The 288,358-nt window shown below is 38.5% G+C and overlaps 3 protein-coding genes and 1 pseudogene across 12 annotated transcripts; 3 read left to right on the top strand and 1 right to left on the bottom strand.

Annotated features, from left to right (window-relative positions):
* The first annotated feature begins 4,518 nt into the window (after positions 1-4,518).
* Positions 4,519-68,995, top strand: VIRMA (vir like m6A methyltransferase associated). 8 transcript variants are annotated; one of them, XM_063817324.1, is made up of 26 exons: positions 4,723-4,821; positions 10,022-10,076; positions 10,365-10,414; positions 14,280-14,395; positions 19,881-19,967; positions 21,075-21,123; positions 23,219-23,387; positions 27,137-27,259; positions 28,896-29,168; positions 30,867-32,007; positions 38,782-39,273; positions 40,311-40,465; positions 43,298-43,380; positions 45,529-45,622; positions 45,886-46,430; positions 46,963-47,198; positions 47,675-47,927; positions 50,876-51,093; positions 58,024-58,156; positions 61,030-61,182; positions 61,618-61,778; positions 62,558-62,654; positions 64,698-64,864; positions 65,609-65,940; positions 67,434-67,577; positions 68,655-68,995. In XM_063817324.1, the coding sequence occupies exons 3-26, from the start codon at positions 10,367-10,369 to the stop codon at positions 68,807-68,809; spliced, it is 5,424 nt and encodes a 1,807-aa protein (XP_063673394.1). In that variant the 5' UTR covers positions 4,723-4,821; positions 10,022-10,076; positions 10,365-10,366; the 3' UTR covers positions 68,810-68,995. The 8 variants fall into 8 exon arrangements, with proteins under 8 accessions (XP_519860.5, XP_024201001.1, XP_009453940.4 ...); XM_063817326.1 differs by having other exon boundaries at positions 4,733-4,821; positions 19,881-19,926; XM_063817325.1 differs by lacking the exon at positions 10,022-10,076 and having other exon boundaries at positions 4,736-4,821; positions 19,881-19,926.
* A 13,428-nt stretch (positions 68,996-82,423) lies between these two features.
* On the top strand, positions 82,424-191,305 carry RAD54B (RAD54 homolog B). Of its 3 annotated transcripts, XM_001142757.7 has the most exons (15): positions 82,424-82,538; positions 89,971-90,121; positions 99,096-99,264; positions 146,332-146,526; positions 149,958-150,239; positions 153,442-153,604; positions 157,215-157,440; positions 158,057-158,264; positions 163,753-163,892; positions 165,738-166,028; positions 176,456-176,631; positions 183,195-183,456; positions 184,969-185,035; positions 185,223-185,423; positions 190,884-191,305. In XM_001142757.7, exons 2-15 carry the CDS (start codon positions 89,987-89,989, stop codon positions 191,099-191,101), a joined length of 2,733 nt encoding a protein of 910 aa, XP_001142757.1. In that variant the 5' UTR covers positions 82,424-82,538; positions 89,971-89,986; the 3' UTR covers positions 191,102-191,305. The 3 variants fall into 3 exon arrangements, 2 of the variants coding, with proteins under 2 accessions (XP_001142757.1, XP_009453939.1); XR_010159635.1 differs by lacking the exon at positions 184,969-185,035; XM_009455664.5 differs by lacking the exons at positions 146,332-146,526; positions 149,958-150,239; positions 153,442-153,604; ... (7 more) ...; positions 185,223-185,423; positions 190,884-191,305 and adding an exon at positions 124,927-129,875 and having other exon boundaries at positions 82,439-82,538.
* FSBP (fibrinogen silencer binding protein) lies at positions 120,161-129,875 on the top strand. The gene is made up of 2 exons (XM_003951301.6): positions 120,161-121,095; positions 124,927-129,875. Exons 1-2 carry the CDS (start codon positions 120,722-120,724, stop codon positions 125,450-125,452), a joined length of 900 nt encoding a protein of 299 aa, XP_003951350.1. The 5' UTR covers positions 120,161-120,721; the 3' UTR covers positions 125,453-129,875.
* An 18,388-nt stretch (positions 191,306-209,693) lies between the features above and the next one.
* Positions 209,694-210,383, bottom strand: LOC107976513 (small ribosomal subunit protein eS4, X isoform-like; annotated as a pseudogene).
* Between the last annotated feature and the right edge of the window lie 77,975 nt (positions 210,384-288,358).

Raw genomic sequence — 288,358 nt, 5'->3', positions numbered from 1 at the left:
GATTACAGGCATATGCCACAGCGCCCGGGCCGGAATTTTGATATAGGAGTTAAAGAGAAATTATTTAGGCAGATAGTGAGGGTGAGGAAGTTCTCAGTAAGGTTTTCCTTTTAATGAAAAGCAGCCCCCAAATCATCTTGTTTCTAACAAAGAGCAGCCTGTAAAATGGAGCTGCACACATGTACAAGCAAGCTGGAAGCTTGCATGGGTGAATGCCAGCAGTTGTGCCAATAGGAAAAGGCCACCTGGGACTAGGCATGTTCAAAATGGTGGCTCCATCTTCCCTTTTCTTTTCCAACCGTGTGTGCAGTAGGGAGCAGACAACATGGTACTGACCAAGTGGAAAGCCTATTTGCATAATAAGATTAGGGTAGGGCAGCCAGCTTCCTCGCAACTATGTAAACATCACACCCGGTCCAACCAATCTGTGGGCCCTATGTAAATCAGACACTGCCTCCTCAAGCCTGTCTATAAAATCTGGTGCACTCCCCCGTGGGCTAGAATTCCCATTAGGGAGCTGCCCCCATGTCTGTCTGTCTGTCTGTCTCTCTCCCTCTCTCTCCCTCCCCCTCTTCAAGAGAGGGAGCTGTTCTCCTTTCTCTTTCTTGTGCTATTAAACCTCACTTCATGTGTGTGTCCACGTCCTCGATTCCCTTGGTGTGAGACAACAAGCCTTGGGTATTACCCCAGACAACGATGCTGCTTCAGAATCAATATTGTGAAAATGACAATACTGACAAAAGCAATCTATAAATTCAATGCAATTTGCATTCAAATACCATCATCATTCTTCACAGAACTTGAAAAAAAAATCCTAAAATTCATATGGAACAAAAAAAGACCCCAGATAGCCAAAGCAAGACTAAGCAAAAAGAACAAATCTGGAGGCATCACACCCTCTGAATTCAAACTATACCACAAGGCTATAGTTACCAAAACAGCATGGTACTGGTATAAAAGTAGGCATGTAGATCAGTGCAACATAATAGAGAACCCAGAAATAAAGCCAAATATTTACAGCCAACTGATCTTTGACAAAGCATACAAAAACATAAAGTGGGGAAAGGACACCCTATTCAACAAATGGTGCTGGGATGATTCGCAAGCCACATGTAGAAGAAGGAAACTGGATCCCCATCTGTCACCTGATACAAAAATCAACTCACAATGGATCAAAGACTTAAATCTGAGACCTGAAACTAAAAATTCTAGACGATAACATAGGAAAAACTCTTGTACACACTGGCTTAGGCAAAGAGTTCATGACCAATAATCCAAAAGCAAATGCAACAAAAACAAAGGTAAATAGATGGGACCTAATTAAATTAAAAAGCTTCTGCACAGCAAAAGAAATAATCAGCAGAGTAAACAGACAATCCATTGAGTGGGAGAAAAATCTTCACAAACTACGTATCCAACAAAGGGCTAATTTCCAGAATCTACAAATAACTCAAACAAATCAGCAAGAAAAAAATAAATAATCCCATCAAAAAGTGGGCAAAGGACATGAAGAGACAATTCTTAAAAGAAAATATACAAATTCACCGGACACAGTGGCTCACGCCTATAATCCCAGCACTTTGGGAGGCCGAGGCGAGCATTGTCTGAGGCCAGGAGTTCAAGACTAGCCTGGCTAACATGGTGAAACCCCATCTCTACTAAAAATACAAAAATTAGCTGGGGGTGGTGGTGCACGCCTGTAGTCCCAGCTACTCAGGAGGCTGAGGCAGGAAAATTGCTTCAACCAGGGAGGCAGAGGGTGCAGTCAGCCAAGATCGAGTCATTGCACTCCAGCCTGCGCAACAGAGCAAGACTCCGTCTCAAAAAACAAAACAAAACAACAACAACCTATATATATATATATAAATTGCCAATAAAGAAATGAAAAAATGTTCAACATCATTAATTATCAGGGAAATGCCAATCAAAACCACAATGAGATACCACCTTACTCCTGCAAGAATGGCCATAATTAAAAAATAAAAAAAAACAGATGTTGGCATGGATGTGGTGAAAGGGGAACACTTTTACACTGCTGGTGGGAATGTAAACCAGTACAACCACTATGGAAAACAGTATGTAGATTCCGTAAAGAACTAATAGTAGAACTACCATTTGATCCAATAATCCCACTACTGGGTATCTACTCAAAGGAAAAGAAGTCATTATATGAAAAAGACACTTGCACACACGTTTATAGCAGCACAGCTCACAGTTGCCAAAATACAGAACCAGCCTAAATGCCCATTGACCAACGAGTGGATAAAGAAAATGTGGTGTATATATATATATACATATGGGAATACTACATATATATATATACATATATATATATATGGGAATATATATGGGAATACTACTAACTCAACCACAAAAAGGAACAAAATAATGGCATTCGCAGCAACCTGGATGGAGCTGGAGACCATCATTCTAAGTGAAGCAACTCAGGAATGGAAAACAAAACATGGCATGTTCTCACTATTAAGCAGGAGCTAAGCTATGAGGATGCAAACTCATAAGAATTATATAATGGACTTTGGGGACTGGCGGCGGGGAAGGGTGGGCGAGGGAGTGAGGGATAAAAGACTACATACACATTGGATACAGTATACACTGCTCAGGTGATGGGTGCACCAAAACCTCAGAGATCACCACTAAAGAACTTTTCCATGCAACCAAACATCACCTGTTCCCTCAAAACTGTTGAAATAAAAATAAAAATGTAAAAAAAAAAAGGATATCAATGCTAAGAAAATCAGACTGTAAAAATGACAACTATAAAAGCACTATATAGTACATTGGTTAAGGGAGAGCTTAGGGGAAAATTTATATAAATACATATAGTAATAAATAAGAAATATGAATAAAAATAAACATCAGTGGTAGAAATTAGAGAACAGCATATAAGCCTAAACACAGAAGAAGGGGGCACGGTGGCTCACGCCTATAATCACAGCACTTTGGGAGGCTGAGGCAGGAGGATTGCTTGAAGCCAAGAGTTTGAGACCAGGCTGGGCAACAAAGCAAGACCCTGTTTCTAAAAAAAAAAAAAAAAGGCAAGAATCAGAAAACAGAAAAATATTAAAAGCAATAAATATCAATGCAAGAACAAATAATAAAAGATAAACTATAGCTAGCTAATAGAGGAAACTGGATGGCTGAGGAAGGATGTGGATAGGAGATTTACTCTAGAAATTCATTTATTATTAAATATTTCAGACATACCAGAAGGTACAAACAATAATATAAGGCATGCTTGTGAAATTAACATTAACCTAAATAACAAAACATTACCAAGGCATGTGAAGCCTTTCTGTTCTTCTCCATTACATCTCCCTCCAGTTTACCACTATCTTGAAATTTTAGTTACTCCAATACATGACTTTATAATTTCATGACATATGTATACTCCTAAAATTTTATATTCTTTTGCACGTTTTTAAATATATAGATGTTATTTTACATTATATATTTTTTATTTCCTTTTCTAAGAGATGGGTGTCCCCACTGGCCTCCAACTCCTGGGCTTAAGAGATTCTCCTGTCTCAGCTTCCCGAGAAGTTGGGACCACAGGAACACGCCACCGCACCCGGCTTGCGATGAGGGGAGTTAAACTTGTTTTGTTTTGGTTTGTGTCTTTTTTTTTTCTTTTTGTGAATAACGGGGTCTCGCTATATTGCCCAGGCAGTTCTCCAACTCCTGGGCTCAAGCGATCCTCCCGCTTCATCCTCCCTAAGTGCTGGATTACAGGCGTGAGCCAAAGCGCCCACCAACCCTGTTTTTTGGGTTTTTCATGCTAGTAAATATAGCACTGGTTCATTCTTCGTACCTGCTATATACTATTATATAAATACGCCACTGTTTACTTATTACTTCTGTCAATGGCACTTATGTTTCCTGCTCTTTTGCAACTTATAAAGTTTGCTATGAATATTCTTGTATTTGTAGATACTTGGGCGAGAATTTTCCTAGAAGAGTGGTAGGCACGTGTAATTTTACAAGCTATTTCCTAGTTGCTCTGCTAAGGGTTTGTGCCATTTAGACTACCAAACCCGCTGTGTTTATCTCGTTGCTCCAAAGCTCATCAACACCCGACAGAGAGGCTTACTTTTCATTCTGCCTTCTGTTTTATTGTTCATGGTACTTCACGTTATACAATTCCTCGAATTTTATTTCAATTACTCCTCACAATCAGCCTGTGGGTTAGGTACGATTTTTCACATTTTACAGATAAGAAAACAAAGAATCTCTTCGTTTGTTGAAACAACAGTTTTTCTTCTATTTAAATCAATGTCTTACTTTTCAACCTCGCTCACTGTTATCTTTTTGCTCCCAGCGCTGGAAAAAGTGGGACATCCCCTTCGATGGGTGTACGGGGTTGGTATCCAAAGTTGGCAGCTTTCCCTCCCCCTCCTCCATCCACCGTCTCCAAAACCCCGTCTCCGCACTTCGCCACCCGGAGACCGCTGTAGCTCTGTAACGCGGAGGAACGACAGGGTTTGAACCACTGGCGACCCCGTAGTCCCCATCTCACTTCCCTCTGCCCCCCTCTGCGTTCTAGGGGGCGCCCTCCGCCGCGCTGGAAAAGGCGGGGCCGGCAACTCCGGGCAACAAGATGCGTTGGGATAGGCCGAGGTTTGCGGCGCTAGTGCTCTGGTCACCGGAAGTCCCGCTGTTTCTCCCTCTCCTGAGTCGCTGTCGCGGAGGCTGGAGCGCTGCCCCGGAAGTCCTCCCCCCTGTTCCCCGCCCGCGGCAAACATGGCGGTGGACTCGGCGATGGAGCTGTTATTTTTAGATACTTTTAAACACCCGAGCGCTGAGGTAAGGCTTGGCGACTTGATTCTGACGCTGCTTCTTGACTTGGGATCTTTACAAAAAAACCGTTAGGCGTTCTCGACTTTTCCTTCTGCAGATTGCTTCTTTAATTTCTCGCTTACACACAGACACCCTCCCCCGAGCTGTGTGAGCATCGCGTCTGAGGGAGGGCTGCAGCAGCCCCTTCATTTCCTTGCTTTAACTTGGGCCCTCCGTGTCTTTGGTCGAGTTGGCTTTTCTGCTTGCATGGCTTTATTTTTTATTTTTCCTGTCAGGTTTGGGCCTTGAGAAGGATCAGGGTTCTCAGGTTTACCTCAGATGGCGTTTGGGAGGGGTCTTGGTTTGACAGTAGTGTTTGACAGTAGTGCCAGAGTCTGAGCAGTTCTCGTTGGCTTCGTGGTTTCCGAATCACGATGTTTCTAAATCCTTTCTCTTTGGCCTCTTTTCTGTCGGGAGTTATGTTCCCCAGTTGTGACACTTACTTGGTTTAGGATTACGGTGCTCTCCGATTTGGCCTGAAACTTTAATACTTGTCTCTCGGAGAGATTTCACACATTAGGAATGAGATGCATTCACGGAGAATACTTGCGAAGAGGGGAGAGTTGAGAGAATTATAGTTAAACTCATCAGCAGACATCTCTTTTGAGGTTGGAGGTGGAATGTTGTGGAGTAATATTTCTGTACAAAACTACTTGAGCGCCCCTTAATGTACAATTGGCCCTGCAATATGTAGATTAAACATAACTGGTTAACTAAAGATTCCTGAAAGCAGACCAAAAATGAACGTGAATGAAGTCTACGGAGAAATTGTTAAAAAAAAAAAAAAACGAACTTCACATTTTTCTGTCTTAATGTAAGCTTAGAGAACTGTTCTTTCTTTGGAGATTATTTTTTTCCTTTTATTTTTATCAAGTGTGCTCTTGTATCAAGCTTTTTGAGGACAGATATAATTTCTCTTTTTCTCAGCTGTATCTCCAGTGCCTAGGACAGTATTAGCAAAATGTAGGTGCTCAATAAATATTTGAATGGAAAATGTTTAAAATGTTCTTTCTTTTATGAGATGGTAATGATAGTGGGTAGTGATTGCATCATAATGCTTTACTTGGCAAAATAAAAAGTTGACAGCTGTGATCTAATTTAACGAATGGTTTATAGGTTTGTAAAAGTCAAAAGTTGGAGAACTTTGAGTTAGCATTTCTTACTGACAATTAATTTATGGTCTCACATTTAATGTGGGTCAGTTAGCACTGTTTGTTCAATGACTATATCTGACATTCCAGCCGAGATTTAGAAAACCCTCAATGGAGGCAGTAGTTGGATCAGAACAAACTTATCATGTGTATAGAAATAGAGAACAGTTAAAACTGAAAGAGCCTGGCGCAGTGGCTCATGCCTGTAATCTCAGCGTTTTGGGAGGCGGAAGCAGAAGGATTGCTTGAGTCCAGGAGTTTGAGACCAGCCTAGGCAACATAGTGCAACCCCTGTCTCTACAAAAGAAAATTAACTAGTTGTGGTGGTTTGATCTTGTTGCCCCAGCTACTCGGGAGGCTGAAGTGGAAGGATCATTTGAGCCTGGGAGGTCAAGGCTGCAGTGAGCTAAGATCACACCACTGTGCTCCAGCCTGAGCAACAGAGTGATACCCTGTCTCGAAAGGAAGAAAGAGAGAAAGAGAAAGAGAAAAAGGAAAAAGAGAAAGAGGCATGTGATGAATTAGTTTAGTACTATTCTAGTTTAGGAAAATTGGCCTTCATTAGTTTATCATGTATTTCTATTCTTTTATTCATTCTTAGGTAAACATTGAGTACCTTGAGAGCACAGGGCAGATGGTAAATGCTTTCTTCTGGGGTGACTGGGGAAGGCTTAGCAGAGATCACATTTAAATCAAGTCTTGAAGGAGGAAATAGGGGTTTGTGGGTGATACGAAATACTGAAATGTTTGTTTTCAAGAAGTTATAACTCAGTATTGGAGATTAGATCCACAAAATTGTGATTTGAGTTAGAATGTGATGATCACATAAAGAAGCACAGTGTGAATTCGTTGGGGTTTATCATCTTAGTTTACAAAATGCCCATCAGTATGTGACGTATTGGAACTAGCTCCCTTTGTGGGTATAAATAAAAGATACATGATTTCAGAAGAGGCAGAGATAACTTTTCATTTGAGTGTATCAGGAAAGACTTCATCAAGGTGTTTGGCTTATGAACTTGGTCTTTGGTGAAAGGGGCAATATTTCACAGTTGTAGTTAGGAAAGGAAGGCATTCTACTGGGGTAGTCAGTCGTCTGTTAGGGTATGCTTGAAGTAGCAGTGTGAAGTGGCACCCAAGGCAATTCAAAGACAGATCATGGAGCTCCTTGAATGCTCAACAAAGAATTACAGACTTTAGGCCAGGCGCGGTGGCTCACGCCTGTAATCCCAGCACTTTGGTGAGGCTGAGGTGGGTTGATTGCCTGACGTCAGGAGTTCGACACCAGCCTGGGTAAGACAGTGAAACCCCGTCTCTACTAAAATACAAAAAATTAGCTGGGCGTGGCGGTGTGCGTCTATAGTCCCAGCTACTCGGAAGGCTGAGGCAGGAGAATTGCTAGAACCCGGGAGGAGGAGGTTGCTGTGAGCCAAGATCACACCACAGCACTCCAGCCTGTGCGACAGAGCAAGACTCTGTCTTTTAAAATAAATAAATACATAAATAAATAAAAATTATGGACTTTATTTTGTAGGAAATGGGTAGTTTTTGAGCAGGCGAATCATACAATTAGTAAGATACATTAGATAGATTACTTGGTCAGTAATACTTAAAATGGTTCAGAGAAGGCCAGGCGCGGTGGCTCATGCCTGTAATCCCAGCACTTTGGGAGGCCGAGGCGAGCGGATCACGAGGTCAGGAGATCGAGACCATCCTGGCTAACATGGTGAAACCCTGTCTCTACTAAAAATACAAACAAATAGCCGAGCGTGGTGGCGGGTGCCTGTAGTCCCAGCTACTCAGGAGGCTGAGGCCGGAGAATGGCGTGAACCCGGGAGGCAGAGCTTGCAGTGAGCCGAGATTGTGCCACTGCACTCCAGCCTGGGCGACAGAGCGAGACTCCGTCTCAAAAAAAAAAAAAAAAAAAATGGTTCAGAGAAAATAGAGGTGAGGTGACAAAATCAGAGAGAAAAAGTGAGATGTTATGAAAACCTGAGTTAGCCAAGGGGCAGTAAGCATTGTTTAACATTTATTGAATGCTTAATTTGTGCCAGGCACAGTGGGCTTTGATAACTTAAGTAAATCATCTCTGGTCCTTCCATCAGTTTTTTTTTTTTTTTTTAAGACTAGGTCTTGCTCTGTCACCCAAGCTGGAGTGCAGTGGTGCGATCACAGCTCACTGCAGTTTCTCCCACCAGGGCTCAATCGATCCTTCCATCTCAGCCTCCCGAGTAGCTGGGACTACAGTTGTGCACCAACACGCCTGGCTAATTTTCATATTTTTTTGTAGAGACGGTGTTTTGCCATGTTTCCCAGGCTGGTCTTGAATTCCTGAGCTCAAGCGATTCTCCCACCTCAGCCTCCCAAAGTGCGAAGATTACAGGCGTGAGCCACTGCAGGGCCCATGCTGAGTTTTCAAAGGTAGTCATCTACATTTTATAGATAAGGAAACTGAGCCTGAGAGATGAGGTGACTTTCCTAAAATAGCATAGCTAGATTAAGATCCACCATCATACATTTTTCTGGCTCTAAGGCAGTGCTATGCTGTGTCCCAGTGGAACTACGTAGGAGAGGATTTATACAAGTTTTGGATATGTACAAATTTCGAGTATAGAATTGACAGGATGGCAACTGATTATGTGAAGGAGATAGGGTAGTTAAAAATGATAAAATTCTAGTTTTAGAGACAGGAGAACTAGTGGGACTAATGATGGTAAGAGTGTGGAAGTGAGTTTGATGGGAACGGGATAATTAGCCAGATTAATTTGCCCCATAGGAAGTTGAGAATCTGTTTAACAATTATTTATGAAAAACACTTTTGAAGGTGAGGGTATGGCTTTAGGAGGGGCAATACAAGTCAGAACAAAACCCATTGCCCTTGATTTCAAAGGAATTTGTAATATGGTAGAGAAGAGACATTTATTAGTTTCACACAGGGAATCTTTATTGCCAGCTGCCATTAACAGCTCTTTTTTTGGTATTGTATTTATTTTACCAATAATTTCCTCTTCTCCACATAAAGAATTGATACACATTTATAAGGCCAATCCACTGAGTTCAGAAGATAAGCAGTTAAACTTATTAAAAGACAATTTGATTGTGAGGGAATAGTGTTCCCGTGAATGAAAAAACACTTAACATTACAAATCAAGAATGCAAGATAAGCCAGGTGTGGTGGCATGTGTGCCTGTAGCCCCAGCCTGGGAGGCTGAAGTGGGAGGATCACTTGAGCCCAGGAGTTGGAGGACAGCCTGGGCAACATAGCAAACGCGGTGGCTCATGCCTGTAATACCAGCACTTTGGGAGGCTGAGGCAGGGGGATCACAAGGTCAGGAAATTGAGACCATCCTGGCTAACCTGGTGAAACCCTGTCTCTACTAAAAATACAAAAAAAATTAGCCAGGCGTGATGGTTAATTTTAGTAGATGGTAGTCCCAGCTACTCGGGAGGCTGAGGTAGGAGAATGGCGTGAACCTGGGAGGTGGGACTTGCAGTGAGGCTAGATTGTGCCACTGCACTCCAGCCTGGGCGACAGAGCGAGACTCTGTCTCAAAATAAATAAATAAATAATAAAAAAATATAAAAAAGCAAACTATATCTCTAATGTTAACATATACAATATTAGAAAAGTTGTTTAAGTTAAAATCAGATTTAAGCAAGATTATATGGTAAACAAGTGTATGAGTGGAAAGCTATTGTATTTGTATATTCCTGTTGATGAGTGAATTAATTTCCTTTCTGTATCTCTCCCTATCGTAATCAGCTTTTACTTTGTATTTTACACTGTAATTAACAGCTGTCTTTATATTAATATTTTTCCAAATCCTCTAGTGAATATTATGCTTAAATGTATACACCCATTGCCCACGTTAATATTACAATACTGTAATACTGTTTTGTGGTTTCGTTTTTCACCTAACAACGTGTTGTACATCTTTGTGAATCAAGAAGTAATACACCTATATAATATTTCAAAAGTAAGCTTATTTTTTTAAATTTTCTTTTTTTTTTTTGACTAGGTAATACATGTATGAGGTACAAATACAAAAGGTACAAAAGAGTATGTGGTAAAAAGTAAGTCTCATCACTGTCCCCTAACCATCTTGTTTCTCTCCTTAGATATTCTATATAATATCCTTTTTTATTGGCTGTGTAATATTCTTTAAGTGGTAATGCTATATATATTTTTTGAAACAGGGTCTTGCTCTGTTGCCCAGGTTGGAGTGCAGTGGTGTGCTTATGGCTTACTACAACTTTGACCTGGGCAATCCTCCTGCCTCAGCCTCCTGAGTAGCTAGGACTATACGTGCACACCACCATGCCCGTCTAGTTTTTAAAGTTTTTTTTTTTTTTTTTTTGTAGAGATGGAGTCTTGCCGTGTTGCCAGGCTGGTCTCATACTCTTGGCCTCAGGTGATCTGTCTGTCTTGGCCTCCCAAAGTGCTACGATATTAATGCTATTATTTATATACTAAATTCTCATACATTTAGGTTTCTGACTTTACAGTGGTGTGTAATATTCTTGAAGCTAAATTGTTTTACACATTTTTAGTTATTTTTTTAATAGTACTTTCCAGTGTGGAAGTGCTGGGTTAAAATACAGTCCTAGGAGACTAGGTCGATACTGGAAAATCCTGTATTTTAGAGGTCATTTAAAAATTACTGTAGGAAACCAATTAGGAACTCATCTGCAGAAGTGAAAAAGGAAGTGGTAGCAGTAGATGTGATAGCTAAAGGAGAGGGTAGAAAGAGAAGATAATTGCAGGGATAGAAGAATAAGGAAGGGAAACAGTTATGCTGTGACCTTTAAACATGCAGGTAAATGACTCCTTCCAAAGATAATTGTGGCTCAGAGTTGTGGAATCTGACCAGTCTTCTTCATATTCCTGTTACTTTCCTGATCAGGAACCTTCCATGATTTCCCATTGTTAACCTGTTTTCCTAGGCTTTGTTTTTAATTCTCTGAAAACACAATTCAATAACCATTAATCAAGTGCCTATTAAAAATTCATTTATTAAATGAATATGCTAGACACTATGAATATACAGTAAACTAAGACATAGGTCTGTCTTCTTTAAACACATAGTCTAATGGGAGAGATAAGAGGCAATTACAATTCAGCTAGATAAAGGACTTTAGGCACTAGGAGGAGAGGCACCTATCTAGATTTGATCTGGCTCAGCTTTCAAGAGAAAGTTTACCTGTAAAAGGAGTTGGGGCAGAAGGATGTGATAGATTTCAAGCAGAGAGAACATCATGAGTGAGGGCATAAAAATGAGAAAAAGCATGGTAAGCTAGGGATATAAGTTTGGAGCAATAAAGAAGCCAGTCTTGTTTATAAGACCTAGGAATTTGGCTTGGCAGCAGTAAGATCAGGGGAGTGGTACATTTATAGTTTAGAAAGACCATACTTCAGTAGGAGAATGGGTTGATGGGAGGCAAGAAAGAAGCACAGGATGCAAAGGCGTAGGAATGATATAATGGACTTTGGGGACTTGGAGGGGGAAGGTTGGAACGGGGGTGAGGGATAAAAGACTACATATTGGGTACAGTGCACACTGCTTGGGAGACAGGTACACTAAAATCTCAGAAATCACCGTTAAAGAACTTATCCATGTAAACAACCACTTGTATCCCAAAAACTATTGAAATAAAAATTTAAAAAACAAAAATTAAAAAAGAAGCACAAAATCAGTTAGGATCCTATTGCTGTAATTCATATTGGAGTGATGTAGTATATGGAACTAAAGGAGTGACAGCCGGAATGGAGGAGAGCTTTAATCAATAGGACTTGGTGTTTGAATAGATAGATGATATAGATGAGAGAGGATGAGAAGTCCAGGATAATAATGTCTTGGGCAATATGTGGATGGTGATGCCATCACTAATGTAGGAGAATTCAGTTTGGATTTGTTGAGTTTGGTGCACAAGGGACATTGAAATGGAGAGGCTGAGTGGGCAGTTGGATATAGTAGCCTGGGGCTCAGGAGAGAGGTCCTAGATGGAGATACAGATTGGGAATTGTCCTCTGGCTGTGGATGAGAATCTTGTTTTTGTAATTCTGTTGGTTGTTCTTAGCTACTCTTCTCTGCTTTCCTCCCCTGTTTTGCTATTTTGCCCTCTAGCTATGATGAACTATGTTTGCAATTTCTTTCTTTCCCTTTTTTTTTTTTTGACAGAGTCTCGCTTTGTTGCTTAGGATGGGGTGCAGTGGTGCCATCATGACTCACTGCAGCCTTGACCTCCTGGGCATAAGTGATCCTCTCACCTCAGTCTCCTGAGTAGCTGGGACTACAGGCATGTGCTACCATGCCCAGCTGATTTTTTAATTTTTTGTAGACACAGGATCTTCCTATATTGCCCAGGCTGATCTTCTTGAACCCTGCCCTCAAGTGATCCTCCTGCCTCAGCCTCCCAAAGTGCTGGGATTACAGGTGTGAGCCATGGCTCCCAGCCTGCACTTTTGTGAATGTTCCATGTTCTCTTTTGCATTCCTTTTGTGCATGCCTTCTCCCTTGTTTGCCTACAACCTGGGCTGGGGACCTAGATACCCCTCTGAATTTTCATAGCATCCTTTGTGAGTCTGTATCATGGCAATTTATCTGCTTGTCTACCACAACAGATTGTCTGTTCCATAATGGCAGAGATTATGTCTTGTCTTTGTAGCCTCAGAACTAGCATACTTTGGAACATAGTCGACATTTAATAAATATTTAGAAATAAATATTTAACAGAACTGGTAGCAGCAAATACAGAAACTTTTATATACAAACAAAATAGATTTTGAAAGGCTATTTGTAAATCCTTAAATTCATTGTTGATAAGCATGATATTCTTTATAGCGAGACTCAGTCTTTCTAGATGCAAATAATGTGAGCCATTCTTCTCATGATGGACTTTGACCACTTGGTAATAACAGTTGACTGAAGTAATAGGAAAAGTTGACATAAAATTGTCCAAAAACAATGTGAAAACTCTCTTTTTAATTATTGAAAACAAGAATTATATTTGCCTAATCCTGTGTCAAATGATAGATGTAAGTATATACTAGATATAATTTATGCTGTTTCTTTTTTTGTTTGTTTTTCTTTTTTCCCCAGGATGGAGTCTTACTTTGTCACCCAGGCTGGAGTGCAGTGAGGCAATCATATCATAACTTAACTATAGCCTCAAACTCCTGGGCTCAAGTGATCCTCCTACCTCAGCCCCCTGAGTAGTTAGGGTTACAGGCATGCACCTCTGCTTCTATTTTTTTTTCTATATAATAAACTCTTAGTTTGTGGGTTTTTTTTTTTTTTAATTTTAGGAGGGGTTTATCTCGGCTATTCAGTACCTAAATGCTTTCCCTGATCCCTTGATATTAGTTGGTATGTAAGTTTAACAAAGTAAGCTGATCTAAGTACAGATTTGCAGTTTCTTATCTATAATTCAGAAACTCAAAAATGGCAAAAAACTTACACCAAAAAACACAAAACCCTACCCTGAATTCATTTGGCCATGCAGTCTAATCTGAACTGATATGGTGCTTGTTATAATCTTTTCTTTTTTTTTGAGACAGAGTCGCTCGCTCTGTCACCCAGGCTGGAGTGCAGTGGTGCGATCTCAGCACACTGCAAGCTCTGCCTCCCGGGTTCACGCCATTCTCCTGCCTCAACCTCCCAAGTAGCTGGGACTACAGGTGCCCGCCACTGCACCCGGCTAATTTTTTGTATTTTTTAGTAGAGACGGGGTTTCACCGGGGTCTCGATCTCCTGACCTCGTGATCCACCTGCCTGAGCCTCCCAAAGTGCTGGGATTACAGGTGTGAGCCACTGCGCCCGGCCATAATCTTTATTTAGTGTGAATGTTGATACGTGTGGCTGCAGAATATTAATGTTTTGATTACAGGGTGCTGCTGCAGAAGCCACTGGGGGTCTAAAGTAATATGCAATATTTGGATTATATTATCTTTCTAGAAATCAAAAAGTCAGGATTCTGAAAGGGATTTGGCTCCAGAGATTTCAGATAAGGGACTCTGTGTCTATATTAGTCTAAGCAAAACATCAGCAGGGAAGTAAATGCATGGCAGAAAATGTTAGGCAAATTGAGAAACTTGAGTAAGTACATCTTATCAGCTATTTATACAACACTGTAAATAATATAATATATTTAATGATATTTAATGATATGGAATGTTAAGTTTACATGTGACATTGTGAATGAATAAAATTTGAATAGAGAAACTGTTTTACAGAATGTTCCGAACCCCTTCCCCTCCGGCTTTTTTTTTTGTTACAGCAAAGTTCTCATATAGATGTGGTTCGTTTTCCATGTGTGGTTTATATCAATGAAGTCCGAGTCATACCCCCAGGAGTAAGAGCCCATAGCAGTCTGCCAGACAGTAGAGCATATGGGTAAGTCAACTCTCTTTTTAAAAGTATTTTTTGGTTAAAGATTGTCTTAGAAACATATTCTTAAATGCAAAAATGTAAGGGAATATTTTACAAGTAATAAAATCCTGAAGCTATTCAGTTATGGTTATGCTGCATTGTAATTGGCTCTATATTTTCTGTATAATGCATATATCATCTTAAACCTGAAAACAGTAATTATTTGACCTGTGTACTAGGTAAGATTTTTCTTTATTCATTTTTTTTTTTAACTGATGGTGTTAGGTTTACGTTTTCTAAAATATCCTGGGGTGGTGTAACCAGGTAGATGAAGTATTTTTAACCTGATTTTTCTCTTGAAAATAAGTGGGAATTAGTTGAAATATTTATAAATGTATCTTACTATTATTATTATTATTATTACTCCTTTTTTTTTTTTTTTTGAGATGGAGTTTTGCTCCTGTTGTCCAGGCTGGAATGCAATGGCGCAATCTTGGCTCACTGCAACCTCTGCCTCCTGGGTCCAAGTGAGTCTCCTGCCTCACCCTCCTGAGTAGCTGGGATTACCCCACCACCACACCCGGCTAATTTTTTGTATTTTTAGTAGAGATGGGGTTTCACCATATTGGTCAGACTGGTCTGACCCAGCACTTTGGGACTGGTAATCCCAGCACTTTGGGAGGCTGAGGCAGGAGGAACACCTGAGGTCAGGAGTTCAAAACCAACCTGGCCAACAGGGAGAAACCCCGTCTCTACTAAAAATACAAAATTAGCCAGGCATGGTGGCGCATGCCTGTAATCCCAGCTACTCGGGAGGCTGAGGCAGGAGAATTGCTTGAACCTGGGAGGCGGAGGTTGTGGTGAGCTGAGACTGCGTCATTGCACTCTAGCCTGGGCAACAAGAGTGAAACTGTCTCAAAAAAAAGAAAAAGAGTTAAACTAGCTACTTTGTGGTGGGTGTTATGGGACAGATTCAAAGTTAAGGGCTCATTTCTTCATAATTGTGGAAGATAGTTCATTATTTGTAGAAATAGGTATAAAGTCTTCATAGGCATCTTTCAAAAATTAAAAGATACACAAGAAAGATCTTTAATGTTTATAGTGAAGGATCATTATAAGTGACTTCATATCTTTTTTTCCATGTTTAAGAAAATTAACTCAAGTTTCCCTATACGTTTCTTCCTGATTTTCCTGTAAAGGGAGCTTTGTGTAGAATGAGGAAGATTGGATAATGATAGTGTATATCCAACAGTCTTCTCTAATTGTACTGCTTTTGGCCAAAAAAAGTTTGTCATTTATTGTTCCATAACAAATTATAGCAAATATAGCAGCTTAAAACTACACATTTATTATCTCACATTGTTTCTGAGGGTCAGGATTCTGGGAGTCGCTTAGCTGGCTCAGGTTCTTTCATGAAGTTGTAGTCAAGATATAGACTGGGGCTGAAGAATTTGCTTGGTAGTTCATTCATGGGGCTGCTGGCAGGAGGTTTCACTTCTTTGCCAGGAGATCCTCTCCATGGGCTTGTTCGTGTCATGACATGGCTTCTTCCAGAGTGAGTGATCTAAGAGTGAGAGGGCATGCCCAAGAAAGAAGCCACAGGCCGTGTGTTTTATAACTTAATATCAGAAGGTGACATATTATCATCTTTACCATATTCTGTAGGTTACATATTCTGCTGCTATAGTGTGGGAGGGGCCTACATAGGGTGTACACCTTACCACATAGGGTGTGAATACCAGGAAGCAAGTGTCATTGGGGTCATCTTAGGGACTGGCTACCATAGCAGGCAAACTGGATTTCGGCAATTAGCTGCCATTGGTAGGATTATTTGTTGCATTTTCCGTTATCTTAACCCTCTTCCTTTTTCTTAGCTGGAGATGTGTGGCTTTTCATGTTGTAATAACTCTAAACATAAGGTATCAGAAACAAATTTATACATGGTTAGTATGCTACAGAACAGTAAAATAAAGTATTAACGCAGTAAAACAAATGTAAGAGTGAGGGCCAGGCACGGTGGCTTATGCCTGTAATCCTAGCACTATGGGAGGCTGAGGCAGGTAGATCATTTGAGGTCACGAGTTTGAGACCAGCCTAGCCAACATGGTGAAACCATGTCTCTATTAAAAACACAAAAATTAGCCAGCTGTGGTGGTGCACACCTGTAATCCCAGCTACTCAGGAGGCTGAGGCAGGAGAATCGCCTGAACCCGGGGGGTGGAGGTTGCAGTGATCTGAGATCGCACCACTGCACTCCAGCCTGGGCAACAGAGCGAGACTCCACCTTAAAAAAAAGAAAAAAGAGCCAGGAAGACCGAATCTGAAAGTTGAAAGCAGTGTTAGAGATCAAGTGATATTTGTGGGCATACTTTATAATAGTGTTTTTTCTCATTATAAAATTTAGAAATGCTTAGATAAAATTAAAATCCCTTTAATCCCTTTATTCTGGTAGGGTGTGGTGGCTCAGGCCTCTAATCCCAGCACTTTGGGAGGCCGAGGCAGGAGGATCACTTGAGACCAAGAGTTTGGAGACCTCGTCTCTACAAAAAATTTAAAAATTAGTTGGGCGTGGTGGCTCATGCCTGTAGTCCTCGCTGCTTGGGAGGCTGAGGCGGGAGGATTGCTTGAACCCAGGAGTTAAGAGTTGCAGTGAGCTGTGATTGTGCCATTGCCCTCCAGCTTGGGCAACAAAGCAAGACTGTGTTTCAAAAAAAAAAAAGTAATAACAATAATAATTATAATTCCTCTATTCCAAGAGCATCTTAACATTTGATATATATTTTTAATGTGTGTGTGTTTGTATGTGTGTGTGTGTTCATACATATATATGTATGCTTATATATGTATTTTATTATTACTTTTTGTAAATATAATACCTTACGTAAGGTTAGGTTTTTTAGAGTCACCGAGTTGTAAGATAACTGGCTAGTGCAGTCAGATTTCGTTTGATTCTTTAAATCGTTTTTCAGTGACCAGGACCTGAGCCTTTAGGGTCTCAAAAGTAAAGAAAGAGTTTGTATTTTAGCTCTTTTTCCTTTTCTTGAGATACTGAAGTCCAGGGTCTAGTTTAAAGAAGGGCCAGGAGGGGTCAGGTGCAGTGGCTCACGCCTGTAATCCCAGCACTTTGGGAGGCTGAGGCGGGTGGATCAGCTGAGGTCAGGAGTTTGAGACCAGCCTGGCCAACATAGTGAAACCCCGCCTCTACTGAAAATACAAAAATCAGCTGGGCCTGGTGGCGCGTGCCTGTAGTCTCAGCTACTTGGGTTGCTGAGGTAGGATCACTTGAACCTGAGAGGCGGAGGTTGTGGTGAGCTGAGATCGTACCACTGCACTCCAGCCTGGGCGACAAGAGCAAGACTCCGTCTCAAAAAAAAAAAAAAAAAAGAAAAGAAAAGAAAAGAAAAAAAAGTAAAGAAGGGCAAGAGGAAGAGACTAGAGTTGTTGGGTGCATATGATTGAATTTGGGTAAGGCAAATGTATGTTGTTATTTTGCTGTTACTTTTTAGTGTTTTATGTATTCCTTTATTTCATTAATAATATATCAGGAGTACTTTTACATCATTAAATATTACTTGATTTTATGATTTCTAATAGCTACATAGTCTAATGAATGACTATACTATAAATATATTTGATTAGTCTCCTATGTGGGGACTGTTAGATGGTTTTTAGTTTTCAAATTACAAGTAATAGTATGATGAATATCCTCTTGAAAAAAATCTGTTCGCATATCAAAGTTTCTGTAAAAACACTTTCTAGAAAAAAGTGCATCAAATGGTGTGTCTTTGTCCATTTTGTGTTACTTTAACAGAATACCACATACTGGATAATTTATAAAGAAATTTATATCTCAAAGTTCTGGAGACTGGGAAGTCCAGTATCAAGGTGCCAGCAATCTGGCAAGAACGTTCTTGCAGCTTCATCTCATGGTGGAAAGCAAGAGCCAGAGAGCCCAAGAGAGCAAAAGGGAGCTGAACTTGCTTTGTTAACAAGCATACTGTCACAGTAACTAATCCACTCCCCAGATAACAACATTCATTCATTCATGAGGGCAGAGTCCTCATGATCCAGTCATGTCTTATTAGGCTTGCCTCCCAACACTGTTGCACTGGGGATTAAATTTCCAGGACATGGACTTTGTGGGGTACGTTCAAACGGTGGCTTGATGTGAACATTTTCTTAGTCTCCTGAATTTTATTGCCACATTGCTTTTCAGAATGATGATGCCTGTTTGTGCTTCTACCAGAAGTGCATACAGGAATCTCTTTGATAGTACTCTAGACATTATAGTTATTAACATTTGGATTTTTATATAAATGAACAAGAATAAAGTATGTGGTTTTCAAAGTCAAGATTTTAGTTGAATTTAAGGAATTTCAACCAAGGGTGCTATGGTATAGTATCTTTTACATAAAGTGTAGTAAGATTTTAGTCTAATGCAAATTAAATAGGCTCTGATATTAACCAAATAATCTATTTTTAGAAACCCCAAAATATTTTTGTAAATTGCTGCTGTACAAATATCAATTGGCTTTAAGTCACAACTTAGGGCTGTGATGCTAAAGTTACTATTATAGTCTTGTATTAATGTGGATTAAGTTGAAGTTGTAATTACACAACTTGAAGTTAGCTAATCCCTGATTCTTTTGGTAATGAAAGGGAACAGGCATGCCTGAGTCCCAGCACTTTGGGAGGCTGACATGGGAGGATCACTTGAGCACAGGAGCTCGAGACCAGCCCGGGCAACATAGTGATACCTTATCTCTACTTAAAAAAAAAAAAAAAAATTAGCCCAGTGTAGTGGCATACACCTGTAGTCCCAGCTACTTGGGAGGCTGTAGCAGGAGGATTGTTTGAGTCTGGGAGCTCGAGGCTACAGTGAGCTGTAGTCACGCCACTGCACCCCAGCCTGGGCAAGAAAGCAAGACTTGTCTCTAAAAAGAAGGGGAGGCCAGGCACAGTGGTTCACACCCAGCACTTTGGGAGCCTGAGACGGGCGAATCACCTGAGGTCAGGAGTTTGAGACCAGCCTGGCTAACATAGCAAAACCCCATTTCTACTAAAAATACAAAAAAATCAGCTGGGCATGGTGGTGCGTGCCTGTAATCCCAGCTGCTCAGGAAGCTGAGGCAGGAGAGTCACTTGAACCCAAGAGTGGAGGTTGCAGTGAGCCGAGATCATGCCTGCCATTGCACTCCAGCTTGGGTAACAAGAGCGAAACTCTGTAACACCGTCTCAAAAAAAAAATGAATAGTGATAGCATGCAAAAAGTACTTGATTAAAATTTGATATTCAGTAATACTTAAAATCAGCTGTTGGCTACTTGAGATTGGATGTGAATAAAATTACATACAATATCATAGTTAACTATATTTTTGTTATTTAAATCTTAGGAACATCATATTCTAATTCTAGAATTGCTCTTAACTTTGTACTTACTATGTTATTTGTTTTAATTTAGGAAGTGTTTGTTACAAAGGCTGATGTTTCAATTTTGTTTCATTTACAGAGAGACATCTCCCCATACATTTCAATTAGACCTGTTCTTCAACAATGTAAGCAAACCAAGTGCCCCTGTTTTCGATAGGTTGGGAAGGTATGTACCTGCTAGGTAATTTCACCAGAAACTCAGGAGTTAGTAAGCAACACCTTTTGATTGATTCTTTAGATAGAAGAAAAGGATGTATCTGCTGGTAGACCCAAGGACACAGGGTTTAATTGTGTCAAGGTGGTATTAAAGAAATGTCAAACTCCTAAGGAGATGCTAAGTTTATAAAATAAAAATTTTAATGTGTGAAATAGCCATTGTTTGTTAACTTGTGACTCGTGCATGTGTTTCTTATATACATGATACTTTCACACATGATAGTAACCTTCTAATTTGGAAAATATCTTTGATTCTTAAATTATATAGACACATTGAGAGCTAATATTTTATGTGTGTCTTTCATATCACACTACTGTGCAATTTATAATTCCATAGCCACATTTTGTAAAATGAAACTTTTGTTAGTAGATACCCCCTTTTTTGATTATTTAGTACATGCTAGGTAGTTTTTTTCAGGTTAGGTATTATTAAACCTGTTGTTATGATGTCTGCAAACAAATGACCATTCAATGGGTTTACTTAGAACTCATAAAATAAAAAAAATTAAAGGCAGCTTAAAAATGAGAAAATGTCTGTTTCTGTCAGGAATTAACAGTTTCTTAGACATCACTCATTCTGTTATTGACCCCTCTCTTATTTATTATTAAATTATGTCAATAATTTAACTTTTTTTTAAATGAAGGGAAACCTTAGATAATTTGAAGCAGGTAATTTTTAGTATTTGGGGGTGTTTTTATGTCAGTACCTACTTAATAAAAACAGGTGCTTTTCTTAAATTTTGGTTGTAGTCTACATTTTTGTATGACTGTAATGCAATGGTTCTCTACTCTGGCTGTACATTAGAATTACCTGGTGTGCTTTTAAAAATTTATTGATGTCCATACTCATCCCAAAGCAATTAATTCAGAATCTGGGATTGATTTTTTTAAATCACATTTTGGGGACAATCCATTAAACTCAAACTTTGTGGTTTATTGAATCAAAACAAAAATCTAACATTTGATTATATTAAAATATTTGAATCTAGAGAGACGTCTTCATGAACTGTGATGTTCAGTGTTTGAGCTTACATATTTATTTCTACTCTCTTGACAGCCTGGAATATGATGAGAATACTTCCATCATCTTTAGACCTAACTCAAAGGTAATTCTGGAAGTCAGTTTTCAGCTTGTCATTACTATTTGCTCTCAACTCCATTTAAAGTTTTTGATCCACATAAATCAGTGTTGCAGAGTGTCATATCTTTTTTTTTTTCTTTGTGTTTTTTGAGATGGAGTCTCGCTCTGTCACCCAGGCTGGAGTGCAGTGGCGCAATCTTGGCTCGCTGCAAGCTCCGCCTCCCAGGTTCACGCCATTCTCCTGCCTCAGCCTCCCGAGTAGCTGGGACTAGAGGTGTCCGCCACCGTGCCCGGCTAATTTTTTGTATTTTTAGTAGAGACGGGGTTTCACCATATTAGCCAGGATGGTCTTGATCTCCTGACCTCGTGATCCAACCGCCTCAGCCTCCCAAAGTGCTGGGATTACAGGCGTGAGCCACCGCGCCCAGCTCAGAGTGTCATATCTTATCTGATTCTTCTAGCACCTAGACACTATTTTATAATGCAGTAAAGACATTGTAATGCCGTTCTCTACCTATAAAGCTCTTTCTTCCTCTTTCGAGTCAAGAAGAGGCCAGCATTTGTGCTTTACCATCTTTCATTTAGATAGGCAAGTTCAGAAGACGACAGGCAGGCAAATTGTTATTAGACACTACTGTGCCTTAAAGTTTCTTTTAAAAGTACATATTTCATATTTCTCCTTTCTTATCAAAAATATGCCTTTTTTCTTGATATGCCAGATGCCATGCTGGAAGCATTTAGTGGCAGATTTGAAATGCAAAAATAATTATGACCTGGTATGGGACTACTCAGCTTGCTGTTTGGTTTTGGGGGGGATGGGTATTAAATCCTTTGCATCCTGTTTAGACTAAAAATTATCATTGTTATCTGTTTATCTTCCTTCCAGTGGGATTTCTGTTCAGTCTATCAATCCTTGGCCAGTCTTTGAACCCTTCTTCTGGTCCCCAGTTTCCCTGTATAGTCTAACAAAGAAATATTAATTTCTTTTTTCCTTATTGTGCCTCCAGAAGGGGCCCTGGTAACACTTATAACTTTGTCTTTACCCAATATGGTGGGGTGGAAAGAGAACTCAGAAGTCAGGGCCTTTGGTTTCTCATGCAGGCTCTTCTTCACATGCTCTGGTTTTCTTATTTCTTAAAAGGGAATGACAATATCTGCTCTCATAATTGTGAAGATGTAGCTATTAATGTAGATAAGCTCTAGAAAGCATAAAGTTATTTTTTCTTATAGGGAAATATTGAGGGTTAATGGCATTGGCAAAAGCCTTTAATCTTTTTAGGAGAAAGTTTCTTTGCAAAAACAATTTATTTAATGCCTCTGGGTTCCCTTACTTTTTTTTTTTTTTTGAGACCAAGTCTCGCTCTGTCGTCCAGGCTAGAGTGTGCAGTGGCGCAATCTTGGCTCACTGCAGCCTCCGCCTCCTGGGTTCAAGCAATTCTCTGCCTCAATCTCCTGATTATCTGGGATTACGGGTGCCGCCACCACCCCGGCTAATTTTTGTAATTTTAGTAGAGTCGAGGTTTCACCATCTTGGCCAGGCTGGTCTTCAACTCCTGACCTTGTGATCCACCCACCTTAGCCTTCCAAAGTGCTGAAATTACAGGCGTGAGCCACTGCACCCGGCCAATTCCCTTACTTTTTAACGTACAATGTGGGTACGTAAAATATACCTGCATTTATGAATTTGGCTTGTGAGAAGAATGCTATGCAGTTTTATGGACTTTATCATTCTTGAGACTGAGCATCATTTGTGCTTTTGGTCCCTTCTACGACCCCTGTACCTATTGGGGTTTAATTTATTAATTAGCAATAACTCCTACTTAATTTTATTCTCATTTCTTTTCTCTTGGATGGGAGTCTGGTTATACTTTTTGAACAAGGTTGACATAAAGCATAGGACTGGGAGATGTAATCTTAGGACAGGTGCAGGTGTAGTTATGGTAGCTCTGGAGAACCACACTAAAAGCTGTGCCTAGGTGAATTTCACTTTGTGTTGACTTTGCATTTTCAGCATACTTTTAAAGACTTTAGTTGAACCACAATCTAATTTGGTATCAGCTAACTTCTAGCATTTTAAAACATGACTTTGAAAGATTTTTTTTGCCCTCCCTGAAAATCAGGTGAATACTGATGGTCTGGTGCTAAGAGGCTGGTATAACTGTCTGACACTGGCAATATATGGATCAGTGGATAGAGTGATAAGTCATGACAGAGACTCTCCACCACCACCACCTCCACCTCCACCACCTCCCCAGCCACAACCAAGTTTGAAAAGGAATCCAAAACATGGTGAGAATTTTAAATTTGCTTTTGCAAGTGAAACTTATATCCGTGGTGTAAAAAAAAAAAAATTCGAATAGCGCTCTTTTACCTTTTGTTTTTGTTTTGTTTTATTTCTTGAGAGGGAGAGAGGAAGAGAGGGGGAGAGAGGGAGGGAGGAGATGAGAGGGAGAAGCAGAGGGGCAGAGGGGGAGAGGAGGAGGAAGAGGGGGAGATAGGAGGAAGAGAAAGAAGAGGCAAGAGGGAGAAGGGGAGGGAGAGAGAGGAGGGAAAGTGAGGGATTGGGGTGGGAGAGAGTGAGCAAGCACACCTCGTTCACCTTTTGAACCTTGCTTAAGACTTGACAAGATAGCTATCTGTTAGTCTCCCATTCTTGTCTATAAGAGTTTCTTTTTATGTTGAAGTGGTGACATTTTATTTTCTTCCTCTGTTTTCCTAGAGAACTTTTAAAACTGATCTGAGGGAATTTTTTCCCATTTAAAGTATCTTAATGATAATGCAATCTAGTGACTATTCATGGTTTACTATTAAAATTATTTGTAAATGAATTGAAAAATAGGCAGGGAGTTTGTTACATATTCGTGGAATACTTATATAAATGACTTTTTTTTTCAAGAGTGCATTTAAAATTTATTAGGTATATACATCTTAACTAATGTAGATTTCTTCCACTTTTGAGAACCTTTTGCTCATTAACTGGAAACAAGAAAAATAAGAACTTCAGTGGCTTTCTTTCAGAAGATAGGCAGCTGGACTCATGTTTCTCAGAATCTCTTCTCCTCACTCCAGTGTTAATCACTGTAAGAAGTTGACCACAAGGCTGAGAGCAGTGGCTCATGGCTGTAATCCTAGCACTTTGGGAGGCCGAAGTGGGAGGATTGCTTGGGGTCAGGAATTCAAGACCAGCCTGGCCAACATGGCGAGACCCTATGTCTATTTTAAAAAAAAGAAGTTGACACAATGAGATTCATAGCCAGCTGCAGTGATATGCATCTGTGTTCCCAGCTACTCAAGAGGCTGAGGCAAAAGGATCAATTGAGCCCAGGAGTTCGAGTCCATTCTGGGCAACATAGTAAGACTCCCATCTGTAAAAATAAATAAATAGGCTGGGCATGGTGGCTTATGCCTGTAATCCTTACACTTTGGGAGGCTTGCTTGAACACAGGAGTGTGAGACCAGCCTGGGCAACATAGGGAGAACCTGCCCCTCCCAAAAAAAAAAAAAAAAGAAAGAATTAGCTGGGCACGATGGCATGTGCCTGTGGTCCAGCTACTCTGGAGGCTGAGGTGGGAGGATCTCTTGAGCCTGGGAATTTGAGGCTGCAATGAGTCATGATCGTGCCACTGCACTCCAGCCTAGGCAACAGAGCAAAACCCTGTCTCAAAAACAGAAACCCACACACAAAATAAATAAATAAAAGGAGTTTCAAGAATACATTTTGAAATTGTAATTAAAGTCACTAAGGAATAATATTTTGCTTTATAATTAGCATGTTTGTGACTATAAATAACCTTTGTTTCTCTGAATCCTGATATAGTAATATGGTGTGAGCTATTTTTTTTCTGATGGTGGTCATACACTGTACTTTTCTTATATCTTACCTGCTAAGCATAGTTACTCTTTCAGTTTTCTTTTTCTTTCAGTCCTTCATTTTTCTGTGCTTTTTTTTTTTAACCAAACCGTGAGCTCCTTGTGGATAGAAAGTATGTTTTACATATATTTGTGTTTTCAGTCTTATCATAGTGTCTGACATATGTAGTGGTTACTCTAAAAATTTGTTCAATTTACTGATTTGTTTTAAAATTGACAAGCACATATATATACATGTGTTTTTAACTTTTTATTTAAAAATTTTTTTTAATTTAATTTTTTTGTTTTTAGAGACAGGATTTTGTTATGTCACCCAGGCTGGAGTGCAGTGGCCTGATCATAGCTCACTGTAACGTCGTAATCCTGGACTCAAGCAGTCCTTCCACCTCAGTCTGTGGAGTAGCTAGGACTATAGACGTGTGCCACCCTCCACCCCAACTCATTTTTTTGTAGAGATGGGGTCTCACTATGTTGCCCAAACTAGTCTCAAACTCCTAACCTCAAGTGATCCTCTTGTCTCAGCCCTTCAAATGCTGGGTTGACAGGTGTGAGCCACCACACCTGGCCCCTTAACTTTTTACTTTGAGATAATTATAGATTGACAGGAGGTTGCAAAGAAATGTACAGGGAAGTCCTGTGTACTCTTTAGCCTCCCCCAGTGATAACATCTTTAATAAATATAGTACAATATCAAAACCAGAAAATTGGTGTTGGTGTAATCTATGGAGCTTATTCAGATTTCACTAGATAGACATGCACTTGTTTGTGTATGTGTAACTCTGTGCGTTTTTATGTCATGTGTACAGCCTTGCATAACCAACACCATGATCAAAATACTTATCTGGGCTGGATGCCGTGGCTCACGCCTGTAATCCCAGCACTTTGGGAGGCCAAGGCGGGCAGATCACTTGAGGTCAGGAGTTTGAGACCAGCCTGGCCAACATGGTGAAACCTCATCTCTACTAAAAATACAAAAATTTGCTGGGCATGGTGGTGCATGCCTGTAGTCCCAGCTACTTGGGAGGCTAAGGCAGGAGAATCACTTGAACCCTGGTGGTGGAGGCTGCAGTATGACGAGACTGTGCCATTGCAATCCAGCCTGGGCGAAAGAGCAAGACTCCGTCTCAAACAAAACAAAACATAAAAACAAACAAAACCCCAAAATACTTAACTACACCATTGCCCCGAGATTCCCTATTACCCCTTTATAGCCATATTCATCCCACCCATCTCTAGCCTTTGGCAACCACTAATCTGTTCACCATTTCTATAGTTATATTATTTTACACATGTTACATCAATGGAATCATGCAGTATCTTTGTGAGATTGACTTTTTTCATTCAGCATAATTTCCTTGAAGTTCAACATATTATATATAAATAGTTTGTTGTTTTTTGTTGCTGAGTGGTGTTACAAAATATAGATGTACCAAAATTTAACTGCTCACCTGTTGAAGGACATTTGGGTAGTCTCTGTTTTTTGGCTATCACAAATAAAGCTGAACATTCCCTTATTTTTTTGGCATGAAAACAAAATCTTCATTCTCTGGGATTATGCCCAAGCCTAAGAGTGTATACATTATGTTTTGGTACGTGAGAAGTCAGAAATTCTAATGTTACCAATATAGATTAATTAGCAAAATTTCTGTTAAGATGCCAGGAAGGAAAAGTTTATAATCAGTTAATTCTGAAAATGAAAGTCTGAAATGATGACAAGTATTTTTTCAGTATGTGGGAAGTCAGAAATTCCGATGTTATTAATATAGATTAATTAGCAAAATTTCTGAGACACCAGGAAGGAAAAGTTTATTAGTTAATTCTGAAGATGAAAATCTCCCCAGTGATGAAAAGTATTTTTTCCGTTCATTTCCTTATACTTTAACATGATTATCTTTGTTCTACTTGGGGATTGATTTGTTCTGGGACTGCCTGTGTATACACAAATCTGTGCATACTCAAGTCCTGACGTTGGCCCTGAGGAACCTGCATATACAGAAAGTCAGCCCATTATATATATGCAGATTTTGCATCCCTCAAATACCATATTTTAGATCTCTCTTTGCTTTAAAAAAAATCACATGTAAGTGGACCCACACAGTTCAAAGCCATGTTGTTCGGGGGTCATCTGTAATTTGAAAGTTCTTTTTCTGTCTCCCATAAAACACTAGCTGATGGGGAGAAAGAAGATCAGTTTAATGGAAGCCCTCCAAGACCACAGCCAAGGGGACCAAGAACTCCTCCAGGACCCCCTCCACCTGATGATGATGAAGATGATCCTGTGCCTCTGCCAGGTATAAATAAAACCAGTGCTAAGGTTTTCCCCCCTAGTTAATAGTACATTTTTGTTTTTGTTTTGAGATGGTCTCACTCTGTTGCCCAGGGTGGAGTACAGTGGCTCACTGCAGTCTTGCAGTGTTCATGGCTCACTGCAGTCTTGACCACCTGGGCTTAAGTGATCCTCTCACCTCAGCCTCCTAAGTAGCTGGGACTACAGGTGTGCATCACCATGCCTTGCTAATTTTTGAAATATCTGTAGAGATGGGGTCTCACTATTTTACCCAGGCTGGAACTCCTGAGCTAAAGTGATCCATCTGCCTTAGCTTCACAAAGTGTTAGGATTATAGGCATAAGCCACCGTGCCTGGCTAATAGTGCTTTTTGATTAAGAAAAGAAATCAGGTGCTAGTAATCAAATCTTGATGCAGTCTCCCCCCATGCTGTGCAGTATTTCCTTGTGTTTTTCTTTTTCTTTTTTCTTTCTTTTTTTTTTTTTTGAGACAGGTTTTTGCTCTGTGACCCAGGCTAGAGTGCAGTGGCATCATCTCAGCTCAGTGCAGCCTTGAATTCCCGGGTTCAAGAAATCCTCCCACCTCATCCTCCCCAGTGGCTAGGACCACAGGTGTATACCACCACGCCTGGCTAATTTTTAAATTTTTTATAGAGAAGAAGTTTCCTATGTTGCTCAGGCTGGTCTTGAACTCAAGTGATCCTCCCGCCTTGGCCCCCCACAGTTTTGGGATTTACAGGTGTGACCCACAGTGCCTGGCCACTAATTGTATTTTTCTTTCTGTCAGCCAGTTAACTTGTTAAAAAAAAATTTGTTAACTCATTTGAAGCTGTGCCAAAATAAAGTGTTAGTTTGCTGTAGTGATATGTACAAAAGAGTACCAGTTAAAAATCAGTAGTATTGGGCTGGGTGTGGTGGCTCATGCCTGTAATCCTAGCACTTTGGAAGGCTGAGGCAGGAGGACCTCTTGAGCCCAGGAGTGTGAGACCAGCCTGGGCAACATAGGGAGACCCTGTCTCTATTAAAAATAAAAATAAAATAAAACAAAAGTAGGCCGGGCGTGGTGGCTCACGCCTGTAATCCCAGCACTTTGGGAGGCCAAGGTGGGCGGATTACCTGAGGTCAGGAGTTCGAGACCAGCCTGGCCAACATAGTGAAACCCCATCTCTACTAAAAATACAAAAATTAGCCGGGTGTGGTGGTAGACGCCTGTAATCCCAGCTACTCAGGAGACTGAGGCAGGAGAATTGCTTGAGCCTGGGAGGCGGAGGTTGCAGTGAGCCGAGATCATGCCACTGCACTCCAGCCTGGCCGACAGAGTGAGACTCTTGTCTCAAAAAAAGAAAAAAAATAAAAATAAAAAATAAAATAAAAATAAGTATGTACTGGAAAAGACAAAAACGTGTATAGTTACTTAAAAGCTAAAAAGAAAGGGAATGGCTTAACAGTATACTTTATTATTGCTCACTGTAGAAGTTGTACAGTGTATACTCAATATTTTTTAAAGTGAGTAATTCTTTTTTTTAAGGGTATTTATAAACTGTATCATCCAAAATATTAAGTAGTTGCCATATCCAGTCTTGCTGCCTTGTGTCATTTAAACCATTAAAATAGTCTGTGCTTTAAATCTCAATTTTTCAGTGTCTGGTGACAAGGAAGAGGATGCTCCTCATAGAGAAGATTACTTTGAGCCCATTTCTCCTGATCGGAATTCTGTTCCCCAGGAAGGGCAATATTCTGATGAAGGAGAAGTAGAAGAGGAACAACAAGAAGAAGGAGAAGAAGATGAAGATGATGTGGATGTAGAGGAAGAAGAGGATGAGGACGAGGATGATCGACATACAGTCGACAGTATTCCTGAGGAGGAAGAGGAAGATGAAGAGGAAGAAGGTGAAGAGGATGAAGAAGGTGAAGGTGGGTTATGTTAGCTAGGACTTTGGGGTTTAAGTACTAGAAACTAACTTGATACCGCTTTGAAAAATGCAAAAGAATTTCTAGCAAAGACAAATGGGTTCCAAGAAACCCAGGGTCAGAATGTAGCTAGGCCTCAAGGCATGACTAGAAATGAGATTTCCATCTCTCCTCTGCTTTGTGTGTTTACTTTAATCTCCCCTGTTTAACCAACCAGCCTAAACTGCCTGACTGTATCTCAGTTTTCTGCTTGACTTGCTACAATATGAGTTTCCCTTTGACAGCATCAGCTTTTGCCAGGAAAACAGGGTCATGTAGCAAATACATGTTGGTTAGGGATTTGGTGGCTGTTTTCAGAGTAAGGAGTGGTAAAGCTAGGTGGAATTCCTAAAGATGTCTGCCACCTAGATATTTTAGCAAATGCTACATTATTTTTAAAAATTCAAGGGAAAAATCTCAATTACACAAGTACATGTGGCAGTATGATACAGTCCTTTAATTAGGCTTTATTTTTCCTTTGAAAGCAAAAAGTGAGAGATATTCAAGCTAATTGGCTCTTAATTTGCCCAAGAAATGGCATTTAATGTTACAGCATTTATGCAGAATAACAGATAATCTGCCTTGGCTTTTTTCTACAGATAGTAAAAATGAATGTCATTTGAGAATCACAGGGGCTCTTTTAAAAAATATCAAATAGCTAGATTATCATGTGATACTTTTTTTAACTTTCCCCATTCGCAGATTATCAAATAATTATTTCTAGATTTATTGTATTTGGCAAAAGTAGTTAAATGTTAGGCAGGCAGTTTTCTTTTTTTCTTTCTTTTTTTTTTTTTTTGAGTCAAAGTCTCATTCCATGACCCAGACTGGAGCGCAGTGGTGCGATCTTGTTTCACTGCAACCTTCGCCTCCAGGGTTCAAGTGATTCGTCCCTCAGCCTTCTGAGTAGCTGGGCTTACAGGCATCCACCCCTATGCTCAGGTAATTTTTGTATTTTTAGTAGAGATCAGGGTTTCTCCATGTTGGCCAGGCTGGTCAAGGACTCCTGACCTCAAGTGATCTGCCCGGCTTGGCCTCCCAAAGTGCTGGGATTACAGGCATGAGCCACTGTGCACAGCCATATTTTAAATGAACACATTTTCTATCAAAATATAATGGAGACCTACAAAACTGTGTGATAGGTAAATGCAGAGAAATAAAAATTCTGGAATGTGAAATTGTTATAAAACGAATCTACAATGGTTTTGCTGAAAGTATTTGGTTTAACCTGATGATATTAGTTCTTACTTAAAACAACCAGTTTTTTTTGGTCTTAAAAATAATCTCTCAAGAGGACAAGCATAATTTCTTTCCTCCTGAGATAGATATTTTTGTTACTTTGAGGCATTTCTAATTTTATTTCTGTGAGGAAAAGATATCTGTTACAGTTAGTTGTAAAACTGAACAGATACAGAGGAATTTGCTTAAAATGTTTGTCCAGTTTTCAGGTCTCACCCCTTTCAGGAAAAAAAGAAGTTTGTCCATAATTCTATTAGAAATTATAAAATGTTGTAAAATTGTGGGTAAGATGTTGGGGCAGAAGTTGGTTTTGTTGAGGAAATCATTTTTAATGTTTTATTAAAACTATTTCTTGTTCAATCAGAATTTATGTATTAGACAAAGATGATGTAATACTTAAATATTATTCATACTAATTTTCAGGGGATGATGGTTATGAACAAATTTCCAGTGATGAAGATGGAATTGCTGACTTGGAACGTGAAACATTTAAGTATCCAAACTTTGATGTTGAATACACTGCTGAAGACTTAGCTTCAGTTCCTCCTATGACATATGATCCATATGACAGGGAGCTTGTACCACTCTTATACTTCAGTTGTCCATACAAGACTACTTTTGAAATTGAAATCAGTAGAATGAAGGATCAAGGTCCAGATAAAGAAAATTCAGGGGCAATCGAAGCCTCAGTGAAGTTAACAGAACTCTTAGATTTGTATAGAGAAGATAGAGGTGCAAAATGGGTAACAGCTTTAGAAGAAATTCCAAGTTTAATAATAAAAGGGTTAAGCTATTTGCAATTGAAAAACACAAAACAAGACTCCCTTGGCCAGTTGGTAGACTGGACCATGCAAGCTTTAAATTTACAAGTAGCGCTTCGCCAACCTATCGCCTTAAATGTTCGACAGCTCAAAGCTGGGACCAAATTAGTGTCCTCACTAGCAGAATGTGGGGCTCAAGGAGTTATGGGACTGCTACAAGCAGGAGTGATCAGTGGATTATTTGAACTTCTGTTTGCTGATCACGTATCATCTTCTCTTAAGTTAAATGCTTTTAAAGCTTTGGACAGTGTCATTAGTATGACAGAAGGAATGGAAGCTTTTTTAAGAGGTAGGCAGAATGAAAAAAGTGGTTATCAAAAGCTTCTGGAACTCATACTTTTAGATCAGACTGTGAGGGTTGTTACTGCTGGTTCAGCTATTCTCCAAAAATGCCATTTCTATGAAGTCTTGTCAGAGATTAAAAGACTTGGTGACCATTTAGCAGAGAAGACTTCATCTGTTCCTAACCACAGTGAACCTGATCACGACACAGATGCTGGACTTGAGAGAACAAACCCAGAATATGAAAATGAGGTGGAAGCTTCTATGGATATGGATCTTTTGGAATCCTCAAATATAAGTGAAGGGGAAATAGAAAGGCTTATTAACCTCCTAGAAGAAGTTTTTCATTTAATGGAAACTGCCCCTCATACAATGATCCAACAACCTGTTAAGTCTTTCCCAACGATGGCACGAATTACTGGACCTCCAGAGAGGGATGATCCGTACCCTGTTCTCTTTAGGTAAGACATGTTTGCCTTTTGGGAAATAAATTTCACAAATCATTGGAGACAATTTTATGTGGTTGATTTTGCTTTTTATCTGATTGTAGGTAACTTATTTATGTGTAAGGATACTTGATATTTCAAAACGGTTATTTAGTAGTGGAACTGAGAAGTATGTTACTGTGGGTGAGCTTATATTGTGTTAGTTCTTAAAGCAAAAATGGGAACTTCAGTGAAAGATTTTAGTAATTAACAGTGATGCTTGTATAAGCATGTCTATGAGCAAGAATAAATGAGAAACTGTTGACTTGCTTCTGGGAAGGTGGTACAAAGGAATGGTGTAGGAAGGAGAGCTCTTCTGTGTGAACCCGTCTATACTTACTACTCTTAATACATTGTAAGTTAAAATTATATTTTACTAGCTTAATTTTACAGTCCTGGTTAAAGATGTCTTTAAGTTTCCATTACTACTTGTTTCTGCCATCTACCTCTCTCATCTGTTGATACAGTTTTGCCATTGTTAGGACCAGCATCCCTAGTAGATTTTTTATTTTGTTTTGAGACTTTCTTTCTTACCATTTGCCTGTAAATAATTTCCTAACATAAAAATGGAAAAATGGCATTTGAATTATTTTATTACTTATTTTTGTGATTAATATTTTCATTGATTTGGATGGAGCATAGTGCATTCCCAGGGGATGGGATATGTGTCCAGTCTAAAACCTCCACTTATCCAAGTTCCTGTTTTTAGCTGAAACTGTTACACCTTGTCTTAGTTTTGAGTTTCCTAAAAGGATAACTTGAGTCAAAGTCTTGGGTGCAGGTTCTTTGAAAGATTATCCTAGGAAGCAGAAATGCATGAAGAAAGTAAGATAAGGAGAAAAACCAGTAAAGGAAGTGTTATTATACTTATTGCCGTGGACAGCTGGGGCTCATCCTACTGGGGATCCTCCGAAGAACTGGTTAAAGTGTATCTCCTGCTTATCCTCCTAAAACATTCAGGCTGGGCATTTGTCTACCAACTCTCCCCTTTGGTTCAAGGATGCCCACAAGAAACTTTTAACTCTTTTATGCTTCTGAGCTGTTGCTGGTTGTGGTCCGAGCACCCTTTAATCCCTTTGGGGGAAACCCTGAGAAAGAAAGGTAGAGAGGCCCAAAGTGAACACTTGAGGACAGATACTGGCAACCCTCACAGATTGTGTACTGGGAAATCAATGGGTCAGTGATGGGAGGTTGGGGAGCAGTAATATGTAAGAGATGGGCAGAGAATGCATTTAGGCAGGATACTTAGAAGGAATAGAAAGACAAAATGAGAAGCAGGAGAGAATAGAAACTAAGGAAGCAAATAGTTTTAGGAACCAGTGAATGGTTTGTTGTGATACTGTGCAGAGGTTCAGAAGATAAGGATAGGAAATCATATATTTTGTAACATAGATTGCAACTGGGGCTCTGGCAAAAGTAGTTTAATGTAGCAGTGGGAGAGGAAGTGTGGATGAAAAACCACTGGCCAGTAAGGATTTGAAACAGTGTAGGCCACTGTTTTAAGAAATGTGGGCGGATCACTTAAGGTCAGGAGTTTGAGACCAGCCTGGCCAACATGGCAAAACCCCATCTCTACTAAAAATAAAAAACTAGAGCCGGGTGTGGTGGCTCACGCCTGTAATCCCAGCACTTTGGGAGGCTGAGGTAGGCGGATCATCTGAGGTCAAGAGTTCGAGACCAGCCTGGCCAATATGATGAAACCCTGTCTCTACTAAAAATACAAAAATTAGCCGGGTGTGGTGGTAGGTGCCTGTAATCCCAGCTACTTGGGAGGCTGAGGCAGGAGAATCATTTGAACCTGGAGGTTAGAGCATGCGGTGAGCCAAGATCTGGCCACTGCACTCCAGCCTGGGCTACAGAGTGAGACTCTGTCTCAAAAAAAAAGAAAAGAAAAGAAAAGAAAAAAAACAAAAACCGGCCGGGCATGGTGGCTCACGCCTATAATCCCAGCACTTTGGGAGGCTGAGGCAGGTGGTTCACCTGAGGTCGAGAGTTCAAGACCAGCCTGACCAGCATGGAGAAACCCCATCTCTACTAAAAATACAAAATTAGCGGGGCATGGTGGCGCATGGGTGTAATCTCAGCTACTTGGGAGGCTGAGGCAGGAGAATTGCTTGAACTCGGGAGGCAGAGGTTGCAGTGAGCTGAGATCTCACCATTGCACTCCAGCCTAAGCAACAAGAGCGAAACTCCGTCTCAAAAAAATAAATAAATAAACAAGTAACAAACACACACACACACACACACAGACACAGACACACACAAAAACTAGCCGGGCTTTGGTGGAATGCGCCCATAAACCCAGCTACTTGGGAGGCTGAGGCAGGAGAATCCTTTGAACCCGGGAGGTTGGAGGTTCTGGTGAGCCGAGATCGGGCCATTGCACTCCAGCCTGGGCAACAGAGTGAGATGCTATCTCAAAAAAAGAAAAACTAGCCAGGTGTGGTGGCGCATGCCTGTAATCCCAGCTACTCGGGAGGCTGAGGCAGGAGAATCGCTTGAACCCAGGAGGCAGTGGTTGCAGTGAGCCGAGATCGTGCCACTGCACTCCTGCCTGGGCGACAAGAGCGAAACTCCGTCTCAGAAAAAAGAAATTTGGCCAGCCTGGGCAACACAGGGAGACCGCTACAGAAAATAAAAAATTAAAAAAAAAATTAGCTGGGAATGGTAGTGTGCGCCTGTAGTCCCAGCTGCTCAGGAGGCTGAGGTGGGAGGATTGCTTGAGCCTGCGAGGTTAAGGGTGCAGTGAGCTGTGATTGTGCCACTGCACTCCAGTCTGGGCAGCAGAGTGAGACTGTGTCTCAAAACAAGAAATTTGGCTAAGAGAAAAAGTAAGAGACAAGGCAGCAGCTAGAAGGAGATGTTGGGGTCAAAAAGGAAGGTTTTTATTTTTTAGGAGTGGGAGAGGCTTGAGCATATTTGTAGGCTGGGAATAATGACTCATTTATAATAAAAAGTCAGTGGAGAGGGAGATGTTTATGATGTAGGAGTAAACAATAACAATTCCTGGAGCAAGGCTTGGTGGGAGATGAGGACAAGAGTACAAGTGTAGGAGTTTGGTTTTGGGCAGGAGAAAGGGAATCTTGTAAGTATGCAAATATAATACATTTGTAGTCTTGGAGATTGTAAAGAAATTTAAATACTTCTTACTAACAACTTTATTTTTAGTAGAATAGGTGATGCTTTCAGTCACTGAGAAGAAGCTAGTAATTAAATACTTACTAAGTGTTTTTTTCCCACCATATGGAGGAGGTATATTTGGGTATCAGACAAGAGGAAATAAAGGGCCCAGAATGGTTGTGCTAAGGAATTTGGATTTTATTTGTAGAATACGGAAAGGTATTGAATATTTTGGAGTAGCAGATCTGATATGATCAGAGTAATATTCTCAGATTTTGTGTTGCAAGATGTATTGCAATGTAAAAGAAATTAGAGTTACGAGGAAGATAAGATAGTCTGAGGTTTCTAGGTACTGGGTCTTAAGTACTTTGCCCTTAACAGGTAATGAAAAGGCAAATATTGTGCTTATAGTGACAGAGATTGTGAAATAGCCATTATATTATATAATAGTACTAGGACTTGGCAACAGGACCTAGTAGGCGAAGGAAAGTGAGAAGAAGCTAGAGATTTCTAGCCAGGGTAGCAATTGGAGCTGTGGTTTTATTGACAGAAACTGGTAAATTAGGAAGGAGAGTGAACTTTGAAAGGAAAAATGATTGTACTTTGGAGGGTTTGTTTTTGAAGTGGTGGCAAGGCTCTATTGTCCTATGTCAGGTTCCCCAAGAGCACCAAGATTCTCTAGGAGGACTCACAAAACTCAGCATATAATACTCAGCAAAGGAAAAAGGTACCTGGGAGGAAGTTGGGAAAACCAGTTGCAAGCTTCCAGAATCCTCTCACAGTGGAGTCACATAGTGCCTGCCTAATTCTCACAGCAACAGGTTGTGACATGTGTGGAGTGTTGCCTTTTGAGGAAGCTCTTTAGAAACTCGGCACCCAGGCTTTTTTATTTTTTATTTTTAAATAGCAACAGTGACATGTTTTGATACATGTATACATTGTGGAATAATTATATCAAGCTAATTGGCATGCAAATTTTTTTATTGTGGGTAGTCATGTAGGCACTCACTGCCTATCTTATACCAGAATTCCAGACTCCTAGAAGGAAAGCAGGTGTTCAGCATAACCATATTGTTTGCACAAATAATTTAGGCACAAGGAACCATTCTTATCAGTTAGGGGTGCGGGAACCCTCTCGAAATCTAAGTTCCCAGAAGTTAGCCAGTAGCCAACCTTGCAAGGAGACCTCTAAGGATGTGCAGTCTGAGGCTTGCTATTTTAACCATTCTCTGAATGGTCCATAAGGAGGATGCTCTTGGAGCATAGTAATTCTGGAGTTTTGTCTTCTTGAAGGTTCTGTTTGCCTTTGTAGTAAGCAGTTACTGGTGGGTGTTTATTATTGTGAAGTAGAAGCCTGGGTTTAAATAGTAATAGGACTGAAGAAGCAGTTTCAGCTTTTGACAAAATTAAGTTCTGGCCTGTCATTTACTTTTTAGTAGTATTTTGATGGGTTTATGAAAGCTATTGTGTTACCATTTGCAGTGACTAAAATGGAAGAGAATGAGTCAGAATTATAAATAATTTTATTCTTTTTAACATTCAGAAAATTATGATATTCTTACTAATTAAAAATTAAGAAGTTTTCATTAAGCTGCTTCTATCTTGTAGTCAAGAGATGTTTTGACAGATTTTTACCCCATTTTTGAGTATTTGAAAAAATACGATGTTTTGGTTCTTTTTTCTTTAAAATCTGGTTAAGTTTCATTTTTAAAAAGTTGAGGAATGAGATCATGTCCTTTGCAGGGACATAGATGAAGCTAGAAGCCATTATCCTCAGGAAACTAATGCAGGAACAGAAAACCAAATACTGCATGTTCTCACTTACAAGTGGGAGCTGAACGGTGAGAACTCATGGACACAGAGAGGGCAGCAACACACACTGGGGCCTGTTGAAGGAGAACAGAGGGTTGGGGGAGAGCATCAGGACAAATAGCTAATACATGTGGGCTTCATACCTAGGTGATGGGTTGATAGGTGCAGCAAACCACCATGGCACACGTTTACCTATGTAACAAGCCTGCACATTCTGCACATGTACTCCAGAACTAAAAAATTAAAAAAAAAAAAAGAGAGATAAAAAAGTAGATTTTGGAAAAGAGTTTAGGGAGGATGAGGCAAAAGGATCACTTGAGTCCAGAGAATTGCTTAAGACCAGGAGTTTGAGTCCAGCCTGGGCAACATAGCTAGATTTCGTCTCATAAAAGAGTGCTATGTGTGGTAATACTAACTGCTTAAATGTTACAAATTGACAATTTGAAAGCTTTTTCCCTAGAGATACTAATTCAGTCTACTGTAGTAAATCTGAGTATACTATATTTTTCTATAGTACAGTCATCCCTCACTGTCTGCGAAATTGGTTCTCAGACCTCCCTTGGATACCAAAATCCAAGGATGCTCCAGTCTCTGATATAAAATATAAAATGTTGTAGTATTTGCATATAACCTATGCATATCCTCTTGTATACTTGAAGTCATGTCTAGATTACTTATAATACATAGTACAATATAAATGCTCTGTAAATAGTTGTTATACTATTATTGTGTAGGGAATGATGTAAGAAAAAAGTCTGTACATGGTCAGTACAGATACATTCTTTTCTGTCTTTTTTTTTTGAGACAGAGTCTTGCTCTTTCACCTAGCCCAGGCTGGAGTGCGGTGGCATGATCTTGGCTTTCTGCAGCCTCAACCTCCTGGGCTTAAGTGATCCTCCCACCTCAGCCTCCCAAGTAGCTGGGACTACGGGCATGGGCCGCCATGGCCAGCTAATTAAAAAATTTTTGTAGAGACAGGGTCTCACTATGTTGCTCAGGCTGGTGTGAAATTACTGCGCTCAAGTGATCCTCCAGCCTTGGCCTCCCAGAGTGCTGGGATTACAGGTGTGAGCCACCACAGCCAGCCCAGGCTTTTTTTTTTTTTTTTTGATGCAGGGTCTCACTCAGGTTGGAGTGCAGTGGAGCAATCATGGCTCACCACAGCATTGACCTCCCTGGGCTCAGCCTCTTCAGTAGCTGAGACTACAGACATGCGCCACCACACCTGGCTAATTTTTGTATTTTTTGTAGAGACAGGTTTTTGCCATGTTGCCCAGGCTGGTCTTGAGCTCCTGGCCTAAAGTGATCTGCCCGCCTCGGCCTCCCAAAGTGCTTGGGATTGTTAGTGTGAGCAACTGCACCTGTCATCAGATGCACTTTTAAAAAATATTTTCGATTTGCAGTTGGCTTAATCCACAAATGCAGATGTGGAGTGCTGACTGTATATACTATATTTTTCCTAGATACATGAATTTAAATATACCAATATGCCATGAATAAAGTAGGACCATGGTGAAAAAGGAGCATTTGATAAGTGTCCTGGAAAGAAGGCCCAAAATTTAAAGAAAAGCTTGTCAATAATTATTTATTTAACATCTGTTGAGTGCTAACTAGGACAAAGCCTCACAGAACATTCACTCTTATTTGGCCTCATCTAGAGAAGACTTGCCACTCACATTGTGTTTTCAGTTAAAGCAGTATATTACTGAGGATAAGGATTATGGTCATTAAAAATTTTTATCAGTGTCTTGTCTGAATATTGAGTAAATGAAGAATGCTTTGCACTGACTTGACATGTATCAATTAACTCTTCCACAGATATCTTCACAGTCATCACTTCTTGGAGTTGGTTACCTTGCTTCTGTCAATTCCAGTAACAAGTGCTCACCCTGGTGTGCTGCAAGCCACAAAAGATGTTTTGAAGTTTCTTGCACAGTCACAGAAGGGTCTTCTTTTTTTTATGTCGGAATATGAAGCAACAAATTTATTGATCCGAGCTCTGTGTCACTTTTATGATCAAGATGAGGAGGAAGGTCTCCAATCTGATGGTGTTATTGATGATGCATTTGCCTTGTGGCTACAGGACTCAACACAGACATTGCAATGTATTACAGAACTGTTCAGCCATTTTCAGCGTTGTACAGCCAGTGAAGAAACAGACCATTCAGATCTCTTGGGAACCCTGCACAATCTTTATTTGATTACTTTTAATCCTGTGGGAAGATCAGCTGTTGGCCATGTTTTTAGTCTGGAGAAAAATCTCCAAAGTCTTATTACTCTAATGGAGTACTATTCCAAAGAAGCCTTGGGGTAATTTCCTACTTACTCCTTAAATTTTCTATGATGTTAGAAAATCAGATTAACTAATGGTCTAGTTTCTTAAAAGAGGGTGTTATTTTGAGAGGGAAAAACTATAGTTTTGATATAACACAAAACTTGTTAATTAAAGGTTAGAGTGACAGAAATCTCTAAAATATAAGATGTGGCTATAAAGTAATACAGTGGACTCTTTAGCACCTTCCTTCAGTTAACCCATGGTGTTAAAGATTGCAACTGTAGTACCCCCTGCTGTTTTATGCAGAGGGGAATTCTAAGGCACAGGAATACGTACCTTAAGGTATATATTCCTTTTATTCCTCTTACACTTTCTTGCTGGCTCCTGCCCTTGCATTCTAAACCATGCTCTGGATTCAGAATTGCTTTGACTAGATGGGTAAATTGAGAATGATAATGGTTTGAAGAGCCTTCTTGGTAAGGCAGAGGGTTTTATTATATGAGAAGAAAGACATGCCTTATTTCTGGTTCATGTCACACAAGGCAAATGGCATCCAGATAACTGCCCTCATTATGAGGACTGGGTGTATAACTCCTTGAGTGACAGATCTTTTGTGGGGTGCTTATGAAAAGCAAACAGCAATGACTTCCATGCCTAGCTGTATCTTAACAGGTTTATAGTGGAATACTGAGTGTTGAAGGCAGGTGATCATACTCGTTCTTATTTATCCAGATTGGACAAATATTTTGAAGGAGACTAATGAAGTATACTTCCTAACCTTTCATTACTAATGAAGTATACTTGTTAATATTTCATTGTTTTTCTGATCTTATTTCTTAATAGAATTTTACTTTCCATGGTGATATGTATGCTTTTTTATATACTTTTAAGTAATGGTTTCAGGTGAATTGGATATGAACTGTAAAATCTGATTTCTTGTCTTCAGACAATTAGTCATGTTTTATTGTAAATGTCCTTGATCTCTTTAAAGCCAAGTAGAAGAAAATTTTTAAAAATTGTTCCTAAAAAATTGTTTTTGTATCCAAAACTTAAAAACCTTATTTTGTTTCAGTGATTCCAAATCTAAGAAGTCAGTAGCTTATAATTACGCATGCATACTTATTTTGGTGGTGGTTCAGTCTTCCAGTGATGTTCAAATGCTAGAACAACATGCAGCATCTCTCTTGAAGCTTTGTAAAGCAGATGAAAATAATGCTAAATTGCAAGGTATGGTACTTAAAGTTATTTTAAGCATTTGTAATATGTGAAGGAACAAACCTTTGAATATCTGTAATTAGTCCTTCATCATGTTTTGATAATATACCTAGTAATACTGTTTTTAACTTCCTGAAATTACTTTTTATGAAGACAGTTTATAAAAACTAAAGGTTGATAAAATGTTTTAGTATATAAACAAAATAGTTTTTACAAGTACCTTTTCTGGAAAGTCATGAAAATTGGTGGTTTGTTGAAATTTCTAATCAAAATGGAAGAGTTTAAAGACAAACTCAAGGCCGGGTGCAGTGGCTCATGCCTGTAATCCCAGCACTTTGGGAGGCCAAGGCGGGTGGATCACCTGAGGTCAGGAGTTCAAGACCAGCGTGACCAACAAGGTGAAACTCCATCTCTACTAATACAAAAATTAGCTGGGCGTGCTGGCACACGCCTGTGGTTCCAGCTACTCGGGAGGCTGAGGCAAGAGAATTGCTTGAACCCGGGAGGTGGAGGTTGCAGTGAGCCAAGATTGCACCACTGTGCTCCAGCCTGGGCAACAGAGCAAGACTCCATCTCAAAAAAAAGACTCAAAAGTTTAGTTTTGGGTATAGTTTTCCTCTGTGTGTTTTGCTGTGTATGTATTTCTACATAAAACACAAACTACAACTTAGAAATCTAGTTGTGGAGTAACACATTTGTGCTATCCTCAAAAGTAAATAATAGTAAATATGAATATTATTTTTTAAAGTATATAAATGTGTATTGAATGACATTTATGGGAAACCTTATGTGGGCAGCCTTGACAAGTTTAATATACCTAATCATAAGTTTTAAATTATTTTATTTTGGTTCCTCGTTTTCTGACCTTATCAAGTAGAAAATTTGATAACGTTGAGTAAATATTGTAAAAATGCTTTAAAATAGCATGTGGCCTCTTCTTTTCTTTTTAATCCTAAATTTTACTTGTGATAGCTCCAGTAAAAGTTGGGTAGTAAACTCAACTTTCCATTCTGGGAGTAGATTTTTTTCCTGAAGAATGCGTTTATAAAAGGAGGGCACACAGTGTCTTCAAAGGTATTATTAGTGCGTTAGTACTTTTTCTGGGTGTTGGGTATTCTGGTATTTGTTTTATTACTATTTCTTATATCTTTGAGCTATATATTCTATATATAAGAAAGATTTAATTTTAAAATGCATGGGGAAAATTGTACAGCTGTAATTCTTGTGGAGGAGTGTAGAACCAAGGAAAGACCTGGCTACTGTTTTCTATTTCCTATATGGCATCTGGAACTGGTATTTCACTTTTTACATTGGAGTGCTTTTCTAGAAACATTTTTGGTGATAGAATATAGGAGTTATGGTATAGCTTCTGGGAGAGTTTTGAGTTTGTTTGCAGTAAATGGCAGATTGTATTTGTGTTTATTCTATAAACAAAGTTTGCTGTCATTCTTTTGGGGTGATAGTAATTTTATAAAGGCAAATTTGGAAGTTGACAGAATTAAAATTTCATGTTAGAGGAAAAGGCACTCAGCAAAATATCTCCCCTTGGGTTTCATTCCTTTAGAAATTAATAAATTTTGTTTATACTTTTTTTGGGTGGGTGTGAGAGGCAGTGGCAAAGATAGGTGAATAAACACTATGTTACATTAATTTATAAGCAGTCTATTTTGTATGTATGTACATTTTTTTTGAGACAGAGTCTCGCGCCATCTCCAGGCTGGAGTGTAGTGGTGTGATCTCGGCTCACTGCAACTTCCTCCTCCCGGGTTCAAGTGATTCTTCTGCCTCAGCCTCCCTAGTAGCTGGGACTACAGGTGCGTGCTACCATGCCCAGCTAATTTTTGTATTTTTAGTAGGGACTAAAGTAGGGATGGGGTTTCACCATGCTGGCCAGGATGGTCTCCATCTGTCGATCTCGTGATCCACCCGCCTCAGCCTCCCAAAGTGCTGGTATTACAGGCGTGAGTCACCACGCCCAGCCCTATTTTGTAATTTTTTAATGTTGTAAATTGTTGTAAAAATTCATTTTAATTATATAGACTATTTAAGCATGTAAACATCTAAATTTGCATAAACCAGATAACTAAGAGTAGGCACTTCTTTCATTTTAAAAATAAATTGTTTAAGCTGGGCGCGGTGGCTCACACTTGTAATTCCAGCACTTTGGGAGGCTGAGGTAGGTGGATCACTTGAACCCAGGAGTTTGAGACCAGACTGGGCAACATGGTGAAACCCCATCTCTACAAAAAATACAAAAATTAGCCAGGTGTGGTAATGCACGCCTGTAGTCCTAGCTACTTTGGAGGTTGAAGCAGGAGGATTGATTGAGTTGAGGAAGCTGAGACTGCAGTGAGCCGTGATCACACTGCTGCACTTCAGCCTGGGCAACAGAATGAAAAACTTGTTTAAAGAATTAGATACAAGTTGTAATCCCAGCACTTTGGGAGGCTGAGGCGGGCGGATCACGAGGTCAAAAGTTCGAGACCAGCCTGGCCAACATGGTGAAACCCCGTCTCTGCTAAAAATACAAAAATCGGCCAGGTGTGGTGGCAGGTGCCTGTAATCCCAGCTACTCGGGAGGCTGAGGCAGGAGAATTGCTTGCATCCAGAAGGCAGAGGTTGCAGTGAGCCAAGATTACGCCTTTGTACTCCAGCCTGTGCAACAAGAGCGAAACTCCGTCAAAAAAAAAAAAAAAAGAATTAGATACATGTCCATCCCTGCATGAAGTTTAGATGATTGAAATCAACATGGACCTAATAATGATTTTCTTTGGAAAAAATATTTACTTTCTTTGTTATAAAGCCTTCTATTTTAAAATATTATAAATTATTTTTCTTTTTAAGAACTTGGCAAGTGGCTTGAACCTCTGAAAAACCTTAGATTTGAAATTAACTGCATCCCAAACTTAATTGAGTATGTTAAGCAGGTAAGTGTAAAACTTAAAAGTGCTTTGACTTTTTGAAACTGTGTGGTAGTACATGGTGATACTGCATTGAATCACTTGTGTAGATAATGTAGACATTGTTAAGTGTCCTTGATTGATTTATTAGACTTTGTAGGTACAGGTTGGTATATGCATATAGATGGACGTGTGATTATATGCATATGTGAACACACGTGCACATAACCCTGTGTACTGTACTACTTTTCCCTACTGGATTCTGTCCTATTTTTTCCCTCTGAAATGGAAATAGTATCACCTACCATCTTGATGACATTTATAAGTGTTTTAAATGCTGTAGTCATGTAACATATAACTGTTTCAGCTATTCAGAATATGATGTGCCATCATATTCTTCCGTGTTCTTACTCTGAACCTCAAATGACATCTAGAACTTTTCATTACATTTTCTTTTATTTAGGAGAAGTACAATTAATATCCTGTAAATTTAGATGGTCATGTATTCTGGGTACTTGTGCATGGTTGAGTGACTATTAACAAGATGCTCAATAAATGGCGATGGTTTGAGTAAAACTATTTAATCAGTAAGAAATTTAGTTCTAGAAATGTGAATTACATGCTGTAGTTAAGAGTTGATTTTTATGTAAATCTTTATCCCATTAATTATGATATTATAAGTGGTTCTCATCCCAACATGGTCTATAAAAAGTTGATCCAAGACTGAAACTTCACTCTGTGTCTCCCTGCTGCCTTATGTAATTTGTGGAATTACAAGGAAAAGGATTAGAATAAAAGAAAAGCTAAAATGAGGTAGTAACTTTTTTTTTTTTTTTTTTGGTCTAGACTCTACTATGAGCTAAGAGATAGTAACGTTTTTTGAATGTTATTTCTTCCAAGGTTTTTTTGTTTTGTTTTGTTTTGTTTTGAGATGGAGTCTTGCTCTGTCACCCAGACTGGAGTGCAGTGGCTCGATCTCAGCTCACTGCAACTTCCATCTTCCAGATTCAAGCAATTCCCTGCCTCAGCCTCCCAAGTAGCTGGGATTACAGGCATGTGCTACCACGCTTGGCTAATTTTTGTATTTTTAGTAGAGACGAGGTTCCACCATGTTGGCCAGGCTGTTTTCAAACTCCCAACCTCAGGTGATCCACCCGCCACGGCCTCCCGAAGTGCTGGGATTACAGGCATGAGCCACCACACCCAGCCCCAAGTTTTTAAACAATTGATAATGCTGTTCTGTGAAAGCTAAGAAAACTGAAACATAACTATTTGTTACCTAGAAACATAGCATAGGCAGGTGCTAAGGACATAGGCAATTGTATTTGTTTTTCCTCTAACCTGTGCCCCACTTGGCTACAATACTAGACTCTGTTGGTATCTGCATTTAAAAAAATGTATGCCATGTAGGCCAGAAACATTCCTTGCTGCTTCCTCACTTTTGAATGAAGTTTAGTACTCACAGCGCTTTTTATTTTTATTTTTTTTGAGACAGGGTTTCACTGTGTCACCCAGGCTGGAGTGCAATGGCACAATCACAGTTTACTCTAGTCTTGACCTCCCAGGCTAAAGTGATCCTTCCACCGCAGCCTCCTGAGTAGCTGGGACTATAGGCACGCACCGTCATGCCTGGCTGATTTTTTAATATTTTGTAGAGGCAGGGTCTCACTATGTTGCCCAGGTTGGTCTCTAACTCCTGGGCTCAAGCAATCCTTCCACCTCAACCTCTCAGAGTGCTGGAATTATAGGTGTGAGCCACTGCACTCAGCCTCCACAGGACTTTTTAAATATAGTCATTGCTTCATTTTTGGCAGAGAAGATGTATGAAAAGAGTATATAGAAAGTAGCCATTGTAAACTCATAATACAGGGAGTTTCATATATTTCTTTATGTTATCTTTGTTCTAGTTGGTTCTTTTCAGTGAATTTGTGCATTACAGTTCTTTTTATTTACATAATATTGTATATAGTACAACATATGCCAGAGATCAAATAATCTTGATAAATTCATTTAACTCTAGGGCCTTGTTCATGTTTTAAATTTACTTAATAAATATAAAATATTGTATGTTCTTAACTTGAAGCTCATATTTTCAAGTAATTCCCTGTCTGGAATTTTCTGTTGATCTCATGGGTACTAAGAAACAAAATATTCTGTTCATTTTCATTTTTAAAGAATATCGATAACTTGATGACCCCAGAAGGAGTTGGCCTTACCACTGCCTTACGTGTTCTCTGTAATGTTGCATGCCCACCACCTCCTGTTGAAGGTAATGTGGCTACTATATTTTAAAAACTACGATTCTTAAGCCTAGAATAAATATCATTTATTAAATATTTAATTATTAAACATCATTTATTTAATGAAAAATATCATTTTTTATTAAAGTAATTAAATATTTGTCATAATAAAAATCATTTATTATAAATATAATTATCATAAATATTAAATATTCACTTTAATTAATAATTCTTAATCAGTTATTAACATATAAGTAATTAGTTTTGTTTCTTTTCCTTATCCTATATAAAGGTCAACAGAAAGATCTGAAATGGAATCTTGCCGTTATTCAGCTTTTTTCTGCTGAAGGAATGGACACGTTTATTCGAGTTCTGCAAAAATTGAACAGTATTCTGACTCAGCCTTGGAGGCTCCATGTCAACATGGGGACTACCCTTCACAGAGTTACTACTATTTCAATGGCTCGCTGCACACTCACTCTTCTTAAAACTATGTTAACGGAACTCCTGAGAGGTGGATCCTTTGAGTTTAAGGACATGCGTGTTCCTTCAGCGCTTGTTACTTTACATATGCTCCTGTGCTCTATCCCCCTCTCAGGTCGTTTGGATAGTGATGAACAGAAAATTCAGAATGATATCATTGATATTTTACTGACTTTTACACAAGGAGTTAATGAAAAACTCACAATCTCAGAAGAGACTCTGGCCAATAATACTTGGTCTTTAATGTTAAAAGAAGTTCTTTCTTCAATCTTGAAGGTTCCTGAAGGATTTTTTTCTGGACTCATACTCCTTTCAGAGCTGCTGCCTCTTCCATTGCCCATGCAAACAACTCAGGTATCACTTCCATATAACATGCATCTTATAAATGACTGCAGTAACACTTTTTAAAAAGCCAGTGATTTTGTTAAAAAACAAAAACCCTCATCTCCCTTCCTCCCAAAAAGACATAAAATAACCGGATGAGGGGGAGATAAAACTGAAACAAGTTGGTCATTGAGGAAATATGGGGGTAACATTTTAAATAAATTTTTGTTAAAGTGAGTTTTATTATGCTGTTATGTATGTTTGTACTTACATATTTCTGTTATTTTAAATCCTTTCCCCCGCACCTTACCATGTGTTAGAATTTGCCAATAACTAGATTGCTTCACCAATGGACTCTGCTCAACTAACTGCTAACCTGAGAACAATAAGATTTTTTAGACTCATTGAATTCAAGCAAATGTTTAACTGTATAATAGAAAATTAAATGTTTTAAGCATGCAGTAAAAATGTTCTTTTCATAACATTTCTTCCTGAACAGTTTTTGTGACTATAAATAAATATTTAAAAATCTACGTACACACACATTATACTTTTTTAACAGGTTATTGAGCCACATGATATATCAGTGGCACTCAACACCCGAAAACTGTGGAGCATGCACCTTCATGTTCAAGCAAAGTTGCTCCAAGAAATAGTTCGCTCTTTCTCTGGCACAACCTGCCAGCCCATTCAACATATGTTACGGCGTATTTGTGTTCAATTGTGTGACCTTGCCTCACCAACTGCACTTCTGATTATGAGAACTGTGTTGGATTTGATTGTAGAAGACTTGCAAAGGTATTTTCATTTTGCATTAAAAATTTTTTCCTCAAATTATTTTTGACACATATATTTTTTCCCTTACAATTTGGAAACTAGGGTTTGGAATGCCCAGATATCATATATACATGTAAATATACACATATACCTACATATGCACACATATGTATATATGAATACTTGTAGACTTTTAAAATTAGAAAGCTTTATTTCATCATTTCATGTGCAAGATATCTTGAAGGTCTTGATTTGGGATTTTCAAATGGTGGATCCTAAAGAAGTACTCTGATTTAAGAAAATATATTATTAGAAACCTGAATTTATAAAATTTTTGCAGTCATTGTAAAATTCCAGAGAATTTGTCATTATACCCAAGGAATTAAATGTTTTATGCAAAATTTGTGTAAGTTGATGTGTATTGAGAAATAAATACTAGTTAAACAATGCCTTAAGGTCAAGAACTTTGTTTACTAAATGTATCGATTTTATTTCAGCACTTCAGAAGATAAAGAAAAACAGTATACTAGCCAAACCACCAGGTTGCTTGCTCTTCTTGATGCTCTGGCTTCACACAAAGCTTGTAAATTAGCTATTTTGCATCTAATTAATGGAACTATTAAAGGTGATGAAAGATATGCAGAGATATTCCAGGATCTTTTAGCTTTGGTGCGGTCTCCTGGAGACAGTGTTATTCGCCAACAGTGTGTTGAATATGTCACATCCATTTTGCAGTCTCTCTGTGATCAGGTATTTATAGTTATTTTATAAAGTCTCTCTCTCTGTGTGTGTGTGTGTGTGTGTGTGTGTGTATTTAAGCATCTTGATGTAAATTTTGGCTGTGAATGAACAGCTGTCATCTATGTTTTATTATTCCTGCTATTGTTCATGGGTTTCTCTGAAGAGCTTTTTTCTTTCCTTTATAAGATCATAACCTTGGGTAATTGCTTTATGTGCCAGTGTTTCTGTATTTTTTAGGGTCTAATTCATTTTCCTTCCAATTACGTTACACACCAAGTCATTCTTTTTTTTTTTGAGATGGGGTCTCATTCTGTCGCCCAGGCTGGAGTGCAATGGCGCGATCTCAGCTCACTGCAGCCTCTGCCCCACTGGGTTCAAGTGATTCTCCTGCCTCAGCCTCCTGAGTAGCTGGGATTACAGGCACACACCACCACACCTGGCTAATTTTTGTATTTTTAGTAGAGACAGGGTTTCACCATGTTGGTCAGGCTGGTCTTGAACTCCTGACCTCAGGTGATCCACCTGCCTCGGCCTCCCAAAGTGCTGGGATTACAGACGAGAGCCACCATGCCTGGCTACACCAAGTCATTCTTAAATTTCATAGCTTGGTTGAATTAATATGTTCTCTTGTTAGGGCAATCTTTGAAGGCTACTACACTTTTAGTGTGTTTCAGACTACTTTGCTTATAGATGTTGGCTAAAGTAGTAGTATCTTTTCCTGTTGTCTATATTATTGACTTCCAGTTTATAGTTTCATGGGTTAATGAGAATTGTTTTAACTTTTAAAGCCCATTATGATTGAGATCTTTGGAGATTTCTATGCCTAATGGCATTTTAGCTTGTCAGAATGCTCTTGCTAAGTGGTCATCAAATGTGATTTTTTTTTTTTCAGGCAGAATAGAGTCCCATGTTGGAAGACTGTCTTTTTCTACCTTAACAAATATTCAGTTTGGTTACATTTAAGACTCAGGGCAAGAAAGAACTTTTTTTTTTTTTTTTTGTATGACTTGTTTTCACAAAGAAGGGGACCTGGTAGAAAGGGTATTCTAAGTCCTTGTACCTCAAAGTGTCCATTTGGTTGGTATTTCTTGTATAATCCACTTTGGGTTGCATGACTACATTGAATAGCGCTGTGGCATCCTAGCTGCCTTGGTCACACGAATCTCATTGATGGCCTCACTTTGCTATGTTTTCCTTCTGATTCGAGCCTTGTTGTATAGTTTAAGCCAAGTTGAATACGAGTTTGCAGTATATTGAAGTAATTAAAGATGATAAAACATAATGAAAAATGCTCTTGTAAAATTTAGTTTACTTCTGGCCGGGCATGGTGGCTCACGCCTGTAATCCCAGCACTTTGGGAGGCTGAGATGGGCGGATCACAAGATCAGGAGTTTGAGACCAGCCTGGCCAATATGGTGAAACCCCATCTCTACTACAAAAAAACTAGCTGGGCGTGGTGTCATGCATCTGTAGTCCCAGCTACTTGGGAGGCAGAGGCAGGAGAATTGCTTGAATCTCATAGTAGGCGGAGGTTGCAATGAGCCGAGATTGCGCCACTGCACTCCTGGGCAATAGAGGGAGACTTCGTCTCAAAAAAAAATTCAGTTTACTTCTATAAAGAGTAGCGGGAGTTTTTAGAGTTATCATTAGCTAAACTTGCTTAGCACTGGAAAACTTGAATTTAGAAGTATATATATATACTTACATATATACACATATATACATATATACGTATATACATATATACACATATGTATATACATATATACATATATACATATATATACATATATGTATATATATAAAGTAGAGGGAAATATTTGATTGAAAGACTGTGGTTAAATGTTCATCTCCTCTATCCATCCAACTTTCTGATATTTTAAATTGCAGGGGGCTTTTTGTTTTTTTGTTTGTTTGTTTTTGAGATGGAGTCTGGCTCTGTTGCCCAGACTGGAGTGCAGTGGCACAGTCTTGGCTCAATGCAACCTCCGCCTCCTGGGTTCAAGTGATTCTTCTGCCTCAGCCTCCCAGTAGTTGGGATTACATGCGTGTGCCACCATGCTTGGCTAATTTTTGTATTTTCGGTAGAGAGGGTGTTTCACCATGTTGGCCAGGCTCGTCTTGAACTCCTGGCCTCAAGTAATCCACTTGCCTTGGCCTCCGAAAGTGCTGGGATTACAGGTGTAAGCCACTGTGCCGAGCCTTAAATTGCAGTATTAATGTATATTAAACTTTATTTCTGGCTGGGCACAGTGGCTCATGCCTGTAATCCCAGCACTTTGGGAGGCCGAGGCAGGCGGATCACCTGAGGTCGGGAGTTCAAGACCAGCCTGACCAACATGGAGAAACCCCGTCTATACTAAAAATACAAAATTAGCCGGGTGTGGCGCTGCATGCCTATAATCCCAGCTACTCGGGAGGCTGAGGCAGGAGAATTGCTTGAACCTGGGAGGCGGAGGTTGCAGTGAGCCGAGATCATGCCATTGTACTCCAGCCTGGGCAACAAGAGTGAAACTCCGTCTCAAAAAAAAAAAAAAGAAAAACTTTATTTCTCTGAAAAGTTTCTTTATAAACCAAAAAAGATACAAATGAATAAATAATACAGTAAGTTAATTATTTTAGTACAAAATACTTTTTACCTTTAACCTATTGAAAACAGAAACTATACTTACTGCAATACTGAAAGAAAAAAAATTTTAAAGATGTTGTTTTAAAGTAAAAGTAAATCAAAATATTTAAATATTTATTCCTTTAGGTGTGTATCCTTGTATTAACTTTTTTAAAAGGGAAAAGTAATTTCATTATTCTTAATGTGTTTATATGTTTGGGATGGGACAGTAGCAACAATATTTTAATGAGATAGTTATTGAATATTCATTGCTATGTATTTCTCAAAAGTGCTAAGTGATGGTGATAATTATTTAAAAAATCGATTTTTTTTTCCCTGCTCCCCACAGGACATTGCACTTATCTTACCAAGCTCTTCTGAAGGTTCTATTTCTGAACTGGAGCAGCTCTCCAATTCTCTACCAAATAAAGAATTGATGACCTCAATCTGTGACTGTCTGTTGGCTACGCTAGCTAACTCTGAGAGCAGTTACAACTGTTTACTGACATGTGTCAGAACAATGATGTTTCTTGCAGAGCATGATTATGGATTATTTCATTTAAAAAGGTAATGATTTGTCTAATTTAATATACTCTCAGATTTAATTTTTTCATTCTGTCACTGCTCCTTCACCCCACATTAATTCATACCTATTGTAGAAAGTTGAAGAAATGATTTCTTTCGTGGGAGAAATTTTGTGTGTATGGAAAAGATTAATTAGCAATGAAAGGTCATGCTAATAATAGAATCTTTTGGATTAAAGATATAAAATGAATAGATACACAAATTACTGTGGGCATGGTACAGTATCTGGAAGGAAATCTCACTGTTCCAGGGATGGTAATTCATGCCTTAAGGTCTTTGTTTCGTTGTTGTATCCTCAGAAGTGATGGATGCTAGAGGGATTTTATAGATCTTAAAGCTAAAATGCAGATTCTGTGTACAGTTCCTCAGTATCTATGGGGAATTGGATACCAAAATCTACAGGTGCTCAAGTCCATTATATAAAACAGTACAGTATTTCTCTTGTATACTTGAAATCACCTTAGATTACTTATAATACCTAATAATACAGTGTGAATGTTATGGAAGTAATTTTTTTGCTGTATCTTAAAATTTGTATTTTTTTATTCATATTGTTATTTATTTATTTATAATATTTTCATTCCATGGTTGGTGGAATCCGTGGATGCAGAATCCATGGGTATGGAGAGCTGACCATATTTTGTTTTCTAGAGGAATGGCTGGGACAAAATTAATCTGAAATTATATAAATAGCTGAGCATGGTGGCTCATACCTATAATTTCAGCACTTCAAGAGACTGAGGTGGGAGGATCACTTGAGCCCAGTAGTTCAAGTTTAGCCTGGGCAACATAGGGAGACTTATCTCTATAAAAAAAATTTACAAATTAGTTGGGCATGATGGCACACACCTGTAGTCCCAACTACTTGGGAAGCTGAGGTGGGAGGATTGCTTGAGCCTGGAAGGTCAAGGCTGCAGTGATCACGCCACTGCAGTCTAGTTGGGGCAACAGAGGGAGACCTTGTCTCAAAAAAAAAAGAAAAAGAAATGATATAAACCTCAGACTGCTCACTGTCTCAAGTATAATTTCTACTCTAATTTTTCTGCCCATGCCCTGATGTTTTTCTTTGCTGGGAGAAGGAAGAGGGAAGATACCTGGCTAGTGCTTAGATTTATTAAACTACATGGGATTATGAGATAGTAAGGAGGAGGAAACATACTTTTGCCTCTTTCTCATTAATTCTTGCAGCATTGGTTGAAAACTTACATTGCAGGTACTGTGTTTGGTGCTGGCTCTTCCTTTCTCCATCTCCTTGTCCTGATGTACCTGCATCTTCTGTATTCGCTCTCAGTTGATGGCACCTGCTTCACATCCATTCCTCATGCTCTGCCCCCATCCAGTCTCTCACCAAAGCCTTTAACCTTTTTCCTATTGCCAAGATATTTACTCCATGTCCTTTGAAACTCACCTCATACACTGCACTTCCAAAAAAGCCAAAAAGCTTTCCTAGTTGGGTTAGGTACTCCCACAAATATTTTTTGTATACCTGTGCTATCGTATTATCTATGATTTTGTTGGGTTTCCTAGACTTAATGTTTCTGGTCCTTTTTTCTTATCTGTAACCTTGTCCTAAGTCCTCTTAACCTATTCCCTTTTTCCCTTTTAGCCCTTATCTCTCTGCTAAGCTCCAAGTAACCCATTAATCTACTTGACATTTCTACTTGACTATCTAATGGCATCTCATTAAGTCCTGTGGCTTATTTCTCCAAAATACATCCTGAATCTGATCCTTCTTCTCCACCTCCGTAGCTATTACCTTTATCCAGGCCACTATCATTTCTTGCATAGCCCATTGCAATAGCCTCCTAATTGGTCTCCTTGCTTCCACCATTTGGCTCTCTAAAATTCGTTCTCTCAGAAGCCAAAGTAATCTTTTAAAACTTAAACAGGATTTCTACTGAAATCCTTCTAATGGTTTTCTATTGTACCTCAATTAAAATTCAAACTCTCTATAATGATCTGTAAGGCTCACCAGGATATTAAAAACCCTTGAACAAAGATGAAGACCTGAAAGAGGTGAGGAACAAAACATGCTAATATCCTGGGGAGAACAATTGCAAAAGCATGCTTCATATGTCTGAGAAACAGCTCTGAGGCCACAGTGAGAGCCCTCGGAGTGAGCAAGGAGAAAAATGATAGGATGTCTGGTTATGGAGGTAATGGGGGTACAAAATGGGGGAAAGATCATCAAGGGCCTTTAGGCTTATGATACGGGCCATTGTCAGGTTTTGAGCAGAGATACAGTATGACCTGGGTTTTTTTTTTTTTTTTTTAATTTTATTTTTTGTTGAGATGGAGTCTTGCTCTATCGCCCAGGTTGGAGTGCAGTGGCACAATCTCAGCTCACAGCAACCTCTGCCACCCGGGTTCATGTGATTCCCCTGCCTCAGCCTCCCAAGTAGCTGGGACTACAGGCATGCACCACCACACCCAGTTAATTTTTTGAATTTTTAGTAGAGAGCGGGTTTCACCATGTTGGCCAGGCTGGTCTTGAACTCCTGACCTCAGGTGATCCTCCTGCCTTGGCCTCACAAAGTGTTGGGATTACAGGCATGAGCCACTGTGCCCAACCTGTTTTTTTTTTTGTTTTTTTGTTTTTTTTTAATTAACAGGTCACCATATACTTTTTCTTATATAGTCCTGTGGCAGGTTACACTTTTTTAAAAAGTTTTTTTGGAGATAATTTTAGACTTTCAGAAGAACTGCAAAAATAATAGTGTAGTGTTCAGGTGTGCCCTTCACCCACCTTACACTTGTATTATCCTCTTACATAACTGTATAATACTTACCAAAACTAAGAAATTAATGTTGTCATACTACTATTAACTAACATACAGATTTTATTTGAATTTTCTATTACTATGTTTTTTCCTGTTCCAGGATCCAATGTAAGATCTTACATTGCATTGCATCCTTTGTCTCCCCTTTCCTTATCTTTCATGACCTTGACATTTTTGGAGAGTACTGCTCACTTGTTTTGTAGAATGTCCCTCAATTTGAGTTTGTCTGATATTTTCTCATAATTAGATTGACATTATGCTTTGTTGATAGGGATATTACAGAGGCAATGTGCCTTTTTCAGTGCATCATATCAGGAAATACATGATGTTTCTATATATTACTGATGATACTGACCTTGATCACTTGGCTGAAGTGCTATCTTCTAGGATTCTGCACTGAAAACTTATTAATTTCCCATTTTTAATTACTAAATATTTTGGAGACTATACTTTGAGATATTATGATATCCACATGTCCTATTTATGCCAAAAACTTTCATCCACCATTTTTAGTATCTGTCAGTGTAGATCTTGGCAAGATATGGCAGTTATTACTGTGGTGGTGTAATGGTGATTTTCTATTCCCTTCATTCCTTTTTACTTACTAATTTTCCTTCCATAAGGAAGAGTTGTTGCTTCTCCTGCATTGGTTTATCCAGATATTTATATCAATGTGAATTCATAGACATTAATTTTTTTCATTGTATATAATTCAATACTATCCTTACTTATTTTGTTGTTCATCTTATTCCAACTCTGGCCACTAGGGATCTTTCAGGTTGGCTTCTGTGCCCTTTTCATATGCTCTTGACTTTTTAAATTTATATATTTGTAAAATTTTACTTTAAGTTCTGGGATACATGTGCAGAACGTTCCGGTTTGTTACATAGCTCTGACTTAAAAAAAAATTTTTTTTAAGTACTTCCTATTGCTAGTACCACAAGGTGTTCCAGGATCAGCTTGTATGTTCCCTGTTCCAGCCAAGATGGACTTGTTCTCCAAGGAGCCCCTGGTTCCTTTTATTGGGGAATATTTAGAAACCAGGATCTGGGCTCTGGGTGTGTTTATTGCTCTTAGGATGTCACTGATTTTGGTGTGTCTCATTGGATAGAGCTGGGAAATATACGTATGTATCCTAATTCATCACACATTTACATACATTTACTTTCTTTTTACATTTTATCTACATAAAACAGATACATATTTTAAAATTAATTTATTTAAATATTAAAAGTTCTGTTAATTATAAAATTTATTTTAAAACAATAAATTTATTAATTTATATATATGTTTTTGAGAAAATTAATTCATACTAATACTTGGTGGGTTTTTTTGTCTGTTTGTTTGTTTTGAGATAGGGTCTAACTCTGTTGCCTAGGCTGGAGTGCAGTGGCATGATCTCGGCTCACTGCAGCCTTTGCCTCCCGGGCTCAAGCACTTCTCCTGATCCTCCTTTATTTGCATGAAAAAGATATTTCATGCAAGTTGAAAAAGACAAAGAGGGATATTATATAATAATAAAAGGCCTTGTCCAATAGGAAAATATTACAATCCTAAACATATATGCACCTAACACTGGAGCTTTGAAATTTATAAAACAATTAATCGTAGACCTAAGAAATAAGATAGACAGCAACACAATAATAGTGGGGGACCTCAATACTCCACTGAAAGCATTAGAGAGGTCATCAAGATAGAAACTCAACAAAGAAACAACAGATTTGAACTATACCTTGGAACAAACGGACTTAACAGTTAGATACAGAACATTCCATCCAACAACCACAGAATATACATTCTACTGAATAGTGCATGGAAATTTCGTGCACTGCCTCAACCTTCCAAGTACTACTACAGGCACAAGCCACCATGCCTGGCTAATTTTTGTATCTTTTGTAGAGCCGGGGTTTCACCTGGTGCCCAGGCTGGTCTCGAACTCCTGGGCTCAAGTGATCCACCTGTCTCTGCCTTCCAAAGTGCTGGGATTATAGGCGTGAGCCACCACACCTGGCCCATACTAATACTTTGACTTTGATCCAGTACCAGAAGTGAATTCTAGCCTTTTCCCTTTCTTGATTATTTTATTCTCTAACAGAAATTCAGCTCTCATTATCTATATTTGCTTATTTGTTTAGCCCTAGTTTACAAATGAAGTAGCAGTCTCAAACTCATTACTAAACCGTACTCCAGTGGGAAACAAATTGAGCAATGGGAGTACAGTGTTTGTATATGGTTCTTTTTGTCTTTAGCCTTAGTGTATCCAGTCAAAAAACTGTTTTTCAGAGTTATTTATGTCAGCTTATTTCTTCCCTGTCTCCTTCAGTTTGGTTATATGGTTCATTTGTAATATAGTTAGATTCATTGGTCATAGTCTGCATTCTTATTTTTTCCCTCATATCCTTATTGGTTGTTTTTTTTTTTTTTTCGAGATGGAATCTCACACTGTTCCCTGGGCTGGAGTGCAATGGTGCGATCTCGGCTCACTGCAACCTGCGCCTCCTGGGTTCAAGTGATTCTCCTGCCTCAGCCTCCCGAGTAGCTGGGATTACAGGCGCCTGCCACCATGCCTGGCTAATTTTTTGTATATATTTTGTTTTTTTAGTGGAGACAGGGTTTCACTATGTTGGCCAGGCTGGTCTCGAACTCCTGACCTCGTGATCCGCCTGCCTCGGCCTCTCAAAGTGCTGGGATTACAGTCATGAGCCACTGCGCCCAACCCCTTGTTGATTTTTAAAAAAATTATATCTAGTCAAATTTATGTTTTATGGTGTACAGTTCTATGTGTTTTGACAGATGCTTAGAGTCATGTAGTTCTTATTGGTGACTAATTTTCTAGCAATCTGGGTTGTTTTCAAATTTTGGTGGTTATGAATAAAGCTTTGCACACAGGTTTTTGTGTGAATCTCAGTTTTCATTTCTCTTGGGTAGACACTTAGGAGTGGGGTTACTGGGTTGTATGATAGGTGTGTGTTTAACCTTAAAAGAAACTACCGAACTGTTTTCCAAAGTAGAGATACCATTTTTCATTCCCACTAGCAGTGTATTAGAGCCCCAGTTGCTCCTCATCCTCCCCAGAACTTGGTATTGCAAGTTTTTAAATGTTAGGCATTCTAATAGGTCCCCAGTTTTTGATAGACCACGGAAGTATGACTCACTTAAAGATTGTGTGTAGTGGTTAGTAATTGGTATAGTCCAATTTTGAACCCATGCTTTTTCCATTAACATTTTTATTTTTGAATTTAATCTATTTCTCTTTGTTCTTGCCCAGGCCTAGTGCAGTGGCGCAATCTCGGCTCACTGCAACCTCCATCTCCTGGGTTCAAGTGATTCTCCTGCCTCAGCCTCCCCAGTAGCTGGGATTACAGGCGTGCACCACTACGCCTGGCTAATTTTTTATATTTTTAGTAGAGACGGGGTTTCACTGTGTTAGCCAGGATGGTCTTGATCTCCTGACCTCGTGATCTGCCCGTCTCGACCTCCCAAAGTGCTGGGATTACAGGTGTGAGCCACCGCGCCTGGCCAAAAGGTTTATAAATAGGGAACTGGCAAGTTTTCTGTGTTAAGTTTTTTTTTTTTTTTTTTTTGAGATGAAGCCTTACTCTGTCCTTCAAGCTGGAGTGCAGTGGCGTGATTTCGGCTCACTGCAACCTCTGCTCCCAATCGTTTAAGTGATTCTTCTGCCTCACCTCCTCCCGACTAGCTGGGATTGCAGGTGTGTGCTGCCACCCCCAGTAAATTTTTGTATTTTTTTTTAGTAGAGACCGGGTTACCCTATGTTGGCCAGGCTGCTCTTAAACTCCTGACCTCAAGTGATCCACCACCTTCGGCCTCCCAAAGCACCCAGATTACAGGTGTGAGCCACCACACCCAGCCTCTTGTGTTAAATTTTATAAAATGATTATTTGGGGGAATTTTTTTTTTTTAAGATCTTGAAGCTTAGCTTTAAAAGGAGTTGGTAACTATTGACGGTTCTTTGTTATATTTGTGTACAAAGACACACCAAAGTACTTCTTAGCATTTTTAAAAATGATGGAGTAAGTTTTATTCTGTCTGAAGTGAGTTCATTTATCATACCAGTTTTATACACTCATATTTTAAGATAATATCTTCTCTTTATTTTCTTTATTTACAGTTCTTTAAGGAAAAACAGTAGTGCTCTGCATAGTTTACTGAAACGAGTGGTCAGCACATTTAGTAAGGACACAGGAGAGCTTGCATCTTCATTTTTAGAATTTATGAGACAAATTCTTAACTCTGACACAATTGTAAGTATGTGTGTGTTTGTGTATATTTGTATGTATGTGTTTGGTGTTTCTTAAATTTGAAATCTTTGGCCAAGTACGGTGGCTCACATCTGTAATCTCAGCACTTTGGTGGGCTGAGGTGGGAGGATCTCTTGGGGCCAGGAGTTTGAGACCAGCCTGGGCAAAATAGTGAGACCCTGTCTCGAAAAAAAGAGAAATACTTTGCCGTAAGTTAAATCACTTTATATATTAAATATCCAACATAAAAAAGATCACTTTAGTTCATTTTATTTTATTTTATTTTAGATAGAGTCTCACTCTGTCATCCAGACTGGAGTGCGGTAGCACGATCTCGGCTCACTGCAACCTCCACATACTGGGTTCAAGTGATTCTCCTGCCTCAGTCTCCTGAGTAGCTGGGATTACAGGCACCTGCTGCCATGCCCAGCTAATTTTTTGTACCTTTTTAGTAGAGATGGGATTTCACCATGTTGGCCAGGCTGGTCTTGAACTCCTGATCTTAGGTGATCTGCCCACCTCGGCCTCCCAAAGTGCTGGGATTACAGGCATGAGCTACCGCACCTGGCCAAGTGCCTTCATTTCAAAATAATTCTTAGATGAGTGTGGTGGCACGTGCCTCTAATCCCATCACTTTGGGAGGCTGTGGTAGGATCGCTTGAGCCCAGGAGTTTGAGATCAACCTGTACAACACAGCAAAACTCTGTCTCTAGAAACAACAAAAATTAGCCAGATGTGGTGTGCCCACCAGTAGTCCCATCTATTTGAGAGGCTAAGATTGGAGGATAGCTTGAGTCCAGGAGTTGGAGACTGAACTTAGCTATGATTGTGTCACTGCAGTCTAGTCTGGGTGACAGAGCAAGACACTGTCTCAAAAAAGAAAAAAATTTATGACATTGAGTTACCTTGCTAGGGCAACTCAGAATAATGAAGTTTTGTTAGTCTCTTTGTTATTTACTTATTTTTGTTACTTAATTTACTGATTGTTTTGGATGTTGTGATTTTGGGATAACTGTAAAGTTTATTATGCTTTAGTATTTTTGGTCTATCATACAAATATGAATTAAAGATTATTTTCCCCACTCTAAAATCTTATTGTTAAAATTTAATTAAGATTTCTCTCATTAGTGTTTTCCAAAGTCATGGTATATTATGAGCACAATTCCAGAAGCCATTAATATGCCTGCCTTACTTAGTTTGGTGGCATGTGCCTCTAGTCCCAGCTGCTCAGGAGGCAGAGTTGGGGAAATCACTTGAACCTATGAGTTCAAGGTTGCAGTGAGCTATGATCGTGCCAGTGTATTTCAGCTTGGATGAAAGAGTGAGGCTCTCTTTCTCTCCCTGTTTTTTTCCTGAGACGAGGTCTCACTCTGGTGCCCAGGCTGGAGTACAGTGGTGTGATCATGGCTCACTGCAGCCTTGACTTCCTTAGGCTTAGGTGATCCTTCCACCTAAACCTCCTGAGTAGCTGGGACTATAGATGTGCACCATCACACCCGGCTAATTTTTGTATTTTTAGTAGAGATGGGATTTTGCCATGTTGCCCAGGCTGGTCTTGAACTCCTGGGCTCAAGCAATCCACCTGTCTCAGTCTCCAAAAGTGCTGGGATTACAGGCATGAGCCACCATGCCTGGCCAACTCGTCTCTTAAAATAAGAAAAATAGGCCGGGCATGGTGGCTCACTCCTGTAATCCTAGCACTTTGGGAGGCCAAGGTGGGTGGATCACTCGAGGTCAGGAGTTCGAAACCAGCCTGGCCAACATGGTGAAACCTCGTCTCTACTAAAAATACAAAAAATTAGCTGGGCTTGGTGGTGGATGCCTGTATCCCAGTGCTTGAACCCCGGAGGCAGAGGTTGCAGTGAGCTGAGATTGTGCCATTGCACTCCAGCCTGGGCAACAAAGTGCGACTCCATCTCAAAAAAAAGAAAAAGAAAGAAAGAAAGAAAAACAGGTTAGGCAGGGTGGCTCACACTTGTAATCTCAGCATTTTGGGAGGTTGAGGTGGGAGGATTGCTTGAGCCCAGGATTTGAGATTAACCTAGGTAACATAGTGAGACCCCATCTATATGAAAAATTTTAAATTACCTGGGCATGGTGGCACGTGCTTGTAGTCAGTCCCAGGTACTTGGGAGGATGAGATGCAAGGATCACTTGATCCTGGGGAGGTCAAGGCTGCAGTGAGCTATGATTGTGCCCCTGTACTGCAGCCTGGGTGACATAGCGAGACCCTGTCTCAACAGCAACAAAAAAACAAGGCTAAAGATTTTATACAATGTTTAGGTAGGCATACGGCCCTCTACCATAAGTGTATGTGACAATATGGATGGTTTTCTTATCATGAAGCAAGATTTATTTTGCTAGAAGGATTTTCTGGTATTGAAATGTTATCACTCCAGAATTCACTTTATTATGTAGCATACTTTTTAAAGCAGAAAATATTAACTTTTCTATGTGACAGAATATAGTCTTAAATATGATAGTTACTGTTTTCTTTAGTTGTTTGTATTATCTTCAGAAAGATAATTTCAGGTTTCATCAGTTCTTTGTTATAGCAAGCATTTTATTAATTCTTGAGCATCAGTCAGTGTGTCACATGTCCTACAACTGCCAGTGTTTTGCCATTCGGTATTTTGTTGAAAAGTCTTGGTGCCAGTAAAATATATGTTTGCTTATTTAAATATTTTGTGTGTCTTACTCAAAGAAAACATACTTCACCTTTCATCTAAATCCTTCTTAAAACTAGCCATTTGTACTGATGTAAAAATCAAAACATTGAAAGATTGCAGCATATGGCTTAGATAATATGAATAAGTGTGGATGCATCTTTGTAAATTTCTCTGTTCTCAAATTTAACTTATGTGTGACATTTACAGGGATGCTGTGGAGATGATAATGGTCTCATGGAAGTAGAGGGAGCTCATCCATCACGGACGATGAGTATTAATGCTGCAGAGTTAAAACAGCTTCTACAAAGCAAAGAAGAAAGTCCAGAAAATTTGTTCCTTGAACTAGAGAAGCTTGTTTTGGTAAAAAAGAAAAAACAGAGCGTTCCTAAGGCCTATTTTCCTCTCAGTTTGACTAGTACAAGTATTTCGTAGTGACCTTTTTTAAAATAGTGAATCTTTAGCTGGGTGTTTGTACCATTTCAAATAACTCTTTGAATTAATAATTTGAAGTGAAGTCCTCCATCCTGTTATGAATTTTAAGGAGTACATGAAGACAGTACTTTTTGAATTGTCTGTTCCTTGGAAGCAGGGTACCCTCTGCTGCTATTGTTTAGAAATAAAATGACAAGTGTTTTGGTGTTTGTTTTATTTTAATGTGTTTAATGTTAATAATTTCTCGACAGTGTTCCAAATTTCTTAGTAATAATACATATAGCCTTTTCTACTAAAGAGTCAGTAGGTTTACAGACATAAGTTTTACCTGCACCTTCTTATTCTGCCTTTATTTGTATCTAGGAACATTCAAAAGATGATGACAATCTGGATTCTTTGTTGGACAGTGTAGTTGGACTTAAGCAGATGCTGGAGTCATCAGGTGACCCTTTACCTCTCAGTGACCAGGATGTAGAACCAGTACTTTCAGCTCCAGAATCTCTTCAGAATCTGTTTAACAATAGGTAAAATACACAATGTTTTATGATTGAATAGCTGTTGGTTTTAAAATGGCTGCAGTCTAGGGGGTGCCAGCAAACGTTTTTTTCTATAAAGGGCCAGATAGTAAGAATTCTAGGCTTTGCAGGCCATACAGCCTCTGTTGTGTATTCTTCTTTAGTTTAGTTTTGTTTTTTTTTTTTAGTTTATACAAACCATGCTAGCTTGCAGGCTGTACAGAAACAAGCTAGCAGATAAAATCAGGGCATTGTTTTATTTTACTGAAAGGTCAAAACTTGTTACAGCAGAATTAGTTTTCAAGTTATTTGTTTTTGAGGATACTTAATTTTTAATTGCTTTTGGGAGTTTCTTTTTTAGGTACTACTTTTAATAATACTTCAGAAAGTAATAATTTTAATTGTACCTTCCACAGATTTTACTTGAAGGTAAGCTAAAAGACTGGGCGTGTTGGCTCACGACTATAAACCCAGCACTTCAGAAGGCTGAGGCAGGAAGATAGCTTGAGCTCAGGAGTTTGAGACTAGCCTGGGCAACATAGGGAGACCCTATCTCTACAAAAAAATTTTTTTTTAATTAGCTGGGTGTGGTGGTACACACCTGTGGTCTCAGCTACTAGGGAGGCTAAGGTGGGAGGATCACTTGAGCCCAGGAGATCAAGGTTGCAGTGAACTGTGATCGTGCCACTGCGCTCCAGCTGGGTAACAGCAAGACTGTGTCTCAAAAAAAAAAAATTGAAATTTGATTTTAGAATTCTGCTTTTCACCAGCTACTTTTCTTGTTCCAGGACTGCCTATGTGCTTGCTGATGTCATGGATGATCAGTTGAAATCTATGTGGTTCACTCCATTTCAGGCTGAAGAGATTGATACAGATCTGGATTTGGTATAAATTATTACTAAATATTTAGAAAAACGTTATTGTTTTTTCTGTTTCTTTATATATTGTTAGCATTATAATAGTTTCCATATTTTATGGCTGTTAAAGTCTACTTGGAAGCAAGTCCTACATTATTTTTATGCCACTTGCCCACTTTATGGCATCCAGAAAGTTTTTTCTCCTGCTTTTTTTGCTTCTTTCTAGTTAGTGATCTGTATTTTGAGGTTGTGACTTTTTTGTTAATTTTTTTTTTTTTTTTTTTTTTTTTTTTTGAGACAGAGTCTCACTCTGTCACCCAGGTTGGAGTGCAGTGGCACAATCTCAGCTCACTGCAACCTCCGCCTCCCAGGTTCAAGTGATTCTTCTGCCTCAGCCTCCTGAGTAGCTGGGATTACAGGCGTGCGCCACCACGCCTGGCTAATTTTTTTGTATTTTTAGTAGAGGCTGGGTTTTACCATGTTGGTCAGGCTGGTCTCAAACTCCTGACCTTGTGATCTGCCTACCTTGGCCTCCCAGAGTGCTGAGATTACAGGCGTGAGCCACCATGCCCAGCCAAAAAAAAATTTTTTTTTAATATAGATAAAGTCTCACTCTGTTACCCAGGCTGGTCTCACTCCGAGCCTTAAACAATCCTCTCTCTTTGGCCTCCCAAAGCGATGGGATTACAGGCGTGAGCCACCACATTTGGCCAGAGAATGTGACTTTTTTAAGGGAAAAATCACACTTTTGCATAAGTTCTATGAAGCACTTTGTTTTCTTACATTGACGGGGTGTAGAACAGGGAAAAGTATCCCACAAAACAACAGTTTATTCTTGCATTTGGGTTCAAGGAGAGGAATGGTTGTGCTATGGTGTGGCTCTCAGTTTGGAAACTTGTGAAGAATGTATTTGTTATAGTATAGTATGAATGGGAATTGACATTCTTAAACATAATGCTGAATAGGTAAGAGTATAATTAACTATTTAAAATTTATTGCAGTCTGTTCTATGCTTCTCAGAGATGTGGTAAGGAGAATTATTTTAGCCACATCTTATTATACAGTACATTGTTCCTTTTCTTTATCAAAGAAACATACTGGTGTTCATCATGTACAATAAAACTAAGAGAATGATTTGCTTCACATTTGTATTTAGTGTGTTGAGGGCTGCTTTTCCTTTTTTAAAAAACCACATACAATTCAATTAAAAGTGCATTAAAAATTAATTTCTTTTTAGTGCAAGCTGTTCAGTGGTTCTTTAAAACTGTCCTCTCTAGTAGAATTTTATGCAATAATGCAAATATTTTGTAGTCTGCCCTGTCCAAAACAGTAGCCTCATGTTCCTGTTGTACAATTGAAATGTGGATGACTAGGGAACTGAATTTTATTTTGATTTAATTTTGATTAATTTAGATAGGCACATGTTGTTAGTGGCTACCACGTTGGGCAGCACAGGTATAAAATATTTGTTAAAAGTTACTAATTTTTTAACTTTAAGTTGAATCACAACTGTCTTGTGATGATAATTGTAACCCTGTGGATTAGAGAAATTTTAGGTATCTTACATTTGATAAATTTGAATAAAACCTAAGTAAACTGAATGTTGATTTCCCTGAAATTAAACTTAGATGGGAACCTCATTAAATGCATAGAGCTTTTGGGAATCTGTGGCACAGAATCTTTTTGTAATAGAAATGTTGACTATATAAGGCTGGCAGAGTATGTTATTTTCAGATTCTTTTTTTGGAAAAGTTCAGGAGATATTACAGTGTTAATTTATATAGACAAATACTGAGTTTCCTGCTCAGGCATCAAAGGTCTCCTAGATTAATAGCCCTGCTTTGAAGAATGCCACACACAAAAAAAGTAGCATTACTAAGGTGTGTGTGTGTGTTTGTTTTTAAACTACCAATGGCATTTGCTTTTTGAAAAGATGAGGGAAAGAGGTAGATCTATAATTTATTTCTTATGAGAGGCAAATATAATTTATAGGTAATAAGAATTTCTGTAGTCAAATGTTATGCTAATAATTACATTTAACATGTATTTTGTTTCATTATTATGACTGCAGGTAAAGGTTGACTTAATTGAACTCTCTGAAAAATGCTGTAGTGACTTTGATTTGCACTCAGAATTAGAGCGCTCATTTTTGTCAGAACCATCATCTCCAGGAAGAACCAAGACTACTAAAGGATTCAAACTTGGGAAGCACAAGCATGAGACCTTTATAACGTCAAGGTAAAATTTATTCCACTGAAGATCTCAAATGTCATCATATAAGCTTATGTATTTTAGTGTATTTTAAGATAGACACATGTGGCCGAGCGCGGTGGCTCACGCCTGTAATCCCAGCACTTTGGGAGGCCGAGGTCAGGAGATCGAGACCATTCTGGCTAACATGTTGAAACCCTGTCTCTACTAAAAATAAAAAATAAAAAATTAGCTGGTCGTGGTGGTGGGTGCCTGTAGTCCCAGCTACTCAGGAGGCTGAGGCAGGAGAATGGTGTGAACCCGGGAGGTGGAGATTGCATTGAGCTGAGATGACGCCACTGCGCTCCAGCCTGGGCGACAGAGCAAGACTCTATCTCTCAAAAAAAAAAAAAAAAAGACACATGCTATTAAACTAGAAAGGAAATTAACATAGCATTCGAATCATGAACATTGTTTGGATTTTTTAAATTTAAACATAATAATTTGGCCAGGATATACCCAGTACATTTGTTATATTGTTTTCTACAAGATTTTGGAAGGTTTGAATAAGAAGTGAACTGGATTATTTTAAAACATTGTTATTCATAACAATGAAATGTGAGTACCTTTCTTAGCTAGTTTGTTATATTATCCCAGAAGTATGATAGATACTTGCAAAGTTAACAGAATTGGAGTACAAAAAAATTGAAATATAATTTTGGGTATTATAAAGATTATTTTTGCCAGAAATCTGAAAGAAAAATGTTTTATGGCATGTTTTTGTTTTAATAGTGGAAAATCTGAATACATTGAACCTGCCAAAAGAGCTCATGTTGTGCCACCACCAAGAGGAAGGGGCAGGGGAGGATTTGGACAGGGTATACGACCTCATGATATTTTTCGTCAGAGAAAACAGAACACAAGTAGACCACCATCTATGCATGTGGATGACTTTGTTGCTGCTGAAAGTAAAGAAGTGGTTCCTCAAGATGGAATACCTCCACCAAAACGGCCACTCAAAGTATCACAGAAGATTTCTTCCCGTGGTGGGTTTTCAGGCAATAGAGGAGGACGGGGTGCTTTCCACAGTCAGAATAGGTTTTTCACACCACCTGCTTCAAAAGGTAACTAATTAGTATGTATTTTCTAATGGGTTAGAATATTGGAATGTTAAAATATTGAATGAAAGTGATTTAGATGGAAGAGATTCAGATAAACCGTTTTCCTGTTGCTGCAGTTGAGCCACCTCTGGACTAGTGGTACTGTTTGCAGAGTACTCTATTGGATAGAAGAAAGAAACTTTTTTTCAATGAACCTTTCATGCATTGTACTTTTAATAATGAGTTTAGAAGTCTTGGCTAATTATTCCCCCCAGCCTTTTTTTTTTTTGAGACAAGAGTCTTGCTCTGTCGCCCAGGTTGGGGTGCGGTGGTGTGATCTCAGCTCACTACAAACTCTGCCTCCCTGGTTCAAGTGATTTTCCTGCCTCAGCCTCCCAAGTATCTGGGACTACAGGCATGCACCACAATGCCCAAGTAATTTTTGTATTTTTAGTAGAGACGGGTTTTCGCCGTGTATGGCAGGCTAGTCTCAAACTCCTGACCTCAAGTGATTCACCCCCCTTGGCTTCCCAAAGTGCTGGGATTACAGGCATGAACCACCGTGCTCAGCCTTATTTTCCTTTTTACATTGAGAATTATACATTTTCTGAGTAATACCCTTACATTATTTTCACAATTATGCTTAACAGTTTTCTTAAGATTGTTCTGTGCAGTTCACCATTAATCTGCCTAATCTGCTTGTTTTCTAGTGTTCTATTTAGTCTGTTTGAAATTGTTACAAGATTTTTTTTTTTTTTTTTTTTTTTGGAGACAGAGTTTCGCTCTTGTTGCCCAGGCTGGAGTGCAATGGCGCAATCTCGGCTCACTACAGCCTCTGCCTCCTGGGTTCAAGCGATTCTCCTGCTTCAACCTCCCAAGTAACTGGGATTATAGGCATGCGCCACCACACCCGGCTAATTTTTATATTATTAGTAGAGACGGGGTCTCACCATGTTGGCCGGGCTGGTCTCGAACTCCTGACCTCAGGTGATCCACCCACCTCAGCCTCCCAAAGTGCAGGGATTACAGGCGTGAGCTACTGCACCTGGCCTTACAAGATTTTAGAAACTAGGGATACTTACAGAAATTATACTTTAGTAGTGGATTGATAAACATGTTTTCATACCTGCTGAGTTAGGAGGGTGAGAGTGAAAGAGAATCTGTGTTTATATTAATAACAAACACTTAGATTAGATGTGTCAGGAACTGTTATAAGCACTTTACATATTATAACCTCACGTCAACCCCATGAGGCAAGTTCTCTTAGTACTCCCAATTTGCAGAAGAGAAAATTGTCAGTCAGCTGACCAGGGCACATAAATACAAGTGGTAGAACCAGTATTTGATCCCTGGCAGTTTGGCTCTAGAGCCTCTGCTCTTGTCACTATATAGTACAGTCAGTTTGCAGAATTTCAGTTTCTTTTCCATTCTTTTGAAGATTAAGAAAAATCTGTCATTTAAAAGAATCCAACTGAAGTTGTGATAAAAGTGATTTTGATTGTGCTGTTTGTGTTTAGGAAACTACAGTCGTCGGGAAGGAACAAGAGGCTCCAGTTGGAGTGCTCAGAATACTCCTCGAGGAAATTACAATGAAAGTCGTGGAGGCCAGAGCAATTTTAACAGAGGCCCTCTTCCACCATTACGACCCCTTAGTTCTACAGGTATACATCCTTGCTACTTGATATTGCTGAGAGAAGGGGAGTAAATTCCTCCTTTAAAATTGTTGATATCATATACAGAGGGGGCTGGGGTGCTAATCTCCCCATCTCCTTGCTCCACACAGTCAAAAATCTAAGTATAACTTTGACTTCCCCAAAACTTAACTACTCCTAGTATGCTGTTGACTGGAAGCCTTACAGATAACATAAACAGTTGATTGACACATATTTTATATGTTATATATATATTATATAATGTGTTACAATTAAATAAGCTGGAGAAAAGAAAATGTTATTAAGAAAATCATAAGGAAGAGAAAATACATTTACTATTAAGTGGAAGTGGATCTTCATAAAGGTCATAACATTCCATAGGCTGAGGAAGAGGAGGGGAGGTCTTACTTTCTTAGGAGCAGCAGAGGTGGAAGAAAATCCTCATATAAGTGGACCCAGGCAGTTGAAACCCATGTTGTTCAAGGGTCAACTGTACTCTCATTCTGGAAGAGAATATTTTAGAGTATAGACTTAAAGTTCTAAAGTTTATATCCTTGAATGAATGCCCAATATACATCTTCTATAAAAATAATCAAATGTTTAGTTTCTGAACTGTTTGTATAATCTGAACAGTTTCATGGTGATGTGCGCTTATTTTTATGTTTCAGTAATGAAAGCCAATGCTTAAGGTATCTTTCTGACCACAAAGTATTTTAATAACAGAGATACCTTTATACAGCATATATTTTTTTGGTTATAGTATTGTCTTAGGTGTGTAAGCACATAACCTTTTTTTTTAAAACATTTATCTAGTCCAGAATTTTACTTATCAGAAGTAGCTTTTGGTTTCAAATGCACATTTTAAAAAAATAATAGTTTTATTTAGGATATAATTCTCATATACCATATAGTTTACCTGTTTAAAATGTATAATTTAAAAATCTTTGGCCCATTCACCGTGCTTGCACGTGAGCTTTAAAAGAGAATAGAGTAATTCTTGGTTTGAGCTCAGTGTCGTAGATTAGTATTTATAATCTTGGAAAAGAAAGGACATTGGAACTAAAAACTGTATTCTTTCTTTTACAGGTTACCGCCCAAGTCCTCGGGACCGTGCTTCTAGAGGTCGTGGGGGACTTGGACCTTCCTGGGCTAGTGCAAATAGCGGCAGTGGAGGCTCAAGAGGAAAGTTTGTTAGTGGAGGCAGTGGTAGAGGTCGTCATGTACGCTCCTTTACACGATAAAAATCCTTTTGGGAACATCTTAACTGTATATGAACATTTCACGAGGACAATAAAAATAAGACATTGAAGGACCAATTTAGACTTAGCAGTTATCTGGAGACATCTGAGAGAATATTTTTATCTGAAGAAAGCAGATTTTGTTTGATACCTAACAAGATTTCAATAAAAATCCAAACTTTGTATGTACGTTTGTATATATTTTCCCTTTTTTGTATGACTATTTATTTAGAAAATTTCTAGGTGAAAAACTAAATGATGTTTTGTATTTTTCTTGCCTATAGCACAGATATTCTCAAACTTTCTCAGCTCATGACACTATTTAGTGCCTCAGTACTTTTTTCACAGCATACCTGGTCCAAAAGAAATATCTAATACTTGTGTTTATTAAGCAGTTAGATCCAACAGCTTAATAAGAATGTACATCATCACTACTAGTAACTGTGGACACTGCATGTCTCAAACCTTGGAATCAGTATCATTTTCTTTTCCTCTCTGCTTCTTGCACAGTACTTTTTATCAAACTGCTGAAAACCCAGTTTTGTAAAGATATGTTGTTATAGAAAGGAATATAATGCTATTTAATGTTGAAAATGTAAACTACCTCAAAGTAGTAGTTTATGTGATGTCCAACAGGTGTTGCTGTGTTTTTCTCAAAAATTTTAAAATATTGTGTGGCACCCATGTTAATTTGCTAAGGTGCCCTGCTACACAGTTTGGGAACCATGGCTGTACCAAAAGAAACAAAATACTCCTCTCCTTTGTATTAGAAATCTGAACTTTGCATTTCAGCTTTGGACCTACTGACACTATTTTATTATACAAATTATTTAAAGCCTAAAATAAGGAATATCCTAATACTATTATTTTGGGAATCAGAAACATCTAATAAAGCCGGACTTTATACATAGAAATAAAGCTTACAACTTTGAGAAAGTAGCCATATTTTCCCCAAGATACGTCTTAACACACTGAGTCTATATAAGTGGCATAAAATATAGAGTTATCTTAATCAGAAAAGGAGTGTATGAGTCTCATTCCATCCTTTTATCAATCTCTGTTTTGGAGAACTATTTGTGAGTGAATACAATCTTCATTAAGAAAACACTTTGAAGAAAAGCTTAGCTGTAAAGAATCAGAGGTTTAGGTGAAAGGTTATGGCAATCTTTTCATAACTAGTGGCCTTGAAAAACCCAAGTCTTGAGCTGCTGTAAGAAAATACCATAGACTGGGTGGCTTAAACAATAAAAATTTATTTCTCAAAGTTCTGGAGGCTTGGAAGTCCAAGATCAGGGTGTCAGCATGGTTGGGTTCCAGTGAGGGCTCTCTTCCTGGCTTGTATGCAGCTACCTTCTTAAGTGCTCACATAGTCTTTCCTTGGTGCTTGCTTGGAGAGAGAGCGAGCTCTTGGGTCTTTTTCTTCTTACAAAGGCACTGTTCCTACCATGCAAGTCTCATCCTCATGATCTAATCTAAATCACAGTACCTCCCAAAGGACCCACCCTTTTAGTACTACCACATTGAGGGTTAGGAGTTCAATATATGAATTTAGGGAAACACAAGACTCAGCTCATTGCATCAAGATAACTTAAATCCCCTTTGATCCTGAAACCTAATAGGCTCATTTTCCCCAAAGATATATTTTACACATTAGGTAAAATTCGAAATTTGCCCCAATGTCTGACACAAATACATGTAAAAAATAGTTAATGTTTCTTAAGTAACTGTGTTTCTTAAATAAGAACATGGCCATATATAGAAACGTAATTTCTTGGTTTGTTTTTTAGCATTAGGCTGGATATGATCTTTGAGAAATATCAGAAAGCTGTTTTTGCTGTTTGAGTTAATACCCAGTAATTCAGGCCAATAAAGGTAATAAATTATTAGTGTAGAAACAAATTAATGCCAGGCAAATTTAAAATGTCTTGAGTGACTACAAGTCCTAGATAAATGAGAAGGGAAGGAATCCACCATGTTGACCAGCCCTTACATGCAAAAATCACTTAGTCCTTATAACAATCCAGCATAGGTGGTATTATCCTAATTTTACAGATGGAGAAAGTTGAAGAGCTTGACTCAAGCATGGTAGAAACAGGATTTAAAATCAGGTTGGGTGGTTCATGCCTGTAATCCCAGCACTTTGGGAGGCTAAGGCAAGAGGATCACTTAAGCCCAGGAGTTTGAGACTAGCCCTGGCAATATAGTGAGACCCTGTCTCTACAGAAAATTTAAAAATTAGCTGAGTGAAGCTGGGCGTGGTGGCTCATGCCTGTAATCCCAGCACTTTGGGAGGCCTAGGCGGGCGAATCACCTGAGGTCGGGAGTTTGAGATCAGCCTTACCAACATAGTGAAACCCTGTCTCTACTAAAAATAAAAAAAATTAGCTGGACATGGTGGCACGCGCCTGTAATCCCAGCTACTCAGGAGGCTGAGACAGGAGAATTGCTTGAACCCAGGAAGTGGAGGTTGCAGTGAGCAGAGATCAAGCCACTATACTCCAGCTTGGGGGACAGAGCAAGACTCTATCTCAAAAAATAATAATAAAGAAAAAATTAGCTGAGTGTGATGGTGCATGCCTGTAGTCTCAGCTACTTGGGAGACTGAGGCAGGAGGATCACTTAAGCCCAGGAGGTCAAGGCTGCAGTGAGCCATGATTGCGCCACTGTACTCCAGCCTGGGTGACAGAGTGGAAAAAAAAATCAGATTGGAGCAGGGCACAGTGGTGGGCACTTGTGGTCCCAGCTACTCAGGAGGCTGAGGTGGGAGGATTGCTTAGGCCCAGGAGTTCATGTCCATCCTGGGCAACAAGAGCAAGACCCCCATCTCTAAGAAATAATAATAAAATCAGGTTGGCTAGCCCCTAATTCCTTACCTCTCCATCTTGGAGAAGAAGCGACTTTTCAGGTTAAGTGTGTTAGAGATCAAAATTAGTAATTCATCATAAGGCAGTGGAGTTTCAGAGACCCAACACTGTATTTTAGTTATTTCAGAAGTGAGCCTCAAAGAAGACATTTCAGGGAAAATTTTTGTTTGTTCGTTTGTTTGTTTGAGACAGAGTCTCACTGTCACCCAGGCTGGGGTGCAGTGGTGCTTTCCCGGTTTACTGCAACCTCTGCCTCCTGGGTTCAAGCGATTCTCCTGCCTCAGCCTCCCGAGTAGCTGGCATTATGGGCACCCACCACTATGCCCTGCTAATTTTTGTATTTTTAGTACAGACTGGGTTTCACCATGGTAGCCAGGCTGGTCTTGAACTCCCGATCTCAAGTGATCCACCTGCCTCAGCCTCCCAAAGTGCTGGGATTACAGGCATGAACAACTACACCCGGCCTATTTCAGGGTAAGTTTTGAGCGGCATTTAGAAATTAATGAAAGATGCAGAATTCCTTTGAGGACAAATTTAATCTGTAGAAGAGGAGTTGATAGAATGATTTGTGTTTATTTCCTAAGAATAAGAAAAAATACTATGAAATATTGTTATGCTTTATTTAAAAAGAATGTTGCAGGTAGTATTCTGTGTGAAGGAGTAGTAGGCACAGTTAGATTAGCTTTATTTCTTTTTAAAAAAGTAATTGCAAAAACCTGCAGGATGAGAATGTGAGAATGTAGGAACTAGAGTATGTCTCCTACGCATCTTCTGTGTTCCATATACCCTAGTACAGTGTGGGGAATATAAGGGTGACTAAGATATTTTTTGCCCTCAGGAAACTCACAGTCTAATAAAGGAAACAATTATGTAAACGTCTTTTTTTTTTTTTTTTGAGACGGAGTCTCGCTCTGTCGCCCAGGCTGGAGTGCAGTGGTGTGATCTTGGCTCACTGCAACCTCCGCCTCCCGGGTTCAAGTGATTCTCCTGCCTCAGCCTCCTGAGTGGCTGGGACTACAGTGGGGTCCCACCAGGCCTGGCTAATTTTTTATATTTTTAGTAGAGATGGGGGTTTCATCATGTTAGCCAGGATGGTCTCGATCTCCTGACCTCATGATCTGCCCTCCTCAGCCTCCCAAAGTTCTGGGATTACAGGCATGAGCCACCGTGCCTGGCCACATCATTTTTTTAAAAGAAAAGTTAATGAGATCTTAAGTGTATGAAGTGTATGTGGAACAATTCAGAATTCTTGAATAATCCAACCATTACATTTCTAACATTTTATTGTAGGTTTTCAAAAGTAACTATTTTTAAAATAGTATTTTAAGAAAAGGAAATCTTGGCATTAAAATTGTATAAAATCTTTTTGGAATTGCTTTTGCATAAAGACTAGTTTTTTGTTTTTTGTTTTGTTTTGTTTTGTTTTTTTGAGACAGAATCTCACTCTGTCACCCAGGCTGGAGTGCAGTGGCATGATCTCGGCTCACTGCAACCTCTGCCTTTCAGGTTCAAGTGATTCTTGTGCTTCAGCCTCCAAAGTAACTGGGACTACACTACAGGCACAAGCCACCATGCCTGGCTAGTTTTTTGTATTTTTAGTGGAGACGAGGTTTTGCCATGTTGGCCAGGCTGGTTTCGAACTCCTGGGCTCAAGTGATCTGCCCTCCTCGGCCTCCTAAAGTGCTGGGATTTCAAGCATGAGCCACTGTACCTGGCCTAAAGACTAGTTAAGCAGAAAAGATTATATATGCAATTTTAATTTTTATTATTTTAAATTCATAGGACAGATTAGGAGGTAATGAGTAGGATCTTGTAAGCGTCATATAACTTCATAATCTAGAGAAGGGGCTGCAAACTAAAGTACTAGCAATACACATTATTGTGTTAACCAATCTCCAGAACTCTTTTTTTTTTTTTTTTGAGACAAACTCTTGCTCTGTTGTCCAGGCTAGAGTGCAGTGGCATGATCTTGGCTCACTGCAACCTCCACCTCCCAGGTTCAAGTGATTCTCCTTCCTCAGCCTTCCTAGTAGCTGCGATTACAGGTGCACACCACCAGGCCCAGCTAATTTTTGTATTTTTAGTAGAGATGGGTTTTCACCATGTTGACCAGGCTGGTCTCGAACTCCTGCTCAAACTCCTGATCTCAAGTGATCTACCGCCTCGGCCTCCCACAGTGCTGGCTTAATAGGTATGAGCCACTGTGCCTGGCCAGAACTTTTTCATCTTTCAAAACTGAAATTCTATACCCATTAAACAACTCTGATTTCCCTGTCCCCCCAACCCCTGGCAACCGCCATTCTCCTTTTCGGTCTCTGTAAATTTGAGTACTCTAAATACCACATGTAAGTAGAACCGTATAAATTTGTCTTTTTGCAGCTGGCTTTTTTCACTTAGCATAATGTCCTCAAGGTTTATTCATGTAGCCTGTGTCAGAATTTTTTTTAAAGACTGAATAATATTCCATTGTGTGGATATGCCACATTTTGTTTATCATCGGTTGATGGACATATGGGTTGCTTCCACATTTTGGCTATTGTGAATAATGCTGCTATGAACATGAGTGTACAAATATCTTTTCAAGACCCTACTTATAATTTTGGGGGGTATATATCCAGAAGTGGAATTGCCTAATGACATGGTAATTCTGTTATTTTTAATTTTTGAGGAACCACCATACTGCTTTCCACAACAGCTGCACCATTTTACATTCCCATCAACAGTGCAAAGGGGTTCCAATTTCTCCACATCTTTGCCAACACTTGTTATTTTCTGTTTTGTTTTGGTTTTCATAATAGCCCTTTTAATGGTTGTGCTTCTGACTTTTAGGGAGAAGCCAAAAATCTGCATTATTGTGTAATCAGTTTTCAAATGTGCAATTAATTCAATTTAAAAATTAAAAACATTTTGTGAGCAGAACAAAAAATTATGCAGGACAAAATGTGCCCAGAGAGTTTCAACCTGAAGAATTTGATGATAGCATCTGTTTTAGAAATCACAATGGAATTTCTATAAAGAGTTATTTTTATTTGGGAAGGTGAAATGTGCCAGGTAAATCTGTGATGGGACTTGATGTTGTGGAGAAGTTCTTTGTGACCAAAAAGTCTGGTGTTGAGAACCAGTTCTATGCTCTACTAATTAGCTGTGCAACTTTAAATCGCTCCTCTTATCCTAAATTTCTTTCTTTTCTTTTTTTTTTTTTTTTTTTTTTTGTTGAGACAGAGTCTCGTTCTGTCACCCAGCCTGGAGCACACTGGCGTGATCTTGGCTCACTGCAACCTCCACCTCCTGGGTACAAATGATTCTCCTGCCTCAGCCTCCCGAGTAGCTGGGATTACAGGCGCCCACCACCATGTCTGGCTAAATTTTGTATTTTTAGTAGAGACGGGGTTTCACCATGTTAGTCAGGCTGATCTTGACCTCCTGACCTCAAATGATCCGTCCGCCTTGGCCTCCCAAAGTGCTGGGATTGCAGACATGATCCACCGCTCCTGGCCTATCCTAAATTTCTTTATCTGCTCTGCCTACATCAGTAGGTTATGGGGATTAAATAAGATTTGTATTTGATTTTTTTTTTACATGTAGAGCATTATTACTTTAAATTAGATCCTCCACTACCTAGACAAAAATATACTTAACATGCCTTACTTGCTAAGTTATTTCTGAAGCCAGAAATTAGTGCCTGCTTGATAAATAAGTGGAAATTATGTAAGTAGAATTATACTAATGTTTAATAGCTCTGCTGAACAATATTGATGTGGTTTTAGGGAGACTATTAGTTTGGGGACAGTTTTATAATGGTTTTTTGAACATAGATTCTAAGTGAGGATAGTCCAGTTTCTGTCTAAGCAGAATTTCCAGGATACTCAGGGCATATGGTAATATTTTTTAAATGTAAGGAGGTGGTAATTGCAGGGAACAGTGAGTAGTCTACTTTGGCCAGTGTAGGAATGTAGGGACAGTGTAGAGGGGATGGAGGGGAAGGTATGTTTGGAGACTGGGGTCAAATTATGAAAGGTCTTATTTGCTGTGCTAAGCCTTAGGGAGTAACTGAACTTTTTAAATGTGAGTGACATTTTCAGATTTGGTACTTTTATGAGCTTCTATCAGCCAGTCACTATGAAAGATGTTTTCACGTAACTCCTAATCAGAAGTATTCTTTTAAAAAGGGAACTAATGGGGGCAGTGGCTTATGTCTGTAATCCCACCATTTTGGGAGGCTGAGGCAGGAGGACCACTTGAGCCCAGGAGTCAGAGACCAGCCTGGGCAACATAGTGAGACCCCCCCATCTCTACAAAAATGTAAAAATAGCCCAGGTGTGGTGGTGCACATCTGTAGTCCCAGCTACTCAGGAGGCTGAGTGGGAGGGTTGCTTGGGCCCGGAAGATCAAGGCTGCAGTAAGCTGTGATTATGCCACTCCACTCCAGCCTGGGTGACACAGCAAGACCCTGTATCAAAAACTAAATAAATAAAAATTGAAAAAGTAAAAAAATTAAAAGAGAACTACTTTGGTGCAGCAGAGAGGAAGGATTAGAGAGGGAAGAGCCTGAAGGCCGACCAATAAAGAAGTTACAGGCCAGGCGCAGTGGCTCACGCCTGTAATCCCAGCACTTAGGGAGGCCGAGATGGGCAGATCATGAGGTCAGGAGATTGAGACCATCCTGGCTAACGCGGTGAAACCCCGTCTGTACTAAAAATACAAAAAAATTAGCCAGGTGTGGTGGTGGGCGCCTGTAGTCCCAGCTACTCGGGAGGCTGAGGCAGGAGAATTGCTTGAACCCATGAGGCAGAGTTTGCAGTGAGCCGAGATCACGCCACTGCACTGCAGCCTGGGTGACAGAGTGAAACTCCCTCTCAAAAAAAAGAAAAAGAAGTTACAGCAAAGTTCTCTACGAGCAATTCTCGAAAAGCAATCCCTAGACCAGCAGCTCAGCATCACCTGGAGATGTGTTAGAAATGCATATTCCTCCAGCCTGGGCAACATTGCAAGATCCTGTCTTTACAAAATATATATTAAAAAATTAACCAGGTGTGGTGGCGTGTGCCTGTAGTCCCAGATACTGGAGAGGTTGAGGCAAGCGGAGCCCTTGAACTCAGGAGGTCGAGGCTGAAGTAAGCCATGATCACGCGACACTGCACTTGAGCCTGGGCAATATAGGGAGATTTTGTCTCAAAAAAAAAAAAAAAAAAGCATTAATGAATATTCTTAAACATGACCCCAGGCCCAAGAGGGGAGGGGTTGGCAATGTGTGTGTGCTTTAACAAATCCTGCAAACAATTCTGTTAAAGTTTGATGCACCCTAAGGTTTGAGAACCACTGATCTATATCAATGGTTTTCTTTTCTTTCCTTTTTTTTTTTTTTTCTTTTTGTTGTTGTTGAGACAGAGTCTCGCTCTGTTGCCAGGCTGGAATGCAGTGGTGCGATCTCGGCTCCCTGCAACCTCTGCCTTCCGGGTTCAAGCTATTCTCCTGCCTCAGTCTCCCGAGTAGCTGGGACTACAGGTGCCTGCCAACGTGCCAGGCTAATTTTTGTATTTTTAGTAGAGATGGGGTTTCACCATGTTAGCCAGGATGGTCTCGATCTCTTGATCTCGTGATGCGCCCGCCTCAGCCTCCCAAAGTGCTGAGATTACATGTCAATGGTTTTCAAATTTAGGAATCATCTGGGGAGGTCTTTAAAAATGCAAGTTTTGGGGGCCTACACATCTCTTTTTAAAAAACTTCTCAGGAGATTCTAATAATTAGCCAGGTTTGGATACAGTGACCTAAATGAAAGTAATGTCCTCAGCTAGGATAGTGGTAATGGAGACAAAGGGATCATATAGAACAGATATTTGTCAGATACTGTAATACTGCTAGAATTAAATTAGGCCATGATGGCATAAAACTCAATAAAGCAGTTACTGTTCTGAAATAACTTTCTAATGGGAGAAGAGAGGGGCAGGTGCTTGGGAGCAGAATAAGGAAAATGTAGGTAGCATTTTGGAACAGCAGAATTGAAGCTCAAATGTCTGGAGGATTCCGGATGTGGTAAGTAGTGCCACAGGCTCCAAATGGATCACAGAGGGTGAAGGTGAATATGAAACGACAACTAGATTTGGCAATTTGGAAGATTTTATAAACTTTGTGGTGGCAATTTTATTGGAATGAGAATTTGAAGGTAAGGTAAGCAGAATCCGTAATGCTATTTGTTGGCATGATTGAGAAATGAAAGTATAGGCGATGGGTACTTTTTCAATTTGAACTGAAGAGAGATTGCTAAAAACTATCTGTATCAAAGCCATCCGCTCCTCAACTGTTTACATATAATGATTGACTTTGGATATATGGCCTTAGACTGTTATCTGCAGAGTCTAGTTATGTTTTTTGTGCTTCCACACTTTTGACTACAGACTTCTTTGAAATTCCATTTCTGATTATTGTGTTTTGTTATGTCTACTTTCATATCTGAGATGTTCTGTCGTCAGGCTGGAGTGCAGTGGCGCAATACGGCTCACTGCAACCTCTGCCTCCCAGGTTCAAGCAATTATCCTGTCTCAGCCTCCTGAGTAGCTGGGATTACAGGCGCCCGCCACCGTGGCTGGCTAATTTTTGTATTTTTAGTAGGGACGAAGTTTCACCATGTTGGCCAGGCTGGTCTCGAACTCCTGACCTCAGGTGATCCACTCTGCTCGGCCTCCCAAAATGCTGGGAGCCACTGCGCCCAGCCACATATTCTTGAGTTTAAAATGGAATAAGGTTTTGAGGTATTCATTTAGAAAAAAAATGCTGAATTACATGACTTATTTTAAAGCAATAGACAAAACTAAAATATTAGTTAAATAAACATTCTTAAACTTTTTTTCAAGTTAATAAATCTTGACAAATTATTTGAGTTGACAAACTGTGTTGTATTCCCCACTGAAGGTCTCTTGGTTTGCTAAGAGATACTTTAGGCATATTTTGGTAAAGCTTTGGTCCTCTTTAAGTCTGCAGCTGCTTTCAGTTGTTGCCTCTAGGAAGGATGCTTTTAGATGTTCTGGTAATCCTGGAATGGTAGAATTGCTACTTACTCTGATGAAACATTTCACTTGGCCCTTCCAGAACAAGTTAGGGTCCTCTGGAATCACTGTTCTCTTTAAGCTAAATAAGGAATCAAAAATAATTCACCTGAAAGCCCAAGTCATAGAAAATAAATATTATCCAAAACTGCTCTATAACCATGTGAAACTTATTAATTTTTTTTTAATTGAAGTGAAGTCTCACTATGTTGCTCAGGCTGGTCTTGAGCTCAAGCTGTCCTACTGCCTCAGCCTACCAAGTAGCTGGGATTACAGGCACGCACAAGCACACCCAGCTAGCATGTGAAACTTTAAAAAACTGTTCAATAATTTTCCCTCCGAAACTTACTTCGATGAAAAAGTAAGAAATTAGTAATGAATAGAGCTAGGTACTAATCCTGCCTTTGCCATTCTTTAACTTCTGTGTGATATGAACAAATCACTAGTGGGGTGTTATTTTCTCATATTCTGAAACATAAAATAGAAGTAGGAATGTGTGTGGTGGGAGGTGAATATGAATCAAAAGAGAAATGTATTACAGATATTTATTATAGAGTTAAAGTAAAAAATAACAGTCCAGAATTGATCAAGTGTAGTGGCTAGGAGACAAGTGGGATCACAACTGAAAAAGAAGGGTAATCAGACTAAAAGGAAGTGTCCAAATTATTTTTCTCCTCTCCACTCCTCCCACCCCAGCTGTAATGTTGATGCTGCTTAATCAATTAACTAACATTACCAATAAGTAATAACCAATTAATGTGTTAATTCAACATTATAGTTACAGAGACTTTTACCTCCAATATTTGTTACTGTTAACCCCAAGGCATAGTATAATGTCCTTATAAAAATATTTAGGGGTGACATACTTGGCATTGAATGATTAAAGAAGGAAATGAAACGAATACCAATATATTGGTATATACCAATATATTCATTTCCAAAGATATATGTATCCACATAATTGGACAAAGACTTTGATTTTTTTCTCTTGAGACAGGGTTTCATTCATGTTGCCCAGGCTGGTTTTGGACTCCTAGACTCAAGCGATTCTCCCCACTCAGCCTCCCAAAGTGCTGGCATTACAGTCATGAGCCACCACACCCAGGCCTAAATTGCATTTTATTAGTTTCCTTTAGAGATAATCCAAAATCAGACTATACACTTCTGCAGAAAAGTACTTTTGAACTACACATTACAGTGTCCTTTGCATTACCAGGTACTTCATGTTTAGTATTTGTTGAGTAACAGAAATCTTGTTTTTTAAACTTCTTTTTTTTTTTTTCGAGATAGAGTCTTGCTCTGTTGCCCAGGCTGGAGTGCAATGGCATGATCTTGTCTCACTGCAACCTCCGCCTCCTGGGTTCAAGCAATTCTTCTGCCTCAGCCTCCCCAGTAGCTGGGATTACAGGCACTCACCACCATGCTCAACTAATTTTTGTATTTTTAGTAGAGACAGTGTTTCACCATGTTCACCAGGCTAGTCTTGAACTCCTGATCTCAAGTGATCCGTCCGCCTTGGCCTCCCAAAGTGCTGGGATTACAGGCGTGAGCCACCACGCCTGGCCTTTTTAAACTTTTTACTTGAACTAATGTTTGACTTACAGAACACTTGCAAAAACAGAACAGAGTGTTCATGTGTACACTTCTTCCAGCTTTCTTTCTTTTCTTTTCTTAAGAGACAGTGTCTCACTATGTTGCCCAGGCTGGTCTTGTCTCAAACTCCTGGCCTCAAGTGATCCTCCTGCCTTGGCCTCCAAATAAATATCAACAAATATTTATTGAGTGCGGTCTGTAAGACTAGTACAGTTCTGGCTGGGTGCTGTAGCTCATGCCTTTAATCCCAGCACTTTGGGAGGCCGAGGTGGGCAGATCACGAGGTCAGGAGTTCAAGGCCAGCCTGGCCAATATGGTGAAACCCTGTCTCTACCAAAAATACAAAAAATTAGCCAGGCGTGGTGGCGGCGCATGCCTGTAGTCCCAGCTGCTTGGGAGGCTGAGGCAGAAGAATTGCTTTAACCCAGGAGGCAGAGGTTGCAGTGAGCCAAGATCATGCCACTGCACTCCAGTTGGGTGACAGAGTGAGACTCCGTCTCAAAAAACAAAACAAAACAAAAAAGACTAGTACTATTCTAAACACATGGGTACAGCAGAGAATAAAGCAAAGATCCTGCCCTCATGTAGCTTATATTCTGAGAGTAATAGAAAAACAATTAACAAATAAGTATATGTTAGGGAATGGAAAGTGTGATGAAATCTATAAAGCAGGGTAAGGGAGATACAAGATGAGACAAGAGAGCAATGGACTGTCAGATAAAGCCCTTTGACAAGTTGATATGTGAGTAATGATCTGAAGTGAAGGAGCAAACCAGATGCAAATCTGCAAGAGGAATGTCCCAGGTCACCTTTAGCCAATCTGTTTTAGATTTTCTGAACTCCCCAGATGATATTAAGGTAGGCTGCAGACACTATGAAGCTAGCTTGTTTTCTGGTTACCCTTACTCTTTATGTGTCCCAGTCCAAAGAAGAGGGGGGTGCGGTTTACTAAGGTGCCCAACCTTGGCAGGTCCCCATTTCAAATTCTTGTAATGCTGGCTCCAGGAGCTGCCAAAAGCACAACTCAACCTATGAGGTGCTCTTTATGACTGGAAAAAGTTCCCAGGATAAAAGCTCCTTAAGCACATTACTCTTTTTTTTTTGAAACAGGGTCTCTCTGCTGCCCAGGCTGGAGTGCTGTGGCACCATCTCGGTTCATTGCAGCCTTCACCTCCCAGGTTCAAGCGATTCTCCCGCCTTAGTCTGCTGAGTAGCTGGGATTACAGGCGCGCTCCACCAAAACCAGCTAATTTTTGTATTTTTAGTACAGACCGGGTTTCACCATGTTGGCCAGGCTGGTCTCGAACTCCTGACCTCAAGTGATCCGCCCGCCTCGGCCTCCCAAAGTACTGGGATTACAGGCACAAGCCACCGCTCTCAGCCTCAAATTACTCTTTTGAATGGCTGTACCTATTTACACTCCTACCAGCAGCCCAAGAGTTCCCATTGTTTCACATCTTCATTTCACCCTTGATATTTTTTAGCTTTTACTTTTTGTCAAACTGCTGGATAAAACTCAATAAACAACCTTTAGCCATTCTCTCTCCTTTCAGATTAGCCTTTCTAATACCATTTTTCAGGGATAGTTGACTGTGTTACCGCCTAGCACTTAGAAGGTGCTCAGTAAATACTCATTGAATGATGTAACTTTCCTACTTAACATGCTTTAATGCTTTTCCAAGTCCGGAGGCGGCTCCCCTTTTCTGAGAGCCTAATAATCACGTATTCATTTCTATATTCCCAGAACCTAACAAAGAGTTTGAAAATTATCCTGCAGGCACCGCTAAGTCAATGTTTTTTCGGATAAATGAATAACCAATAGGATATCGTATACTTCTGCGATGCACGCATTTCTATTATCGCAAACACCGAATCATACCGTATTTATTACTTATCCACGCAGATGGTGAGGTCTGTAGCCTCGGCACCTACACTGTGTCTGAAAGTAGGCACTAAACCAGTATTTTTTAAATTGAACCGTAAACTTGAATCAAACTTGGAAGCATTTAAAGGCAAACGCAAAGATACATGCGCAGTGATGCAGTAGGGTCGTCCAATCAGAGTAGGGCAGGACAGGGCGGCGCAGCGGCTAGGTAGTGCGCACGCGCGGCGGGCTCGTCCGCGATTGGCTTCGCCGAGGCGGGATCCTTGAGCTTCTCCGGCGGCGAGGGGATAGCTGGTTACCAGAAGGGCTTCTTTGCAGGGCCGGTGGTTTCTGTCAGATTTTCGCCGGTGCGTCCTGCAGGGGGAAGCTCGGGAGGCCGCGACAGCCTGTAGGCTCGTGCGGGACAAAGCAGGGAGTGGCGCCGGAGCAGGCCAACGAGGGAGGAGGGAGGGAAGGCGGCAGGAGCGACCGAAGTGGCCTTCTGCGGGCCTGCAGCTTTGGTCTGAAGTGCCAGGGACGCCCTGGCTGCTGGCCCTGGGGGGCTTGGAGCGAAGGGCGGGCGGTGGGGGTTTAGGGTTGTGCGTTTGTGTGGGAGGGATGGTTCTGGGCAGTGGCCCCTGGGGCCGCCACTGCGGTCGCTTTGCGCAGGCTCCTCTGGCGTTTGGGTCTCTCCCTCACTCCTGCACTGGGAATCTCCTTCCCCAGGGCCAGGGGGTGAAGGCTCCGCGAGCGTCCTGGAGAGTGTTGGTACGCCTTCTTTAGGGGCTTTTACCTCTTCATTGGTCAGGTTTTTCTTGTATTTCCTTAAAACCTTTTAATCGATTACCTTATGGAAGATTTTCTAGGTAGGTACAGATGCTTCTCGACTTACTACGGGGTTGAAAATATCCCAAGTGGAAAATGGATTTAAAACACAGCTAACCTATTGCGTATTAAAGCTTGGCCTAGCCTACTTTTGTTATCAAAAAAATTATTTTCAGCTGTTTATTTTAGATTTGAGGGTACATGTGCAGGTTTGTTGCATCGGTATATTACGTGGTGCTGAGGTTTGGATACGATTGATCCTGTCACCCAGGTAGTGAGCATGTTACCCAATAGTTTTTGAACCCTTGCTCCTCCTTTCCTCCCCCTTCTAGTTGTCTCCACTGTCTATTGTTGCCATCTTTATGTTCATGAATGCCCAATGTTTAGCTCCCATTTACAAGTAAGAACATGCAATATTTGATTTTCTGTTTCTGCTTTAATTCGCTTTGGATAATAGCCTCCAGCTGCACCCATGTTGCTGCAAAGGACATGATTTCATTCCTTTTTACGGCTGCGCTAGCCTACCTTAAACATGCTCAGAGCACTTACCTTAATCTACAGTTGGGCAAAATCATGAACACAGACGGTTGTGTGGTTACTTGTACAGTTTCTACTGAATGCTCATGGCTTTCTTAAAAGTCGAAGAATTCTAAGTGACACCGTCCTAAATTAGGAACCATCTATATATAGCCGGAGTCTCAAAGGAGCAATTTAAGGCATGAAGTGAAATAATTACTACCTAATGTAGTTGGAAGTCGACAAGCAGCAACAGCAGGGAGAGACCGTTGCTGGTTCTTGGTAGAGTTGGTGTACTTACCTTCTTGCATCCTAGACGTTTGATGGTTGCACATACCTCTCTTTAAAGCCCAGACGAACCCAAAGATTCTGGTCATTGTCCTGTATGTTGAACTACCCCTTCTCTATCTCCTTCACAGGACCTTCATCATTTCTACTCTCCGATAATACTAATTATACCAGATAACATTGAGTGCTTACTATGTGTCAAGTTTTGTTCTAAGTGCTTTACATATTTCATTTAATCCTCCCAACAGTCCGGTGTGTAAGTATGATTATGGTACCTCCTCTTAAAGATGAGGAAACTGAGACACATGGAGCCAAAGTAAACTGTGCAAGACCATTAGGAAGTGTCAGGCCACATTTATATTCAGGCATTTGCTTTCAAAGTTGTGTTCTTATTTACCACAGTGTAGTGCCAAGTACTTGTGGCTATCTGGTGTATTGCAGTTGTCAGCTTGGCCTTACCATTTTACTTGGAAGGACTGAAACTAATAGGTGTTATAGAAGTTGTAGCATCACATCAGGGCTACCAAATGGCTTTATTTCTAGGACCTGGGAAAAGGGCTCAGACAGCACTAATTAATTAATTAATTTATTATGGACAGGACAATATGAACATACAGAACCAGTTTAAAAAGCTATAAGGGTGCAATGGTCTTTTGGGGGGAAATGTACTGATTTCTGCATTTTACTTTGAAATGTATCAACAAATTAAATGGCTTGATGGATGCCCAAGGTCATATGTAAATAGCAGAGTTAGGATTCTAGCCAGGCAGCCTGGCTGGCTCCGGAGTCAGTCTGTTTTCTTAACCACTGCTCTGTGCTGATGCTTGTATGCTTGCATTATCATTTTTATTAGTTTACAAAATAGGAGGATTGAAAAATCAGAAATCATGTGTTAGATGTAGAAGGATTTAGGGTAGTAATTCTTCGCATTTAGTGTTGAAAGAAATTTTAGCATCTAGTTCATTCTTTATTTTATAAATGAGAAAATTGGTGTCTAGAGAGTTAAATAGCTTCCCCAAAGTTAAGCATCCCTGAAATAGCAGAATCTGAACTACACTCTGGTTTCCTTCATTTCTACTGTTGATGTTTCTAACTACTGTATTTTTTAACTGTTCCTTTTAAAAAAGTGTCAGAATTTTCAGTATTAGAGGGGAGTCTGACTAATGTAGAGAACAGAACTGATTACATTTCATGATGTGGACATCATATTTTTATTAATGCTATCTAGAATTTATTAGTTTAAGAAGGCTCATTATCTTATTTCGGTTGAGCTATAGTCACTAAAATCTTTAGTTTTAAATTTCAGCTTCTATTGTTCTGTTTCATTTGACCATTAAGTAACTGAGTCTAAATGCAAGGCCTAACATCCATGTCGTCCTGTGACAGTTACCGTTAATCAATTTCAAACTTGTGTCAATTATATATTTAGAGGCCTGTAGTATTCTGCTTACCCATTATAAAAAGGAAATTAGTTTAATGAAGTTATTTTGGCATGACTTGTTTGGTCAGAATTTGTACTGACTTCTGGTATTGGTAAATACTGCTTCTAAAGCAGTCAAAAACCATCTGTTTCATAATTTGCTTTAAGATTAAAGATTATACTAATAGAGATCTATTTTGTCCTTGAATAAGAAACAGAAGAGAGTGATCTCTCCTACTCATTGCTCAAACTATATAAAGGCTGGTTATATATCAAATATTTACATGTTTCATTATTTTAACATTGATGAAATTGGGAAATGTCTAACCATCAATGATAGTGTATCATGGTTTAATTGGCTACACTTTTTTTCTTGGATACATAAAATAATGGTACATCTTACAATTTAAAAATTTTTTATTTTTAAAATTTTTATTTACTTTAAAAAATTTCTTTTATATGGACTAACAATCAAGAGTATATCTTACAATTGATGGCATTTTAGATTTGATGAAATATGGTAATTTAAAAAATCTAATTAATGATACTTTTCCCTATTACAAAGGTAACATTTTCATTGTAAAAAATTTGAAATATACAGAAAATAACTCAGAATAGAATAAAAATTACTGGTATTCTAACCAGACCTAGAAATAATTAGGGTTAATGTTGTGGCATGTATTTTTCTAGTTTTTAAAAAACGATTGTGTATTTTAATATATAACATGTATATTATATCTACTTTATAGCAGTATAATTTACAGTGTGCAGTTAGATGTGTACATTTTGATGTTTTCATATACAGATGTATATATACTCCTGTAACCATACTACAATCTTATATAGATTATTTCTATCACCTCAAACAAGTTCTCTCATGCTCCTTTGCTTTCTAGTCTTTTAAATGTACATACACCCATTATCGTTTTTATTTTTCTTTTCTTTTGTAAAAATTAGAATGAGGCTGGACATGTTTTGTGGCCATTTTTCCTTTGATTTATTAAAACATATTTCTCGTGTCATTAAACTTTTTTTTAAAGTACTGCCCCCCCCGCCACCCATTAATGGTATCATTCACATAACAAATACTGAACTCCTTCTGTGTATTTGGTACTGGCGATATACTGATGAATTGTACGTAAGATTTCATGCCTGAGTTAATAGCTCAGAGGGAATGATAGGGCAAATTTCATTGCAGTGTGAAAAGTGCTTGGGTAGTGCATATATAGGAAGGTCTCCAGTCCAGTCTTTGGGAGGAGATGAAGAGGGCTCATGGTTAAGACTCCTAGACGATAAGGTAGAATTAATTAGGCAAAGAAAAGTGGGAAAAAGCATTCCCAACATTATATAAGGGAAAGTTTGTTCAAAGCCTAGAGAAAAAGAGAACATGGCTAGCTTGGGGAATAGTACTGACTCGATTTTGGTGGTATATGAAGAGAGTGTTCTGTTGTGTGGGTGTACCATAATTTATCTTGTACTTCATTATAGACATTTGTTTCCCTTTTTCCCCCTACTGTAATTGATACTAGCATCGTTATTCTTTTTTTTTTTCTTTGTTTTCTTTGAGACAGAGTGTTGCTCTGTCACCCAGGCTGGAGTGCAGTGGTGCGATCTCAGCTTACTGCAACCTCTGCCTCCTGGGTTCAAGCAATTCTCATGCCTCAGCCTCCTGAGTAGCTGGGATTACAGGCGTGTACCACCACACTTGGCTAATTTTTTTTTTTTTAGACGAAGTTTCGCTCTTGTCGCCCAGGCTGGAGTGCAGTGGCGCTATCTCGGCTCACCACAACCTCTGCCTCCCGGGTTCAAGTGATTCTCCTGCCTCAGCCTCCTGAATAGCTGGGATTACAGGCATGTGCCACCACGCCTGGCTAATTTTGTATTTTTAATAGACACAGGGTTTCTCCATGTTGATGAGGCTGGTCTTGAACTGACCTCAGGTGATCCACTCACCTTGGCCTCCCAAAGTGCTGGGATTACAGGTGTGAGCCACTGCACCTGGCCTCAAATTTTTATATTTTTAGTAGAGACGGGGTTTCACCATGTTAGCCTGGCTGGTCTCAAACTCCCGACCTCAGGTGATCCACCTGCCTTGGCCTCCTGAAGTGCTGGGATTACATGCGTGTGAGCCACTGTGTCCTGCCCAGCTGATTATTCTTATACGTAGTTACTTAGTATTATCTCTGATAGTTCCTTAGGTTAAATTGCCAGAATTGGAATTTCTGGGTGAAACAGATAACGTTGGTAGTCATGTTCATCCTTGCTGATGGCTTATGTTAAATAGTGTTTTGTGGTGTTGCTTTGAATTGGAATGCTTGCTACTATCTATTGCAGAAACATGATGTATGTATGTAATGTCCTTGTTTTCCATCTGTTCCTCTATCCAGTCCTAGTGGAAATAAGATTGAGTGAAAGTTGGGAAACCTGGTTCTAGTCTCTTGATTTATATTTTAAAAATTCCACTGTTTTCAAATGAAATAGGATAGTAAAAACAAGTTGAATTATAAAAATACCTTTTAAATTGCCAGATTTCATTCATTCAAAATATTTGTTAGTGATGGTAATGTATCTGTCACTGTTGACAGACACATTATAGTCATTAGTGGTGGAGAAAACAAGCATGAGATTGCTGCCCTCATGTGGTTTATGGATTAGTGGAATAGAAAAAAGGCAACATGTTTGATATTTGTATGTGAATTGTATTTCCTTGCATTTTGAAATTTTTATTTAAATTGCTTTAAAGAAGATATCATGCTTATAGTATTATCAAAATTGACATATACTTAAATTTACACCATTTGTATTAGTCTGTTCTCACACTGCTAATAAAGAGATACTCAAGACTGGGTAATTTATTAGGAAAGAGGTTTAATGGACTCATAGTTCCACATGGCTGGGGAGGCCTCACAATTATGCCGGAAGGCAAAGGAGAAGCAAGCCACGTCTTACATGGGAGCAGGCAAGAGAGTTTGTGCAGGGGAACTCCCATGTATAAAACCATCGGATCTCGTGAGACTTAGTCACTACCACGAGAATAGGCCCTGCCCTTGACATGGGGATTATTACAATTCAAGGTGAGATTGGGTGGGGTCACAGCCAAACCGTATCACCGTTCAGTTTAAATCTTAAATTCTTTTCAATAGCCCTTGATGAAAAATAAAATCTTACTAGCTATTGAACTTATTTATTTATTTATTTTTATTAAAAAAAAAAAGAGATGGGCTCTCTTGGGCTCAAGTGATCCTCCCACTTTGGCCTCCCAAAGTGCTGGGATTACAGATGTGGGCCACTTTGCCCAGCCTGAACCTGTTTTCTCAGGCTTATTCTCATATGTTTTGTTTTTGTTTTTTCAGTTGAAGTCTTGCTGCTATGTTGCCCAGACTGGTTTTGAACTCCTGACCTCAAGGGATCCCCCTCACCTCAGCCTCCTGAGTAGCTGAGACTACAGGCATGCACCACCATGCTCCTCTTATCTTTTTTTTTTTGAGACAGAGTCTCGCTGTTGCCCAAGCTGGAGTGCAGTGGCGTGATCTGAGCTCACTGCAAGCTCCGCCTCCCGGGTTCACGCCATTCTGCCTCAGCTTCCAGAGTAGCTGGGACCACAGGCGCCTGCCGCCGCGCCCGGCTAATTTTTGGTATTTTTTTTAGTAGAGATGCGGTTTCACTGGGTTAGCCAGGATGGTCTCGATCTCCTGACCTCGTGATCCGCCCGCCTCGGCCTCCCGAAGTGCTGGGATTACAGGCATGAGCCACCGTGCTCGGCCTTTTTTTTTTTCTTAATTTTAATTTTTAATAGAGACGAAGCTCCTAGGTTCAAGGGATCCTCCGGCCTCATCCTTTCAAAGTACAGGGATTACAGGCATGAACCACCACGCCGGCCCCTTTTACCTTTTTACATATGTCATGGTTGTATTACCAAACCAAACTTGAGACGGCCTGCCTGGCACAGCAAAGCTGTCCACAGACATTGGGATTTGCAGCAAGAGAAAGTGAGGCGTTTATTGCAGGGTGCCAAGCGAGGAAAAATGGGTAGCTAATGGTTAAGACCCAAACTCTGTGATGGCTTTCATGTAACTATTTTTAAAGATGGGGAGGCAGAGGTTACAGGCAAAGTTATAAATCAATGCATCATTGATTTGGCCTAAAAAGGTGAGACATCTTGAAGTGGGGGCTTGCGAGTCATAGATGTATTAAAAGATTCTCTGATTTGGGATTGGTTAAGGAAGTGAAGCTCTGTCTAAAAACTTGGGGTCAGCAGAAAGGAATGTTGAGCTCTGGCCTGTGGGTATGACTTCCTCCAGGCCTCTGAAGAAGAAATTCAGATCAAAGAATAATAGCAGTTAGAGTTCAGTCCTGTTTCCCCTAATCTGAGGTCTGTGTGCCAGTAGACAGTATTTTCCATTTGGTGGCGGTCTGGATTTCTGAAAAACAACTCAAGGACATATGTTAAGATGTTACCTTTAGTTTCTAGAGGGAACCAAACATTTTGTCAATCTAACTTCCCTCACCATTATTTTAAGCTATTACCTTCTTGCTAATCATATTGCTCATGTACTTCTCAGGGCTAGCTAAGTGCCTGGAATTTCCTTTGAAGGAACTGAAGATTTTCCTTTGTTTCTATGCTTGGTGGGCCAGGCAGGCCCGTAAGAGGGGTTCCTGTTCCATCTTAGTTGTAGTTTTGAGCTATTTTTATATTTGGGGGTGATTGTAATTAGATTCGTGGATAGTTAACTGTTTTGGGTATTTTTCAGGTCACTGCTGCTGAATATGAGACGATCTGCAGCACCAAGTCAGTTGCAGGGGAATTCCTTCAAAAAACCAAAATTTATACCTCCAGGAAGAAGTAATCCAGGTCTGAATGAAGAGATTACAAAACTGAATCCAGATATAAAATTATTTGAGGTAAGGAAAAAAAGGACTCATGATATAGATAATATAGAGAAGCATGTATGTTTAAGAAAATGCCATTTAAAGAGTTAACAGTATTTTCTGCCTGTAGGAATTTTCAGTATCTCTGAAAACATCTTCTAAAAACCTTGGAAATGAAGATTACATAATTTTTTTTAAAAGGAATAACAGGCTGGGCACAGTGGCTCATGCCTATAATCCCAGCACCTTGGGAGGCAGAGGCGGGAGGATCACTTGAGCTAAGGACGTCAAGACCTGCCTGGGTAACATAGTGAGACCCTGTCTCTACAAAAAATAAAAATTTAGCGGGGTGTGGTGGTGTGCACCTGGAGTATCAGCTACTCGGGAGGCTGAGGTGGGAGGATGACTTGAGCCTGGGAGGTCAAAGCTGCAGTGAGCTGTGATTGTGCCACTGCACTCCATCCAGCCTGGGCAACACAGCAAGACCCTGTCTCATTCAATCAATCAATGGAATAACGTGTACTTGAGTCTATAAAATAAACTTTTGGTAATGATAAGTAAGTACCTCTTTGAGGGAAGGGGTGGAGATTCTAATCAGTGTTCTTTTTAAAGTTACCACATAAATAAGTGAAAACTTCTTTAAGGTCATTTAAAGAGGAAAAAATACATAATGATTTGTGTCACTATTCCAAACATTTGTTCTCACTTTTATCTGTAAAAAGTGAATACTGGCTGGGTGCAGTGGCTCACGCCTGTAATCCCAGCACGTTGGGAGGCCGAGACGGGCAGATCACTTGAGGTCAGGAGTTGAGACCAGCCTGGTTAACATGGTGAAACTCCGTCTCTACTAAAAATACAAAAACTAGCCGGGCATGGTGGCACGTGCCTATAATCCCAGCTACTCCGGAGACAGAGGCAGGAGAATTGCTGGAACCTGGGAGGTGGAGGTTATAGTGAGCTGAGATCATGCCACTGCACTCCAGCCTGGGTGACAGAGCAACACTCCGTCCCCCCCCCCCCAAAAAAAGTGAATACTGGAAGCAGTCTTAATGTGTCTCATTTACTATTAAGAAAAAGGATTGTTTTGGTCTTAGGTCTAAGATCAAAGGCGTTAGTATATATGAAAGGTATATAAAGTATAAAGAAGGCATATAAAATGGAGAATTCACACTACCTACTACTCTGCAATTCCCTGATCCTTTTATGTTATAGGGATTAAAGTCTATTAATTTTTCCCTCTTCTTTTTATTGTGGTTAAGCATATGTAACATAAAATTTGCCACATTACCATTTTTAAGTGTACAATTAAGTGGCATTAATGACTTTCACACTGTTGTGCAACCATCACCACAATCTGTTTCCAAAACTTTTTCATTACCCCAAACAGAAACTCTGTACCCATTAAACATTAACTCCCCATTCTCTCCACTCAGCTCCTGATAACCACTATTCTACTTTTTGTCTGTATAAATCTGACTGCCCTAGGTACCTCATGGAAGTGGAATCATACAATATTTGTCCTTTTGTGTCTGGCTTATTTCCCTTAGCATAATGTTTTCAAGGTTCATCCATGTTGTAGCGTGTATCAGAACTTAATTTTTTTGTATGGTTGAATAATCATTATATGGTTTTACCACATTATGTTTATCCATCCATTCATCTATTTGATGCATGCTTGGGCAGTTTCCACCTTTTTGCTATGGCGAATAATGCTGCTATGAACATTGGCATCCAAGTTTCTGTTTGTGTTCCTGTTTTAATTCTTTTGGATTATAACTAGAAATGGATTTGCTGGGTAATATGGTAATTCTGTGTTTAGCTTTCTGAGGAACCGTCAAACTGTTTTTCATAGCTGTACCATTTTACATCTTCATCAGGAATGTGTGATGGTTGTAGTATCTACATCCTCAGGAACACTTGTTATTTTCCATTTAAAAAATTTTTTTATTATTGGCATCTCAGTAGTTGTGAAGTGGTATTTCACTGTGGTTCTGATTTGTATTTCCTTAATGACTAGCGATGCTGAGCATCTTTTCATGTGCTTATTGGCCATTTATATATCTTTGGAAAAATGTCTATTTAAGGTCTTTGCCTGGTTTTTAATGGTGTCTTTTTTTGCTGAAAAAACCTTCTAATTTTTGACTCTGCTTTTTTTGGTCTGTATGTGTTTGTTTTATCCTATATTTCTTTCCCAAGTAGATTTTTTAGCACTTACCAATGTAAAAATTCTGGCACACTGTAAGGAGAAAACATAGGCTTTTGTTTTCTTAATAAGGTTTCTTTCTTTCTTTCCTTTTTAAAATACAGCTTTATTTAGGTATTGATAGAGTTTGGATATTTGTCCCTTCAGAATCTCATGTTGAAGTGTGACCTCCAGTGTTTGAGGTTGGCCTAATGGGAGATATTTGGGTCATGAGGGTTGGATCCTTCATGAATGGCTTGGTGCTGTTTTCATGGTAATGAGTGAGTTTTCGCTCTGAGTCCACATGATATCTGGTTGTTTAAAAAGAGTGCGGCATCTCCCCCCTCCCTCTTTTGCTCTCCCTCTTGTGATTGAGATGCAGTTTCCCCCTTTACCTTCTGCCCTAATTATAAGCTTCTGGAGGCCCTCATCAGAAACAGAAGCTGGCACCATGCTTCCTATACAGCCTGCAGAACTGTGAGCCAAAATAAACCTCTTTTCTTTATAAATTACCTGTCTCAGGTATTCCTTTATAGCAATGCAAACTAATACAGATATAATTTAAATACCATACAGTCCACTTACTACAACTCCGTGGTTTTTATTATATTCACAGAATTGTGCAGCCATCTCCATAATCAATTTTAGAACATTTTCATGACAGCAAAAAGAATCTTTTTATCAGGAATTTATTTCTTATTGCTGAAATATCAGTTTTCTCTTGCTGCTGAAACAAATTACCACAAATCTAATGGCTTAAAACAACACAAATGAATTATCTTATAGTTCTGTAGGTTAAAAGTTCAACACAGATCTAAGATCAAGGTGTTGGTAAGGCTATATTCATTTCTGGAGATTTTAGGGGAAATCCGTTCCCTGGCTTTTTCCAGCTTCTACAGGTCACCACATTCCTTGGCTCATGGCCCTCTTCTTCCGTCTTCACAGCCAGGGAAGCACGTTTGAGTTCTCATGTTTCCTTCTCTTTGGTTTTCTGCAGCTAGAACTCATTTGATTAGGTTAGGCCCACCTGGGTAATCCAGGATCATCTCTCCCTTTCAAGGTCCTGGTCCTTAATCACATCTGCAAAGTCCTTTTTACCACATAACAATACATTCACAGATTCTGGGGATTAGGGTGTGGAAATCTTTGGGAGCCGTTATTCTGCCTACCACACTGAATAATCTGTTGTTTTAATATACCACAATTTATTTATCTATTCATTAGTTAATGGTCATTTGGGTTGTTTCCACTTTTTAGCAATTATGAGTAATACTCATGAACGTTTGTGTACAAATTTTTGTGTGGATATGTGTTTTCGTTTCTCTCTTTTTTTCTTTCTTTCTTTTCTTTTTTTTTTTTTTTTTTGAGATAGGGTCTTGATGATGGCACCATCATGGCTCACTGCAGCCTCCACCTACTAGGCTCAAGTGATCCTCCCACCTCCATCTCCTAAGTAGCTGGGACCACAGGCATGTGCCATCATTTTAAAATTTTTTTATAGAGATTTTTAAATTTTAAATTTCATAGGCTAATTTTTAAATTTTTTATAGAGATGGGGTCTGCCTATGTTGCCCAGGCTGGTCTCTAAGTCCTGAGCTCAAGCAGTCCTCTCCTCAGCCTCCCAAAGTGTTGGAATTACAGATGTGAGCCACCATACTTGGCCATGTTTTCATTTCTCTTGAGTGTATTCCTAGGAGTAGAATTTCTGGATCATATGATAATTCTATGTTTAACCTCTAAATGAACTGACAGACTCTTTTCCAAGCTGACTGCACCATTTTCATTCTTACCATCAATGTATGAAGGTTTTAATTTTTCCATATCCCTACCAACACTTATTATCTTTTTGATTGTGGCCATACTAGTGGGTAAAGTAGTACCTCATTGTGGTTTTGCTTTGCATTTCTCTGATAGCTGATATGGAGCACTTTTATGTGTGCTTATTACCCATTTGTGTATCTCTTTGGAGAACTGTCTTTTTTTTTTTTTTTTTTTAAGGGGAAGTCTTGCTCTGTCGCTCAGGCTAGAGTGAGCCACTGTGTCCAACCAATATTTATTATTTATTTATTTATTTGTTTGTTTGTTTGTTTGTTTGTTTTTGAAATGGAGTCTTGCTCTGTCACCCATGCTGGAGTACAGTGGCACAATCCTGGCTCACTGCAACCTCTGCCTCCTGGGTTCAAGCAATTCTCCTGTCTTATCCTCTGGAGTAGCTGGGACTAAAGGTGCCTGCCGCCACGCCTAGCTAATTTTTGTATTTTCAGTAGAGTTGGGGTTTTACCATGTTGGCCAGGCTGGTCATGAATTCCTGATCTCAGGTTATCCGCCTGCCTTGGTGTCCCAAAATGTTGGGATTACAGGTGTGAGCCACCACGCCTGGCCAAGATTTGTTTTTTGATGTAATGTCTAAGGACTAATTCTAGGCAAAAACACAGATTTACTATTTTTTTCTTTTAATTCTATAAATAAATTAAATAGTTATTTTACTTTTTAAAACTGAAGTGGGGCATTTTTGAAATTATACAGCAATTTTAAGCAAGGTAACATGAGAAGCCTAAAAGTATTAGGCTTAGCAGTCAACTCTGCCATCTTTTTACTTTGTCTGTTACATTAACTTCTTGTTTTTAAACTATTTCTTATCTTAGATGGAATTAACCTATAGTGAGAAAGCATTGCTTTGGTGACTTCAGTGGTTTTTACTTGATTGGTCTGATAAATACAAAATCTGGGACAAATTGAACATCAAAAGAAATATACTAATGGATTATAGCCCATTGAATAATACAGGAGTCAGAATCTATACTAATATATGTAAATAAATGAATAAATAAATAAATGAAGATTAAACTCTTCCTTACAGTGGAATGCTAAAGCATAGAAGTAGAAGTAATGATGGTGTTAGAGAGTCTCAATGGATGCCAAAACTAGTGGGTAAATGTTCAATGAGGAAATAGGATATTTGAATATACTCAAGTATCTCCTCACAACATACTTAAAAAAATTACAAAGGGAAAAATACTTTGGCAGACACCACCTTAATCAGTGATCAAAGTTAATACCTCTAGTAATGGAACTAACCGATATTATGTGCCTCCTAATATGATGAACTGTTGTATTCTTGCCCCAAATTCACAATCTGAAACTAATCATAGGGAAACATCAGACAAATCCAGATTGAGGGATATTCAGCAAAATAACTGGCCTTATTTTGAAAATTTGAAATTTCAAGACCAGAAACGATGAATGAAGTTAGAGATTGAAGGAAACTAAAGGAACATACTGACTAGATGTAATGTGTGATCTAGGATTGGATCCTGATTTGGGGAAAAATCTATAACAGACATTATTGCGATAAGTGACCAAATTTGAATATAGACTGTGGATTAGATACTGGTATTATACCAGTGTTAAATAATCAATTTTGATAATTTTACTGTGATTATGGAAGAGAGTCTTTGGAAACACACCTTGAAGTATTTAGAGGCGAAGGAGCATAGTGTCTGCAGTTTACTCTCACGTGTGTGTGTACACACATACACAGAGCAAAGGAGGAGAGGGAAATGGAAGAAAATGTAAACCAATGGTTAATATGGGTAAAGGTATATAGGAATACTATTTTTGGAATGTTACCATGAATTTGAAATTATATGAAAATAAAATGTTGCAAAAAAGAAAATTTGTGACCTTCATTAGTTGACTTACTTTAATATCTGATCAGATATAAAAAATATAAAAAAATTTATCAGGTTTTTTTTTGGAAAGTTTATTTACTAACCATGAAATTTATTAAGATGAGTATTTATGGCCGGGTGTGGTGGCTCACGCCTGTAATCCCAGCACTTTGGGAAGCTGAGGCAGGCGGATCACCTGAGGTCAGGAGTTTGAGACCAGCCTCAACATGGAGAAACCCCGTCTCTACTAAAAATACAAAATTAGCCGGGCGTGGTGGTGCATGCCTGTAATCTCAGCTACTCGGGAGGCTGAGGCAGGAGAATTGCTTGAACCTGGGAGGCGGAGGTTGCAGTGAGCCGAGATTGCGCCATTGCACTCCAGCCTGGGCCACAAGAGCAAAACTCCGTCTCAAAAAAAAAAAAAAAAAAAAAAAGAGTATTTATAATAACATGACAACTTTGCCTCTTATTGTGAGTTTCTATTTTAAAAAAATTCAACCATTTACTACTGTGGTAGACAGAAAAAATGGCCCTTTAAACATGTTCATGTCCTAATCACTGGAATCTGTGTTACCTTACATGGCAAAAGAGACTTTGCTGACGTGATTAATGTTAAGGACCTTGAGATGGGGAGGTTACCCTGGATGATCTGAGTGGGCCCATTATAATTATAAGTGTCCTTAGCAGTGGAAGAGAGAGAGGGAAGAGGATCAGAGAAAGAGATGGTGATTAGGGAAGCAGGGGCAGAGAGATGTAACATAGTTGACTTTGAATATGGAGGAAGAGGGCTAAGCCAAAGAATTTGTTTGGCTTCTAGAATTTTGAAAAGACAAGGAAATATATTCTCTCCTGGAGCATCCAGAAAGGAACTCAGCCCTGGTGATAACTTTGATTTTAACGCAGTAAGACCTAAGTCTGAGTTCTAACTTGCGAAACTATAAAATGATAAATTTGTGTTGTTCAATGCCACCAAATTTCTGGTAATTTGAGAGAGCAGCAATAGAAAACCCATACATATACAAAAAAAAGAGAAAATAGCACATAATGAACTTCCTTGTCCATATTACCTAACTTCAACAATTGAAAATGTATGACTGATCTTTTTTTTATTTTTATTTTTTGAGGCAGGGTCTGGCTCTGTTGCCCAGGCTGGAGTACAGTGGTGTGATCTCAGCTTGCTGCAACCTTGGCCTCCTGGCCTCAAGCCATCCTCCCACCTCAGCGTTCGAAGTATCTGGGACTATTGGAACACACCACTGTGCCTGGCTAATTTTTGTATTTTTTGTAGAGACTGAGTTTCACTATGTTGCCCAGGCTGGTCTCAAACTCCTGAGGTCAAGGACTCTGCTTGCCTTGGCCTCCCAAAGTGCTGGGATTACAGGTGTGAGCCACCATGCCTGGCCATGACTGATCTTGTTTCATCTTTTTTTTTTGAGACGGAGTCTCGCTCTGTTGCCCAGGCTGCAGTGCAGTGGCGCAATCTTGGCTCACTGCAATCTCTGCCTCCCAGGTTCATGCCGTTCTCCTGCCTCAGCCTCCAGAGTAGCAGGGACTACAGGCACCCGCCACCATGCCCAGCTTATTTTTTGTATTTTTAGTAGAGACCGGGTTTCACCGTGTTAGCCAGGTTGGTCTCGATCTCCTGACCTCGAGATCTGCCTGCCTCGGCCTCCCAAAGTGCTGGGATTACAGGTGTGAGCCACTGCGCCCGGCCTAATTTTTTATTTTTTTGAGACAGGGTCTTGTTCTGTCGCCCAGGCTGGAGTACACTGGTGCATTCTTGGCTCACTGCAACCTCTGCCTCCTAGGTTCAAGCAATTCTCCTGCCTCAGCCTCCCGAGCAGCTGGGATTACAGGCGTGCACCACCGTGTCTGGCTAATTTTTGTTTTTTCAGTAGAGACGGGGTTTCACGATGTTGGCCAGGCTGGTCTTGAACTCCTGACCTCAAGTGATCCGCCTGCCTTGGCCTCCCAAAGTTCTGGGATTACAGGCGTGAGCCACTGCGCCCGGCCTCTTGTTTCATCTTTAGTTTTCCACTCCAGCTCGAGTCCCTCCCTTCTTATTTTGATGCAAATTCCAGGAATATGCTTTCATTTGTAAATTTTTAGAATATGTCTCTAAAATATAAGAGCTTTTTAAGGCCGGGTATGGTGGCTCACCCCTGTAATCTTAGCACTTTGGGAGGCCTAGGCAGGAAGATTGCTTGAGGCCAGGAGTTCAGACCAGCCTGGGCAACATAGTGAGACCCCATCTCTACAGAAAAAAAAACATTAGCTGGGTATGGTGGCACATGCTTGTAGTTCCAGCTACTAGGGAGGCTGAGGTGGGAGGATCCCTTGGGCCCAGGAGTTGAAGGCTGCAATGAGCTATGGTCGTGACACTGCACTCTTCAGCCTGGGTACCAGACCAAGACCCCATCTCTTAAAAAAAGAGGTGGGGGCTTGTTAAAAAAACCCAACATAGTGAGATTACCATTATCTCACCTAAAAATATTTAAGTACTGATTTTAGTATTGAGAAATTTAACAAGAAAAAGAGCATTTTATTATGAGAATGGCATGTTATGATTTGTTTAAAAACTTCTGATATGTTTAAAATACACTATAATTATAAGCATAATTTTTCATTCTGTCATATCGTTCAGTTTTAGTAGCATAATTTAAAATAGTTCTAAAAACAAGCAATAAAAATTAGATTTTAATTAATTAGTTAATTTTTTTTTTTTAGATGGAGTCTCGCTCTGTTGCCCAGGCTGGAATGCAGTGGTACAATCTTGGCTCACTGCAACCTCCGCCTCCTGAGTTCAAGCGATTCTCCTGCCTCAATCTCCCAAGTAGCTGGGATAACAGGCACTTGCTACCACGCCAGGCTAATTTTTATATTTTTAGTAGAGACAGTGTTTCACCATGTTGGCCAGGCTGGTCTCAAACTCCTGACCTCAAGTGATTCACCCGCCTCGGCCTCCCAAAGTGTTGGGATTACAGGCATGAGCCACCATGCCCGGCAGATATTAATTTATTTTTAAATATCTAGTTCTAGTTTATATATATAACCGGTATATCATGTTTTAAATTAGAATCTTTTATGTAAAAATACAGAAAATACAGAAAATTAGGTTTGATTTCTGATTTAAATATATATTTGTTTCTTTTAGGGTGTTGCAATTAATAACACCTTTCTCCCATCACAAAATGATCTTAGAATATGCAGTTTAAATCTGCCTAGTGACGAAAGTACTAGAGAAATCAATTACAGAGATAATTGCAGTGGAAAATATTGTTTTGAAGCACCTACACTGGCAACATTAGATCCACCTCATACAGGTAAGACTGCTTTTTATTGATAAGGTTTATGCTTGACCAATAGTATTACAGTATTCTTTAAATGATGATTTAAGAATGAATATGTTATATTAGAAAATTGTTGATGTAATACCACTACATTGTTGGTAGTTCAGGTTTTTTGTTGTCATAATTTATCTTTAGTGATTGGATTAATAACTGTGTGATTAAAGTGTGCTTTATAGTAGATGTATGCTTAAGACTGTTTATTATAAACTTGGTCAAATGTGATCTTTTCCTGAAGAACCAAGATTGTGTTTAAAGATAGGATTTATACATTTTTTTCTAAAAAGCATGTTAATAGGACAAAAATTGGAGAGTTGAACTTGAAATTAGTTACTTGTTAATTCATTAGAGTCTGGAGTACTTCAAATCAGAGTTGAATTATTACGATACATACTTGCATGAAAACCAAGCATTTAACAAATGCTCCATCCCTCTATTGTTGAACTGAGTTAAAATAATGATTATGGTTCTTTTTGTATATGTAAGAGATCACTATTTGTTAGGTAACTAAAAAAAATAATTAAGATGGTTCATAGATGTTTATTTGGCCTTGTGAAAGCCATCATTAGACTGTATTTTTCCAAATTACATTTTATTCATGTTTTGGTTGAATGAACAGATTCAGCCAGCTGGCCCCATCTGTTGGGCTACAGAATAGTAACTGCCATCCTTATGATACCAGTGCAAATCAACAAAGTGCCCTAAGCACTTCACCATTTTGAAGGAAGTTCTTGGACTTCCTGATGATTAATGAATTTTACCTGTGAATGGGTTTGTATCTTGTTGGGACAGAAAGGAATTCTGTATTTACCTAACTGGCCATTATCTTGGTGCCATTTATGTGCTCCTCATAACTTTTCAAAAGCTGTGACTGGTGTCAGAACAAGGTGGAGAAAGACTTTTTGAACTGATTCAGTATAGAAAGATCCCTAGGAACAGCTCTGGGCATGGCAGTTTAGCTGCTGCTCTATCTTACTGACTTGCTCTCCCTTCTTTCCTCCCTATTTTCCCCACTTCCTCCTTCCTTGCTTCCATCCTTGTTAGGTGACTATTCTGTTTTCCCAGATTTTCTTTTCTACTTTAAGCCCGAGGTAGAAAATGATCCATGTATGCCCAGTTCTTTTCTAATTTCTTCATCAGAAAATGACATTTAGACTCTGGAATATAATACCTTTTATGTTACTAATCTTGGGCTTTATTTGTATTCTACCATAGTTTCTCATTCTCTTCCCTGCTAAATTTGAGAAGGGAGTTAAGAGTTAAGATAAAATAAAGAGGGAGTTAACTTACTCAACTCCTAATCCCATAATCCTTTCTCTGATTAGTACATTCAGTGGACTGGAGAACCTGTGCCAACCTCCTGATACCCTCCTGTTTCTTGTTCAGAAAGAGGTTAAATTGGGGAAAAGAGCTTTGTGAGAAATGTTTTGTTCTCTATGGTGGAATGTTGGAGAGGGATGTAGCATATAGAAAAGCATAGAGATGAGAGACCTGTTTAGTATCCACTCACCCTTTCACATCTTTTTCATTCTTGATCTAATCCACCTTGAAATGAACTACAAATCTGTATGTCCCAGTTAAATAATATATGTCATTTTCCCCATCACCTTTTTATTTTGAAATATGCCTACAAACTCTCGAGTTGAATGATGCAATTAACATCCTAAACTCACCAGTTACTAACATTTTGCCTCATTTGTGTGCTTTCTCTCTTTTTCTCTATGTAGATGCACTCCCCTCAACCTTTTGAAAATAAGTTGCATATATCATGCCACTTTACCTCTAGCCACTTAAGCATGTATTTCTTGAAATAAATGTTTTCTCCTGCATAACCACACATTGTTATTATACCAAACAGGATTAATAGTAATTCATAATATTTAGTTAATTGTTAATGTCATTTTTGCTAAGCTAGTTTCAGTTTGGTTTTTCTTTCAACTGAAAGAGCCCTGATAAGTACATTTTCACTTTCTTGAATTCACGGGACACTTTGAGTTTCTTCATAACACTACGTGTTTACAGATAATATTCTTTGTGTGAGAATGGAGATGTAGGTCTACCACTAATGACTTCCCCCAAAGCTTAGGGAATGTGATTTCTTTGGGGGTTGTGGTAGAATGGCCATAGGACCCACTTCTATCTTTTTTGATCCAAGCTCCACAGGTGTTTCTTTTCATGAACAATCCAGTTCAGTACTTTTGACCCTGGGCTTTCAAAAACCAAATTCTGGGAGAGGGGAAATGTAGTGGCTTCAATTGTGTCTCCTAAAGATATATGTTAAAGTCCTAAGCCTTGGTACCTATGAATGTGAACTTATTTGGAAATAGGGTCTTTGCAGATGTAATCAAGATAAAGTCATACTGGATTAAGATAGACCCTAAATTTAATGACTGGTGTCCTTATGAAGAAAGAGATAGAAACACAGACGGAAAAAGACCATGTGATGGTGGAAGCAGAGATTGGAATAACCACCCATGATTGCTGGCAACCACCAGGGGCTAGAAAGAAGCAAAGAAAGATTCTCCCTTAGAACCTTCAGAGAGAGCATGGCCCTGCTGCCACCTTGATTTTGGACTTCTGGTTTCCAGACTGTGGGAGAATAAATTCTGTTGTTTAAAGCCACCCAGTTTGTTACAGGAGTCTCAGAAATAAATACAGGAAGCCCCAGATCTCTTGGATATTCAGAGCTATATAGTTTCTTTAGAAAAAGAGAAAGTTTTTTTATTCTTTCTGATTCTTTCTCATTCTGAAGAACTGTGAGAGGAGACTATGCCATCTTCTGTTATCTGTTTACCTGAATCTCCTTCACAAAACTGTGACATGCAAAGGCAGGAACGTTCTCTTGTTAAGGTTTTAAATCAAACCACATAGATTTAAAAATGTTTTGTGACTGAACGAAGAGATCCTGAGAAACTTACAGTTTTCTCTAGTTGAGTCTCTTGGCTGTCTTTGGCTTCAGAGTGCTTCAGGGAAGTCAAGTAGCCACAAAGAGGCTATTGGAACATTATAGTTTGCAGGCTCTGGTAATATTTGAGAGAATAATTTCACAAGTGTTTTGGAACAAAAGTCATGCTGTAATGGATATGTGATGAATGGAAATAGGCCAGTGGAGGAAGTGAATGTGAGTAAGTATGTAAATAAAGTTTGTAAGTAAATAAATAAATTCGGTAGTGAAGGAAGTAGTATCTCGAGGAATGGTAGGGGGCTAGAGAGTTTTGTTGTGTTTTTGTTTTAAGGTAGTATGTTGTAGGCTGAGAGGAAAAAGGTAGTGAAGAGTGGAAGATTAAAGGTATAACAGGGGAGTGATAAAAATCTTTCCCCAGTGGAGAAGTTAGCTAAATGTTTCTTAAGTGGGTCTTAGGTCCTTGGAGATGGTTGGGCATATTCTCAAGAGTTTATAAATTCTCAGATAAGTTAGACTTTTGTGTTTTCTTTTAAATGATATGAATAAAAGTGTATACGCTCTTGCTAGATCTTTTGGATAGCTGTCTTATAATTGAGTGCCATTACAAGATTTTATGCCTGCAGATGAGAACAAGTAGACAACTGTATAAGTGGTATACTCTTGCCAAATGAAGGTTTCCCATATTCAAATAGGGATGGTGAATGAATTAAGCCATCTCATCCCCTATTGGATAAAAGGCTTGTTAAACACAAAAGATGTGTGTCAAATCTGTTGGTATCATATTTATATTGTAATTAGCAGTTTAATCTTAGCAAAATATTACTATCATGAAACTAATATATTTTAAAATATTTTATTGGTTTTATTTGTATTCATAAATGTTTGTTTTTTAATTGTGATAAAATATACTTAACATACAATTCACCATTTTAATCATTTTAAAGTATACAATTAAGTGGCATTTAGCATATTTACAATGTTGTACAACTGTCAGTTCTATCTAGTTCCAGAGCATTTTTCTCTAAAAAGAAACCCCAGATCAATTAAATAGTCACTCTCTTTCTCTCCTCTCTTTCCAGCCCCTGGCAACCACTAATTTGCTTTCTGTCTCTATGGATTTACCTATTCTGGATATGCGATGTAATGAGAATCATGCAATATGTAATCCCTTGTGACTTTTTTTTTTTTAAAAGGTAATGCATGCACATGGTAAAAAACTCAGAAGACGTTAAGAGTATAGTAAAAAGTTGGCCGGGCATGGTGGCTCACGTCTGTAATCCCAGCACTTTGGGAGGCTGAGGCGGGTGGATGACCTGAGGTCAGGAGTTCAAGACCAGCCTGGCCAACATGGTGAAGCCCTGTCTCTACTAAAAATACAAAATTAGCTGGGTGTGGTGGTGTACACCTGTAATCCCAGCTACTTGGGAGGCTGAGGCCAGAGAATTGCTTGAACCCGGGAGGCGGAGGTTGCAGTGAGCCGAGATTGTGCCATTGCACTCCAGCCTGGACAAAAAAGAGCAAAACTCCATCTCAAACAAACAAACAAAAAGAGAATATAGTAAAAAGTCTCCCTTCCCTGTTACATAGCTGTCTACTTCCCTTCCCCAGAGGTAACCAGTTACTAGTTTTTTGTATGTCTTTTTTGAAGTATTCTAGAAACATATTTGTATACATATATATTTTTTCTCCATCTAAATAATTGTTCACTAGCTTCCTTGTTCTATACATTGCATTTTTACTGCAACAGTATATCACTGAAATCTTTTTGTCAATGCATTTAGAACTACCTTATTTATTTATTTATTTTTTTGAGACGGAGTCTTGCTCTGTCACCCAGGCCGGAGTGCAGTGGCGTGATCTCGGCTCACTGCAACCTCTGTCTCTGGGTTCAAGTGATTCTTCTGCCTCAGCCTCCTGAGTAGCTGGGATTATGGCACCTACCATCACACCCGGCTAATTTTTTTGTATTTTTAGTAGAGACGGGTTCACCATGTTGGCCAGGCTGGTTTTGAACTCCTGACCTCAAGTGATCCACCCACCTCAGCCTCCCAAAATGCTAGGATTACAGACGTGAGCCGCTGTGCCCGGCCAGAACTATCTTATTTTTAAAACTAATTCCACTGTGTGGATGTGCCAAATGTACTTAACCAATGTCTTAATGGATATTTAGTTTGTTTGGGATCTTTTGTTATTACAAATAGAGCTACAATAAATATCTATATAATATATACATATAGGAGACTATATTCATAAATACCTTGGAGTAGGATACTCGTCACAAGGTATGTGCCTTTAGCATTTTGATGGATAATGATAAATTGCCTTCTACAGAGGTTAGTACAGGTTTATACTCTCATCAGCAATGCATGAGGAATGCATTTATCATGTATTGTGATGCTCAATCTATATGTAAGTATATATTTATATTTTTGATATTTGACAATCTAAGTTAAACAGTGTTATTTTGTTGTGCTTTCAATTTAAACTTTTTGATGTTAAAGATTATTTTAAAATTACAGAAAAAATTAAGGATAGTAGGCTGGGTGTGGTGGCTCAGGCCTGTAATCCCAGCACTTTGGGACGCCGAGATGGGTGGATCACGAGGTCAGGAGATCGAGACCATCCTGGCTAACACGGTGAAACCCCATATCTACTAAAAATGCAAAAAATTAGCTGGGCGTGGTGGTGGGTGCCTGTATTCCCAGCTACTCTGGAGGCTGAGGCAGGATAATGGTGTGAACCCAGGAGCGGAGCTTGCAGTGAGCCGAGATAGCACCATTGCACTCCAGCCTGGGTGACAGAGCAAGACTCTATCTCAAAAAAAGAAAAAAGAAAAATTAAGGATAGTATAAAAAACTTCCACAAATTTAACATTTTTGTGTGTATTGTATGTATATGTGTAATGTTTCAGTACTAGTTGAGAATAAGATACTGACATGGTGCTCCATCACCTGAAATTCTTTAGTATGTATTTCCTAAACAAGGACAGGCTGCTATATGATAAAGTACAGAAGTACAACAGTCAAAATTGAGATATTAACACTGATACAATGCTATGGTCTGAATGTTTCTGTTTCTCCAAAATTCATATGTAGAAACCTAAGCACTAATGTGATGGTATTAATATTAGGAGGTGAGGGCTTTGGGAGGTGACTGGGCCAGGAGGGTGAAGCCCTCATGAATGAGATTAATTCCTCCGTGAAACAGGCCCCAGAGAGTTGCCAATCCTCTTTCACCATGTGAGGACACAGGAGACAGTGCCATCTATGAACCAGAAAGGAGGCCCTTACCAAACACTGAATCTGCCAGTTTCTTAATCTTGGACTTCCCAGCCTTTAGATCTGTGGGAAATACATTTCTGTTGTTTATAAGCTACCCAGTTTATGGTATTTTGTTATAGCGGCCTGAATGGACTAAGACAAGGTCCTTTATGGCAGAAACAAATTTAAAAATGAATAAACTTTTTTTTTTCCTGCTAGACCAGGATATGTGTTGTATTTAGTCATCATGTCTTTTAGTTGCCTTCAATCTGGAACATTTTCTTAGTCTTTGCTTCTATTTTGTGACTTTTTAACTTAAGGAGTACAGGCCAATCATTTGTTGAATGCTTATCAGTTTGGGTTTGTTTGATATTTCCTTATAATTAGATTTAGTTTACACATTTTTGGCAGAAATATCACAGAAATAGTTCTTAGTATATCAATCAGAAGGCACATGATGTCAATTTATCCCATTACTGGTGATAATAAGTTTGATTATTTGGATAAATTGGTGTCAGCAGGGTTTCTTCACCATAAAATTATTTTTACCTTTGAAATTAGTAAGTATCTATGGAGAGTTACTTTGAAATTTATTACTATAATTGTTGCCAAATGTTAGTTTTCTCATTCCATCTATATTTATTAGTTGGCATTCTGTTGCAAGGAAGAGCTTTCCCTTCTCCCCCATTTATTTGTTAATTAATTTTTATGGATTCATAAATGTCTGTTTTATTCAGTGGGTTATAATCTGTTATCATTTATTATGATGCTCAGATTGTCTCAGATTTGGCCAATGGGAATCCTTTTACCAGGGTTCCTGTGTCCGTTTGACAATCCCCATCAATTTTTGAGCGTTTTTGTGCTTCTGGCACAATAAGATCTTTCCTGCCCCAGCTCTAGAAATCATTCAAGAGCCCTAGTTCTTTTTTGGCGGAGAAGTGTATTTAAAAACCAAAAACTGACCACTAGGTGTACTCATTGATACTGCAGTGTTATTGCTTTTAGCTCTTCTAGCAGTCAAAACTCGAAAATCTATATATGATTACATCTATATTTATCTATAAATACTAAAAACCATCAGCTCATACCAATACCTCCAATTCTAATATAGTACCCCAGGGTTCATTTTAGTTTGCAGCCCTTTCTTTCATAGTGAAAAATTTGGTTATTGTTATCTTAAATATATTTACCTATTAATTTCTGTTTAACCAGTCTATCAAAAAGGGACCAAATTTAATAGTAAATTTTTTTTTTTTTTTTGAGACAGTCTCATTCTGGATTCAAGCAATTCTTGTTCCTCAGCCTCCCACGTAGCTGGGACTACAAGCATCCACCACCACACTCAGCTAATTTTTGTATTTTTAGTAGAGATGGGGTTTTGCCATGTTGGCCAGGTTCGTCTCGAACTCCTGGCTTCAAGTGATTTGCCCACCTTGGCCTCCCAAATTGTGGGATTACAGGCACGAGCCTGGCTGAGATTTTATATCCTTATTAAAAGTGCTTATTTGAATAGAAGTTAGTTATACTTTTTCTCACAGAAACTATGACATGATAAAACTTCTTTGGTTTATGTATGACTCTTTTAGCCCCATCATAAAAAGGGTTTTTGCATAATATTTGTGGATTGCTTAACTTTTCCTAGGGGCCTAAAATTCTTTGATATTCAAGTCAGTCTCTTTCCAAGTACCTATCATGTCAACCTTTTGCAAAATTTGCTGTTTCATTTTGTAGTTGATTGTCATGCAGTCTCAAAGAGACTTTGATATTATGGTTGAGGTTTAAGGGACATTTGAATGGAAAATGATTTTTAAAAATTTGTGACCAGTTTATTGGTGAATCTATTTTCTTTTCTAGTGGCTTTTACTTCCTTATACAACAACCTAGACATAACTGCAAGGAATCAGATATTGAATATTCAGAGCCACTATATCTTTTTCCCGATAGAAAATTCTCCACAGACAATTGAGTTTTGAGGAGATCATCCTTTGTCCTTTAGGGCTCTTTTATGAAGATTTGGGTAAGGGAATAAATTAGGTTTTATGATTTTTGGGCGTATGAGCATTGTTTCTGATCCACACAGTCAGTAGTCCAGTCTGCTGAAGAAGGGGAAACATGATAGGTGTATCCTTTCTCCTTTCAAAAATACACCATTGAAGATAATTCTCCCCTAACTAATTTGCCTTCTAGTTCTTGTCCTAGTTGTCAGGATTAAGAAGGGCTTTTGAGGAAACCTATACACTGGGACTGTTCTTTTGAATTCCTGCCTTGGATGGAAGTGAATAAAAAGGTCCTAAAGGTACTAAAAGGTCCTAAAGGTACTAAAAAAAGGTCCTGGTCATTTGAATATTGACTCTCTCATATGCATCCTTCCAAATAATCCTGAAGGATGTTTGAAACTACTGAGGCGTTATCCAGGGCTATTTCTAGGAGGTTGGGTTATCAAATTCTCTCCAGAGTATAGAGCATTTCCTTTTTTTTTTCTTTTTTTGGAGACAGAGTCTCACTCTGTCACCCAGGCTGGAGTGCAGTGATGTGATCTTGGCTCACTGCAACATCTACCTCCTGGGTTCAAGTGATTCTCCTGCCTCAGGCTTCTGAGTAGCTGGGATTACAGGTGCCCACCACCACACCTGACTAATTTTTGTATTTTTTTAGTGGAAACAGGGTTTCACCATGTTGGCCAGCTGGTCTTGAACTCCCGACCTCATGTGGTCCGCCCGTCTCTGCCTCCCAAAGTGCTGGGATTACAGGCGTGAGCCACTGCACCTGGCCGCCAGAGTATAGAGCATTATTTTTTAGATGGGTCACTCAAGGGAAGAGGCAACAACCTGATGATATGGATATTGGGCAGTAGTTAATTTACATGGGTTCTAGAGGGTTGTCTGTGTGTGTGTGTGGTGGGGGGCAGGGGGGAAGGGTGTGGTATAAGACCTAATATTAAAGCTCAATTTAAAACATTTTAAAAATAAATTTTATTGTGCATACCTGAGGTTTACAACATGATGTTATGGGAGATATATATGTGTGTATGTGTGTGTGTGTGCGTGCATGTGTGTATGTATATGCATGTGCACACATGTACATATATAGAGAGAGTAAAATGGTAATATAGTGAAGCAAATTAACATATTATTCATCACATATACAGTTTTTTGTGTGTGACCAGAGCACCTAAAATCTACTTATTTAACAAAGTACCTAATACAATTTTATTAACTATAGCCTTCATGTTGTATATTAGATCCCTAGACTTGTTCATTGTACATATCCACTACTTGTATCCTCTGACGCGTATCTCCTGATTTCCTCTCCCTCCTCCCCCACCAACCCACCTCTTTGTTCTGGTAACCACTGTTTTATTTTTAATCTCTGTATGTTTGGCCTTTTTTTTTTTTTTTAAGTAACATTTCACATATAACGTGAGATGCAGTATTTTTCTTTCTGTGTCTGGCTTAATTCATTTAGCATAATGTCATCCACATCCTTCCATGTTGTGGCAAATGACAGAGTCTCCTTTTTTAAGGCTGAATGATATTCTATTTTGTGTATGTGTGTGTGCTCCCATGATGCAGCGAACATGGGAGTGCAGATTTTTGAGATGGTGATTTCATCTCCTTTGGGTGTGTGCCAAGAAGAGGGATTGCTGGGTCATATGGTAGTTCTATTTTTAATTTCCTTAAGAACCTCCATAATGGCTGCACCAATCTTCATTCCCACTAACAGTGTACAGGGTTCCCTGTTCTCCACACCCTTGCCAACATTTGTTATCTCCTGTTTCTTTTTGGTGGGGGGAGTGGGGCGGAGGAGACAGGATCTTGCTTGGTCACCCAGGGTGGAGTGCAGTGGTACAATCATAGCTCAATGGAAAGACAAAAAAAAAAAACCAAAACTATAGAATAGTTGAAATAATAATGACATTCAGCCTCTACTTTTTGGAGAATGAACTGTCTTCCTATCTTGTCTTTCATTTGAATCCTCATTTAAAAACAAAATGTCAGAGAAGTGGTAATTTGAGCAAGGTAACATAGGCAAAGAAGAAAACACAAGGGAAAGAAAAAAATAACCAAAAAGAATATATTTTTATATCAGCTAATATGCTTTTGGTTCAAGTATCGATAAAAATACTAGCTTATATAACTGAAGGTTTTTATTGGCATGTATAACTGGAAATTCCAGGCTTCAGGGCTGACTGGTCTAGCAGTTTCAAGGATACTGTCATGAGCCCAGTTTCTTTCTATTTATTCCCTCTGTCATCTGCAGGATTGGTTGCATTCTTAGACTGGCTCCACTCATGTTAAATGATGGATCCCAGCAACTACTGTGGCCACACGCTTTTTCTCATCTATCTCATGACAGGCAGATGGTTCCTACTCAGAATTACTAAATAAGATTTCCTAACTTTGTGCTGTTGCTGACCACTTTCCTGTGACCAGGGGTTTTTCTAATCCCAGTCTTAGTTTGCCATCGTGAAGAGGAATCCTTACCAGTTTCTGAGAATCCTCAGTGTACGAAGCAGGCACATACTTTTCATCTCCTTCCTTAGAAGTGAGAGTTGTTTCACCCAGGTTTTCTGGCTGCAGCACAATGAGTGAGTGGTGTAGTGAATATTGTGAGACGCCACCAGCAAACATAATGTTGACTATACTGATAAAATGATTAAGTGAAAGAATGGCTAAAATAAATAAGAGTAGCTTAGCAATGTTTGCAGTATACAAAATTCATCTAAAGGGCAGGCCAGCTTCTGAGGCAGAGAGGCTCCTTTAGCTCAACGTATTTTTACACCAAGGACAAGACTTGGCCAAACAGAGATCCTTAATAGACAGCTGGGAGCTATTTTGTGAAGATATATGTAAATTTAGATTATATAGAGTAGGTCTGTGATTCATGTAGCATGGGTGGAGTAAATTTTATAATTTGACTCCTTCGGTTTTGTGAGGGTTTTCAAGGTCCTTAAATCCTAGGTTTTGATTGTCTTGACTGCTTAACATCACAGAATATCACCACCAAAGCACAGTGATGAAGTGTGAGATATTTAAATGCTGTAACTGAGAATAACTCTCAGAGATTGGATTTACCCTAGTTTTTGCCCTATTTTTATGTGGCAGATTTTTTTTTTTTTTTAAGTCTTATCTTCCTGTCATGTTGCATTGTGATTATATCAAACATAATCTTATGTGCCCCTTCAGAGTCCCTTGGCACCATCTGCCTCGTAGAATTTTCTGCTGCCACTGGAGGCTAACCAGTTGCTTCATCTGAGGAATGAGGGCCCTATGCCTTGGTGGCCACCATCTAGCTAAGTTTATGAACCATACTCTAGGAGGGTCTGGCTCCTCCTGCCACTTCCAATCTTGGGTATAACGCCACACAACATCCTTGTAGGTAGCACCCTAAGCATCGGTGAAGGCCAGATGACACAAAATGAAGTGCAGTGTACTTCAGGGTGGACTTTGACCAGTGGGAAATAGGAGACAGGAGGGAACTTGCCAGATAAATTTCTTTTTCCACATGGACTACTCTGAGGTATGGTTTCTTTTTGCAGTCTATCAGGAGACATTCCACAAAGAGTACACCAAGTGGATGCATTTGTTAAGTGACCTACTATTTTTTTTTATAGCTTGTTGTAAAATGGTAGCCAGCACTTTCCCTTGCTTTATATATTTTCTTGCCTCAGTTTACCTTCTCTTCACCTTTGATGCCCTGTGTATGCACCTCTCAAGTGAAACATCAGCATTTTAATCAGGCTCTGTTTGCCAGAGAACTGGGCCAAGACAAAGATTAATAAGGCATATAATTCTTATCTTGACTCTTTTGGACTACCTCCTAAAATACAGAAAAAATTTCTGTAATCACTGTACTTTTTGTGCCTTAAAAAGAGTTTGTGGAAAAAATCACCCCTACCCCACAATTATTCTTTACTATTATATCTAATTTATCTAAGTTTTATTTTAGAAATTCAACTTTGTTCAAACTTTGCACATTTTTAATGGCTAAAGAGTTTAAAATACACTACTTGCTATGTTTTCTTTTTAATGATAATTTTTGAACATTTTATTATGATACTTTAAAAAATCTTACATAAATGTTGAAAGAATTTTGTGTTGAACACCCATAAACCTACCATCTCAAGTCTACAATTAAAATTTTGCCATATGTGTTTTATTATATATTTATCCATCAATCTACATTAATTTTAAAAAAGAGTTCTAAAGTTTCAAATATGAGTACGTTTTCCTCAAAATAATTCATGCAATTCATTAAGATTAATGTGCTTAAGCCTAAGTGTGGTGGTTCATGCCTGTGATCCCAGAGCTTTGGGAGGCTGAGGTGGGAGGATCGCTTGAGGCCAGGAGTTCAAGACCAGCCTGGGCAACATAGTGAGGCCCTGTCTCTTAAAAAAAAAAAAATTAATGTACCTAAATACATTCTTTTCATAAAACTATCTAAAATACTGCAGATACAACTCAGCTGTTATTATGGGTGCTGTGCTTCAAATAAATGGTGTTATTCAGTATTTATCTACTTACAACTTTGACACTCGTGAATAAAAAAATCAAGACACATTAAAGTGGTAAAAAATTTTATTCGGTAACCACTGGCAATAGGGGAAAGAGCTGAGCTCCATGATTTGTGCAGTCATGACTGGGCCTTTTAAAGGGAGAATGAGGGAGTACGGAAGGGGAGCAACTGAGGGCTCAAGTAGCGTCAGGAAAGTGAAAATTACAAAGGGCTGGTGCTGTGGTTTGAATGTTTGTTTTTCCCCCACATTTATATGTTGAAATCCTAATTCCCAAGGTGGTGATATTAGGAGGTAGGGCCTTTTGGGAGGTAATTAGGTATGAGAGTGGAGCCCTCATGAATGCGATTAGTACCCTTTAAAATAGGCTCAAGAGATCTCATTTGTTCCTTCTACCATGTGACGACATACTGAGATGGCACCATCTAAGAACCAGGAAATGGGCCCTTACCAGACACCAAATCTGCTGGTGTTTTTATCTTGGACTTCCTAGCTTCCAGAACCACGAGAAATAAACCTGTGTTGTTTATAAGCCACCCAGTTTATGATACTTTGTTATAGCAGCTCCAGGCTAAGATAGTTGGTCATTGTAAATGTGAGTGGGTCAGGTGTGCCTGCTAGCTGACAGTTATCAAAATTAGGATTCTGTCCTTCCACAGAGACTGGGACACAGAGATCCGAACCTTCCTGATGATTACATTTCAAAGGAGTGGCTTTCTGGTTCTTGAGAAAGACACTGCTGAGTTGTAGGAGATACATACACATCTCAAAGGGACAGAGAAAGAATTTACAATTGTAAACTCTTCTTAGTTAGTGCTCTAAGAAAGGAAGGTCAGGGGCCTATAGTCAGGTGTTGGCTAGAATAAACAGTGAGCTTCTTTTGATAGCCCTGAACTTCTCCAGACAGACTGGAGCTCAAAAGGAGGCTGGGTATTCCAGGGCTGAGTGGAGGTGGGCTAGGCTACTAGAAGCTTTGCTAGAGTTGGTCAAGGCTCTTAGAGCAAGAATTTGGATGGAGTTGTTTGCCAAGAATTATTTACAGTTCTCATTAGTTTGCCTTGGATGTTTTTTGTTTTCATTTTAGAACACGTAGATCCACCTTATTCTTTTTAATTGCTGCAAAGTATACCATGGTATGAATACATCATAGTTGTTTTTAGTTTTAGTTTTTTTTTTTTTTTTTTTCTATTAAAACCTCTGCAGTGAACATCCTTATGCATGTGGTCTTGTGAACATATGCATGTATTTCTCAGGAGTTGTTAGATCATAATGTGTTTGCATTACACTTTAATATGGTCTGCCAAATTGCCTTCCAAAATGACTGCCATCATTAGTGTATGAGAGAATTTATTTTCCCAACTTCTTCAACACATGTTACTAAACTTTTTAACTTTTGCCAATTGAATGAGGAAAACCTACTGTTATCTTTTGTGTCTCCCTGTTTACTTGTGAAGTTGAGTTCTTTATATGTTGGACATTTGTGTTTTATTCATTAAGTTATCTGTATTCTACAACCATTTTTCTATTGTATTTCATAAGCATAAAATTTAATATAAATTTTATATGATACAGGAGCCTTCATAAGTAAATGAAGACTCAAAAAATTGGTAAACTTGTATATTTTTTATTTTTACAGTTTATTTTTATTTATTGATACATAATAGTTGTACATATTTTGGGGGTGCATGTGATATTTTCATATATGCATACAATGTGTAATGATCAAATCAGTGTATTAACCAAAAATGTGACTCAATCAGAGGTTTATTAAGCCAAAGTTTAAGGATACACCTGGGAAAAACACAAGTCACAGGAGCATCTGTTACCTGTGCTTTCCAAAAGAGGGTTTCTGGAACTCAGTATTGAAGAATAAAGAGTAAGCAGAAGGACAAAGGAAGGTAAGAGAGGCAGTGAGACAAATGGTTACATTTTTGTGAGGCTCTAATTAGTGCTCAGTAAATCTGTGTTTTACATAAGGTAAGGTAAACATTTGAAAAGATGGAGTAGAGGAAAGAGTCAGTTATGCATCCATCTCGGGGTAGCCGAAGGAGTGATTTTTTTTTTTTTGATAATTTCATTTTATTCCCTTGGGTTATTACTATTATTATTTTTCTTAAACTTTTATTTCAAGTTCAGGGGTACATATGCAGGATATGCAGGTTTGTTACATAGGTAGATGTGTGCTCTGGTGGTTTGCTGCACAGGTCATCCCATCACCTAGGTATTAAGCCAACATTCATTAGTTATTCTTCCTGATGCTCTCCTGACCATCCCTATAGGCCCCAGTGTGTGTTGTTCCCCACAATGTGTCCATGTGTTCTCATCATTCAGCTCCCACTTATAAGTGAGAACATGCGATATTTGGTCTTCTGTTGCTGTATTAGTTGGCTGAGGATAATGGCTTCCACCTCCATTCATGTCCCTGCAAAAGACATGATCGAAGGAGTGATTTTTTGTCTTGTCCCTGCAAAAGACATGATCGAAGGAGTGATTTTTTGTCTTGTCCCTGTTGTGTACCTAAGAAGGTAAGCTTGTAATTGACATTGTCAGCATGAGATTTAACAGAACTCAGTTTTGAGAGTTAAACTTAGGTTGCACACCCAAGGTTACAATTGGCATGTGCTGGTTTTAGGGGATATGTATCCTGAAAGATTTAGTGACTAGGAAGGGATTTTCTTGTGAGAAATTTGTGAGGGAGGTATATGTCCTTTTGCCATTGCGGGACCCTGACTTAACGTGTAATGCTATGACACAGGGTTGTGAAATTATAGCTCTGGGGGGAAAGAGGAGGAAGGAAAGGCAGTGTTGCATGACTAATTTTCTAGGTTTAACTTTCCTTTTGGTATAATGAGTTTGGGGTCCTAAGATTTTATTTTCTTTTACAAGAGTAATTAGGACAGCCATCACCTCAAACATTTTTTATGTTGGGAACATCCCAATTCTTCTGTTTTGAACTATACAATAAATTGTTGTTGACCATAGTCACCGTATTATATTATTGAACACTAGATTTTATTCTTTCTATTTAACTGTACTTTTTTTTTTTTTGAGACAGAGTCTCGCTCTGTCGCCCAGGCTGGAGTGCGGTGGCGCGATCTCGGCTCACTGCAAGCTCTGCCTCCCGGGTTCACGCCATTCTCCTGCCTCAGCCTCCCGAGTAGCTGGGACTACAGGCGCCTGCCACCACGCCTGGCTAATGTTTTGTATTTTTAGTAGTAGAGACGGGGTTTCACCATGTTAGCCAGGATGGTCTTGATCTCCTGACCTTGTGATCCGCCCGCCTTGGCCTCCCAAAATGCTGGGATTACAGGCATGAGCCACCGTGCCCGGCTTTTAACTGTACTTTTGTACCCATTAACCAACCTCTCTTAATCCCCACCTCTCCTTCCCAGCCTCTGGCAACCACTAATCAAGTCTCTACTTCCATGAGATTCACCCTTTTAGCTCCCACATGTGAGAGAGAACATACGGTATTTGTCTTTCCGTGCTTGGGTTATTTCACTTAACATAATGACTTCCAGTTCCATCCATGTTGCTGCAAATGACAGGATTTCATTTTTTATAACCAAATAATATTCCATTGTGTATATGCAGTTCATTTTCTTTATTCATCTGTTGATGGACACTTAGGTTGATTTTTTTGCCTTTGTTTATTGACTGTTTCGTAAACATTTTGTTTCACAAAAATCTCCAACTGAAGTTAATAATAGGTGATATTGTGGAATATATGTTTGGCCTTTGACCCCGTTTCCCTGGTATACAACTCCTAAAATCCTTACGACCTCCAAAGTAATGTCTGTTTGTGTGCTAGTGATTGATTGATGGCTGACAGCCCCTAGGTAGTTTCAGGATGTGAGTTGGTTACGTGAAAGACCAAGGCACCATTAGAGAGTTGGAACGTTCAGCCTCACCCCTATCTCTGGGGAGAGGAGAGAGGCTGAGGGTTAAATTGATTACCAGTGGCCAGTGATTTAATCAGTCATGCCTATGTAATGAAGCTTTCATAAAAAGCCCAAAGCCCTGTGTTGTAGAGCTTCGAGATAGCTGAACAAGTGGAGGTTTCTGGGGGTTGTGCCTGGGGTGGGCATGGAAACTTTGTGTCCCTTCCACCATAACTTGCCCTATGCATCTCTTACATCTGGCTGTTCATTTGTATCCTTTGTAATATCCTTTGTAATAAACTGGTAAGCGTGTTTCTGGAGTTCTGTGACCACTCTAGCAAACTAATAGAACCCAGAGGGGATTGTGGGAACCCCAACTTGAAGCTTTTTGGTTAGATGTTCTGGAGGCCCAGACTTGTGACTGGTTGTGTAGCAGGACGAGCCACAGACAAAACCTCTCAGACACCGAGTTGTAGAAGGAAGGGCTTTATTCAGCTGGGAGCATCGGCAAGCTACTGTCTTAAAATCTGAGCTCCCTGAGTGCACAATTTCTGTTCCTTTTAAGGGCTCACAACACTAAAGATTTCACATGAAAGGGTCGTGATTGATTTGAGCAAGCAGGGGGTACGTGACAGGGGCTGCATGCACCGGTGGTCAGAGTGAAACAGAAAAGAGCAGGGAGTTTCACAGTGTTCTTCCATACAATGCCTGGAATCTATGGGTAACATCGGGTTCTAAGTCATGAGTTAATTTTTAACTACTAGGTTTAGGCCAGGCAGGCCCAGGCCTGGTTTTGGACCTGGCGCCGGGCTGCCTGTCTTTGATTTCACTTCCTTGTTTTTTTCTTAAAACAGGTACTGAGTATAAAACAATATAAAACAATATGAGAGGGTCTCTCTCTTCCCTCAGGTGGGGCCATGGGGTTTGTGGTACTGAGCTCTTAACCTTTGAGATCTAACACTATCTCCTGATAGTGTTGGAAAGTTGAATTAGAGGATACCCGGCTCCTCTCCACTGCAGAACTTAACTTCTTGCTTGGTGTGTGGGGAGAAACTCCCACACATTTGGTCACACAAGTCTTCGTGTTGATTGTTGTGGTGTGAGAGCAGAGGAAAAACAGTTTGAGTTTTTCACTCTCAGACAGCACAGTGATTCTTCATAAAACTCTATGACTACACCAACGAGCATTGGCAAAGAACAAAAAATTATTCAATGTCTTTTACCAGTTCCATAAACTGGCAGTCATTCATAGCATTTACACATATATTCGTAATATTCTTAACAACTATATCCATGATACCTTTTCATAGTCTGCTTTAGAAAGTCCTGCATAGTATTTTCCACTTAATTCTGCATCAGTAGTATAGCTTCTTTTAATTTAAAAACTTGTCCATTCTATCTTTAAACTAGAAAGATAATTTTATTGTAATATAATCAAACAGTAATAATTATTTCAGATTAATCATCAATTACAATTTACATAGGTTATCACTAATTTGTGCTGTCTGCATTGAGGACTAAGCTCTGATTTTTTTTTTTAATCTTGCCTAAATTCCTATCTAACGGGTCTGGGGAATCATGCTCTGTAAACCATACATTCTCATCAGATGGTTTTATTTAACCCTGTATATCATGACTTACTTTCCAATCTGACTCTGGCATAACATGGAAGAAAATAAAAATATTTTACCCCAAAACATGTTTCTCTGCCATATCTTGAAATGGTGGTGCAAAGCCATCCCTTGTGGGAAAAATCCACATTCTATAGAGAATCCACTTTCCCCTTGTTTTCCTTTCTTCCTTTCTAGATCCAGGAGATAATCAACTAAGAGCCAGGCACTCTTTTAGGTCTGATAATAAACAATATACAACCTGTTCTCTCTGAAGTCTGCTATCTGAGAGCTTCCTCTGCACAGTAAAACTTGGTGCCTACAATCCTTTATCTTTACCTGAACATACATTTCCTTTCTATTGATCCCAGGTCTTCAGATAAACTCAACCAATTATAAACCAGAAAACGTTTATAGCCTGGAACACCGCCCCCCCCGCCACCCTGCCCCCGCCTTGAGTTGTCCCGCTTTTCTGAACTAAACCAATGTATTTCTTAAATATATTTGGTTGATGTCTCATGCCTCCCTAAAATATATAAAAGTAAGCCATACGCCACCCACCTTGGCACATGTTCTTAGGGCCACCTGAGGGCTGTGTCTTTGGCCATGGTCACTCATATTTGGCTCAGAATCAATCTCTAAAAATATTTTATACAGAGTTTGACTCTTTTCGTTAACAGCGTGATATATTCAAACACACTATGATCTGCATCTTTCATGTTAATGCTGCCTGGAGTAGACCATGATATGGATGTATTGTATGCTTTTAACTCCAACTGATGTGCTTTTAGATTGCTTCCACTGTATGCAACTACAAAGAATGCTTCGTTGCTCCCGTGTGCATTTTATTTTTCTAAGGTAGATTCTGAGACATAAAATTACCACAATTTTAGAAGATTTCCTACTCATGTAAAATATTAGTAGATACTTCCAGATCACCATCCAAAATGTCATTTTACACTCCCTTCAATGGTACAGAAGAGTACTCTTTCCCTTCTATCCTTTTCCACTCTTGGAGTCTTCTTTTTTTTCTTTTTTTGAGGCAGGGTCTCGCTCTGTCACCGAGGCTGGAGTGCAGTGGCATGATCATGGCTTAGTGCAGCCTCAACCTCTTGAGCTCAAGTGATCCTTCCACCTCAGGTTCCTGAATAGCTGGAACTACAGGCATATGCCACCACACCTGGCTAATTTTTGTATTTTTTGTAGACATGGGGTTTCTCCATGTTGCCTGGTCTGGTCTTGAACTCATGTGCTCATGTAATCCTTGGCCTCTCAAAACTGTTGGATTACAGGCCCATGTGCCACTGAGCCTGGCCTCACTCTTGGCATTTTAAGTCTTAAAAAATTTTGCTAATCTATGAATGAAAATCATTTTTAGTATACATTTCCCTGATAACTAGTGAGATTGAACATTTTTTCATATTTTAGTAGTGTTTCATTCTTAACATAATACCTGTATTTCTTCTGAAAATAACAAAATAATTATCTAAAGTATATACCCTGTGTTCTGTAATACCTGTATTTCTTCTGAAAATAACAAAATAATTATCTAAATAAAGTATATACCTTATGTTCTTTCTTTGGTTCTCTTTTAATGTTCCAAAAGCTCAGAAAATGCTAGAATGATTTTGAATACCTGTGGTCCAGTCATTGTTGGGGCAGGTCGATTTTCTTTTTGCATCTCTATGGACAAGAATCATTTGCATTACTGATTTCTACAATTTACAGAGCTGTGAAACTGCTCAAAGACAATGAAAGGGTAGAACTATTATGGAATCAAATTACTCAGTAGCGTATACCAGACAACATCTAGCATTCCATAGAACATCCAGCAATCTTTCACTGTTTTCTGAAAAGATAATACACTTAAAGCTTTTAACACATTGGCTCACAGTGAGAGCGCAGTAAATGTAATTTGCTTCTCCATTGTTAAAAGAATGAAAAACAAGATAATTGAGAATTTATAGCATTTCTGTGGAACTACAGTTCCCTGGATAGGTGCTGTATCTAGATTCATTTTTGATTTCATTGGGTCTTGCACAGTGCCTGGGAGCATTTATATACGTGGTCAGTAATTAAAAACAATTTATTTTTCCTACCTCTTAATAACTATCACAGTTGTTCAGTAATAGTTTTATTGGATAGAACTATGTTCAAGTATGTTCTAATTTATTCCCCTATCTGGAAAAATATGTATATTGTGAGAAAATAGGTTTGTCTTGCTTACATTATTATGTATCATATATTTTCATACTGGGGTTAACAAATATATTCTAAGCACCGAAACTGGTGGCCTTGAAAATGGCTAGACTAGCTGTTTCCTTTCATAGTCCAAACTGTGTGAATATAGCTAAATAAAAAATCTGGCTCTATTATAATAGCAAATGCGATTTTGTATGTGGAGTCTTAAGGCGTGATTATACTGTTTCTCACCATGAACAGTGATTTTTTACACATGATAAGGCAGGCTAGCAAATTCACATACATTACGGCTAGAATAATCCATTGCTTTAAAAACATGATTTTTACCTGCTTTTTAGATTGAGTGTTCTATAAAAATTTTTTCTTAACTGAAAAAAATATGCAGAGGCTAATGTAGACTGTAAAATGAAGGAGAAGCTTAGCTTTACTGTGGAGTCTGGGTCTGGGTGTAACCTAACTAGCTAGAGGATATGCAATTCCTGATTGACAGCAGATCCAGCATTATGCAGATTTTGTAAGGGAGAACACTCAGCTCAGAAACAGTGATGAGAGGCTCTGTTAGGAATTACTACATTCACCACTCATATCTTTTAGTTTTCTGTCTACTGGATTTGTAAATAAATAGCACAAAACAGTTCCTCTTTTGTTTTTATTAAAGTGATACTGCAATGCAGTTCAGTCTGTCAGCTAGGCATACATGTGTGAAATTTGATATTCTCACTAAATTAGCTAATTTTTAGCTGTGTTCCATGCTTATCTCTAGACCTTCGTGTATTAAATCCTGTCTCGAGCTGTTCCCTTTATACACAAGTGTGTTTTGCTTGTGCCTTCCTGTCTTCTTCAGTGAGAAGCTTTATGTAGGTCAGGCTTGGCTTAAGCAGATTTCCTGAACCTGCGTCAGCTTAAGCTGGAGGAATTTTAATAAACCCTCCCCTGTAGGCGTGGGCCTAAATGAGGCTAGCCTAGTTAAGCCTGATCTTTTTCTGTTTGTGAAAAGAGCTGAGCAGAGCTGAAGGCTGCATGGTGGTTTCAGAAACTGCCTACTTAATTTGAAAAGAACAATGGTAGGAAAGGCTAGATCTTCCAATTTTACCTTATCCGAAAAGCTTGATTTGCTAAAGCTTGTGAAGCCATATGTGAAAATTCTCGAAGAACACACTAATAAACATTCAGTAATAGTAGAAAAGAATAGATGTTGGGATATCATAGCAGTTAACTATAATGCAATTGGAGTAGACCGCCCTCCTCGAACAGCACAGGGCCTACGCACCCTTTATAAAAGGCTCAAAGAATATGCCAAACAGGAGCTATTGCAGCAAAAAGAGACCCAATCAGATTTTAAAAGCAATATTTCTGAGCCAACCAAGAAAGTTATGGAGATGATTCCCCAGATTTCCAGTTTTTGCCTGGTAAGAGACAGGAACCACATACAAAGGTAAGCTTTACTTTGTTTTGTTATGGAAAATTATGGCGCCTCCTATCTATTGGGCTTTGGCTTAGTCGTGATAGAGATATGCATAGTAAGCATCCCCACAACGGGAGCAATGAATAGTGTCTTTGTTTTGCATTTTTTAAAAAGAGAAAAGTGAGGCTATGAGGAATTTTTCTGTTGCATTTAAGCTACTTTTTACTGTCTTCCCCTCCCCCTTCCCTCCTGTAGTCTCTAAAAGTAAAGGTTAGGAAGGAATAAGTGGGTTGAAATTTGTGACATCACTTCATAAACTTCTTAAGCTTTAAAATTAAATTATTTAGTTTGCTTCTGAGAGATACTTTTTTTCTCATTTAAGATTACATTTCACTGGAATTTTCAATTTTATATAAAATTTATATAAAGTTAGCAGTTTCTAGAGAAATGGAACCTTGCTTTTTTATGAATTGTCATTGTCTACACTTATTGAATATATGTTAACTAACAAATATAAACAAAATCAATAAGTAAACTTGTTAATGGCATGATTGTGTATATGAAGACAGTTTAAATTATTTTTCTAACACGTTTAAAATAAAGATGAACACAACTAAAGGGAGTTAATGCCTAATTAGGGATTCAGTTTACTTAATAAAATTAAAAGTTTTTTGTTGTTGTTGTTTTTATTCCTTAATAGTCTAGTTTCACTTTGATCTTGGGTCGTATAGGAAAGAGTAAGCTTTCTCTTACTGCTTTGCAAGGATATCAAATTATGAATTTTAAAATACCCCTAAGAGCAACTGGGTTTTTTTAGAGTTAGAAGCAATTTTTTGGTTAAACTTGTGTTCTATGTAACTATTTGCCTTGGAATTTTCAAAAGTATTATCTTGCCACTAATTCAGATTGTAACCTCTGGCAAAATATAAAAATGGCAGCTACATTCTTATTCTGAACCATTTAGGGTAATTTAAACAAATTGTAAACTCCTTGTTAGTTTGAGGAGCCTTTCAAACAAAGCTTTACACAATGTGCTTTTCTATTGGTGGAAGAGGCATTATATAAGCAAATTATTGATTACTATGAAATCCCTTTGAAATTAGGAGAGAAGCAGAAAAAAACCACTTTGTAGCCAAGTGCATATGTTATTTTGGTAATTTACTAGGAAAGTATTTTTGAGCCTAGCTTCTTACCAGATACTGCTTATTTCTACTTGATAGCACAGTAAAAAAAATATCACCAGTGGGAATCCAGGACATGAATACACAGTGGATTAATTCTTGGGGCCACTGGTTAAAATGTTCACTGTGATGACAAGATGAAATCCCAATAGCTAGATATCCAGAAAACTACACAGTAAAATTGTTTTATACTGTGCTACTTATGCAGAATTTTCTCTCCCTTGAACCATGGAGAAAAGTGTTTTTTGCATTGCAGGTATAAAACTGTACCCTTTGGTTAGTAGGTATAGGTTTTTATAATTTGAAAACGACATGTAGAAACTGTAATTTTAGTTAGTTGCATATTTTAAAAATAACAGCAAGTAGAAGAAAAATAATATATAAATATACAAGTATCTGGTTACATTTTGACTATTTGTGTGTGAATATTTACAATATTCACACACAAAAAATCTTTTGGGATATGAACATTTCTCTGATAAAAATGAGTTGATTTGTACATTTCTATACCTATGGCTTAAATAATACCAATTTGTTAGGTTTTAAAGGGAAGAATATAAGAAACATGCCTTTTAAATTCTTATGTTACTGTGTCTACATTGACATTTTCTCTGTATTAGCTTATTTCTTTAATATATATATTTAATGTGCTTATATTTATTTGATTGACATCATCCTTGAATCTTAATAATCTCAGAAGTTTATAATTATTCTATAATCTTAACTATACTTCTACATAAATATGCCTGTTAATCTTACCAAACTCTTCCTTTTTAATAAGGAAAATACTAGTGTTTGCATTAACATACTTAAAAATATATACCTGTTTTGTAAGGCTGTTTATTTTCTGTAACTCACATTGACTTATGTCTTTATTTTTACCTCTTCCTAATATCAGTTTATATTTTGTGTTTTTGTAAACTGATCTTCAAAGTTCTGATTCTCAAGTCCTTCTCTGTCATTTTTGTGACCTGCTCTAAAGCTTTTTTTCTCCCTTTTTACATTGTTATGCCTTAGTTGTAATGTTTTAGCTAAAATGGAAAGGAATGTTCCAAATGTAAGGCATATTTTTAATTTACTTGGTAGTATTATGTCTATGTTTATACTCTCTATTTTACATACTAATTTGAAATAGTAATTATGTGGTTTTAAAAACTTAATTTTCATATGCAATTTTAGCCTTTTCCCATTCCAGGTTTTAGTAGAGCTATTAATAGAAGCAGAGCTTGCTACTTTGAATTACATTTATAATTAATTGTTTTGTTTTTGGAAATAATAAAATGACACAGAGACAAGAACAAAAATGAATTTATATAACCTACAAATAGATTTTTTATTATATACTATATATGTTTCATTTTGTCTCTTAGATAAATATCTGATATTTCTGGCAATTTAATGGCATTAGTAAGTAACGTATGGGTAGTTTTAATCTTTTTCTATGCATTCTGCTTGAACTTGTTCCAGCATTTTAATCATCCATGTAGAATGTATTCTTTTAATTATGTTTCTTATTATATGTAAAATCTTCTCTAAATAATATTAAATAAAGTATTTCCATTCATGTTCAATAATCTAATTTCCCTTTATAACTTTTATTTTTAAGTTAGGCAGAAGCATAAATTTAAAAAAACAACCTCAAGGAGCAGATATTCTTAATTCACAGCTTCACGTTATACATAAAATTATGTTTATAAAACAGAATTTTAAGGTTTATTGCATTTATAATATCATAACTTGTTATGTTGAAGCTTAAATTATGCTAAAGCTATAGTTGTCTCCATTGGGAATGCATATTTGGTGGAAATTATGTGTAAATTTAATAAACCTTTAATATGTCTGTATAGGCCATTAAAAATGTTTCATTAAAAAATCATTTAGTTTGTTTTTTTTCAGTCATTCAACACATAATGAGCACCTACTAGGTTCTAAGTACAGTACCTGCTAGGTACTGAGTATACAGTTGTGAATTAAAACCATTGCTCTTGTGAACTTTACCTGACCAGTGATTGAAAGACTTAAACAGCATCTGAGTCATATGGTTCAGAATAGGTAAAAGGGAAGTTTTTCCTATCAGATAAAAGCATCTGAAATAAGAAAGTTAGGATAACCTCCAGTAGTTGAGCATATCCCAAAGCCATATACAATCTTTATGTTTTATTTTTTGGGCAAATGCAGAAATCAGTACCTCCCATAGATGGCCTTTCACTGTCCTTTTATAAGTTATGGGCCTTCATGGTTTTAAGATCAGTCCAGGAGAGCAGAAGCCTGAGGTCTAGGGCTAAGGTATGGGGATAATAAGACTGATAATGCATTAAATGGCTCTGTACACCATTTGAAAACCTTAGGGTTGTGGGAAAGATTGGTGTCTGTTTGACAACATGAAAACTGGCTTTTCTTTTTATTTTCTTCATTGGCCTTCTATAATATTTGTAATTTCCTGCTCCTTTAAAGCACAATTTTAAAGTTAAGGATGGGGGAGATCTGTGAGTATGTATTATTGAAATCCCAATCTTAGTCACTTTAATGTATTTCAAGTGTTTAAGATTTTTTTTTTATTTTGTAACTTTATAGTTTTAAAGCTTTATCATTTAATGTATATTAAATTAAAATTATGCTATAAATATACACTTTTTCTTCATTTGATTTACATATTATAATGCTTTTTTGTGTGCTATAGTGCAAACTTGGATGAGGAGGCACAGGCTGGTACCAGTTCACTACAGGTAATGTTGGATCACCATCCTGTTGCTATTACAGTGGAGGTGAAGCAAGAAGAAGACATTAAACCACCTCCTCCACTGGTTTTAAATTCTCAACAGAGTGATACTTTAGAGCAAAGAGAAGAACATGAATTAGTACATGTTATGGAAAGATCCTTGTCGCCTTCACTTTCCTCTGTTGATATGAGAATGACATCGTCTCCATCTTCTATTCCAAGGAGAGGTGATTTTTTTCGGCATGAGAGTGGTGAACACTTTAGGTCACTATTAGGGTATGATCCTCAGATCCTGCAAATGTTGAAAGAGGAGCATCAGATAATTTTAGAAAATCAAAAAAATTTTGGATTGTATGTTCAGGAGAAGAGGGATGGATTGAAAAGAAGGCAGCAGCTAGAGGAAGAGCTACTAAGAGCAAAAATTGAAGTGGAGAAGCTGAAAGCAATTCGCTTACGGCATGATCTACCTGAATATAACAGTCTCTAAGTTTTTTTTTCAATCTTGCAATTTGATAATTTTGATTTTGGCCAAATTACTTTAATTTGGGAATATCCTGAAACAGAATACACGTTCTTGAAAAATGTTGTTAATCTCTATTATGGAAAAACTTTTTAGATATAATTTTCTAATTATTTTCTTTTGAGATATTAAAATTTACTGGTTGGTTGGCATGGTTATAGTTTTTATTGTCTTCTTTTTTTTTTTTCCCTAAGTTTAATTGTTGACCTTACAAAAGATATTTTATTCTGATCACTAAGATATACACAAATGCATATACAAACACATATTCTTTCAAAGTTCTGAGTCTTCAACATTTTTAGTTAGAACTTTGAAAGCTATAATTAGAGATTTTTAAGTCAGTCTAATTTAGGAGCTATACTAACCTAATACCAAGAAGCTTGTCTGTATGACATTGGTTTTTATGCTTTTATCTTTTGAAGGAGTAAATCCTAGGATTTTAGAGATGGAAGATATTTGGAGAACACTTTTTTCCCATCTCTGCAGTTTAGGGGTAATGAAACAGGTCCAGGGAGAACTCAATGACTTACTTAGGGTAACAAAGCTATTTATGGCAGAGCAGAGACCAGCACTTAGTTTTTCTTTGTGTAATTTCTGTCCCGCTATTCGATAGAAGTAAATATCCACTAAAACATTCTCTAGATTTAAATATTAGAAGCATTTCTTTCATTAAAATTGCCTTTAAAGATTGTTAGGTTGTGAAATCAGGATAATTACATCAATTACCCCCATTCTCTCTCTATTTTTGTTCCAGCAAAATAGATAAGGTATTCCATTGAAGCTATCATATATTTTGGCTGTGTGATTTAAAGACATGTCTTAATTCATTTTGAATGTCCTGTTCTGGAAAAAATTTCTTTCACAGTAAAAATCAGAATGAACAAAATTAAAATTTTATGTATTTTATAAGTATTGTTATTTTAGTATTCATGGAAATAAAACCTCAATTCTTAAAGCATACATATTAAATTTATATTAAATCTCTAATATGTATGTTACTTAAGAATTTCTATTTTTGCTGGGGTTTTGTTGAGAAGGGATTTTTAAGCCAAGTTGTAGAATGGGGTGGGTGTAATTTCAGCAGTGAAGGGGACCATGGGTGTTTGAAGTCAAGAGTGAGACGCTGGAAAAAAGACAAAAGAATGGGAAAAAGTGGATTGAGTATATAAGCACAAATGCAGTGCTAAGCCATTGATTTTAAGTGAATGTAGAGAGAGTCAATTTGGGCTGTAGTATCCTGGACTAGGAAGGACATCTCCCTGGACTAGGTAGGGTAGCTGCTGTTTAGCTCCAGCAGAATTTTCACATGCGGGGATAAACCAGAAATCTGCATTTTTTAATGAAGAATCTTCCAATTTTAAAATGTTTGCAAATAACACAAAATGCTTTTAAAACATTATACAGACAACATGTGAGTGGACCTCATTGAGCCATTGGGCTTCCACATAGTGGCCTTTGGAGTAGAGCAATGGTTTTCCAAGTATGGGTCCTGACCAGCAGCATCAGCATCACTTGAGAACTTGTTAGAAATGTAAATCCATTTCCAAGTGAATTAGAAACCCTGGGGGTGTCAGCAATCTCTTTTAATAAACCCTGTAGCGATTCTGATGCATGCTAAAGTTTGAGAACCAGTGAAACAGAGTATTTTGGAACCTCGCTTGGTGCCTAAATCATACTAGTCTCAAAATTTTTGTCGAAGAGTAGTTGAAAGTGAACTGAGGGATATAAATTTGGATGATGGTTGATACCAGATTATGAATTACATTAAATACTTTTTTTTTTTTTTTTGAGATGGAGTCTTGCTTTGTCACCTAGGTTGGAGTGCAGTGGTGCGATCTTGGCTCACTGCAATCTCCGTTTCCTGGGTTCAAGTGATTCTCCTGCCTCAGCTTCCCAAGTAGCTGGGACTACAGGCGTACCACCATGCCTGGCTAATTTTTTGTGTTTTTAGTAGAGACGGGGTTTCACTGTGTTAGCCAGGATGGTCTTGATCTCCTGACCTCGTGATCTGCCCGCCTCGGCCTCCCAAAGTGCTGGGATTACAGGCTTGAGCCACCGTGCCCAGCCTAAATACTATTTTTAATGAGTCAGACTTAACGTACAATGGGAAGCCATTGAATGCTTTGAATTAGGGGGCTAATTTGATTATAGTTGTGATTTAGGAGGAGTGGCATTTAGGGACAGGCATTGTATTGGAAGAACTTAAATCAGAAATTTAAGTTATGGCTATAGAAATAGAAAAAAATGAACTCAAGGTACTATTTTAGCATGTTGACTGCTTAATTTCATTGGTTGGATTAAAAAGAGGATGTTTTATAGCTGGTAGAGTTAACTTCTTTAATTATAAAGATGTCCTGAATATATAATATTGATATATCCTTTTGACAATGTTACCTTTTCTCTTTAATCTGTGCTATGACTTTTCTTTGAGTCTAATGAATCTTGTAATTCTTAATTTGAGGTAATGTTTCCCACTATAATTCTAGTAAATACATCTTGGCAGTAGTAAGCTTTATTTTTTGAAATTATTGAAAGCACACATATGAGATGTAATTCACTTTAGAGTTTCAGCATGCTACTAAGAATTGATAATGAATGTTCAATTTAAATGTTGGCTTTTACAGCAAATCAGAGTTTTCCCAAGTGTGTTCTGTGGAACATTAATTCTGTGAGATGTTTCTAGAAAAGAGATCTGTGTTAAAAAAAAAGTGCAGTATACATCTTTTTTATTTTTGGTGGTTAGGTTCTAAAATAATTGTGGAAGGTAAAAATTATGTATATACAAAATAGCCCTTGAAAATTCCTTTGCTGCCCATAAAATAGCATAAACATAGTCTGCTACAATCATATTTTTCTGCAGCATTGTTTAAGATTGCTTTTTCTTTAGTGTGTTAGGTGACACAATTCATTAGCATTTAGGGGCTGTATACAATAAGAAACCTATTTTTAAATATTTTTAAACACCAGAATCACACTCTTTGAGTTTACTGCAGCAACTTTTCCAAGTCAATCTTGTTTTTCTCCAAGTCAGTCTTGTTTACTTTTAATTTGCAAAAGTTTAAATGCATATAATTCTCCTCATTGTCTACCTCCCCTTGTATAACCATGATTAACATAGTATAGTTTATGAGAATTCCTGTATAAAGAAAATTATTTATTTGACCATAGAATCCTTTTCCGAGGCTGTTTATTATCTTACAGAGTATCTTAGGGTAATTTGGAACCAAACCTTTTTTTTTCTTCTTTTTTGTATTGAGACTTTTTTGAGTTAGGGGACTACTTACCAACTAACATTAGCAGTTTTTGTTGAGGACAAGTTTCATTAAGGGGAATATATAGGGGAAAGTTTGCTAGTACAATGGAATGTACACTTGGCTTTCTATCTGCAGGTTTCACATCTGCAGATTGAACCGCTGTGGATTGAAAATATTCAGGCAGAAAAATAAATAACAGTACAACAATAAAAAGTAATATGAAATTTAAAAAGACGGTATAACTGAGGTAGGAGTTGGGCTAATCCCCAGTTTTGGGGCTCACTTGTCCTGTATCCTAACAACTATTTACATAGTATTTACATTATATTAGCCATTGTAAGTAATCTAGAGATGATTTAAAGTATATGGAAGGATGTGTGTAAATTGTATGTGAATACAAACATTTTATATAAGGGACTTGAGTATCTGTGGATCTTGATGGGGTAGGGGGTGTCCTGAAACAAATCCCCCTTGGATACTGAGGGATGACTATACACTTAAGCCACCAGACATCTTGCATACCATAGACAATTGTTTGGGGTCCATGAGCTTTAATTACAAAATGTAATGCTGGGAGAACATAGAGAAGAGTGATTTTGTTTTTTAAATGTAGACTTGATTCTGTAGAAATATACTACATTTGATAAATATACTAAGTATATAGATTATTTCATCCAATATATTAGTAATTTAGATAGTGGATAGCCACTTTCCTATCTTTCTCTTATCCATATGAATGTAAATGGATATGTTGTTACAACTTACGATTTTCTAAACTAGCTGTGATTTATAATGACATCCTGAGAAAAGTCAGTGAAACTCATTTCTAACGAATACCGGATTTCTTAAAATAGTCAAGTATTTTTCTTTTGTGTATGATGAGATATTAACTTGGTGTTATTTCATTTTTTTTTTTAAGGAGTCATTCTACCCTGTTCTATCTTTACTTATGTGAAAATGTTTAAAATATGAGTTTTTTTCATGTGCCTTCTTTTGGAGTAATGTCAACTTTTAAATACACATGTTTAAATAACTTAGAGTGTAATAAATTGTGTTTAATATATACTGTAGATAATGATGGTTAAATGCTTTGTTAACACATGTTCTTTTAAATACAAGATACTACTTTGTACTGATTTGTGTACTTTTTTTGTGTGCCGTTAAGACAAATAATTCAGTACTGTAGAGGTAAAATTTTTTGATGAGGTATAATTGAAATACATTTATTTAGATGATTATGTTATAATAGACGGCCAATGTACCATATCTAAATATCACATTTCATTTCTTTTTTCAAATGTTAAGAGCCACAGCTTCTCAAAATCAAATATTTGATGGTGAATTTGATTGTAAACACTTAAAAGTAATTAGATGAAATATGGTTGCATACTTAAACAAGAGTAAGTTCTTAGAATATGCAATCTAATTAAACATTAACAGTCAAGCAAAATCTTTGTATACGATTTTGAGAAATTGTTCAATATATTTTTATAAATCTTTTATATTGATTAAAGCTAGTAGTTACAATTTGAACATATTATTTATTTTTAGTTTCCAATTGCTTTGTAATAGTGGAAAGCAAAATAAATGAGTAAATAAAAATAAAAATAAAAATATCGCTCATATCAGTCCAGACAACTTAAACTAAAAGGATATATCATTATAATTCCACTTTGCTAGCAGGTCTTTTTTGTTTTAAAATTTATGTGTGAATTCACCTCTGTTACAAAGTTTTTTTTCCCCTAACATTAAGAAACCTTTCAAACATACAGAAAAAGTGAAAAGATAGTTATAGTAAGTATCCATATATCTACCACATAGATTCTGCAATTAATATTTTGCTATACTTGGCTTCATCACCTATTTATCCATCAATTCTTTTTTTTTAAAGGAAAAATGTTACTTCGAAACAAGTTGTAGAGTTAGAATAATTTACCCTTAAGTACTTCAGCATGAGTATTACTAGAGTTCACTATTTATTTGTGCATGTGTGTTTTTTAGGTAAGATTTGCATACAGTGAAATGCACAAATTTAAAATATACCATTTGGTGAGTTTTGATCTACAACTGTGTAGCTCAAACCTCTGTCAAGAATTAGAACAATATCACCTCAGAAAGTCCTCTCTTGCCTGCTTCTAATCAGTCTTCTTGCACATCAGGCAACCATTGTCCTAATTTAAAAAAAATTATAGATAAGTTTTGCCTATTCTAGAACTTCATGTAATTGGAATCATACAATATGCATACTTTGTTTCTGTTTTTTTCACCTATCTTAGTGTTTTTAATATTCATCCATGTTTATCCATCCTATTAGTAGCTCATTGCTTTCTGTTGCTGTGCAGTATTCCATTGCATAAATATACCACACTTTTTATGCATTATCTTCTGATGGACTTCTTGGCAATTTCCATACTTTGGCTATTATGTATAAAGATTCTATGAATATTCTTGTGCAAGTTTTTCATGGACATAATGTTAGTTAGGGAACCATACAGACTTAACCTTTAAGAAATTGCCAGACATTTTCTAAAGTGATTATATCATTTTACACTTCCATCAACAGGGTATGAGTTTTTTTTTTTTTTTTAATTTTTGCAAAAGGCTGGGCATAGTGGCTCACACCTGTCATCCCAGCACTTTGGGAGGCTGAGGCGGGTGGATCGCTTGAGGCCAGGAGTTCGAAACCAGCCTGGCCACCATGGTGAAACCCCGTCTCTACTAAAAATACAAAAATCAGCTGGGCGTGGTGGCAGGCACCTGTAATCCCAGCTACTCAGGAGGCTGAGGCAGGAAAATTGCTTGAATCTGGGAGGCAGAAGTTGCAGTGAGCCCTGATGACGCCACTGTACTCCACCTTGGGCAACAGAGCAAGACCCTGTCTCAAAAATGAAACAAAACGCCCTTTGCATGTTCAGTGACTGGAATGTCAGAAGTGAAATTGATGAATAATTTTTGTAATATTTAAGTGCATTCAAAATGTTGGGCAGGTAATTTAGATATCTGGGAATATTGTAGTTTATTGGTTTTTTTTTTTTTCATTTTAGTACTAGTTGCATATATATGCTCTGACATGAGGTATTGAAGAAATATGAAATGTGTAGTCTCTGCTACACTTATAAAAATTCTGAAAATGATCTTTAATGCAAAGAAATATCTTCTAGGTTTATTTTATACTTATTGATACTTATATTTAGTTCACATTCAATCTCTTAGATAAAGAAAACTGAGTGATTATCAGTTTGAAGGGATTTGTATATTAATGTTTGTATGCTTTTTAGTGTAATAAAAACTTTCAATCTTAAATTTATATTGCAGTTATATGTTAATGCATATTAAACATTGGTAGGTTTTGGTAATTTTAAAACTCAAAACATGATCTGCAAGAGTATTTACATTCTTTATTGAATTTGATTATATGAGACATTTTAAATTTTCATTTGTGCCATTGAAAACAATGTGTGTATTTAGAATTGTTAAACAAAAGAATATTAGGCTGGGTGCGGTGGCTCATGCCTGTAATCCTAGCACTTTGTGAGGCTGAGGCAGGAGGATTGCTTGAGTCCAGGAGTTGGAGACCAACCTGAAGACCTCATTTAAAAAAAAAAAAAAAGAATATTAAAGGCTTAGGTTTATGGGTTGTACAATTAAGTCATTCAACTCCAGAGTGGCTATGCTTAGGAATCATTCACTAAGACGATAATGCCCACTATTAATATTAAATGACATTATTTCCCTTTATCAAAACGTGCCCTTATGAATTTTTTTTTTTTTTTTTTTGAGATGGGGTCTCGCTCTGTCACCCAGGCTGGAGTACAGTGGCACAGTCACAGCTCACTGGAGCCTCAACCTCCTGGGCTCAAGCAACCTACCTGCCTCAACTTCCTGAGTAGCTGGAACCACAGGTGTGCACCACCATGCCCAGCTAATATTTGTATTTTTTATAGAGACAGAGTTTTGCCGTATTGTCCAGGCTGGTCTTGAACTCCTGGGCTTGAGTGATTCTCTCACCTTGGCCCCCCAAAGTGCTGGGATTACAGGTGTGAGCCACTGTGCCAGCCACCTTATGAGTCTTGCAGATAGACCTTCAAGTCTCTTGTTTATGCCGACCACTTTTTGGTATGGATTTGGCAAGCACATTACAGGGTCAAGGGGAAAATAGATCAGAACCCAGTTTACAGTTAAGAAATTATAGACTGGGATTGTTAGGGGTGGTTATTCTGGGACATAGCAAATTAGTCAATATTTTCTGTAGTACAAGTAGTCTAGATATAGGAGGTTATGTTCCACTATTCCATGTTCCCAACGATCTTGTTTTTACCTTTTGGAATTATTCACCCTCTCTATTCCATGCTGTATGGCCTACATAATTTTAAAAATGGGAGTAATTGAGAAAGGGACAAGGGCAAATGTTGATGGTGTAAACATTAAGGGAGCACTTACTATGTGGCAAATACTGTTGTGTTTTACATATATTCACTAATCCTTGCTCACAGTAGGTTTGCGAGGTAAGTATTAGTATTATATTCATTTTATAGATTTATAAACTGGCACAAAGGTGTTAAGTAACTTATATAGGGTCATAGAGCTAGTAAGAGGCAGACTTAAGACTCTAACCCAGCCAGTCTGTCTCCATAGTTCATGCCCTTCTGCTGTTCTGCAAAAGAAAAGTGTATATCTGAGAATCTTATGGTATTTCAAAGTTACTTATAAGTAATTTCTGAATTATCAGAATTTAGTTATCTTGTTCATTGTTTTTTCTGGGAGCTGGTGGGATGGTGGCAGGGAGGGTCTTGGACATAACATCCATTCTCTTAGACCCTGGGAATACAATACGGTATTTTACTCCAGGATGTTTTCCCCAGTCTTTTGATGAAGACATTCTTTTTACCTGCTCTTTAGGGTAAAAGGGGAAGTATGTTTTTCTCTTGGATAACCTAATAAAAACAGAGAAACACATTTTAACTATGCAGAAAGATTTTGTCAGTTTTTAATTCAATGCACAGTGACTGCTACTGGTAGAAATAATACAAAAAGAAAACTAATTAAAATTGACTAAAATTGCACACAGCAAAATTTGTGTGAAAAGAGTTCAAAAGCTAATTGAAGCATTCTGTCTTTTGTTAATGCTAAAAACCTCAAAACTTTATCTGGGAAGATCGGGCTTGGTAAAACAACGAAAATAACCCATGACAGCTACAAATTTATCTAAAAACTGGTTAAGTTTTCTTGACTAAAATTTGTTGGATTAATACGATCCTGATAATATTTAGCTGTGCAAAATTTGACTCAGTAAAACTTCATTTGGTAGAAATTATGGTTATGAAAGAACATGTTCATAAAAGCTTTCACCGATCAATGAAATAATATGGTACATAAACAAGTGACTGAATCTTTGCTACAAAATTTACTTGGAAAATGATCCTGATGATAACAAGTTTTTTCTGTTTGTTTGTTTTTGAGATGGAGTCTGGCTGGCTCTGTTGCCTGGTCTGGAGTGCAGTGGCGCGATCTTGGCTCACTGCAACTCCGCCTTCTGGGTTCAAGCAATTCTCCTGCCTCAGCTTCCTGAGTAGCTGGGACTACAGGCGCCTGTCACCATGCCCAGCTAATTTTTTGTATTTTTAGTAGAGATGGGGTTTCACCATGTTAGCCAGGATGGTCTTGATCTCCTGACCTTGTGATTAGCCTGCCTCGGCCTCCCAAAGTGTTGGGATTACAGGCGTGAGCCACCGTGCCCGGCAGGTAACAAGTCTTTGTCAATGAAAATAAAAATTGGGTAATAATGGAAATGAGGACAGAGTTATATTCTAAAGCAACTCTTAGAAAATGAATTTTAAGATAAATATATATGTATATTTATACATATTCTCTTTCCCAATTAGTCCCATTTTTAAAATTATGTAGGCCATACAGCAGGGAATGAAGAGGGTGAATAACTCCAAAAGGTAAAAACAAGATCATTGGCAACATAGGATAGTGGAACTTAGCCTCCTATATCTAGACTACTTGTATTATGAAAATATTGACTAATTTGCTATGTCCCAGAATAACCACCCCTAACAATTATATATATATATAATTTTTTGTGGTGAGGGGGCTTTCTAGAAAATTCTGAAACTGGATTTAGAATTGGCAAAAACTGGAAAATTCTGAAAGAGCTGTAACACTGATAATTATATATATATATATATATTTTTATTTATTTATTTATTTATTTATTTTTTTTGAGACGAAGTCTCGCTCTATCGTCCAGGCTGGAGTGCCAGTGGAATGTTCTCGGCTCACTGCAACCTCCGCCTCCCGGATTCAAGCGATTCTCCTGTCTCAGCTACCCAAGTAGCTGGCACTACAGGCGTGTACTACCATGCCTGGCTAATTTTTGTATTTTTAGTAGAGATGGAGTTTCGCCATGTTGGCCAGGCTGGTCTCAAACTCCTGACCTCAGGTAATCCGCCTGCCTCAGCCTCCCAAAGTGCTGGGATTACAGGTGTGAACCACTGCGCCCGGCTGATAATTGTATTTTAATTAAATGCTTTTATAAACATTTAGTCAAAATGTACCTAGAGTCAAAATAGCAGTTTTTGAAAAGTATCTTGTTCTGTGAGTATGGTGATGAACAAATCAAAACATACTCTCAGGACTTTATAAGTTACTGGGGAAGGCTGACATTAAATAATTTGTTACATAACTAATTATTGAGATAATGTTGAGGTAATAGGGTAACTAGATCTAATTTGGCAATCGGAAATTTAAGTTGTACAGAGAGTAGAAGTTAATTTAGATAAGGGCATTAGAAGAAGACAGGTAAAAGTCTATAGCTGGAAATAGCATACTTCCTTCAAGATTACTAGGACTCATGGATTTTAAGCAAGAGGGATACTTTATCAGATTCACATTTAAAAATAGATAACTATAATAAATGTGGAAAACGGTTTTAGAGAATAGAGGTGGCAAAAGAAGCTGTCAGTAGACTTGTTGGGAAGCCCCTGCAGTAATACCAAAATTCAGATCAGAGATGAGTTGAAAAAAGTGGAGGCAATGGAGAAGGATACAATACATAGCTTTGAAAACCTGGTAGGGGGCAGAATTGTCTGGATTTTGTGGTTGATTGTCTGTGGGACTGAAAAAGTAGAGTGTCAAGGATGATTTCCAGTTTTCTGGCTTGTATAAGGACGAGACATGGGGAAACCAAAGGAGGAACAATTTTTGGAGAAAAGATACATGGACATGATGAGTTTGAGATGTTTATGAGATATGTGGACATGTCTGGGAGGCAATTGGATATGCAGATCAAGAGTTGTAATCTGGGCTAGAGAAAAAAAGGTTTTTAGTACCTGGGCGGCACTGAATCCGCTCAAGTGGACGGGCTACTTAAAGAGAAGTGGTGCACAGTGAGAGAACAGGGCCTAGAAGTCAGTTCTGAAGAACTCCAATAGATAAAAGGTAGCTGAAGTATGAACTGGCAAAGATGTCTAAGAAGAAGCAAGCAAAGAGGTAAGAGGAAAATTTGAAGGATGTTAGAGAATCTACAAAAGTATAGTTCAGTATTTCTAGGAGGAAGTAGTCAACATTGTCTAATGCTTTTGAGAACTTTGATTAGGACTAAAAACACAACCTGTGGGTTTATAGACAAGGAGTTCCTAGTAACCTTTAACAGGGCAGTTTAGGGGGAATGACTACTGGAAGCCATATTGGAGCAGTTAAGGAGTGATTGGGAATTTGAAGAAGCAGAGGCAGTGTGGGGGTGGGAGTGTTTGGATACTTGAAGTGGAAACAATGGGGTAGACAGCTTCTTATGGTAGGAAAACATCTCTTTTTTTTTTTTTTTTGAGACTGAGTCTCGCTTGATTGCCCAGGCTGGAGTGCAGCGGTGTGATCTCGGCTCACTGCAACCTCCACCTCCAGGGTTCAGGTGATTCTTCTGCCTCAGCCTCCTGAGTAGCTGGGATTACAGACACCCACCACCACGTCTGGCTAATTTCTGTATTTTTAGTAGAGACGGGGTTTCACCATGTTGGCCAAGCTTGTCTCGAACTCCTGACCTCAGGTGATCCGCCCACCTTAGCCTCCCAAAGTGCTGGGATTACAGGCCTGAGCCACCGCGCACGGCCAAAAACTTCTCTTTATATGTATGTGTTTCTTCCTGCAATACATGTTTCTCCCTGAAATATAACATATTACATAATAATCTTGACTTTATTTTTCCATGCTATGTTTTTTCCCCATGATTTACTGTGGAGAAAGGAGTTTATTAAGTAGGAAGTCAAAGAGTGACCTTGTTAAGAGCTCTTTGGGAGGCTGATGCAGACCAGTCGCTTAAGCTCATGAGTTCGACACCAGCCTGGGCAAAATGGTGAAACCCTGTCTATTGAAAATACGAAAAAAAAAAATTAGCCGGGCTTGGTGGTGCATGCCTGTAGTCCCAGCTACTCAGGATGCTGAGGTGGGAGGATCGCTTGAGCCCGGGAGGTGGAGGTTTCTGTGAACCAAGATCACACCACTGCACTCCAACCTGGGTGACCGAGTGAGACTCTGTCTTAAAAAAAAAAAAAAAAAAAAAAAAATCAAGTTTTCTTTGGCGCTTTTACTACAGCATGTCGATATATTGATTTAGAGTACAATCATGTTGCTCAATGACAGGAATATGTTCTGAGAAATGCATTGCTAGGTAATTTCGTTGATGTGTGAACATTGTGGAATGTACTTCCTCAAACCTAGATGGTATAGCCTGCTACACACCTAGGCTGTGTGGTATAGCCTATGGTTCCTAGACTGTAAACCTGTACTGCATGTGCTGTGCTGAATACTGTAGACAGTTGTAACACAGTGGTATTTGTGTATCTAAACATATCTAAAAATAGAAAATATACAGTAAAAATATGGTATTAAGATGTTACGGGACCACCATCATATATGTGGTCTGTGGTTGATCAAAACCTTGTTGTGTGGTACATGACTGTATAGTAAAGTGTTTAATAATTTCTAGTAAGTGTGAGTGGGCTTATTTCAACCTCTTTTATTTTACTCTGTTAAATTGTTCATGTTGCTTTTTTTTTTTTTTTTTTTTTGGTGGGGGCCAGGCTGTGAGAGAAGACGGAGGAGTTTTTAAATGACCTGGGTTTATTTAAAATATTGTAACAGCCCCGTAACTTAGTACCTCCTATTAAAGAAAATATTAAATGGATTCTTAATTCTTCCAGCACAGTCAACACTTGTGTTCCATGTATTTTATAGCATTTTACATATTAAAATTCAGTAGATTTATTTTTTGCTTTAATTTTATTTTTATTTATTTATTTATTTTTTTGAGATGGAGTTTCGCTCTTGTTGCCCAGGCTAGAGTGCAGTGGCATGATCTCGGCTCACTGCAACCTCTGCCTTCTGGTTTCAAGCAATTCTCCTGCCTCAACCTCCCGAGTAGCTGGGATTGCAGGTGCCTGCCACCACGCCTGGCTAATGTTTGCATTTTTAGTAGAGACAGGGTTTCACCATGTTGGTCAGGCTGGTCTCGAACTGCTGACCTCGTGATCCACCCGCCTTGGCCTCTGAAAGTAGTGGGATTACAGGCGTGAGCCACCACTCCCAACCTTTTTGCTTTAATTTTAACAGTTCTTACTAATTGAAATTCTTTTATGCCTATTTTTTACTTAAATATTTTAAGTAAAATTCAGGGATTAGATTCTACATATTGGCAATATGTCGGCTGAATGTTGAGGGTTTTCTGGTCAGATTAAAACTTTAAAGACATGAGAATCTTTTCTTTTTTTCTCAGGTACCTTCTTTAAGTGTAGTGTGAAATTAGGAGAGTCTAGCAAAGAGGAAATGAAGATACATTTAAAAATATCCTATCACTAATCAAATTCAAATTGCAGCATTAAGGAGATACCATTTCTGCCAATTAAATTGATAAAGATGAATTCACAGAAAAAGTTCATAGAAGCTTTATGATAGTCAAAGCTATCAAAATTAAGCTGAAAACTCAACTGTCTGTCACTATCCTATATAATAATAAGGAACAAATTGTTGATACAGGCAACAATTTGGGATAAATCCCAAAGACATTATGCTGAATGGGAGAAATCATTTTTGAAACGGTTGTATACTGTATGATTCCATTTATTTGACATTCTCAAAAAGAAAACAATATTCATGGAAAACAGGTCAGTAATTGCAGGGGTTTTGGGTAGGGGGAGGGTGTGAGTATAAAGCAATAGCATGAGGGAGTCTTTCGGGATGATGGAACGATTCTATATCCTGATTGTGGTCATGGTGGTTCTGTGAATCTATACATGTGTTAAAATTTGTAGAGCTGTACATCAAAAGAAAAAGTCTATTTTACTGTATGAAAATTTAAAAAATAAAATAGTTAAAAATGGATAAAGGTGATGTTTTGTGCTAATGTAGGTGTAATGGGTGTAATGAAGTGGACACCCTTGCTTGGTGGGAATATCATTGATACAGCCTTTCGTGGAGAAAAATTTGTCAGTCTAAATCAAGAATCTGAAAATCTTTAAATTCATTGGACTGGTAATTTCATTTCTTGGACTTTATCTTCCACAAATAACCAGAGATGCACAGACTGAATATGATAGAGCTTAAAAAAAAAAGTCCAGTAATAAGGGACTAATAACATGTAGAAATATATCCACAATAACATATGAAAAGAGAAGGGTAAAAAACTATCCACTACATCTACTGGGACATTAGAAGCACATTTCCCCCCAAAAAGTATCTGAAAAATGACCTGTTATCCATACACTCTCATTAGGGAAGGAAGGTCAGAAAACTGGAGGAGCTGCACTTAAGTCCTTTGTCTTCTTGGTTCCTGCTGAGGGCTCTAGCAGTCTGAATCCTTTCAGGAACTGATCAGAGTTCATTGGGTCATGCCAGACAGAGCTGACTCAAGCTGGATATGAATCATTTGTTTTCTCAGAAAACACCTTTGGTGGTTCTGAGTATAATTTACTGGTTGAAGATAGCCAAGACTCACTTTCTAAATCCATGAATGCCAGTAATGAAGATACGATTTATCTGAATTCTAGTAGTGATAGATTTTCAGGCATTTGGCAGGTTGATTTACCTGGCTTGGAGATGTACAAGTTTTTTGTTTTCCAGACATATGTCTTCTTTTTCTTTTTTTTCTTCTTCTTCTTCTTCTTCTTCTTCTTCTTCTTCTTTCTTCTTCTTTCTTCTTCTTTCTTCTTCTTTCTTCTTCTTTCTTCTTCTTTTTTTTTTTTTTTTTTTTTTGGTGAATACCTAGCAGTGTAATGGCTGGTTATAGTAGGTGTATGTTTAACTTTTAAAGAGTCTGCGAAACCGTTTTCCAAACTAGTTGTACTGTTTGACATTCCTTCCAGCAGGATATGATATTTTCATTTGCTCTATATCTTTATTAGCACTTACTGTGGTCAGTTTTTTTTTTTTTAATTTTAGTCAATATAATCAAGATGTGGTGTTATTTCATTGTGTGCGTGTGTTTTAAACAGCTTTATTGAGATACAATTAACATACCATATGATTCAGTCATGTAAAGTGTACAATTCATTGTTTTTTAATATAGTCACAGTTAATGTGCAACCATCAGAACAGCCAGTTGCAGAATATTTTCAATACCTGAGAAAGAAACTTTTTACCTTTAGCTACCACCACCCTGCTTCCTAACCCCATCCTTACCCTCCAGCCTAAGCAACCATTAATCTATTTTCTGTCTCTGTAAGATTTTGCTGTTGTAGACATTTTATGTGAATGGAATCCTAAAATATATGGCCTTTGTGACTGGTTTCTTTCACTTAGCATAAATGTTTTCTGGGTTCATCCGTGTTTTAGCATGTATTAGTACTTTGTTCTTTTTCTATGATGGAATTATATTCCATTGTATGCATATGCCACATTTTGTTTATCCATTGTCAGTTGAATGCACATTTGGGTTGTTTCTACCTGTCGGCTATTATTAATAATCCTAGCTATAAACATTCATATGCAAGTTTTTTTGTGGACATATATTATTATTCTTTTGGGCATATACTTAGGAGTGTAATTGCTGTGTCATTTGGTAACTCTTGTTTAATTGTTTGAGCAACTGTCATGCTGGTTTTTCCAAAGTGCTGCACCATTTTATACTCCTACCAGCAGGGTATGAGGGTTTTGATTTCTCCACATATGCATCACACTTGTTTATTATCTGACTTTGCGATTCCAGCCATCCTAATGGTTGTGAAGTGGTATTTCAGGTTTTTAATATGTATTTTCTGGATGACTAATGATGTTAAATATCTTTTTATGTGCTTATTGGTTGTTTGTATATATCATTTTCTGAATTTTCTAAGATTTTTGCCTGTTTTCTATTGATTTGTTTGTTGTCTTATTTTTTTTTCTTTTTTAAAATTATTATTATACTTTAAGTTTTAGGGTACATGTGCACAATGTGTAGGTTAGTTACATATGTATACATGTGCCATGCTGGTGTGCTGCACCCATTAACTCGTCATTTAGCATTAGGTATATCTCCTAATGCTATCCCTCCCCCCTCGCTCCACCGCACAACAGTCTCCAGAGTGTGATGTTCCCCTTCCTGTGTCCATGTGTTCTCATTGTTCAATTGCCATCTATGAGTGAGAATATGCGGTGTTTAGCTTTTTGTCCTTGCGATAGTTTACTGAGAATGATGATTTCCAATTTCATCCATGTCCCTACAAAGGACATGAACTCATCATTTTTTATGGCTGCATAGTATTCCATGGTATATATGTGCCACATTTTCTTAATCCAGTCTATCATTGTTGGACATTTGGGTTGGTTCCAAGTCTTTGCTATTGTGAATAGTGCCGCACTAAACATACGTGTGCATGTGTCTTTATAGCAGCATGATTTATAGTCCTTTGGGTATATACCCAGTAATGGGATGGCTGGGTCAAATGGTATTTCTAGTTCTAGATCCCTGAGGAATTGCCACACTGACTTCCACAATGGTTGAACTAGTTTACAGTCCCACCAACAGTGTAAGTGTTCCTATTTCTCCACATCCTCTCCAGCACCTGTTGTTTCCTGACTTTTGAATGATTGCCATTCTAACTGGTGTGAGATGGTATCTCATTGTGGTTTTGATTTGCATTTCTCTGATGGCCAGTGATGGTGAGCATTTTTTCATGTGTTTTTTGTCTGCATAAATGTCTTCTTTTGAGAAGTGTCTGTTCATATCCTTTGTTCATATCCTTTGCCCACTTTTTGATGGGGTTGTTTGTTTTTTTCTTGTAAATTTGTTTGAGTTCATTGTAGATTCTGGATATTAACCCTTTGTCAGATGAGTAGGTTGCAAAAATTTTCTCCCATTGCGTAGGTTGCCTGTTCGCTCTGATGGTAGTTTCTTTTGCTGTGCAGAAGCTCTTTAGTTTAATTAGATCCCATTTGTCAATTTGGGCTTTTGTTGCCATTGCTTTTGGTGTTTTAGACATGAAGTCCTTGCCCATGCCTATGTCCTGAATGGTAATGCCTAGGTTTTCTTCTAGGGTTTTTATGGTTTTAGATCTAACGTTTAAGTCTTTAATCCATCTTGAATTAATTTTTGTATAAGGTGTAAGGAAGGGATCCAGTTTCAGCTTTCTACATATGGCTAGCCAGTTTTCCCAGCACCATTTATTCAATAGGGAATCCTTTCCCCATTGCTTGTTTTTTTCAGGTTTGTCAAAGATCAGATAGTTGTAGATATGCGGCATTATTTCTGAGGGCTCTGTTCTGTTCCATTGATCTATATCTCTGTTTTGGTACCAGTACCATGCTGTTTTGGTTACTGTAGCCTTGTAGTATAGTTTGAAGTCAGGTAGCGTGATGCCTCCAGCTTTGTTCTTTTGGCTTAGGATTGACTTGGCGATGCGGGCTCTTTTTTGGTTCCATATGAACTTTAAAGTAGTTTTTTCCAATTCTGTGAAGAAAGACATTGGTAGCTTGATGGGGATGGCATTGAATCTATAAATTACCTTGGGCAGTATGGCCATTTTCAGGATATTGATTCTTCCTACCCATGAGCATGGAATGTTCTTCCATTTGTTTGTATCCTCTTTTATTTCATTGAGCAGTGGTTTGTAGTTCTCCTTGAAGAGGTCCTTCATGTCCCTTGTAAGTTGGATTCCTAAGTATTTTATTCTCTTTGAAGCAATTGTGAATGGGAGTTCACTCATGATTTGGCTCTCTGTTTGTCTGTTATTGGTGTATAAGAATGCTTGTGATTTTTGTACATTGATTTTGTATCCTGAGACTTTGCTGCAAGGCTGGTTCAATATACGCAAATCAATAAATATAATCCAGCATATAAACAGAACCAAAGACAAAAACCACATGATTATCTCAATAGATGCAGAAAAGGCCTTTGACAAAATTCAACAACGCTTCATGCTAAAAACTCTCAATAAATTAGGTATTGATAGGACGTATCTCAAAATAATAAGAGCTATCTATGACAAACCCACAGCCAATATCACACTGAATGGGCAAAAACTGGAAGCATTCCCTTTGAAAACTGGCACAAGACAGGGATGCCCTCTCTCACCACTCCTATTCAACATAGTGTTGGAAGTTCTGGCCAGGGCAATTAGGCAGGAGAAGGAAATAAAGGGTATTCAATTAGGAAAAGAGGAAGTCAAATTGTCCCTGTTTGCAGACGGCATGATTGTATATCTAGAAAACCCCACTGTCTCAGCCCAAAATCTCCTTAAGCTGATAAGCAACTTCAGCAAAGTCTCAGGATACAAAATCAATGTTGTCTTATTTTTAAACTATAAGAATTCTTAGGCCGGGTGCAGTGGCTCATGCCTGTAATCCTAGCACTTTGGGAGGCCTAGGTGGGTGGATCACTTGAGGTCACAAATTCAAGACCAGCCTGGCCAACCTGGTGAAACCCCGTCTCTACTAAAAATACAAAAATCAGCTGAGCGTGGTGGTGGCGCCTGTAATCTCAGCTACGTGGGAGGCTGAGGCAGGAGAATCGCTTGAACCCAGGAGGCAGAGGTTGCAGTCAGCCAAGATCACACCACTGCATTCCAGCCTGGGCTATAGAGCAAAACTCTGTCTCAAAAAAAAAAGAAAAAAAAAAAAGAATAATTATTCCGGATACAAGACCTTTGTCTTATTCATATGCTGTGAATATTTTACCCCAGCCAGTGGCTTCCCTTTTGTTTTTTTAATGGCATCTTTCAAAAAGCAAAAGTTTTAAATTCTGATAAAAGTTGATTAATAATTTTTGATTTTTATGTTTCGTGCTTTTGTATTCTAAGAAAGCTTTGTATATCCTGAGGTTACAAATATTTTATCCTGTGTTTTCTATTAGAGATTTTTTGTTTTAGGTTTTACATTTAGGTCTATCATTCATTTTGAGTTGAATTTTGGATATGGGGTGACTTAATGGTTGATGTTTATCTTTTCCAAATGTGTATCCAGTTGGTTTAGCAATGTTTGTTGAAAAGACTTTCCTTTCCTCATTGAATTTGCTTCCCTACCTTTGTTGAAAATAATTTCGCCGTGTATGTGTGAATAGTTCTATTTCTTGCTTCTCTTCCAATGCATTGGAATGTCTATATGTCTTTTTTGGAGAGGAAGGGCAGTACCAAACTATCTTGATTATCGCAGCATTATTGTAAACATCCAACTTTGTTCTTTTCAAAAATTGCTTTGGTTAGTCTACGTTACTTTTATTTCCATATGAATTTTTAAATCAACTTGCCAATTTTACTAAAAATGTCCTGGGATTTTGATTGGTATTGTGTTAAATATATTGATCGTTTTGGGGAAAATTACTATCTTAACAAAGTTGAATGTTCCAATTCATGAAATAGGAGCTGTGCTTATTTATAAGAGCTTTGTTAATTTTTTTTCAACAAAGCTTTTTAATTTTAGTGTAGAGATCTGGGTTATCTTTTGTTAGATATTTTCCCAAGTATTTCACATGTGTGTTTTTTGGAGCTACTGTGAATGGAATTTAAAAAATTTTATTTTTGATTATTTCTTGCTAGTCTATAAGAATACAGTTGATTTTTGCATATGAACCTTGCTTCCTGTGACTCTGCTAAATTTATTCTTTATTTTTAGATTCTCTGGGGATTTCTATGTAAATAGTTATATTATCTGTAAATGCTCCGATTTTATTTCTTCCTTTCTGATCTTTATACTTTGTATGCTTTTATTGCCTTATTCCTATATAAGTAAGTAGGAAAATAGTAAAAAGGAAAAAAAATTACTTCATTTTGTTTTTAAAATTTTATTGTTTTGATAGTTTCCATGGTTCAAGTGTATATGACGTAAAAGACATAGTGAAGAGCTCTTCAGTAATGGCGGGAATGAGATTTTGCTGTCTTCAGCTAAACCACCTTTTATCCAGCCACTGAAAATCTAGTGTGTGCAAGTTAGGTGTAAGAAGCAGGAGACAACGTAATTTTAATAATATTTATTCTCATTTCTACTTTGCTGTTTTATACTTGTTCTTATTTGAAAAAGTAACATATCATATGATCCAACACTTTCACTTCTGGGTATATAGCCAAAAAAAAAAAAATGAAATTGGCATGTTGAAGAGATATCTGCATTCCCATGTTCCTTGGAGTATTTTTCACAGTAGCCAAGATGTGAAGTCAACTTAAGTGTCCATCAATGGATGAATGGATTAAAAACTTCTTGGTATAGGTACACAGTAGAACACTACTCAGCCTTAAAAAAGAAGGCAATCCTGTCACTTGTGACAACATGGGTAAACCTGGAGGACATTATGCTCAGTGAAATAAGCTGGACACAGAAAGACAATTATTGTGTGATCTCACTTATATGTGGAATTCAAAAAAGTCAAACTCTTAGAAACAGAAAGTAGAATGATGGTTACCTAGAGTTGGATAGAGGTGGGGCATTGGGGAGATGTTGGTCAAAGGATCCGAAATTTCAGTTAAGGAGGAATAAGTTCAAGAAATCTATTGTATAACATGGTGACTATAGTTAACAACAATGTATACTTGAAAAATGCTAAGAAAGTAGCATTTTAAAAAATGTTCTCACCACAAAAAGTATGTGAGGTAATGGATAATATTAATTAGTTTGATTTAGCCATCCCACAGTGTATACATATATCAAAACAGAATGTTGTGCACCTACATATATATAATTTTTGTTTATCAATTAAATAAACAAAAATTTCAGGTTTTACTTTCAGAGAACTCTGTAATCTTTGCCTTTCCTCAGCTTGTCATGTTACTTAATTAAATCAGTTTTGTCAAAATGTGATTTTAGATATTTTTCCATGCTATAGACATTGAAATAATTTCTTAATTTTTAGAGTTTTAAAATGTTTACAGTGATTATTATGTTATTCTACTTCATTTGAGTTTATTTGACTTTGGAACAATAAGACATTTGTAGTAATTATACTCATGTGGTAATATTAACACCTGATATTTGGATTTCTTAGTTTATAAAATGCTAACATGAGTATTATCAAATATTCTTTCATACTATTTCTTAATATAATCTAATTTTCTTGTGCCTTTTGGTTTTGTTTGAATGACCTTACTACTTAGACATTAAAGTCATTTTTAATAATGTGTTTTTTTTTAATTGTAGTTCATTCGGCTCCTAAAGAAGTAGCAGTGTCCAAGGAACAAGAAGAGAAATCTGATAGCCTAGTTAAATATTTCAGTGTTGTTTGGTGTAAGCCTTCAAAGAAAAAACATAAAAAGTGGGAAGGTGATGCTGTTCTTATTGTAAAAGGAAAGTCATTTATATTAAAGAATTTGGAAGGCAAAGACATTGGAAGAGGTATTATGATACTACCTAATGTTTACAGTTTGGCCTGAAATTAGTATGTATCTCTGGTTACATAATTGAAATGTAATTGGGTTTTATAAAGAGATGATAAGGTATTCTTTAATGGATGTTCATTCCTCAACTGTGTATAATACATAAAATAATCTCATAATGGTTAGTGAGCCTGACAATCTTATGGTTTATGCTAGCTCAGTGAAGCAAATCCTATCCTATGGTTTCATTTTCTCCAAAAATGGCCAGCCAGCTATATATAGTTATTTTGGTACTTTTCTGAGCTTAAACACTAAATTTGACTTGGTATACTTTCTCTCTCTCTCTTTTTAAGAATGCTAAGTGGTTAAAATTGAAAAATATGTTGATATCAAGTTGAATGATATGTAATTTCAGCACTACTCAATAATGTTTTGAAAAACAGAGCAAGGAGATAATGGTTAGGCCTGACGTAGATTAACATATGGAAATTGGAGGTTGCCATTGTTTCTGTTACAAAATGTTGCCAGCGTAATTTGTAGTAATACAAGTTAGGCTACAAATTAAGAATGGCTAACACCAACTACAGTGTCTTTGCATTGTCTCAGTTCAATTTTGAGTGTGACCTATAACTATAAAATCTGTTCTACATGTTTATTTACTTAAAAATATAGTTTATAGTTTTTAATAACTATTATGTGCCAGGCAGTATGCTAGGAATACCAAAGATGATTATAATTTATAATTTACTGGGAACAAAGCAAAGTAATTGATGATTAGGAAGCAATAATACAGTTGTTTCAATGAGAATTTTTACTAAATGCAGTTGGAGCATAAAAGAACCATTTAATCTGCCCAGGAAGCAGTGGGAGCATAAAAGAACCATTTAATCTGCCCAGGAGGCTAGGGGTAAGCTTGATAGGAGTTACCGTTTAAGGTACTATTTGAAGGATGAATAGTTTTGGAGGTTATAGATAAGGGCCATGTGCAAGAGAGAATAGCACATGTAAAGGCACAAAAGCAGGAAGGAATTCAAATTAGTTCAGTGTTTCAGGAATGTAGTGTATGAAAGGCCGTGACAGTGTTAAGAGTTGAAGCAAACTAAATTATCTACAATAGAATGTTTTATTTATTATAAAAATATGGAACAACTGTGTATAGTGATTAGGGGAAGTAAAAAGAAAAATATATAGTACACATTCTATGTTGGTTAAGGTCGATTGGGGCTAGATTTTTGGAGAATTTGTTCATGCATTGGTATTGCCTCTTTAGTGAAATTCTAAAGTCAGTGAGAGAGGAAAAATTATCACAATTACTTTGGAATATTTTTTACCCCTAAGGTATAGTATGCATGGTTTTGCATATGAGTAGTTTATAATAAAATGATCTTTCAGTTGCAAGTAACAAAAAATGAAAATTAGGCTTAAAACAGTGGGTTTTTACCCTGACCATGCCAGTAGAATCACCTGAGGTGCTCTTAAGGGTGTAGTGGCTCACGCCTGTAATCTCAGCACTTTGGGAGGCTGGTGGGGAAGGATTGCTTGAGGCTAAGTTCGAGACCAGCCTGGGCAACTTAGCAAGACCTTGTCTATACAAAAAAATAAATTAACCAGGTGTAGTGGCATGCATCTGTAACTCTTAACTACTTGGGAGACTGAGGCAGGAAGATTGCTTGAACCCAGGAGATCGAGGCTGCAGTAAGCCTTGATCCTGCTACTGCACTCCAGCCTGGGCTGGAGAGACCCTGTCTCTTAAAAAAAAAAAAAGAAAAAGAAAAGAAATGCCGATGCCCAGACTCTGACCTTTCTTTGAGGCTCTGATTTATTTGGCCTGTATGGTAGGGAGAGGGACTGAACACAGGTGTATTTTAGGGTTTTCAAAATGAAAATATCCAAACATAGGACTTGGTTGCTTAATTATAACATTAATAAATGTATTAACCTGAAGTTAATTTTGCAAGTTACTGTCTATAAGCAGTTTTTCTTTTAAATAACTGGGATATACAATATGTAAATTTGTTAATGTAAAGATAGAGGTGCTAAGAAAACTGAAAGCTGGAATGCTAAAATTGCTAATAGCTTGTGATAATGCATCAGGCTCAGTTGGCCATCATTGCATAATACCTAGAAAAAAAAAAACCAGTATGTGAAACAAAGTTTAAGAGTAAAAGAAAAGCTTCTAGCGACTGAGATGTTTGAAAGAGTCATCTTTGGATCAAGATCATCTATGGATCTAAATGAAATGAGAGATCTTGGAATTAGAGCTACTTTAAAGGTACCTCAAAGTTAAAAGGTTATTCTTGTCTTCCATTTCCATGTAAAACTGAGATTAACAGTAATTAGATTTTATGTGAAGATAAAACTATAATCTTCATTAATTTGGATAAGTGAAGACCAACACTGAATTGGGATGGAGTGATGGGTCTTTGACATTGAGCTAAGTAATTTCTTCCTATATCAGAGCATTACAATTAAAAAGTATTCCACCATAAATAATTTAAGACTATATATTAAATACAGATTGGCACAGATTATAAATTTTAGGCCAGTTTCAGTAGAGAAAATTTTAGTAATTTTCAACTACTTGAAAAGGGTCATCATGTTTTCTAAAATGCGGCAGTCTTTTATTGTTATTTTTAGAGACTTAAAAGTTTCTGGTATACACAGCTCCTTTGCTTGGTAATGGCACAATAACTACACATTTAATAGTTTAATGCATTTAATAGACAAGCATGGAAGTCTAAAATGCCATCTATGTGGTTAGTGAACTCATTTTAAGCAGCCCATGACTGACTTATCCATACTTACATTTCATCAGCACCTTTACGCAGCAACACTTAATAAATGTTCATCAAATTAATAATAATTCAAACAAGCTTAATATTACAAAATATTCCATGTTTTATTAAAGAGTTAGAACATGGAATATCTATGACCTCTTGCCACAACTGTATTTTAACTTTGCTATCTCATGTGGAACAGTCAGTACTAGTTGTGGTAGCAGTTGCTTTTATTGCTAGTTCTCCTTCACATTTCTAGCTGTTTCTAAGTGAAAATAGAGGTACCATGATGTTTCTGTAGTTTATTTACAAGAAAGGAGGATACATATAGCCTATCAAACTATTTTCTTGGCTTAATTTTTCCAGACAAGAGATGGCAAAACTATAGAGTACAATAATCTATATTTTCAATAGTAAAAAAATTCTTGCTTTCTCTAAAGCATGGCTAATTTGATAGCTGTATTATTTCTTTTGATTTTTAATGTTTTTTTTTTAACCAAAATGTTAAATTATGCTTCCATTTTGGCTAATGCATTATATAAGACTATTTACATTCAAAGTGCAGTTTTTTTGTACAGTTATGGGAAGGTGACCGTGGTATCCTTTAATTTTTGTCAATTAATTTTTTTCTTTCTTAAAGTGTCAATTAATTTTTTTCTTTCTTAACTTAAAGGCATTGGTTATAAATTCAAAGAGCTTGAAAAGATTGAAGAGGGCCAAACACTGATGATTTGTGGAAAAGAAATAGAAGTCATGGGTGTAATCTCTCCAGATGACTTCAGCAGTGGCAGGTGTTTTCAGCTTGGAGGAGGAAGTACTGCTATCTCGCGTTCTTCTCAGGTTGCCAGGAAATGTTTCTCTAACCCTTTCAAAAGTGTTTGTAAACCAAGTTCAAAGGAAAATAGACAGAATGATTTCCAAAATTGCAAACCACGCCATGACCCATATACGCCAAGTAAGATTTTAAAAATAATTTGAATTTTCTGTTTTTACTGTCAAAATGTTTTTTTGTGTGTGAATTTGAAGTTTAAATTTTGTTTTAAAAGTTTTAGGTGAAAGTATACATTATTCTTGAGATATATAATCTGACATAAGAGATAATGTTGAAGTCAAATAACAATATAGTTTGGGAATTATTTCATATGTAAATGAATAATTCCAAGAATACAGTAATAAAAATACTGTACATGTGTTGAAGGAAACATATCTAAATTGTATGTGTATACATTACACATACATGTGTATAATTTTGAATAAAATCTGACTTTTTAGTAAGGAGAGAAATTAGTAAATGTATTAATCTGGACTATGATTATACTTCTAATTTGAGGACTGTATGCCTTGATCACAAGCATTAGTGTATAAAAATATTGAATGGTAAGATTTCATGCAAAGTCCAAATTTTACTAGTGAAAGTTCCATTCAATCAGTTAATTTTCACACTGATGAATGCAATTTTAAAAATCACGTTAAAAAAAAAGAAACCTAGATTGTATCTGATTGTTCTTTTGACTGTTCACTCAGCAGGTATTTCTTGATTGCCTTTTATGGGTTGGGCCTAAAGATAAAACTGTCATCACAGAGCTTCTCATTTGGTGAGGGGAAGGACAAGTAATCCGAATCAAAGTATAGTGTAGTAGATGTGAAAGTTGAGACATAGAGGTGACTTCTTTCCTCACAACAGCAAGTATATAAAGTAATGATTATTTTTCCCCATTGCAAGTATTATGGAAACATAAGTTTTGAAGTAAAGAGGCCTTTGAGATCATTTAGATTCGTCTCTTCACTTTGCATTGGAGAAAACTGAGGCCCAGGAAGATGAACCGACTTACCTAAATACAAATAATCAACGGCATTATTGGGACAAAACCCCACAATTAAAAATTCTTAGTTCTATATTAGCTTATCCCAAAGACTTAGTTGAAATACAGGCAGTGGAAGCTGATGCAGCTGAATTTTCTCTTTTTGTCCAAATATTTTGTCTGTCCCACCAGCTCTTTTAACAATCCCCCTCCTCTTTATTCTCCTTTCTCTTTGTACTTTTACTATTACACAATACAGGGCTGTGGGGAACTGAAAAGAATACTGTGCTTATTCAGAGATCTGAGTAAGAATCATGGTTTTGCCACTGAACTAACTGGTTCTTTGACCTCTTGGGGGTAGTCACTAACCTTCCTAATGTTTTGCCTACTCGTGTAAAACGTGGGTCCTAATAACCACCATAGAGATTTAGAGTGTCTAGTATATACTCTTTCCAGGAAATACTTGTTGAGTGAGTGAATGAAACATTTTATTGTGGCATTTATGTGTTGTGTGTATGTGATGTAAATGTATATATATCTGTGTACATGTGAATTTTATATATATGTGTGTGTGTGTGTGTGTGTGTGTGTAAAAGCACTTCGGGTAAATAGTAAATGGTTAATTATTCTCATGTATTTATCTTAGCCAAGGATAGAATTAGGTTGTAGACTTTAATGCCTCAGACATGTTGTTAATATTAAATGATCATCTTCATCATTGTGAAGATAAAGAAACATCTTAAAATTTGAACTAGTGTTCTATTATTTTGACTGTTTAGGTTTCTCTTTCTTGAAGATGGGCCTTTTATTAGGTGATTTATAATCCTGTAGTCCTTTTTGCTTGGGCAGTATGTGATTTTTCACCTCTATCTTCTCTTTTTCCTTGTTGTCCTTTTTAAAAGATAGAAAAATAATGGGGCCATTTCTTGACTGGAAATCCACAAGGAGCACACTCTTACTTTGCTACAGTGATATAGAGGAAAGCCAAGGACTACATTTCCCATTTTTACTTCCTAGTCTCCTACCTAACAGGAATTGACCTCAAAGATGAAAGTTCATTTCAGTTACTCAGAAACCTAGGAAGATCCACAGAAAACTTACCCTCTGGGTATTTGTTAATGGTAAACATGACTAAACTCTTATTCCTGTGACAGTATAGTTCCACACTGATGAATATTTACATAGTCTACTGGAATCTATTTCTTTTTATCTCCTCTTCTCATCTCCTCATTCTTTTTTCTTTTTTTATCTAATTCAATTTTTATAAACATGATGTAGGCATGCAAATATATCCCCAAAATAATTTTGGTGGGCTTATTATCTAATTTCAGATTTATCAATTGAGACCTGCCTTCTAGTTATATTTGATTTTGCCTTTTTGGGTGATATTTTAGTAAATCTTTTAAATTGTGTTAGCATAGTTTTGAAGAATTACATTGTTATTCTATGATGACTTCATGCTGCTTTAAAGAGGTTCATGAGGCTGGGTGCAGTGGCTCATGCCTTTAATCCCAGCACTTTGGGAGGCTGAGGTGGGCAGATCACTTGAGGTCAGGAGTTCGTGACCAGCCTGGCTAACATGGTGAAACCTTGCCTCTGTTAAAAATACAAAAATTAGCCAGTTGTGGTGGCGCGAACCTGTAATCCCAGGTACTTGGGAGGCTGAGGCACGAGAATTGCTTGAACCTGGGAGGCGGAGGTTGCAGTGAGCTGAGATCACACCACTGCACTCCACCCTGGGCAACAGAGTGATACTCTGTCCCCAGAAAAAAACGCTTTATGAACTTGACATTTATGAATGTAGTAATTAACTTCAAGCAAATAATGGTGGCTAAGTCAATGGAGAATTTATCATTTTTTCTCAGTTCTAATTAATAGGAGTAATGATCATTGTTAGTGTGTTTAGGACTGAAAAGATAGAAAGCCTGTATGTTAAATCTGGGGAGACTTTTTAGAATGAGAAGCTGTGAACATTGGCAAATGCATCTTGGCAAAATTCCAACCTATGCTTTCAGTTGGAAATAGTTCTCTTTGCTCTGAATACTGAACTATTCAATGTTGTGGCTTATTGAATTCCTTACTAGACAATAGTGAATTTCATTGCTTTCGAAGCACTTTTGGGTATATGAAGTTTGGAAGGCTCTTCGTAATTCTTTGCATGAAATCGTTCATCAGTAAGGCATGAGATTTTCTTTTTAAATTTTGTGCCCTTGGGTAACATTACTGTGACTAAATTTTGGACTTTTTTGGCCACAAATGTTGGCAAACATTTCTATCTTAGGGTAATGAAAACAAGATAATGTTGGTTGCTGAAAAAGTGAAATTACAATACTTGTACTTTTACCATTTTTTAAGATTCCCTTGTTATGCCACGACCAGATAAGAATCACCAGTGGGTATTCAATAAGAACTGTTTCCCTCTTGTGGATGTAGTGATTGATCCTTACCTTGTATATCATCTTCGACCACATCAGAAAGAAGGAATCATATTCCTTTATGAATGTGTAATGGGAATGAGGTAGGAAAATAAATCATTTGTTTAATCTAATCTGAATTTTGATTTAACCTGTAACACAATAATGGTTTTCTAAGAAGATCCTGATATAATGAGTCCTGAGGGTACACTATGAATTTCAATTGGTAGGAAAGGTGAATAGTGCTTACTGTGTGCATTTATTCCAAAAGTGGTTCTTGATAGATGCCACGTGCCAAACATACTGCTAGGAGGTGGGCATATGGGAATCAGGACCACGGTCCTTACTTTTAAGTGGCTTTTAAAGTATTTGAGTAAACAGATAAATGCAATTGACCTTAATGTGGTATAATAAAAGCTCACCGACTGCTAGTATGGTAAAGGGTCATAAGAGCAAGTGAAAGAGGCTTTTAATTCTGGTTATAAGAATTTTTTTTTTTTTGGAGACAGAGTCTTACTATGTTGCCCAGACTGGAGTGCAATGGCGTTATCTTGGCTCACTGCAATCTCCATCTCCCAAGTTCAAGTGATTCTTGCGTCTCAGCCTCCTGAGTAGCTAGGATTACAGGCGTGCTCCACCATGCCTGGCTAATTTTTGTATTTTTAGTAGAGACGGGGTTTCACCATGTTGGCCAGGCTGGTCTTGAACTCTTGACCTCAAGAGATCCACCCACCTCAGCCTCCCAAAGTGCTAGGATTACAGGCATGAGCCACTGCACCTGGTTATGAGAATTTTGGAAAAAGATTTTCTTCTGTCTCTACATCTGAAAATAGAAAAAAGTTTCTTCTTCCCTTTTGCATTTTCTGATTAAAGAATAGTAGTATCTTAAAGGTATTTTAGAGGACACAAAAAAACAGGAGAAAAAAAGAATCAAAGGCCGCTGCTAACATTTTTTCCAGTCTTTTTTGTTTATTTGTTTTGGTTTTGTTTTGCCTTGTTTTTAAATGCCAAGACCCTTGATTTTAAAATTTGTCCTTTAAAGGTAGTTGGAAATGAAATTCTCCCCAACTCTAAGAACTCCTTGAATGATGACAAGTTAAGGGAATACTGTCTTCCAGAAACTGTTAACTAGACTCATATTTCCTCCCAAATCTGCTTTTTCTTTCAAAGGTCTTATCTCAGTTGGTCTGTGAATCATCTTTGATTTCTTCTCTCTCACATTCTGAATCTAGTCAAACCTGAACTTTTAATTATTTTAACCTCCTAAATATTGTTTCCTAATCTTTTCTGTCATTCCACTGCAGCATCTCTAGTAACCGATGTCATAAAAATATCATATTTTATCTAGACTATTGCAATGGCTTCTAACCTGTATATTTGCTTCTGATGCTTCTCAAATGTATTCTACTTAAAGCCACCATCTTGAGTTTTCTGAAAAACAGTTCTGAACATGGCATTCCCTTATTTAAAATCATTCAGAGACTCTCAGAACTTAGAACAGTGTTTCCCAAACTGTGATCCCTACTCCACTGGCAGTATATGGGACCATTTTGAGGTGGCAAGTGGACAAGCCTTTAAAAAAATTTGAATAGTAGCATATTTAGTTAATTATTAGAAAAATAGGCTGGGCATGGTGGCTTACACCTGTAATCCCAGCATTTTTGGAGGCCAAGGCAGGTGGATCACTTGAGGTCAGGAGTTCAAGACTAGCCTGGCCAACATGGTGAAATCCCGTCTCTACTAAAAATACAAAAATTACCTGGGTGTGGTGGCAGGCACCTATAATCCTAGCTACTCAGGAGGCTGAGGCAGGAGAATCACTTGAATCCAGGAGGCGGAGGTTGCAGTGAGCCAAGATAGCGCCACTGCACTCCAGCCTGGATGACAGAGCAAGACTCCGTCTGGAGAGAAAAAAAAAAAAAAAGAAAAATAGCACATTAAACTTTTGGTTTCACAGATAAATTATGCTTAGAAAGAGTTTTCTTTTCAAATTTAAGTTAAAATGATTTGAAGAAAAATAATAAATAACATATAGTATCACAGATATGACAACAAATCGTGATGGTAGTCATGAAATACTGGTGTTTGGGAGATGCTGATATATAAGATACAGTCTAAACTCTCAAGGATAAGTATCCTCATCTTTTGTCTTCTACCTGCCGTGGTAGCTTCAGATTTTTCAGTTCAAGCTCCAACTATATTCAGCTACCTAATTAGTGTAGTAATTATTTACCCTTTACAATTTTGCTCAAGGTACATCTCCATAAAGGCTTCCTGTTTGCTCCCTTCTCTTTATCATGAAAGGATGAATCTGGATTTTCTCTTTGCTATTCACTGTATCTCATTGGGCTGACATTTGGTCCTTTGTTGCCAAAGTATTGATCTAAAACAGCCACCTAAATAGTAGCTGTAATTTATGTTGGTAATTTTTTTCTCTATACCTTGAAATGGAACACATATATAAAATTGCATATTGGTTCTTAATTTCTACTAAGAAGAAATACAATTAACTGACAAACTACAGTTGACTCTTGAACAACTCAGGAGTTAGGGGTGCTGACCCACTGTGTAGTCAAAAATCTGCATATAACTTTTGCAGAAACTTAACTAATAAACTACCGTTGACTGGAAGCCTTACTGATAACATAAACACTCAATTTACACATAATTTCATATATGTATTATATACTGTATTTTTACAAGAAAGCCAGAAAAAAGAAAGCATGAAGAAAACCATAAGGAAGAGAAAATGTATTTACTATTCATTAAGAGGAAATGGATCATCATAAAGGTCTTCATCCTTATCATGTTGAGTAGGCTGAGGAAGAGGAGGAAGAGGAAGGGTTGGTTTGGTTGTCTCAGGAGTGGCAGAGGTGGCGGAAGAGGTGGAGGAGATAGAAGGGAGGCAAGAGAGGTAGGCACACTCATTTATAACATTTATTGAAAAAAACCCATATATAAGTGGACTTTCACAGTTCCAACCCTTCTTGTTCAGTGGTCAACTGTATACTTATGTATTTTTGTAATATCCTTAATTCCCTTGGACTTTCTTAACTTTAAAAATATAAAACATACACTTCTAAGGTCTTTAAAAATATAAAGTGGCATAAAAATACATGGTCTTACTAATAATATCTCTAATAACATTTAATTTTAAATTACATAACTTAGTAGGTCTGTAGGATAACAACTTTTACTAAATTATGTGTATTATATCAAGTGTTTAGTGTTTAATTTTTTTATGATGCAGGGAGCTATTTTTGTTGAGGACTTCATTTACTGACAGAATCATAAAATACAGCTCAGTAGATCTTGCTGATTAAATATAATACAACAATATATTTTAAACTGTTTTGATATCTGAAACCAATAAAAATCACTCAACTCTTAGTGATGAGAAACACAGTTATAGTTAAATTATCCATATGCAGATATAAAATTGGAATTCATTTCCAGCCTCTAAATATGTACATGTAATAGTAGCAGATGATTTAGATTCAACTCTCTAATTTCAGATTTATGTTTTGGTAATTTAGTTGACAATATGTAATGGATATAATTATCAAAGATGCAAAAGATGTGTTGTAAATCAGCTAATGAAGTACTAAAAGTCTTCAGTGTCATTACAAAATATCAGTTTCTGGTTCTTGATGATTTTAAGAGCATAAAATATTTTTCTATTGTGATTAAAGGAAGTAAAATTTTTTCTAACAGAATGAATGGCAGTTGTGGAGCTATTCTTGCTGATGAAATGGGTTTAGGGAAGACATTGCAATGTATTTCGCTCATCTGGACCCTGCAGTGTCAGGGACCCTATGGAGGCAAGCCAGTAATAAAGAAGACACTAATTGTCACACCTGGAAGCTTGGTGAATAATTGGAAGAAAGAATTTCAAAAATGGCTAGGAAGTGAAAGGATCAAGATATTTACTGTTGATCAGGTAAGAAACTTAAAAGTTTAGCCTTAGTCATTTAAAAAAAATCTAGTTTTTCAAATCAGTAATTCAGTTTTTACTTGTTAACTCCCTAACCCTTTTGCACAAAAATGGAGTCTTAGCTTACATTTTGGTTTTGAGTTGTTATGGACTGAATGTTTGTGTCCCCCAGATTCATATGTTGAAACCCTAACTTTCAATATAGCAGTATTAGGAGGTGGGCTTGGGAGGTAATTAGGTTTAAATGAGGTCGTGAGGGTAGAGCCACGTGATGAGATTAGCGCCTCCGTAACCAGAGCAAGAGACACCAGAACTTCCTTTCTCTACCACGTGAGGATACAGTAAAAAGCATTCTTCTGCAAGCCAGGAAGAGGGCTCTCACCAGAAGCCAACCATGCTAGCACCCTGATCTTAGACCTTCCACCAGAACTGTGAGAAATAAATGTCTGTTGTTTAAGCCACCCAATCTATGGTATTTTGTTTATAGCAGCCTCAGTTGACTAAGACAGAAAGAGTTAACACATTCCAATTCTTAGTAAGTGACTGTCAGGAATAGGCTGCTTAAATTTGATTTCATATAGTTTCTGTTCCTGATTTTTAAAATACTATCTTTTTTCCTCAGGACCACAAAGTTGAAGAATTCATCAAGTCTATATTTTATTCTGTTCTTATTATCAGTTATGAAATGTTACTTCGTTCCCTGGATCAAATTAAGAATATAAAATTTGATCTTCTAATCTGTGACGAGGGGCATCGTTTGAAGAACAGTGCCATTAAGACAACTACAGCCCTCATTAGCCTTTCTTGTGAGAAAAGAATAATTCTAACTGGTCAGTATTCAGTTTGGGGAAGATATTTTGGAATTTTTGCCTAGTGAACATACAGACTTGTACTATAATGCTTAACATTCAAATAACTGGTGGTGTTGGATGGAATTTATACTAATAAACCTGTGTTAATGAACTCTTGGTAGGATTCTGAATCTTCAAATCCATGTGTAATTTTCTGTAGCCCAGACTTTGGAGTTTTTTAGGAATAAACACAATGATATCATGATAAGGAATTTAGGAGATCAGACTGGATTGCTTGTGCTTGGTTCCCGAGTCTGACATAGCTGTACAACTTGGAGCAAATTATTTAGTGTCTCTGTGCCTCAGTTTTTTTAAATCTCTAAAATAGGAATGATAATACCATCTAACTTTGTAGAGTTCTCATGAGGGTCAGAGGAGTTAATCAATGTAAAGTTCTTGGGAAACTACCTGACACGTGGTAAGTGTTTAATATAAATATCAGTTATTTTTATATGTATATGCTACATATGCATGGTTTATTGTTGGACAGAGCTTCTGGACCCAACTGTCTGGAAAGGTGGAATGGATGGTAAATACGAGAATCCTCTTCTACCTTTTTATTTAAGGCCTAGACTGGAGTATGATCTAAGTAGCTCAATGTAGCTTTTCTCCCATATCTCATCTTGGTCTTGTATGGCCCTTCCACTTCGCCGTTGTGTCAGCAGAATGAAGAAGAGAATTGTATTCATTACTAATATTTACAATTCCCCTATTTTCTACTTGGGGCTTCATTTTCCCTACCATCTTCAGCCCTTTTGGAAGAAGGAATGGTCAGGATATGATTATTCTTACTGTGTCATCGTCATTTTTTCCTTCATGTGTTGTTTATGCATGTCACAGCTCTCTGAAGTTAAATGAAGAGAGAGAAGGAGTATGACCAAAAACTTGTACCTCCTTCCTATACCGATAGGGTGGAAATATGCCCCAGAACAACAGAGAGGAGAAAACTCCTCCTCTTCTGTTCTTACTGTGTTGGGGTGGGGAAGACTATCCACCTTTAAGAAATTCCTCATGATTTGACTTCCAATTTGTATAGGAGGATTGTATTAACCATTATCAAAAGCGATTTTTAAAATGATCTGTACTTTAAAAAAATGATTTTGGGAAATGCTAAATGACCTTTTTATTTTTTGAATTTAATCACGATGATAAAGACAAAAGGACTAGGGTCAAATTTCATAGTTATACCCCCAAGATTTTCTGGATGCCCAATGAATGTTTGTCAATAATAGTGAAGTGGAAACCAAAGAATAGGAAAACTAGTATTGAATATTTATAAAATGCCATTTTTAAAGGAAAAAATGAGTCAGGGAAATGGGAACCATACTCTGAATGATTTTCATATCTTTGGCTGTTTGAGAAGCTGAGTGGATTCGTTATACTTGATTTCCAGTGCTGCAGTTCAGATTTCTTTACTGGCCTTTGATCTTGAGATCACTGGAGCCAGAAAAGTAATGAAAAAAAAAAATGAGTTAGCTGAATTTAGTAACACTGAGTTAGAAGAGAAAAAGACTGTTTCTTCTTACTGCTTAAGATGGGGGTCAGTATTGCTTATTTAAAGAATAGTTGCAGATATAAAGTAAAAATGTTTAGCACTAGAAGGGAGGAGAAAAAGAAATAAAAAAGAAGAGTGAGAAATAAAATATACTGAAAAGTACTGAAGATAAGAAATAAAAGTAGTTCCCTTCCTCACTTGAAAATCATAATTTTCTGTAGCAAAAATGTATAATTTTATTGATATTCTCAATGATAAGCAAATACTAATTTAACTAACATTCCAAATTAAATTTAATCTGCAGTAGAAAATTGATCTAGGATTTCATTCAACAAGAATGTCTTGATAGCAACCAGTGACATTGTTTCATTTGAGGCATTAGTATTGTCCTCTGTATCCTTTGTCAATCTTAGCTTGTTTCTGTTTTGCTGTCCTTATCACTCTTATCCCCTGAGCTATGAATTTAGGTAAAAACTAGCCCTAACTAACCTTTTTAATTTAGAAATACTCATAGTTGGTTTGTGTATTCTTAGAATTGCCTGAATGAAGTCTTTGCTTTTATGGGCAGGACGTTTTACCCCAAGATGATTTGTTCCTTATTATGAAAGTACATGTTTGTATAGGAGTGTGTACAGTGATATATACATGATAGGTGCTCAATAACTGAGAATCAAATGAAAATAATTTTGATTTTGTTTCCTCATATTATCTAGCCCAGTGCTGTGGAGTTAATATTTACTGGAAAATGGTTAGGATTCAGTTTGATTGATAGAGGGGTATTAGTCTTGTAGCACTGCCATAGCAAAAGACCACAGACTAAACAACAGACATTTATTTTCTCACAGTTCTCGAGACTGGAAGTCCAAGATCAAGATGTCAGCAGGTTTGGTTTCTATTGAGATCTCCCTGCTTGGCTTGCAGAGAGCTGCCTTCTCCCTATGTCCTCATGTACTCTATCCTCTCTGCAAATGTATTCGTGGAGTATGTCTCTCTCTTCTTAGAAGGATACCAGTCATATTGGATTAGGGCCCCATCCTTAGGACCTCATTTAACCTTAACTGCCTTCTTAAAGTTCCTATCTCCAAAAACAGTCACATTGGGGGTTAGAGCTTCAACATAGGAATTTTAGGGAGATACAGTTCAGCCCACAATTAAGAGCTGAATGATTATTATAAGATCTTCAATGCCCTTTCATTATATCATAGAAAAGATAAATCTGAGATTAATTCTTTACTGTTATAAATAATGTGATGAATATCTGCAAGCATATACTCTTTGTGTATAGATTCCTAGAAGTGGGCTTATAGGATTAAAAGGAAAAATATAAATGTGTATAAAAAGCTCTCAGAGCTTTCTATGGAGGTTACAGGAGGATATAGGTGTAGGTTATTGACAGTGTTGGGTTGGGTGGTAGATTTATTTCTTTTTAAAAAAAACAAACCAAAAAACAAAGAAAAAGCTTTTTTTTTGTAGGGATAGGGTGGAGGTAGGGAAAAGAAAGAGTCCTTTCATTTTCTCAGAAGTTTCTTTCCCATACTCTTGAAAATAGTCTTAGTAAGTACACCAACTTAACTTGAAAATCTTTAGTTTTTTCTTTTTTTCTTCTACAGGTTTTACCTAGTCTAGAATTAGAGCACTGAAATAGCAAATGGGGGTCTAAATTACCACTAGAAAGCAATGTGACAAACTCTTACAATGATGCTATACTATACTATTGGTTCTCTCTTGTAGCCATATTCCCCTTCTCATCTTTTTCCCCCCTTCCTTACTCTTTTTCCTTCTTCTTTTCTGCCCTAAATCCTTTTTCCTATTCCCTTCTTGTGTTCTGCTTTTCTTCTTTTGTCCAGTTTTGCTCTTGCCTCTTCCCTTTGTATATCAGTTGGGATGATTTCAGATGCTGGTAACAGATGATCTGAATCAGATGTGCTTATTCCCCCATATAACTGGAAGTCTAAAGGTAGGCCAGGCTACAACAACCCAATGTCATCAAGGATTCTGGTTATGTCTTCTGCTCTGCCATATTTGGTGTTGGCTTCATCCTCAGGCTGGTAGCAAGTGACTGCAGCAGTTCCAGACATCACAGCTAGATGTGATGATATCCAAAGGAGAACAGGACTGGCTCTTGTTGTTTCTCTGTGTTTAAGAGGGACTTTCCTCAAAGCCCCTCTGTGATGACTTCTCATGTCTCATTGGCCAGGATGAGTCACATGCTACTGATGGAACTTCTTGGTGCCCTTTCTAGCTCTCCTTTTCTGGGCTGTTGTATCCATCCTTTAGCTGCTGGTACTATTGATTAAACAACTTAGAACCCCTTCCTTTTCTGGAGAATTATCTTTGATTGAATGAGAGCTGTATTCTCCTCTATAGTTTGCAATCAACGACTGACTGATTTAGGGGTAAGCAGCAAATGGCAGCTCCCTTGCCTTAGAGTGATTTCAGGACCAACGTTATGGTGCAGTTTATGCTCTAGAGCTCCCTGTAATTTAGCTCAAGCTAAATTATAGCTGAGGCCATTCTTGCTTAGTTTCTTCCCCTACCATTTTCTGATTCCATTTTTCCCTTTCTCCTGAGAGCTCTCCCTCTGTAAATCACGTGCAAACAAATCACTGTCTTAGGCTCTGCTTCCAGTGAACGCAGTATGAGATAAGAACCCTTGTGTATGTCAGTCATTTGCAAAGGAGGGGACAGAATTACTATGATTGACTTAATCATTTGGGGTTTGATGAATGTCTGAAAGCCAACCACAGTGATCCTTCTACCGTTCTTTCTCGTCTTTCCTATACTCCCCAATCTTTGTCATCATCATGCATATTCTTTTAGAGGCTTAACTGAATATATACCAACATAAATGTATTTTTCCCAACTCTTTCAATGATGTGTCTAAAAATTTAAAACTGACTAGATGTGTTAAATTTAAAAAAATTAGCAATTGCTGGTCCAACCTGGGGGTGGGGAGGACCCATTAAGTTTTAGGGAGGTGATTATTAAATTCCTTGACATTAAAAAAGTTATGTCATCTATCTTAATGAAATAAATGCATTTTTATTTACTTTTCACATTATTTATATCTTTGGACAGCATTTTCTAATCTCTTATTTGAAAGCCATCTGATATTACATTGTTTGTGCTGATTTATATGTTCTTTTGGCACTATTATAATTATTGAAACATGCTAATGTTTCTTTGAAAATTAGCCAAAAGCAATTGCATACTATATGTAATATATAGAAGGTATATGAATCCATTACAGTCTGTATTAACCCTTTGGATGGTGAAGATCTTAATTTGATCTGATAACTTTGAAAGGTAGTAATAATAGGTGCCATTCAATGAGTGTCTACTGAGTGTCAGGCATTTTGCTGGGTACTTCATATCCATTGTCTCTACTTTTCATTATAATTATTCTGGGAATTTATTATCTTCATACGTTTATAAATGAAAAAAAATCCTGAGTTTAAAGGACTTAAGCAGTTTGTCCAAAGTCACACAGCTATAATAACAGTAAAGTTACTAAAGTTATAGAACATTTATTATGCTGTAGGCACCATTCAAAGTATATTATATGGATTGACTACTTTGATCCTCACAACCCTAGGAACGACTGTTATTATCTGCATTTTACAGAAAATAAACTGGTGTAAATAACTTTCTCAGGGTCACTCAAGGGAGTAAGTGATGCAGGTAGGATTTGAACCTAAGCAGTCAGACTCCACTGAGCCTGCACTCAGTCTCTATGCTATACTACTATGTAAGAACTTAGTATGCAATTAAAACCAGAGTTAAAAGTTTATGTGGTGATTAATATGTTTTAACTTGCTTTGACTGCTCTTTCTTAGTTTTAGGCAATTTGCTTGTATTTATTCCTTTTAGGGAATAAATTTCTCCAAACTTCCATTGTGGTTTTGCTATAAACCTGAGATTGTGATTGTAAAACACAAACTTGACCTTTTCCTCATTTTTGTCTCTCTTTAGGTACTCCAATTCAGAATGATCTGCAGGAATTTTTTGCATTAATTGATTTTGTAAATCCAGGAATATTAGGCTCTTTGTCATCTTATAGGAAAATATATGAAGAACCCATCATTTTATCGAGAGAACCTTCTGCTTCTGAGGTATAATTTACTCTAATAAATAGGTTTTTAAAAAGCCATATGTCTGAGGAAATCATCCATAACTTCGTATTATTTTGATTTAGAAAAATCAATAGTGTGAACTCTTTATTTTTCTCCACAATCCTTCGTTTCTTGCATTCCTTATTTTAGAATATGACATCACTTGTCTAAAATTCATGAATAGGAACTTCACAAAGAATTATGACAATAAACATATAAAAATGTTCATCTTTACTAGTTTTGAAAAAAGTAGAACAAAATAACCAAAGTGACTTTTGTACTTTTCTATTGGTGTGTGTTTGTTTATTTAGAGATGGTGTCACTCTGTGTTGCCCAGTCTGGCCTTGAACTCCTGGAGTATCCTTTTGCCTCAGCCTCCCGAGTAGCTGGGACTGCAGGTGTATACCACCTCCCCAACTTGGATTTACTAGTAGTAGCAAGTGTAGACAAGAGTCTCCTATTTGGAATGTAAATTGTTGGTTGGAATGTACATTGGCACAACTTGGGGAAAGTTTGGCAATGTATATCAAAAGCATTAAAATTGTGTATATCTTGTGGCCTGGCAATACTCCTTTTATGAATTTATTATTTAAAAAATAGTACATTTATTTAAAAACTTAGCTGGCTGGGTGTGGTGGCTCATTCCTGTAATCCCAGCACTTTGGGAGGCTGAGGCGGGTGGATCACTAGGTCAAGAGATCGAGACCATCCTGGCCAACATGGTGAAACCCCGTCTCTACTAAAAATACAAAAATTAGCTGGGCATGGTGGCACATGCCTGTAGTCCCACCTACTCAGGAGAATCACTTGAACCCGGGAGGCAGAGGTTGCAGTGAGCTGAGATCATGCCACTGCACTTTAGCCTGGTGACAGAGTGAAACTCCATCTCAAAAAAAAAAAACAAAACTAAAAAACTAAAAACTTATCTGTAAGGTATAGGGTGACCTTATGTCTACCAAAAAAAAAAAAAAAAAAATCAGCCAGGTGTGGTGGCATGAACCTGTGGTCCCAGCTACTTGGGAGGCTGAGGTGGGAGGATTGCTTGAGCCTGGGAGGTGGAGGTTGTAGTGAGCTGAGATCACATCACTGCACTCCAGCCCTGGGCGACAGAGTGAGACTCTGTTTCAAAAAAATAAAACGAAATAAAAACTTAGCTGTAAGGGTAAAAAATTAGAAACTGGCTGGGCACAGTGGCTCATGCCTGTAATCCCAGCACTTTGGGAGGCTGAGGCAGGTGGATCACTTGATGTCAGGAGTTTAAGATCAGCCTGGCCAACATGGTGAAACCCCGTCTTTACTAAAAATATAAAAATTAGCCAGATGTAGTGGTGTGTGCCTGTAATCCCAGCTACTCAGGAGGCTGAGGCAGGAGGTTCCCTTGAACCCGGGAGGTGGAGGTTGCAGTGAGCCGAGATCGTGCCACTGCACTCCAGCCTGGGTGATAGAGCAGGACTCTGTCTCAAAAACAACAACAACAAAAAAAGAAGCAAACTAAAGGAAACACAAATGGGAAACAAACATTTTTAAAGGTAGGACAATGGTTAAATTATGGTCTACGTGTTGTATACAGACTATATTTCATTGACTCTAAGATTCTACCAATTATAGGATATATCATTATTTTGTTATTTAGGAGACTGTGACTTCACTTAATTAAATGGTTATGCTAAACATATAAATAGATCATGGTTGGTTTTTCTGTCCCTATACTCATATTTTATTTCTTCTTTTAAAATTTGTTGGGAAGCAATGAGTAAATGGTTTATCATTATGAAATCTTTAATGTTCATTTTAAGTGTATTTTTGTCTATAACACTTTCATTTAAGTCTGCTATTTTTCCATAGGAAGAAAAGGAGTTAGGAGAAAGAAGAGCAGCTGAACTTACTTGCCTCACTGGACTCTTTATCCTTAGAAGAACCCAAGAAATTATAAATAAATATCTCCCACCTAAAATAGAGAATGTTGTCTTTTGCCGACCAGGAGCACTACAGATTGAGCTTTATCGAAAGCTGTTAAATTCTCAGGTTGTCAGGTTCTGCCTTCAAGGGTTGTTGGAAAATAGTCCCCATCTAATATGTATAGGAGCTCTTAAAAAACTGTGCAATCACCCCTGCCTTTTGTTCAACTCTATAAAGGTAAGTGCATAGTATCTGAAACTGTGTCAGGGATATGAGGGTTCTATAGTATATGAATCTAAGAGGGCAGACAGGGCTAATTTCTGAGGTTGCATTTGTGGGTTTTCAAAGCATGTCCACACTCCTAGAGCTGAAGTAGGGAAGAGATGAGTTTGAGGTACTGCCTTCTATAGTTTGTGTCCAATCCCCTTTGGCACCTTATCTAATACTTGGCGATCGTCTCCCTTCCTATTTTATGTTAATATAGTCTGTCAGTTTTGTTTGTTTGGTGCTGACAAATACAAAATGTGCCATTAAAAATAATTTATTTTTTTCTCATTTTGAAAGTGATACATGATTGTGCATAAAATTTAGAAAATTCAGAAAATCACAAAGAAAATAAAAATCATCTTAAGCTCAACCCATGGAAAATCACATTTTGGTATTAATAATATTAGCTAACAGTTATTAAGCACTAATTATATACAGGTTGAGCATTCCTAATCTGGAAATTAGAAATTCAAAATGCTCCAAAATTCAAAACTTTTTGAGTGCCAACATGACATCACAGGTGGGAAATTCCATACCTGACATCTTTGCTTTCTGATGTTAAGTGCGCACAGACTTTGTTTCATGCACAAAGTTATTAAAAATACTGTATAAAATTACCTTCAGCCTATGTGTATAAGGTATATATGAAATATAAATGAATTTCATGTTTAGACTTGCAGCCCATGCCCAAGATGCAAATATTCCAAAATCTGAAAAAATCTGAAATCTGAACCACTTCTGTTCCCAAGTATTTTGGATAAAGGATGGTCAACCTGTACCAATCACTAAGTGCTTTATTAGTGTTATTTTATTTATTATTTACAAAACTCTATGGAATAAGTACTATTATTTCCCCATTTTTTTGGTGAGGAAATAGGGGCTCAGATATATATGTATATATGTATATATATTATATATAAAATCTATATATATAATCTATATATATATAATCTTATTCTAGAGAAACTTAATAATGCTGTTTATTTATTTGTTTATTTATTTATTTATTTATTTTTTCTTTTTTTTTTTTTTTTTTAATTATACTTTAAGTTTTAGGGTACATGTGCACATTGTGCAGGTTAGTTACATATGTATACAAGTGCCATGCTGGTGCGCTGCACCCACCAACTCGTCATCCAGCATTAGGTATATGTCCCAATGCTATCCCTCCCCCCTCCCCCCTCCCCACCACAGTCCCCAGAGTATGATATTCCCCTTCCTGTGTCCATGTGATCTCATTGTTCAATTCCCACCTATGAGTGAGAATATGCGGTGTTTGGTTTTTTGTTCTTGTGATAGTTTACTGAGAATGATGGTTTCCAATTTCATCCATGTCCCTACAAAGGATATGAACTCATCATTTTTTATGGCTGCATAGTATTCCATGGTGTATATGTGCCACATTTTCTTAATCCAGTCTATCATTGTTGGACATTTGGGTTGGTTCCAAGTCTTTGCTATTGTGAATAATGCCGCAATAAACATACGTGTGCATGTGTCTTTATAGCAGCATGATTTATAGTCATTTGGGTATATACCCAGTAATGGGATGGCTGGGTCAAATGGTATTTCTAGTTCTAGATCCCTGAGGAATCGCCACACTGACTTCCACAATGGTTGAACTAGTTTACAGTCCCACCAACAGTGTAAAAGTGTTCCTATTTCTCCACATCCTCTCCAGCACCTGTTGTTTCCTGACTTTTGAATGATTGCCATTCTAACTGGTGTGAGATGATATCTCATAGTGGTTTTGATTTGCATTTCTCTGATGGCCAGTGATGATGAGCATTTTTTCATGTGTTTTTTGGCTGCATAAATGTCTTCTTTTGAGAAGTGCCTGTTCATGTCCTTTGCCCACTTTTTGATGGGGTTGTTTGTTTTTTTCTTGTAAATTTGTTTGAGTTCACTGTAGATTCTGGATATTAGCCCTTTGTCAGATGAGTAGGTTGTGAAAATTTTCTCCCATGTTGTAGGTTGCCTATTCACTCTGATGGTAGTTTCTTTTGCTGTGCAGAAGCTCTTTAGTTTAATTAGATCCCATTTGTCAATTTTGGCTTTTGTTGCCATTGCTTTTGGTGTTTTGGACATGAAGTCCTTGCCCATGCCTATGTCCTGAATGGTAATGCCTAGGTTTTCTTCTAGGGTTTTTATGGTTTTAGGTCTAACGTTTAAATCTTTAATCCATCTTGAATTGATTTTTGTATAAGGTGTAAGGAAGGGATCCAGTTTCAGCTTTCTACATATGGCTAGCCAGTTTTCCCAGCACCATTTATTAAATAGGGAATCCTTTCCCCATTGCTTGTTTTTTCTCAGGTTTGTCAAAGATCAGATAGTTGTAGGTAAGCGGCGTTATTTCTGAGGGCTCTGTTCTGTTCCATTGATCTATATTTCTGTTTTGGTACCAGTACCATGCTGTTTTGGTTACTGTAGCCTTGTAGTATAGTTTGAAGTCAGGTAGTGTGATGCCTCCAGCTTTGTTCTTTTGGCTTAGGATTGACTTGGCGATGCGGGCTCTCTTTTGGTTCCATATGAACTTTAAAGTAGTTTTTTCCAATTCTGAGAAGAAAGTCATTGGTAGCTTGATGGGGATGGCATTGAATCTGTAAATTACCTTGGGCAGTATGGCCATTTTCAGGATATTGATTCTTCCTATCCATGAGCATGGAATGTTCTTCCATTTGTTTGTATCCTCTTTTATTTCCTTGAGCAGTGGTTTGTAGTTCTCCTTGAAGAGGTGCTTCACATCCCTTGTAAGTTGGATTCCTAGGTATTTTATTCTCTTTGAAGCAATTGTGAATGGGAGTTCACTCATGATTTGGCTCTCTGTTTGTCTGTTGTTGGTGTATAAGAATGCTTGTGATTTTTGTACATTGATTTTGTATCCTGAGACTTTGCTGAAGTTGCTTATCAGCTTAAGGAGATTTTGGGCTGAGACGATGGGGTTTTCTAGATAAACAATCATGTCGTCTGCAAACAGGGACAATTTGACTTCCTCTTTTCCTAATTGAATACCCTTTATTTCCTTCTCCTGCCTGATTGCCCTGGCCAGAACTTCCAACACTATGTTGAATAGGAGCGGTGAGAGAGGGCATCCCTGTCTTGCGCCAGTTTTCACAGGGAATGCTTCCAGTTTTTGCCCATTCAGTATGATATTGGCTGTGGGTTTGTCATAGATAGCTCTTATTATTTTGAAATATGTCCCATCAATACCTAATTTATTGAGAGTTTTTAGCATGAAGGGTTGTTGAATTTTGTCAAAGGCTTTTTCTGCATCTATTGAGATAATCATGTGGTTTTTGTCTTTGGCTCTGTTTATATGCTGGATTACATTTATTGATTTGCGTATGTTGAACCAGCCTTGCATCCCAGGGATGAAGCCCACTTGATCATGGTGGATAAGCTTTTTGATGTGCTGCTGGATTCGGTTTGCCAGTATTTTATTGAGGATTTTTGCATCAATGTTCATCAAGGATATTGGTCTAAAATTCTCTTTTTTGGTTGTGTCTCTGCCAGGCTTTGGTATCAGAATGATGCTGGCCTCATAAAATGAGTTAGGGAGGATTCCCTCTTTTTCTATTGATTGGAATAGTTTCAGAAGGAATGGTACCAGTTCCTCCTTGTACCTCTGGTAGAATTCGGCTGTGAATCCATCTGGTCCTGGACTCTTTTTGGTTGGTAAACTATTGATTATTGCCACAATTTCAGCTCCTGTTATTGGTCTATTCAGAGATTCAACTTCTTCCTGGTTTAATCTTGGGAGAGTGTATGTGTCCAGGAATTTATCCATTTCTTCTAGATTTTCTAGTTTATTTGCGTAGAGGTGTTTGTAGTATTCTCTGATGGTAGTTTGTATTTCTGTGGGATCGGTGGTGATATCCCCTTTATCATTTTTTATTGCGTCTATTTGATTCTTCTCTCTTTTTTTCTTTATTAGTCTTGCTAGCGGTCTATCAATTTTGTTGATCCTTTCAAAAAACCAGCTCCTGGATTCATTAATTTTTTGAAGGGTTTTTTGTGTCTCTATTTCCTTCAGTTCTGCTCTGATTTTAGTTATTTCTTGCCTTCTGCTAGCTTTTGAATGTGTTTGCTCTTGCTTTTCTAGTTCTTTTAATTGTGATGTTAGGGTGTCAATTTTGGATCTTTCCTGCTTTCTCTTGTGGGCATTTAGTGCTATAAATTTCCCTCTGCACACTGCTTTGAATGCGTCCCAGAGATTCTGGTATGTTGTGTCTTTGTTCTCATTGGTTTCAAAGAACATCTTTATTTCTGCCTTCATTTCGTTATGTACCCAGCAGTCATTCAGGAGCAGGTTGTTCAGTTTCCATGTAGTTGAGCGGCTTTGAGTGAGATTCTTAATCCTGAGTTCTAGTTTGATTGCACTGTGGTCTGAGAGATAGTTTGTTATAATTTCTGTTCTTTTACATTTGCTGAGGAGAGCTTTACTTCCCAGTATGTGGTCAATTTTGGAATAGGTGTGGTGTGGTGCTGAAAAAAATGTATATTCTGTTGATTTGGGGTGGAGAGTTCTGTAGATGTCTATTAGGTCCGCTTGGTGCAGAGCTGAGTTCAATTCCTGGGTATACTTGTTGACTTTCTGTCTCGTTGATCTGTCTAATGTTGACAGTGGGGTGTTAAAGTCTCCCATTATTAATGTGTGGGAGTCTAAGTCTCTTTGTAGGTCACTCAGGACTTGCTTTATGAATCTGGGTGCTCCTGTATTGGGTGCATAAATATTTAGGATAGTTAGCTCCTCTTGTTGAATTGATCCCTTTACCATTATGTAATGGCCTTCTTTGTCTCTTTTGATCTTTGTTGGTTTAAAGTCTGTTTTATCAGAGACTAGGATTGCAACCCCTGCCTTTTTTTGTTTTCCATTTGCTTGGTAGATCTTCCTCCATCCTTTTATTTTGAGCCTATGTGTGTCTCTGCACGTGAGATGGGTTTCCTGAATACAGCACACTGATGGGTCTTGACTCTTTATCCAACTTGCCAGTGTGTGTCTTTTAATTGGAGAATTTAGTCCATTTACATTTAAAGTTAATATTGTTATGTGTGAATTTGATCCTGTCATTATGATGTTAGCTGGTGATTTTGCTCGTTAGTTGATGCAGTTTCTTCCTAGTCTTGATGGTCTTTACATTTTGGCATGATTTTGCAGCGGCTGGTACCGGTTGTTCCTTTCCATGTTTAGCGCTTCCTTCAGGAGCTCTTTTAGGGCAGGCCTGGTGGTGACAAAATCGGTCAGCATTTGCTTGTCTGTAAAGTATTTTATTTCTCCTTCACTTATGAAGCTTAGTTTGGCTGGATATGAAATTCTGGGTTGAAAATTCTTTTCTTTAAGAATGTTGAATATTGGCCCCCACTCTCTTCTGGCTTGTAAGGTTTCTGCCGAGAGATCCGCTGTTAGTCTGATGGGCTTCCCTTTGAGGGTAACCCGACCTTTCTGTCTGGCTGCCCTTAACATTTTTTCCTTCATTTCAACTTTGGTGAATCTGACAATTATGTGTCTTGGAGTTGCTCTTCTCGAGGAGTATCTTTGTGGCGTTCTCTGTATTTCCCGAATCTGAACGTTGGCCTGCCTTGCTAGATTGGGGAAGTTCTCCTGGATAATATCCTGCAGAGTGTTTTCCAACTTGGTTTCATTCTCCGCATCACTTTCAGGTACACCAATCAGACGTAGATTTGGTCTTTTCACATAGTCCCATATTTCTTGGAGGCTTTGCTCATTTCTTTTTATTCTTTTTTCTCTAGACTTCCCTTCTCACTTCGTTTCATTCATTTCATCTTCCATTGCTGATACCCTTTCTTCCAGTTGATCGCATCGGCTCCTGAGGCTTCTGCATTCTTCACGTAGTTCTCGAGCCTTGGTTTTCAGCTCCATCAGCTCCTTTAAGCACTTCTCTGTATTGGTTATTCTAGTTATACATTCTTCTAAATTTTTTTCAAAGTTTTCAACTTCTTTGCCTTTGGTTTGAATGTCCTCCCGTAGCTCAGAGTAATTTGATCGTCTGAAGACTTCTTCTCTCAGCTCGTCAAAATCATTCTCCATCCAGCTTTGTTCCGTTGCTGGTGAGGAACTGCGTTCCTTTGGAGGAGGAGAGGCGCTCTGCATTTTAGAGTTTCCAGTTTCTCTGTTCTGTTTTTTCCCCATCTTTGTGGTTTTATCTACTTTTGGTCTTTGATGATGGTGATGTACAGATGGGTTTTCGGTGTGGATGTCCTTTCTGTTTGTTAGTTTTCCTTCTAACAGACAGGACCCTCAGCTGCAGGTCTGTTGGAATACCCTGCCGTGTGAGGTGTCAGTGTGCCCCTGCTGGGGGGTGCCTCCCAGTTAGGCTGCTCGGGGGTCAGGGGTCAGGGACCCACTTGAGGAGGCAGTCTGCCCGTTCTCAGATCTCCAGCTGCGTGCTGGGAGAACCACTGCTCTCTTCAAAGCTGTCAGACAGGGACATTTAAGTCTGCAGAGGTTACTGCTGTCTTTTTGTTTGTCTGTGCCCTGCCCCCAGAGGTGGAGCCTATAGAGGCAGGCAGGCCTCCTTGAGCTGTGGTGGGCTCCACCCAGTTCGAGCTTCCCGGCTGCTTTGTTTACCTCAGCAAGCCTGGGCAATGGCGGGCGCCCCTCCCCCAGCCTCGCTGCCGCCTTGCAGTTTGATCTCAGACTGCTGTGCTAGCAATCAGCGAGATTCTGAGGGCGTAGGACCCTCCGAGCCAGGTGTGGGATATAGTCTCGTGGTGCGCCGTTTTTTAAGCTGGTCTGTAACGTGCAATATTCGGGTGGGAGTGACCCGAGTTTTCCAGGTGCGTCCGTCACCCCTTTCTTTGACTCGGAAAGGGAACTCCCTGACCCCTTGCGCTTCCCAGGTGAGGCAATGCCTCGCCCTGCTTCGGCTCGCGCACGGTGCGCACACCCACTGGCCTGTGCCCACTGTCTGGCACTCCCTAGTGAGATGAACCCGGTACCTCAGATGGAAATGCAGAAATCACCGTCTTCTGCATCGCTCACGCTGGGAGCTGTAGACCGGAGCTGTTCCTATTCGGCCATCTTGGCTCCTCCTATTTATTTATTTTTTGAGATGAAGTCTTGTTCTTGTCCCCCAGGCTGGAGTGCAATGGCATGATCTTGGTTCACTGCAACCTCCACCTCCCACGTTCAAGCGATTCTCCTGCCTCAGCCTCCTGAGTAACTGGGATTACAGGCGCCTGCCACCACACCCAGCTAATTTTTGTATTTTTAGTAGAGACGGGGTTTTACCATGTTGGCCAGGCTGGTCTCGAACTCCTGACCTCAGGTGATCTGCCTGCTTCGACCTCCCAAAGTGCTGGGATTACAGGCTTGAGCCACCGCACCTGGCCCTTTTTATTTATTTTTTTAAAAAATATTTATTTTTAAAAAAATAGAGATGGGGTCTCACTCTATTGCCCAGGCTGGTCTCGAACTCCTGAGCTCAAGTGATCCTCCCACCTCAGCCTCCCAAAGTGCTGAGATTACAGGTGTGAGCCACTGCGCCCAGCCGCAACTTAAAAAAAACTGATTCTATATACAGTGATAAAAATCAAACCCTTTGGGCATGAAGCACGGTAAAAATAGCCAAAAATTTCTTCATTAAAAGGAAGACCTTATGATGGCCCAGAGTATACCAGTTAATTTAGAATATGTTTGTACATTCTTGAAGAAAGCAGCAGGGGGCTCTGAGTGTTTCTCCATTGTTGCCATGCAGTCACTAATAATAGGCATAGGATACTTCAAATAGGGTACATAATTTATAGTCTGACATTTATTCAGAAAAGCCTTTTCTCTAACTTCATAGCAAATAAGGATTGATATAAAAGGGCAGAAATGAGCCTTCTACATGTATAAATAACCTTTAAGCAATGGCTTGTAACTATGTTTCTATTGAAACTAAATTGTTTCCCAAGTTCAATTAAGATGTTAGGTCTTTCTTTAGGAAATGTGAGTGGAACGTAACCAGTAACAATATCATAACTCATAATTGAAGTGTACATGGAGTCAGAAGAGATAGTGTCGCGATTAGCTTGAGATGAGAAGTCAAACTGGTAAATCTCTTATGATGGAGATGCTGCATCAGGCTGTCACAGTATAAAGATATTATCTATTGGTCAATTATTAATTAGTGGTACATATTATAATATCCTGGGAAGCTCTTAAAATTACATTAGTCCAGGCCTCAACACATATGGATTAATTCAGAGTTTGTTTGAGAGTAGGACCCAGGCATGCGCATTTTTAAAAAAGCCTTCTCAAGTGATTCTAATACATGTTCTTGGTTAAGAACTTGTGCATTAAGATTGCCCATCTTGGCCAGGGCGGTGGCTCACGCCTATAATCCCAGCACTTTGAGAGGCTGAGGCGGGAGAATTGCTTGAGGCCAAGAGTTCGAGACCAGTCTGGGCAACATAATGAGGCCCTGTCTCTTTAAAAAAAAAGATCACCCATCTCCCTGTACTCTGATTTAATATTCACCAGACACCTTCTGTTAGTGGTTTGACTTTCCCTGGGGACGTTCTTTCATAGGACAGAATGCACGTGCATAGACTGATTGGTCTAAATAGGCAGGTCTCATAGGTCAATACATTTTCATTCTGACTTATTCAGTCTCTTAATTTGGTTAATATGAATAATTTCCCTAGAGCTTAAGCATATTCAAGTTTCTGAAGATGAAAAACTGTATACTAGACCCTGGGCCTGTGGTCCTTTGATGATCTTTCCAAGTTGTAGGCAGAGCTAACCTAAAGCAGCCAGCAGCTACTTCTTTCTCCTCACGTCCCAGTGATAGAAATATTTTAGAGTTCCTAGTATTTTTAAACAAATGACTACACCTAAATATTGCTGTATTTTGACAGTAAGCCAAATTAAAATTAGTACTCTGTGCCCAGCATTTTTATACATTTCACATAGGATTCACTGCCCTTAAAGTGTTTCTAGTATTACTAAAGAGGGGGTGCAACACACAGGAAAACATTTGTGAAGTATAAAAAAAAGTCATTTGATCTTAAACAATCCTGGGGTTAGGGGGGCTGACCCCTGTGTGTGCTGTTGAAAATCCCTTTATAACTTGTATGACTTTTGACTCCCCCAAAACTGAACTACGAATAGCCTACTGTTGACCAGAAGCCTTACCAGTAGCATTAAGTCAGTTCACACATATTTTGTATATTATATACTGTATTTTTACACTAAAGTATGCTATAAAAAGAAAATGTTATTAAGAAAAGAATGAAGAAGAGAAAATATATTTATTATTCAGTAAGTGGAAGTAGATCCTCACAAAGCTCTTCACATTGAGTAGGCTAAGAGGAGAGGAGGCAGAGGAGGGGTTGGCCTTGCTGTATCAGGGGTGGTGGCAGAGATGGGAGAAAATCTGCATATAAGTAATTCAAACCCATGTGTTCAAGGGTCAACTGCGTATCATTAACTGCTCAATTAGATAAAGTCAAAGCTGAAATGTACTGTGTAACCATAAAGGTTAAAACTCAGTGCAAACAAACGCTATGAATAATCAGGTATAATTTGCACTGGGTCCTCAAGTATTTATAGGATTGGGATAATTGAGCAGCAGAATAAAAAAGTATCCCAGACAAGGGGTTTAGGTTGAACAAAGTTTCAAAAACAGTGATAAATCTGGTAAATATGGGAGAGAGTTAAGAGACCTGCCAATCCTAGGAATTTAACCAAAAAAGTGATGTCATGAATACCTCTGATCTCTAGTTATATGTTCACATATCAGCTAGGCAGTTTTGGAGGGGGAATTTCAGAGGTGCTGATAATCACCTTGGAATAAATTTATTCTACAACTATTGGTGAAATAAAAAGTATTGTTGTAAGTAAGAATAAATTTCTCTGTTAATTTATTGGTGAAATTCTTCCTTCTTACAGAAGAAACTGGTAAGATTAAGTAAACGATAGTGCTTGTTTTTGGATGTAAAGGTGTTGTATGAAGCCCACAATTCAGTAGAGAATACTAATAGGGAGGGAAGGAGAGAGGAAAAGAGAAAAAGATGTATCAAAGATGCAAAATGTTAGGGTTTTGGAGAGGATGGATTTTGTATCACCATTTGCCCTTTATTTCCCTCTCCTTTCTTTGTCTGCTCCTACTTCCTGTAGTTACATGTGGGAAATATTAATACTACACTTGCAGGGTGAAGGTAGCAGGCATCATGAGACTGCGTTAGAACTGCTCTGTAACTAACTCAGTAGAATGCATGTTACTTTTTTAAAAAATGATCAAATCATGACCTATAAAGATTTACCTAACAGTTTCTTGGACTTTTCAGATAGCTGTTAATCTTCACCTTTTTCCTGCCATAATTTTAGCATTTTCCCCTCCTAACTAAAAAAACAAACATGAGCCAGCATTAACAATCATCATTTTGAATAGGAAAAGGAATGTAGCTCAACTTGTGATAAAAATGAAGAAAAGAGTCTATACAAAGGCTTGCTAAGCGTGTTTCCTGCTGACTACAACCCTCTCCTGTTTACTGAAAAGGAGTCAGGAAAACTACAGGTGTTGTCCAAGCTCTTAGCGGTTATCCACGAACTTCGACCTACTGAAAAGTAAGATCGATTTAACAAACTTATAAGTGCTCATAGTTTTAGTTTGCACTATTTCTTTACTTCCTACTTCCCTTTTAAAATAAGAAAACATTAAAAATAAGTTGTTTTCTTCTTTGGGAATATGGTTAGCTTCTAGTATTTCATAAACTTGTAATTAACAATGTATCTGTAAGTTTTAAGAAAAACTAAACATATGTATACTTTTAAAAACCTAGTGATATTTTCTGATATATAATGCTTGTTTCTCAATTTTCTTCAGAATCCTTTCTTCTTTTACTCTTTCTTAAATACTGATACACCTTAGGATTTTCTCTTTAACTTTCTCACTCTTAACACACTTCCTGAGTGCTATACTCCCTGTACTTTCAACTATTGCACACACAAATGCACACACACACACACACACACACAACCATACCATGTGGTCCAGTGTGTGTGTGTGATGACTATATATATTTTATATCTTCTTGGATACCAAACACATATAATATTGAAACAAATTTATATCTCTAGTTCAGTCCTCTCTTCTAATTTCTACATCTTTATTTTTAAGTGTTGAATGGACATCTAAATCTATCTTGATGTCCTATAGTACTTCAAACTTCCCAGGTCCAAAACCATGTGACAAAACCATCATTTTGTTATTGTAAGCCTCATCTTGTCCCATTATTCCTTGGTACCATAATGCAAGCAAAAACCCTGGAAATTATTATAGACTCACTTTTCTTCTTTATTTATCCCACAGTGTCAGTCACTAAATTCTATTGATTTTATTTTTTAATTTCAAGCATCCATCCTCATTTTTCTGGTACCAAGATTTTTGTTTTGATTCTTAAAATTACTGATTTGGGTTATGATGGTCTCTTATAAGCTACTTCCCTCTTACTTTCAGCCCCCTGACATACTCAACATTGCCCTGAATTATATTTCTAAAATATAAATATGAACTTGTCACTCCTTTTCTTAAAAAATCATTTGAAGACTCCCACTTGTCTTCCAGAAATTTCTAAATTCTTTAGCACATTAGGCAGGACTCTTCATGACTTGGTTAATGCCTCCTTTTCCAGCCTCATCTCTCATCACTCCTTCACACATACCATGTGGTTCAGTCATACCAAACCACCTGCAGAGCCTGTAATTTGCCCCACTTCTGCTCTGCTCTTACATGTTGCAGGTTTCTGTGCCTGGCTTACCTCTGCTTCTCATTCTTCTGGCCAACTTTTTCTCTTTGTTAAGCCTCAGCTCAACAGACCAAGTGCAATTGTTTATACCTATAATCCCAGCACTCTGGGAGACCAAGGTGGGAGGATTGCTTGAGGCCAGGCATTGGAGGCCAGCCTAGGTGATAGAGTGAGACCCCTTTTCTACAAAATAACAACAACAACAACAACAACAACAAGACTCAGCTCTCATGCTTTCTCCTATCTCAGATTGAGTTAGACTCCCCTCCTCTGTACTCCATAGCATCCTGTACCTACCTCTAATGGAGCTCTTCTCACATGTTTTATTAGATAATATTTGATATGTGCAAAAGGGCATGTGAGATGTATATATGCAGATTGTGACCCAGTTTAAGAGTGCAAACTTTCACTTTAGCTTCTATTTATATCTTATTATCTTTTTTTTTTTTAACTGGACTTTTTTTTTTCTCTGAAGGGTGGGCAGGATAGGTGGCTATTATTGGACAAAGGATAATGAGTGAAAAGAGTTTTGGAAGAAATGAGAAGAGATACAATTTGAATATAGATGTGAGAATTTATCTTTGAGGATGTCATAGGGGAAAGTTTCCCTCTTGTGGCAAGAAGGAAGAAAGGAATGAAGAAAAATATAATGATTAAGAAAAATAAAAATAATATTTGGCGATTGAAGTTGGGGTGGTCTTTTCTCTTTATCTTGAGATAGGGTCTCACTCTGGGGCACAGGCTGGAGTGCAGTGGTGTGACCTCAGCCCACTGCAGCCTTGACCTCCCAGGCCCAAGTGATCCTCCCACTTCAGCTTCCCATGTAGCTGGGATTACAGGAATGTGCTATCAAGCCCTGCTAATTTTTGTATTTTTGTAGAGACGGTGTTTCACCATGTTGCCCAGGCTGGTCTCTTAACTCCTGAGTTCAAGCAATCTGCGTACCTCAGCCTCCCAAAGTGTTGGGATTATAGGTGTGATGGTCATTTTGACTCCTTGTGGGTCCTTAAGAAACCTAAACCCTGCCATGTTGCATTGAAGGAGAAGCTACACTTTCATAAGTGGCACAGGCTGGGTCTTTGTTCTGTTGCTTCACATTATCTGAAGAGATTGCCTTTTCTTTAAAAAAAATTGTGGTAATATAGACATAACATAGAGTTACCATTTTAACCATTTTTTTATGTGTAATTCTGTAGTGTTAAGTACATTCACATCCTGGTGCAACCAATGTTCAGAACTCTTTGCATCTTGCAAACGAAACTGAAATACTATATCTATTAAACACCAACTCCTTATTTTCCCCTCCCTTAACACCTGGACTACCCTTCTACTCTCTGACTCTGACTATTCCAGATACCTCATATAAATGGAATCATATAGTTTTTTTTTCTTTATGTTACTGACCAATGTCACTTAACATAATGTCCTCCAGGTTTATCCATGTTGTAGCATGTGTCAGAATTTCCTTCCTTTTTAAGGCTAAACAATATTCCATTGTATGTATATACCACATTTTGTTTATCCATTCATCTATTGATGAACACTTGGGTTGTCTCTACTTTTTGGCTCTTGTGAATAATGTTGCTGTGAACATCGGTGTGCAAATAACTTTTCAAAACCCTGCTTTGAATTCTTTTTTTTTAATTTATAGATATATTTTTATTATATTCTAAGTTCTAGGGTACATGTGCACAATGTGCAGGTTTGTTACATATGTATACATGTGCCATGGTGGTGTGCTGCACCCATTAAATTCTTTTGGATATAAATCCAGAAGTGGAATTGTTGGGTCATATGGTAATTCATTTTTAATATTTTGAAGTACTGCCATACTGTTTTTCATAGAGGACTGCACCATTTTCATTTCCACCAACAGTGCACAGGGTTCAAATTGCTCTATCTCCTTACCAACTTTGTTACTTTCTATTTTTTTGATAATAGTCATCCTAGTGGGTGGGAGGTGGGATATCATTGTAGTTTTGATTTGCATTTCTCTAATGATTAGTGATATCGAGCACCTTTTAATGTGCTTTTTGGCTATCTTATCCTTGGGAATCCCCATCTTATCCTCGGGAATACATTCCAAGACCAGGAATGGATGCCTGAAACCACAGATACTACCAAGCCCTATATGGATTTTTTTTTCATGTATATTCATACCAGTGATAAAGTTATAAATTCGGCACAGTAAGAGATTAACAACAATAACTAATAATAGAACAATCATAACAGTATACTGTAGCGAAAGTTATGTGAATGTGCATTCTCTCTTTCTCAAAATACCTTACTGTGTGTAATATTTTTGAACCGAGGTTGACCGCAGGTAACTGAAACAGTGGAAAGCAGATCTGCAGATAATGGGGTACCACTGTGGTCTCTAGGTGCCTCTGTATTTTCTTTGTCTTTCCTCTGTGAGTCCTCTGTCTTCCTGCTACAATTTGAACTGATCTCTAATCTTGCTACATAGCTGTCATCCTGGGGCTTTTTTTTTTTTTTTTTTTTTTGAGATGGAGTCTCGCTCTGTTGCCCAAGCTGGAGTGCAGTGGCGTGATCTCAGCTCACTCCAACCTCTGCTTCCTGAGTTCAAGCGATTCTCGTGCTTTGGCCTCCCGAGTAGCTGAGATTACAGGCGGATGCTAATTTTTTTATTTTTAGTAGAGATGGAGTTTCACCATGTTGCCCAGGTTGGTCTCAAACTCCTGACCTCACGTGACCCACCCCCCTTGGCCTCCCGAAGTGCTGGGATTACAGGCGTGAGCCACAGTGCTCGGCATCCTGGGACTTTTAAAAAGCCATCACCTATGCATAATTCCGTTTTCACACTGCTATAAAGAAATACCTGAGACTGGGTAATTTATAAAGGAAAGAGGTTTAATTGACTCACAGTTCCACATGGCTGGGAAGGCCTCAGGAAACTTATAATCATGGCAGAAGGCAAAGGGGAAGCAAAGACCTTCTTCACAGAGTAGCAGGAAAGAGAGAGCTAGCAAGAGCAGGGAAAACTGCCTTATAAAACCAGCAGATCTCGTGAGAACTCACTCCCTATCATGAGAACAGCATGCAGGAAACCGCCCCCATGATTTAGTCACCTCCCACCTGGTCCCTCCCTGAACAAATGGGGATTCTGGAGATTGTAATTCGAGATGAGATTTGGGTGGAGACACAGAGCCAAATCATATTAACTTATAAATTCATTTTTTTCCTCTTCTGTGTTGGATTTTCTGTTTTCTGAATTTCACATTTTGCTGGAGCACATCTCACAGTAGTTTCCTAAGAAAGATGGGAGATTAATCTTTTTGACTTCTTGTACATCTGAAACTGTCTTTATTCTACACTAGCACTTGACTGACAACTTCCCTTGTCATAAACTTCTAGATCAAAATAGTATTCCCCTAGAATTTTGAAGACATTGCTTTACATGTTGTTTTCTAGTTTTTAGTTGCTTTTGAGAAGTCTGATGATTTTCAAATTTCGATTCATTTGCATATGACCTATTTTTCTTCATCAAAAATTGATCAACTTTTATTCATTCTTCATACTTTGAGTTATAATCTTGATATACCTTAATATGAGTCCTCATTAATTGAGCTGGGAACTTTTTAGTAGGTCCTTTTTATCTGAAGACTCCATGTCTGGGAGATATCCTTTCTCGCTCTTTTTTTTTTTTTTTGAGAGGGAGTCTTGCTCTGTCGCCCAGGCTGGAGTGCAGTGGCGCGATCTCGGCTCACTGCAAGCTCCGCCTCCCAGGTTCACGCCGTTCTCCTGCTTCAGCCTCCGGAGTAGCTGGGACTGCAGGCGCCCACCACCATGCCCGACTAATTTTTTTGTATTTTTAGTAGAGACGGGGTTTCACCGTGTTAGCCAGGATGGTCTCTATCTTCTGACCTTGTGATCCGCCCACCTCGGCCTCCTGAAGTGCTGGGATTACAGGCTTGAGCCACCGCGCCCGGCCTTTCTCTTAAAACAATTTCTTGTTTTCTTTGGAATTCCTGTCAGTCAGATATTGAACCTCATGAATTGATTCTCTAATTCTTTTTTTTCTCTCCTATTGGTCATCACTTTTTCTTCTTAATGTATTTCCTGTCAAACTCTCGTACTATTATCTTCCAGCTCTCCTGTTAAAACTTTGTCTTATCATTTTACATTTCTAAGATATTTTTCTAATTCTTGATTGTTCCTTTTGAAAAATTGCATCCTCTTCCATTGAAGGATAGATAGCTCTTGTTTGAGGACATAAATTATTTTCGGAAAGTTTTCTTCTGTTTTTTTTCATTGCTTTGTTTAATTCAGGTTTGTTTATTTTGATTTTTCCTTTTCATGTTGAAGCTCACTTCAAATAGCTGGTGTTCCCTGGTGTCCACAGTTAAGGTGAAGCAGTAAAACATTAATTGAACACTATATGGATAGGCAGGGCTCGTTGACTAATAACCATCATTGGGTAATCAGGCAGCAAGCTAGCTTTTAAATTTGGGGACTCCCTATCTGTGGATCTTTTCTGGGGAATCATTTAAGTCTTTCCATAGATGAATCCTTTAGTAGTATCTTCCTTGGGTTGGCATATGGGGTGCCTGGCTGCTGGTATTCTAGTAGTTGGCAGGAAAAGGGTAGAGGGATCTTATTCAGTATCTAGACTTTCATTAACACATTTTTTTTTTTTTTTTTAAAGACAGGGCCTTGCTCTATTGTCCAGGCTGGACTGAAACTCTTGGATTCAAGTTATCTTCCTGTTTCAGCCTCCTGAGTAGCAGGGGCTACAGGCATAAGCCACTACATTGGCTCTCCTGCCTTCTACAGTCAGTTCCCTGGTCTAACTTTCTTTGGTTTATTTTCTCCAGATAATAAATACTTTATTTGAGAAAGAAAAGTCAACTGATCACATGGGAGCAGGGCCTGGGTTCTACGTACCAGTGTTGTAATAGTTCCAGTCTAAATTCCTTCCTTCTCAGGTACCTTAGCAAGATTCTGTGGTGCAAATGAACTTTCATTTGTTTCTTACTGGAATCTCCCTCTTTGGGCATGTAGGCATCACCTTATGTATACTCCTAAGCAGGTGACTGCTTCACTATGGTTTTTGTTTTCAAATATCTTCAGAGTTAGTTTCTGTTCATTTTTGTATTTTGCTCATTCTCTTGCTGTTTTTAGAGTGAACCTCAGAGAGATGAAGAAGGCAGAAAGGTCTTTGCCGCACTATCTTAAAACTGGAAGTTTAGATATTGACTTTAAAATGGAATATGCAGGAATGCCTATGTTTTAATTGTACAAGGTCATTGTTGCATGTTCTCTCAATGTCAGTGATAATATTATTGTGGTATTTTCTTTCAACTAAGAAAATCTAATGCTGCCTTTAAATTTATCTAAAGAATCTTTCTTTTTGATTGACAGGGTGGTGTTGGTATCCAACTATACACAAACCTTGAACATTTTACAAGAAGTATGTAAGCGTCATGGATATGCTTATACAAGACTTGATGGACAAACACCAATCTCTCAAAGGCAGCAGATTGTTGATGGCTTTAACAGTCAACACTCTTCTTTTTTTATTTTTTTGTTAAGTTCAAAAGCTGGTGGTGTAGGACTTAACCTCATTGGAGGATCTCACTTAATTCTCTATGACATTGATTGGAATCCAGCCACTGATATTCAGGTAGGTATATTTATGCATTAAATAGATATTATTGAATGCCTGAGGATACAATGCCTATTGAGGATACAAAGATGATGATGATATATAATATCCACTGCATAAAGAGCCCTTATTTTGCATGAGGCACTCTCCTAAGTGCTTTCCATCTGTTTAATCCTCCTAACAAGCCTACAAGGATGGATATTAGTAGTCCCATTTTACAGATGAAGATATAGAAGCTTGTTCTAGATCCCACAGCTTGTAAGATGCAGAGCCAGGATTCAGACCTAAACCTGTATGTCTCCAGGTTCTAGTTTACTGCAGAGTTGGGCCTTTAGGATGTTCATGACCATTAGGTGAAGACAATAAAGTTACAGATGCTATGATTAGTGTTTATGCAGGCTACAGTAAGGGTATAAAAGTAACATATTTAGGAAAATATTTGAGAAGCCTTTGGTTTTCTTTAGAGTACAGCCCATCTTTTTGTATCTTGAGTTTTCTACCTGTAGGTTTGCACCTCAGTTGGTATGTGCATTGGGGGATCCCAAGACAACCCTCAGGTTTAATGATTCACTAGGAGGACTCAACTGAGAAAAGCAGCTATACTCACAGTTATGTTACATTATAGTAAAGAATACTCAAAGCGGTAAGGAAAAGGTACTGAGTCCAGGGCAGAGTCCAAGAGAGACCAGGCACAAGCTTCCAGTTGTTCTCTGCCAGTGGAGTTTTATGGACAACACTTAATTCTGTCGGCATTGGTGAGTGACAGTGCATATAGAATACTGTCCACCAGGGAAGTTCATCCACGTCTTGGTGTCCAGAATTTTGTTTGGAGTCAGTTCTGTAGTCATGGAACACCTGCATGACTGACCTTAGTTAATCAGTCTTTAGCCTCCAGAAATCAAACTACATGATCCAAGGCCCCACCATATAACATTGTTAGCATAAACTATCTGGTGTGGCCCAAGGCTTCTGGTAAACAGACACTCATATCAGGCAGGACATTCCAAAGGCCTAGAGATGATCTCTTAGAAGTTGGTTGAAGGCCAGATTTTTATTTGAAATGTGCAGGGTTTGAACATCAACACTTTAATGCACAGTGTCATTGATAAATCTTTTAACCACAGGGATCCACCTAGAGCCTTAGCTGATTACATGTATCCTAGGTAGTTCTCAGGGGCAAATCTTCAGCTATTTGGACTGAGAATGAACCTCCAAGCCCATGCTACACTTGGTTCTTTCCATTCTTGCTGTCCATACTCACTGTCCCATTGATGAAGATCTATTCTCTCACTCTTGCATGATACTCTTGTAGTTATTTTACAGTACCATAGTAAGTGTTCACTCATCCCTTTCTTTCTGCCAAGAAAAAGCTATGAAGTAGGGCATGCTTCACACACCTGAGATTTGTTTTTTGAAGCTGTATGTAAAATATAGAATTCCGAATTTTAAAACATATTTCTGCAAATTGCATATGTGGAAGGGGCCATTAGTTTCTCCTGTACTCTCAGAATTCTCACTTATTTTCTATAGGCAATGTCTAGAGTATGGAGAGATGGTCAGAAATATCCTGTACATATTTACAGACTCCTAACTACAGGTAACAACCCTTCAGTGTGACAAAAATGTATACTCTTTGAATAATTAAAATTATTTTTTGTTAGCCTGTGCTTCAGTGTCAGGAATATATTGTTATTTTGTTAACTAGTATGTTACTAAACATTATACCCAACAAAAATAATGAACATAAAGATCTGAAGGAAATCTAATTTATGTTTTCTCTTTAGGTACAATAGAAGAAAAGATCTATCAAAGGCAGATCAGTAAGCAAGGTCTTTGTGGGGCAGTTGTCGACCTCACCAAGACATCTGAACATATTCAGTTTTCAGTAGAAGAACTTAAAAATTTGTTCACATTACATGAAAGTTCAGATTGTGTTACTCATGATCTGCTTGACTGTGAGTGCACAGGAGAAGAAGTTCATACAGGTTAGTTATATTTTAATTCTGTTACTATGTAGTAAAGTTAATTTATTTCTCGTTAGCAGTTGAAAATATTTAAAGAATAACTTTATAATATTTACCATTTGCGTATGTTAGTTTTATTTTTTTCTCAGCTCATAGGGCAGCTGCCAGATAGAGATATTTGAGAAAATATTCAGTAGAATCTTATTCTCTGAATTTTAGCTTTTTATTTCTGAATCACTTGTGAAAAATTGAACTTACTTAGGAAAATCTTTCAAGTCCTGGTGTAATGGCTTTGGAGTTAGAGTTTTTTTTTTTTTCCAAGACAGGGTCTGGCTCTGTTGCTCTGTTGCCCAGGCTGGAGTGCAGTGGCGCAATCATGGCTCACTGCAACCTCCGCCTCCTGGGTTCAAGCAGTCTTCCAGCTTCAGCCTCCTGAGTAGCTGGGACTACAGGTGTGCACCACCATACCTGGCTAATTTTTGTATTTTTTGTAGAGACGAGATTTCTTCATGTTGCCCACACTGGTCTCGAACTCCTGGGCTCCAGCGATCTGCCTGCCTCAGCCTCTCAAAGTGCTGGGATTACAGGTGTGAGCCACCGCATCCAGCCAGAAAAATGGTTTTAATCCCTATTTCTCTTTCACAAAAAAACATACAGTTGACAGAATAATCCTGTTGTTTATGTTGTACAGAATTTATTCATAATGGGGTCATATTTTCTGAGGCACTTAGAAGCATAGGTCACCATACTTCTCAGTACTTGATGTAAGTGCTAGTGCTGCTTAAGTAAAGCTGAAAATTTACCCTCCAGAATAGACACCATTCAAAAAGGAACTAGATCAGGAGTAGGACTTGAGCAATCAATGTCTAGTAGCTGAAAGTTACTTGATGAATTATATTAAGATAGGTTGAAGAAGTTAGACTATATAAGACTGAGATGGAAGAATTTAGATTTTATATAAACATAAATATATTTTATATAAATGTTTCTCTTCTATGGAAATGTTTCTTTATATAAATGTTTCTCTTTAGGTACAATAGAAGCTTATTAGTTTATTAGTTATTTGTCATATAAATTATATATGATTATATTTATTAGTTATATGTCATATATAAATATATAACTAATAACTAAATATAATAAATATAATCATGCACAATATATAATTATAACAATATATAATATTTATGGTAGTTAAAATATGTATATATTTTTATTTTTTAGTGGGTAGAATTTAAACTTCATAGAAATGTTTTCAGATTTTCTCTTTCTTCATAGCCATTTTGGTAATTAAAAATATTAATTAACACTTTATCCTCCCTATTAAATTTTTTCCTGTTTTAATAATTTCTCTTCTTTTCTCCTTTTTCCTTGTATTTACTCTAATGTTCTTTTTCTAATATTTAAGTTTAATACTTAGCTTAATGATTTTTCAGTCTTCTTTTCAAAGAAGTGGATATTTAAGACTATACATTTTCCTCTAAGCTGCCCATAATTTTGATATACAGTCTTTCATTATTCAGTTCTAAATATTTTGTTTTTTCATTATGATTTCTTCTTTGTCTCATGAGTTATTTAAAAGTATGTTTTAAAATGTATTTTAGTTTTTGTTACTGAACTCTGGCTAATGCTCTGTAGTCAGAAATAGAACTACATGATATGGATTCTTTGGTAATTATAGAGACTTGGGGTATGGTCTAGTGTGTGGTCATTTTTTGTAAATGTTTGTTTTGTGCATGGAAATCATGTATATCTTCTTAATTGCCTAGTGCAGAATTCTGTCATATTAGCCAGATTTTGTTATGTAATCCATTTTTTCTTTTATAGATTTCAAAAATGACTAATTTAACTTTTGAATCGGTAATATATTTACATGACTCAATTATTTAAAAATATAAAATGTACATGGTGAAAACTCTTCCTCCTACTCTACCTCCTACTCTACCTCCTACTCTACCCTTATCTCCCTAATTTCTAGCCTTCTACATCAAAAGAAACCACCACTATTAGTTTTTTTGTGTATCCTTCCAGATATATATGTATGCATATATAAGCCACTCTAGATATATATTCTTGCCCAGTTTTCCTCCCAATAAATTATAGCATATTATATTTCTGTACCTTTTTCACTCAGTAGCGTATCTTGAGATCTTTCTGTATTGTTACAGAGTTTCCTCATTCTTTTTCTTCCTCAGCTGTATAATCTTCCAGTGTACAGATATATCATAATTTATCCCCCACTATATTAGTCTGTTTTCACGCTGCTAATAAAGGCATACCTGAGACTGGGCAATTTACAAAAAAAAGAAGTTTAATTAGGCTCACAGTTCCACATAGCTGGGGAGGCCTCACATTAATGGCAGAAGGCAAGGAGGAGCAAATCAGATCTTACATGGATGGTGGCAGGCAAAAAGAGAGCTTGTGCAGGGCAATTCCCATTTTTAAAACCATCAGATCTCGTGAGACCCATTCATTATCACAAGAACAGCACAGGAAAGACCTGCCCCCATGATTCAATCATCTCCCACTGGGTCCTTCCCACAACACGTGGGAAATATGGGAGCTACAAGATGAGATTTGGGTGGGGATACTGCCAAACCATATCATCCATAGATGTACAATTAGGTTATTTCCCATAAGTGTGTATTTTATTCATGTATCATTTTGAATATCTTCAAGTATACCTATAAGGTAAATTTTTAGTATTGCTGAGTCAGAGAATGTGTACATTTGTAATTTTGATAGATATTGCCAAAATGCCCTTTGTTGGATGTTGTGTCAATTTACACACTCCCAGAAATACACTAGAATGTCTATTTTCCCATAGCCTTGCCAGTTTAGTGGATTATCAAATGTTTGTATATTTGCCAATCTGATAGTAAGAAAATAATATATTGGTATAGTTTTAATTTGCTATTCTCTTATTACGAATGAAGTTGAGCATTTTCCTAAGTTTAAAAACCATAGTTCTTTATGTGAACCATCTCTTCATATTGTTTGCCCATTTAAAACATTAACAACCTAATTTTTTGTTAGATATATCTATTATTCAAATAAATATATTAAAATATGAAACTGTGTCAGTGGATTAGAGAAAATTGTTATTTTGTCATTTTCTGCTTCATATATTTTATATCTTCCTTGTGAAATATTTTTTTCATTATGGTTTCTCTATTTTATTGTTATGTAGTGATCGCCTTATCCCGAATGCCTTTTGCTTTCATTTTGTCTTAACATATTACACTAGTTTTCTTATCATTAGGGTTTGTCTGGTCTATCTTTTCCCATCTGTTTACCTTAAATTTCTCTGTGTTCTTATGTTTTAGGTATCTCTTGTCAATAGCATAAAGCTGGATTTTATTTTTTGTCCAGTCTAATATTTTGTTTCAGCGAGAACATTTAGTTTGTTTGCATTTATAATTATTAAGGTATTTTTATTTATTTCTACTGTCTTTTCATTTTTTAATGAGGGCCTAATACTGGCTAACTCTTAGTTAGCCAGAGGTTTTTTGGTTAGTACTTTGCAGGTATTATTCTATTGTCTTCTAATTTTGGAAGCAATCTTGTCATCTCTTTTCTTTTTTTTTTTTTTGAGACGGAGTCTTACTCTGTCACCCAGGCTAGTGTGCAGTGGCGCTATCTCGGCTCACTGCCAGCTCCGCCTCCCGGGTTAACGCCATTCTCCTGCCTCAGCCTCCTGAGTAGCTGGGACTACAGGCGCCTGCCACCACGTCTGGCTAATTTTTTGCGTTTTTAGTAGAGACGGGGTTACACTGTGTTAGCCAGGATGGTCTCGATCACCTGACCTCGTGATCTGCCCGCCTTGGCCTCCCGAAGTGCTGGGATTACAGGCGTGAGCCACTGCGCCCGGCCTTGTCATCTCTTTTCTTAAAACCTCAATGATTATGAACACTGACAAGAATTTGATGATATTAAGGAATGACTTGAGGCTTTTCTTTTAGGTGTGATAAAATTTCAAAGAAGTGTTTATCTTTTAGAAATGTAGAATGAAATATTTATAAGTGAAATGATACATGCTATATATTTATTATATTTATTTGAAATTTCCCATAATTAAAAGGTTAAAAAAATAAAACCTCTGATAGCTTCCTATTGCTATTAGGATAGATACTAAAATCTCTAAATTGATAAGTTAGTCAGGGCAGTCTAATTGCTGTAAAAAGAAACTAAAAAAGCACAATGGTCTAACACAATAGAAATATGTTTCTCATTTGTGTAACAGGTCATTGTGGGCATTTAGTGGACAGCCTTTCATAAGGTAATTTCGTGATCCAGGGTTCTTTCACTTGGAGCTCTTCCATCCATTTGGACCTTAGAGTCCTCTGCTGGGATCCCCTGCATCTGCCAGCCAGCAGTGAGAGAAGAGATAAAGTAGAAAATTGTTCAGTTTGAAGGATGTTTATAGTTCAGACCTGGAAGTGACATAGCTGCATTCCATAGGCCAGACTCAGTGGCAATATCTAACCGTAAGGGAGGCTGGGAAAGGTGACTAAGTGCCCTGGAGGAAAGAGAAATGGATTTGGTGAATAACGGCTGGCCTCTGCCATTCATGTTTTGCATAATCCAGCCCTTGAATACTTGCTTCACTGTGCATTACTTAACTTCTTTTGCATTATTCTTTGCTTTTACTCTATAGGCTTTAATTGCATAGGCTCGTATCAATTGCTCGACTATGCCAGTGTCCCTTCCTTTTCATAGCTTTTTAATGTGCTTATCATGGAATGCTTTATCTTTTTTCCCCATCTAGTTCTTTTCTCATCTTTCAGATCTTAATAGAACATTTCCTCAGGGTGCCCTTCACTTACCTTCCAGACCAAGTCAGCCTCTCTTGTCATATGTAAGATAGTTCCCTGTATCCTTCCTTCATACCCTTACCTCTGTTTGTAATTCAGCTCCACAGTCCCTTATCTTCAATTCTGAAATCTAGAAAGCTCAAAAGGTTTTTTTTCTTCATAAATTTGTGACAAAATTATTTGTGGCAAAACCTTACCTAAATTGATGTGAGTTTATCAATAGTCTTTATTTAACCCATTTTGTAAGACTATTTATGACTTGCTACAGAATGTTAATGTGTTTCATTATGGAATGCTGACCCAGATTGTTCGAATTATATTCTGAATTTGTAAACCTGGCCCCACAGGTTTTAGGAAAGGGATTTTGAATTTGTAATACATTTTTCGGATGATTATTTATTTAATGTATATCTCTCCCACTAGACTGTAAGGTCCTTGAAGTCAGAAACCATGCCTGTGTTTCTTCATCATTTTACCTTTGCTGTTTAAATCAGTACATAGTAAATAATTTATAAATGTTTGTAAAAAGAATGAATTTGTTTTAACTTGAACCATGGTGATCAAATGTAATAAATCACATAAACTAATTATCATAAAACAAAAAAGTATTGTATTTAGCAGGATATTAGCTTGCCTAAGGATTTTCTCATTGTTTTACTTATTACAGGTGATTCGTTGGAAAAATTCATTGTCTCTAGAGATTGTCAGCTTGGTCCACATCACCAGAAATCTAACTCCCTGAAACCTCTTTCTATGTCCCAGCTGAAGCAATGGAAACATTTTTCTGGAGATCATTTAAATCTTACAGATCCTTTTCTTGAAAGAATAACAGAAAATGTGTCATTCATTTTTCAGAATATAACCACTCAAGCTACTGGCACATAGTGAAAGATTACTTCTGACATTCATTGCTCTTCTTTTGAAAATTAGTATGGTAATTAAATGTACTTTTTGAAAATTAATAGAATTATTTAAATTACAGTATATGTTGCAAAATATATCACTTTTGATACAATAGTCAAAATTGTTTGAGTGGTTTAATGTTTTGTAAATATTAAGTGTTTAAATAAAAAATTAAAGATGTGCTTATATCATTGTATAATTGTTAATAATTCCTTGATTAATACACTTTCATTAAGTATCTACTGAGAAATTTTTATAAGGAATATAAAAAGGTAAAATACTCTCTGTCTTTGGGAAAACTAATCTGATTAGAAATATTAGACAGATGTTTGAAACAACTGAAAAACTTGGTAAGTTTAAAATGTAGCTCAAAGGAGAAAGAGAATGAGAGGTTAGGATTGCAGATGCTAAAGATGTTGGATGTAATAGTTGCTGCAGGGCAGTTTGAGTGAGAAAAGTCAATGGGTTAGTGCAGGAGTTGAAGGATTTGGGAACACTTTAGAGCACTAGTTCCTAGTTTGGGACCTCAGACTTCTGCAGTCTATAAAGCCATGTCTACCAAATATTGTTTATGCACTGAACAAAGGTTCAGCTACCATCATTTAAGGGTTATCTGGAGTAATTTTTGGCATTGAAAAGAGTGTTTTAGCTGTGCGCAGTGGCTCCAGTTTGTAATCCTAGTTACCTAGTAGGTAGAGGCAGGAGGATTGCTTGAGGCCAATAGTTTGAGACTAACCTGAGCAACACAGTGAGACCCTGACTCTAAAAAACAAACTTAGCCAGATATGGTGGCACATGCCTGTAGTTCCAGCTACGTGGGAGGCTGAGGTAGAAGGATTGCTTGAGCCTAGGAGTTTGAGTTTGCAGTGAATTATGATTGGATATGATCCAATATCCATCCTGGGTGACAGAGCAAGACCCCATCTTAAAAAAAAAAAAAAAGGTTTTAATATACAAAGCAAGCTTTAGAAGACTGAAGCCTGCAAAGAGAAAGGAGTTACTAATTTAATTTCCAAATGGGGCTTCTGTAATCAGCTTTTGTTTCCATTTAGGAAAATTTCTTTTAGACAGAAAATACAGGCATACCCTGGAGATATTGCAGGTTTGGCTACAGACCACTGCAATAAAATGAATATCACAATAAAGTAAGTAACACATATTTTTGGTTTCCCAGTGCATATGAAAGTTATGTTTATACTATACTGTAGTCTATTAAGTATGCAATAGCATCATGTCTGAAAAATGATGTATTTTCCTTAATTTAAAAATAATTTGCTAGAAAATGCTAATGGTCATCTGAGACTTTAGTGAGTTGATGCCTTTTTTTTTTTTTTTTTTTTTTTTGAGACGGAGTCTTGCTCTGTCACCCAGGCTAGAGTGCAGTGGCATGATCTTGGCTCACTGCAACCTCTCCCTCCTGGGTTCAAGCAATTCTTCTTGCCTCAGCCTCCTGAGTAGCTGGGATTACAGGCATCCGCCACTGTGCCCAGCTAATTTTTGTATTTTTAGTGGAGACAGGGTTTTGCCATGTTGGTTAGGCTGGTCTTGAACTCCTGACTTCAGGTGATCCACCTGCCTTGGCCTCCCAAAGTGCTGGGATTACAGGCATGAGCCACCGTGCCCGGCCTGTTATCTTTTTGCTGGTAGAGGGTCTTATACTGATGTCAATGACTGCTGACTGATCAGGAACCTGGTGAAGGTTGCTGAGGGTTGGGGTGGCTGTGACAATTTCTGAAAACAAGACAGCAACGTTTGCCACATCAATTGACTCTTCCTTTCACAAAAGCTTTCTCTGTAGCGTGCGATGCTATTTGATAGTATTTTTCCCACAGTAAAAACTCTTTCAAAATTGGAGCCAGTCCTCTTGAAACCTGTCACTGGTTTATCAACTAAGTTTATGGAATAGTCTAAATCCTTTGTGGTAATTTCAACAATGTTCACAGCACCTTCACCAGGAGTAGATTCTATCTGAAGAAACTACTTTCTTTGCTCCCCCATAAGAAGTAACTCCTCATCTGCTCAAGTTTGGTCATGAGATTGCAGCAATTCAGTCAAATCTTCAGGCTCCACTTCTAATTCTAGTTCTCTTGCTGATTCCACCACATTTACAGTTACTTCCTCCACTGAAATCTTGAACGCCTCAAAGTCAATTATGAGGATTGGAATTAATCCAAACTCCTGTTAATGTTGTTATATTGACATCCTCCTATGAATTGCAAATAGTGGATCTTTTCCAGAAGGTTTTCCATTGATTTTGCTCAGATCCATCAGAGGAATCACTGTCTATATGGTCATAGCTAGCTTTACACAATGCAATCCTTATATAATATGACTTGAAAGTCGAAATTACTGCTTAACCCATGTACTGCAAAATGGATGTTGTGTTAACAGGCATGAAAACAACATTGATCTCCTTGTACATCTCCATCAGAGCCATTGGATTACTAGGTGCCTTGTCAATAAACAGTAATATTTTAAAAGAAATCTTTCATTCTGAGCAGTAGGTTGCAACTGTGAGCTTAAAATATTCAGTAACCCAGGCTTTGTTGTTTCATTTCTAGAGCACAGGCAAGTAGATTTAGCATAATTCTTAAGAGCCCTGGGATTTTTGGAAGGTGGCTTCAACTTAAAGCTACCAGCTGCATTAGTCCCAAACAGAGCCAGCCTGTCCTTTAAAGCTTTGATGTCAGACATTGACTTATCTTCTCTAGCTATGAAAGTCCTAGCTGGCATCGTCTTTCAATAGCAGGCTGTTTCTTCTACATTGAAAATCTGTTGTTTAGTGTAGCCACCTTCATCAATGATCTTAGCTAGATCTTCTGGATAACTTGCTGCAGCTTATCCATCAGCACTTGCTGTTCACCTTACACTTATATGATGTGGAGACAGCTTCTTTCCTTAAATATTATGCTAGCTTCAAACTCTTCTGCAGCCTCCTCACCTCTCTCAGCCTTCATGGAACTGAAGAGATTTAGGGCCTTGCTCTGGATTAGGCTTTGGGAATATTGTGCCTGGTTTGAACTTCTTTCCAGGCCATTAACACTTTCTCCATATCAGCAATAAAGCTGCTTCACTTACCATTTGTGTGTTCACTTGTAATTTCCTTTAAGAGCTTTTTCTTTGCATTCAGAACTTGGCTAACTAATGCAAGAGTCCTAGCTTCCAGCCTGTCTTGGCTTTCAACATGCCTTCCTCACTAAGCTTAATTCTGTCTAGCTTTTGACTTAAGGTGAAAAATATATGACTTTTCCTTTCACTTGAACACTTAGTGGCCATTGCAGGATTATTAATTAGCTGAATTTCAGTATCGTTATGTCTCAGGGAATAGGGAGGCCCAAGGAGAGGGAGAGAGATGGGGTAACCAACAGTTGGTGGAGCAGTCAGAACACACACAACATTTATTGATTAAGATTGCTATCTTACATGGGCATAAGTTATGGTACATCAAAACAGTTACAATAGTAACATCAAAGATCACTGATTACAGATAACCCTAACATATCATAATAATGTAAAAGTTTGAAATATTGCAAGAATTACTAAAATGTGACACAGACATGAAGTGAGCACGTTTTGGGGAAAAGTGTTACTCATTTGCTTGATGCAGGGTTGTCAGAAACCTTCAGTTTTAAAAAAAATCACAATATCTGGGAAGCACAACAAAATGGGGTATACCTGTATTGTCTTGAGGTGTTAAATACTCAATTATGTATAATCAAGGATGAATTCTTTTAATTTGTTAGTGCCATACCTGGGTAGCTAGCTGTACATCTAGGATTCATGAACAGGCAGTTTGGGACCAAATTCGTCAGTGAGGAAGTAGCCAACTAATAATAAGTAAAAATGGTATTTCTTGGCCCCATGTATATAGACTTCATGCATGAGGCTTTATATACAACTTTTTTTTTTTTTTTTTTAAGAGAGAGGGTCTCACTATGTTGCTGGACTGAACTAAACTTTCAATATCTATCTTGCATCGTATCCTTTTCAGGCATAAAGTACTTAAAAAACATTGATAAAGGGCAGGTAATTCTGCCTGTCTTTTTAAACAAAAATTTATGTATGTATGTATATATGTATGTATGTATGTATGTATGTATTTTATTCACATAGTTCCAGCCACTCTGCAACTGCTGCCTGTCTTAACTGTGGTGTATGCGAGGGTGTGCTGCCCAGATTGCCCCTTTCAGAACCAAGGCGCTTGTTTCTGCAGCTGCCAGAAGCATCACCTGTGGGCCACTTATAGCCAAATTCTTCCCCAAGAATAGCCCTCAGCTGAGAAGATCTGCCTCACCCAAGATTATGCTCCTCCCCTGGTTGGCCAACATTTGAGACTGGTGGATGCTGGGTAGAAAGGCCCAGCACCCTTATCTCAATTCAAGACAAATCTGTCAAAAGGAACATTTCAGCTCCTTAGGTAAGGGTGCTGGGCCCTGTTTTTATAGTGGATACCTATTGTTCTTCATAAAGTTGTTTGTTTGCCAAGTAGTGTGGGAAGTAACCTTCCATCCATTTCTCTGCCTCACTCTGAAATCTTCCAGTATCCTGCATGAGAGTGATTTTGCAGTAGAAATTTCAGAAGAGGCTGAATTTCATGGGAGAACCCATGTGACATGGAATAAAGGTAGCATATGTGGCATGGGATCTGAGAGGCTGAGAAGTACAGAAGATAGCCCTCTGGGAATTGAGGAAGACTTTGGACTTTGATAAGCCAGGCATTTATGGGGGTTTAGACTCATTTTATCCACATGTTAAGGGACCTTAACACCTGGTTTGCACGTATAAAGCAGCTTTCGTGTGAGAGGTGCTGTTTATAAGAATTTTCCCTTTCTCTGTGTTCCCAGTCCATATGCTCATGTGCTCGCATGCTCTCCCTCTCTCTCTTGGTGGACTCCTTTGAGGATGGGGATTTAATCTTACTTACCCTAATATTCTCAGGACCTTGTATGGGACCTGGCATAGAATAGCTATTTAGTAATTGAATGAATGAATGAGGTACTTAACCTCTTTTACTTCTTTAACCACCTTGATCATGTTTCTTGCTCATAGATCTCAGTTTCAAGGTATTTATTTACGCCAACTGCTGAGCATGGAGCTGTGCTCAACACTGAAGAAAGCAGAGGCAGCAGTTTCTTCTTGCCTCTGACAGCATCCAGACTTCCCTTTTTGTTTTTGCGATCTGTCAATCTGCTGCATGAGCTGACAGAAGCTGTCACTGCAATGGGTAATAATTTAAGTCACATACATAATTCATTTCTAATTACACAAATACACCTTTCACACAGCTTTATGTCACAATGTTCTGGTTCTAAACGACAATGCAAATACATTTCAGTCACGTTTTCATTAGGATTGAATTACTAAAGCTGAATTTAAACATGAGCAGCTCTGATCTGCAGAACTAAACTCCTAGACAGCCTATCCATCCATTTAAAAGGGTGTATGACAAAGGAGCAAGTGAAAAAAATCTGGCTGGCATTTCATTTGAGTGGCTCAATTATGGCCTACAGTCACATTGCCTGAGCAACTGTGTCCTAATATTATGTGGCAAGATTAAAATTTTGACTGTGACTCACAGCAAACAATATGTATAATTAGCTTATGGCTTTGTTTTTCTGAATTGTTCCCAAATTAATATATTGTATCCTAGAGGAATTTGTAGATATGCTATTTTGGTATTCAATGAAGGCTTCAACATGACTTGATAGAAAGGGATATTATTTTGTCTTACCTTGTATGATAAAAACATGTTTTTGGTTTAGACCAGTTTCCTGTGGCACTTTTCTATAGCTAACCTGTGATCTTTGCTTCACACCATTACAAATTTCTATCCCTAAGATCCTGTGTTCACAAAACCAATACCAATTCAGAATACAGCTTTTATGATGTAAAAACTGTAAAAAAAAAAAAAAAAAAGTACCTTATTGACAGACAATAGTTTATTGGAATTTGTTACACTTGAAAACCTGAAGTGTTCAGTGTGATTTAATCTTTACAATTTTTTTAGATTTATTAAAAAATTATTTTTTTTGAGTAAGAAGATAATAAAATTCCAAAGCAGACCAAAATTAACAATTCCTTTATTTTTATTTTTTGAGGAAATGTCAACAAAATACTGAAGACTTTTTTTGAGTAGTTAAAAGAAATATAACATCATAGATGTCTACAGTGTAAAAATTCTGGCTGGGCATGGTGGCTCACACCTGTAATCCCAGCACTTTGGGAGCCGAGGTGGGCAGATCACAAGGTCAAGAGATCGAGACCATCCTGGCCAACATGGTGAAACCCCATCTCTACTAAAAATACAAAAATAGCTGGACGTGGTGACACGTGCCTGTAGTCCCAGCTACTTGGGAGGCTGAGGCAGGAGAATCGCTTGAACCCGGGAGGCAGAGGTTGCAGTGAGCCGAGACTGTGCCACTGCACTCCAGCCTGGGCTACAGAGCAAGACTCTGTTTCAAAAAAAAAAAAAAAATCCTTTGTACCTGCAATGTATTTATTTTCACGTATTCCTTTTTTTTTGAAGTAGAGATGGGATCGTGCTGTGTTGCCTAGGTTGGTCTCAAACTCCTGCCTCTGCCTCCCAAAATATTGGTATTACAGGTGTGAGCCACTGTACCCATTCCCTGTTTTATTATTTAAAATTTCATCTCTGGGGGTATGCATAGTTTATATAGTAATTATAGATCAAGTTAGAATTTGAAATTGGGAGTTAAAATCCTTCCTGAGTATTTATTTCTGGATGTGTCTGCGAGAGTGTTTCTAGAAGAGACTAGCCTTTACCTATAGAAGAGATTTGCTTTACCAACATTGGTTTGTATCATCCAATCTTTTGAGGACCTGAATAGAGCGAAAAGGCAGGGAGGGTAAATTTACTTTCTGTTTGAGCTGGAACATCCATCTTCTCCTACCCTCTGACATTGGAGCTCCTATTTCTCGGGCCTTTGAACTCAGACTGGGACTTACACTATCACCCGTGTCTTTGTCCATTTGAGGTGCTATAGCAAAATACCATAAACTGGATAGCTCATAAACAACAGAAATTTGTTTCTTACAGTTCTGGAGCGGGGGTAGTCCATGAACAAGGCACCAGCAGAGCCAGTGTCTGGTGAGGGCCTGCTCTCTGTTTCATAGATAGCACTGTGTAGCTGTGACCTCACATGGTGGAAGGGACAAGGAGTCTCTCTTGGGCCTCTTTTATAAAGGCATTAATTCCATTCATGAGGACTCTGCCCTCATGACCTGATCACCTCCCCAAGACCCCACCTCCTAATATCACATTGGTAATATGGTTTCAACATGAATTTGGGAAGGACACAAACATTCAGACTATAGCAACCCCTTATCCCCTTCTCAGGCCTTCAGACTCAGACTGGGACAGCAGATTTTGGGACTTCTTGCCTTCTATAATTATGCGAGTCTATTCCCATAATAACTATATATCTATATATCTATTTATCTCTGGACAATTCTGACCAATACAGATGTATACCATTGTTTAGCATCTGAGTGGAACAAAATTACAACTGCTACATTTGTTTAAAGAAAATCTATAGGAATGTCAATCTAATGCTTCTGTCTCTTACATAAATATAATGGTGCTAAGTAAAAGTTTAGTATTTATAAACCTCTGTTTATTATGTATGCAGTATAGCCATTATGGACTAATATAAATAAATGAGATAAGATAGGATCAATGATTTTCTGAAGCAGACCAAAATGAACACATGAAAATCAGGTGCTTGAAACATGTGATAATCTACATTTATTTAGCTCTTTACAGATAAGTGGTTTGCTCCTCACAACAATGCTGAGAGTTGAACAGAGCAAATACTCTATTATCTCCGTTTTACAGATTTAAGGCTTACAGAGATTAAATAATTATTCAAGATCATTCAGTGACAGAGCTGAAACTTGAACACCAGCCCCTCTTTTAACTCAAAATCTGAAGCTCTTTCCAGTGCACTGTCCTGCCTTTTCTATGATTTCACCATGCCAGGTTCCTGAGACAGATGTATATGTGAGAAGAAAAATGAACTAAAGTGAGTGTTTCATATCATGTTCTCTTTTCAAGTGAATTAATTAAAGAATTGGGTTTTGGATTAGGGTGTGTGAATTTCATGAGATCTGAATCTTATGTTTATCCTTTCACAGAACAATAGACATGGTATTTTACAATTGAAGCAGTTGATTTGATTGACCACTCTTTCTGCTCAGATTGCTCAAACTGACAACTCAAGACAAAAACACAAGGTCACAAGACAAAAACACAAGGTCACAAGACACTGTGGGCTGCATCCAGCTTTAGGTTTACTTGTCTTTAAGAAAGCATACACAGCAGGCAACGAGAAAGCATGGATTGCAAAAGCAGAGTGGAACTCTTATGAGTCCAGGCTAGGCTTCCAAATGTCTCAGTCTCTCTGTACCGAGGATACATATGGTCATGTGAGACAAGACTGAGTGTGTGTGGAAAACCACCATTAGTGGGAGCCATCAGCTCTGGGATTCCTTCAGCTTTCATACTTTGTTAAGGTGGGAAACAAAAAGTACATATGGAGGTCAAAATATCCCTTTCATTTTTGGTAATAGCTTACTTGATTGGCTTGGCTTTACATCTGTTACCCAAGTGGGTTGTTAATACTGAGCTCTATCCTACCCATGAGGAAATGTTTCCCAGGTAAGCTTCAGGGTTTGGAGGCACAGAAGAAGCTTGTGTTTTTTGTTTTCTTGTTGTTGCTATTTTTGAGATAGGATCTTGCTCTGTTGCCCCGGCTGGAGTTCAGTGGCACTATCGTAGCTCACTGCAGCCTCGAACTTCTAGGCTCAAGCTATCTTCCCACCTTAGTCTCCCTAGTAGCTGGGACAATAGGCATGTGCCACAATGCTTGACTAATTTTATTTTATTTTTTGTAGAGACAGGGTCTCGCTATCTTTCCAGGGCTGGTCTTGAACTCCTAGCCTCAAGCAGTCCAGCCACCTTGGTGTCCCAGAATGCTGGGATTACAGCCAAAAATCACTGCACCCTGCCTTGAGAGCTTGTGTTTTCTACACGCAAACTCATTTCCAAGAGGAAGAAGGTGGAGATATTTCCATTTTTTTTTTTTTGCAGTTTTTTTAAATTGAGGTAAAATTCACATATTATAAATCATAATTAAAAATAATTTATTGAGGTGAAGTTTATATGGCATAAAATTGATTATTTTAAAGTGTACAATTCAGTAGAATTTAGTACATTCACAATGTTGTTTAGCCGTCACCACTGTCTTATTCCAGAACATTTTCATCACCCCCAAAAGAAACCCCATACCTGTAAGCATTTACTCCTAGTTCTAGGATGAACTGTGACCATCGTGGTCCCTTTCATCTTCTGCTCTAAAACAGCAGCAAGGGAAGGAGGGTAACTGAACTTTTGAGGTTCTTTAGAGGTTGTTCCTCAGGGCCATGAAAGTAGGGTTGGGATGGGGAGTGACAGTGCACTGAGCAAGGTTCTAGTGGGTCCTTTATCCCACCTGCTGGTTGTCAACAAAGGGTTCCAGTGACTTCTACTGCAGGCCTATTTTAACTTTCCATTTGTATTAGGGTTCTTCAGAGAAACAGAAACAATATGAGATCTCTCTCTATAATCTATATCTCTCTATATCTATCTATATACATCTATCTGTCTGTCTATCTATCTATCTATATATACTTAGAAATTTATTTGTTTTAAGAAATTGGCTAAAGGGATTGTAGGGGCTGGCAAGTCGAAAATCTGTAGGGTAAGCCAGCAGGCTGGAAACTCAGGCAGAATTTCCATGTTGCAGTTTTGAGGAATTCCTTCTTCTTTTGGAAACCTCAGTCTTTGCTTTTATTGCTTTCAGCTGATTGAATGAGGCCCACTCACATTATAGAGGGTAATCTGCTTTACTTAAAGACAACTTAGTGTAAATGTTAACCACATCCACAAATACCTGTACAGCAACCTCTAGACTAGTGTTTGACCAAACAACTGGGCACCATAGTCTAGCTAGGTTGACATAAAATTAACCATCACATCATTTACTCTTATTTATTTTATTTTAAATTAATAGCAGCTGTGTAGCACTCATTGCATGCCAGGGACTTTTCTAAGTGCTTTATGAATATTCATTTAATATATTTATGCTTATTAACAAGGATCCATTATATGTACATGAATACAAATCTTAGTGTATAAATATAAGTTCATGACTTGTTAGTATGGTTTGCCAAATGCTTGTTTTTTCCTCTTATTTATATACCTTTTGTTCATGCTTAATCTCAGTCACTAAACCTTTTTATTTGGACTTATTTCTCTGGGTATCCTCTAATCACTTTTTCCTGGGCTGTGCCTTTTCCCCCAGCATTCTTGGACTCCCTGCTGCTATTTTGTGGCTGTAATTGTCAGAAAACCTGTAATACAGGGGCTTAAGTAAGGCAGAAGTTTATTTCTCAGGTGAAAGTCTGGGTCGGCAGTCTGGGCTGGTGTAATTTCAGTCGCTGGGGACCCCAGCTCCTAGCTTGTTGTGGCTCCCCAGTCCCTATTATGCAGCTTCCACCTTGTGGTATACACTGGATCCAGTAATCATATTTGCATTTCAGCCAACAGGAAAGAGAAGGAGAAGACTTCCTCTTAAGGGCTTATTCTCAAAATTGCATACCACACTTTCATTTACATCCCATTGATCAAATTAACCACACGTCAAGGTGGAGATATTCTTGATAAATTTACCAGTCAGAGAAGTCACTATCTCCCAAGGGGAAGGGTGAAACAGGTTGCAAAGGGAGGCCAGGAGTTAAATAAACTGAGCTCCCTTCACCAGAAAGGTGAAGAAGCGCTTCCCTCTGACAATGGCCAGTCAGTACAATTTTAATGACACCAATGGTAAAGCCATTCACTAGATACTGGGTATGGTGGGGAGCTTTGAAAAAGTAGTTTATAAGAGAGCTTTGCAAAGAAGGTTGGTGTACATATAGGCTATGGTTTTTGTTTTTGTTTTTGGCATTGTCGAATTTGTTATCAAGTTTTGGACTGAGTGATTATTTATATGATTATTATTTAATCTGTCATAATGAGAGCAGCAGTAGTGCTGATAGCCTGTGGCTTATATCAACGCTTTAGAAATGTTAACAAGTAATGACTATTTTCTGTTAGCAATAACTGTAGCAATAGTGTGTCACCTTAACCTTTATCCTCTGAATCCTATTCATATTTTAAATTTCAATCACTAGTAAATCATATACTGCTAGCTTTATTATCTGAAACCAGCTGCTCTAATATTTCTTCCTTTATTTATTCAGACCTCTGCCATAGGAGGGAATCATCAAGGAGAAGCCTTGTGTTTTCATCATGAGGCCTCATTAAACACGATAAGGTTGGAATGTAGCCAGATTTTTCCCCATGGTTGGCCTTGGAAATCAGTTTCTAACTCAGGGGGCATCAAACGAGGTGGCTCTAAGGCGGCTGTGAGTGATGTTTTTTTTTTTCCTTCCTGGCCTTTATGTTCTTTTCTACTCAGTGGCTAAACTAACTTAAGCCAGCTCACGCGTTACACCAGAGTCCAGAGGCAGTTAGGAGGGGCCACAGCTCTGCAAAGTCAAGGGCATGCCAGCTGGAATAAGGGACTTGGTTTATCATACAGAGCAGCCACTATCCTGCTCAGTCTAATGATTAATGAGAAGTTCCTGGGGCAGAGATTAGGGAAATTAGGAGTGGGCAAGTGTAAGAAAGCAAGAGGAAGGTGAATGGTGTGGGGCCAAAGCTCCTGTTCAGACCCCAGTTCATGGGCTAATTTATGAAACCAGGTTATGGGCCTCTCTGAACTTCTGGCTCAATCCTGAGGTGCCTGGGTGTGTCTGTGGAAGGCCCTCTGGCAATGCCTAGGGTGATGGAAACATAGTTCCTAATACTAGTTATCTACTCCTGATCATTTGGTAATTTTGCTCTTAATTACCAAAGGAAAAAATTATTTATTACGTTTTTCCCTCAATCTTTCGCTCAGAGTCTAAGTTAAAAATTTCACAGTGGCCTCCAGGCCTAACATGATCTGGCCCCATTATCTTTCTGACTTCATCTCCCCTCACTAACTACACTTCATTCCCACTCTCCCCCTTGCTGTACCTTAAATGCTGAGTGTGCTTCTGCCTCAGTTTTTCCCATGGTGTCCTAGAGCCTGGCCCATGGTGAGTATCTGCTCAGCAAATTGTCGAGGACTTGAAGAATGGTCAGAGGTGTCCAACCTTTCTATGGAAACAAAGGGAAATGTGGGACAGGAAAAGACCACTGGATGAGTACAAACACTTTCTCTGTAGTGGAGGCACTAAAAAGTGGCTTTGAGATCAGTTAGATATATTGTCATATTGTCTTTGGCAATAAAATTCTTAGAAGGGGTTACACCCTTAAAAGATGGGAAAGAGCTACATGATTCAGAGGGTTGACCAAATGCCAAAGAGCATTGCTGTCCATTTGTTTCCCACACGCTGTGAACCACCATTGATTGTGCAGAACTAGAGCCTTAAAAAACATAACGGGCAATAAAGAAGGCTCTGGTGCCTGTGTATTGAGATGGGATTGAGATCAATAAATTTTTCTATCACTTGCTAACAATCCATACCCTTTATAAAACTTTCTAGTCCCTTTAATAAAGCTAATTTGGGAAGCAAACACTGTAAATTCCCCCTCTAATCTTGGTACTCAGTAACCTCCAGTATTTAGTTTCCATGCAGTAAGTTAACCTCCAAAGGGTGGAAAAGTTTTTGGAAATCCTTGTTTAGAAAGAATTGCAGACATAGGAATAATTAGTATATAATTTAACATTTGATGAGACAGCAAGTCCAGAATGATTACTCGTTCAAGTTGAAAGGGAGATAAAAATCTAATTATAGGACAATATTTTAAAGGTACCTATGCAAGACTTACCATTGAGACACAGTCACTTCACTTATTTTCTCTGTGGCAAAGTAGACCTTTGGCATTTCTGGTCTTCCCCAGCTCCTGATCCACAAAACTTCAGCCACAAGGCTAGACGGGAATTCACACTGCCCTGTCTTATGCTGCAGGGCAGCTTTCTCAGTAAGACATCAAAGGAACCTGGCTTTAGTTACTGCTTTGAACTAGACTAGAAATTGTTTCCACTAACTGTGCTGGAGAGCGCCCCTCATGCCTATGCTCCACCATGAACATATTGAATAGCCTTGCTAGACAGAAACACATAATGGAAAGCTGCTTTATTTATCTGAAGCTCTGCAAAAGAAAGAAATTTCAGAACTTAAAGAGGAATCTCATGTACTTGCTTCTTATGAGAAATATTACCATAAAAATACCACTTCTGTCATCCAAGGGGGAGAAAGCTGTTTTCAGATGTAGGAGGGACGTCCAGTGGAACCTAATGGTTTGTCTAATTCTGGGCTTAAAAAGGATTTCATATTTGAAAAGTGATGTTTTCAGCAATCTTGGCCTATCCCAAAAGAACCAGAGTCTTCATCTTAATTAGATAAATAGAAAGCATCATTGCAATACGATGTTCAGAGCCCTTGGCTTGGAATCAGCAGATTTGGAGGTTCTAGTCAGAACTCTCCCATTGATTTGGCTTCTGATTGTATGGAAGTCTTAATTTTTACACTTTAATAATAATAATGAGTCATTCATTGATGGCTTACTATGTGCCAGACATTTTGCTAAATGCTTTATATGCATTATTTCATTTATTCCTCTTGTCAATCCTAAGACATGGGTATTATTATTATCCTCATTTTACAGGGAGGATACTGATGCCTAGAAAGGTTAAATGCTTCCCAAGAGCACAATGCTAAGAAGCTGGATCTGATCCCAGGTTGATGTGTCTATAGAACTTGTTTGTATGCACCAGCCTTAAATTCACAAGCTAAATGAAAATTTAAGGAATATCTTATAGCAGTCATCAGTGTGATGAACTGTGGGCTTCTACCTTTTATGCCAGGATCACTTGTTCTCATATTAAGATATATTCACCAGGAACCTGATTTAAAAAATGCAAGGATTTAGGAGCTTATAAAAAAAAAAAAGGAATAAAAGATAAGCAGAAAGATTAAGCCTGTTTGTTAAATAAATTTTAAAAAGGTTATATATGGTAGATTTTAAAGAAGTGATTGTTACTGAGGATACCCATGAAAAAGATTTGTTTTTTTATCTAATTATTTATCCTGATTAAAGAATGTGGTGGTCAAGAAATATCAGTAGATAAGTTGGAAACAAAAAGCAAAGGGGAAAATACCATTTTGTGAGAATGGCCTGCTGGTGGCAGCAACAGATCACAACAATTGTCTCCCATCACATCAGGAATTCCAGGCATGTCTTTAAGCACACAGCTTCCTGTTTTTATGAGATTTCAAATCACAGGCTGCTGTTATGATGGCTATAAAAACTGGCAAATCATTCTAGCTATCAATATGACTGACAGGATTATTTTCCACAGCATTTTATATTGTCAGAGCTTTACACTTATTGTCTCCCCATGGGTTGTGTTGGTAGGGGGGTGGGTATTAAATTATTAATTAAATGAAAAATGAGCAAACTTTAAAGTTTGATGGAAATAGTCTTGAAATCAGTGACACCTTAGTTATTAACTTCTGATTTTGTTGTAAGATGAATGTAGGTTTAATAAACAGACTTTTGCACAGAATTATTTGTTTTTTCACTGTGATTTTTTTTGTGAGACCTCCAGTAACAATTTTTCAGTTCTCCATAAACATTATTAAAGGATTTTTTTGACTTAAATAGCTTTGAAAACACAAAACATTAATGTTTATTCCATAAGTAGCAGACAATGAAAACATATGTTTTAGTTACTTTATTTATGCCTGAGGAAATACCCATAAAGAGAAATTCTCAACTGCTGCAGTGCCTGAGCCTTTGATGAAGGCCAGCCTCTGGTCACCAGGTGGAGCTGTTGACTCCTAGCAGTGCCTTGGGGGCCCAGGTGTAGAAGGGTCATGTGGTCAGACAGTGATGCTTTGACCTGGATGTTGCTTTCTGTCTGGGTAGCTTAGTACTGGAGGCTTCCATACATCTCAGCCTGGTTTCTGCTCCTAGGGTGGGAAGAGTTTGTGCTGCTGAGGAAGATGAATTAGAAGATCCACTCTTTTCGTTAGTACTGTGAGCAGACCACATCTGGGTTCCTGTAATGGAAGGAACAAATACTGAGGCTTCCAGAATGCTAAGTACCTTTTAGGTAAAAGGGGATCTGCTTGAAAGTTGGACCTGGGTGGAGCCCTTTATTGTGAGAAATATGATCGACCTTCCTGGACATGTTGAGACTTCAGTCATTCCTATATCTTGAGATGTTGATGGCACCAAGTGGGTGCTCGATATAGGTGAATTAAATGGATAAACGAGTGAATTAAACAAATAATAAAATGCAAGGTAACTCCTTTCATTTCCTCAGTAAGGGGCTCTATGTCTCATCTCATTCATTTATTAATTCATTTGCCATACAGTGTTTGAGAACTTACGATGTTCTAGGTTTTTTAAAAAACGCCGAAATTCAGAGATGCTTATTTTCATTTCTGCAGGTTCTGCCATCTATAATTTTGGTGTGAGGAATGAGTTAGGAATCTAAATTTTAGAAAACGGTTGCCCAATTGTAATAACACTTAAATAATCCATTCTTGCCCTATTGATTTTTCTGTTCTTGAACAGTATTTTAATTAATATGGATTTCAAGATTTATTATTATTTAGGAGATCAAATTCCTCTGTAGTATCCTTCTTTTTCAGTATTTTGTTGGTTACTCTATATCAGTTATTTTTCTGGATTAATCTTAGAATTATTTTGTCAATTAATTTTGAGAAAAAAATGAGATAATTTAGAGTATTCATCCAGGAATATGGAATGTCTCTCTAGATATTTATGTCTTCTTTTATGTTTCTAGGAAATGTTATGTTGTTTTCATGTAGAAGAAAACATTCCTAAACATCACTGGCTTCCTTAAATTAGTTTACATCTAGGTGCTCAGTCATCACCTCCTCAGAGTAGCCTTCCTAACCATTAACTGTACTATTTATTTTTTTGTGGGTTTTTTGGTTTGTTTTGTTCTTTTTCTTTAAGAAACAAGGTACTCACTTTGTTGCCCAGGTTGGTCTCCAACTTTTGGTCTCAAGCAATCCTCCCACCTCGGCGTCCCAAAGTGCTGATATTATAGGCATGAGCCAGTGTGCTGGGCTGAATCCATGCTGTTTGAATGGCATACTGCCCACCCCTGCATAAATATTTTCCTCCATTTTTTTTTTTTTTTTTTCAAGGCAAGGTCTTACTCTTGTCGCCCAGGCTGGAGTGCAGTGGTGTGATCATAGCTCACTGCAGTCTCAAACTCCTGGGCTCAAATGATCCTCCCAGAGTGCTGGGATTACAGGCATGAGCCACCACACCTGTAATTTTTTATTGTGTTAAAATGTACACATAACACACCTCCAGTTTTTTGTGTTAAAATACATATAACATTTACAATCTTAACCATTTTAAGCGTACAGTTCTGTGGTATTAAATACGTTCATAATGTTGTGTAACCATCACCACCATCCATTTCCGTAATTCCTAAAAAAATTTTTTTAAATTTATTTTATTTTTCAAGACAGGGCCTTGGTTTGTCACCCAGGCTGGAGTGCAATGGCATGATCTTGGCTCACTGAAGCCACAACCTCCTGGGCTCAAGTGATCCTTCCATCTCAGCCTCCCGAGTAGCTGGAATTACAGGCATGCAGCACTATGCCCAGCTAATTTTTGTGTTTTTTGTGGAGACATGGTTTTGCCCTGTTGCCCAGGCTGGTCTACTGGGCTGAAGCAATCTGCCTGCCCCGACCTTCCAAAGTGCTGGGATTATAGGCGTGAGCCACCATACCCAGGCTAAAATTTATTTTAAAATTTTAAAACTTTTAAAAGAGATAGAGTTTCATGTTGCTTAGGCTGGAGTGTAGTGGCTGTTTGCAGGCGCAGTCATACTGCACTATATCCTTGAACTCCTGACCTCAAGCCATCCTCCCGCCTCAGCCTCCCGAGTTGTTGAGACTACAGGCACACGACACCACACCTGGCTGCCATAACTCTTTTTATCTTGTAAACCTGAAACTGTACCCACGAAATAACAACTCCACATTTCTTCCTCCCCTCGGCTTCTGGCAACCACCACTCTACTGTCTGTCTCTATAATTTTGACTGCTCTAAGTAACTCATATAAGTGGACTTATACAGTATTTGTCTTTCTGTGACTGGCTTATTTCACTTAGTATAATGTTGTCAAGGTTCATCTCTGTTGTAGCGTATGTCAGAATTTCTTTATAAGGCTAAATATTATTCCATTGTAGTATATACCACATTTTGTTTATCCATTTATCTGTTGATGGACACTTGGATTGCTTCCATGTTTTAACTATTGTGAATAACTTCTATGAACATGGGTTTACACATATCTCAAGGCCCTGTTTTTAATAATTTTGGGCATATACCCAGAAGTGGAATTGCTGGATCATATGATAGTTCTATTTTTAATTTCTTGAGGAACTTCTGTGCTGTTTTTCACAGTGGCTGTACCATTTTACATTCTTACTAACAGTGCACAAGGGTTCCAATTTCTCTACATCCTCACCAACACTTCTTATTTTCTGTTTTGTTTTTTTTTTAAATAGTAGCCATTCTAATGGGTGTGAAGTAGTATATCATTGTAGTTTTGATGTGCATTTCTCTAATGATTAGTGATGTTGAGCATCTTTTCATATGCTTATTGGCCATTTATATATTCTTGTTGGAGAAATGTCTATTCAAGTTCTTTGCCCGTTTTTAAATTGGATCTTTTGTTGTTGAGCTTTAGGAGTTCTTTATATATTCTGGATATTAATCCTTGTCAGATATATAGTTTGCAAGTATTTCCTCTCATTCTGTAGGTTGCCTTTTTTACTCTTTTCATGCACAAAGTTTAAAATTTTTCTTTAAGTCCAATTTGTCTATTTTTTTTCTTTTGTTGCCTGTGCCTTTGGTATTATATCCAAGAAATCATTGTGAAATCCAGTGTCATGAAGCTTTTGCCCTTCTAAAAGTTTTATAATCTTAGGTCTTACACTTAGGTATTTGATACATTTTGAGTTACTTTTTGTAAGTAATGTAAGGTAAGGGTCCAACTTCCTTCATTTCTATGTGGATATCCAGTTATCTCAGCACTATTTGTTGAAGAGATTATTCTTTACCCATTGAATGGCCTTGGTACCCAATTAAAAATCAATTTACTATATATGTGAAAGTTTATTTTTGGACTCTTAATTCTAGTCCACTGATCTATACATCTATCCTGTGTCATCACCACATGTTATAATTACTGTAGCTTTGTAGTAAATGTTGAAATCAGGAAGTGTGAGTCTCCCAGATTTGTTCTTTTTTTGATATTGTTTTGACCATTCAGGACTCTTGAGCTTCTATTTGAATTTTAGGGTGGGGTTTTCTTTCTTTCTTTTTTTTCATGCTGTATTATCTTTAATTAAGTACAAAGACCTTTCTAACATGTAACTTAGAGAACATTTTACCCACTGATTTGGCTGCCAGTCTCTTGTCTCTGTCTTCAGCAGTGGCTGCCCTTGCCAATGTCAAAAATGTTGGAGAGCCTGGTGATAAAGCTGTTGCCATTGGCATCTTTCACATGAACCACATCAAAAGATCCAAGATGTCTTTTCTCTGTTGGTGATCACACCAGTTTGTCTCAGATTAGCACCTCCAGTAACCATACGTACGCTACCAGTGTCAAACTTGAGGAAATCAGTAATCTTGCCAATCTACAAGTCAGTCTAAATGGGGTCATTCACCTTGATGAAGGAATCAGGGTAGCAGATGGTGAAAGCGTCATGAGTCACCAGATGAGGGATTCCTTTTGTGCTCACAAAGGTTTTTCTCACTTTGCACAACTTGTACTTTGTCTCCTGGGGTGTAATAGGATGAACAGCGAAGTGACCCTTAGTGTCATAGATTAGATGGAAATGCTGTCTGGTCTTGTCAATGCTGATGACATTCATGAAACCAGCAGGGTAGGTTATATCAGTTCAGACCTTGCCATTAATCTTAATGAACTGCTGCATGCAGATCTTCTTTTCTTCATCTCCTGTCAGGGTATACTTAAGTCAGTTCCTTAGGAAAATGATGAGGAGAGACTCTCAGCTTGTAGGGACCAGTGGATGTACAAGGAGCAAACATACCGGTTAATTCATCCAGCATCCAATGCTTTGGGGCTGCTGCTCACTTCAGATGCTTCTTGGGACCACCCACACAGTGTAAAGTCAGGCCGTGCCAAAAAGACAGTGATGAAGAAAACCTTTCTCTGGCAGGCAGACCCAGTGTTCACCTGTCCTGGACTTGCAGTCCATGTTCCTGGCCCACCTGTAGCTCTGGTCTGGGAGGAAAAGCCATTTCTCTTGGGGTTGGAGGATGTTTGGCCAGGTCAGAGATAAAGTGCTTCCTGCCAGCGGCACCAGATCTGCCCCCACCCAGCCCCTACCCTAGCCCAGCATTTGCTTTTCTCTCTGGAGCCTGGCCTGGCCAACCACAGAGGCTGCAGTCCCTTTGCCTCTGCCCGGCAGTCCCCTGCCAGAGTCCCAAGACCTGAGACAGCCCCAGCCTAGGGAGGATAGAGGAAAATATGTCCCTGGATGGGTTTTTCTATTTCTGCCAAAAAAGTCATTGGATAATAGGGATTGCACTGGATCTGTAGATCACTTTGGATAGTATTGTGACATCTTATTAAGTCTTCTAATCCATGACTATGAGGTGTGTTTCTATTATGTCTCCTTTAATTTATTTTAGCAATGTTTTGTATTTTTTGTTGCTTAAGTTTTTTACCTCCTTTGTTGATTCATAAGTATTTAACTCTTTTTGATGCAGTTTTAAGTAGAATTGTTTTTGTAATTTCCTTTTCCAAAAGGAACTAACTAGTTCATTGTTAGTATAGAGAAATGCAACTGATTTTTGTCTGTTGATTTTGTTTCCTGCTACTTTGTTAAATTCACTTATTAGTTCTAACAGTGTTTTTGTCGAATCTTTAGGATTTTCTACAGATAAAATCATATCATCTGGGAACAGAGATCATTTTATTCTTTTTTCCAATTTTGACCTCTCTCTCTCTTTACCTAATTGTCTAGCTAGAACTCCAGTACTATGTTACTATGTTGAATAAATGTGGTGAAAGGAAGCATCCTTTCTTTGTTTTCTTTTTTTTTTTTTTTGAGATGGAGTCTCGCTCTGTCACCCATGCTGGAGAGCAATGGCGCGATCTTGGCTCACTGCAACCTCCCCTCCCGGGTTCAAGCAATTCTCCTGCCTCAGCCTCTTGAGTAGCTGGAATTACAGGCATCCGCCAACACACCCAGCTAATATTTGTATTTTTAGTAGAGACGCGGTTTCACCATGTTGGCCAGGCTGGTCTCGTTCTCCTGACCTTGCGATCTGCCTGCCTCAGCCTCCCAAAATGCTGGGATTACAGGCATGAGCCACTGTGCTTAGCTTCTTTGTTTTCTTAAAGGAAAAGATTTTAGTCTTTCGTCATTGAATATGATATTCATTGCAGGTTTTTCATATATGGTTTTTATTATGTTGACATAGTTTCCATCTGTTCCTAGTTTTCTTCAGTGTGTGTATGCGTGTTTTTAATCGTGAAAGGGTGTTGAATTTTGTCAAATGCTTTTTCTGCATCAATTGAGATAATCATGTGTTGTTTTTCCTTCATTCTGTTAATGTGTTATATTACATTGACTAATATTTGTATGTTGAACCATTCTTGTATTCCAAGAATAAATTCCACTGAGTCATGTCATATAATACTTTTAAGATGCTGCTGAATTTGGTTTGCTAATATTTTGTTGAATATTTTTATATCAGTGTTCATAAGGGATATTGGTCTGTAGTTTTCTTATAGTGTCTTTGTCTGGTTCTTGGCATCAGAGTAATGCTGACCTCAAAGACTGAATTAGGAAGTGTTCCTTTCTTTTTAATTTTTAGATTAAAATTAAAGATCCTTCTCAAATCTTTCTGTAAAAATTAAAGAAAAATTTTTAATATTTAAAAAATTTTTAAATTTTTTAAAATTAAAGATTTGAGAAGGATTGGTTTTACTTCTTTAAATGTTTGATAGAATACACCCCTGAAGCCATCAGGTCCAGGGCTGTACTTTGTTGGGAGATTTTTGATTACTGATTGTCTCCTTACTAGTTATGGGTCTATTCAGATTTTCCATTTATTCATGATTTAGTCTTGGTATGTTTTGTGTTTCTAGGAGTTTGTCCATTTCGTATAGGTTATTCAATTTATTGGTGTACAATTGTTCATGGTATTCTCTTTCAGTCTTTTAAAATTTCTATAGAATCAGTAGTAATGTCCTTACATTTCTGATTTTTATAATTTGAGTCTTCTCTCTTTTTTTTCTTAGTCTGTTTGGCTAAAGATTTGTCATTTTTGTTCATCTTTTTGAAGAACCAACTTTTGGTTTCATTGATTTTTCTCTTCTCTATTTATCTCTGCTTTGATCTTTATTATTTTCTTCCTTCTGCTAGCTTTGGGTTTAGTTTGTTCTATTTTATTTTTTGAGACGGACTCTTGCTCTGTCGCCCAGGCTAGAGTGCAGTGGCGTGATCTCGGCTCACTGCAACCTCTGCCTCCCAGGTTCAAGTGATTCTCCTGCCTCAGCCTCCTGAGTAGCTGGGATTACAGGTGCCCGCCACCACGCCCAGCTAATTTTTGTATTTTTAGTAGAGATGGGGTTTCACCATCTTGACCAGGCTGGTCTTGAACTCCTGACCTCGTGATCCACCTGCCTTGGCCTTTGAAAGTGCTGAGATTACAGCCATGAGCCACCGCACCCGGCCTCTAGTTCTTTAATTTGTAAAGTTAGGTTGTTGATTTGAGATGTTTCTTGTTTTTTAATGTGTTTAAAGCTATAAATTTCTCCCTTAGCACTGCTGTCATTGCATCCCATAAGTTTTGGTATTTTTTTTTTTAATTTTCTTTCTCCTGTAAATATTTTCTAATTTCCCTTGTTATTTCTTCTTTGACCCATTGGTGATTTAAGAGTGTGTTGTTTAATTTCCACAAATTTATGAATTTATGTTATTGATTTCTAACTTCTCGCTGTCATCAGAGTAGATACTTCGTATGATGTCTATCTTTTTAAATATAAGACTTAATTTGTGGCCTAATATATGGTCTATTCTGGAAAATGTCCTACGTGCACTTGAGAAGAATGCGTATGCTGTTGTTACATAGAATATTTTGCATATGTCTGTTAGATCTATTGGTTTATTGATCTAATAGATAATATAATATTATATATAATACAACATATATATAGTGTGTGTGATATGGTTTGGATTTATTTCCCCGCCCAAATCTCATGTTGAATTGTAATCACCAGTGCTGGAGGAGGGGCCTGGTGGGATGTGATTGGATCATGGTGTTGACTTCCCCTTTGCTGTTCTCATGAGAGTAAACGAGTTCTTATGAGATCTGGTTGTTTTTAAAAGTGGGTAGCACCTACCCCTTCACTCTTCCTCCTGCTCCAGCCATGTAAGACATGCCTGCTTCCCCTTTGCCTTCTGCCATGATTGTAAGTTCCTCAAGGCCTCCCCAGCCATGCTTCCTGTATAGCCTGTGAAACCGTGAATCAATTAAACCTCTTTTCTTTATAAACTACCCAGTCTCAGGTCATTCTTTATAGCAATGTGAGAATTGACAAATACAGTGTGTATTTATATATATATTATATATATATATTCAATAGATTGGTTGGTTTTTTGTGTTGTCTAAGTCCTCTATTTCCTTATCTTCTGTGTGATTGTTCTATTCAATATTAAAAGTAGAATATTGAAGTTCCAACTATTATTGTAGAACTGTCTATTTCTCTCTTTAATTCTATGAGCTTTTGCTTCATATTTTGATGGTCTGTTATTAGGTGTGTAAATGCTTATAATTGTATTGAAGCTTTTTGAATATATACATGCATGTATATATTTCTCTCTCGTAATCTTTTTTGACTTAAAGTCTCTTTTGCCTGACATCCGTATAGCCCCCTCTGCTCTCTTTGGTAATTATTTGCATAAACTATCTTTTTCCATACTTTTGCTTTCCACTTATTTGTGCCTTTGGATTGAAAGTGAGTCTCTTATAGATAGCGTATATTTGGAGCATGTGTTTTGATCCATTCTGCCAATATCTGTATTTTGACTGGAGAGTTTAATACATTTACATTTAAAGTAATTATTATTAATTACTTCTGTAATTTTGCTACTTGTTTTCAATTTTCCTGTAGCATTTTTGTTTCTCATTTCTGTCATTGCTGTCTTCTTTTGTAATTACTTGTTTTTTTAGTAGTAAAAATTTTGAGTTCCTTTCTAATGTCCTTTTGTGTATAATCTATAGCTATTTTCTTTGTGGTTACCATGGGGATGACATTTAACATACTAAAGTTATAACACTATTTTGAATTTTTATTAGTTTAACTTCAATAACACATAAAAACTGCTTCTTTATAGCTCCATTCTTGCCCCTTTCAGTTGTTGATGTTACAAAATTACATTCTTATACATTTTGTGCCCCAAAACATAAACTAATAATTCTTTTAAATGCTTTAGTCTCTTAAATAATACAGAAAAAAAGTTACAAACCATTGTTACGAAAATGCTAGCTTTTCTAATTGCCTGTGTATTTACCTTAGTTGAGATATTTATTTCTTCATATGTCTTTGATTTACTGTATAGAACTATTTAATTGCTTGCATGGCAGATCTAGCAGTAACTAACTCTCATAACTTTTATTTATCTAGGAATAGCTTATTAGGTTGGTGCAAAAGTAATTGTGGTTTTTGCCATTTTAAAAGTAATTGTTATTCTTTTTGAAGAATAACAATTCTTTTGAAGAATAACAACTGCAATTACTTTTGCACCAACCTAATAATTTCTAACTTTTTTAAAGGACAATTTTGCTGGATATAGGATTCTTGATTAACAGGTTGTTTTCTTTTAGCACTTTGACTATATTGGCCCACTACCTCCGGCCTCCAAAGTCACAGATGAGAAATCTGCTGAGAGTCTTATTAAGAATCCATTTTATGTGATGAGTTACTTTTGCTGCTTTCAAGATTCTCTCTGTCTTGAAATCATCTTTCTTGGAATTAATTGAGCTTATTGGATGTTTATATTCATACCTTTTATCAAATTTGGGAAGTTTTCAGCCATTATTTCTCCAAATATTCTCTTTGCCCCTTTTTCTCTTTCTTCTCGTTTAATTCTGACAATGTGTATATTAATCTACTTGATGGTATCCAACATGTCCCTTCGGCTCTGTTCACTTTTCTTCAACCTTTTTTTCTTTCTGTTTCTCAGACTAGATAATTTCCATTGTCCTGTCTTCAAGTTCACTGATTCTTTTTTCTGCATGCTCAAATCTGCCTTTGAATTCCTTTAGCGAACTTTTAATTACAGTTTTTGTACTTTTCAGCTTCAGCAATTCTTTTTGGTATCTTTTTAGGTTTTCTATCTCTACTGATATTTCCATTTTGTTTATCATCATTTTTTTGACTTTCTGTACATCTTCCTTTAGTTTTTTGGGCATCTTTGAGACAATCATTTTAATCATTGTCTAGTAGCTCTTCCATCAGGTCTTTTTCAGGAACAGTTTCTGTTGATGTATTTTTTTTCTTTTAATGTGCTAAACTTTCCTGTTTCTTTGTATTCCTTTTGATATTTTTGTTGAAAACTGGACATTTGAATCTAATAATGTGGTAACTCTGGAAATCAGATTCTCTGGAAAACTCCTTTTGCCAGGGTTTGCTGTTTCTGTTATTGTTGATTTATTTATTTTTTTATTGTGGTAGGTTGTCTCTTTACCAAGGATCATCCTGAATATTAAACTTAAGGTTTTCTCAGGTCTTCTCTGAGCTTGTACCCTTCCCTGGACATGTGTGGTCACTTTCTCATTTTTCTGATGCAGTTGTTTTTGAAAGTCATAGTCTTTAAAGTCTGGATCCAAAAAAAAGACAAAAAAGAAAAGTGAAGAAAGAAAAAAATGGTGCTGGCCTTTTAAATCCATTGAAAGTCACCTCAGCTGGAGGGGGAGGGGCTTGCAACAATGAGAAGGAGTGAAATAGCAATGGTCACCTGCCCTTTGTCTGCAAATCTGTGATCAGAAGCAGCTATCAGTAATCTGAACACAGATCCCTAGTATTTGGAGAACAATGCTTGTTTTGCCCATTCTGGCTCCAGCAAGCTGTGTAAGCTGCTCCAGCAACACGTACACAGCTCTCAGCTATGGTTAAACCAGACACATTCTGCCAGTATAATTGTTGTCTAGGTGGGAAGACAAATTTCTGGTGCTCCCTACTCTGCAATTTTTCCAGAATACTCCCCCTCAATCACTTTTTTTTTTGCTTTATTTTTCTTCACAGCACTTAACTATCTATCATAGAAATTTGTTTTATTTTTATGTGGTCCATCTTCCCAATACAATGTGAGCTTTGTGTGGTTGGAGACTTTGATGTCCTAGTCATTGCTGTATCCCCAGCCTGGAACAGTGCTTGACACATTCTAGTGAGTATTTGTTGAATAAATTATACCCACTACTCATATCTTTCAAATGTTAACATTTTGCCATATTTATTATAGATTTTTGGAGAGAAAGAAAATGATACAGATAGAGTTGAAGCCTGCTCTGTATTTATCTCCAGTCCTATTACCCTTTTTTCTTCTCTGAGTCAATTACTGTCAGAGGTTTAATGTTTAACAGCTTTATAAATGTTCATATGCTTTTATTGCACATTTATGTAATATAATTACTATCTATAACTATTTGCTTTTATTTTTAAATTTCATGGTAAATGTGTATATAAAAATAAGTAATACATATATATGTTTGCAAATTGTCTTTTAAATAAATTTTTATTTGACAAATAATAATTATATATATTTATAGGGTATAATGTGATATTTTGATACATTAGGGAAGGATCAAATCAGGGTAGTTCACATATCCATTACCTCAAATGTTTATCACTTCTTTGTGGTGAGAACATTTAAAATCCTCTCTTGTAGCTGTTTTGAAACGTACATTATTATTAACTATAGTCCTCCTGCCATGCAATAGAATACCAGAACTTCTTTCTCCTATCTAACTATAACTTTGTATCCACTGACCAATGTCTTTCCTTTCCTTGTGTTCCTTCCCACTTCTTTTTCACTCAGTGAAAGGGATTTACCCATGCTGACATATGTAGCTCTGGTTCTTTTTTTTTATTTTTTATTTTGAGATGAAGTCTCTCTCTGTTGCCCAGGCTGGAGTTCAATGCCCTGATCTCGGCTCACCGCAACCTCTGCCTCCCGGATTCAAGTAATTCTCTGCCTCAGCCTCCTGAGTAGCTGGGATTCCAGGCACCCACCACCACACCTGGCTAATTTTTGTATTTTTAGTAGAGACGGGGTTTCATCATCTTGGCTAGGCTGGTCTTGAACTCCTGACCTCGTGATCTACCCACCTTGGCCTCCCGAAGTGCTGGGATTACAGGTGTGAGCCACTGCACCTGGCCCAGCTCTAGTTCTTTCATTTTTACATTGGGTTAATAAACCACAATTCATTTATTCATTCTCTTGTTGGTGGACATTTAGATTGTTTCCTTTTCTTCTGCTATTAAATACAATGCTGCACTGAAAATACTAGTACATATCAGAAGTGAATTGACTGTGCATCTTCATTTTTATCAAATGTTGCCAAATTGCTTTGTGAAGTAGGTGCATCCCAGAAAGATATGAGAACTGTTGTTGCTCCACATGAGCCCAACACTTAGCTCTGAGAAACTTTGCAGTTTCCAGTCTGATGGGTATGAAAGGAAACCTTATTTTTGAATTTTCCTGATTACTAATTAGGATAAGTATATTTTCCTGTGTTATTTGTCATTTGGATTTCCTTTTCTGTGAATTGCCTGTTCATTTATGTTATCCATTTCCTTGTTGTTTTTTCTTTCTCTGATTGATATATAAATTTAAACTTTCTATGTTAATTTTAATATTTAATGTTAATATTTATTTAATATTAATTTAATATTTTGTATTTGGTTACTAATACAGATATCATATATTCTTCCAGAGGTCTGTTTTTTATGTATAAAAGTCTTAAATTTTAATACAGTCATTTGTTTGTATATATTTTTAGAGTATGGGATTTTTTGTTTATGTATTTGTTCATTTATTGAATAAATCTTTTCTTGCCCTGGAGTCACAAAGAGATTATTCTATAGTTTCTTTGAAAACTTTTAAGTTTTATATTTCATACTTAGTTCTTTAATTTACCTGGAATTTATTTTTCCAAGTGACATAAAATGGGAATCTGGATTTTTTTCCTGCTTGAATAATGAATTGCCCTAATAATATTTACTGAATAAATGTATCCCTTCCCCCAGACTGGAATGCAATGCTACCGCTGTCATATTTCAGTTTTCCACAGTTGGAGAGATAAGTTCCACATTTTGTATTTTTAAAATATTGGTTTATTAGTCTAACTCTGACTATACTCTTTTAATTAGCATGACTTTATAATAAGCCTTGATACATGAGTGGAAGGCCTTACTTGTTTGACTTATAATTTGTACTCGTTCTTGGTCTTTGGCTCTTTTTTTTTTCTTTTCTTGAGACGGAGTCTCACTCTGTCGCCAGGCTGGAGCGCAGTGAATTTCAGCTGTGAAGCTAACAGAATCATTGACATTGTTTTTTGGCTTCTTATTCTCTATTTTACTCAATTTTAATGGTAGTAAAAATGTAGTAAGAGTACATTTGAAAAGATGATCTTATCACCCCAAAATGCATTATGTGTTTGTGTATTTTCTTGGATTCTGTTTTCCATTCTGAATTTTAATTTTTACTAATAAGCATGGTTGTTTCTTCCTGGCTAGGACAGTTTCTTACTCCAGTCCCCCTCTATCCTGCACTGTTGTCCCTCACCCCTTAATTTTCTTCTTTCTGCTTCAATAAATCTTTGTACATTCTTTAACAGCTCAGCCCCACCAAGTGTTCTGAATTATATCAAGAAATCTTTGTTTGCAGCTATTTAATTATAGATTTTCTAAAAATGGCCCACATCAACCTTTCTCCCAAATCATAGTGGATGAAACCATGTTATAATGTTTTGTTTGATCCTTTGAGCTGACATAATCTTTAGACTTAATATTGTGCCTACATCTTTCCCAAATCTTGAGTAAAACAATATCACTGATTCTGAGAGTCATTACATCTTTGATAAGTGTTTTTTGTGTACAGTGAGGTAAGTTTCTTTTTACCCTGAGATGCCATAATTCTCAGGGTAATTGTCTTACCCTATAATTACCCTATAATTGTCTCTTTGGCTGTTGGTAGGCCTGCCAGTTGTACAGACCCATAAAATACTACAAAAAGCCTTAAAACTTCTACTTTCCTTCCAAGTGCCAATGAGGTTACCTTGTGTCTTAGGATTTGTTTGTCTTAATTACTTCTTAGAAGTCAGGTGTTCCAGGATTTTCCGTATAGGTCAGCATTGGTATCGTCTACCTCTATTAAATAAAAAATGTGATTTTAGCTGATGTTTGGAACATACTTTATAATGTGGATAACATTCACAGAAGTCTAGAAATATAAACAAGTCCTGGCAAGATGTTGCTAGCCAATACCAAATTTATATTTTTAGGGGGTGCTGCACTGGACATGAGCTCTCCTTCTGGGACTCAGAGCTTCACTTGCCTCTACTGAAAAGTCCAAGTGTTCTGATAATCAGATTGGCTCAGGTTCATTCCCTCTGAGAGGATTTCCGTGACTGCCTTGGAATGAACCCAGAGGAATGGAATCCAATTTTCTCCTCACAGCATTGCCACAATGTACTCCTTCACCACTGACTCAGGTTGGAAATCTCAGGCTGCTGCACCATCAACCACAATTTTAGGAGCACTGCCATGCCCTGTGGCCATGAGCAAAGATCTGGGGCCCACAGATCTTTTTATTTGGGCCCCAAGCTAGCAAAGTTGATTAACTTATGCCTATGTAGACTTTTGATGGTTCCTGGGCTTCAGAAACTTCTCCTGTAAATGAAAAGAATGATGTTTAAATTTAATGTTGATACCAGGCTGCCTGCTCCTTTTTCCATCCAGACCCTGTGAAGCACATGCCATTAGACGATGGTGCCAGATAGCTCTCTTTGTTGCTGCCCTCTACTCTTCCTAGTTCATACATCCTCATTCACTGAGGACTTGATCACTTGGGTCATTGTCTATTTCCCCACACTACTTCATTGCCAGACAGGTATTCAGTATCTGTTTATGCAAGTTTCTCTCTTTTTGAAATTATGAAATATATTAAACATACAAAAAAGTATATAGTGCAATGTCATAGTAACTACTGAAGGAATTAACAATCTGCCACCCCAAAATATGTTGCCCTGGTACCTTGACCATTCTGAGCTAAAGGCACATGAAAAACAGCAGATGTAAGAAGATCACTCTGACCTTCCCCACTCAACTTTTCTTTAGAGAAGGGGTCTGCTCTGTCACCCAGGCTGGAGTGCAGTGGTGTGATCATAGCTCACTGCAGCCTCAAATTCCTGGGATCAAGCGACCCTCCAACCTCAGCCTCCCGAGTAGCTGGAATTTTTTTATTTTTATTCTTTGTAGAGATGGGGTTGTGCTATGTGGACCATGCTGGTCTCAAACTCCTGGCCTCAAGGGATCCTCCTGCCTTGGGCTCCCAAAGTGTTGAGATTACAGGTGTGAACCAACACACCCAGCCCTTCCTTCTGTTTCTTTAATGGAGGAGACACAATTCCCATGTGAAAGTTGTTCTCTCCACATAAGAAGGAAAATATTCTTATCATCAAGGACGGGCTTCTCTACCCAATTAACTACCCTGCCCAAGCCCCTTTGCCTTGTCCCAGTTTCATAATTTACTATTTTTTGTCCAGTTCAGTATGTAAGTGTTCATTGAACTCTAACTAACTGCTTCTTTGAGTCTTTATTCTTCATGAAGGCTCCCGTGCCATGTAAAATTTATATTAAATAAATTTGAGCTGGGTGTGGTGGCATGTGCCTGTAGTCCCAGCTACTGGGTGGCCTGGGGGCAGGGGGTGGCATGCTGAGTTGGAAGGCTGAGGCTGCAGTAAGCCATGATCATGCTACTGCACTCCAGCCTGAGCATCAGAGCGAGACCCTGTCTCAAAATAAAATAAAATAAAATTTAAAAATTGAATGCTTTCTCCTGTTGATCTGTCTTATGTTAATTTAATTCTCAGGCTCAGCAGGAGAACCCTGCAAGTAGTGATAAAATTTTGCCTCCCCTACACTACCTGTGTACCTATCACACAACTTTACACAGTCATAACATCTTGTGTTTGTTTCATATCTTCTTTCATTAAGAAATAAAAGCTAACAAATATGGTGAACCTCACTCTGATTTCATTTCTCTACCCAGGAATCATTAATGTTCCAAATTTGGTATTTATCATCCCCATGAGTGTTTTTTTTTTTTTTTTTTTCTAATTTTTTTAGTATTTATTGATCATTCTTTGGTGTTTCTCGGAGAGGGGGATTTGGCAGGGTCATAGGATAATAGTGGAGGGGAGGTCAGCAGATAAACATGTGAACAAAGGTCTCTGGTTTTCCTAGACAGAGGGCCCTGCCACCTTCCGCAGTGTTTGTGTCCTTGGGTACTTGAGATTAGGGAGTGGTGATGACTCTTAACGAGCATTCTGCCTTCAAGCATCTGTTTAACAAAGCGCATCTTGTACCGCCCTTAATCCATTTAACCCTTAGTGGACACAGCACATGTTTCAGAGAGCACGGGGTTGGGGGTAAGGTTATAGATTAACAGCATCTCAAGGCAGAAGAATTTTTCTCAGTACAGAACAAAATGGAGTCTCCTATGTCTACTTCTTTCTATACAGACACAGTAACAATCTGATCTCTCTTTCTTTTCCCCACATTTCCCCCTTTTCTATTCGACAAAACCGCCATCGTCATCATGGCCCATTCTCAATGAGCTGTTGGGTACACCTCCCAGACGGGGTGGCGGCCGGGCAGAGGGGCTCCTCACTTCCCAGACGGGGCGGCCAGGCAGAGGCGCCCCCCACCTCCCAGACGGGGGCGCTGGCCAGGCGGGGGCTGCCCCCCACCTCCCGGACGGGGCGGCTGGCCGCCCATGCATGTTTTTATCCTATTACTGTATATGTTTCTGTCCATAAGGTTTTTATAATATTGTTTTGCAGGCTGTAAAACTTTATATAAGTGTTATGATTCTGTAATCTTTCAACCTGCTCCTACACTACATATATTTTTAAAAGTATCCATGCTGACACTTGTAGCTCTAATTTTTCTTTTCTTTTTTTTTGAAATGGAGTCTCCTGTCTCACTCTGTTGCCCAGACCGGAGTGCAGTGGCACGATCTCGGCTCACTGCAACCTCCGACTCCCTGGTTCAAGTGATTCTCCTGCCTCAGCCCCCTGAGTAGCTAGGATTACAGGCATGCACCACCATGCCCAGCTAATTTTTGTATTTTTAGTAGAGACAGGGTACCATGTTGGCCAGGATGATCTCAATCTCCTGACCTCGTGATCCACCCGCCTCGGCCTCCCAAAGTGTTGGGATTACAGGTGTGAGCCACCGCGCCTGGCCTGCAGCTCTAATTTTTCATTCAATTGTATGAACATTTATTGAACATTATTCAATTGTATGAACCACAATTTATTCATTTTTTTTCTGCTGTTGATGGACATTTAGGTTGTTTTACTTTTTTTTGCTTTTACAAACAATCCTCCCAAATTTATTCTTATGCAGGTCTCTGTACACATGGGCAAAACTTTCTCTAGAAGTAGAATTGCTTGGCCATACGGTATGCCCATGTTTATGGGAAAATTACTCTCCAAAGTGGTTTTTGCCAATTTATATAAGTGTGAAACTGTACCTTAACTTTTTTCTTGCATTCTCTTAACTATAAGCACAACTGAGTATATAGTCATATTTTTATTTACTGTTCAGACTTTTTCCGCTAAGAATTATCTACTTTAAACATTGGACTTTGTCCTGCTCTTATTTTTTTGGTATATGTTTTTAATATATTCTGGATACTAATCTTTTGTCAGTTTCATGGCAAGTATCTTCTTTCAAGTGACTAGTATTTTCATTTTTTAACAGTGTCTTTTGGTACAGGGTTTTAAAATTTGGCCTTTCCTTATGGTTTTCATTTATGTTTTGGTTAAAACTTTCTTCCTTACCCTAAAGTCATAAATATACTTTTCTATATTTTAGTCTAAAAGACTTAATGTTTTGCTTTTCTCTTTTGATTTTTATCTGAAATTTATTTTCATTTATGCTTAATGAAATGAAAGCATATGTTTCATTATGTTTAATAGAATTCTAATTTTACTTTTTTCCTTATGAATAACCACTGATTCCAATATAATTTACTGGCTAGTTGAGTTTTTCCCCATGATATTTAGTGCAATGTCTGACAACTATCAAGTTTTTTATATTATTCTTCAGTTTCTTGGCTGTTATTCTCTCATTGACATATTTGGCTATCCCTGCACCAGTACTATGCTGTATTAAATCACTGTAGCTTAATATCCAAATATGTTCTTCTTCAACAGCCTTTGGCTATTTTTTGCTTTTTTTTTTCCATATGAATTTGAGAATCAGCTTGTCAAGTTGCACAAGTAGTTTGAGTGGATTTACACTGCCTTTATAGATTTACTTTGAGAGTCTTGATCTCTTAACGATATTGAGTCTTCTCATCTGTGAACAGCTAAACATCTCCATTTATTCAGGTCTTCTGTACTGTCCTTCAGCAAGGTTTTGTGACTTTTTCCACAAAAAAATTTGCAGATAAATTATAGATTTAGTCCTTGGTACTATATAGTATTTATCATTTGTGAAAGCATGATATTAAAATTTACTATTGCTACTTGTTTGTTCCAGGTGTATGGAAAAATAATTGAGTTTTGCCTATTGGTCTTGTATTCCAATAACTTGTTGAACTCTGAGAGTTTGTCCGTAAATTTTCCCGGATTTTCTGTGTTCACAATCATATCATCTATTAATGATAACAATTCTGTTATTTATTTGAAACTCTTATGTAATTTTTTCTTTTTTTTTTTTTTCTGCACTGCTCAGTGATAATGAACATCCTTTACTTTTCCTACTTTAAAGGGAATGTGTAGAACATTTACCATTAAATAAAATGTTTGCTTTAGGAATTTGGCTGGTTCCCATTCTCAGATTAAGGACATTCCTTTCTATTATTATTTTGCTACAATTAAAAAATTTATGAATGGGTTTTGAGTTATATCAAATGTATTTTCTCCAACTGTTGAATCGCATAACTTTATTTGCTTTGTTAATATGGTAAATTACATTTTTTTTCTAATATACTGTTCTAATTTCTGTTTCTCAGAGAAATGCAGTTTAGACAAGAGGAATTTTTTATATACTCAGATTTTAAGAAACATTTTATTTAGTTATGACTTTCACATTTATGTTCGTAAGTGATATTGGCCTGTAATCTTCCTTTTACATACTCTCATTTAGTTTTGGTATAACAGTTAACATTAGTTTTATTAAATGAACTATTAGCTTCATTAAATTGATGGATTTTTTTTTTTAATGCTCTGGAACATAAGATTGAGATTCTGTTCCTTCAGTATTTGCTAGAACTTTTCTGTGAAACGCTTTTGATTTGGTATTTGTGGTACCTGTGTGCATGCTGTGCACACCTGTGTGTGTGTGTGTACAAGGAGGTGGATTTTTAAACACAAACATTTTCTTTTTTTATCCTTTTTTTTCTTTTTTTAAAATTATTATTATACTTTAAGTTTTAGGGTACATGTGCACAATGTGCAGGTTAGTTACATATGTATACATGTGCCATGCTGGTGTGCTGCACCCATTAACTCGTCATTTAGCATTAGGTATATCTCCTAATGCTATCCCTCCCCACTCCCCCCACCCCACAACAGTCCCCAGAGTGTGATGTTCCCCTTCCTGTGTCCATGTGTTCTCATTGTTCAATTCCCACCTATGAGTGAGAACATGCGGTGTTTGGTTTTTTGTCCTTGTGATAGTTTACTGAGAATGATGATTTCCACTTTCATCCATGTCCCTACAAAGGACATGAATTCATCATTTTTTATGGCTGCATAATATTTCATGGTGTATATGTGCCACATTTTGTTAATGCAGTCTATCATTGTTGGACATTTGGGTTGGTTCCAAGTCTTTGCTATTTAAACACAAACATTTTCATGGTTATTGGTTTATTATGTTTTTTTAAAAAACTTCTCCTTATAAGTGACATTTTTCTAAAATTGTCATTTTAAAATATATTGGCATAAAGTTGTTTATTTCTTATGATTTTAATAGATGTATTTTCTCTGTAGTTATGTCCCCTTTTTTATTCCTAGCACATTTATTTTCACTTTTCTTCTTTTATAAATTTTATAAATTTTACTGGAATGTATTTTATCAGTCTTTTTAAAAAAATCAACATTTGATTTTGTTGGTTGTGCTAGTTTTTTCTTGTTTTCGGATTCATTAATTTTTGTTCTTGTTTGTTTGTTTGTTTCGAGACAAGGTCTCTATCACCCAGGCTGGAGTTTAGTGGTGCAATCATGGCTCCCTGTAAGCCCAAAATCCTGGGCTCAAGTGATAATGCTACCTTGGCCTCCTGAGTAGCTGGGACTACAGGTAACTACAGGTGCCACCATTCCTGGCTAATTAAAAAAAAATTTTCTTTGTAGTAATGAATTCCTGTTATGTTGCCCAGGCTGGTCTTGACCTCCTGGCCTCAAGTGATTCTCCTGACTTGGCGTCCCAAAGTGCTGGGATTACAGGCTACTGGTCTGGCCTCTTATTTTTATTTTCTCATTCTTTACACTTCTTTGGGGTTGTTCTGTTGTTCTCTTCTGAAGCCTTTAAGTTGGACACCTTCCCCATTCATTTTCAGTATTTCTTCTTTTTAAGGTAAACATTTAAAGGGCTTCTCAAAGGGAGAAATGACCCCAAATACCAGGTTCACCTCTCTGGGATTCCTTTTCTCCTAGATCTTGGCTATGTCATTCTTCAGTGCCTTTTTAGGCTGTCCAAAACTTTCAGGTAGACTTTTTTTGTTGAGATATATGATTGAAGTCATTATTGTATATATTGCTGAGGCAATGATTAAAGTGTAGTCCACATACAGTGTACATATATAAATTGTACAATTTGATGAGTTTTGACAGGTATTTAACCATGAAACCATTACCACAATCAAAATAATGTACATATCCACCACCCCCAAAAGTGTCCTCATGGCCCTTGGTCATCTTTCCTTCCCTACCCTCTGCCCCATCACAAGTCTCCATCCCCAAGCAACCACTGATTTACCTTCTGTTATGATAAACTAGTTTGCATTTTCTAGAACTTTATATAAATGAAAGCATACAGTGTTTACTCTTTTTTGTATGGCTTCTTTCCCTCAAAATAATTATATTAAGATTGATTTGTGTTGTTGCATATATCAGTAGTTCCCTGCTTTTTAATACTGAGTAGCAGTCTGTTGTATAGCTATACCCACAATTTGTTTATCCATTTACCAGTTGATAGGCATTTGGATTGTTTCCAGTTTGGGCTCTTACAAATGAAATTTCTATGAACATTTGTGTAAAAGTCTTTTTGTGGAAATACATTTTTATTTCTTTTGGGTAAATACCTCGGAATGGAATAGTTGTATCATATATGGCAGGTACATGTTTTAAAATATCTTTCCTTGTTCTAAACAGGATAGTTGGTTGAATTACCTAATCTACTATTGCAAGAAGTAGAAGTCCCTTATATTTTCTTCTTTCACTTTTGTTGTTTCTTTTTTTCTATTTAAGTTTCTGATTCTTCTGGATTTTTTTTTAATGTAAACAATGAGGTATCTAACATTTTTTGCATCTGGCCAGTCAATTGTTCCAGTTCTATTAACCCCATACATTTGATAGCAATATAAATAAATTGATGCTGCAAGTATACTCTTAAAATTCAACAGAAGACTGAATGAAGATTTTGAAATCTTGTTAACCAAAGTAAACAGAAACAGAGGCTTGTTTCTTCTTTCCAAGATGGATGCTTGGAAAGTCAACAGGGAAGTGAACCATTACCAAATGAAACATTAACTATGGTTATTTTGAGGACTTTTTTTTTTTTTTTGCCGTACTCAACAGAAGAACTGAAAATAAAAGATATTTTAACTTCAAATATTTATCTCAGGCAATAACTTTATGTAGTCTATATTTTTCCTCAAAAACAATTATGTAACTTTAGGAAACAAAACTGTACTATTCTGAATTTTGATCGGGTTCATTAAATGTTAAATGAGGAAAAAAAATGAAATAGTCTTTCAAGTAGGCCAATGTGAAAAAAAAAAACAGATTTAGTACAATTTTCTCCTATGATTCATAGCCTAGAAACAAACATTTCTCCTTTTTGATTTCCCAATGGTTTCTTAAGATAAACAATCCATGAAGGGACAAAATTTACATTTCTATAAGTATAAAAAAGAAACTACCACTGGAAAAAAGAAGGTACTGTTTTTTTAGATGACTGTTGATTCCCAAAGCACGTGGGGTATGTCTTTTTGATTACCATGCTAATAAAGATAATTCTTAAATATTTTTATTTTAGATTGCAGCCTTATTATGGTTGCTATAAACAAAAGTTAATAACTCTTGCTGAAGAACTATTCATTCATTGCACTGGGGGTTTGAAATGTTGAACGTTTTTATAATAAAATGAGCTAAATATAATGCATAGTTTGTACAAAATATAAATTTGCTTTTAAGAAGATTATACTGGGAGGGTGAGGTGGGTGGATCACCTGAGGTCAGGAGTTCGAGACCAGCCTGACCAACTGGTGAAATCCCATCGCTACTAAATACAAAAAATGAGCCGGGCGTGGTGGCACAGTCCTGTAATCCAGCTACTTGGGAGGCTGAAGCAGGAGAATCACTTGAATCCAGTAGGTGGAGGTTGCCATGAGCCAAGATTGCTTCATTGCACTCTAGCCTGGGCAACAAGAGCGAAACTCTGTCTCAAAAAATAAAAAAATAAAAATAAATAAAGAAGACTACATGAACTCATTGTTTCTAACACTGTAAACTCTGGCTGGGCATGGTGGCTCACACCTGTAATCCCAGCACTTTGGGAGGCTGAGGTGGGAAGATCGCTTGAGGCCAAGTGTTTTAGACCAGCCTGGGAAACATAGTGAGAACCCATCTCTACAAAAGTTAAAAAAAAAAAAAAAATAGCTGGGGCTGGTGGCATGCCTGTGTAGTCCTGGCTATGCAGGAGGCTGAGGTGAGAGGATAACGTGTGCCTAGGAGGTCAAGGCTGCAGCTATGATCCTGCCACTGCACTCCAGCCTGGGTGGACAGAGTAAGACCCTGCCTCAAGACAAACAATCAAATACTATAAACTCTGTTATTAAAGCTTTTTCTGTTATGAATTCCCTAAGTTTTGATCTATCTTAAACCAAATGCATTTTAATGTGTTCCTTTAGCCAACATTTATTTCATTTATTCAATAGATCTTCACTGATACTGTGAATTAGGCTTAGGCACTGTTTAAATGTTGAGGATACGATGAGGAACAAAGGTTGACAAGGTCCCTGATCTCATGGAGTTTGGGAGAAACAGACAATAAACATGCAAGTAAGATAACTGTAGGTAATATTAGACATTATAAGAGAATTAACATATGGCATGAGAGAGAGTGAAGAAGGTGGACAGCATACAGGGGCACAGCTCCCTAATATGTGCTGAACACTGTACCAGGCCCTTGGGAAGAGGTGCCTGAGATCTGGGCTTTGGAAAAGACCAAATCCCATCTCTGCTCAGAGGCCAACTTACCATGAGCTAATGCTGCTTCAGCCTCAGGGCCTGGCTTATCATGAGCTAATGCTGCTTCAGGTTCATTTGCATGTTACATAATGTTCTTGATGGAAGCCAGGTGGCAACCAGGGAGTGTTTTCAATGTAAATATTTTAGGGGAATTGTCCAAAGCCCTCTTAGAAGAAAGGGGCTTGCATATCTAAGGCTCAAGTAATTAGTTGTTTCTGTTCTCATTCTGAATATTCTCTTTCTTACCTAATTTTGTATATGTATACTTGTATACTTGAGATCTTTTTCTTTAAGAGAGCCTGCTTACCCCAACTTGTATAAGTTTCAAGCCCTGTGTAACCTGGTTTTGTTCTTGGCTTAGCCATTGTCTACCTGTGTGAGTCTAGGCAAGCTATTTAAACTCTTCATGCCTCAGTTTTCTCATTTTTAAAATGGAAATATTACCTAAATCATCAGATTGCGTGAGCATTAACTGAAATTAAATAGTATTTCAAATGTTATACATAACACCTGGCACACAGTAGGTACTTCATAAGTGGTAGCTATTATTAATATATTATAATTATTAATATTATGATTATAAGCCCTCAAAAGTTTTATAATTCTATTGGGGAAAAAAATCAACAGATGTAGATCCATGGGATACTAACACAGAACCGTCTCAAAAAACAGAACAAAACAAAAACAAAAAAACACAACATCAACAGGATACACACAAATTCGTAATAAGTAGTTGCCAGTGCCTAGAGAGGGAGAATAATGGGAATAGGAATAAAGAGGATTTCCAGTAAACCTGTAACATTGTATTTCTAATTCAATCTGAAATAAATATGATAAATATTATAACATTATCCTTATACTTTAAAAAAATTAGATATTTCAATAAATGGTAGCTATTAATAATACATAGGGAGGTTTGATTAATAACCCAATAATCTGGTATGTTTTGTTTATAGGAACATTGTGTTTTTCTCATATGAAGCTTCCTCTGGGCATGGTAGCACAGTTCCTCTAATCAACAGAAACTAGCAACCTCAGTGTCACAGTTCCAATATGTGATTGAATGTAACTTCATAAATGCCTAGTATGGTATTCAATGTTGGGTTTGGTGGAATAGTCAAAGCAAATATGCTCACGATATTAAACTCTTCCAAGATTTCCGTGTGTCATTGGAGAGTGGCACAAAGTAGCATACATTGACTGGGGCTGTCCATGAAACTATTACAAATATGAAGAGAAAGGAGAAATCAATGTGTGCTGCAAACATCAATGAGAGCTTCATAGGACGTGTGATGTGAATTGGACTTTGGCGATGGGGTAGCTTTGGATAGGTGGGCCAGATGGCTTAGTATTCTAGATGTCAGAGGAGAAGAGAAATGTCTGGGAAGAATAAAAAACCATGTAAGGTTGAATGGGAGGGAGACATGGAGGTCCTTAAGAAGAGCCTTAATGAAGTGTTGAAGCGTTATAAAAGCCTGTAAGCAATAACAATTTGAAATTTCATTTAAAAAAAATTGGATTGGTATTGAAAACATATGTAAAATTTTGTCTCTGTCAGTAGTTCACTTCATATTCTAGTTGGCTAAGCCTTTGGTTCTGATATGATTTGGATCTGTGTCCCCACGAAATCTCATGCTCAATTGTAATCCTCAGTGTTGGAGGTGGGGCCTGGTGGGAGGTGATTGGAGATCATGGGGGCAACTTCTCATGGTTTAACACCATCCCCCTTGGTGTTGTTGTCACAATAGTGAGTTCTTGTGAGATTTGGTTGTTTAAAAGTGTGTGGCATCTCCCCCGTCTTTCTCTTGCTCCTCCTCTGGCCATGTAAGATGTGCTTGCTTCCCTTTCACCTTCTGCCATAAGTGAAAGTTTCCAGAAGCGGAGCAGATGCCGGCGTCATGCTTCCTGTACAGCCTGCGGTACTGTGAGCCAGTTAAACCTCCTTTCTTTATTAACTACCCAGTTTCAGGTATTCTTTATAGCAATGTGAGAATGGACTAATGCAGGTTCTAAAGCCACAAAGAAGAGAAAATATTTCTTTCACCTTGGCACTGAATCCTTGGGTCACAAGTATGAGAAGTGACTTGGTCAGTCATGACTTGCCCAAACAATTAAGACTAGGGCTGATTCATTAATGGTCTGTTTTATTAATAATGGTTATTCAGCTAACAGAAAGGGAATACTTCCCAGACAATAAGGATGTCTAGAAACCAGCTTTAATAGGGCGTGGGTAACCCTGAATATCAGGACAAGGACTGCCCATTGGAGTGGGGGTATCCACCATATTCTAGGCAATTGTAGACAATAGATACTGCACCTAAATACATGTCTGTATGGCTAGACAGGGGAATAAGAAGTTCCAATAGTGAAATGGAGGAAATTTTTAAAATATTAAACAAAAAGCATTCCACTAAGAAGAGGGTCTTATGTAACTACCCTAACCATTTAGGCAATTTGAGTTAATGTCCTACTGCCTAACACAGGCCTGGGCATCCTGTCATGATTTCACACTTCTGTAAAGAATGGACAAGCAGAGAGCAGCAGGATAGATAATTACAAACAACTTCCTGGCTGAGGGCCAAGGATCACTTTGTGGGGAGTCAAGGTCCAGAAAAGATCAACAGGTGAAGACAGCAGCAAGTCAGATATCCAGCCAGGGACACACTGAGCTTTGCATTACTGTTGGAGAAAACTGGTCTCTGTTAACTCAGTTTAGACTGTGCATTGTTCCACATTCGCTAATAAAAATGGGCGTTAGATATGTTTCACACATTTCACACATTGTAGAAATGTTAGCAGGATGCATGTGATGATTTGATTGTTATTCTCTTGAGATTTAAAAAATTTCAATCTCCTCTACTTCTCTCCTCTCCTCTCCTCTTCTCTCCTTTTCTTCTACCTTCTGTCTTTCCTCCCTCCCCGACTCTAATAAGTACAATAAAAACACTGGACCTTTAAAATTCATATATACTGCTTTTAAATGGGTAACTCAAAGTAACAAAGTTAAAATGTCATGATAATTTTTGGACATAAGTGTTAAAAGAAAAACTTTAGACAAATTTAATAGTTTAATTGGGCAAAGAACAATTCATGAATCAGGCAGCCCCCAGAACTAGAACAGGTTCAGAGAAACTCTGGGGCTGTCAAATGGTCATACACCATTTTGGGACAGAAAAAAGAAAGTGACGTGCCGGGTGGCTCACGCCTGTAATCCCAGCACTCTGGGAGGCCAGGGCAGGCAGATTACCTGAGGTCAGGAGTTCAAGACCAGCCTGGCCAACATGGTAAAACCTTGTCTCTACTAAAAATACAAAAATTAGCCAGGCGTGGTGGCACATGCCTGTAATCCCAGCTACTTGGGAGGCTGAGGCAGGAGAATCGTTTGAACCCAGGAGGCGGAGGTTGCAGTGAGCCAAGATCGCGCCACTGCACTCCAGTGTGGTGACAGAGCGAGACTCTGTCTCAAAAAAAAAAAAACAAGAAAAAAGAAAGTGACGTGTGAAAATGGAAGTGAGGTGCAGAAACAGCTGGCTTGGTTACACTTTGGCATTTGCTTATTTCAACATGGTTTGAAGAGTTGGCCACCTGTGATTGACTAAAGTCAAGCTGCTGTGATTGGCTGAGACACAGCTATTTGTTACAGAAGAATATTCCTAAATGAGGCTTTCAGTTTATTTACATACAAAGTTAGGTTGCAGTTTGTTACATAAGGACTCAAGCATGCAAGTACAGAGGCTTTGTCTCAGGCCAAGTTTAGTTTGATTTAACAGTTCTCTCCTTTTGGTCAACATCTCCATTTTGAGAGATTGACCCAAACTTTGGGCATTGATGCCACCCTCTGTCACTATCATAGGTAGACTTGTTTGGTCTCAGTGTGGAATTCACAAATCTTATTTGTTCACAGTATAAAATTCATAAGTTGCAATGTCACATCAGTTGAATAATTATGTTCTTGCTGAATTAATCAAAGTGAGAGCATTCAACACTCAATGAATGGCTGCATACAAAATTTTTAAGACTTGAGAAGATATAGCATACCAGCGGAACTAATATGATGACAATCAAGAAGATAATACCAAAAGACCAAAGCATACTTCTTAAGAGTCCTTATGAAATGAATCAAACCAAATCAAACAAGTCAAAGTTCAGGCAATAGAGGCAGCTCTACAGTATTTGCATCTAATTGATTATAGTCGTTGTTTGGGGTGTTATGGTGATTAAGGACCATAGTTTGCTGTAAAATGGCCTGATTTAAAGAGTGGTTGACTTTTGTTGTTAGCCTGGTAACACAAGTCATAATAACTTGGAGACCCACTAGAAGAAATATGAAGATTAGAAAATCTTGAGAAACCCAAGCTTATTATCCACCTTTAGAATGCCTGCAAACCAAATGTTAGTTGCTCTCGTAAACACATCCTATGTTTCTTTCTCTTGAAAAATTTCCTTAATGTATTTTATGGCAGTGTCTAAGGAAACAGCAGTATCAGCCACCTTGTAAATTAAGCTTTCTGTACTAACAAAATCAGAGAGATGGGTACAGCATACATTTTTATTCAGTACCAATCATAAGCCCCAAATTGAGGGAAAAAGGAGATTTAAAGCTTTATGATATTTTATTGCATGGTGTTTATTGAACATGTATGTTATTATTCACCTTTTAGAGAGTGGCTTCTACACGTCTGAAGCCCTGGGAGATCTGATTGACCACAAACTTGAAGATTTTCTCCAATTTACAGATTAGCTTCAAATTCCATACAATCAATACTCCGCTACCACGAAGAGTGAGCCCCCAGATACCCCACTGGAATCTTTCCTCAGTGGAAACTAGCTTAACTTTGTCTGTTTGAAGGTTGATGATAATTTTGGTTATTGACCATTTTAGCCTCTAATTATAGGAGCTATTAAGGAGACTTCTAGGGGAATGAATTTGAAAGGCAGGAGTGAGCTACGCCAAATAGCAAGATCCAAACAAGCAAGGAGACAGAACAGAATAAGCAGATTTTCTGAAGATCTGATATAGGCCTTTGGGGGTTGGAAAGAGGGCCACCTAATTGTGTTTGAGCAGAGGTCAGTGAAATTTGATAGCTTCCAACAAGGTCCAGTGGAAAATTTACTTTTTGGTGGCCCCTTTATAACATACTGTAAGGGAATATAATCACATTTAATGAAAAAAGATTCTATTGAATTTAATCCAGTGACATTATACAATTACTTGTACCCACATAGGTAATTCCAAGGTCTTGAGTGCATGATGTCTGGAAGCACAGTATATCTTTTGCACGCACCACTCAGATAGGTTTTCTACATTTGGTAACCATCAGGTTAGTTGGAAAGGTTAGAGTGTTGGTTCTAGTGAGTATAGAAAGCAAGTAACAGTGATGTTTAGAACAGCAAAGATAGCTTTCAGCTATCTTCCTGTGGAATTTCAGCATTACTCTCATTGGGAAGATGGAGAGGTATTGGCACTGATGGAAATGTTTCCTGTTTTTTGTTGTTGTTGTTGTTGTTTGTTTGTTTTGATATTAGCCCACAAACCCAATGATTGCTCTGTATTTTGTACTATAGCATAAGCTATAGCTAAAGCCATTCACTGATTATGGCTCCATGGATTTTCCTGTAAGGAAAAGGAAAGGATTAGGACAGCAGGAAATGAGAAAGAAAAGAAAAAAAGGATAAGCTTTTCTAATCACAGAGAAGTGTTGATCCATAATCTTGGGAAAGCTGTCCACAATGAGGATACTATTTGCTTCTGGGAAATTTTTCTGGCCAGCTTTACCTTCAATTTTCCAATAAACATACAGTTCCAAAAGTCTGAAGGTACCTTTTTGAGTTGTGAGATGTGGTTCCAAAGTTTGAAGCCTTGAAGTCTTATTTCAAGTAAGTACTTCAAGTAAGTAGTGAGAATAACTTGGTATAACCCCTTCCAATGGGGTTCAAAGGCAGTCTTCTTCTGATGTGGTTTCCGGAAGACCCAATCTCTGGTTTCTAGACCATAAAAAGTTTGATTGTCCTTAGTCAGTGGATCACAGAAAACTTCCTTTACCTGATGAAAATACACTCTGGCATAATGCATTAGAGCCTTGCAGTATTTAGTCATAGCAGGAGATGCATCAAGTTCTATTATTAGGATCATAGGCCTTCCAGTGACTATTTCAAAAGGGGTCAACTTATGTTTTCCAGTGAGAGTAGGTCTCATTGCCATTAAAGCCAATGTTACCTTTGGCCAAGGCAGCCCAATTGATTCTGTTAATTTTGCCAGTTTCAGGTTTAAGATGCCATTTGTTCTTTCAATCTTTTCAGAAGGTTGAGGTTGATAATGTCATTGTGCCCATAACACCTTATTTAACTGCTCTATAACTTGCCCAGTAAAATGAGTTCCCCCATCACTGGAGAGTTCTCCAGCAATGCTCCATAAAGGAAACATATTTTCTAATAATTTCATAGCTGCTATCACAGCATCAACTTTCCTACATGGGAAAGCTTCAACCCAACCAGAAAGTATATAAACTTACAAGAAAATACTGATACACCATTGATGGTGGCAATCGAAAGAAGTCCATCTGTATGTGTTCAAATGGTCCACCAGGTGGTGGAAATACACCGCTTGCAGTTTTTATTTTCCCAGAATTATGAGTTTAACAAACCAAGCATTGGTTATAAACCATTTTAGCAATTTTGGAACAGTCACCTCACTGATATTCTTTTTATAATTTGGATCATTTTTCTGTTCTATGATGATCTGTGGAGGGCAGAGCTTTTAGCAACGAAGTCTTCAGAGACTCAGGAAGAACAGGGTGGCCATCCAGGCCCTCTGTGTATTCACACTTAAGATTCAATTTACAGACTTTTAGATACCAATTTTGTTTTTCCCACAATGCACTGTTTATTAAATAGGCCATCACAAGGGAGTTGACTTGGCTCAACCTCATGAAATTTGTTCAAATTGCATATCCTAACAGTTTCAGCACTAGCTGATTTAGCACAAAAATCTGTTAGGGCTTTCTGTTTATATTCAGGTTCAATTTTACAGGTATGGGCTTCAATCTTAATAATGGGCAATCTGTGATGGTAACAATATAGCAGGAAGTTCATCTACTTGGAGTATATTTTTGGCGGGGGTCCCACTAGAAATGAAAAGCCATTGTTGTTTTCATAACATGACAAAATTGTGGACTACTCCAAAAGCATATAGTGTAAATATTTACTAATTTGTCCTTAGCTGTATGACAAGCCTAGGTGAGAGCAAAAAGCCCTGTGGGTTGAGCTGACTTAACTGGGGAAGAGTTCCCTTCACCATTAGCTCATTTTGAGTTGTAACAGCATATCCCTCCTGATATTTTTTCCCTTCTGAGTTTTTGGCATAGAACCCATCAACAAAAAGTTTAACTCAGCATTAGCCAATGCAGTATTTTGTAAATCAACATGAGGGGTCACTATCTCTGATATTACACTTAACAATTGTGGTATTCATCATCATCAGGCAGAGGTGGTAGAGTAGCAGGGTTAAATAGGTTGCAGCATTTTATATGAAGATTAGGAAACAGGAGAAGAATTCAGTAAGATGTTAATTTACTTGCTGAAAAATGCTGAGTTTTGTTGGAATTTAATAGATTTTCCACGGCATGTGAGACTTAGAAGTTAAGTGCATTTCCTAAAACTAGCTCAGAGGAAACTTCTGCCAACTTGGTTGCTGCTGTTACTACTTTTAAACAATTAGAATATGCCTTAGCTACTGAGTCTCAGTGCAAGCTATAATATGCAAAGGGCTTATACTTCCTTCCAAGTTCTTGGGTAAGAACTAATGCCTGATTGTTACATTCATAAATGAACAAGGTAAAAGGCTTAATGTAATTTGGAAGTTCTAAAGCTGGAGGCTGTTGTAAGGCCAATTTTATTTGGTTAAAAGCTTGCTCATGACTTTCTTCCCAAGGTAAAGGTTCTGGTCCTGCATTTCTAGTGAGCTCATACAAATGTGAGGCCATTAAGAAAACATTCAGGACTCATGATCTTCAGTATCCTGCAAGTCCAAGAAAACCTCCTAATTGTCTTTTGGTTGCAGGCCAAGGAAAACTGAATAATTTTTATTCTCCCAGGCAAGAGGGAAATCCCTTAAGCACTCAAGTCATGTCCCAAATAGTAAACTCTTTCTCTTGAAACAGAAGTTTTTCCACTGAAGCCTGTGACCTTTTTGTACGAGTTGCTGTAAAAGGTAAATTGAGACAATTTCAAAGCATTTTTTAGTGGGAGAGCATGACAGCAGATCATCTACATATTGAATAATAGTATAATTCTGAGGAAGCTATAGGGTTATTAAGTCTTTATGTAATGCCTGGGAAAAATAGGAAGGGGCTTCAGTAAGCCCTTATAACATTTCAGTTCAGGTGTACTGCTGATTTTTCCGAGTAAAAGCAAAAAATATATTGACTCTCTTTGTGAACTGGAATGCTAAAGAAGACTGAGCAGAGATTTATTACTGAGAATCATTCTGAATCAGTGGGCATGTTAGATAATAAAGTATTAGGGTTTGGGACTATAGGAAACCTTGGTATTACAATTTTAATTGCCAATAAATCTTGAACAAATCTCCAACATTATTCATTTGGTTTTTTAACTGGTAGGATTGGAGTGTTGCAAGTACTGGTATGTGGAATTATAAATCCTTATTTAATTAAATCCACAATTAGTAAGAGCTCTTGAATTGCTTGGGGTTTTAGTGGATATTGGGGTAATTTAGGCAAAGGTTTAGAATGATCAATTTGGACTCTTATAGCTTCCACACTTTTAATCCTTCCTGCATTATTGAAGAAGAAGCTCATAAACATTCAGTTATTTTAGAAAGGTCAGAGTTATTACAGGCCTGAGTTGCAGTCTTATCAATTTCAGCCTGTAGACAGCATAACAGTTCTGGTTCAGGAATCAGGAAACTCTAAGATTATTTCTCCCTCTGGAGAGAATTATATGCCCTTTTAGCTTTGAAAGTAAGTATCACCCTAGCAAGTTTACTGGAGCACTACCACATATTTGAAAGATACGTTTTTCTGAAAATGGCTTCAACATCAATTGGATAGCTTCAGATATGGGGACCTATTGAACTTGATTTGAAACTCCCACCACATAAATGACCTTTTTTTCTTTATTTCTTCTAAAAAAAAAAAGTGATACATGTGCAGAACATGCAGGTTTGTTACATAGGTATACGTGCACCATGGTGGTTTGCTGCACCTATTGACCTGTCCTCTAAGTTTCCTCGCCTCATCCCCACTCCCCAACAGGCCCTGGTGTGTGTTGTTCCCCTCTCTGTGTCCATTTGTTCTCATTATTCAACTCCCACTTATGAGTGAGAACATGCGGTGTTTGATTTTCTGTTCCTGTGTTAGTTTGCTGAAGATGATGGCTTCCAGCTTCGTCCATGTGCCTGCAAAGGACATGATCTCACCCCTTCTTATGGCTGCATAGTATTCCATGGTATATATGTGTCACATTTTCTTTATCTAGTCTATCATTGATGGGCGTTTGGGTTGGTTCCACGTCTTTGTTAGTGTAAATAGCGCTGCAATAAACATATGCGTGCGTGTGTTTTTATAGTAGAATGATTTATATTCCTTTGGGTATATACCCAGTAATGGGATTGCTGGGTCAAATGGTATTTCTGGTTCTAGATCCTTGAGGAATTGCCATACTGTCTTCCATAATGGTTGAACTAATTTACATTCCTACCAACAGTGTAAAAGTGTTCCTATTTCTCCACAGCCTCACCAGCATCTTTTGTTTCCTGACTTTTTAATAATTGCCATTCTGACTGGCAAAAGGTGGTATCTCATTGTGGTTTTGATTTGCAAGAAATGACCTTTTTTACTCTGAGGGATTTGTTGGCTTAGTAATGGGGCTTACGGTAGATAGATAAGGTGGCTCTGGTATCCACCAGGATTGTACAAGGTTCCCCATTTTTTTCAACTATTGTTTCTTCAGGTTTATTTAAGGGTATTAGGAGGAGTCATTTACTGTAGAATCTGTTGAAGTCTCCTTAATGTTGACTAATATCACAAGAGCTAAAATCTTTTGGACTCATTCTAGTGAGAAACCAATCTCGCCTAAAGGGAGGAGGTTTATGGTGGACTAATATAAAAGCAGACAATCTCTTTTCCAGTGTCCTGGTTGTTTTCAATGAAGGCAAACACCTGGGGTAAATGGTTTCTTATTTTAGGACCTCTTGGTTGTGATGTAAAATAAAAACAAGAAGGTCCCTTTGGTCTATGTTCTTGTAATTGTTGTAATTGGAAAAACATGCTTGTTAGCTTTCTGGGATTTTTTCTTGCTGTAGAGTCCTCTCTAATGTTCAGTTAAGGCCAGCAATTCAATCATATCTGTAACTTCCCATCCTGATTTATGTTTTTTAAATTAGGCTACTAAGTTTGAGATGAAGTCCTTTTATAAAACAGTTAATGCATTTTCAGTCCCTGCAGGAAATACTCCTTATTGTAATTCAAGGCTAGAATATTTTACAAATAGTATTTCTAAAAGGGCTTTGTAATCTGAAGCTGCTTCATCCTTTTTTTTCTGTCTGTAAGACTGTATAATTGACCAATTTTTGTGGAAAAATCTTAGGAATTTAACCGAAAATGTTTTCAGCAATGTTTCTAACTCCTTTTGGTTCATCTCATGAGGAGGTTTTAGAGGGGTCTTTAATATCCTTCCAAGGTTTGTCCCATTCTGCTTCTGCCATCCATTTGTGAGCTTCATCAAGCCCCAATATCATGTGAATAAATTGGTAAAGGTCAGGGATTCCTGCATTGTAAGCTCCTATGAGGATTCTAAATTCCTCCATAAATTTTTGAGAATTTTCACTTGTGTTATGGGATTCCTTTACAATGTCTCTAAGCTCAGTTTTAGACTATGGTATAAAGGTGGTTACAGCAGGCAAGCCTGGCTGATCAGAGGGACTCACTTTGTAAGGAATCTAACTTCTCTTTTTAAAAAAATTAATCTTCAGAGTGAAAGAGAAATTTAGCAAAAAGATTAGAAGACTCAGAGTAGGTAGAGGCTGGTTGCAGTGGCTCATGCCTGTAATCCCAGCACTTTGGGAGGCTGAGGTGAGCAAAGCACCTGAGGTTAGAAGTTCGAGACTAGCCTGGCCAACATGTTGAAACCCCATCTCTACAAAAAATACAAAAATTAGCGGGGCATGGTGGCACATCCCTGTAATCCCAGCTATGTGGGAGGCTCAGTGGGGCAGGAGAATTGCTTGAACCCAGGAGGTGGAGGTTGCAGTGAGCTGAGATCACACCACTTCACTCCAGCCTGGGTAACAGAGCGAGACTGTCTCAAAAACTAAAATGAAATGAAATAAAATAAAATAAAGAGTATTTAGGTAGAAACAGATAAAGAGAATGAATAGTCAGAGTTAATTCAGCCACAATACAGTCCTTTTTTGTCATGTCATCAGTGTGTTGCATATGCTTTTCATTTGCCTTTTGTAAGGAATCCTTTATGGAGACAATTTTTAATTTATTTAATATTTTAAAGGCCTCTGCATAACAATTGAAAAATTCATTCCATTGCTTTTGTGGAGTCTTTGAGCCCTTCCTTTATAATGTGCCTGCAAGTAAACAATTCTATCTAAATTAAATCTTCCCCATTGTGACCATCTTAATTCTAAGCTGCCTCCAATAAGGTTAACCCATTTTTCTGAAAATGCACCCATTCTAGGGCCATAATTCTTATACATAAAATTAGCTGGAATCCCAGAAGGTGGAGCCCCAGATTGAAACAAACCTATTAACAAAAAGGTACCTACTCTAGGCCTCTAACTGAATCTAATCCAGTTAATTATTAAATCCAATTAGGTCCTGCACCCAATCCAGTCTAATTATGTCTCAAACTCAGAAAGCTCAGAACACAAATGAGTAAAGCTCAAAATCTGAGAGTAAACTCACACATAACCTCCAGTTTCAAACAAGAGTATAGTGAGCACAATGGGCTTGATGGGTACCTCACCTTGTTGCCTGGTATTCCTGGCAGGGGGGGTCACAGGACTCTTACTTGGGATCCTCACTTCTGACACCAAATCTGCTAAAAGAAGAACAGAGTTTAATTGAGCAAAGAGTGAGTCACAAATCAGACAGACCCATGAACAAGAACCAGTTCAGAGAAACTCCAGGGCTGCACATGATTGGATAACGTTTATGGACTTAAAAAAGAAAGTGACATACTGTGTTGGTCCATTTTTACATTGCTATAAAGATACTACCTGAGACTGAGTAGTTAATAAAGGAAAAAAGTTTAATTGACTCACAGTTCTGCATGGCTGGGGAGGCCTCAGGAAACTTACAATCATGGTGGAAGGCGAAGGGGAAGCTGACACCTTCTTCACAAGGCAGCAGGAGTGAAAGAACAAGTGCAAGGAAGTGCCACACTTTAAAACCATCAGCTCTCCTGAGAACTCACTCACTATCACAAGAATAGCATGGGAGAAAATGCCCCTGTGATCCAATCACATCCCACCAGGTCCCTCCCTCGACACATGGGGATTACAATTCGAGATGAGATTTGGGTAGGGACACAGAGCCAAACCATATCACATACAGAAAACACAAGTGAGGTACAAAAACAGCTGTATTTGTACAGCTCACAATTTGCCTTATTTGAATACAATTTGCCTTATTTGAAGAGCTGGCCACCTGTGATTGACTAAGCACAGCTGCTGTGATTGGCTGAGACTCAGCTATTTGTTACAGAAGCATATTCCTAATTTATGTTTTCAATTTACATACTAAATTACATTGCGGTTTATTATCTAAGGAGTCAACTCTGAGAGTACAGAGGCTTCTTTAGGCCAAACTTAATTTGATTTAACATAAGAATAATGACAATTTGTGACATTATATGATTTAAGTCAATGAACTTTAAATATTTTTGATTATGTAAGATATAGCTCCTATTGGGGGCACATGCCTAAAAATTCTATTAGTACAGTAGTAAATTCAATTAGTACACAAGTAATTCAATTATTACAATAGTAAATGTATATAATTTATAAATTGAAGTTTTACTATGTTCTTCCCATACCTCAATAGATTAACTTGTGTAATTTTAGGAATGTCTGACCTCCCACCTCCCATTCTAAATCCCAACAACTTCACATAACAACTGAAATAGCTATTATTTTATTTTGTTTGATTTTTTTAAATGTTTTTTAGAGACAGGGTCTTGCTGTGTCACACAGGCTGGAGTGCAGTGACATGATCATACCTCACTGCAGTCTCAAACTCCTGGGCTTAACCAATTCCCCTCCCTCAGCCTCCTAAGTCATTGGGACTACAGGCATATGCCACATACCTGGCTAATTTTTTTTTTTTTTTTTTTTTTGGAGAGATAGTACCTTGTTATGTTACCCAGGCTGGTCTCAAACTCCTGGGTTCCAGTGATCCTCCTACCTTGGCCTCCCAAAGCGCTGGGATTACAAGTATGAACCATTGTGTCTAGGCTTTATTATTTTAAAGAAAGGGGTTTTTCATATTCTCATAATCCTAATCACAGGAAAGGAAACAATATATAATTTTCAAAATTTAATAATTGTTGTCAATATTGTGCTTTCTGGATTTACCTTCTATCTCATCAAACCGATACATAAGATTCACAAGGAGGAAGCAGGGCAAGATGGCCAAATAGAAGCCTTCATCGATGATCCTCTCCACAGGAACACCAAATCAAACAACTACCCACACAAAAAGGCACTTTAATAAGAACCAAAAATCAGGAAAGCAATTACAGTTCCTGGTTTTAACTTCATATCACTGAAAGAAGCACTAAAGATGGTAAGAAAGACAGTCTTGAGTTGCAGATGCCACCCATTCCTCATTCCCCAGCAGTGCCTCTGTGGCATGGAGAGAGAATCTGTGTGCTCAGGGGAGGGAGAGCACAGTGATTGCAGGACTTTTCATTGGAACTCAGTACTGCCCTCTCACAGCAGAAAACAACACTGGGCAGAACTCAGCCAGCGCCCATGGAAGGAGCATTTAGACTAGCACTAAGCAGAGAGGAATCACCCATCCTAGTGGTTGGAACCTTAGTTCTGGCAAGCCTCACCACTGTGGGCTAAAGTGCTCTGGGGTTCTAAATAAACTTGTAAGGCAGTCTAAATAAACTTGTAAGACTGCAATTCCTGGGCAAGTCCTGGTGCTGTGCTGGGCTTGAAGTCAGTAAATATAGGGGGCACATGACTGAGTAAGATACCAGCTGGGATCACCAAGGGAGTGCTTGTGTCTCCCCTCACCCCCACCAACCCCAGACAGTGCAGCTTAAGGAGAGGAAAGGGAAGAGTAAAGAGGACTTTGTATTACAACTTGGATACCAGCTTAGCCACAATAGGATAGGACAGCAGGTAGAGTCCTGAGACCCCCACTCCAAGCCCTAATGCCCAGATGGCATTTCTAGATACACCCTGGGTCAAAAGGGTACCCACTGCCTTGAAGGGAAGGACACAGTCCTGAAAAGATTCATCACCTGCAGACCAAAGAGCCCTTGGGCCCTGAATAATCAGCAGTGGTAGCCAGGCAGTACTCACCATGGACCTTGGTGAGATTCAGAGACAAGCTTGGTTTCAGGTATGACCCAGTACGTTCCCAGCTGTTATAGCTATGGGAAGAGACTCCTTCTGTGTGAGAAAAGGTGAGGGAAGAGTGAAGGGGACTTTTGCTGCTTAGGTACCAGCTTGGGCACCATGGTGTAGAGCACCAAGTAGGCTCCTGGAGTGCCTGATTCCAGGCCCTGACTCCTGGATAGCATCTCTGGACCTGCCCTGGAGGGAAGGACAAGAGCCTAGCTGGCTTTGCCATCTGCTGATTGTAGAGCCCTAGGGCCTTGAGCAAACATAGGCAGTAGCCAGGCAATGGTTACTGTGGGCCTTGGGCAAGACCCAGTGCTGTACTGCCTTCAGGTCTAACCCAGTGCATTCCTAGTTGTGGTAGCATGAGGGTGCTTGTGTCACTCCTCTCCCACCTCCAGGTAGCTCAGCAGAGAGAGAGAGAGAGACTGAGACTCTTGTTTGATTGGGAAAAAGTAAGAGAAAAGAATAAGAGTCTCTGCCTGGTAATCCAGATAATTCTTCCAGATCTTATCCAATAACACCAAGGAAGTACCTCTATGAGTCTGCAAAGAGCCACAGCATTACTGGGATTGGTGCCCCATAATACAGATATGGTTGGGGTGACCAAAAACTTAGATCACATCATTCAAGTCGTTTTAAATACCTAGAACACCTTCCCAAGAAGGATGGGTACAAACAAGCCCAGATGGCAAATACTGCAATAAATACCTAACTCTTCAATACCCAGACACCAATGGACATCCATAAGCATCAAGATCACCCGGGAAAACATGACCTCACCAAATGAACCAAATAAGGCACCAGGGACCAATCCTGGAGAGACAGAGATATGTTACCTTTCAGACAGAAAATTCAAAATAGCTGTTTTGAGGAAACTCAAAGAAACTCAAGATAACACAGAGAAGGAATTCAGAATTCTATTAGACAAATTTAACAAAGAGATTGAAATAATTAAAAATAAGCAGAAATTCTGGAGTTGAAAAATGCAATTGACATACTGAAAAATGCATCAGAGTCTCTTAACAGCAAAGTTGATCAAACAGAAGAAAGCACTAGTAAGCTTGAAGAAAGGCTGAACATACACAGTAAGAGGAGACCAAAGAAAAAGTTAAAAAGAAAGAAGCATGCCTGCTGGATTTAGAAAATAGCCTCAAAAGGGCAAATCTAAGAGTTACTGGCCTTAAAGAGGCAGTAGAGAGAGAGATTAGAGTAAAAAGTTTATTGAAAGAGATAATAACATAGAGTTTCCCAAACCTAGAGAAAAAGATCAATATTTAAGTGCAAGAAGGTTACAAAACACCAAGCAGATTTAACCTAAATAAGACTACTTCAAGACATTTCATAATCAAACTCCCAAAGGTCAAGAATAAGAAAGGATTCTGAAAGCAGCAAGGGAAAAGAAACAAATAACATACAATGGAGCTCCAGTAAGTCTGGCAGCAGCAGACTTCTCAGTGGAAACCTTAAGGCCAGGAGAGAGTAGCATGACATATATAAAGTGTCAAAAGAAAAAAAACTTTTATTCTAGATTAGTATATTTAGTGAAAATATCCTTGAATCATGAAGGAGAAATACTTTCCCAGATGAACAAAAGCTGAGGGATTTCATCAACACCACATGTATCCTACAAAAATGCATTTCTTCACTGACCACTGGTCATTCAGGAGCATATTGTCTAACTTACATGTGTTGTGTAGTTTCCAAAATTCCTCTTATTATTGATTTCTAATTTTATTCCATTGTGATCTGAGAAGATACCTGACTTTAAGATAATTTCAATTTTTTTTGAGGTTTTTAAGACTTGTTTTGCAGCCTAACATATAGTCAGTCCTTGAGAGTAATCCATGTGCTGAGGGGAAGAATGTGTATTCTGCAGCTGTCAGATGAAGTGTTCTTCAATCTGAAAGAAAAGGATGTTAATGAGCAGTGAGAAATCATCTGGAGGTGCAAAACTCACTGGTAATTGTAAGAACACAGAAAACTACAGAATATTATAAGACTACAATTGAGGTGCATAAACTACTCATATCTTGAGTAGAAAGACTAAATAATGAACAGATCAAAAATAATAACTACAACAACTTTTCAAGACACAGTACAATAAGATAAATAGAAACATCAAAAAGTTAATAAGCAGGGGACAAAGTTAAAGTGTACAGTTTTTCTTAGTTTTCTTTTGGCTTGTTTGTTAGTTTATGCAACCAGTGGCAAATTGTCATCAGTTTAAAATCATGGGTTATAAGATATTATTTGCAAGGTTCTTGATAACCTCAACCAAAAAGATATACACAGATACACAAAAAATAAAAAGCAAGAAATTAAAACATACTACCAGAGAAAATCACTTTCACTAAAAGGAAGACAGAAATGAAGGAAAGAAGGAAGAGCAGACCACAAAACAATCAGAAAACAAACAACAAAATGGCAGGAGTAAGTCCTTACTAATAGCATTTAATGTAAATATACTAAACTTTCCAATCAAAAGATGTAGAATGGCTGAATGGATAAAAAAGTAAGACCCACTGATCTGTTGCCTACAGAAACACACTTCATCTATAAAGAACACATAGCCTGAAAGTAAAGGGATGGAAAAAGATATTCCATGCCAATGAATACCAAAAAAAAAAAAAAAAAAAAAAAAAAAAAGAGGAGGAGTGGCTACACTTATGTCAGACAAAATAGACTTCAGGACAGAAACTATAAAAAGATACAGTTCATTATATAATGATAAAGGGGTCAATGTGGCAAGGGGATACAACAACTATAAATATATATGCACCCAACACTGGAGCTCCAAGAATATATAAAACAAATATTATTAGAGCTAAAAAGAGAGATAGACTCCAATATAAAAATAGCTGGAGACTTCAATACTCTACTTTCAGCATTGGACAGATCATTCAAAGAGAAAATCAACAGGAAAAAAAATCAGACTTAACCTGCACTATAGGCTAAATCGAACTAACAGATATTTACAGAACACTTCATCTGACAGCTGCAGAATACACATTCTTCTCCTCAGCACATGGATTACTCTCAAGGAATGACCATACGTTAGGCCACAAAAAAGTCTTCAAAAAATTCAAAAGCTGGAATTATCTTAAATTCAGGTATCTTCTCAGATCACAATGGAATACAATTAGGAATCAATAACAAGAGGAATTTTGGAAACTATACAAACACCTGTAAGTTAAACAATATGCTCCTGAAAGACCAGTGGTCAATGAAGAAATAAAGAAATAAATTACCAAATTTCTTGAAACAAATGATAATGGAAACACAACATACCAAAACCTATGGGATACAGCAAAAGAGGAAAGTTTATAGCTATAAGCACCTATATCAAAAAAGTACAAAAACTTCAAATAAATAACCTAATGATGCATTTTGAGAACTAGAAAAGCCGGAGCAAACCAAACCCAAAATTAGTAGAAGAAAAGAAATAATAAAGATCAGAGCAGAAATAAATGAAATTGAAATGAGGAAAACAATTCAAAAGATAAATGAAACTAAAAGTTGGGTTTTTGAAAAGGTAAACAAAATGACAAACCTTTGGCAAGACTAGGAAAAAAGAAAAGATACGAATAATAAATTAGAGATGAAAAAGGAGACATTACAACCAATATTACAGAAATTCAAAGGATCATTACAGGCTACTATGAGCAACTATATGCCAATAAACTGGTAAACCTGGAAGAAATAAATTCCTAGACACATACAGCCTACCAAGATTAAACCATGGAGAAATCCAAAACCTGAACAGACCAATAACAAGTAATTAGATTGAAGCCATAATAAAAGCCTCCCAGCAATGAAAAGTCCAGGATTCAATGGCTTCACTGCTGAATTTTACCAAACATTTAAACAAGAACTAACAACAATCCTACTCAAACTATTCCAAAAATAGAGAAGGGAATGCTTCCAAACTCAACATTTGAGGACTGTGTTTACCCTGATACCTAAACCAGACAAAGACTCATTAAAAAGAAGAAGGAGGAGAAGGAAGAGAAGAGGAAGAAGAAGGAGAAGGAGAAGAAGAAGATGATGACGACTTCACGCCAATAACTCTGATGAACATTGGTGCAAAAATCTTCAATAAAATACTAGCAAACCAAATTTAACAATACATTAAAAAGAATATTCATCATGACCAAGTGGAATTTATCCAGGGGTGCAAGGATGGCTCAAACATATACAAATTAATCAATGTGATACATCATGTCAACAGAACTGTAGGACAAAAACCATATGATCATTCAATTGATGCTGAAAAAGCATTTGATAAAATTCAATATCCCTTCATGATTTAAAAAACCCTAAAAAAAAAAAAACCGGGTATAGAAGGAACATACTTCAACACAATAAAATCCATATATAACAGACCCATGATTAGTATCATACAGAATGGGGAAAAACTGAAAGCCTTTCCTCTAAGACCTGGAACACAGCAAGGATGCCTACTTTCATCACTGGTATTCAACATAGTACTGGAAGTCCTAGCTAGAGCAATCAGACGAGAGAAAGAAACAAAGGCATTCAAATTGGAAAGGAAGAAGTCAAATTATCCTTGTTTGCATATGATATTATCTTATATTTTTAAAAACCTAAGCCTCCTCCAAAAAATGATTAGGACTGATAAAAATTCAGTAAAGTTGCAGGTTACAAACTCAACATGCAAAAATCAGTAGCATTTCTATATGCAAACAGAGAACAATCTGTAAAAGAAATCAAGAAAGTAATCTTGTTTACAATAGCTACAAATAAAATACTAGGAATTAACTGAAGAGGTGAAATACCTGTGCAATGAAAACTATAACACACTCATGAAAGAAACTGAAGCAGACTCAAAAATATGTAAAGATATTTCATGTTCTGGATTGAGTCAATATTGTTAAAATGTCCATACTATCCAAAGCAATGTACAGATTCAATGCAATCCTTATCAAAATAAAAATGACATTCTTCACAGAAATAGAAAAAAATCCTAAAATTTATATGGGACTATAAAAGACCCAAATAGCCAAAGCTATCCTGGGCAAAATAGCCAAAACTATCCTGAGCAAAAAGAAAAAAACTGGAGGAGTCACATTACCTGAATTCCAATTATACTACAGAGCTATAGTAACCAAAAGAGCATAGTACTGGCATAAAAACAGACACATAGCCAATAGAACAGAAGAGAGAACCCAGAATCAAATCCAAACATCTACAGTGAACTCATTTTTTGCAAAAGTGCCAAGAACATGCAGTGTGGGAAAGGACAGTCTCTTCAATAAATGGTGCTGGAAAAACTGGATATCCTTATGCAAAAGAATGAAACTAGACCCCTTTCTCTTGCCATATAAAAAATCAAATGTAAATAGATTAAAGACTAAAATCTAAGACTTCAAACTATGAAACTCCTCAAAGAAAACATTGGGGAAACTCTCTAGGATGTTGAAGTGGGCAAAGATTTCTTGAGTAATACCTCATAAGCACACGCAACCAAAGCAAAAATGGACAAATGGGATCATATCAAGTTAAAAAACTTGTGCACAGCAAAGGAAACAATCAACAAAGTGAAGAGACAACCCACAGAATGGGAGAAAATATTTGCAAACTATCTAATAAGGGATTAAAAACCAGCAAAATAAGGAGCTCAAACAGCTGTATAGGAAAAAAAGTCTAATAATCTAATTTTAAAATGGGCAAAAGATATGATTAGACATTTTTCAAAAGAAGACACAAATGGCAAACAGGTGTATGAAAAGGTGCTCAACATCATTGATCATCAGAGAAATGCAAATCAAAACTACAATAAGATATCATTTCAACCCACTTAAAATGGCTTTTATCCAAAAGATGGGCAATAACAAATGCTGGCGAGGATGTGGAGAAAATGGAGCCCTTGTATACTGTTGGTGGGAATGGAAATTAGTACAACTACTATGGAGAATTACTGTACAACTGCTACGGAGATTCCTCAAAAAGCTATATGATACATTGTACAATCCAGCAGTCCCACTGCTAGGTATATACCCAAAAGAAAGGAAATCAGGATATCAAAGAGCTATCTGCACTTTCATGTTTAATGCAGCACTATTCACAATAGCCAAGATTTGGAAGTGATCTAAGTGTCCATCATCAGATGAATGGTCAAAGAAAATGTGGTACTTATACACAATGGAATACTATTCAGCCATGAAAAAGAATGAAGTCTCATCATTTGCAACAACATGGGTGGAACTGTAGGTCATTAAGTGAAAGCAGCCAGACACAGAAAGACAAAGTTTGTATGTTCTCACTTTGTGTGAGAGCTGAAAATTGAAACAACTGGACTCATGGAGATAGAAAGTAGAAGGATGGTTACTAGAGGCAGGGAAGAGTAGTGGGGCATCAGGGGGAAGTGAGTTTGGTTAAGGGGTACAAAAAATGGAAAAAAATGAATAAGACCTAGTATTTGATAGCACAACAGGGTAATTATAGTAAATAATGACTTAATTGTACATTTAAAAATAACTAAAAGAATATAACTAGATTGTTTGCAATACAAAGGATAAATGCTTGAAGGGATGGATACCCCATTTACCACGATGTGATTATTACACATTGCATGCCTGTATGAAAATATCTCAGGTACCCCATCTATATAAATACTATGTACACACAAAAACTAAAATTTAAAATAAAAAAAAGGATTCTCAAGAAACAGTATGAGGCGGAGTAGAAAGCTGTTGGGAGCTGGTGCGGGGCAAGAAATCAGGGACAGGGGAGACATTTTTAAAAATTCAATTTTATTTTCCATGTGTTGTGTCATAGGCACAAGGTACACCAAGCTGTAGAAGAGATTATCTCTCTCCTTAAGTTATTTTTAAAAATCATAGTAACTTACAGAAATTTGTCTTTTTAGGAGGAAAGAACCAGGTATCCCTAATTATCCAAGCATTAGCTTAACCCACCTAAGAGAGACAATGGGTAGAAACAGTAAAGTTGTTCCCACTAGTTAATGACTACTAATTGAATACTCATTCTGTGTCATATTAATTTCTATATATTATCTCATTTAATACCCTCAAGAATTTCTCATAAGATAGGCATTGTTATCACTGTTGTACGTAGAAGGAAATGGAAGCTCAGATACGTAAAGTAGTTTGTACAAAGTCAACAGCTGATAAGTGGTCTAGCTAGGATTCCAACCCAGTGTAAAGTAGTTACTATTGACTGAGTGTTTCTTACGTGCCAGGCAGTGATAGTATCTCATAGTATCTAATAAATTTCAAGAACAACCCTCTGAAGTACCATTATTTTGTGCAAATTACAAATCAGGAATCTGGGACTCTGAGAGTTGCTAATGGCACACAACTGCCAAGTGACAGGTTGTTTGACCCCTTTCCTTGATTATGCTTCCCCTGGAGGTGGGACAAGGAAATGTTAGGGCAAGGAAGAGACAGATCATGACTCTGAGGAGCAGCCTGTCAGGGGAAGTTATGAAGCGATGGTGGATTCCAGTGGCCTAAATGGGAATTACTTGCTTATAGACTCATTTATATCCATAATAACATATGCTATCTGTAAATAGTTGGGTATGCTTTAGCTAAATGTTTAGTAAATTTGCTTTTAATCTCATCCATAGAGCATAAACATTACATTCTTCCCAGGAAACTTCTAGACATAAAGGCTCAATTTAAGAACAATGGCAAGGGATTGACTGTGTTTAACATGAATCCTGACTTTACTGACCATCTCAGACTTTATACTGGTGCCCAGGCTGATAAAGACCCCTCAGACTGGATCTCTCCACTTTGTTGGAAGAATAATGATAATAGAATTTATTTTCAGCCTGTTCTTGAAACTTGCTGTTCCCATTAATCCTCATTATCCTCCTTTAGTCTTCTGAGTCATCTCACCTGAAAGTCTTAGAGCTCTGCTTCATTTTAGGAACCGCAGGCAACCATGTAGGTAAATAAAGTTTTTATTGTTCCCTGATCTCATAAAAGTAGAGTTCTGACTCAGTTATATTCTCCAGAGAGCCAAAGTTATATGTGTTCAGGCAAGGAGTTAGTCACACAAACAGAGCGGGGTTGCTAAGCAATGTAATACACATTTCATTAATTACAACAATGGCACTTTTGCTGTCGGTGCCCTTGATTATGGGGGATTCCAGGTTGAAGCCCTGAGGACATAGGAACAGTGAGGTCCAGAAGGGCCCATATGTGGTGTCTTTTGGTTCAACCCCATCATCTTATTTTTCCTTGTCAAATCTTTTTGGATGATTTCACACTTTGTGGTCAGGAGTAAAACAGTAAGACATGAAAATGGGAGCCAGGGCTGATGAGCGGGTCAGTCAGCTGAGATATTAACACATTAGGGCTTTATTTGTGTGCAGGCATGTGAAATAATTCAACCCTAAAACACCCACAGCTGACTTCCCCTGTTTTTTTTTTTAAGGTTCCAGCTTACGTATCAATTTTTTCCAAAAGCAACCCCAAAAGGATTAGGTGTTTTCTGGTATGGATATTTGTTATTTCTGGTTATATTATTGTTGTTTCTTGTTGTTAACATCTAAAACCCTACCAAGTTTAGGGAGGAATTGTCTTATAGTAGTATTTGTGGGATCCTTTACTCCTTGTACCACTGAGGAAGCTGTAGAGGGGAACATCTTTCTCTCCCAACCCCTAACAATCTAGGTCTCACCCAATCTGACCCTACTTTTTGGAATTTTAGATCACAAGTGAGTGACACAAAGATAAAAGAGATGGCCAGAATTCATTTCCTGTTTCCAGGGGCAGGGGTAGCTGCCTCATGGAAGAGTTGTTCTTTCCACTTGGTGTTTGGAGCCTTCTGGGATCCTCCTATTATAGTAGGTAGCTAATCAGGTATGAGCAGGGCAGGAGAGGGCTCCCCCAACCCACACAAGGAGTGTTGGGCAACCATCAGTGATAGTCAGGTTGTTGTTAGCTGTCCCTCTAAAGTAATAATTGGTCACAGCCGGCACCAGGGAAGGGCATTCTCCTAATAGGTAAAACACACCTGAAACTGGTGATCAGCGGCTTCCCAATAAGATCTCAGGAGTGGGGAGAAGTAATGGAAGACCCCGGAAGTATGTCAACATATAAAACCCCAAGTCAAGCGGTAAAGCCATGCACTCGGTCTCTCAAATTGCCCGCTTGGCCCTCTTCCAAGTGTGCTTTCCTTCCTTTCATTACTGCTCTAATAAGCTAACTTAGTTTTAATAAACTAACTCCTGCTCTAAAACTTGCCTTGGTCTTTCCTTCTGCTTTATGTCCCTCAAATTCTTTCTTCTGAGGAGACAAGAATTGAGGTTGCTGCAGACCTGTACGGATAACTACAGCCATTAACATATTTTGGTGCTGTGTGTCTTGGAAACCTTCCTCTGGTAACACTCTCACCTTCTGAGCTTGCTCTTCCAGCCCTTCTAGATCCTATGAACCACATATTGAAGTCCCTCTCCCCATAGCCTTCCAGAGAGTCTTTTTATCTAAATCAGCCTGAATCATTTCCCAAACTTGACCCAGGAACCCTGATTATGAGCCATTTTCCCATGAGCTCTCAAGAGCATCTGTATTAGTTTCTGATGGTTGTTGTAACAAATTATCACAAATTTTATGGATTCAAGTAACACAAATGTATTCCATAACACTGCTAGAGGCTGCAAATCTGAACTCAGTATCACTGGATTGAAATCATGTATTGGCAAGACCGTGCTTCCTCCAGAGACTCTAAGGGAGAATTTTTTCCTTGCCTCTTCCAGCTTCCAGTTTCTGGTGGTTGCCAGAATTCCATAGTTTATGGTTTGTGGTTGCATCATTCCATTCTCTGCCCCAGTGGTCACATTGCCTTATCATCTTCTGTCTGTATCAAACCCTTGCCTCCCTTTTATAAGAACATATGTGATTGTATTGAGGGCCTACCCTGATAATCCAGGATAATCTCCCATCTCAAGATCCTTAACTTAATCACACCCACGAAGACCCTTTTTTGCCATATAGGGGAACATTCACAGATTCTAAGGATTGGGATGTGGATATCTTGGGGGGCCATTTTTCACCTACCCCAGTATCCTCAACTGTATGCTCAAGAGTTCTGCAGCTCTCGTGGTCCATTTACTTGCCTGTCTCCTGTACTAGACTGTGAATTCTTGGAGCTCAGAAGCAATTTGTCGTGCCTATCATTTATCTCTGGTGCTAACCTTCTGGTAGGCACACAAAAATACTTGAATGAATCAATAAACAAGTTAAATTCAAGATGCAATTCTTATTGCATCTGTTTTTTAGCACAAGTTTGGAAATTTAAAAATTTAGGAGGAAATTGTATCTCTTGTAGTAGGCACATAGGTTTCAACACTATTTCTCTGTTTAATAGAGTTAGTTTGCTTTTGAACTTCTAGTGGCTCTTCTCTACGATAACCCTACGTCAGAAGACGTGAAGCATGCAGACGCCATCCAGCTCCCAGGGCAGGTATTGCTAATCTTTTCTGAAAAGTGCAAACACGGCCTTAGAATCTTTGACACAATGTTCCAGGCAGCCAACTCAAGGCAGCTGAGTGAAGTTGAACTGCAAGATAAAACTTTTCATGTCATTACACTCAGAAGATAAAAAAAAAACCAAACTGCTCAGTCTGGTCCCACTTTGCTCAGAGACTCTCATTATTTCTTTTCTTTTTGTTTGAGACAGAATCTCACTCTGTTGCCCAGGCTGGAGGGCAGTGGTGCAATCTTGGCTCACTGAAACCTCTGCCTCCTGGGTTCAAGCAATTCTCTTGCCTCAGCCTCCTCAGTAGCTGGGCCTACAGGTGCCCGCAACCACATCTGCCTAATTTTTGTATTTTTGGTAGAGATGGGGTTTTGCCATTTTGGTCAGGCTGGTCTCGAACTTCTGAGCTCAGGCAATCCACCTGCCTCGGCCTCCCAAAATGTTGGGATTACAGGCGTGAGCCACCGTGCCTGGCCTCCCTCATTATTTCTGACGTAAAGTATACTTCAGCTAGGATCAAGCATACTACATTCATTCTCCGTAAGTTCATAACGTTCCTCTCCCCTCTCTCCTATCTAGGCAATAACCCCCTTTAGGTTCCAAAGCAACTCCCCACTTCAAACAGAAGAGATTTTTCTTTAACCCTGACACATACAATCATTTATTTTCATGCTGCCAAATGCAATTTGTTTTCTCTCCAGGTCTCCAATTATAATCAGCACCTACTTGCCCCAGGAAGGCTCCTTCTCTTCCTCCATCATATTGACATTTAATTTATGATCTCTCCTCAAAATACAAAATGTTAAACACTCATTTCTTTTCTACATTTCTCAGACGAGACTCTCATGACCTGCCAAATGCTGCCATTAATTGCCAGTTGGTGCTGATGTGCCCTGCCCCGCACCTTCATGTCTGGTTGAGGGGACTGCTCCAGGGGTACCTGGTCCTGACAGTGGTAACATGAACTCGATCTCTGGGCCAATTAGAGGGATCCACAAGGCTCTGACCTTTTCCTTCTGGACAGGGTAATTTCAATGGTACAGTGAATAACACTTCCAATACAAACAGCTTAGTCACTGTTTACAGTTTTAGAGTAAAAATTGCAAAGAAAACTCTCTGTTATGTAGGTATTTGAGGTTACTGTTCAGTGCCAGTATCTTTTGGGGATGGGACAGTCATTAGCTTTGGCAATTAACAGTTCTCAGAGCAGCTTCTAAAACACAATTTCTGCTTGTCCACCAGGCCAGAATTAGACCAATTAGAAATAAGGCGTCTGCTGTATTATTCACTTTGAAGCATCAGAATATGGCAGTGTTGCTCATGTCTAGGTTATTTTCCAGGGCACAATGCCAACCATCTGATATTTGTGCTGTGTGATTACTGAAAGAAATAGTAGTGAGGGCAGCTTACCAACAGGACAGATTGCAGGGAGGCCTCTCAGCTGCAGTAAATGAGATTTTGGATTTGGATTCTGCAGTGTCCATCTAGAAAGCGGGGTGAGGGCTGCACTCCTTAGATGTCTGGTATTTCGCTCTTGGTTTCAGCCACACATAAACATTTGGGCAAGGCTTTGAGGCACACAGTCAACACTGATTAGTGTTGTTTATAACAAATAACTAATGACCTTAATTTGAAAAGAAGCTTTTTTTATCCCCCCCACTATTATCTGGTTGCAGGAAGGCAAGCATGTTCTCAGAGAAAGGACTCCTCCTGTCAAATGTTGGATTCTTAAAGGACAAGGGCATGACAAGAGCAAAGACCTTGGGAAAGCTGGTCTGTCACTGTTTGCAGAAGGTTCTAGAGCAGTGCTTCCAAAACTTGAATGTGCTCACCAACTTCAAGACACAAAGCACAGTTCTGCACTGGGGCCTCAGAGTCTGGATTTCCAGTAAGTTCCCAGGGGATAGCTAATGCTCCTGGCCCATGGACCACTCTTTGAGGAACAAGGGCTTATATCAGTGATTCTTAAGTGGGAGCAGAGAAGGCATGTATAAGAACTGAAGGAAATTCTTTCAGAATACACATCCCCCTCTTTTCCCACCAGGACTATCAAATTGGGGGAAATGAGGGCACATATATTTATTTAAAGCTTTATTGAGGCATAATTTACTACCATAAAATTCACCCACTTTAAGTGAACAATTAAACGATTATTTGTATTAGTTGTACAACCATCATCACCACAATCTTATTTTAAATAATTTCCATTATCCCAAAAAGAAAACTTGCTGTTTGCCATCATTCCCCATTTCCACCCCTAGCTCCAGAAAACTATTAATCTATGATCTGTCTCTGTAGATTTACCTTTTCTGGACCTTTCATATAAATGGAATCATTTAATATGTGGACTTTTGTGCCTGACTTCTTTCACTTAGCATGGGGTTTTTGAGATTCATCCACGCTGTAGCATGTATGCAGTACTTCATTCCTTGTTACAGGCACATGGGCTTTTAAAAGCCTTTCATGGTGATTCAGTGGCCTCCTGGTTGAGGAACACCATATATATATGTGTGTGTGTATATATATAAAAGTGTATATATATGTATATGTGTGTGTATATATATATATGTACATACCATATCAGTTTAGAAATTATCTTCTTTTCAAAATTAGGAAGCAGAGAGGCTAAACAACTCCTTCAAGCAATTATGATTGAAGCCAGTATCTTTTGACTTCAAGCCCAAAGCATTTTCCCTGATACATACTCTTTATAAATGCAGCAGATAGCAGGTCTGAGGTAATCTCAGGCACACAGTGCTCTTCCAGAGCTCACCAGAATGCAACCAGGGTAAGAGTTTGCATCAGTCTTAAGAAAGGGTAGCATTCAAAAGAAGAACACTTCTAACTTCAATAAAACCTTGTAAAAGGATTTCAGTCTTTATGGAAGTCCATGGACAAGGCACAGAAGAGGGGCATTACATTGCATCATATAGAGCAAACTAACAACCCACCTTACATGCCACCTCTTCCCCAAATTGCACAAAGTCTAGCAGCTGTCTCCTCCTCTAGGCCATACTTTCTATCTTCACTCTCCCTTAGCCCTTTTCCCTCAAACTCTAGCTTCTGCTGGCTGGCTTGTCTTCTGCTACCTCCTTCAGGGAGCTGTGATTTTCTTTGGTCTGGGAGTACCTGGCTCTCTTAATGAAAATCACCTTAGTCTTACTCAGCATTCTCTCCCTTCTCCATTTGTATCTTTGTCCATTTCTCAGAGTAGCACTCCAAGAATTTGTAAAGGTAGAGAAGCCCATGACTAATTTTTAACTTTTTCTGTCCTGTTCATAAATGTTGGAGATAGGTTGTGTTTTGGGCCACCATAGCCACCTTTTGAAGGGGCTTCCAGGGGCCAGCCATGAATGCTGACTGGCTGAAGTCCAGTCTAAGGAAGGAAAAAATCCATCCCTCTTCTTGCCTGGTCTTCCTTGGCTCACTGCCATCCCAGTGCTCCTATTCTCAATATCAGGCTAGATTTAACCTTTTTGGTAAACACCTAGTAACAAAATAATTGCTTAAGGAAACTTGGTCTGTTTAAAATGACATAGTTTTCACCTCATCCCAATCTAATACTTTTCCTCTTGTTCTGGACACAGATAAGCATCTGTTCATAGCATCTCTTGTTATTAATTATTAATTTATTAATTATAAAGATGTTCAAGTATATAATTATAAAATTATAATTAAACAAACATTATATAATAAAACAACTATTATTAATGATTCTTTATTAATTATTCAGGCTATTCCATGCTGGGTGTGGAGCAGAGCATTGTGGCACATCAACAGTTTGAGTCTCTCTGATCTCCACTTTGTCCATGTCCTGGGTGCTTCTCCCTGCCTTGAGCTTCCTTTCCTTATTTAAAAATGAAGATCTGGCTACTTAGAACCTCAGGATCTCAGAAGGACAGAGGTGGAAGTGTCCTCAGAGCCTGTCTTCAACATTCTTCATTTTTCAGGTGAAGAAACCAGGGTCCCCAGGGGTGAAGTGTCTTGCAATTATTGTCAGCATTTTAGCTGCGCTTGTGTGTGAGGTTGTAGGAGAAACAGAAGGGAAAAAGTAAAGAGAACAGATTCTGTAGAAAGCCAAGAGCAAAGTGTGATATAGCAAAAGCTGGAAAACAGTAACATTTGAAATGGAAGTGAATTCCCAGACAAACTGTCTCTCTCTCACCCGTTGTCTGGGTCAGAGGAGTGTTGAGAATATTAAGTATAGTGCTAGAGGTAGATGGGTGACATATTATGGTTTTAAGAGACAAAAAGATTCTGAATAGCTTCTGGAAATGACATGTCTAACGTGGTCCTGGTACACTGCAGGTGCTGAATAAATATTTGTTGGTTGATTCAGGTAAGATGAGAAAAGGTAGACATGCTCCATAGTGTGTGCAAAATTAACAGGTTGCGGTTCCTGCATTTGGCTTGCAGGTCTCTTGGGTACTGGTTTGCAGGTCTCCTTGTAAGGGTCTTTAAAGCTTCCCATTAGTGAAGAGACTGTCTACCTGCAGCAGATTCAGCTGAGTTCAATTTCACAGTCAAGACATTCTGAGTGCTCCCTCCTCCTTAATCTTTCCTAGAAAATGGAGCTCAAAGGGAATAGAAAGGAGAGGCAGGGAATGTTACACCTCTTGGGTCTGATGTCTAATTTTTGTTTAGTAGTAACAATGCTTTATAGCTTGTAGAACAATTCACATACATTTTCTTATTCAGTTCCCTCAGCAACTCTGTCAAGCCTGGGCTCCCGAGAACTAACGTCAGGCTGCCTGATCCCAGGTCAGTGCCTGTTTTCTGCCTGCTCTGTGTTCTTTCGGGCCTGGCCACCCTGTGAGGTTTCCATGGCACCCTGAACAACAGCCCAGCATCTCGGGCAGGGCCTTTCCTGAGTGCTGCCTCCTAGTCAGTGCATCCTCTGGCAGAGCTTCCCTTGAGGTTTGGGGCTCCTTGCAGCCTTGTTTCCCTTGGGAGGTGTTCTGTGCTCAGAGACCATGACTCATGAGCTACAGGAAGTTTTTGGCACGCTCCCTGCATGCTGAAAGAAAATTAATGGCTCAGCGAGTGTTTGGTGAAGGAGAAGGGTGCAGGCAATGGCAGCAAAGTTCTCAGTTGGAAAACACCTGCTGGTCCATGGGGAGGTTGTCCCTGGATTGGCAGAACTGGTGAGTCCTATGTGGAATTGTGGGCCAGACAGAGTTTATGTTGAGGTCTCAGGTTGTGATAGTTAATACTGAGTGTCAACTTGATTGGATTGAAGGATGAAAAGTATTGATCCTGGGTGTGTCTGTGAGGGTGTTGCCAAAGGAGATTAATATTTGAGTTAGTGGGCTGGGAAAGGCAGACCCACCCTTAATCTGGGGGGGTACCACCTAATCAGCTGCTAGCATGGCTAGAATAAAGCAGGCAGAAAAACATGAAAAGACTAGACTGGCCTAGCCTCCCAGCCTACCTCTTTCTTCTGTGTTGGATGCTTCCTGCCCTTGAACATTGGACTCCAAGTCCTTTGGTTTTGGGACTCGGACTGGCTCTCCTTGCTCCTGAGCTCACAGATGGCCTATTGTGGGACCTTGTGATCAAGTGAGTTAATACTTAATAAACTCCCTTTTATATATATAATTATCCAATTAGTTCTGTCCCTCTAGAGAACCCTGACTAATACAGATTTTGGTACCAGGAGTGTTTCTAGAGGAACAGAATATGAAGGATGGAGTTCTTTCATTGGTTTTGGGTTTCTGGTGTTGGCTGCTTAATATGATTAGACCCAAAAATGCTAAGGACCCTACTTCTAATAGTATAGAGAACACTGATATGAAGAGAACTTGGCATGAACTGTTTAGAGAGCTATGCAAAATAAATGCATTTGACACTCCTGATTCACTGCTCATGAGAGGCAAGGAGTCTAGTGACTCTATACATAATACCTTTGACCATATGTGGAGAACCAAAGAACATAATGAAGCTGGTTGATTGCTCCTAAGTTCAGTGGACAAAGTGATGAATTTTGTCATCACTTTGTTAGAGTCAGGGATTCTAACTCCTGGCTTCAGAAGCAGAAACTGAGCCTCAAATCTGCTAAGATTTCCCTGAGTGAGAGTCTTATCTCCTATAGAAAAAGAGCTGAAATTGTGGGAAAAAAGGCACAAGCTCTTATTATGTAAGGGGCTGACCTGCAATGGAAGGTGCATGCACAGCCTCGCCAGGTGTCTACTGCTAAAGTGAGGGCATTGATAGGAAAAGAATAGGACCCTGCAACTCGGAATGGGGATGTGTAGGAGGCCACTGATGAAGCTGGGGACACTGAGCTTGTAAACTCTGATGAAACTTTTTTTGCCAGAAGAAACAGCTTCCCCATCGCCTCCCTGACCCATGCTGCCATCAGCCTTTCCCCCTTTGTCTGAGGAGATAAACCCTGCACTGACTGAGGCAACAGTGATGGCCTCCCCTGAGGGAGTTGCCAGGCAAGATAATGTTGATTCTCCTCAGGAGCCACCCCCAACACCCCTGTTTGCTTCTAGACCTATAACTAGACTAAAGTCCCATTGGGCCTGTAGAGGTGAGGTTGAGATATGACCCATGAGGTGGTGCACTTTTCGAGTGTCCTCAAAAAGAGTGTACTTGAAAAGAACTGCTTGAGCTTTCTAATTTATATAAGCAGAAATCTGGAGAACAGGCATGGGAATGGATATTAAGGGTGTGGGATAATGGTGGAAGGAACAGAGAGTTGGATCAGGCTGAATTTATCAGTTTGGGCCCACTAAGTAGGGCCTCTGCATTCAATGTTGCAACTCCAGGAGTTAAAAAAGGTTCTAATAGTTTATGTGCTTGGTTAGCTGAAATATGGATGAAAAGATGGCCCACTGTGAGCAAGCTGGAAATACCTGATCTCCCTTGGTTTAATGTAGATGAAGGGATCCAAAGGCTTGGGGAGATTGGGATGGTGGAGTGGATTATTCACTTTAGACCTACTCATCCCAGCTGGGAGGGTCCAGAAGATATACCCTTGACCAATGCCTTACAGAATAGATTTGTGAGGGCAGCACCTGCATCTTTGTAGAGCCCTGTAATTGCTCTTCTCTGTATGTCAGATTTAACAGTGGGAACTGCAGTCACTCAACTACAAAATTTAAATACAATGGGAATAATTGGATCCTGAGGTGGCAGGAGCCAAGTGGCAGCACTCAAGTGTCAAAGGCAAGGTGGGCGAAGCTGCTGCAATGGACAGCAGAGGCAAAGATGCAATCAGAATAGTCTGACTCATGTAGAGCTCTGGCATTGGCTAATTAATCACGATGTTCCTGGAAGTGAAATTGATAGGAAGTCTACTGCATTCCTACTTAATTTATATAAGCAGAAAACTTCTAGGTTGAATGGGCAAAAAACTAATTTGAATTATAAAAACAGAAAATCACAGCCCCTCAATCAATGTCCAGACTTGAGCCAGTTTACAGACCCACAACACCTTGAATGAAGGGGAGGCTGGGTCCCCTTGAGGAAGGACCCCACTAGACTACCGGCAATTTATGCTGTTAATCTTCCTCCCATCCATCCCCAAGGAGACCTCCAGCCTTTTACCAAGGTAACTGTGCACTGGGGAAAGGAAAATGATCAGACATTTCAGGGACTATTTGACAATGGCTCTGCGCTGATGTTAGTTCCAGGGGACTCAAAATGTCATTGTGGTCTTCCAGCTAAAGTAGAAGCTTATAGAGGTCAGGTAATTAATGGAGTTTTAGCTCAGGTCCAACTTACAGTGGGTCCAGTGGGTCCCTGGACTCATCCTGTGGTCATTTTCCCAGTGCCAGAATGCATAATTGGCATAGACATACTTAGCAGCTGGCAGAACCCCCACATTGGCTTCCTAACTGGTAGTGAGAGGTGACAGCGTGCTGGCAGTCCTCACAGCCCTCGCTCGCTCTCGGTGCCTCCTCTGCCTGGGCTCCCACTTTGGCAGCACTTGAGGAGCCCTTCAGCCCACCACTGCACTGTGGGAGCCCCTTTCTGGGCTGGCCAAGGCCGGAGCCCACTCCCTCAGCTTGCAGGGAGGTGTGGAGGGAGAGGCGTGAGTGGGAACCGGGGCTGCCTGCGGCACTTGCGGGCCAGCTGGAGTTCCGGGTGGGCGTGGGCTTGGTGGGCCCCGCACTCGGAGAAGCCGGCCGGCCCTGCCAGCCCCGGGCAATGAGGGACTTAGCACTCAGGCCAGCGGCTGTGGAGGGTGTACTGGGTCCCCCAGCAGTGCCAGCCCACTGGTGCTGCGCTGGATTTCTCACCAGGCCTTAGCTGCCTTCCCGCAGGGCAGGGCTCAGGACCTGCAGCCCACCATGTCTGAGCCTCTCACCCCCTCCATGGGCTCCTGTGCGGCCCAAGCCTCCCCAATGAGCGCCACCCCCTGCTCCACGGTGCCCAGTCCCATCGACCACCCAAGGGCTGAGGAATGTGGGCACACAGTGCGGGACTGGCAGGCAGCTCCACCTGCTGCCCCGGTGTGGGATCCACTGGGTGAAGCCAGTTGGGCTCCTGAGTCTGGTGGGGATGTGGAGAATCTTTATGTCTAGCTCAGGGATTGTAAATACACCAATCGGCACTCTGTATCTAGTGCAAGGTTTGTAAACACACCAATCAGCACCCTGTGTCTAGCTCAGGGTTTGTGAATGCACCAATCGACACTCTGTATCTAGCTACTCTGGTGGGGCCTTGGAGAACCTTTGTGTCTAGCTCAGGGATTGTAAACGCACCAATCAGCGCCCTGTCAAAACAGACCACTAGGCTCTACCAATCAGCAGGACGTGGGTGGGGCCAGATAAGAGAATAAAAGCAGTCTGCCCGAGCCTAGCAGCAGCAACCCGCTTGGGTCCCCTTCAACACTGTGGAAGCTTTGTTCTTTGGCTCTTTGCGATATATCTTGCTACTCCTCACTCTTTGGGTCCACACTGCTTTTATGAGCTGTAACACTCACCGCAAAGGTCTGCAGCTTCACTCCTGAAGCCAGCGAGACCACGAGCCCACCGGGAGGAACGAACAACTCCAGACACACCGCCTTAAGAGCTGTAACACTCACCGCGAAGGTCTGCAGCTTCACTCCTGAGCCAGCGAGACCATGAACCCACCAGAAGGAAGAAACTCTGAACACATCTGAACATCAGAAGGAACAAACTCCGGACACGCCACCTTCAAGAACTGTAACACTCACCACGAGCGTCCGCAGCTTCATTCTTGAAGTCAGTGAGACCAAGAACCCACCAATTCCGGACACAGTAGGGTGAGGGCTACTATGGTGGGAAAGGCCAAATGGAAGCCATTAGGGCTACCTTTACCTAGAAAGGTAGTAAATCAAAAACAATATCTCATCCCTGGAGGGACTGCAGAGATTAGTGCCACCATCAAGGACTTGAAAGACGCAGAATGGTGAATCCCATCACATCCCCGTTCAACTCTTCCATTTGGCATCTGCAGAAGACAGATGGATCTTGGAGAATGACAGTAGATTATTGTAAGCTTAACCAAGTGGTGACTCCAATTGCAGCTGCTATACCAGATGTGGTTTCCATTGCTTGAGCAAATTAACACATTTCCTGGTACCTGGTATGAAGCCATTGACTTGGCAAATGCCCTTTTCTCCATTCCTGTCCATAAGGCCCACCAGAAGCAATTTGCCTTCAGTGGGCAAGATCAGCAATATACCTTTACTGTCCTACCTCAGGGGTGTATCAACTCTCCAGCTTTGTGTCATAATCTTATTCAGAGAGACCTTGATAACTTTTCGCTTCCACAAGATATCACACTGATCATTTACATTGATGACATTAGGCTGATTGGATCCAGTGAGCAAGAAGTAGCAAACACACTGGACTTACTGGTGAGACATTTGTGTGCCAGAGGAAGGGAAACAAATCCAACTAAAATTCAGGGAACTTCTACCTCAGTAAAATTTCTAGGGATCCAGTGGTGTGGGGGCTGTTGAGATAGTCCTAAGGTGAAGGATAAGTTGCTGTACTTGGCCCCTCCTACAACCAAGAAAGAGGCATGATGCCTAATGGGCCTATTTGGATTTTGAAGGCAACACATTCCTCATCTGGGTGTGTTACTCTAGCCCATTTATTGAGTGACCTGAAAGGCTGCCAGTTTTGAGTGAGGTACAGAACAGGAGAAGGCTCTGCAACAGGTCCAGGCTGCTCTGCCACTTGGGCCATATGACCCAGCAGATCCAATCGTGTTTGAGGTGTCAGTGGTAGATAGGGATGCTGTTTGGAGCCTTTGGCAGGCCCCAATAGATGAATCATAGCGGAGGCATCTAGGATTTTGGAGCAAGGCTCTGCTATCTTCTGCAGATAACTACTCTCCTTTTGAGAGGCAGCTCTTGGCCTGTTACTGGACTTTGGTGAAAACTGAATGTTTGACTATGGGTCATCAAGTCACCATGCGACCTGAACTGCCTATCATGAACTGGGTGCTTTCTGACCCATCTAACCATAAAGTGGGTCGTGCACAGTAGCATTCCATCATCAAATGGAAGTGGTATATATGTGATCGGGCTCGAGCAGGTCCTGAAGGCACAAGTAAGTTACGTGAGGAAGTGGCTCAAATGCCCATGGTCTCCACTCCTGCCACACTGCCTTCTTTCCCCCAGTCCACACCAATGGCCTCATGGGGAGTTCCCTATGATGAGTTGACAGAGGAAGAGAAGACTAGGGCCTGATGCACAGATGGTTCTGCACGATATGTAGGCACCACCCGAAAGTGTGGACAGCTGTAACACTACAGCCCGTTTCTAGGACATCCCTTAAGGACAGTTGTGAAGGGAATTCTTCCCAGGGGGTAGAATGTTGAGCAGAGCACCTGGTTGTGCACTTTGCATGGAAGGAGAAATGGCCAGATGTGTGATTATGTACTAATTCATGGGCTATAGCCAGTGGTTTGGCTGGATGGTCAGGGACTTGGAAGAAGCATGATTGAAAAATTGGTGACAAAGAAATTTGGGGAAGAGGTGTGTGAATGGACCTCTCTAAGTGGTCAAAAACTGTGAAGATATTTGTATCCCATGTGAGTGCTCACCAACAGGTGACCTCAACAGAGGAGTATTTAAATAATCAAGTGGATAGGATAACCTGTTCTGTGGATACCACTCAGCCTCTTTCCCCAGCCACCCGTGTCATCGCCCAATGGGCCCATGAACAAACTGGCCATGGTGGCAGGGATGGAGGTTACACATGGGCTCAGCAGCATGGACTTTCACTCACCAAGGCTGACCTGACTGTGGCCACTGCTGAGTGCCCAATTTGTCAGCAGCGGAGACCCACACTGAGCCCTCAATATGGCACCATTCCTTGGGGTGATCATCCAGCTACCTGGTGGCAGGTTGATTATATTGGGCCTTTTGCAACATGGAAAGGGCAGAGGTTTGTCCTCATGGAATAGACACTACTCTGGATATGGGCTTGCCTATCCTGTATACAATGCTTCTGCCAAGGCTACCATCTCTGGACTCACAGAATACCTTATCCACCATCATGATATTCCACACAGCACTGCCTTTGACCAAAGCCCTCACTTTACGGCTAAAGAAGTGTAGCAGTGGGCTTATGCTCATGGAATTCACGGTTTTTACCATGTTCCCCATCATCCTGAAGCAGCTGGATTGATAGAATGGTGGAATGGCCTTTTGAAGTCACAATTACAATGCCAAATAGATTACAATACTTTGCAGGGCTGGGACAAAGCTCTTCAGAGGGCCGTGTATGCTGTGAATCAGCGTCCAGTGTATGGTACTGCTTCTCCCATAGCCAGGATTCACAGGTCCAGGAATCAAGGGGTGGAAGTAGAAGTGGCACCTCTCACTAGTGATCCACTAGCAAAAATTTTGCTTCCTGTTCCCACGACATTATGTTCTGCTGGCCTAGCGGTCTTAGTTCCAGAGGGAGGAATGCTGCCACTAGGAGACACAAGAACTATTCCATTAAACTGGAAGTTAAGATTGCCACCTGGACACTTTGGGCTCCTCCTACCTTTTAAGTCAACAGGTTAAGAAGGGAGTTATAGTGCTGACTGGGGTGACTGACCCAGACTATCAAGATAAAATCAGTCTACTACTCTACAGTGGAGGTAAGGAAGAGTATGCATGGAATACAGGAGATCCATGAGGGCGTCTCTTAGTATTACCATGCCCTGTGATTAAGGTCAATGAGAAACTGCAACAGCCCAATCCAGGCAGGACTATAAAGGGCCCAGACCATTCAGGAACGAAAGTTTGGGTCACTCCACCAGGAAAAAACCACGACCTGCTTAGGTCCTTGCTGAAGGCAAAGGAAATACAGAATGGGTAGTAGAAGAAGGTAGTCATCAATACCAGCTACGACCACGTGACCAGCTGCAGAAAGGAGGACTGTAATGGTCATGAGTATTTCCTCCTGTTAAAAACACATTTGTGCATGTATACACTCATATTAAGAAAATACCTTCATTTTATTTCCTTTTTCCTTTATCATGTGATGTAAGATTTATTGACTTCATATCAGCATTTAAGTATTGTTAACTTTATGTAATAGTATTTGGGTTGGGGATTGGTGCCTTTCCAGTTGTATGAAGGATAGTTGTATTATGTTAGGGATAATTATGAGCTTATTATTGTCTTTTTTTTTAATTTTAATTTTTTTTTGAGATGGAGTCTCGCTCTGTCCCCTGGCCAGGCTGGAGTGCGGTGGCACAATCTCGGCTCACTGCAACCTCCGCCTCCTGGGTTCAAGTGATTCTCCTGCCTCAGTCTCCCGAGTAGCTGGGACTACAGGTGAGCGCTGCCACACCTGGCTAATTTTTGTATTTGCCCTTGGAGCCCTCTGGCCAGCATTAGGTTCCAGGCCAGTGCTTTCTCTCCAGGAGGCTGTGATGGTATCTGGTAACTTCAGCTGCTGCTCTGGGGTAGCAGCATCACTGGTGCAAGCAGTGAGCCTTTCTGCCTCGCTGTAATTTGGGTGGCCTTGGTCCAGACTTCTCTCACATCAGCATTCCAACTCCATCCCTCCATGTCTCTTCCACTGCAAGCCCATGTTTCTTTTTAGTGTAAAATGTAGGTTGATGCAAAAGTAATTGCAGTTTTCATCATTAAAAGTAATGGCAAAAACCACAATTACTATTTTTTTTTTTTTTAAGTTCTGGGATGCAGGTTTGTCACATAGGTATACATGTGCAATGGTGGTTTGCTGCACCTATCAACCCGTCATCTAGGTTTTAAGTCCCGCATGCATTAGGTATTTGTCCTAATGCTCTCCTTTCCCCTGCCTCCCACCCCCTGACAGGCCCTGGTGTGTGATGTTCCCCGCCCTGTGTCCATGTGTTTTCATTGTTCAACTCCCACTTATGAGTGAGAACATGCGGTGTTTGGTTTTCTGTTCTTGTGTTAGTTTGCTGAGAATGATGGCTTCCAGCTAATCCATGTCCCTGCAAGAGACATGAACTCATTCTTTTTCATGGCTACATAGTATTCCATGGTATATATGTGCCACATTTCCTTTATCCAGTCTATCATTGATGGACATTTGGGTTGGTTCCAAGTCTTTGCTATTGTAAATAATGCTGCAATAAACATACATGTGCATGTGTCTTTATAGCAGAATGATTTATAATCCTTTGGGTATATACCTAGTAATGGGATTGCTGGGTCAAGTGGTCTTTCAGGTTCTATATCCTTGAGGAATCACCACACTGTCTTCCACAATAGTTGAATTAATTTACACTCCCACCAACAGTGTAAAAGCGTTCCTATTTCTGCACAGCCTCGCCAGGATCTGTTGTTGCCTGACTTTCTAATAATTGCCATTCTAACTGGTGTGAGATGGTATCTCATCGTGGTTTTGATTTGCATTTCTGTAATGACCAGTGATAATGAGCTTTTTTTCATATGTTTGTTGGCTGCATAAATGTCTTCTTTTGAGAATTGTCTGTTCATATCCTTCACCCGCTTTTTTATGGAGTTTTTTTCTTGTAAATTCATATAAGTTCCTTGTAGATTCTGCATATTAGACCTTTGTCAGATGGGCAGCTTACAAAAATTTTCTCCCATTCTGTATGTGGCCTGTTCACTTTAATGATAGTTTCTTTTGCTGTGCCAAAGCTCTTTAGGTTGATTAGATCCCATTTGCTATTTTGGCTTTCATTGCAATTGCTTTTGGTGTTTTAGTCATGAAGTCTTTGCCCATGCCTATGTCCTGAATGGTATTGCCTAGGTTTTCTTCTAAGGTTTCTATGGTTTTGGGTTTTACATTTAAGTCTTTAATCCATCTCGAGTTAATTTTTGTATAAGGTGTAAGGAAGGGGTCCAGTTTCTGTTTTCTGCATATGATTAGCCAGTTTTCCCAGCACCATTTATTAAACAGGGAATCCTTTCCCCATTGCTAGTTTTTGTCAGGTTTGTGGAAGATCAGATGGTTGTAGATGTGTAGTGTTATATCTGAGGTCTCTGTTCTGTTCCATTGGTTTGGTAGCAGGACCATAATGTTTTGGTTACTGCAGCCTTGTAGCATAGTTTGAAGACAGGTAGCTTGATGCCTCCAGCTTTGTCCTTTCTGCTAGGATTTTCTTGGCCAAACAGGCTCTCTTTTGGTTCCATATGAAATTTAAAGTAGTTTTTTTCCAATTCTGTGAAGAAAGTCAATGGCAGCTTGATGGGAATAGCATTGAATCTATAAATTACTTTGGGCAGTATGGCCATTTTCATGATATTGATTCTTCCTATCCCTGAGCATGGAATGTTTTTCCATTTGTTTGTCTCCTCTCTTATTTCCTTGAGCAGTGGTTTGTAGTTCTCTTTGAAGTGGTCCTTCATGTCCCTTGTAAGTTATATTCCTAGGTATTTTATTCTCTTTGTGGCAGTTGTGAATGGGAGTTCACTCATGATTTGGCTCTCTGCTTGTCTATTGTTGGTGTATAGGAATGCTTGTGATTTTTGCCTATTGATTTTGTATCCTGAGACTTTGCTGAAGTTGCTTATCAGCTTAAGGAGTTTTTGGACTGAGATGATGGACTTTTCTAAATATATGTCACCTGCAAACAGAGACAATTTGACTTCCTTTCTTCCTATTTGAATACCCTTTATTTCTTTCTCTTGCCTGATTGCTCTGGCCAGAACTTCCAATACTATGTTGAATAGGAGTGGTGAGAGAGGGCATCCTTGTCTTGTGCTGGGAAAACCACAATTGCTTTTAATGGCAAAAACCACAATTACTTTTGCACCAACCTAAATATTAAATTAATACAGCCCAGTGAAATAGATGCTTGGGGAAGACACACCTCATGTAGCCTGCAGCACCCATGACAGTGGCATAGAAACTCAGAGCAGGTGCTCAACAAGTGTTGGTTAAAATACATCACAGCATTCACTGAAAAGCTTTTTGAAAGTGGAGGCACTCCAGCAGAAAGCTGTGAACCCCCAGATTTTAGGTGCCAGGCTCCTTGGGTGGAGGTGGTGGTGGTAGCTGTGGTCATGGGGCCATGGTCTTTATCAGATGGAGAGAGTGATGGGCATTGAATGTCCTTGTCTGGGGTGTGGTGACCAGAAAACAACCATCCCTTGCCCCTGCTCCCTGCTCCCTGCTGTCTGCCCTAGGTGAGGAGCAGAGATGATTCCTCTCCTGCAGCCTCTGGGGAAGAGGACTCATGCCTTGAAGGCTACTTGGTAGCCATCTTGTGATGAAGTCATCTGAGGGAGATTAAAAATCACTCTTTTACTGAGCCCTTGCCACACCCAAAGTCCTGTACTGAGCACTCATCATACACTTGATCCCCACAATGGCCCTGTGAGATGATATTAACAAGATTCAATTCCCCAATTTTATGTGAGGAAAATATCCAAAGCTAACTGAGGTAGGCAACCTGACCCAGTCACTCAGCTTATTAGAGGCAGAACTAGAACTGGACTCCAGGGTCCTCTCATCCATGAGGCAGATGGATGATGTGGGCCCTGTGCCCCGACTCCAACAACCTCCCACTCTTCCTCAGCTTCCTAACAGTGGTGCTGCAGCCTCCGAGTTGAAACGGCCACTGTGTGGTTTCTCCTGATTTGGCTACAAACGCGCACACACGGGACAACCTGTGAGAGCACTCTCATTTCACCAAAGAATCAAGAGACCCTGTACAAGGCCTTTCCCACTTGGGGGCATGGGGGAGAGGCATGCACGCCCCGCTCTCCCGCAGCATTCCTGCTGTCTGTGAGTGTACCTGGCTCCTTTTTGCCAAACCTTAGAGAAGGGAGGAGAGTGAGGGCTCCAACTCTGCAGCACCTCGTGTGCAAAACCTCAGGCCCCAGCAGCCCCCATCAATACATTTGCTACCACTGGTTTTCAGTAATACGGCTTAAAAAAAAAAAAAAAAGAAAGAGTTTTCCAGGTGCAGATTTGTCAGGATTGTGCGTTGAGCCAGCTCTTCTCAGAAATGCCCATGACTGTAGGGTGATTGCTTTAAAGTGACAGAATGAGCACCTCATGACGCACAGCCCCAGATCCTGTGGTAGCCTGTGTGTGGTGGCTCCAAGGCCAGCCCTGGAAGTGGGGATGTGCTGGGCATGGCTGGGAAGGCCTGTTTGTTCTTTGCTGACCAGAGAAGACTGCAATGCACACCTGGATTTAATCAGCTGTCAGTTGGTTACCAAATACTAAAATACCCACAGAAGATGCCTTTGGCTTGCCAGTTTACGGCAGGGTTAGACGTGCATGTGTTTTGCCACCCTAAGGCATGGCATTTAATCAGAGGGGGTTTTCTTTTCATTGCAGAAGTTGGCTGGAAGTTGTCTTTCCAGAGGATAACTTTTTTTGACTTTGAATCAACGGGTTCTTTTCAAATAAGTTCCTCCTCATGGGCAGGATTTATCTTCCTTTGCCAAGGGAACAACTTTTCCTGGGGTTCTGGCAGGCCCCTCATGTAAGTGCTGGTGATGAGTCACATGGAGGGTCAGGCTGCAGGGTGGGGAGTTAGGGTGTGGGGGCGAGGGAGCTGGGCTGGCAACTCTCAGGCTGCAGGCATGTTTCACCCTCCATGCTGCCGAGAATGGCCTCCATCCTGCTCTTCATAGATGCACTTCTTTTGTGTAGCAGAGAGGTGTCTGGATGCCTAGGAATGACTCTTTTTCGCTTGTGTTGGGCTGGGCAATCTCCCTGTCAGTGTTTATTGCGGTGTGTACTAGGTCTTATGCTGCATGCTATGGTGATACTGAGAGGTAGAAGACAGAATCCTGCCCTCCAGAAGGGAATACTCCAGGTAGGAAGACATGACAGACATTTATGGTGAAACGACAAGACAAAACAACAGAGCAAGAGCAATCCTCATTTGGAACTCACTGAACTGTCAGAGGAGAGGCAGGAGACTTTAGCAAGGAGGCTGAGCTTTCTGTGGTTGGTAGGTGGCATGGGGAGGGAAGCAACAGTTTCCACAAAGTGGGTAAACCATGCAGGGCTTTAAAGATTTGTAGAATTTGGACAACTGGATGCTACTACTAATAATGATGGCAGCCATGTGGTGAGCATTTGCAAGGTATAAGCACTCCGCTAGGCATTGTATGAATATTTCAATCTACATCAACTTTATGGTGGATGCTATTATACCTATATTACAGATGAGAAAATGTGTTCAGAGAAATTAAGAAACATGTCCAAAATCATACAGCTAGAGAGAGAGGATCTGGAATTTGAACAGAAGTGAGTCCAACTCCAGTCTTTACTTTTATCTTCTGGAGGTGGTTGGGAGATGTCTCTCCAAGGGCCTCTGCATTTCTGCATGTCTTATAAGTGGGCACTGGCTGTTATTTCTGAAGTACTATCTTTTCAAAGATGTCTGTGTACTGAACAGTCTTGGAGGATAGCAGTAGCATTTCCTTCCAGAACAAGGGACAGGCATGCTCACTACTCACTGTATAAGATTCAGGCTCCCTAAGCACTGAGGTCCTCTCCTGTAATGCAACCCCACCACATGAGCAAGGGTCAGCTGACCCTTTTCACATTGGCTGGTGGGAACTGGAGCTTGGGGAGCCAGTGCCAAATATGGTGACACTTATGCTGCTTGCTGTGCCTGGCATGAATCCTTTGTTCCTGACCGAGGAGTCTTGTGTCTTTGGCCAGCATCCATGAAGTGGATGTTCGTTTGTAAGTAGGGCAAAATCTAAGTTGTTAGTTTGTAAGTAGGGCAAAAGCTCAGACCTTTCATAGTTCTTGACAGTGGGGTGTGTGCATGGATGCATGTGTACTTTTGCATATGGGAGCCGGATGGTGTCAGAGCAAGGAAAGAGACTGGGTGAGGGGTGAAACTTTGCAGGTTATGATTGGGAGGCAGGAATGGAAGCCCTTGTGGAAGATCAGTGTGTACATGGATTTGCCCAGCATGGAGAGCTTGTGTGAGGAGAAGTGAGAGAGAGGGCTGAAGGAGTAAATTATGGCCAGCTCATGAACTTCTTCAAGTTTAAAACAAGAGCATTATGATGAAAATCTCCGAGAGACAAGATTGGTGCCTGGAGGGTTTCTTTGGTATCATATAGGAATGAATTTTAATGTAGTTCAGCAGCAGGTATGGATGACATACACTGAGCACTTGGCTACAAGGGCACCAGCAGCCCACACCTCAGCCCTGCCATGCCCAGCTGCCTCATGGTTTGTGGACCAGCTATGGTCCTGATTTTCCCACTTTATACCAGCCCGTTTCTCTGTTCCCAGACAAATATCTGGGCTTCGGTAGAAAGCACTTAAGCAGCCTCAGTTCTCCAGGGCCTAGCACAAAGCTGGTGTTTGTAATACTTTACTTTGTCTGGGCTACTGGTTTGCCTGAAGTGTGGCTCAGGATGGTGGGCTGCCTGGACCTTGTCCAGCTCTTAGCTTTCTCCACTCTAGATTGCAGGTCCAAACAGTTCCTAGATGTTGTCTTTGCCTGTCCAGTTTGGGATGTAACCTGATGAGCTTCACTGACCAATATAGGATGGACAGTGACAAAGATGAAGAAGGCTTCAGGTGGCTGATCATTCAACAGGAGTGGAAGACAGTGAGGCTTGTTTATACAACATAGCTTACCCTTAGGAATGTCTCCTTTTTCTCTTTCTTCCTGGTTTGTAGATGTATTCCTTCCTGCCCCAAACTCTTTATTATTTATTTATTTATTTTTCAAGAGACAGGATCTTGTTTTGTCACCCAGGCTAGAGTGCAGTGGCATGACCGTAGTTCAGTGCAGCCTCCAACTCCTGGGCTCACGTGATCCTCTTACTTCAGCCTCCTGACTAGCTGAGACAATAGGCACTCACCATTGTGCAGCTCTGCCTCAAACTCTTTCTGGTCATGATTCCTTACCTTGGTGTGGAGATGCACTTGGAATCTCAACTGTCTGTGAAGTTGATGCAGAAGCTGAGGTGGGACCTGGAGCTAGGGAAGGGCGGAGTGGAGACAAGAGTGGCTGATGGTGCTCTGCCTGTGTCCCCCTGGCCCTCACCATCTCCATTCATGCCTGCCTTACTCCCAGCCGCAAGCACTGTATATGCTTGCCCAAGGAATTGCTTTGGCTGCCAAGGCTCACTTTTCCTGTGTTCCAGGCAGGCTAGAAGTGCAAGGGCATTAACACCTTTAGGAAACACAGAGAAAGAGTGAAAGAAAAAACCCACAAAAACTGCGTATCAGTGAATTACATGATCTATAATATATCATATGATCTATAATATATCTATAATATAACTATAATTGCAGTACCTTAATGGGGTTGGAAGAGGCAGAAAAGTGTGTGAAGAAATGGCTGTATCCTGTTTCATTGTATTAATAAACTATAATTTATTTAATCATTCCCTATTGTTGGGCATTTAGGTTATTTCCAATTTTATAGCATTAGAAATAGCATTCTAATGAACATTCTCATATATTAAAAAATATTTTTGTATGTTTCTGTTTCCTTGGGATAAATGCCTATAAGCATGTATATTGGGCCAGAGGATATAAACATTTTTTGAAGCTTTGGAGATTTATTTTCAAATGGCCCTACAGAAATATTGACCCAAATTACACTTTTATAAGCAGCCCTTGAGGTGCCTATTACCCTATACCCATACACATTGGTCAATCTTCACCCATTTTATAGGCAGTATGGTGTCTTCATTATTGCAAAATTGACTGTCACTTTCTTTCTTTCCTTCTTTTTTTTTTTTTTTTTGAGACGGAGTCTTGATCTGTCACCCAGGCTGGAGTGCAGTGGCACGATATTGGCTCACTGCAGCCTCTGCCTCCTGAGTTCTAGCAATTCTCTTGCCTCGGCCTCCTGAGCATCTGGGATCACAGGCGTGTGCCACAATGCCCAGCTAATTTTTGTATTTTTAATAGAGATGGGGTTTTGCCATGTTGGCCAGGCTGATCTCGAACTCCTGACCTCAGGTGATCCGCCTGCCATGGCCTCCCAAAGTGCTGAGATTACAGGAGTGAGCCACTGTGCCTGGCCAGGTTTGAAAGGGATCTGAAAAGAGAAATTCTTTTTCTCTCTCTGATTTTCATTTAATCATTTGAATTGCAAAGCCTAAAACATCTGCTGTGGTCTCAATGTTTTTGTACCCCCTCTCCCTCTTCATACATTGAAATATAATCTCCAGTGTGATGGTATTAGGAGCTGGAGCTTTGGGAATTGATGAGATTATGAAGGCGGAATCCTCATGAATGAAATGCTGCCCTTATAAAAGAGGCCCCAGGGAGACCCCTTCCACCTTCCGCCATGTGAGGACACAGCAAGAAGGTGCCATCTATGAATCAGGAAGTGAGCCCTTACTAGACACTGAACCTGCCAGTGCCTTGATCTTGGAATTCCCAGCCTCCAGAACTGTGAGAAATATTTGTCATTCACCACCTGATGTTGTTCACCACCTGATCTATGGTATTTTGCTATAGCAGCCTGAATAGACTACAACAATATCTTTTGTACCACTTAATTCTCACATGTTAGAAAAAGCTGTCATCTTACATTATATGTTAAAACTCACAGCCAGAAGCAAGAGGCAGAGAATGGAGTAGATTAACACCTTGTGTCTGTAGGGAGAAAGACAGGCATATAACCTTCCCTGTGTGGCCCAGGATCAGATACTGCCTTCCTCTCCATCTATATCTATCTATACACTCATGTTCATATGATCTACAGATAACTATTTTTATTCATCTTTGTATTTCCGGTACTTAGCATGTTTGGTGAACAACAATTATTGAATGAATGAATGAATGAACAATGATTCATTGAAAATGCTCAGACACTTTGGGTGCTTGAACTAGGATTAGAATTTACATCCGCTGAATTCAAGCCCCATATGTTTTTGTCTGGATTGGTCAACATCTGGGTTTACAGAGACAACCATCTCTCCCAGGAGTTAAAGGTTGGTCATTCTGGAAGGCAAAGGTTGACCAGTCGCCCCAGGGATTCTCCCAGTCTTAGCGCTGATTCCTTACTTAACTGGCTCCAGACACAAGCCAGACTCTGCTTCCACTGTTTGGGGGTTGTCTACAAAGCCAAGAATTATCCCTTAAACAATCTCTTCTTTAAAAAACTCTGAATAATAGTGAGCAGCCACTGCTGGATTTCCTTTGGGGGAAGAACAAAAATTCTAGAGGGCTGTGTTTTAACTTGTCTGCCCTACAGCCTCATGGAATGCCAGAAGAATGTTGCTAAGACCTGGGACCAAAATCAAAGTAATTAAATACAATCTTCCTAAGGAACAAAAAACTTTTCATAAGGGACCAGTTGTTGGGAAATTCTTAGGTATTTTGCAAGTCTTAGTAGCTGGTTCATATTAGCTAGGATTATTTTCCTTAACTGTTTTCCCTTAAACATTTTGACTGTTTTTACTTAGGTCTGCCCCTGCCCCCTTTTTTTCTCTACAGTAGCTACAGCAGATTCAATTCACTAAGATTTTACTGAGTCTGCTGAATACTAAACCCTTTGTAGGGACATGAAATATAAGTTGTGATCTCACCCTCAGTGTAATGATGATAATAGGAGATAACTTATATGGTGTTCCAGATGGTGTGCTAAGCATTTTATATGTTTTATTTAATTTCCTTCTCACAGTCACCCTAGGAAGTAGTACTTATTTTTTCCACCTTACAGATGGGAAAACTGGGTACAGACTTTTAGTAACTTGCCTGGGTTACACAGCCAAGATTCAAGCCCATATGTATCTGGTCTCAAGGACTGAAGTCTTAGCTGCTGCCCTGTATTCCCTGCTCATGGTCTACTTGGTGATTTATACAATGAAAACTCTCAGCTACGAAATGTTTAGAACATGAAGGAATACATTAATACTTACATATAAAACTATTAATAAAGGATACACTTTTACAATCATGCATGGATATAGGTGTAGACGGTTTTTCATTTTCACTTTTAACTTATTAGTATTTTAAGAGTATTTCAAGCATATTGTAACTTTATTTTTAAAGGGTAATAAGATAAAAAATGACAATACATCTAATGTAGCCCATAAATACATACATCTACTATGTACCCACAAAAATTTTTTTTAAATGAAAAAAAGATGAAAAATGAAAGTCTTCCACTTATATTTGTATATTTGCTCTATTATTTGAGAATTTTCAATTCTGCTATAAAAAAGAAAACAAATAGAATAGATAAAACTTAGAAGGGTTAGATGTAGATACCAAGTAAGCAAGTAGACTGTGAGATGTAGGCAAAATTCGTAAGATGTGTTCAATTGATAGTAAGTTCGTAACCCATAAAACATAGTTTATGGTAAAAAGAATGGAACAAACAGAAGTGACACCCACTGGAACACCCAGTACACTGCCTTTCTGGCCCCAGATGTGCTATATGTAGAAATGCCAATAAAATTCTGGTCAGCAGGCTGGGTGGTGAGATCCAGCCATGGCCAGCTATCCATGTGCCTGCATTGCTCCGTTTGAACAAGAGTGTGTGTCAGCTCCAGACACTTCTGTCTGTTGGGCCCCCTTCCTCCAACCTCAGTTCTGGTCCTCATAGCTACCCCATCAGTGAAAATGAGCCATACTGCAGAGAGGGAGGCAGGACCTGATCTCCGGCCACACATGGAAGGTTATATGCCTGTCTTTTCTTTCTGCAGAGCCAAGGTGTTAACCTACTCCATTCCCTGCTCCTTGCTTCTGGCTGTGAGTTTTAAGCTGTTTTAGTTTGCTCTGTGAGTCTTTCCGTTCCATGACCTCTGGTATAGCTTGCCTGGTAGTGTTCTTGGAAGCTACCAAAATTACATTAAGGTAATTTTTTAAATGATACAAGTCTACTCCTTCCTACCTCTGGCTTCCTTAGTAGAATAATTCCTTTTAATTTTTCCTGTTTTTCTGCATATATTCTTCTATTTCTCTATATATCCACTTTAACTCCCAACTGACACCTCATTATAAAAGATAAGATGTTAATTATTTATATTCTCCTTCATCTCCTTTGCTTCTCCACCTCTATGTTATTACAGAAAACTTATTATATTAGATTTTCTGTTGAGTACTATTATAACTTAAAAAATGAACTTAATCTTTGATTTATGAGCTTCCTTTTGTTAATACTTTTTTGTTATTGAAAAAGTAATAAGTGCACAGAGTAAAACATATAAATAGTATGAAAGGGAGCAAAATGAAAAGAAATTCTCCTGCTTAGCCTGGTATCCTCCTTAAAGGCAGATACTGTAATCATTTATTAAAAATTCATCTATAAAATTTATTTATAATTAGAAGCACACGTATGTATATATTCCCTTTATTTTTTACTCTAAGAATTTCTTAGATTTTCCTCTAGAACTTTTGTGAACCTGTTTTAAAACAAAATTTATTGAGATACAATTTATATATAATAAAATACACAGATTTTAAGTGTCCAATCTGATGAGTTTGACAAATGTAACAGCCGCCCAATCAAGATACAAGGTATTTCCATGACCTCTAAGAGGTCGTGCTCCTCGGCCTCCCACCCCTGGCCCCAGGCAACCACTGAGCTGCTTTCTGTCATTGCTGAACCCATTTTAAAATCTTTGATTTACCTAGAATTTATTTTATTGTAAGGAAAGAAGAGGGTTGAGCTTTGTTTCTTCCAGATGACCAATGGTCCCAACTTTCCTTGTTGAATCATCTACCTTCTCCCATTGTTTTAAAATGCTATCTCTATCATATATAAAATTCCTATATGTATCTGAATAGTGTTTGCATTGATATGTCTTTCTTTTCCTGTGCACATCCCAAAGTGTTTCAATAACTGTAGTTTTATATTATTTTAAAATATGTGACAGTGCAATGCTCCCCACCCTACTGTGGCCATTCTTTTAAATATTTTTTCATGGCTTATCTTGCATGTTTATATCCCAGATACCACCCATACATTTTTCCTTTAGAAGAAATGTGTCTAGTCCTCCTAATAATCCTGTTTTTTTAAAATTGAGATCCGATTAAATGTAGAGATAATTGAACAAATCAGAGGTAATTTAAGTAAAAATTTGGAGATAATCGACTTGATATTTTTATATTATTCATTTGCCCGGTTTAAGATTAAGTATATAATTCCATTTATTTGAGTCTTATATTTCTACACAGAGATTCAAAGTTTTCTTCATGTAGGACTGCACATTTCTTGTATAATTCTTAAATATTTTGTCTTTTTCATGCTTTGATCAATGAGATGTGTCCTTTTACTATATTTTTGAATTGGAGCAGTGGTTATAATGACATAGTAGCTAAGCATAGGGCTTTGGTGACAGATCCCCTTATTTAAATCTAATCTTTAGCTCTGTGAACTAGGGCAAGTTACTGTGTCTTTCTGTGTGACTTGGTGTCCTTCCTTGGTTTCCTTGGAGTCCCACTGGCCAAAGATAGTATAAATTGAGCTTGAAAAAGAATGATAGTTGGAATCAATAAAAATCTATCAAATATGTTTAAATCCATGACTCTTAAATTTATTTATATGTATATATTTAAATGTAATTGCTCACCTCTGGAGGATGAGATTATCTTGAAAACTCGTGAAGACTGGGAAAGAATCAAGCATTTATCCTGCCTTTTCCATTTGAACTTTACTACTGGAAAACAATATTGTAAAAGAGTGGAAATACTCTTTAGGTAAATATTTAGGCTGATAAATGTGAAATAAATGATAAAATTAGAATATCACCATTTTGCAATCCCTGATTAGCTCTACACATTGAGCTTCAACACCCTTTAATATGAAAAAAGAGTGAAGACTGGACATTTTGTGCCTCCTAATGAAACAATATATAACCACCTTGAAAACATTGTTGAAGAAAGAAGCCAGTCACAGAAACCAAATATTATATAATTCCATTTATATGAAATGTCCAGAATAGGCAGTTCAGTAGAGGCAGAAAGAAGATTAGTGGTTGCCTAAAGCTGATGGGGAGGACTGTGGATTTAAAAGGATGATGGCTAGACGGCATGGGGTTTCTTTTCGAGTTGATTAAAATGTTGTAAAATTGACTCAATACTACAGCTAATTTTACTACATTTTTATCACCTATGAATATACTAAAAGCCATGAATTGCACACATTAAGTGGTTGAATTGTATAGGATGTAAATTTTATGTCAATAACACTGAAACAACAGCAAAACTTAACAACAAAAAGAAAAAAAAAAGGAACATATTACCACCTATTATCCTGTGAAAAGAACAGAACCTGAGTCCAATCCCAGCTCTGAATCTAGATGCCCATTTTTAGGAATACAGAGAAGATGAACATGCTGAACTGCACTGTAAGTATGCACTCAGCAGTGTCCAGACCACGTATTTTTCAATACATAAAATGTAAGAAAAAAAGAGGGATAGAGGGGAAACCTATATATATTAAAAAAAGCCTTAAGAGATATCAAATTTTTTAAATGATTGAGATTAAACTCTAACAGCTAAGGATGCATACTTGGGTGATAAAATATCCAAGGAAATGATTAGTGTAAAACCCAGGAGGGTTGAGACTGGGATAGTGAAAATGGAGGGGATTCTGGGTGGGTAGCAATGTTCTCTTCCAGGAGCTGAGCAGTAGTTAAATGGATGCTCTCCTAATAGTAATTCATTAAATTATATGTTTGGTTTGTGCCTCTCTTGTATCTTTATTTTACTTTACAATAAAAATGGAACAGCAATAAAAAGTTTACAATAACATGAATCATGTAAATATTATTTTGTGTAGAACATGCAGTTGGAAGGAAATGTAGTCATATACCACAGAACTGAACTACACAAAGTAAAATGTTCCAAGCATCAGGGTCAAATGAATTACCTTTTCTTTTCACTATCAGTGGCTCAAAGTCATACTGCACTTTGGCTTCGTTCTGAATTTGGTTGTGGTTTCCTTATCTTTGTATGTTTCTCCCCAAATAGGGTTTCTATTTGTCTTTTTTTTCTTCTTACTGTGTACAAAAGAAGCACATAACTTCATATTATCACCAAGACCATCCAGCTGCTTAATTTATTAATGTGATTTCACTTCTTGAAGACTTATTCTCTGAGTTCTATGATTTATTGTTTTAATTTAGATTGGTTACTTCCTAAGCGCTGTACAACTGTTATCCCAGGCTTTTTAAAAAATTTTCTTTTCTTTTCTTTTTTTTTACATTGAGCTACTTGATTGGGTCCCCTGTGTATTAGAGTCCATGCTTTTCTTTTTTCTTGGATTCCACGTTTTCTTTCGACTTGCTGGATACTTTTAAAGGAATTTATTTTCCAAAAAGATTATGTGAGAGGTCATTTTTTTGAGCTCTTGTGAGACAATTTCATCATTTTCACCTCATATGTCATTGAGATTTTGGCTATTTACAGAATATTAGGTTCAAAATAAATTTTCTCTTAGAACTTTGAGAGTATTTTTCAACATCCATTGTTGCTTATTCATGTGACACAATCTAATTTTTATTCTTTTATAGTTAATCTTCATTTTTTAAAATCTAAGGACAAATAGATCTTCCCTTTGTCTGTGGTATTCAGAAGTTTCAATGATGTATCCTTGAATGGGTCTTTTTTATTTCTCTGCTCTGTACTTGCTAAGCCTTTGTAATCTATAAAGCACATATCTTTCTTTAGCTCTGGGAAATTTTCTTCTGTTATTTATTTCCTATTTTTCTCCCTTGTATTTTCTCTTTCTGAAATTCATCTGGGGGTTACTACTGGATAAGTCCTCTATATGACTCTTAACATTTTGCTTTTATTTTTCATTTCTTTGGCTTTTGCTATATATTCTAGGGGATCTCCTTGACTTTTTTTGGTTGCTTTCTAATAATTTAAAAATATTTGGTTATCATATTTTTTATTGTTCCCTTTTTTACCTACTGTAGGTTTTTTAGGCATAATTGTCTCAAATCTCTTTAAGTATACTAATTAGAATTATTTTTAAGTTGTCTTCTCATCACTTAATTAGCTGTTTCCTTTGACTACAGATATTTAGTTTGATTATCTAGGCCTCTCTATTTTGTGCCATTGGTTTCCACTATTGCATGGGTCTGTGGCATCTTTGAATGGAAGCTCTCATAGTTAGCCCAGAATAGTGGGTGTGGACTGGCAGCCTGTGCTATAGGGTAGATGGCAAGGAAGGAAATGCTATACAATAAGGGCTCTGCTCTGGGTTTACGTATCAGTTATGGTTCTTTGGATGCAAGGGAAACTTACGGGGAAGATATGGGGTAGTATACAAAGTCCGGGGTGAAGTAGAAGAACCACGTTCAGGGCAGAATAGGAGCCAGGGTCCACAGAAATCAGAACATCTCTGGGGATTTACCTCTAGGCAACATCTCCATGAAGGTGAAACATCTCTATTGGCAGGTGAAAAAACTTGAGCTGTTTTCAGTGTTTGTGTCAGTCACTTTTGAGAGATGATCCGATTGGCCTCTCTTGGGTCAGGGAGCTTCCCCTTAGCCAAGAGAGGAAGGCAACTTGGCTCACAGTTTCTTGATTGACCAAACTGTAGGCAGTGCAAGATAAGTGGTTCCCCAAAGCAAATGTGGAGTTCTAAAAGACAGGGAGATGCAAGGCAGGCCAAACGATGGGTGCCCATTGCCAGGGCCAGCACATGAACCAGCAGATGTGGTCCTCCCCAAGGAGAGTTTTTACTCTCTCTAGCAAGCATAGTTTTGGTTTCTTCCCAGGTGTCATCCTCCAGCTGACAGTTCTCCAAATATAAAGGTGGAGATGCAGCCTGACTTGCCTGTCTGTTCCAGCAGCAGGCCTTCCATTCATCCTCCTGATTTCTGCTCCTCTTCCCACTCCCACTCTATTCCTGCTGACTTTGAACTCAGAGCCCTCAAAATGGTTCCAGCCTTAGCTACAGCTTTCTGTGGTGTACATTCTGAGCTGTTGCTGCTTCCTCTCTGTTTTATCTGCCAGTGCAATCTCAGCTTCTCTCTTTATTCCCAGAAATCTGCCAAATTTCTGACTTGCTGAAGGCTTCTTTTATGTGATTTATTCTTTTCTTTACTGGCATGTCAATGTGATTTTAGGAAGGAGGGGAGGTCAAGGCCTGTTGACTCTGCCATCTTGGACCAGAGGCCTCTGTAGATAGATGAATCTCTTGGTTTCTTTGAATGTTTCCATGGATGGTTGATTTTAAGGGCTTCTTTGTTCTGGGCAAATAGTCCAGATTTGTTGAAAGTTAGATGGGAAGCCCCTGGCATATCTAGCTTTTTCTTGCTCAAGATGGAAGGAAGACTTACTGTTTATTTAAAACTAAGCTTAGGTTTTATCAGTGGGCACTTCATAGATCCAGGCACAAGGCACCAAAGTATCTCAGATATCCTCTGCCAACTGGACTGAGCTCACTGCTGACAGACCTCGCCTCATTCATCTTCTCTCTTGACTTTTGTGCTTGTCTGGATGCTAAATTTTATGGAAAACTCCCTTCCCTCAAAAGAAACTAAAATGAAGATCTGTTCAATTTTCAAAGGCTTAAGTTCCCTCTATTCTGCTAATCTACCAGCAGAATAAGATTTTATCTTTAGGGAAGGGAGGGAGCTTGGAACAGTGTTTTAAAAGTAAAAACCAGAAGACCTAAGGTTTTAGCCCTTTCCTTGTCACTTACCTTTGAAAGGTCTCTGAGCCTTGGTTTCACCATGTGATAAATGGGGCTAGGAAGACTGCCTCGTTTTCCTCACCTGATGTCATAAAGATAATATTTTAAAAAGCACTTTGCAAACTATATATAAATGAAAGCTATTGTTCAGAGGGGTCAGCACTATTGAAGCAACCCTTACAATTGCCTATGGGCTCTAAGAAAAGTGCCTATGGGCTCTAGAAAAGTCTTTGCTGGGGAGGGCTCAGAAGAATCATCTTAGAGAATATCTAAATGGTTGTGAAGGGACTATTAATAGAAATCTAAATTTTAAGGACAATTCTGGTGAGAATTCAGAAGGAAATGAGGAACATGTTATTGGAACCTGGAGGAAAGTGGATCCTCTTACACTTAGTAGAATTATGACTTGCACTTATGTGGAAAGCAAAATTCGTAAATGATGAGCTTGGATATCAAGGTGAGGAGGTTTCCAGGCAAAGTGTTAAAGGTATGGCCTGGATCTTCTTGCTGCTCACAGTCAAATGCAAGAGGAGCAAGGTAACTCTTAAAAAAAAAGAAGATCCAAGACTTCATGTTTTGGAAAATGCTTAGCTTATTCAGATTGCAAAAGATGCTAAAATGGAAAGATCTCTTGTTAGGAAAGCATCCTCTTAAAAAAAAAAGCTGAGGGTGTGGCTGTACAATCGATACAGGTAGGAGGCAGAGAAATTCTAGGCAGACATGGGTGGGTCCCTGGCGAAACCCCACCTTCAAGCCAAAGTAGCCTGAAACCCATGGCCCAAAGTAAGAACTTCTATTCCTGTTTGCCCGCTCTCTCTTGATTGGTTCTGTGTGAATAATGTCTTTTTACCAGTCAAATGTCTTTTCCAAAACTACCTAAGGCCTGCCCTTCCCCCATCCTGTGCCTATAAAGACCCCAGACTCTGTCAGTAGTGTGGGAGACGGCTGGACTTCAGAGAAGACATGGCCAGACTATGGAAGAGACAACCAGACTTTGGGGTAAGACAGCCTGTCCATCTTGCCCCGTCTCCAGCTCCCCTCTCTGCTGAGAGCCGTTTTTAATGCATAATAAAATTATCTGCCCTTCAATTGTCTGAGCAACCTCATTATTCCTGGATGCTGGACAAGAGCTTGGGACCCACTGAGTGTGGGTACCCGGAAAGGGCGTTACACTGGCCCTTTGCCCTCTCTGGCGGAGGGCAGCTGCCCTAAGCAACAAGGAAAAGGGCCAACTGAATTGCTAACACACCACTGTCCGCAGACAGCAAAACTAAAAGAACACTGTAACACACTCTGTGGTCTTGGGGTCATGGGCACCCTCACCCAAGTGCCACTACAAGGGGTCAACTGAACTGCTAACACACTGCTGCCTGTGGACAGTGGAACTAAAAGAGCACCGTAACACCCACCCTGGTGCTTCAGGGTCACAGGAACCCTCACCTGGGTACCACCAGGAGCCCTCCATGGAGCTTGCTTCTGCCGGCGCCTGGAGCAGCTGACCGGATCTCGCACTCGCTCACTCATGTGCTCCCTCCCACAAGGGGTTCAGCATGGCGGGCCGAGTAGACAGGACACCCTTCCTGCGAGTGGAGCGAAGGGGCCAAGAAAAATCCTCCATCACTACCTTTTGCTATTATCTCAGAAAGATCAAAAGATCAGAGCATTCAGTCACACAAAAGCCTCCTTGAAGGGTGTGGCACACAGATATCTTAATCAAACCAGAGAGCATCTAAGAAGCTTAAGGGCATTGTCCCTCAGCCATCTCAGCAAAAGCAAAAATAGAAATAAATTATGTAGCAAAGATCTGTGGACAAGACTCTTGCCTAATGGAATGAATTCCTGTGACATACACAGAGGACTCACAAGGTTTTTAATAATTTTATACCACAAGAAAGGCTGCCAATTTAGCCTGAAAGGGACAGAGCATGAAATGAAGGAAGGCTATCAGACCTCCTCCACCTCCCCAAATTCTACAGGTGGGAAACAGGCTGACAGAACTACTCAGCAGCAAACATGCTACCATTCATGAAAACAGAAGGGGCTGCGGATGGAAAAGAAAAAAAGGAGAACTTAAAAGGTGGACATTTCTGGGTGCCCTTCCTAGGTAGACTTTGAAATGGGCCCCCAGTTTGTTTGTGATGAGCTGTGAATAAGCCTGCATTCCTGCCACGATGAATTGTGGTTGTGTATGCTTTTGGATGCTGTGGGACAGAACATTGGGGTTATATTTATAAGCAGATTATACAATTATATCTGGTATGGCCCATGTTATTTTGATGATAATAGAAGCTAGATTAGAGAACTAGCACAGATTTTCAAGAAGATGTCAAATTAGCCTGATCTCAGCTTAGTTATTTGGAGAAAACAAAGTTTCATGTCAATGTAAGAGAAAGGGTAAGGATAGTGGCATAAGACTAGAGTTGATAAAGATTAATGCCCTAATTTAAAAAAAGCACTGGCAGTTTTAATTTTGAAATTTCTCTTATCAGCAATGGATTAACTATATTTCTAAAGACTTATGTATTCATTTAACAACAGACTTAAAATATTGTCCATGTGTACCAAACCTTATATTAGGTGCTAGGGAGAATAGAGCTCATTAGGATGTGTTTCTTTGCTTGTATAGATTGCAATAAATGGCCATAGATTCCTCCTTTCCTTGTATTGGATGCTATGAGCAATATGACTTTGCCTCTCTTCCCATCAATAGGTGAAGTCTATTTCGCATTTTGAATGTGAGCTGACCTTGTGACTTGCTTTGTCCAATAGAATGAAGGAAGTTACACATTATAGGAGTTTTAGCTGTGGGAGTTCAGGCCTTGCAGCTTCCAGTCTTGTTCTCTTGGAATGCTACTGCTGCCATGGGAAGAATCAAGGCTAATCTGGTTGGAGATGAGAGACCAGCAGTAGCTGCCATGGGAAGAACCAAGGCTAATCTTGTTGGAGATGAGAGACCACATGGAGAGAGAGAGGCCCAACCAACAGCCAGTCAGATGAGCAAAGCTATTTTGTATCATCTAGTCCCTGCTAGGCTGCTACCTGATAGTTGCCACATAGATAAGCCCAGATGAGAAGCACCCATCTGCCTCTAGCCCATGCTGATGACACATAGTATCATGAACTAATAAATTATTGTTGTTTTTAAGCTACGAAGTTTTGGTATGGTTTAGTATCACTGCAATGTACAACTGCTATTGAGGGGCTCATGTCTAATCAATATATTTTCATGGCTTTTTCAGTCTAAAAGATTTACCTAGGAATTCTATATTTACATTTGCAGTAATTAAACTCAAGTGTTTCTCACATTTGCATATTCTATTTTGGTTTTTTATCCTTGTAGCCCAGATTTTCTGGATATCATGTGCTACTTTTGAACTTTGCTAATAAGGGTTTATTCCATTTTAGATCTGATGTCTCAAGAGAAATCACTGTTGGTTTTATGTTGGACTTCTACTTGGCAAGAGCTGTTTTATACCACAAGATGTGAGAGAGGGACCTGTGGCAGGGACAGGCCATCTACACCAGATTTGAATTCATTTCAAGAAGCAGGGATATAGCTCTTCTTAGACAGGTTACTTCTCCTCCTGTCTTCTGAGCCTGGGTATCCTGACCATGAGGGTAATTCTGACCAATGTCCCTCCTTATGGAAAGAGTTGTACAAAGCTAGACAATGCCTTTGTGCTCCTCTACCATTTAAAATAATATTTTACATTTCAGTTTTGGAAATGAGCCCAAAAGGACATCTTTATTCAGTGGCATGACAGAAAGATTGCCCATCTGTGGCTATCAATTAGATAAAACACATCATACCCCTAATGAAGTTTTCCCTAGCTGAGAAGCCCCATCTGGGCTGGCAGCAAGGATGGGTATGTGACTATTCTTGGGTGAAAGAACTTTCTGCAGCAGAGGATCTGCATCTTCAGTACAGGGATGTGCTCACTAGTAACTGGATGTTTTAGGTAGTAAATGAATTGGAAGCTGGGCTTGTATCTAGGAGATTAAAATATTTAGGATCTTATGTGTAACATAATGTATCTGTCTTTTTCTAAAACTCCTATTGGTTCTCAGTGATATGTTCTTTTGTTCTCAGTAATATATTCTTTCCTCTTACTTTGTGTGTTACATTTCTCCTTAATTTATAGTGAGAATTGAGGCATTGTAACATTTCGTATTAATTAGCTCATATTTCTCAGTGAAGAGCAGGATAGAGAGCAGATACTTGTATACTGCTTGCCTCTAGTTGCTTAAATAAGTAATTTACAGAGGATTTTACAAAAAGAACCACAATATTACCACCAGGATTGTAAGGCCTTAGTCACCAAGAAGTTATGTAGCAGTCAACGATTCTGTGATGTGTAGAAGTTTTTTCCTTTAATCTATTAATTGCTTGCCCTATTTTACTTTAAGACTCTTGGAAGTAGGTATTTGAGAAGGACAAGGTTTATTAAGGTTTAGTAAAATACCAGCTGAGGGTACAATAGTACACTGAGTAGTATAGTAGTAATTTTATTTTATTAAATGTATTAATTGTATTAAATGTATATGAAATGCTAAACTAGTTATTGTTTGAGAATTTAAAAAGCGTAGAGATTCCTAAGGAGCTTATTTTATTAATATGTCAAGAGAGTATTTGGAGACATGACAGGTCTTTTGCAATGTATTAGAAGCTCATAGGAAAACTGCCAGACCCATGGCTCTTTTCTGGGAAAAGCAGAAGCAGATGGTTTGTTTATTTTTGTACCCTCCATCTCTATTCTATACCCCGGTAACCCCACTACCCTGGCCATAGCTGATGGGACCACAGATCGATTGATGACTGACCCAAAGAGAGCTACAGGTCAGTTGAGGTTGACAGGCCTGTCCAACCCAATCTACTTTTTGGGAGAATTAATTCTGTTAACTCAGAGAGATGCTGTCAGTCAAGTGGCACAGAAGTCAAGAGACATGGAGACAGGCAGTAAGTAGAAGGCTTGAAATAATAGCAACTATAGGTAAGAAGAAGTCATGAGACAGGGAATAAGAGAGGGGAGAAACTTAGCGAGTAGAGACTACCGGTATCTGGGTCACCATAAAGCAGAGCCCTGGGACAGGGAGCAAGGGAAGCTCTCTGAGGGGAGATGACAGAATTGCCAAAGATTAGCAGACACCTTTTGTGACCTTTGCTCAGTTCACAGCAATCCCTTTCTTTAGAGAGCCTCCTCCTTTCACACTCAAGGCTTCTGTATGGCAGCTGTATTTGTGCTACAGTTCCAGGCTC

This window comes from Pan troglodytes, chromosome 7 (assembly GCF_028858775.2).
Source record: "Pan troglodytes isolate AG18354 chromosome 7, NHGRI_mPanTro3-v2.0_pri, whole genome shotgun sequence".
Taxonomy (NCBI): Eukaryota; Metazoa; Chordata; class Mammalia; order Primates; family Hominidae; genus Pan; species Pan troglodytes.
The sequence above is the reverse complement of the archived record's forward strand: the minus strand, read 5'-3'. Positions and strand labels throughout refer to the sequence as shown.

Coding starts and splice junctions, on each gene's coding strand:
- VIRMA (XM_519860.8), top strand. CDS start 4,759: ATGGCGGTGGACTCGGCGATGGAGCTGTTATTTTTAGATACTTTTAAA. Junction 32,008..38,781: donor CCGTACCCTGTTCTCTTTAG/GTAAGACATGTT, acceptor ACTCTTCCACAG/ATATCTTCACAGTCATCACT. Junction 51,094..58,023: donor GGATTATTTCATTTAAAAAG/GTAATGATTTGT, acceptor CTTTATTTACAG/TTCTTTAAGGAAAAACAGTA.
- RAD54B (XM_001142757.7), top strand. CDS start 89,987: ATGAGACGATCTGCAGCACCAAGTCAGTTGCAGGGGAATTCCTTCAAA. Junction 158,265..163,752: donor GAAAAGAATAATTCTAACTG/GTCAGTATTCAG, acceptor GTCTCTCTTTAG/GTACTCCAATTCAGAATGAT. Junction 183,457..184,968: donor ATCCAGCCACTGATATTCAG/GTAGGTATATTT, acceptor TATTTTCTATAG/GCAATGTCTAGAGTATGGAG.
- FSBP (XM_003951301.6), top strand. CDS start 120,722: ATGGTAGGAAAGGCTAGATCTTCCAATTTTACCTTATCCGAAAAGCTT. Junction 121,096..124,926: donor GACAGGAACCACATACAAAG/GTAAGCTTTACT, acceptor TGTGTGCTATAG/TGCAAACTTGGATGAGGAGG.